A 265,432-nucleotide genomic window follows, 5' to 3' on the forward strand; every position below is an offset into this window, starting at 1 on the left:
GTGGAGTTAGGCTGGGAGTTGGGCTATGGGGTCTATGTGAAGACATGGGTTTCTTGGCCGGGGAGTTGGGCTATGGGGTCTGTGCGAAGACATGGGTTTCTTGGCCGGGGAGTTGGGGCCTCGTATTTAACAATACGAGCAATCATAGCAGCCTCATATGTAGCATGCCTACAACATTTTCATAGCAAATCTATTACGTTGAGCAGAATTGAGTTTGACAAGAATTGTTTAGCTAACACAAGTGTGTTACATAAAAACTCAAATTTGCATACCGCCAGAAAAAGAAGAAATATAACGTACGATTCACTTTGGTATTCCAAGTGAGATTCTCTGTGCGTGTAATTCTCGATTTCTATCAATGTCAGCTATTTTTGACCTAGGACGATCAGTTTCATTGTCCACATCCGGCTTGAGATCTGATAATTTGGCCCGCATGGCCTCCTGTCATCAAGACACAAAGAATTAGGATAGAACAGTAAATTTAAACGAACAATTAGAATAGAACTTACACACCATTGCAATACGCTGATGATTGTTCCTTAGCACAGAGACCGCACCTTCAGCTAATCCAGCTTTATCCATTAGTTGATAGCGTTGCATTTCTTCTTCAGAATGGTCGTGATTGTATGATCTCTGACATGGTATGATTACTATCAAGCTTGAGATATAAAAAATAAGTAGAAATATGTGGATATTAACCTTCCAAAAGGTTATATTTATAGGCCAAAAAGGAACCATAAAACTCTTCTAAAACCTTTCAAATTTCCCATTAGGATAAAAATAAAAGAATACTTTCTCAAATTTCTCAAAATTAAAGCCTATATACCTTATGATGAACGGCTGATTGCCTTCTTTTGCATCTCAAGAGTTGTTATCTCGTGGCATTAATTTGATGAATTAGTATATGAATGTATTATTCGAAACCCCTCCCCTCCCCTCGCATCTCTTTAATAATATGAGTTGTGATTTTATGCATGATATGTAAATTGAACGGTATAATAATTCAATAAAAAGTATAAATTTAATTAAATTATAATTTCTAATTAAAAATGACATTTTTGTAAATATTTTCAAACTCCTCATTCATAATATCAAAATAATAGGAGTCGTACGAAAATATAAATGATATTGTCACCTATTTTATTTATTCATAATATCAAAATAATTAGTGCGAAAAATATTATAAGTATCGCGCGTGGATGTACACTAGTTATGTATAATACACAAATCTAGATAATTTATTTTCTGTCAGACAACAACGAAAAATCATATCTAAGCCTTTTATTTTATTTATATTATATTTATAATTCTATATTTATATTTATGTTTATTTTATATGAATATATACATCTGTACAAATTGAATTTTCATTTAATTAACTATAGTCTACAATCTTTATTTTTTTGTCTAAAAATCTGCTAATAGAAGCATAAATGTTAAGGATTAGGTTTTGAGCTAGGGCTAGGGTTTAAGAATACCTTTATTTGAGATCCAAGTCCAATAAGCAGACAACTCTAGCTTTTCTTACAATAGTTCACAGCGCGCCTCTCACCTTCTCTGCCATACTCCCGATTTTTGTCTTCTTTCCCTCAAATCTTAATGTTTTTGTTTTCTCTCTCGCCAGCTCTCTTGTCTAAATTTTGTATTTTCCAGAGCAATCAGTTTATCTGATAACTCGATTGGAAATGGCTTTTTTATATTTCTTTATATCTATTGATTTTGTATAGCATCTTTTGTTTTTGCCTCTATCAATTTTAGTGAGGGTTTTCACAGAGGATTTCAATCACATCCTCAAAACCATCACCGATATCAACCCGGAACTACTTTTGTATTAAGACTTATCGGTCTTAGATCTACAAAAAATTGTTCACACCAATAGCATAACAATGACACGTGTCTTTGTAGCAAGAATGGTTTTAATTTTCGAAAATTATTGTCTTATGAGTTTGTCGGTCAACACAAATTTGAATAGAGTATAAAGACGGGTGCTAAATGGCCACATTATGGCCAGTCATAATATTAAAAAATTATTAAAATTCTGTGTAATTAATGTACAGTTTATGAAATTTATGCATCTAGATAGTACTACTTATGTAGAAGTAAAATAAATTGTAAGGACATTATATTTATAAATATTATTAAGTGACACAATATACTTCTACGAACAAAATTGCAAGGAGTCTTATGTTATAAACAAATTCTCAATTTAAGTATATGATTCAAATTTTCTTTTTTAATTTACTATTCTATGTTGACTTATGCTACAGTCAAGTTTGAAGTTACATTAACTGAATTAATCCCAAATGATAATTAAGACAAATAAATATATAATTTTAATCAATTTTAACCACACTAGTAATATTTAATTCTTACAACATAATCTATCGTAATTAAAGACATGCATTGGTAATGAAATTTACACAGCAACAATTATTTAATCTTCACATAAAAGATAAATTCTTTTAATTAATAACTAAAAATTTAATTTTAACTAATTTTTTATTTAAAATACATTTAATCATAATATTCAAGTAACGTATAAATATTAGTATTAATAAAAATAATATTTTAATTTTTTTCGAAGAAGTGTACTTCAATATTAAAAATTTAATGTCATATTTTGATACTATAAATTAATTTATTATATATGTATAATATTTATAATTTATAGTATATAAATTTATAACATAATTTATTGTATATAAATATTATTATATATTTTTGTAATACTTCATGATATAGAGGTGTATATATACTAATTAGTGTATACATTGTAGTATTATGTCACAGTATGCTTGCTAGTCAAGAAATATATTCTACTATAAATTCAAATGTTGTTATGTTTTTTATTCAATTTTAGTAATAGAAAAAAATGGACAAAAATGACGTTTGACTTTTAAGCAACTTATTAAAGTAACGAGTCCTATAACTTTTATTAGGGAAGTTTTGATTGATCTCTTATTAAATCAATTTATTCTCAATTCAATTTTCTATGTGAAGATTAAATTGAGTTGATATTCAAATGTTGGATCGATACAGAGTTAAAATAGATGTTTTAATTGGTTTTATATTGAATTGATAATTTCAATTAACATTAAATTCATTTGAAAAAGTATAAAAAAAATTAAGCATATTACTACTATAGTATTAGATAACTTCATCATTATCTTATTGGTTGTATATTATGGAGTACAGTAATAACTAAATTAAAATAACTATTACTCCATCAAGATTATACAATTATAATAAAAATAAAAACAAAGTAGTAAAAAAGTTGAGTAACAAATTACTCTAAAAAAGAACGGAATAAATGAATTAAAAAGAAACTACAATTAAAGACTAAGGGTACCATTGTCAACTGAATTAAGCATTAAATGAGACAATTAAATTATTAATATCCAAAAATACATATATTTACTGAAATGTCATTTATGGCCAGCCACATTATGACCACATAGCTTTATCCGAGTATAAACCCCCGCTTAACTTCTGTACTTCTATTTCACCTTTTTTCACCCGACACACAAAATCTTTTTTTCACCCCGACACACAATCTTTTCGGTGAAGTCTAATGATATATGCTAGAAAGTTCTAGCTAGTCTATTTTATTAATAAATTTGTGCAAAAACAGTCTTTTCTCGTTTATTTCATATTGATATTATCCATACCGAAAATTTCTGGTATACCGAAATCCGGTATACTAAAACTTTTAATACGGTAATGATATGAAATTCTTTCATATTGATATTTTCAATACAATAACGATACAAAATTTTCGGTACAATATACCGTATTGGTTAAAATACCAAACAGTGATTATGATGGCTATTATTAGCTCTTTCTCAATTGAATTTACCCAACTCTTTGTAACTCCAAAGTCCAAAGTCTATTAATAAGCTCCACAAGTCGGTGGAGTCTAATGATTTGGCCGATTTGGTGTCTAATGTATTAATGTGGTAAATTCAACGATTTGGTGCCTAATGTATTAATGTGGTAAATTCAATGTGGATATTTCGACTAGGATTATTTTTGGGATATTACACTTTCTTTGGCAACGATGATTCCAAAGAGGAAATATCTCTAGGAATGCAATGCCATTAATGGAAGAGGAAGCAGGAGAGCAAGAGGAGTATGTCGTGGAGCGGTAAATCGGAGGAGTAGAAAAGTGAAGAATTGAAGGATTTGTAAATTCATGAAATCATCAAAAACAATTATTCTATAATAACCTCTTTTAGAAATTCAACTTGAGTAATGTTGTTGTTAATGAATGATATATTAATAATGTCACACAATCACATACTCGTCTACATTATAAAGATGATTTTACAACTAAATATGTCCTAATTGAGGGTGTTGAATTGCAATCTATCTTGTTTCATTGTGAGTTTCATTTAGTACATGAACAATAAAATTCTTGTTGCTTTGATATTATGTTCCCACATTGATATTTCATGATAAATACCAAATGTATATAATAATACCAAATAGAGTTTATGTTGCTGAGCTTCGTTATGTGAGCTTGTAACCCAAGTGAGGGCTGTAAATTGGTTCAATGTTGGGCCGAACTATGTGGTTGGGCTTTGAAATGCTGATTCTAGCTTGCCCATTCCAAGCTGGGAGTTGGACCATGGGGCATGTGCGAAGGCATGGCCTTCTTGGTCTGTAGAGTGGTGGAGACCGTGTCAAGTCCATTAAAGCCATATTCGTCGGCCCATTAAAGCCATATCCGTTTCAATGTGAGTCCCCCATTTAATACATGAATAATGCAATTATTATTGCTTTGATACTTTTGATCCCACATTGATATTAACTGATTAATTACCGGACAAGAAAAGAACGCCATGATTCCTACAGTTTCCATTATTGTTTGTGTAATTTACATTTTCAATGTTTGGCTAAGTGTTCTCGTTTGCTCCTAAAAATTTGCAGGGTGCATTGATGAACTCTATTGCTTCCTATATATTCCACACTCGTTTCTATGATTTTCAACATGAAATTGTATAAAAAGAATATTTTAGATCAAAATATGTCCTAATTGAGTTTGAGGGTATTGAATAGCTATCTATCTTGTTTCAGTGTGAATTACATTTAATAATTAAATTATTGTTGCTATAATACTTATGATCCCATTCCCACATCGACATTTGATGAATGATTTCCAAAGAATATAATAGTATCAAAATAGAGTTGCTGTCGCCGAGCTCAGCAACGTGAGCTTGTAACCCAAGTGGGGGCTTTAAAGTGGTTGAATGTTGGGCCTAACTAATGTGGCTGGGCTTTGAAACGCTGATTCTAACCTGCCCGTTCCAAGCTGGGAGTTGGGCCATGGGGCCCATGCGAATGCATGGGCTTCATGGCCAGTAGAGTGGTGGGTACTGCGTCAGGCTGGTCACAGAGCAGCGAATACTTCCCGCTCTTGGCAGTGGAAGGATAACGGGTCGGTGTGTTTCGGGTCCATTAAAGCCATACCTGTCGGCCCATTAAGACAACCATTTTTTAGTTTTTACTAGTTAGTATAGTAGGTTTTTGAAGCTGTGACTAAAATAGACACTCTTCTATTTTGGGATGACACGATGCATAATTTTTATAGTAGAAGAGAGATGTAACTAATAAGTAATTAGAGAATATTAGTGGAAAATGCAACACACCAATCAAAAATAAAAAATAGAAGCTACACATATTAAAGCGGTCTAAATGTACCATTTGATTCTTGCATAGATACGTCCCTTTATGTGTGTAAGAAAGAACCCAAAATAGTGTTTGAATATGGGTTAGTAAGGAGAAGCATGATACAACTTAAATAAATGAGATATGAATCGTGACAACAAACACATTCCAAACTCAAAAACCATGAATTTTATGAGAAAAATATAATGTAGGAGGCAAAAGATGAAAGGAAAAGAGCTTCTAGGCTAGCAGGGCTAACAAATGAAACTGAATTCGAAGGTTCGTCGCTCTTGGAGGACCCGGGGCGGTAGGGATCCACCTGGCTGCGCCGAGGATGCTCCAACAGGATCGGGCACGGGCACGGTCACGGTCTGGTTCTTGACAACATGGACGTGGAGCTTCATCTTGCCGAGGCAATGTAGCCTATTGCCATATATTTAATCCAATCCATCTTTTTTCAATTGCTATAAAACTCCCACAAGTGGATAACTTCAACCTTGGTTAAAGCCAAAATTATCCAAATAATTAATCCAGTCCATCTTTTTTTCAAACCTAGCAATAAAACGGGTCCTTATTTGAGATCCAAGTCCAACAAGTGGACAACTCTAGCCTATATATGTAGAGAGTTTTCTTACAATAGTTCACAGCGCGCCTCTCACCTTCTCTGCCATACTCCCGATTTTTGTCTTCTTTCCCTCAAATCTTAATGTTTTTGTTTTCTCTCTCGCCTGCTCTCTTGTCTAAATTTTGTATTTTCCAGAACAATCAGTTTATCTGATTACTCGATTGGAAATGGCTTTTTTATATTTCTTTATATCTATTGATTTTATATAGCATCTTTTGTTTTTGCCTCTATCAATTTTAGTGAGGGTTTTCACAGAGGATTTCAATCACATCCTCAAAACCATCACCGATATCAACCCGGAACTACTTTTGTATTAAGACTTATCGGTCTTAGATCTACAAAAAATTGTTCACACCAATAGCATAACAATGGCACGTGTCTTAGTAGCAAGAATGGTTTTAATTTTCGAAAATTATTGTCTTATGAGTTTGACGGTCAACACAAATTTGAATAGAGTATAAAACCCCGCTTAACTTCTGTACTTCTATTTCACCTTTTTTCACCCCGACACACAATCTTTTCGGTGAAGTCTAATGATATATGCTAGAAAGTTCTAGCTAGTCTATTTTATTAGTAATAAATTTGTGCAAAAATAGTCTTTTCTCATTTATTTCATATTGATATTATCCATACCGAAAATTCCGGTATACCGAAATCCGGTATACTGAAACTTTCAATACGGTAATGATATGAAATTCTTTCATATTGATATTTTTTATACAATAACGATACAAAATTTTCGGTACAATACACTGTATTGGTTAAAATACTAGACACTGATTATGATGGCTATTATTAGCTCTTTCTCAATTGAATTCACCCAATGGAAGAGGAAGCAGGAGAGCAAGAGGAGTATGTCGTGGAGCGGTAAATCGGCGGAGTAGAAAAGTGAAAAATTGAAGGATTTATAAATTCATGAAATCATCAAAAACAATTATTCTATAATAACCTCGGTTAGAAATTCAAGTTGAGTAATACTGTTGTTAATGAATGATATATTAATAATGTCACACAATCACACACCCGTCTACATTATAAAGATCATTTTACAACGAAATATCCTAATTGAGGGTGTTGAATTGCAATCTATCTTGTTTCATTGTGAGTTTCATTTAGTACATGAACAATAAAATTCTTGTTGCTTTGATATTATGTTCCCACATTGATATTTCATGATAAATACCAAATGTATATAATAATACCAAATAGAGTCTATGTTGCTGAGCTTCTACGTGAGCTTGTAACCCAAGTGAGGGTTGTAAATTGGTTGAATGTTGGGCTGAACTATGTGGTTGGGCTTTGAACTGTTGATTCTAGCTTGTCCATTCCAAGCTAGGAGTTGGGCCATGGGGCATGTGCGAAGGCATGGGCTTCTTGGTCCGTAGAGTGGTGGAGACCGTGTCAAGTCCTTTAAAGCCATATTCGTCGGCCCATTTAGACAACCATATTCTTCTTCTTTTTTTAAAATTTGTTTTTTTATGCATATTACAAATGTTGTCTTGGAATGTTATAAAATTATTGAAAAATTGGATAACAAGATTAATCGAGTTGAGAATAGGTGATTATCCACAACCTATGAGCACTTAGACCTTGATCATTATTATCCTATATTCCTATTTACGCACTGTTTAGATCATTATTCACAACCCTCGCATCTTTTCATATATGGAGTACTACTATTTCTTTTTTATTTTTTATTTATAAATTCAAATTGACTTGGAATAAAACACACTAAGATTTATTAAAAAAGTACACACTTTAAATAAAATGAAAAATTACTTAACAAGACCCTAAAATAAAAATAAATAAAATCTTATTTTTTTCAAATTATCATATAGCAAAAATTAATATTATTCCACATGATAGACTCTAATTAATTGGGCGACGGACTCGGGCTTTCTTATGCTTCCTCCGTTCCATAGTAGTAGATGTATTTCTTTTCGGCATGAAGATTAAGAAAAATGTGTGTAAATGTATTAAATAAAAGGGATAACTGTCTTAAAAGTCACAAACTTTGCCCAAATTCCGGTTTTCCCACGACCTTTAAAATTGGAGTATAAAGGCATCAACTTTGCCGGGTCACTGGTATCTCCCAAATTGACCCGACCCTGTATTTTCCGGCCAGTAAGTGTCCTATGTGGTATGCCTGAATGTTGACTTGGATGGCATCGGAAAATCATAAAACGATGTCGTTTCTAACACCTAGAACGACATCGTTTCATCCCCCACAATCGCTTTGCTCAACACCAAACGCTACTCTTCCCTTCTCTTCTCAACAATGGTGGCCCAATCAGGGAAATGGATGGTGCTCGCGGCCACTATTTGGATACAGGCCTTCACGGGGACTAACCTCGACTTTTTGGCCTACTCTTCCGAGCTCAAGTCGGTTTTGGGGGTTTCGCAGGTCCAGCTCAACTATCTCGCCACCGCCTCCGACCTCGGCAAGGCCTTGGGCTGGTTGGCAGGTCTTGCCGTCATGTGGATGCCGCTTTGGGCGGTAATGTTCGCTGCTGCGGCGATGGGGCTCGTCGGCTACGGGGCGCAATGGCTCGTCGTTGCTAAAGTGATTACGCTGTCGTATTCGGTGGTTAGTTGCTTTCTCTTTTCCCCCAATTTGATTAGGTTTTGATGATTCAGCTCTAATTCTATATTTTCGGTTACAGTAAAATGCAATAATGCAATCTAGTATCTCGTAACATTGCAAATTCGATAGTAATTTGATTAGGTTGTGGATTGATATGGAAATATTTGAATCCATGAAGAATTATTTGCTCCTTTGTAAATGAAATTTTTTATCACTGAATTGAAATGGCAATGTGTGTTTGTGTGTGCGTTTCTCCCCAATTTTAATCATTTTGATTGAATTAAAGCCTAAATTTCAACTGTAGGTATTTATACTTTGCTTGTTAGCTGGTTGCAGCATCTGTTGGTTCAACACAGTCTGCTTTGTTCTGTGCATCAAGAATTTCCCCTCTGCAATGCCGTTCGCGCTCTCCCTCACCGTCAGCTTCAATGGTGTAAGTGTTGCTCTATACAACCTCGTAGTGAAGTCAATCGATCGTTTCTCATCAGCTGTGTACCTCCTTCTCAATGCCTTGATCCCCTTCTTCATATCCGTCGTGGCTCTGATTCCCGTTCCTCGGGCTAAACATGCTAGCTCTTTTCACAGGCTATTTTATTTTTTAAATTTATTTTTATATTTTATTGCACAGTCAATAATTGTTGATCATGTCAGCCGCCACGATCCGCCACGTCAATTAAAAATGACACGTCAGCTCACTCGTTCACCGGAAAAACCATCATGGGAAATCGGCGATAAATGCAAAGTTGGTGTATACGCCAATTTTAAAGGTCGTGGGGAAAACCAGAATTTGGGCAAAATTAGTGACTTTTAAGGCAGTTATCCATAAATAAAAACATAATAAAAGAATAGATGAAAAAGTAGTGAGAATAATGTAAGAAAGAAGGAAAAATAAAAAAAAATGAAATGATTCAACTACTGTGTGGAATGCCAACAATGGAATAATAACTTTACTTCTATGGAACGAAGGAGGAAATTGTCAATCCCTTCTACGGAGTGCATCATAAACACTATTTTACATCAAAATATGTCCTAATTGAGGATTCTTGGATTGAAACAAAGAGCAAATATGGATGGAGTGATATCTCGTTTCAATGTGAGTCCCCCATTTAATACATGAATAATACAATTATTATTGCTTTGATACTTTTGATCCCACATTGATATTAAATGATTAATTACCGGACAAGAAAAGAATGCCATGATTCCTACAGTTTCCATTATTGTTTGTGTAATTTACATTTTCAATGTTTGGCTAAGTGTTCTCCTTTGCTCCTAAAAATTTGCAGGGTGCATTGATGAACTCTATTGCTTCCTATATATTCCACACTCATTTCTATGATTTCCAACATGAAATTGTATAAAAAGAATATTTTAGATCAAAATATGTCCTAATTGAGTTTGAGGGTATTGAATAGCTATCTATCTTGTTTCAGTGTGAATTACATTTAATAATTAAATTATTGTTGCTATAATACTTATGATCCCATTCCCACATCGACATTTGATGAATGATTTCCAAAGAATATAATAGTATCAACATAGAGTTGCTGTCGCCGAGCTCAGCAACGTGAGCTTGTAACCCAAGTGGGGGCTTTAAAGTGGTTGAATGTTGGGCCTAACTAATGTGGCTGGGCTTTGAAATGCTGATTCTGACCCGCCCGTTCCAAGCTGGGAGTTGGGCCATGGGGCTTGTGCGAAGGCATGGGCTTCATGGCCCGTAGAGAGGTCGGTACTGCGTCAGGCTGGTTTCACAGAGCAGCGATTACTTCCCCCTCTTGGCAGTGGAAGGATAACGGGCCGGTGTGTTTCGAGTCTATTAAAGCCATATCTGTCAGCCCTTTAAGACAATCATTTTTTAATAGTAGGTTTTTGAAGCATGACTAAAATAGGCACTCTTTTATTTTGGGATGACACGATGCATGATGCATACTTTTTATAGTAGAAGAGAGATACTTTTTATAGTAGAAGAGAGATGTAACTAATAAGTAATTAGAGAATATTAGTGGAAAATGCAACACACCAAACAAAAATAAAAAATAGAAGCTCCAAATATTAAAACGGTCTAAATGGTACCATTTGATTCTCGCATAAATACGTCACTTTATGTGTGTAAGAAAGAACACAAAATAGTGTTTGAATATGGGTTAGTAAGGAGAAGCATGATACAACTTAAATAAATGAGATATGAAGCCTGACAACAAATACATTCGAAACTCAAAAACCTTGAATTTTATGAGAAAACTATAATGTAGGAGGCAAAAGATGAAAGGAGAAGAGCTTCTAGGCTAGCAGGGCTGACAAATGAAACTGAATTCGAAGGTTCGTCGCTCTTGGAGGACCCGGGCGGTAGGGATCCACCTGGCTGTGCCGAGGGTGCTCCAACGGGCCCGGGCACGGTCTGGTTCTCGACAACATGGACGTGGAGCTTCATCCCGCCGAGGCAATGTAGCCTATTGCCACAGATGAAATACCGCTCGCCTGGGCTGGTCAAGGCAAATGTTGTGTTCCCATTGTTACTCGATTGTAGCACGTTGGTCGTGTTGCACCCCTTGTAGTTCCCCTCGGTCACCTCACTGACCGAGTGGTACTGTGAGTACTGGAACACTGCATCACCATGTTCCACTATTAATTTATTATTATAATAATATTAAGGTTATATTATTAACATATTGAACTTAGAGAATACACTTTAATTCACATATTGAAATTTAAGGTAAAAATAAAATAATTGAAAATTTCAATTGAAATAACAAAGTTTGAAAAAAAGATAGAAGTTACATACATAAAGTATCTCCGGTAGAGAAAGTCTTGTCGTTCGACCACGAGTCGATGTCGGTGCTGATATCCCAGCCGGAGCTGTCGCCGATGGTGTAGACAGTTGCCGAACATCTCAAGCAATGGAGCAAGAGAAATGCTGCAGTGATTGGAAGAAGCAAATTATTTCCCATTTCTCAATATAGGGAATGAAGCTTGAGGGTGGTAATCATTATAAAGGATTCAATTCATTCATTAGATTACCTAACCTATATATATGTATTAAAAATAGAATCAAGATCTTACCTCTGATTTAACATACCAAAGATTTGGTTTCTACCAATAAATTGAAGGAAAAATTACAAAGGAAAAAAGCAAGTTTGTTGGTTGGTAGGCAGGAAGTTGAACTCCTTCCCACCCAAACAAACCTTTTATATTGACTTATTTAAGTAATCATAAGGCAGAATAAATTTACAGACTTGATATGCTTTCGATCACCTAATATGATTAAACATAATGAGTGAGTTTACTAAAAACGTGTACTATATTAGTAGTTTAGTCTATATTAATAATAGTGATTTTCACAATTTTGATAGTATGAGAGGGAAGCTGATAAAAGTGAAAGTTTGAGTAAATGGCTGAAACATTATAGCTAGTTCTTAAATTTCAATTGAAAATAATAGTATTATTTAACTCAATAAACAATACTTACAAAATTCCCACCATTGCTGCACTTGTACGTCTTAAATTAGGAAAACAAACTTAATTCAAAGTTGTATAATATGAGCCCTACTAGTGTGCATGTGAGAAGGAATCCCACATCGTAGAAACAACAAAACAATACTAATGCCGTTTTTATATATATAGAAATTCCCAATATTGTCGGCGCAGACAGCTGCGTGTTGAGAACATAGTGAACTACTCTTTCGCCTTTTACTACAGAATACCGTGTGCTTGTCGCTATTCAAGCAGTATACTCATCTTTTTGGATGGTTGTTTCATTATTGTAAAAACCCCACTAAAAATTGTAATATGTTAAAATATTCCATAGCTAATTAGTTTGTTGTGTAGACGAGAAGGAATCTCGTGTCAGAGAAATAACGAAAAATGTTAAGGTGCTTTTATAAATGCTGAAATTCTTAATTTGATAAATGATGCCGTTTGTGAGTTGCCTATACAACGAATAGGGATGTCAATGTAGCCCGCAACCCGTGGGCGGGCCCGAATAGCCCGCCAAATTTATAGGGTTAGGGCTGTAAATTTGTAGCCCGATAAAATTAAAACCCGATTAGCCCGCACCCGACTAACCGCGACCCGTTAGGGCTAAACCCGAAAACCCTATCGGCTGACCCGAAAACCCGATGAAATTTCTATTATTCTATTTTTTACTCCTAATTCGACACTTCATTGATTAATTTTATAATATAGATAACTAAAAAAATGACTTTCAATTTTATATTAAATATACAAATTATATATTGAATTTTTATTAATATAATAATTAATAAATAAATTAAAAACTTCAAATTCACTTAAAAAAATATTTTAATTTCTAAAACATGCATTAAAATTTCACGAAATATCTCAAATATTAGTATTTGATCATGTTTATGATTGAGTTTGACCAAATATCTCAAAGTTATTATAATTAAATATTTTACATTTTATGAATATAACTAATTTTCATAATTATTTATTGGATTGATCGCATGTTAATCTTATCGGTAACAACCCGATTAACCCGTCGGGCTAGCCCGAAACCCGAACTTTTAGGATTAGGGTTGAACTTTTACAACCCGAAAGAATTCACAACCCGATTAGTCCGCACCCGATGGGCCGGCCCGATTGACATCCCTAACAACGAACTACTCTTCCGTCTTTTACTAAATAATATCGGGTGTGCGTCACTATTCTATTCAAGCACCTTTTTTTTGGTAAAATCCAATAATTCTATTTTAATTTGGTAACTATTCGTAGTAGAGTAATAAACCAAATTGGTATGTTGCGAATGCTCTACAATCCTTGCCATATGACCTAATGATGTTAATAAGTTGACATCTAGTGCAAGGAGAAAACATATACTCCATATCCCACATCGAAAGCTTAATAGTTCAAGAATTGAAATAGCACAAACATAAATGAAAGAAAGAAATTGTGAAAACATACTTACCTGGACGGGGTCAATGGGCGATCCAGAAGACCCATGGCCTAGTTTGGTGACCTCCATTGCACTTTGGAGTGCCGCTCAACTAAGGTCGGCCCAAGTGGTCGAGCCTGCGTCATAATTTGTGTTAGTGGGGGCCTGCGTTCGCGCGGCCCCTATCCATTTTTAGTCTAATTCTTACATTATTTTTTAAAAATAATAATAATAATAATTCTCTAATCCTCTGTATTCAGACTATGAAACACAAGCTTATTTAAAGGTGGGATTACACAAGAGTAACTTCTCTCTGATTACAACGGCTGCAGTTCCAGTCGTCGATCCTCTTTGGTCGATCATTAAAAATCTTGTCATCAACATTGGAATTCTGAAAAAAAACCCTGCAGTAATTTGTAGAAGAGCTCAGTAAAAAATCTGAGTAATTTGTAGCAGTACAAGGAGCATACGCCTCTTTTTTGGAAAACCCTAACAATTATTAATATTAAGTATTTTACGTAATTCTGGGTTATATATTTATCACCAGCCATCCTTGTGGATAAGTATCAAATTTTTAATTTTGACAATTCTTCGAACACTACGCAAAATAGTGGTTGCCAAGTAGTAAAATATAATTTGAAAATAACGTTTCTTTACGTACTTTTTTTATGACTCAAGCACAGATTGGAAAAAGTTGTATCAGGACAATAATATATGCTATGTTACTTGGGTGGTGATATCATTAACAATCATGCTAAAAGACTATTATAGTGATATTCCTGAACATGAATTCAATCCTCCATGTAAAACCAAGAAAAGCTTGAACGAAAAATGAAGCAAGAATCCTCATAAAGATTAAAGATAACAAAATTATCCCATATCGAAAGGTTAATAGTTGAAGTATTGGAGTGGCAAATGCATAAATCAAAGAAAGAAATTAAAAAAATATACTTACCTGGACGGGGTTAATGGGCGATCCATAAGACCCATGGCCTAGTTTGGCAACCTCCATTGCACTTCGGAGGGGTGCCCGACTAAGGTCGGCCCAAGTGGTCGAGCCTGCGTCATAATTTGTGTTAGTGGGGGCCTGCGTTCGCGCAGCCCCTATCCATTTCAAGTCTAATTTCATTATCTCTTATATTTTTATATCAATTTATTTGCTCAACCATGCGAATTGTGGCAAAGATTGAAAAATGCATAATACAGTAATAAAACGGTAACAAAACAACTCAACCTACCACATTAAGATCAATTAGCAAACTACAAATAGAGAAGAGAAAATCTAACAATATCCAAGAACTATTTAATCATCTTTTTGGAGGATTTTTTCGCCCTTTAATAAAGAATACCATGTGCTTGTCGCTATTCAAGCAGCATACTAATCTTTTTGGAGGGTTTCTTCTTAATTGGAAAAACCCAACAATTCAAGTCTAATTTCATTCTACTTATATTATAGTTATAAAAATAAATCCCACTAGTCCTAGTTTAATTTCATTCTAATCATGGCTACAAACTATGTCATGAGTATGTTGCAAACTATTCTTTTGCAATATTGTATCCTTGAACCAGTAATTCAATTTTGGAGGGTTTTCTCCTTATTGGATAAACTCCAATAATTCAATTTAGTTTCATATTACTTGTATTATGTTGTAGTAGTAATTTAAGATGGAGTCAGTGTTGTGTTTCAAAATTTAACATCTAGTGTTAAGAAAAACATATATATCCCACATCGAAAGCCTAATAGTTCAAGCATTGGAATAGCACGTAGATAAAGGAAAGAAAGAAATAGATGAAACATACTTACCTGGACGGGGTCAATGGGCGATCCATAAGACCCATGGCCTAGTTTGGCGTCCTCCATTGCACTTCGGAGGGGCGCCTGACTAAGGTCGACCCTAGTGGTCGAGCCTGCGTCATAATTTGTGACAGTGGGGGCCTGCGTTCGCGCGGCCCCTATCCGTTTAAATCAAATTTCATTTTTTGTTGTTTTCTTATAACAATAACAATACATGCTCAACTGGCAAATTGGAAGAAAAAACTGATAATTGGAGCATAGAAAATGCTAACATCCAAGAACCATGCAGATACAACACAATCTTACATTGTTTTTTTAACAATGTAGTTTCTCAAATCCTCCATCTTTTGACTAAAAAACACAAGCCTAATCACAGAGGAGATTAATGGTTATCCTTGCTACTTGGGCTTCAAGCTTTGTCCATGTGTTGCACGGGCATGGTGCAACCCATTAATTATAGTTTGATTTTGTTATTTTCCAGAACAAAGTTGATAATAAAGAAGGATTTTAGTTTTTGGATCAATTTTGTAAATGTTACAAATCCCACATCGTAGAAATAACTAAACAATACTAAAGCAGTCTTTATAAATATTGAAATTCCAAATGTTGTTGACACTGACAGCTGCGTTTTGAGCACATAGCAAACTATTCTTTCGCCTTTTACTAAAGAATACTGTGTGTTTGTTGCTATTTAAGCAGCATACTCATCTTTTTAGAGGGTTTTTTCAAGATAAAACTCCACTAATTCAAGTTTAATATTAATTTATGATAGTAATAAAGATAAATCTCTATAATCCTACTTTAATTTCCCCTCTTTTTGGAGTTCAATTTTTAAAAAAATATCTTCACAAAATGATACCTCCCAATCGTACCAATTCAATAACGTGTTAGCAATTTGAGCAGCAAATGTTTATTTTGGAGGTGTTTTAAAAGCGAACAAGTTTGATTTCATAATCAGGCTAATTATTCTATTTGGGATATTCTCCAAAAACTACAAAATAGGCTATTTGGGATATCCTCGGGCTAAATGTGCTAGCTTCTTCACAGGCTATTTTATTTTTTATATTTATTTTTATATTTTATTGCACAGTCAATAATTATTGACCATGTCAGCCGCCACGATCCGCCAGGTCAATTAAAAACGACACGTCAGCTCACTTGTTCACCGAAAAAACCAACATGGGAAATCGGCGATAAATGCAAAGTTGGTGACTTTATATGCCAATTTTAAAGGTCGTGGAAAAAACCAGAATTTGGACAAAGTTGTGACTTTTAAGATAGTTATCCCTAAATAAAAACATAATAAAAGAATAGATGAAAAAGTAGTGAGAATAAAGTAAGAAAAAGGGAAAAGTAAAAAAAATTAAATGATTCTACTACTGTGGAATGCCAACAATGGAATAATAACTTTACTTCTATGGAACGGAGGAGGAAATTGTCAATCCCTTCTACGGAGTGCATCATAAACACTATTTTACATCAAAATATGTCCTAATTGAGGATTCTTGGATTGAAACAAAGAGCAAATATGGATGGAGTGATATCAATGTGAGTCCCCGTTTAATACATGAATAATACAATTATTATTGCTTTGATACTTTTGATCCCACATTGATATTAAATGATTAATTACCGGACAAGTAAAGAACGCCATGATTCCTACAGTTTCCATTATTGTCTGTGTAATTTACATTTTCAATGTTTGGCTAATTTTTCTCCTTTGCTCCTAAAAATTTGTAGGGTACATTGATGAACTCTATTGCTTCCTATATATTCCACACTCAGTTTCTATGATTTCCAACATGAAATTGTATAAAAAGAATATTTTAGATCAAAATATGTCCTAATTGAGTTTGAGGGTATTGAATAGCTATCTATCTTGTTTCAGTGTGAATTACATTTAATAATTAAATTATTGTTGCTATAATACTTATGATCCCATTCCCACATCGACATTTGATGAATGATTTCCAAAGAATATAATAGTATCAAAATAGAGTTGCTGTCGCCGAGCTCAGCAACGTGAGCTTGTAACCCAAGTGGGGGCATTAAAGTGGTTGAATGTTGGGCCTAAATAATGTGGCTGGGCTTTGAAATGCTGATTCTGACCCGCCCGTTCCAAGCTGGGAGTTGGGCCATGGGGCTTGTGCGAAGGCATGGGCTTCATGGCCCGTAGAGTGGTGGGTACTGCGTCAGGCTGGTTTCACAGAGCAGCGAATACTTCCCGCTCTCGGCCGTGGAAGGATAACGGGCTGGTGTGTTTCGAGTCCATTAAAGCCATATCTGTCGGCCCATTTAGACAACCATTTTTTAGTTTTTACTAGTTAGTATAGTAGGTTTTTGAAGCGTGACTAAAATAGACACTCTTCTATTTTGGGATGACATGATGCATAATTTTTATAGTAGAGGAGAGATGTAACTAATAAGTAATTAGAGAATATTAATGGAAAATGCCACACACCAATCAAAAGTAAAAAAAAAAGCTACACATGTTAAAGCGGTCTAAATGTACCATTCGATTCTTGTATAGATACGTCACTTTATGTGTGTAAGAAAGAACACAAAATAGTGTTTGAATATGGGTTAGTAAGGAGAAGCATGATACAACTTAAATAAATGAGATATGAAGCGTGACAACAAATACATTCAAAACTCAAAAACCTTGAATTTTATCAGAAAAATATAATGTAGGAGGCAAAAGATGAAAGGAGAAGAGCTTCTAGGCTAGCAGGGCTAACAAATGAAACTGAATTCGAAGGTTCGTCGCTCTTGGAGGACCCGGGCGGTAGGGATCCACCTGGCTGCGCTGAGGGTGCTCCAGCGGGCCCGGGCACGGTCTGGTTCTCGACAACATGGACGTGGAGCTTCATCCCGCCGAGGCAATGTAGCCTATTGCCACAGATGAAATACCGCTCGCCTGGGCTGGTCAAGGCAAATGTTGTGTTCCCATTGCTAATCGATTGTAGCACGTTGGTCGTGTTGCACCCCTTGTAGTTCCCCTCGGTCACCTCACTGACCGAGTGGTACTGTGAGTACTGGAACACTGCATCACCATGTTCCACTATTAATTTATTATTATAATAGTATATAATATTAAGGTTATATTATTAATATATTGAACTTAAAGAATAAACTTTAATTCACATATTGAAATTTAAGGTAATAATAAAATAATTGAAATAACAAAGTTTGAAAAAAAGATAGAAGTTACATACTAATAGGGTCATCGATTTAGTGAATCTCGCGAAAAATCATCTCCGCTATCTTTTACTTTATTTGATTTAGTATATTTTATTTTAGTTAGTTATTTTCCGTATCATTTGTAATCTTTTATTTTAATTATCTTGCTTGATTAGCAAGATAGGTTTAGACTTTAGAATTCTATAAATTATAGAATTCTCTAGTATTTTGATTCATTGAGAAAATAAAGTATAGGGTTTAGGGTTCAGGCAAGATAATTAAAATAAAATATTACAAATGATACGGAAAATGAAGCAATGAATCCTCACAAAGACTATTATAGCGATATTCTTGAACATGAATTCAATCCTCCATGTAAAACCAAGAAAGCTTGAACTAAAAATGAAGCAATGAATCCTCATAAAGATTAAACATAACAAAATTATCCCATATCGAAAGGTTAATAGTTGAAGTATTGGAGTGGCAAATGCATAAATCAAAGAAAGAAATTTAAAAAACATACTTACCTGGACGGGGTCAATGGGGCGATCTGTAAGACCCATGGCCTATTTTGGCAACCTCCATTGCACTTTGGAGGGGTGCCCGACTAAGGTTGGCCCAAGTGGTCGAGCCTGCGTTATAATTTGTGTTTGTGGGGGCCTGCGTTCGCGCAGCCCCTATCCATTTCAAGTCTAATTTCATTATCTCTAATATTTTTAAATCAATTTATTTGCTCAACCATGGGAATTGTGGCAAAAATTGAAAAATGCATAATACAGTAATAAAACGGTAACAAAACAACTCAACCTACCACATTAAGATCAATTAGCAAACTACAAATAGAGAAGAGAAAATGCTAACAATATCTAAGAACTATTCAATCATCTTTTTGGAGGATTTTTTCGCCTTTTAATAAATAATACCATGTGCTTGTCGCTATTCAAGCAGCATACTCATCTTTTTGGAGGGTTTTTACTTAATTGAAAAAACCCAACAATTCAAGTCTAATTTCATTCTAGTTATAAAAATAAATCCCACTAGTCCTAGTTTAATTTCATTCTAATCATGGCTACAAACCAGGTCATGAGTATGTTGCAAACTATTCTTTTGCAATATTGTATCTTTGAACCAGTAATTCAATTTTGGAGGGTTTTCTCCTTATTGGATAAACTCCAATAATTCAATTTTAGTTTCATATTATTTGTATTATGTTGTAGTAGTAATTTAAGATGGAGTCAGTGTTGTGTTTCAAAATTTAACATCTAGTGTTAAGAAAAACATATATATCCCACATCGAAAGCCTAAGCCTAATAGTTCAAGCATTGGAATAGCACATAGATAAAGGAAAGAAAGAAATAGATGAAACATACTTACCTGGACGGGGTCAATGGGCGATCCATAAGACCCATGGCCTAGTTTGGCGTCCTCCATTGCACTTCGGAGGGGCGCCTGACTAAGGTCGACCCTAGTGGTCGAGCCTGCGTCATAATTTGTGACAGTGGGGGCCTGCGTTCGCGCGGCCCCTATCCGTTTAAATCAAATTTCATTTTTTGTTGTTTTCTTATAACAATAACAATACATGCTCAACTGGCAAATTGGAAGAAAAAACTGATAATTAGAGCATAGAAAATGCTAACATCCAAGAACCATGCAGATACAACACAATCTTACATTGTTTTTTTTACAATGTGGTTTCTCAAATCCTCCATCTTTTGACTAAAAAACACAAGCCTAATCACAGAGGAGATTGTGCAACCCATTAATTCTAGTTTGATTTTGTTATTTTCCAGAACAAAGTTGATAATAAAGAAGGATGTATAGTTTTTGGATCAATTTTGTAAATGTTACAAATCCCACATCGTAGAAACAACTAAACAATACTAATGCAGTCTTTATAAATATTGAAATTCCAAAGGTTGTTGGCCCTGACAGCTGCGCTTTGAGCACATAGCGAACTATTCTTTCGCCTTTTACTAAAGAATACCGTGTGCTTGTCGCTATTTAAGCAGCATACTCATCTTTTTGGAGGGTTTTTTCAAGATAAAACCCCACTAGTTCAAGTTTAATATTAATTTATGATAGTAATAATGATAAATCTCTATAATCCTTCTTTAATTTCTCATCTTTTTGGAGTTCAACTTTTTTTAAAAAATCTTCACAAAAATCGTACCAATTCAATAACGTGTTAGCAATTTGAGCAATAAATGTCTATTTTGGAGGTGTTTTTAAAACTTTTTACGAACAAGTTTGATTTCATAATCAGGCTAATAATTTTATTTGGGATTTTCTCCAAAAACTACAAAATAGTAATATAATTTGTGTGGAGTGTATCTCTACTAAAGTTTGAGCTCATATTCAAGATTGAAAATATTTTACCTCCCCCTCTTGGCAGTGGACGGTTAACGGGACAGTGCGTCGTTAGCCCACTAAAGTTAGATGTCTTGGCCCAATTAAATAATCATTTTTGTCAATACTATTTTGAACTCTTATGTTTTCTCAAGTCCAAATTCTGTATGCTAATGGTTCTCTGAAGTAAATTTCAAATATAACGTTGGAAAGCCCTGGATGAAAAAAGCATTCTAATATTACTCATAATGTTGGATTTTAGTGGTAAAAAATGGCTTGAAAAAAGTAAAAAAATATCAAATTATTATAGTCCTAAAAAATCCTCCATCTATATCAAGTTTTGTGATATTTTTCTTTCACACAAAAAATGAGTGGTATTTGGTAATTTAAGTGATGACATAACAAATGTGAAATTTTAGAAAATAGAATTAAGTAGGAGACAATTAAGAGAGTTAATTTTTGACAAAAAAAGCAAATGTTTCATTATCTTGTAGATTCGTTGAGCCTTGTGATGTCTCTTTAAGGAAATAAATAGTAATCAATACAAATCACTTACCTCATAAAGGAATAATAAATTGATACATAGAGAGAAGATACTTACATTACACCAACAAACATATTCACCAGTTTTTCCAAGATCCCACAAATATATATTTCAAGAGTTCTAATAACAGAGGAAAAAAGAACATACGACCATTTCAAACTCACAATGACCTATTTGGTCTAGGTGATGATGACTTGGCTTTAGCAAATTCAACCAAGTCTCTAAAAAGTGCGTCATCGGCTTTTTCCTGCTCGGTGGCAGCAGCCGGTGGTGATCTGAGCGACAGATTCTTGGCCGGCCCAACCAGGCTGTCCAAGGAGGAACCCGAAGACTGGTTACTTGCCCCGCCATTCACCTGCTTTTGCTTGAAAAACTGCTGCCTCTGGTTATACCTGATTGGTGGAGGAGGAAGACGGGTACCTGCAGGCGGCGGCAACGCATCCGCAGAGTTGCTCGTTGCATCTTCTCCGCTGAGTGGTGGTGGTGGTGGTGGATAGATGACATCGTCATCAGAAGATGATGAGGAATGCGTTGGACTTGGCGGAGGGAAGGAGTTTCGGCTGCTTGAGTGAGGCGGAACAGCACTACTCGTGGAACCTAATACTCTGGATGAACGATCTGTCTCATAGACGTCGTCACTGAGATCGGTCTTTCGTGCTAGCCCTTTCGATGCATCCCTCGATGATCTGCAAATTTTAACAACACATTTGCTAAATTTCGTTATATTGTTGGCTATAGAAGGCAAGAAAGAGATAAATGGTGGAAAAACATTTCTACAAGTTTTAATGCAAAATTGATCAAATCGGATGAGATAGAGAAAAAAGTGGTTGGGGAATTGTTAGTGGAAAATGGAGGCTATCTCTTTAGAAATAAACTTACCAAAAATGAAATTAGGCTGATTTTTATGGGCAGACCAAAAATGGAAAAACAGGACTATTGGTCTTGGTTTCGGACGGAGGTAGAATAAACTTCGAGAGAAAGTGGTACGCATTATGTAAAAGAATTTATTTTACACCTGCGCGTCAGCTGAGAAAAATCATCTTCCGATTCTTCATCTTCGTGATCCACATTCATAAGAGGCGCAACCGGAGCTTCTGTTTTCGCCACTGGAACTGGAGGAGTTCCATGAGCAATAATATCATCGTGGCAACGAAGAACTCGCTGCAAACTGTCATTCAACGCTAATCCTCTACATAGAAGGTTCTCATCTCTGCAGAAGACGGGGAAATATGTGATACACCATAAAAATGAGCCAACATATACAGAGAACGAAGAATAAACTAGCATACACATACGTGGTCTCATTCACAAGAACTGTGACACGTTTTTGGTATGAACGGCACTGATCGAGCAAGTCAACAATGATCTCGTCCTTCACTCCAAATGGCAAGAAGAAATTGATTTAGTATAGTCACAAACACATGAGAATCGATTTCAATAAAGGGACAACATAATTCAACCTGAGAATTATTTGGATCCAAGGCGGTCAGCATTTCCATAAGAACGTCAGCGAGTCCCTCAGCGGTCTGAATCTCCTCCGGGCTGAATGATGGTACCAAAAAGAAGAAAATTCATGTTTGAAGTCAAAGACATCTCAAGCACACAAAATATGAAAACAAAACGTTACACATAAAATGATAATTAGCAAGCAAATAGAGTAGCGTGTACCTGAGTCCAGAGGCATCAGATTCCAATGTAGCTTCAATGTCTGCGTCCTCGTACGGGAAAGTAGTCTCAGCTATGGTATGTATTCGGGGTGGATCGAACAATGTTAAACTAGTTTCCTCTCGAGGTGGAAATTCAACACCAGCAGACTGCATATTTTGAAAAAAAAAAAAAACATATAACTCCCTGAATTATGGTTCCTTACTAAAGATTAAAGAAGGAAAAATCACGAGATAACTTGTTCCCACGAGTTTGCAAGTAAAGACGCCATTCCACCTAACTAGCCCCTCACTTCTCTTATACATCCGATTAACTTAATTAGCATGTTCAAATTTGGCAATTATCAGCTCAGCAGCTTGACCTAAGTCAGGCATCAACATTAAACAGAAGCGGGGAATTTAAAAGAGCTCATTCATTTCCTCATTAAGCATATTTCTAACTTACATTTCTTCATATTGTAAAACAAAACATCCTCAAAATAACACGGTGGATACAGCTCTAGAGTAAGATATGATAAGTAAAAACCGGGAGATTTTAGTCACCTGCAGTTCATTGTAAGCAGCGAAATATTGGGGAAACCTTCCGCTAGTTCCGCCTAAAGCTTCTTGCCAAGTATCAATCAACACAGGTATCTTCTCCCTCACATCCAAATCAGGCTGAAAGACATATTACAAGCAAATGCAAAAGATGCATACAAGAAAATTTCTGTATAAAAGAGCTGCAACTGCAATACCTTCTTTTTTACAATTTTGACCATCTCACTTAGAATATCCCGCTCAACAATCAGCTGAAATATAAGCTCCCCGCAGTTTTTGCTCAGCGTATCGAGCACCTAAATTGTAAGTATTAGATGGAAACATTTTTCAGCTACATTCACTTAATCGTCTTTAAGTACACGTGTATGGTCTACATCATTCAGAGCCCAGAAAAGGCAATACTTACAAACAGTGCAAGGAGCTGAGTTTTAGGGCTTTTACTCCGTAATTTTTTCTTGATTATCTTTAGTGCATCCTTCGCCTGCCTGATATTTTCAATTCAGATATAAGATTACACGCAGAAATTCACCTCGTCCACAACAATGTGACACCAACGCACTATTACAGTCGAATATGGTATCTAAAGCAGAATCTCCAAACACAAAAAGTCAGTTTTCTTGTTTAATTTCAGTCGAATATGAGTACTTGATGTCACATTCTTATAACCTATCACTGATTCTTTAACAAATTGCAACTAAAGTTTCTAAAGCAGACAGTCAAATCTATACAAAGGAAAAGCATTAGCCACTGGAAATCTCATACTAAGCACATTTTATCTAAATAAATGACTCTCATGCGAGAAAGGATTACTTGTAGAGTCAAAGTAAATGAAGTAGTAATACCTAGGATCCGTGTTTATCATATCACAGAGCTCGATGTTTATTGCCCAATCTGGACCATCCAGCTTGCCACTGGTAGCCTTCTCGGCAACAGCTGCCGCGTTAGGCATATTTTTCGTGCACTGCAGCCGCTACCTTCTCCCTTCCTAAAACAAACAAATCAAACCACATTATCAACATTCCTAACGAAATAATTCAACATCATATTAAGAATTCACACACACACACACACACAAAACACTGCAAATACAAAGTCACTTCAGCTGCAGCTCAAGAAGTTAGAAACACATGAGAAATCGAGTACAAAAACTAACCAAAAATCTAGTCTAGTTCGCGAATGCAAGACAGCATCCTAGAAAGAGGGGCCCACTGAAATCGGAACTCAGATACCAAGTCAAAATTGAAATAAACCCAGCCAACAAAACCTCAAAGATCATTTTTTTTTCAAGAACACGAAGCGACCCAGTTGGAATATGAGGGCATGAGATCGGGAATCATGGGAATCGAATCGGGAGCGGTAGAGAGTTCAGAAAAGAAAAGAAAGGTGCCATCTTTCGTTGAATGTCGGTCAGGTCCTTTGTCCAGTTCAAGAAAGTGAGAGAAGGGCGTGTTTGGTAAGAAAGAATAACAGAAATCTTACATTAGGTGATCTAAAACATATACTCCACTATTAAATAAACTAGTATCACATGTATCACGCTCATGCGATGCATGACTCGATTTAATTTCATCACAATGAATTTACATTTTGAATCAATTACTTGAAATCGTATACAATTGCATTATTTAAGAATTAAAAACCACAAATATGTAAAACAATTTAAATGTACAATCCAAAAACACAAATAAAGCAACTTTAGAATTCGACAATCACATACACATATTTTAGATGTCGAAAAAGATCGATGCTATATGTACAAATTTATGTACATTTATCACTACACATTGATTAAAACCCCAATTACTAAATTAATAAAATTAAAATTATAAAATTCCAACCCCGTTCTCTAACCTCACGTTTTTGTCTTCGTTGTTTTATTTAAATCTAATTTTGTACTCCTTTAAGATAATGTAGTATTGTGTCAATGTCGTCTATAAAACATTCTAGAATCAATTTTCAAACTTTAAATGAATCCACGAATATGATTTTATAATTCAATTGTGATATTTTTAAAGAATCGTTTTTGTTTCCCTATAATCTATCCCTATTATTATTTATTAATCCATGAATATTATTTGATAATTCAATTGTGATCATTTTTTAAGAATCATTTTTTTTTCAACAAACACGATTTAATTATAGTTTGTGACCAAATTTTAAAGAATATGTATTTTGTTTGTAAATAAAAATAAGAGGAATTTATTTAAAACCCTTTCACTTCCCCACTTAAATGATAATAATCCTATAAAACTTTTCGCTTCTCCAAATTTATAACATCAAATATCGATTGTAACATATATACATTTACTCAATTTATTAAAATTAGATTGTCCAGCTTTCTTTCTAGTATTCTTATTTTGCAATATTTATTACATTCAATGAGAGCTGTGAAATTGCCGTTGCGATTCGTATAAAAAAAAGAGTTTAAATTAAATTACCATTTTTACTTTACAATGACAATCTTGTAAATATCCTCAAAACTCCCCTTTTACTCCATTTTTTCAAAAAAATGGTTGTTTTTAGTTTAAGTTTTAATATGGCCCGCTTAGTAAAAAAATGAAGGAAGTTATGATTCAGCTAAAATATAAATACGTGGAAAATAATACTGTACATTATTTTTGTAAAATGAAAAATGACTCTGACCGTGAGACTAAAAACTAAAGCAAATTTACATCACACAAAACCAAAAAAAACCTAAAGAATGTATAATTACCACTTCTCCTAATGAGATTTAAGATATTGTTTATCAAAAGCTTTAATTTAAGATTGCACTGGTGAGACACTTCCTAGTCGAGCTTCATTTCATTGCAATATAGTGACCATATACACTAAAAACCCAAACCTCGAAACCTAAATCTTAAACCCTTAACTTTAAAATATATTCATCATGACCAACAAATGAGCCAAACATCAATAAAATTCTCCCTCCGTCCCAGTTCGATTTTACTTTATTGATCACTTATTCTATTTTGAGGGGGAAAATAATTTAATGTGATATGGGATATGATGAAATGTAGTGGAAGACAGTTAACAATATAGGAAGAGTCCATAGATCCCACCGATTCAGAGGCCAGACAAACAGCTGATTACTATTTACGACAATTTAGCAAAAAAAAATAGTTTTATGTAAATAATAATATCTAATTTAAAATGGCATTTCCATAAATACCCACAAAACTAAACCCTAAACTTAAAATCATTTTGACTTCCCTTCACTCATGACATGATTTTATTGCAATTACATGACATTTATGATAATTTCCCTCAAAACTCTCATTCTATTTATGTATATAATATCAAATTATTATCAGAAAACGTAAAATAAAAAATTATTTATTAAAATTAACACATAAATATTGATTAAAATATTTTGGATATCCAATACAAAATATGTAATCACATTACACGAATAATTAAGCATATGCAAGTTCAAAAGTGATACACCGTCAACAAAAAAATGAAAAAAACTTAAATAAAATTCCGTATGAAAATTACTACAAAACATTAATTTATAAGTTTTGGAGGATATTCCACTTCTTTGAGTTCCTCCATGACAACGACGAATGCGATGTAGACGCTGAGCAGGGTGACTCATCGCCTCTCTCCCATTCAGCGGCGGCGTGCTGAAGCCTCTCCACCCGTACTTCTCCGCTGGCGTCATGGATGTCACAATCAGATTGAAATTTATAGATGATTTTGTAGCTTTTGGTATTCTCAAAATGACTTTTAGTGTTCTAAATCCTAATATCCACTATTATAAATTAAATGCCTCGTAATTATTTGGACCTTTCAAATAGGATTGATTGATTAAATAAAAAGATTAGTAACCGTCTAAATGATAAAACGCCACTTCATGAAAAAGAAGAAAATCAAGACTGATATATAATTACAATTTCATTAACAAAAGTCAAGTTTAATGAAATTATAATTTAAAATTTAAAATGACAGTTTTGTAAATAGCTCCAAAACTCCCCAATTACGAAATCTTTAAAACAATAAGCAATTCAAATAAGAATAAAAAATCACTTATGACAAATTATTGATGACTGAAAAATTAAAATAAAAATGTAACATGATTTTAATTAGTGAATTATTGATAGATCGGCAATTAATGAGATCTATGAATCTCAAATTGCCAAATTCATTTTTTTATTTATGGATTGATGAGATTAATAAAAATGAGACCAATTAACGGTTAAATTGTTGATTGATTGACAATTACTGAGATTAATGGGTATCAAATTGGCAATTCATTCTTAATTTATGGGATTGGTAAATTAATGAGCCATTTAATAGTCTAAACTATTCAATAAACTAATTAAACCAACAAAATGTACACCAAGAATTTAAAATCCATTAGGTTAAAAACAATTTACCTACACAATAGTCCGCCTCATTATATCTCTCTCCCAAACCTCCACCTCTATTTTTATCTCTCTCCCAATTCATGATTTCGTCTATCACTTTGTTCTGCAGTGATAATAAGCTCCTCCGCAGAGGGAGACGCGTTTCCCAATTATCTCGACTGACAGCAAATTTAAAATCGAGATCATCATCTCCGACATTCACAACTAATTTAGGCATACTCGACTTTTCCTCCCATTTAAATGGCGCCACCGCATGTGTTGGTCAGAGGAATTTTGATTGAAAGAATTATTTTGTGAAGAGTATTTATAAATATTTTACTTTGTGGAGTACATACCAAGAGTATTTTTGATTTAACTGACTTTTCATCCTTTTTATTTCACTGTTAATGAATATTGATTGGAAAAAATTAATGTGTTAATAGAATTAGCGTTAGAATGAAGACCAAACGATATTTCTTCTGTTATTACTTATTAGCTAGCTATTTTTATTTGATTTCATTAGTGACTGAGATGTGCTAGTAACTAAAGCAACAGAAGTTTAATTGTACAAGTTCTTTAATAAAATCAATTTTTTATTAAATTTTAAATTAAAATAGCAATTTTGTAAATATCTCCAAAACTCACCTTTTTATATGTATGTATAGATTACTAATGATAATGGAAAGTGAAAACTATGGTGTTTCTCTTATAGTACTTTTAATACTATACTATTTGCAATGAATTTATAAAAAAAGCACTACTTACTTTTGCTTTTTTAGTGGACTATATAAAAAATTATTCAACACCAAATACCTTTTTAGGTAACCATTTCCACTTATAATATAGTACATGTTCTAAATACTTTTTTCAATATTCTCTTTTTATACTTTTACGTGTAGTTTGCATCTTATTGCAAATTTGGAATAATAGTATAAATTTATCGACTATGCACATGACAACGCAAAGATAATGCTGGGTATTCAAACAATATCGTTGAATTACTGAGTGAAATTACATGCTTTACTTAGTCCAGTTGAATTACTGAGTGAAATTACATGCTTTACTTAGTCCAATTTCCCCTATATATGTACATAAATAATTAATGTCCAAATCACCAATATTGAACCATAGGCACTTGAATTTGTCTAAACATAATTAAGTAAACGACAAAATTTTGTGGTCCATTGACTTGATGAAATTATTTACTTAGTCAACTTGAATTTGAGTTTGACCTCCAATGCCATGATGCGAATTTCATTGGATAGAAAATAAAATTTGTTATTGCTCCAATCAATTCGTAACGACATTTATTTAATCATATTTGCATGAACTTATTGTAGCAAATTAATTTATTTAGTAGTAGTACGTATTCTTAATATCTCGGAAAACGTTCTTTATAATCACAATTAATCACAAACGTAAAAGAAATATGCACATGAATGATTAAACTCAGTTCCGTCAATACAATATAGTAGTACTATATCCTATGATGTTAAGCCAAATATATAATTGTATAACTTTTGTATACAATTTATAAAAAGAAAATAATCATATAAACAAACAGTAGCAGACCATAATCGTAATAATAATATGAATTGAATTGAGCCTAAATATATTGTACAGAAGTCTGATCTAATCCTAGTAACAATAGAAATGATCAGGTTAGGCCTGAATATACCACAATATACTACAAAAGCTTAAATTTTTTCCTAACTATATATTTTACGTAAATCCAAAACTATCGTTTCAGGGGCTCCATTCCCGAACACCTTAGAAATCGCCATAGTCGTGGAGGGAATGGATCCCCTGCTGTGGCAAAATCACAGCAGGGGTTGCTGTGGAACAAAACGCAGCCTCTTGAACATTAAACGCAGGTAACTCTTTTCTTTCATTTTTTATTAAGCACAACCAATATCATTTTCTGTTAAGCATATTATTCTTTGCGTTAAATATATTTTGAATATTAGAAATCTATTTACATTCTTTTGCTTTTGGTTCTGTCTTTGACTATATTTTTCAACATTTTTATTCTATCTTTTTTTATATTTTTATTTTTGAATATTAGAAAACATAAAAAAATAATAAACACTTAATAGAAAATGAAAGAAGAAGGGAGAAGAAGAAGTTTACTTGCGTTTAATGTTCAAGAGGCTGCGTTTTGTTCCACAGCAACCCCTGCTGTGATTTTGCCACAGCAGGGGATCCATTCCCAGTCGTGGATTGATCTACTTTCATTTAGACTCCAATGCTCCACCCTAAAATAACAACATAAATATGAAATTTTGAAACATTAATTTATCATCAGTTAGTCAAAGTTGTACCATTAATAAAAGAAGTTACAAAATTTGAAACATTAATTAAATGATATTACACCATAATTTATTATGCTCCAGTGATCTATTATTGCAAGAAGAACTCCAAAACCCTTAAAAACAACTCTTATAGGAGTATTTTTCATTATGTCACCAATAAACAGACTCGATCTTGACAGAATCTTCAAGAACTTGGACAAGAACAACAATGGCCGGATCACCATTGCCGAACTGCAGAATCTTCTCCACGGGATCGGAATCCAGACAACCTCGGAGGAGCTCGAGAAGCTCGTGGGCCGAAGCAATCTCGACTACGTCGATTTCTTGTTCTTCTACGAAGCGATCGCGGATCCCAGAGACGCAGACGATGAGGAGGATCTGCGGAAGGCCTTTGAGGTTTTCGACTTCGATGGGGACGGGTTTATATCTTGCGAGGAGCTGAAGATGGTGCTGACGAAGATGGGGTTGTGGGAGAAGAAGAGTGGGGATGATTGTAGGGATATGATCCATGTGTACGACAAGAATCTTGATGGACTTCTTGATTTCGACGAGTTTAAGGATATGATGATGACGATGAATTATAATGCAGAAAATAAAAGACTCAATTATGTTAATTAACTTAACAATAGTACTATATTGGAGTATTAAGCTTGGATAATTTACATTGTTTTCTATTGATGATTTGATTCTACTTGAATTCTTCTATGATTCTCGTTATGATTTCATCTAGATTCGTTGATGTTCGATACCATCATTTCTATGTCCATGACCTTTTGAACTTCTATCAAAAAAATTTAGGCTCATATAAAAGTTCTTCTTTTAGTTCGTTATTGGCAGTTTATGTACTGTATTAAGGATTTTTTATTTTTAATCTGAGATATGCCAAAAATTAAATTCAAACCAAAATCCGAAAATATATTAACTAATTTTTAAATTCTGATTTATTCAGCATCATATATTTGTGGCAACAGTACTACTTAATTTATTTCTTTGTCCATGACATATAGTAGTACTAATTAATTTAATTACAATTTAAATTGTGCAACGTGTTTATTTTAATCATATCAAATTAATCAAATAAACAATTTATATAAAGATATACATACAAAATAATGAAAATCACGATGGAAAATTATTTAACTTGAATTTCGACTGATTACAGATTTTTATGATTTTTTTAAAATTGTTTTTTAGTGGGTTTAGTAGGAGTATGTTTTATGTAAGTACTAGAAAAATAAAAAAACAGCGGTTTCGTGTAAAAAAATAGACTTCAGTTTCGAAAATTTGAAACCCCTTTCTCTATCTCACTCAATTTGGGGGCAACTTATCTCTCTAGGGTTCCAAATCCGACCAGCGAAAGGCATTTCTCTTCCTCTCTCTCTCCTCTTCAACTCCAGTAAGTTCTGAACTTAAAATTTCTCTACTTTCGGTACAGATTTTGAAATTCTCGAGCAATTTTTGGATTTATGCATACTTAGCAAGTTCTAGATCTTTTATTGGGAGAGCGGGATGTAGCAGTTGATTGATTCTTGTATTTTGACTTAATTCAATTGTTTTTTGCACCGTAGGTGTTGAATTCGTAAGGGAATTTGGAATTCCTGATTGCTCCGGCTTCCAATTGTTATGACAGTATTCTTCGGTGGTTAGATTTGCTTAATAGAAGATTAGGGATGGTGGATGCTCCTAAAGATAGTAATGTGAACGGCAGTCGAAGTTTTTTTGAGAGTTTGGTAGGATCCTCTGATGTTGAGGAGGTGAAGGATAATGGTGTTGCAGTTGGTTCTGAAACTGGGCCTTCGGGATCGGGAGGGGATAGTTTGCTTACCTATAAGAGGCGAAAGAGCATCAATACCATGGATTCAGCGTGTCAGCTGAGTGAGAAGGTGCGGTTATTTCTTATGCCCAAATATACTACACTAAGATGTGTAGCAAACTAAGTTTATTATTGTTCACTTTATCTTAGAATTATGAGAATGTTCTTCTGCTTCTGAGTTCTCGTTTATTTTTGTTCTCGTTTTAGTTGAAGTTACAAGCTCTAGACTCAGTTGGAACAATCTTGCAAGACTAGTGACTGCAGTTTTTTAGAAATATTATACAGTACTACTAAAAAGAGATTGCTTCGGTGCTTCTTTTAATAATAAGTTATGAACTATGGGCATATGGGTGGAGAGTTAAACATATTGATGAGTCAGAATTATCATTCTCCTTTAACCTTTATTGGAATTTAGTATTGGATTTGTTCTCTACTTCTTTTTCACTTTAAAAGTTACTTGTTACGTGCCACCTATGCTTACAGATATGTTGTTACCTAATTTTTATTTTCTGAATCCACAACCATCCGTGTCTATCAGTTTTATGTATGTGCTCTCTCGGGCTGCTTAGATGCTTTTGATTTTCCCAGTCAATGAAGTGCTTACTTGACCTAGCTAAATGTTCTCAGAAAGGTGCAGCTTGTTCCAATGGTTTCTTACTCAATCACAAACGAAACGTTATTCTGGATCAAATCTGCCAGTCGCTTGATAGTGGCGGATTGAAGAAAAGCATTAAATGTGCACTTGTTTTTCCAGCATCAACTGCTCTTGGAACTACTACAAAGGTATTTTTCTTATTTTGGAGAGGCTAAACTTACAGTTTATTCACATTGTTATGTATTTCTGTCATATGATATATTTTGATCTATCCAAACAAGATTTGACATGTATTTACAATTTAGTAGCCTCTTAACTAGTTAATATGATTTTTTTAATCTAGGATTCTGTTTGTTCTTCTGAAGACTGGAGCAAAACCACATCTCAGACTGGCAGTCTGCTTGATGATCTCCAGAATGCAACTAAGTCTAATGTAGGTTTGACATCTAGTGGATCAGTCAACGGACCAAATACTACAACATTCACAGAGCGCAGTAGTTGCACCTTTATGGATGTTTTTATGTCAGAACAGTTTGCACAGCTATGCAGTCTGCTTCTTGAAAATTTTGAAGGCATAAAGACAGACAAACTTTTTGATTTGAATCACATAAACACAAGGATGGAGGAGAAAGCATATGAGCAGTCTCCATTGCTATTTCAGTCTGATGTTCAAGAGGTACTTTTCTCTGAAGTTACTTAAATCTGCTTATTGTTAGGTGTGATCATCATCATCATGCCACATTAGATGTATCGGTTTGGATATGTACCTTGGAAATGTATTTCTGCACAATGTGTGGCTACTTCGAGAATACCATTGTCAGATATCTGGTATTATGAGATTGAGGAAGAAAATACTTCAGATTTATCGCATTTGTTTGAGCTTTGGTTCTCAAGGTTGTACTTTCTTGTGTAGATTTGGGCTAAGCTCCAGAAGGTTGGCTCTGATATAACTGCTCTTGCAAAGTGCCTATCAGATAAAACTGTGGCTGCTTTCAATGAACAGGTAATTGAATGTCCTTGCAGATGCCCTTTCTGTGTTATGTCTATCCTGATTGCCTTGATTTGTATGATCTCCTGCTACTGAATAATGATAATGAAATTAATGGGAGCCCCTGCCCCTACACTTAATGCAATGTATTTGATTTAGTTTTTGTTGCGACAAATCCAATCAGTGATTATGCGCATTTTGCTGGCCAAATATCTTCGGTATTAATAGTGTAGTATCAGTTATATGTGTTTGATTCTTTAGGTTGAAGTCCTTGGCATTAAACTTTAGCTTATTGAAGAGCTAATTATGCCCGATACACTTACAGAAGTGATTAATGGATTAGGTCTCAATGGAAAAATATATTTTGAAACTAATTTAGCTTCTTTCACATCTTGGACATTTAGGGGCTGGGTTTAACTTTCTGTATGTTTCTTGACAGTTCCTTGTGCACACTAAACCAGAGCTGACAGAGACACGTACTCTTGATGAAGCACACACCTGCAGGTGTTGTAGGAAAAGAGCAGATGGAAACACTCGTCTGGTCTGTGATTCGTGCGAGGAGATGTATCATATCTCCTGTATCGAGCCTGCCATTACAGAAATCCCTACTAGAAGTTGGTATTGTGCCAACTGTAGAGCTAAGGGGATTGAATCCTCACACGAGAACTGCATAGCTTGTGAGAGGCTAAATGCCTTTGTGTCGTCACCATGTGATGGCAGTGGTGCAGAAGATGAGCTTGAGAATGATGTAACAACAGAAGAGTTAGAGGGGAGTTCAAATGAGTTAGTTGCCAATGACAAGTTTCAGCACTGCACAGTATGTAGAACTGAAGTTGGTAGTGACGGAGAATATAGAATCTGTGGACACAACTTTTGTCCTCATAAGTTGTACCATGAGAAATGTTTAACAACTAAGCAGCTTATCTCGCATGGCCAGTGTTGGTATTGCCCTTCCTGTCTGTGCCGATCTTGCTTAACTGATAAAGACGATGATAAGATTGTTCTATGTGATGGCTGTGATCATGGTTACCACATCTATTGCATGCAGCCACCACTCTCGACCATACCAAAAGGGAAATGGTTTTGCCAAAAATGCGATACTGGCATCCAGCGTATCCAGAGAGCCCGGAGGACATACGAGCATATGCAAAACACATCCAGAAAGAGAGCCTTGAATGGGAAACTAAAGTGTAGCGAGGCTTTGAACAAATCAGGTGGGGTGGATATGCTTCTAAATGCAGCCAAAACTCTGAATTACGAAGAGAATCTGGCTGCCACTGCATCATCTGGACGAGACATTTTTGCGACAGGCTGACTTTTGACTTGGATCATCCCTTTTGTAGTAGACAGATTTCTGCATTTGTCCTTCAAGGTAAATTCCTTCGCGTAATTGTAGACTGACAGTTGCTATGGAATCGATTTAGGTGCTGTAGTTTGTAGTAAATATTCTTTTACGAGGTCATGAATACCGAGCCTTCCGTGGGAAATCGATCTGAAAGAACCGTTCCCACCCCTGATTTTGATGCAGGAGTTAATTCTTGTGATATCTGTTGTATTGAACGAGTTGCAATTTGTACTAAGCTTCACTCTATATTGAAATATTGATCTGTTCTTGTTAAGAAGCCTAGACTAAGCCAAATGTTGTATTCTGTATTTTTTGTAATTTTCTCCTATATTAATATTGACGAAATATTTTCTCATTCCTTGCCATAAATTGAATCATATTGGTTGCCATATATCATGTGTACATGTAGTATATTGTATCTTTATATTTGTATCAGATTCAGATAATTTATCATTAACTTCAGCATTTTATTATTTTTTATGGATTTTTTTTAATTGTTGGTTGCCATATATCATGTGTACATGTATATTGTATCTTTATATTTGTATCAGGTAATTTATCATTAACTTCAGCATTTTATTATTTTTTTGTTTTTAATTGTAGATACATAAACTTTTCTTGTTTGTCTTGTTTTTCCCATAAAAATTGAAGGAAAATAGAAGTTGACTCGTAAAATTTAGACTAATGTAACAATTAAAATGTCTTTTTATTTGATTGAACTTTTAGTAATTCAAAAATTATTGTTTCAGCTTTATTTTAGGTGGTTGAGCGACGAGGATACTACTCACAACCAATGAACATTCTTACAACATTGGCTATTTATCTTGCTAACTACATTTATTCAAACTGCTAACGTTTGTTACTACTGTTTTCTGTTCAATCGAATAAAAAAAGAGCTTGTGTTGTCCAAAAACTGAAGTTCGCGAGGAGATCGACGGTGAATGGAGTTAATAGACATTCAACATTCTTCGGCCGCAATTCGTGATCGTGAAAATTCCGTGATGTATACACGGTAGATGGATGTGTTCACCAACTTCGTGAATGAGTGCATTATATTGCAAAATATGATACTCGATAACAAAAGAAGTGATGCCCTAAATGAAAATTTGAAAAAAATGAAGACAAGGTCAACACCACAACCTTGATAGTAAGCGACAACCCATCTTGAGGTGGTCCGACTCTGAGATTACCTAAAGCATTGTGAATCCATATAACAATATTTGATTTATGAAATTTGTACGAGTTCGGTTCTCTCGATGAGTGGTTCAACTATTCTTTATCATTTATGCAATATTTTAATTTATGTAATTATTATAGCATTTTTATTTCAATTCCAGTATTTTTTATTATTTTTCGTTCCGTCCACCAATAAGAGTCTCATTTAATTTTTACTATCTTTTTTATAGTAAATTCTATATTGCACTAACGTTATCTCACAACCCAACTTCCACTAATCTTTTCTATCTAATATTTCTTAAAATTCGTGTTATCTCACAACTCGACTTCCACTAATCTTTTCTATATAATATTTCTTAAAATTCGTGTCATATCTGAATATGTAACCGTGGATAGTGTCATATCTGAATATGTAATCGTGGATAGAAGGAGTAATACAATTTTAATGGACTATATAATTTGAAATAAGAAAAACCATAAATAAAAACTACGGCGGTGAATATAGCAGGGAAACGACGTCGTCTTCTTCTTCTTCAAACTGCTGCTCTTTCGTATGTAGCCTCTCTCCCTCTCGCGCGCGCGCTCACACACACACATACACTGCGTGTTTGGTTTTCAAGAAATTGCATAATCTTTTCTTTTTCCCTTTTCTCTTCTTGTTATTTGTGGGCAAGGTAAATTTCTCTCTCCGAAGCTGCTACTGCGTGAGTGTGAAACGTTATTCCGACATAGGAGTTGTGATCTGAACTACTTGAATTTTATAGTATGTGTTCTACTTGATCATATTTTGCTTCAATCTGGACCGTTCAAAATTTGCATGATTCTTGACATGTATATTCTGAGACTACTCTCAAATCCCATCTGCATTTATGCGTGTGTTTCATTTGTGTAATTGGTTTGTTCTTCTAATTGTTTCTCAATAAATGCCTCTATTGTTTCAAGATTTGATTTTTTCACTCCATTAGTTGTAAAGAATTGCTGTTTGTAGTTTTCCACTTCAAGATTTGGCCCTTTTCTTCTTTCACTTTTGTGTGTAGTGTGGAAGAATGCATTTTCTTGTTGAAAAGGTTTGTTTTTTTCTTTCCTTGATTTGATGGGTTTGGGGTTAATTGAAACCATCATCACTAGTAGCACTAATATTGAGTCTTTTAAAAGAAAGTTTGAATTTTTAATATGATTCTGGAATCTAGGAAGTAGACGACATTTATGGATTATGATTCAACTTTCCCAAATAAAAGTGTTGTGATTATTTTGCAGATATGTTAAAATAGTCAGAGGCTTCTAAGGGGGGGAAAGAGAGGCTTGAAGTAAGGATTGGTCGAAATGGTTAAAAAAAATAGGAAAATTGTATCACAGAAATTTAATGATTTTGATGCAATATCCTGCAATGAATTGCGTAAATTGATGCGTAAAGACGTCGCGGACGAGACCTACATGGGCGCTCTGGTGAAAATAATTTCCGAGAAGAGTAGGGCGAAGCCAAATGAAGAGTTGAGATTAAACGATGATGTTGATGAGGATGAAGACGATCCTGATTATATGCTTATTTTAGGAAAACTGAAGAAGCATGGCAACGCTTATAGAGCTGAATACGTGGAAGAAGATGGTCCGAGGGCTATCATCAAATATGAAGAAGCTTCAAGTTCAGACACAGAGTGTGATCAAGAACAAATAGATGGACCTTTGAATCCGATGCCTCTTGCAGAGGTTCAAGGCATTCTTGATTCACACCTTGCTTCGAGTAGGGAGGAGATCAAGAAGCTGACTAAAAGGAAAAAAAGGAGCAAGTCCAATAATGAGAGGGAAGAGAATGCAACGTTGTTGTCACACTCTACCTATTCCCGTGCCCCTCACACTCCCGCTGCCAAAGGAGATTTGGATTTGGATAAAAACTCTGGTCAACAACAATATAGAAGGAAGTTAAGGAGTTATAATACGAAACGAGTTGATGAACCTATCAATAGGGTGAAGGAGATGGAAAAGGTGACTAGGACAGATCCGCTGAGTAAGTCCAAGATTGGCAAGGAAGAGAATGTTGTGGTGATGGAGCCTGTTTCCCATACCTATTCACGAACACGCAAAAAGAACAAGTTCAAGAGTGAGTATGGTGATGAGAAAATCCAACTCGACCCTGAATGTTACACGCGAAATCGTAAAGGGAATAAGTTCAAGACTGAGTGTAATGAAGAGAAAATTCAACTCGACCGTGATTATCATTTATGGAATAAAAAACTCAAGCTTGTCAACGATCATCTTATTTACACTACCGGGGATATTGAAGTAGTGTATGAACTGAAGAGTGGAGAGCGTGATCGGATGAAAGAGGATGATGACGACAACGAATCCTCTGATGTGGAAATCATAGACATCGATACATTCCGCAAGGTAGTTTCTCGTTGTGATTATCTTAAAAACATGTCTTCATATTCATATATCATTGGTTAACAAGTTCTAGCTATGCAGATGATTAATAGGGGTACAACGGGGCAGTCTGCGTTTAGGGACAAGGTTATTGCTGCTCTTAGAAAACCTTTTGATTTCGATGAGTATGATCAGCGATTGCTAGATATCGAAAAACCATCGCTGAAAGAACGCCATTTAGATCTGCGTAATGGGAGAGAAAGATCTGTTGGAAAGCCGGAACCTGGAAAGTGTTATCTTGATTACCATCCAGGTTAGTTGAAGTTGATGAATTTTAGTGCCAAGATTCTTTCTCATCACAGTCTCTGTTGTATACTTTTAAACCCGGTTTTAGCTGTCCTGTAAGGAGCTGATGTTGGTTCTGTATGCTCGTTCTGACAATCGTACTCTGAAGTGTTGGTCTCATATTATGCATATTATTGAGGAACTCTCGTCTAATTTGGACTTCGTAAAGAAAGTACAAACATGAGAGTGAGGAAGAATTTGTTTTACAAACCTATAAAATCACACACTAGTCTAGGCCGAATGTTATAATCATAGTGCGGCGAAAGGCCACATGCATTGTCGAATGTTTCTTTGAGTTTATGCTCTAAATTGTTTCCAAGAGTTCTAGCCGATGAAGATAACATTCAAGGTTCCTTTTTTTAGGCATTTGTATGGTTTTCGCACTTGAATTTGTAAACTTAGCATTCTCTTGATAACCAGTATGTAATTTGTTGTTTTTATCGAGTGCAGCTCTCAATAAAAAGCTCTTACAAGCGGAAGGCGACCTGCCAAAAAAATTAAACCTTCTACGAGGATTCTTCTTATGGATTGAGGTCAGTAGCTTATCAAATTTTGGAACCTTTTAAAGTTCTCGTCTACTTACATTTGTCAGGTTTTCTTCTGTTGCGCGATGTTATGTAAAATATATAAGTATCTAGGTATACCAAAAAAATTCTGAGTCTGAACTGCTCAAGAAATTGCTATGCATCAAGAAACAGTGCAAATTTCGATATCAGTTCATTCGAAGCCAATCCCTTGAGAGGGTATATATGCATTGAACATCTTGAATTCATATGTATTTGGTTTCACTTTCTTTTTCACAAATGATGTAGAACTTTTGCCTATTTTTCTGACAAATTTCTGTTGCTTCTTCTGCTGGAATTTGCAGCAGCCAGAGGAATTCAGCCCTTGGCTCGACAAAGAATGCCTCGCCGTGCGCCCAGGGTCCGGCTAAGGTGACATGTGAATCAAGATTATGTAAAGATCTCATCTTTTTTGGCATGTTTGGATCATGTAGGCTATACTCAATATTTTGGTTGTTTAAGGAAATGCCACTTTCTAAATGAAGACTACGATATCATTATCAATGTTTAAATGTCATCGCATGTTTTTGGGTCCTATTATTATAATATAGTTCACCATTATATAACATATTTGCATGTTATGATAAATATTAGTATCTCACATTAGAGTGAAAAAATGATAAGAAATTGTGAAATTGTTCCTTATAGATATGGATGAAAAAATAAGGAACTTAAAGAATGAGAATTTTTCTTGTCCCCTAAAGAAGGAGAAAAAATAAGGAACTTAAAATTTAGATTGATCTTAAATTTTGTTAACAAAATCGCATCAACGGCGATAGGAATTTGGTTCTCGTTTATCTCATGTGAGATTGAAGACGATTTAAAAATAGATACATATTGATTATGCATCAGTAGTGTAGGATATTCTAAAATTGTTTCTTGAAAGAAGAATTTTAGGTCGAGCATCTTTTTCAAAGAGATGAAAAGTAATTCATCTCTCACAACTAATATTTCTCTCATCGCAATGTTAACAAAACCATAATGCAATTTTTCTCTCATCGCAAAATATTCAATTAACTTTCCACACCAAAAAAATTCTAAGTCGTTGAATTATTATTTTACATAGGAGCATATTGTCACAACATTATTAGTTATGTTTAAGACTAAAACGCAGAACGCTGATTGTACTAAAATAAATCGAGTTGATTGTAAATATAGGGGTATAAATTATCCAAATTTTGATTTTTAACTTATTCAATTATTATTTTTTTCAACAACTACTTGAATTTATTTGTTTTTAAAATTTTGCAGTCTAAATTTTAGGAGCCAAACTGTGTCGTGTTTATTGAATATCTTGGTGGAAACAAAATAAGAGCAAAAAGGAAGGTGATATAAGTGTGATTATTCGTGATGGAAACTGGTTGCGCCACATTACGACAAGGCATCAGCATCATACCCAAAGTCAATAACAGCCAAAAGGAAGGTGATATAAGTGTGAATTAAAAACAAACCCTGCTTTAGGAGAATATATATGCAAATACCTCAAATAATCTCACACCTACTGATAGAGACTTAGTCGACCATGTACGTGATGAGAATATATATGCAAATAGGAGGTCTGGTTCATAATTACTATTTACTACTACAAATGGTAAAGAAGTCTCACATTTCACCAACTCATTCTATTCACATATCATTTAAACTAATATATTCATGTGGGATACATGTTCCACTAATTTTCTTCAGCCCATTTTTTTAACATTTCTTAACACTTGTGTCGAAAAAATGCGACTCTTATTCGCGGACGGAAGAATGAGTAATTAACATATGTATGTGAGTCGTGAGAGAATGAACTGGGTGAGGTGGAGCCCATGGGAAAATGGTAATTGAATAGTGAAAAAAGCTAATTATGTGTACAAAACTAAATCTGTATTTCGTGGTATGTTGTTTAAGCACGACATTGTTTACGCGTGAGAATAGATTGATAAAGAGTATCTGTGAGAAGAGAGAATCCACCAGTACCTCACAATCGTTAGATAATGTTCAAATTACCAGTAGCTCACAATAGTTAGATAATCCACCAGTAGCTCACAATCGTTAGATTGTGCACAATCACCAGTAGCTCACAATCGTTAGATAATCGTTCAAATTAAGTCCCATAGCTTATCAATTATCTTATAATTATATACATATCTTTATACATATACTATTATCTTTTCACGTATGTATAATATTTCATTATAATGTAAAAAGGGAGGTTATCAATATACCCAAATTCTAATTCTTTAATCAAAATCGGTCAATCAGGGTGTCACTTTTTATATTAATTTTCGACTTTAATATGAACTTAGTCTTTATAATTAGATCAATATACACATAAGTCACGTAAACATATAAATATTCTTACTAAGTAATTCTTAGTAATTAGTCATATACTCATATTGGTTTTATACACATATATGATGATTATTTTTTTGGTCATAGATATTTTATGTATTGAATGTTATAATTTGTGTACTATTAATTAATTAAGTTGATGTGAAAAAAAATTGACTAAGTGATTTCACGCGTGTATCTCTTTTTTTATAAATTCAAGTACATTGCAAAAAATTTGAAATTTTGTTATTACATTATCTCATATAAATTGCAATGTATAGTAATTATCCACTAAGGTGGTGTTCGGTTTAATAGATTAAATAGTAGTGAGATACAATATGGGATAAAATAGTACCGGCTTTATCTAGGACTATATTAGTATTGACTTTATCATGTTGTTTGGTTGATAGATTATATATAAGATTATTCTAGAAATGTGTTTGCTTGACGACATATTAATGTTGGTGTAGTTTTTAAAAATGGGCTCCACATCCCCAGTAAAGAAAAACGACATCCATTCGCCCAAAAATATGCCTATAAAAAATCATTTTGTACAAACAAAAATAGAGAGAAATATATGCATGCCTATATAGTGACAGAAAGTTTAAATTTCTGTCTCTTCTCTGCGCACAGAAACAGAAAGTTGTTTTCTCCCTTCTCATATCTAAATTAGCGGCGGCGCCATGCGACTAATTTTGTGGGAGGGGTAAGGGGATAACACCAACCGATCACAAACAAACACACTAAAATGAGTTTACAACGGCAGCACCATCAAGGTTTCGGCATCTCAATCACCGACGACGACGGCCGCCGCAAACGAACCGGTAATCCCACAAACAAACACTCGCCATGTCCTTTGTCACCCCTAAAAAGATTGAATTTTGATACCATTAATTCCTCAATATTTTTGTGATATACAGGAAGTGTTTTCACGGCTAGTCTGGCCATCATCATGGCGCCATCATCACCGCCATGATCGGCTCGGGAGTTCTTTCACTGGCTTGGGCCAACGCTCAGTTAGGATGGATTGCGGGTCCCACCATGATCGTCATCTTCTCCTTGGTCACATACTACACTTCCACCCTTCTTGCCTCGTGCTACCGCTCCGGCGGCAAGAGGAACTATACGTACATGGATGCCGTCAGGTCCAACCTAGGTTTGTTTGTTTGTGTTCTTGAAAATTCTGTCAAAGTTTAAAATTATTGGATCCATAGAAAAAAGATTTTGTATTTTGTTATTTTTCAGTTGGGGTGCAGGTTAATCTGGTTGCGGAAGTGCATTACCTCTATCTTTTTGGGACTGCCATTGGCTACTCCATCGACGCTTCTACAAGCATGGCGTGAGTTTTTTGTTGAGTTACGTTATACTTACAAGATTATAAAATTGGAAAACCATAAAAATAGAAAAACAAAATATTCTTCATTTGTTTTCATGGGGTATACTCTACTGAAATATCCAATCCGTGCGTTTGTTTTCAACAAATGTCATATTTAATTTAATTAGTAGCCTGATGATTGTGTTGATGGTCTTTTAACTAATTCAAGTCCATGGATAAGCCTTCCTCATTGACCATTCTTAAATCAAACCATTAAAACACGTTAATTTAGTTTACATATAATATTTTGTTATACAATTTATGTTTTAGTTAAATAATTTTTTTTAAATATTTGATACATTTTACTGTTTATTACTACTATAAAATACTTATTTTATGTGATCTTTATTGCATCTTATTACTTGTATACCAAAATAAACATTTGAAATATTTATGGTGTCTAAATGTTTACTATTTAATCAATAGTATTACTTTTGTATTTTTTTATATTTTAATTAATATATTATTTAATTTTACTATTAAAAGTTATATTTAATTTTTATATTTCGGGTTCTAGATCAGCTACTGCACGGAGATGTACACATAGCTATCAACGAATAATATGTAACAACCCGAACTTTCGTACCTTATTTTTATTATTAGCCTAAAGATAAATAATAAGTGATCGTTGTAGTATTCGAAATCTGCCATTTTCATGTATGATAATTTATCTTGGAATTATAAATAATCGTCGCTTCGTTCTCGAACGAAGATTTCAAGTAAAAAAAAAAAAAAAAAAAAAAAAAAACTAATAACACCAAATAAAAATTTTAATGTCCGATACATCCAACAAAAGTCCAACAAAATTTAATTTATACATCGTATGGAAGCGGGTACTTCAACATGGACGGCCACAAACTTGAACCGATTATACCTACATCAAATTAAATGATTAAGTAAGCAAATACTCAAATAATTAATAAAATAATAATAATAATAATAATAATAATAATAATAATAATAATAATAATAATAATTTAATCAAACTTGGTCACCAAGTTTGTAAATCAAGTATTTAATGATTCTTTGATATTTTCCACATCCTTCCCTCTCTCCCATGAATCTCTCTCCCACTCCCTAAATCTCTCCCACGTCTAAACCAAATCATCTTCCTCTATATTATTCACGGCACAATCAAATTTCTCTTATTCGTTCTCTGCAATCAAGAAACCAAGCTTCATTCTCTCAAGAAATCAAGAACCCAATTCGAAGGAGGGAGCTATCGGTTAATCTCTCAAAATCCATTAAAGGTATACTCCTTTTCAATCGAGATAAATTACAGTTCGTAAGCATAGTATTTTCATACATCAACCTCCCACACAAGTAACCCGATCAAGCAACACCATCAACAATGAATCGAACGTAACCAATTGAACACCCATAACAGAGTAATTGAAAACTGAAAATGAAAGAAGATAACTTTGTAATGAGAACTTATCTTTCGGGACGGTTCGGAGTTGTTTCGGGGCTGTTCGGAGATGTTTCGGGGGGGGGCTTCCGTGTCGTTTCGAGGTTGAATCGGTGAGGAACGGTGGCTGTCCGAACAGCAAACGGGCAATGCAGTGGCTAATTGAGAATGACGGCGACGCTGCGAGCGGATCGACTGTACAGCAGCGACAGTTTCTGTTGTGAGGGCAGCGACGATGGCTGCTCGGAACAGCGATAACAGCGACGGTGATGGCTGCTCGGTACGGCTGCTATGTCGTGACAGAGGGCGGACACCCGGCGGCGAATTGAGGTCGGAGTCGGCGTGAGAAGGAGTAGGCGACGGGTTAGTGATTTCTCCAAATTGGGGATTTCTCTTTTTGGGAAATCCTCTGTGAATGGAAATGAGAAAAGAAGTGAGGTGGTACCGATGGTGGAAAGGGGAGTATTGTTGGGCTCCATATTTAATTGATTTGGGCCTCTCCTTTTGGGTTTTTTTTTGAAAATGGGCCTATTAAACTAAAATGGAATGTTTTGGGTAGTTGAGCTCTTTAATGGAAATATGAGGTGGGGAATAATTAAGTCTTGGCTTTTAAATCCCGGAAAATTTTGAAGGACGAATAATTCAATCCCAAGTATGAATTAATACTTTTTCAACGGTAAATAATTACGAAAATTTAAGTATACGCTTAAATAATTTTTACAAATTGTTGGGATTCAATACGCACAAGACTTTCACACACTCAGGTGACTCACACACACACTCACAGTTGTATGATAACTCACAATGCAGAAGAACACACTCACACTTAGAGTATCGAAGATGGTAATCTTGGAGAGAAAACTTGAAAACTCTTTATTGATTTTCACTACTGACTACGTACAGGGTTTTGAGCTATTTAAAGCTCTACAATCAAGTAGCAACTGCTACTAACTAACTACAAGAAGAATCAAGAAAGCAAGAAGAATAACTGCTACATCTCGGCTAACTAACTGCTGCTCCAACGGCTAGTTTCTCTAGGCCGAACTTCCTTCTCGGTTCAAGACCGAACTGTTGCTTCTTCTTTCTCGGCTCAAGACGAACTCTATTCTTGACTCAAGACCGAACTTTCTTTTCGGCTCACAACCGAGCACTCTCTTCGGCTCACAACCGAGCTCCCTTCTCGGTTCACAAACCGAACTCCTTTCTCGGTACACAAACCGAACTCCTTTGCTTCTCGGCTCAAGACCAACTGTCTTCTCGGCTCAAAGCCGAACTCAAAGCCGGGCTCAAAAGCTGAGCTTCCTTCTTCTTCTCTTCTTCTTCCAACTGAAATGAGCACTCCATTATTACAAAAATAAATATAAATTCTCGGTGGAAAATTATTATGATAAGTTAACTGTGGGATTGAATAAATTTTTAGGAGTTATTTAATTAATTTCGAAATAATTTTTGAAGTATGAATAATTTATCCCAAGTCCGAAAAACATATAATTTTTCTTTACAAAGGGAAATAGTTGCGATAATTCAAGTATGTGCTTAAATAAATTTTGGGATTTTTGTTCGATATTATGATGGAAAATACGAGGAGCCAACGGAAGAATTATGGGCATAAGCGGTCGACCGGCATCGCCCCGCGACGCCTCGGGCGGCCGCTAAGGAAATGGAAAGAAAGAGGGAGACGACGTTCTCAAATCACAGAAATAATTAAGTTTAATAAAGAAGTGCTATTAATTAAATTTCCCAATTTAATTAATATGAAAATTTCTAAAATTTTCTAACGGTGAACAAATGATAAAAAAATAAAAATAAAGTAGGGGCATGCATTCCTATAAGTATGTGAATTTCTCGAGTCTTATTAGTACGTTGTTTGTTTTCAAAAGGTTATCTCCGCAAGTAAGGTCGGAGTAAGAAATTCAAGTTAAAGGAACTAAACGAACCAGGTGAACTTTCTTATCCTACATACTAATGTGGATAAAAATGCAAATTATTTTAAGGTGATATTTTATGAAAACTCGAACCTATGTTCGTGGATGTTTTAAAGATGTTGTCTTGCCATAAATGTTTTGTGTATGATGCCTATCTGTTTGGCTAAGGCCAAGTGAATTATGAAAGATGATATATGTGAATCGAATTCGGGTCCCAGTGAGGGTGGTGTCCCCACTCGGACTAGTGTACACAAGCTCCCTCTGCATGTTGGGCAGAGCAGGTGACCGAGGAAGGTGGCCACCTTCCCGGCACAAGGATACCTCTGACATGTTGGGCAGAGAAGGTGACCGTGGAAGGTGGCCACCTTCCCGGCACATGTATGTAAGGTGACCGTGTGAGAACACCATCTCAACGGCACAATGTGATCAGATATGGCTAAGTACAGGATAAAGGGACTGCAGTCCAATGTGATATGTTTAGTAAGCTCGGGTCTTTTCAACAACACCCCGAGTGTTACTGTGATGATGGCTTGACAATATTTTCAAATGTATATGTGTAATATTCGGCAATGTGTTCACTGAGTACTTTTTGTACTCAGCCCTGCATATATTTCTAAATGTGCAGGTTGAGCAGCGAAGTGGTGGAGGAAGTGCTATTGAGACAAGACTCTTACTTCAGTCAGATTTTGACTCTCGGAGGTTCATGTCTTCATACATGGAACCACGTTCATTTGCTTCCGTTGTGTATCTTAAAAGACTCAAGTCTATTTTGTTCAAAACTCTGATTTTATTTCGAGCTATTCCCATTTGTTTGGACCTATGGTCGAGTTTTGATGTTTTTCCCCTTTCTTCCCCTTTCTTCCCCGCTTCTTTAACCCTCCCCTAGTCGCGATCAACCGTGTTGCCTATCCTTAGAAAATGCGGTCGTGACAGAGTGGTATCAGAGCATTCTTTCTCGCTCTGAATCGAGAGTCTTCTTTGAAAATCTTTGGTCTAGCCTTGTTCCACTAGACTGTCTAATCGATGAAAATGCTCTTAGCACTTCCCTCCTATCGCGCTCAACGAGGAAAAAGGTAATTTTTTTTATTTTATTTTTTTTTTTTTTTTTCAAAAGAAAGTCAAGATATTTAAAAGTTTGAAATGGACAAATAGCTCTTGCAGTTAATTTGAGTGAAAAGATGAAAATACTGAGTTTAAAGAAAGAGTTGATGTTTCTTGATTTGGTAGCGTGCTTAAAAAAAAAGAGTTAGTATGTCTTTTCTTGGCTAAAGACTGTGAATGCATGAATAAAAGAAGTAACTTTCCTGAATGGAAAAAGTTACTGAAATATGAAAGTATAAAGTATACGAGTCTGGTACCAATTGGTGAAATGATATCTCTTTTTGAGTTGGTGAAATGATATCTCTTTTTGAGTTAGTAATTGAATCATGTTGCTAGAATGGGGAAATCAAAATTTCCAAGAACTTAGAATACTTAGTTATGCGTTCCTTCTAGAACACAATATGAACTCGAACTTAGAAGTACAGTATGAACATTTCTCGCTTTCTTGAGCGACGATAAGAAAGTACACGATAAGAAAAAAATTTCGTCACGAGAAAAGTAATCCAACATAGAACAAAACGATGTTTTTACGTCCCAATGACATGAATAATCTGGGTTAGCCATTGTCTTTCTTGACAATCCAATCACTCCAAAGGATTATACCTTTGATCCAACTAAGCGATGAACACATACATGGCAAGAGAATATGATTACAATGTAAACAAAGAATCTAGCTTTACAATAATAAGTAAACAGAAACGGCGTGTTACGAGGATGACAGTTCTGACGAACCGAGAGTACCAAGGAGTCATAATCTCCACATATGGTCATCTGACGTGATCGTAAGGTGAAAGTAGCTTGTGACGAAAGTTTCCCATAACTCATTTACCATCCTCTATAAGGAATTAAACAAGGGAGTATCACCATTGTAGTTAACCAAGATGATTCATCAGCAACGCTTACTTGGATTCCCATGAATGTCATTTTCTCGCACCCCCTTGATCAAAATACTTTTTGTTGAATTAAGATATTAAGTGCCTTCTTTTGCAAGGTAAGGTGCCATTATTTTCCCTCTTCTATGTCAAGGTTGTGAATCACTTTCAGTTTTGAGCTTGCTCCCTCATGTTTTCTGATAACCACCAGTGACTACGGTCCTTCTTTACTCGTTCTGTATAAAAGCAATACTTTGACTCTCTGAATTCTTGCCACCAAACTTCTATACTAGGAGCTGCTTTATTTATAGCCTTCATAATGAACATGTTTCCCTAAACTATTGTCTCTTCAATGATAATATATTCTTCAAAGATCATTAGTAGATCTTTAGTGTTTTCAAATGTGCTTGCTGACACTCATTAATTTATAAAGAATAGTCACTTCTTCTTAATCCCACTATAATTATTCCATCATGCTTTGAGCTATTTAGCAACTCCAAGTCTAAAGTAATTTGCTCTCTTCCCGAACTAGTTTGCTCTGGTTGTCTTCTCTACTAATTAATTTCCGTGACTTGGTTATAAACTTTGTAAATTCGTTAACGTGATATAGTATCACGATGTTGTTGACCAAAAAGGGTAGTTCCTTGTTATTCTTCTTTCTCAAATCCACTTGAGCCCAATCATTTTCAGTCTTACTATATAGGAACAGCCATCTGTTGAGACCTTAAACCTTTTAATTTGACCCTTTGTGTTTTCAGACATACTTATTGACAAGCTCTTTGTTTCACATGAGTACTCTCATCTTCTGAATTCAAATATGACTGTTGTCTCTTGATTTGAGCTTTTCTGCAAGCTCCATGTTAAAGCCAGCATATTGCTTCTCCCTTGGCTAATTTCCTCTTGTTGCCCTCTTTATTAGTTAGTTTCCCTGAATTGCTTACAAACTCTAAAATTTCCTTGATATGATCTTCTATCACAGGGTTGTCGAGCAAATTACGATTGTTTGTTTTTCCTATTATTTTCAAATCCATTTGTAACCCTCCATCTCAGGTCTTCATGTTATCATCAGGAGATACTGGAAACTTTTCTACTTCACTGTTCATTTTGATTAATTTATTGGCAACTTATTATTGACATCTGCATTCTATTCATCATACCCCACTTTTGCAATTTATTCCATCTAGCAAGCTCTTCCAACAATAAAATTCCCAAGCTCTATGGGTATAGCTCAAGCCCTTTGAAATTGTATCTTTTCTTTTCTGGAAGTGAGCATAATGAGCCAAATTGAGCCTAGTCTTTGCACTTCATGAAAACCTTTGTTGCAAGCTACTGGTGAAAGTTTGTGGTGACCCAAACACTCATGTAATTGAAATAATTATAATCGTGTTATTTTCATGGTTACCTTGGAGCCTACACAAAGCAAGAACGATTCGAATATTTCTCTTGGAATCCCAAATTCAGTTCCTATCAAAGTTAAAACGATTAGATCAACTCTATATTTCCTCGCGTGAGACCCTCAAGAAAGCGCGAGACCGGCAAAAATCCTGTGCAGATGAACGTCGAGCCGAATTGAAATCTAACATCGGAGAGAAGGTCTTTTTGAAAGTATCCCCTTTCAAAGGAATAACTAGATTTCGACTCAAGGGAAAGCTGAAACCACGATTTATTGGACCCTATGAAATTCTGGAAGAAGTGGGCCCAATAGCATATCGCTTGGCATTACCACCCAACTTTGGGAACGTACACAACGTATCCCACGTCTCCCAACTTTGAAGGTACGTGTTCGACCCAAAATATGTGATTCGCCACGAGGAAATCGCCCTAGAGCCTAACCTGAGTTACGAAGAAAAGCCGGTAGAAATACTAGACCGAAAGGTGCAGCACTTCGGAACAAGTCGATTACTACACTGAAGGTTTTGTGGAAAAACCACGGACAAGAAGAGGCAACATGGGAGCTAGAGGAGAAATATCCCGAGCCTTTTGTCTAAGTACTTCCTAAATTTCGGGACGAAATTTCTTTAAGGGAGGTAGAATGTAACAACCCGAACTTTCGTACCTTATTTTTATTATTAGCCTAAAGATAAATAATAAGTGATCGTTGTAGTATTCGAAATCTGCCATTTTCATGTATGATAATTTATCTTGGAATTATAAATAATCGTCGCTTCGTTCTCGAACGAAGATTTCAAGTAAAAAAAAAAAAAAAAAAAAAAAACTAATAACACCAAATAAAAATTTTAATGTCCGATACATCCAACAAAAGTCCAACAAAATTTAATTTATACATCGTATGGAAGCGGGTACTTCAACATGGACGGCCACAAACTTGAACCGATTATACCTACATCAAATTAAATGATTAAGTAAGCAAATACTCAAATAATTAATAAAATAATAATAATAATAATAATAATAATAATAATAATAATAATAATAATAATAATAATTTAATCAAACTTGGTCACCAAGTTTGTAAATCAAGTATTTAATGATTCTTTGATATTTTCCACATCCTTCCCTCTCTCCCATGAATCTCTCTCCCACTCCCTAAATCTCTCCCACGTCTAAACCAAATCATCTTCCTCTATATTATTCACGGCACAATCAAATTTCTCTTATTCGTTCTCTGCAATCAAGAAACCAAGCTTCATTCTCTCAAGAAATCAAGAACCCAATTCGAAGGAGGGAGCTATCGGTTAATCTCTCAAAATCCATTAAAGGTATACTCCTTTTCAATCGAGATAAATTACAGTTCGTAAGCATAGTATTTTCATACATCAACCTCCCACACAAGTAACCCGATCAAGCAACACCATCAACAATGAATCGAACGTAACCAATTGAACACCCATAACAGAGTAATTGAAAACTGAAAATGAAAGAAGATAACTTTGTAATGAGAACTTATCTTTCGGGACGGTTCGGAGTTGTTTCGGGGCTGTTCGGAGATGTTTCGGGGGGGGGCTTCCGTGTCGTTTCGAGGTTGAATCGGTGAGGAACGGTGGCTGTCCGAACAGCAAACGGGCAATGCAGTGGCTAATTGAGAATGACGGCGACGCTGCGAGCGGATCGACTGTACAGCAGCGACAGTTTCTGTTGTGAGGGCAGCGACGATGGCTGCTCGGAACAGCGATAACAGCGACGGTGATGGCTGCTCGGTACGGCTGCTATGTCGTGACAGAGGGCGGACACCCGGCGGCGAATTGAGGTCGGAGTCGGCGTGAGAAGGAGTAGGCGACGGGTTAGTGATTTCTCCAAATTGGGGATTTCTCTTTTTGGGAAATCCTCTGTGAATGGAAATGAGAAAAGAAGTGAGGTGGTACCGATGGTGGAAAGGGGAGTATTGTTGGGCTCCATATTTAATTGATTTGGGCCTCTCCTTTTGGGTTTTTTTTTGAAAATGGGCCTATTAAACTAAAATGGAATGTTTTGGGTAGTTGAGCTCTTTAATGGAAATATGAGGTGGGGAATAATTAAGTCTTGGCTTTTAAATCCCGGAAAATTTTGAAGGACGAATAATTCAATCCCAAGTATGAATTAATACTTTTTCAACGGTAAATAATTACGAAAATTTAAGTATACGCTTAAATAATTTTTACAAATTGTTGGGATTCAATACGCACAAGACTTTCACACACTCAGGTGACTCACACACACACTCACAGTTGTATGATAACTCACAATGCAGAAGAACACACTCACACTTAGAGTATCGAAGATGGTAATCTTGGAGAGAAAACTTGAAACTCTTTATTGATTTTCACTACTGACTACGTACAGGGTTTTGAGCTATTTAAAGCTCTACAATCAAGTAGCAACTGCTACTAACTAACTACAAGAAGAATCAAGAAAGCAAGAAGAATAACTGCTACATCTCGGCTAACTAACTGCTGCTCCAACGGCTAGTTTCTCTAGGCCGAACTTCCTTCTCGGTTCAAGACCGAACTGTTGCTTCTTCTTTCTCGGCTCAAGACGAACTCTATTCTTGACTCAAGACCGAACTTTCTTTTCGGCTCACAACCGAGCACTCTCTTCGGCTCACAACCGAGCTCCCTTCTCGGTTCACAAACCGAACTCCTTTCTCGGTACACAAACCGAACTCCTTTGCTTCTCGGCTCAAGACCAACTGTCTTCTCGGCTCAAAGCCGAACTCAAAGCCGGGCTCAAAAGCTGAGCTTCCTTCTTCTTCTCTTCTTCTTCCAACTGAAATGAGCACTCCATTATTACAAAAATAAATATAAATTCTCGGTGGAAAATTATTATGATAAGTTAACTGTGGGATTGAATAAATTTTTAGGAGTTATTTAATTAATTTCGAAATAATTTTTGAAGTATGAATAATTTATCCCAAGTCCGGAAAACATATAATTTTTCTTAACAAAGGGAAATAGTTGCGATAATTCAATTATGTGCTTAAATAAATTTTGGGATTTTTGTTCGATATTATGATGGAAAATACGAGGAGCCAACGGAAGAATTATGGGCATAAGCGGTCGACCGGCATCGCCCCGCGACGCCTCGGGCGGCCGCTAAGGAAATGGAAAGAAAGAGGGAGACGACGTTCTCAAATCACAGAAATAATTAAGTTTAATAAAGAAGTGCTATTAATTAAATTTCCCAATTTAATTAATATGAAAATTTCTAAAATTTTCTAACGGTGAACAAATGATAAAAAAATAAAAATAAAGTAGGGGCATGCATTCCTATAAGTATGTGAATTTCTCGAGTCTTATTAGTACGTTGTTTGTTTTCAAAAGGTTATCTCCGCAAGTAAGGTCGGAGTAAGAAATTCAAGTTAAAGGAACTAAACGAACCAGGTGAACTTTCTTATCCTACATACTAATGTGGATAAAAATGCAAATTATTTTAAGGTGATATTTTATGAAAACTCGAACCTATGTTCGTGGATTTTTAAAGATGTTGTCTTGCCATAAATGTTTTGTGTATGATGCCTATCTGTTTGGCTAAGGCCAAGTGAATTATGAAAGATGATATATGTGAATCGAATTCGGGTCCCAGTGAGGGTGGTGTCCCCACTCGGACTAGTGTACACAAGCTCCCTCTGCATGTTGGGCAGAGCAGGTGACCGAGGAAGGTGGCCACCTTCCCGGCACAAGGATACCTCTGACATGTTGGGCAGAGAAGGTGACCGTGGAAGGTGGCCACCTTCCCGGCACATGTATGTAAGGTGACCGTGTGAGAACACCATCTCAACGGCACAATGTGATCAGATATGGCTAAGTACAGGATAAAGGGACTGCAGTCCAATGTGATATGTTTAGTAAGCTCGGGTCTTTTCAACAACACCCCGAGTGTTACTGTGATGATGGCTTGACAATATTTTCAAATGTATATGTGTAATATTCGGCAATGTGTTCACTGAGTACTTTTTGTACTCAGCCCTGCATATATTTCTAAATGTGCAGGTTGAGCAGCGAAGTGGTGGAGGAAGTGCTATTGAGACAAGACTCTTACTTCAGTCAGATTTTGACTCTCGGAGGTTCAAGTCTTCATACATGGAACCACGTTCATTTGCTTCCGTTGTGTATCTTAAAAGACTCAAGTCTATTTTGTTCAAAACTCTGATTTTATTTCGAGCTATTCCCATTTGTTTGGACCTATGGTCGAGTTTTGATGTTTTTCCCCTTTCTTCCCCTTTCTTCCCCGCTTCTTTAACCCTCCCCTAGTCGCGATCAACCGTGTTGCCTATCCTTAGAAAATGCGGTCGTGACATAATAGTAGTACTCCTAATTAATTAAACAACTCAGAAAACAAAACCATGTGTCTAGAATATTTAATTCCACTAATAACGATTAATTAAAATAGCCATTCCATTCATATCTCCATTCCATCTTACCAAGCATGACCTTAGTGTGTGGATGTGTTTGTTGAAATGTTTGGAATGTTGAATAGGGCTATTGAGAGGTCAAATTGCTTCCACACAAAAGGGCATGAAGATCCTTGCAAAGTCTCTAGCAATTCTTACATGATTGCATTTGGTGTGGTGCAAGTGGTTCTCTCACAAATCCCCAATTTTGATGAGATTTGGCGGCTCTCTATTGCTGCTGCTGTCATGTCCTTCACTTACTCCACCATTGGCTTAGGCCTTGCAATCTCCAAAGTTGCTGGTAGATATGCTAATTTCCATCTCTAATTCTTTATCTTGATTCTTGACAGTATGTGTTTGTTGTGTGTGTTTCTAGAAAATGGGCAAATCAGAGGAAGCCTCACAGGAGTAAGCATTGGTGAAGTCTCAGAAATGGAGAAGGTTTGGAGAAGCTTCCAAGCACTTGGAGAAATAGCTTTTGCCTATTCTTACTCATTGATTCTCATTGAAATTCAGGTAAATTTCTTGAAAAAGAAACCTCTTTTATTACTTAAATCCTACTATGATGTAATAAACTCACAAAACATTGTTTATTTATGACAGGACACAATCAAATCCCCACCATCTGAGTACAATACAATGAAGAAGGCCACCATGATAAGTGTATCTGTCACCACCATCTTTTACATGCTCTGCGCCTGCTTCGGCTATGCAGCCTTCGGTGACACCTCCCCGGGCAACCTCCTCACCGGGTTCGGATTCTACAACCCCTACGGGCTCCTGGACATTGCCAACACAGCCATAGTCATCCACCACGTTATCACGTACCAGGTCTGCTGCCAGCCCTTATTTGCCTTCATCGAGAGAGTCGCACAGGAACACCTCCCAGAGAGCGCATTTTCAGTCATAAACAAGGAGATCACGATCCCAGTGAGCACCTACAAGATCAACCTGTTCAGGCTCGTGTGGAGGAGCGTGTTCGTGCTGATAACGACCGCGATCTCCATGGTCATGCCGTTCTTCGGTGGTATCCTGGGGTTACTCGGGGCGTTGGGGTTCTGGCCCCTCACGGTGTTCTTCCCGGTCGAGATGTATATCAGTAGCCACAAGATTCCTAAGTGGAGCTCAAGATGGATCTGTTTGCAGATGTTGAGTGGGGCTTGTTTGATCATATCTATTGCTGCTGCTGCTGGCTCAGTTGCTGGAGTTGTTTCTGATCTCAAGGTTTACAAGCCTTTCGAGACTGGCTTTTAGTTTGATTCAAAGATATAAGGATTTGTAGAGAATGGATGTTTGTAGTAGTGTTTGGGATTTTATTATTTCACTCTTGCGTGTTTATATATATATATATATATATATATATACTAATAAAGAAGAGGGAGGCTGGTTTGTATTGTAAAGGCGTTGGTATAGCCATAGGGGGTGTTCATCAGTTTGCAAAATTATATCCCGAGATTAAATATGTAGTGTGTTTGATTCATGAGATTCAATCCCACAACTCAATCTTAGATGGATAATCATGACTAAAATAATCTCACAACATAATCCTAAATTATAACTCGGTTCTGTTTTATCTAAAAAATCGAACACGACCATAATATCTGGCTAATTTCTTCCTTTTTCGAAAATTGTTTGTTGCAAAGAAAATATTTAGGTCGAACATCTTCTAAAGAGAGACTGCCAATGAAATTAGAAGTAATTCATCTCTCACAACTAATATATCATCAAGAAAACTAGCTGAGAACTTAATGAATAGCTTGATATGACCTACTTCACTTAACATAGCAAGGGAAATATATAGCAAACAATCAATTGGCTATAGAAAACCTTCAATAAGGCAGGACGGATCAAAGGGTATCGAAATCTACGGAGCCCTTAACACTTAACCTTCAAGACTCACTCATCACGGCAGCCATCCTTCGTCTCAGCCAGCAAAGCACTTTATAAAGTGGCGTGCGTACCTGCTGCTGGACCAAACTTTCAGCAACGACCAAAGATTCGACATCTCTATTTGGTGCTCAATCTGAATGGCTGCACACAGATTATACCCGTCAAGGCATGCGGACAGCTGATGGCATCGATTATCTGTAGAACACGAGCAGAGCAAACATACACACACAAACTAGGGTGCAGCAAATGGAGATAAACCAAAACTTATCTCATAACATAAATGTTTTACAAAGTGAAGAATGGTCACCTGCTCTAAGTCGAAGAATGCATTTAATACCTACTGTTGAGAATAAAACTTAAGAGTGTCCACAATGGTGGCCCTTGAAGGCCACCAAATGTGGCCCGACCACCATTCGTGGCTCTCTTGTGGCCTTCACAATGGTAAAGGCCACGAAATGTATAAAAACAATAGGGCCACCAAATGTGGCCCTCTCCAAAAAATGGAGATAAACCAAAACTTATCTCATAAGATAAATGTTTTACAAAGTGAAGAATGGTCACCTGCTCTAAGTCGAAGAATGCATTTAATACCTACTGTTGAGAATAAAACTTAAGAGTGTCCACAATGGTGGCCCTTGAAGGCCACCAAATGTGGCCCGCCCACCATTCGTGGCTCTCTTGTGGCCTTCACAATGGTAAAGGCCACGAAATGTATAAAAACAATAGGGCCACCAAATGTGGCCCTCTCCAAAAAATAAAATTAATTTGTTTGCTTTTGTAATAATATTTTTTAATTTATGTCTAATAAATTTTATTAGTCTTTAAATTTATGATATTTATAAATTTAATTAAAATAAAATAATTTGGATTGTAAACAAAAAAAATTCACAACCTAAAAAAAATGTAATAATAATTTCGTTGTATTATATTAAAATAGGAAAATTATACAACGAAAGTGATCTAGTTTAAAAACACTGGGGGAAACCCAAATCACTCTACGGCGCTACTTCTACGGTTCCAGACCTCTTCAATCATATCAGCCTGCAGTGATGAATGCGATATTTGGCTCCGCATGTCAGTGTACCGCTGGATCAAGTATTCATTACTACGTGGTACACCCATCTGCAGGGGCTCCATGGCAGTACCCGAGCTCGAACTAGCACCATCTTCCGGTGTCCACCGCTCTGCAGCAAATCCTTCGTCATCTATTATCATATTGTGCAATATGATACATGCAGTCATGATGTCTGCGACATCATTTTCGTGCCATTGTCGAGCCGGGCACCGTATAATTGCCCATCGCGCTTGGAGTACACCAAAAGCTCGCTCCACATCCTTCCTAGCACCCTCTTATTTTTTCGCGAAATAGGTTTGCTTCGGTCCAACGGGTTGTCGGATCGTCTTCACAAACACGGGCCAGCGAGGGTATATCCCATCGGCCAAATAGTACCCCATGTTGTACTGAGTGCCGTTGGCCATGAATCTAACTTGCGGGCCCTCACCCCGGCTCTCGTCATTGAACAGGTGGGACGATCGTAGAACGTTGATTTCGTTGTTCGATCCAGCGACCCAAAAATACGAGTGCCAGATTCGCAAGCGGCAATCAGCAATTGCTTCAAGAATCATCGTCGGATGTCGGCCTTTGAAACCAGAAGTGAATTGCCCCTTCCAAGCCACCGGGCAGTTCCTCCACTCCCAGTGCATGCAATCGATGCTCCCCAACATCCCTGAAAAATGATGTACAGTCCCGTGCATATCCATCAGACGTTGGCAATCATCAGCCGATGGCTTCCGTAGATACTCCCCTTTGAAGATATCCTTAATGCCTCTGTAAAACTGCCTCAACGTCTGTAGGGCAGTCGTTTCGCCCATCTGTAGGTATTCATCGAACATGTCAGCGGGCCCGGCATATGCAAGCTGTCTAATTGCCATGGTACACTTCTGGTATGTCGACAAGCCGGGTCGACCGGAGGCATCATATCGCAAGTTGAAGCACCTGAACCGTTGTGCCAAACACGTCGCTATATGGACGAAGAGACGTTGCGACATTCTGAATCGCCGACGGAAAATTTCTGCCGGATAACGGGCGTTCTCGTTGAAGTAGTCCTCCATCAACCGGCGGTCAGCCCCTGTATGATCACGGTCGAAAAATCGCCGATGATAGAATGGTCGAGGGACTGCCGCCGCCGCCTCAGCCGCCGCCTCCGCCGCATCTTCCGCCTCGTCGGCTTCACGTTGCACCGCTGCAACAAGGTTTTGGAACTCCAGATCTACCGCTTGTTGGAATTGTTCATCGTCGGAATCCATAGTTCCACGGTTGTATTGAAATTGGAAGGAAAGATTGGAGCAAAATGGAGTTGGAAAAATGGAAATGGGAGTGTATATTTATAAAGTAATTTTCGAAACTTTAAAAAAAAAAAAAAAACCCGCCGCCCGCTGCAGTGGAGGGCCGCGGCTCCCACGGCTCAGCCGCGTGAAGGCCGTGGCCGTGGCTCACCCTCGGCTCCCGGCCCTGCGCCCCGGCTCTCTGCAATGGGGGGCCGCACACCGAGCCGCGGGCCACGGCTCCCCCATTGTGGACACTCTAAGAAATAAAAGAATATTTCAGTATCGATATTGCTATGCAGTCAAGAATTACATACATTGTACAGGAGCATTACACAATTTATATACAACACAGAAGACATCTCAAATTTTACTCAGTTAAAAAATTTGTGCCAAAATAAGATCGTTTGGTCGGTCAAACACACGTCGGAATCTACTGTCCGAACACCACAGTTTTTATGCTTCACAAATTCGAATTAGGGTTTATCTATCATTCAACCAAACACATATATTCATGCTTCCAACACATAATCATGCTTCAAAAAGATCTCACAACCAAGTTCTCATATATTCACATATCATTCACCAACGAATCATCCACAACCTCACACATACACATACATAAACGCATATCCACATACTTTCTCATGCAAAACATCAATCCCAACCGATTAATTTTTAGATCTATGATTTTTACACTCACTATATGCATGAGGGAATCAAGAAACATGAGTTCAATGGAAAGGATGAGAAAGAGAATTCAAATATACCTTTCTTGTTAAAAAACAATCGGTAGAAAAGATATTGATGCGATTCTTCGATGAATCTTGAATTTCCAACTCCAAATTGATGCAAGAACAAAGGATTGGTGAAGAATTGGTGGAGGAGAGGGGGAGGAAAAAATCGTGTGGGAGAGAGGAGAGGAAGAGAGGGGCGTGAATAATGGGGCTAGGGTTAGGGTTTGGCTTATTTATTCTCTAGGTTTAATCACACACTTAAATAAAAATAATTAAACTGTGGGGGAATAAAATAAAATCCCACAATTAAAAATGAAAGTAGGCATGTGGAATGGGAGAGATCAAGAAAAAAAATACTTAAATCCTCAAATCAAATAGGAATAGGATTTAAATTTGGTAAGGTATGGTAAGATTTAATTGGATTTTAATTCAAGGAAGGAGACAAACAAGATACCAATTAAATCCACAAAATAATTCATTCTCCTAATTACTAGGAGATTTCGAAAATCTCAAGGGATGGCCAAGGGGTCGAAAATCATGTAGAATAGCATACGGATAATTTGGTTTGGATTTAATTTGGATAAATATCCCAAATCAATTAATTAAATCCAAGAAAGAAAGTATTATTTCCGATAAGTAGGAGGGCAAAAAATTTTAAATAAAATGGCTAGAATGATTATGCATGATCCCATTTAATTTAATTTAATTTAATTTCCGATAAGTAGGACCGACCTAAAGCAATGATTCGACATCTCTTGGTGCTCAATCTGAATGGCTGCACACAGATTATACTCGTCAAGGCATATGGACAGCTGATGTTATCGATTATATGTACAACACGAGCAGAGCAACTCTTATAAGCTTTTCATGACAACTTTATGTAAAAATCCCTGTACCAAAAGGAAGCACACAAACTAGGGAGACGCAAATGGAGATAAACCAAAATTTATCTCATAAGATAAATGTTTTACAAAGTTAAGAATTGTCACCTGCTCTAAGTCGAAAAATGCATTTAATACCGACTGTTGAGAATAAAACTTAAGAAATAAAAGAATATTTCAGTATCGATATTGCTGTGCAGTCAAGAATTACATACATTGTACAGGAGCATTACACAATTTTAGAAGCTCCTTGAAAAATCTACTATTAAAATGATGCTAACTTTTCATAATGAATTAATGGTGATGAATTGCATTCTAAACTCCTCTCCGGTTTATATCCTCCGAGCTGTATGAGTCTCCAAACTGATTTGTCCCGTTTCCCGAATCTACAACTGAGTTCCCCCACTTCTGCTGCCTAATTTACGAGAACCCTCTTCTTGCTGAAAATCTGGATGCTCATTCTCTATTGAAATATTCATTTCTGTCATTGTACGTTTCTTACCAGAGTAACGAACATGACTAGCAACATCATCTTGTCCTGCCTTTTCAAGCGGTTCACTAACACATTTAGCAAACGGGGATGGCTCTTCTCCCTTGTCGCTAGCACATGGAGGCAAAGGAGGAAACGGATGGAATGGCAAACCCGGAGCTACAGTCCAAACCGCAGCGGCTTCTCCAATGACCCCAAATTGTTGCATGAGAGAAGAGGGTATACCATAAGATACAGGCATACGTGCAACGAATCTATCTTGTGAATCAGCCAGCACAATGCCAGAAGGATGCTTTCTGAATGTCTCTCTTTCTTGATGACTAATAGCATTCGAACAAGTAGTAGCTGGGATGACAGAGTCATTACAAGGAGTCGTAAACCCAGGAGGAATATCATTGTCGGCATTTTGGTTACTGTCACCTGACAATCTGGCTCTAATACTGGGACGCATGCATTCCTCCGGTGGGGTATCCCATCTACTCTTGCGCTTGCGTGTTCGTGTTCCATTCGTTCCATTACTACAACCTGAAGCAGAGGAGAGGTTTGGGGCTGAAGTCTCAATGCCAGATACAACAACGGGCTGCTTGTCACAAGATTCTACTGAATCTGCATGTTTTCCACCTTGGTCACTCCTATGATCTCCTGATGATACTGATAATTTACCATTTGTTGAATGCTGGCGAAATTCCCTCTTCCCATCATCCATTTCCATGAAGCACTTTTTCCGGAGAGATCTCGGAATCCACCTATCCCTGAAGTTTCGTGCAATTTGATGGACCTGAGAGCAGTAGAGGCAATAAACACTCCAGTCAAAAGCCTAGCAAACATGGACTAATAAGGAACTAAATCGACACCAAAACGGACGACAGTTACCTGTTTGTCAGCATGTTCTGTCAGGGTCAACATTGAATCTTTGAAGCTGCAAGTACAAGTAAGGAGCAATTTAGAAAGCATAACAATTTATAATATTTCATGTTCAGCATGACACTATAAATTCAAAAGAAAAAACAAGGCTAATCCAAGAGCGAGAGGAGAAAATATCTCCATCTGCTCACATGTATGTTCTTTATGTTCAGTGTGAAAAGGAAGCCACAAATAAAAACACAGAGCAAATCACTTGAATAGAATTTCTTTGTATATAAATTTTCGGAAAAAATGGAGAAGGGAAATGACAAAGCAGCACACTGTTTTTTGTTCAAGTATATTGTACAGCAGTAATAAGAGAAATTTATGGAGAAGGGAAATGACAAAGCAGTACACTGTTTTTTGTTCAAGTTATTGTACAGCAGTAATAGGAGAAATTTTCTACACCTTTCGACACCAGGACGAGGTGGACCTCCGCTTATGTGCTCCAAAGTAAGGATTTCTCTTGTCGCAAGATATTCAAGTACCTATCCACAAAAAATGAATAATATAATAAACATAATAATCTAAGTCATTGAATGATATTTTACTCAGGGGGATTGTTGTCGCAGCATTATTAAGTATTATATTTAAGACTAATATCATATGCTATTCACTGAATTACTATAGTCCCTCCGTCCCATGGGTGTGCACTTTTTGCCATTTGGGTACGTCCCACAAGTGTGCACATCCCACTTTTGGACACTACCCAGCACAAACCCCTTATTTTTATGTACTTTTTAGTTTCCAGATAAATTATGGAATGATCACTTTAATGACTAAAAACTATACATGTTTAACAAATTTACCTTAAGAAGCTTGCGCAGGATTGGAGTTTTAATGAACTCTTTTCTGTACCTCTTCATTATGTTGTGTAACATTTGCAGACCTATTGACCAAAATCCACTCATTATAAAAAACACAATGAAGTTACTAAGCACCAATTAAAATGGTATACATTAACATTTTGGCAACAAAAGACTGAATAATTACCATTCTTGTTGATTATATCAACCAGAACAGTCCGCGATTTTGTCTTTAAGAGTGCATCCAAGATCATTGAAAGATCTCGATTACTGAAAGGAGATCAAAAAGCATCAAGCAAGTAAATATGCTTATATTCACCCAAATCACACAACTATAACATATGGGAATGCACAATATTTGGAAATACCTCTGAATAGCTTCACCATGCCCATTACTCCCAAATGCAGCGGTTAGAAACAAAAGCTTCAAGTACCCTCTTGAGGCATCCTGCTAAGCCGTAAGAGGATTAGAATTTAGAAATGGACCAGGACCACCAAGAAAACCACAAAGCAGGATCAAGTGCATGAAATCAAACTAAAAGAAACAGATGCCATCAAAATGAAGCAACAACTGGAGGTGGTTAAAGTAAATACTAAGACTTGTAGAAACCTCCTTGAGGTCATAAACCAGAAACAAAAGGATGCACTAACAAACTAAAGTTTGAAAAAACATGAAAAGTTGATGGGAAGAAGGAGAACTTACTTTGCGCTTGCTTATTCCACCTTCAGTATCTAGCAGCTCATTTAATTTCCCCTCAACTGCAGTCATTCAGAAAGGCGTTACAGTAAAACCAAGCATACCACCAAGGGAAAAAAATGAAAGCATTAAGCCAATGACAGTACCTGCTTCAACATGACTGCTAATGGAAAGGCCCAGTGACTTCTTAGATTTGTTGCGTACTGCATTTAACTTATCCCCATCTGGAGCCCCTTTGTCATTCACAACATTTGATTTGAGTCTCCCTTTTCTAATTGATGGTGATGAATGATTATTCTTAGCAAGAGATCCAGACTTTGAGGATTCCTCCTTTCCTCGCATAGTGCCATATTTCAACTTTTTCTTAGATTTAACTGCATCAGGCTGCAATTTTACAGGTAATGTAGTAGTAGACATTTTCAACCTATTACTGACATGCAGAGTCTTCGACACTGTGTTATTCCTAAGTTCCTCTGATCGAACGGAAGCTTCCTTATGTTTAACCGTAGAACTGCTCTGGGGCAGGAGGCTCTCAGATTCAGCCTCCATATTAGCTGATCCAGGAATATTCAAGGCCTCTTCAGTAGTATCCGAAGGTGTAAGAGCAGCCTCAGAAGCAATATCATTAACACTAGTAGCATTGGCAGGTCCATATTTATCATGGACTGTCATGTCCGCAACTCGTGTAGCAGTTGAAGTCTTAGAGCATCCATTAGAATCAGAATTCACACCAAATCTTTTATGTGAAGTGCCAGAATTGATGCTCTCAATTTGATCAGCAGCATTGACATTCTCTATTGTGTGTCTGTCTTCTTCTAGCTCATCACTACATTTTATTTCTTTCTCAAATAAGGATTGAGACATTATAGCAGTCCAGTCATGATTCATATCCCTATCTTCACAGATCATAACAGGTTCTGCATATTCATCATCCGAGTCATCCTGAACAATTACTTCAGAATTTGTTGGATCCCCACCTATATAGCCTCGGCAATTAGGTGAACCACAAACACATTTCTTTGCAGCAGCACCGAATACACGGACATAATTGTAGTCAAATGTTACCTCTTCACCCTGGCATGCAAAAAATTACAAAAATTAGCATGTCCCTCCCACACTCTTTAGAAGACAAGACACAAACGATGATGCAGCTTGACCTAGGCCAGATAAATGGTTCACCACTTTCAGCAGATATCATTACCTTTTTAATATCTCTAATAGCAAAAAGTCCAACACAGACTTCTCCATTCACCATCCACTGTAATCATAAAAGATGAAAATTCAAAGATTAGTATTTCTATTTCTAAATCCCTTGAAGTCATATAATCTCTTCTCAGAAGTTACAGGCATGGAATAAGGAAACACATAACATGATGTAGTTTTCCATTTTGACTAATTAAAATTAATATTAAGATCTGATAGAAGAAATTAGTTGTTCTTTAAGTCTGACACAATTACACAAGCTTCTCCAATGATCATGGATTTCCATTTTCAGGAAGAATAATGATCACACGTAATAATTTCTTAAAGATGCAAAAAATCTATTGAGCTTCATATGAAACATCAACAAACCCACACAAATTGGGGAGGCAAAAGGCATCATATCCTGTAGAAAGGGGAATGCATGTAATTTGTTAACTTGGTTCCTAGACTGATAGACTGAATAATACTTTTACAAATCAATAACCTCTTTCATTTTGTACTACTGAAATACATGAAGAATATACATGAGAATACAAATATAAGAAAAGCCAAGCTTGCTTCCAGTAATACCTTTTCTGTCCGGCAGTTAGGGTCACAACTATGGTTTATAAAGCGGCCCAAATTCCCTTTAGAACACGCATCAATTACCTGAAATAAAAACATTAAATTCCAAGATAACATGATAACCACACACAAAATAGCACCATTAAATGTCATCAAAGTCAAACATGGGAAAACTCAGATTGAATCAATTGAGATTTCAGTGAGCTGCACAAGGCCTAGTCTTATTTAATTACATCAATCATTCTTAAAGTATTTAAGGTTACACAAACTCTTTCTCAGATTGGAATACGAACTTCTTACACCAGGAAACTTATATTCTCGAATGCCATTATGTCTGTGGCCAACCATTTCAAAGGATACAAGAGAGCTTCACATATGTAAATATAAAGAATGCAAAATTAAAGAATGTAAATATACAAAAACTGGTGAGCTAGGTAAGAACATAAATCAACGTCCAAAAATCAGCCTGTCAAATTAGCACCAATTCGTGAAGACTTGGATGCTTCAACTACTCAAGATACTCCACAACCCATACATTATAACTAAAAAGACAACATTCACATTTTTTGGTATACGTCTTGATCCATAACAAAAGAGTAAATCAACACTAAAATTAACATTGTAAACAAAAAATTGAGTCAGAATCAGACATAAATCATCACGATGACATAAAAAGAATATTAACAGCCCAATGATGTTTTCCACACATTAAATAAAGAGGGGAGGGGAGGGGATGGCAGCAAACCTCACTCCCATTGAGTGTCATAAAGTAAAAATGTTTATGCCCTTGCAAAGCATACTCTTTCTGCCTGGCTTCATGAGTGTGGACATCAAGTACCTGAAACATCCATAACTCGAACATTTAAGAGCTGAAGTTACAGTTGTCTGTGCTTGGAATCTGCTATGACAGAATATGCTGAAATCTAAAGTCCCACGACACCATGATCTGTGGTTTAAAAAATATTAATGACAAGCTATTTGCTGCAATTTGCGTATCAAATGAGCAATTTCTCAGGAAAACAAAGTAACACAAAATAAATACCATGAGACAAATTCTCATTACTGAAAGAAAACACAATTAAATAGAATCTTGAGTTGTCATCTCTGATTCTGCATGGAATAACATAAATCCATTGGAAGTAATATATGCAAGGCCGCTGACCAATATCATATTGTGCATTATTGACTAATTCAGTGTAGTATATAGAATGACAACTTAGTCTGATATATTTCAACACATAAATGCTAAAAATCTGATTATGGATTAATTCAGTTACCTCTCCAATATATTCAATGATAAACTGTCCTTCAGAGATTTCCTGAAGAGATTGGAGACCAAAACCCTTCTTTCCACACCTTAACCATTTGAGTTTTCCATACGTCCGTTTTTGGAACTGTAGCGAAACACAGGGGTTATTATGGTGATAAAATAAAATTGTTCAAAAGTTAGAAATAGTGGGTACCTGCTGATTTGAACAAAGTTCACCGCACGGACAAGTTCTCCGAACACACTCAATGTTTAGCATCCGATTAAGGCATTTAGATCCACAACCCATTCTTCCATCTGATGGAGGTTTGCAATGGCAAACCATCACCTGTTATACACAAGTGAAATGCAAGAGGAAAAATAATATCAGACTGATAACACTTTGGCCAGGGCAAACTGAAAAAATGGGTGAAAATACCAAGCAAATAAAAGAAACCAATTGTACATACACAGAATAAAAGTTATGCACTTAAAAGTTTATTTATATGATTTACAAAATATTGGGCATCATGAACAATCGCACATGAACGGAGCTAAATTCTCACCTCATCGATGGTCTGAGTTTTACGGCTTCTGTGGAGAAACAAGTTTGACTTAATAAGAGTCCAAGATGACTGTTTAGCAGCTGTCAATATATACTCAGAAGTCAAAAGCAATGGGCACATTTCATCTACAGAAGGTACAGATCTGATTTGTGATAAAATTACCTGTTGATTTGTTTTTATTGGACTTCGGCAAGGTGTCGCCAGCATCTTCATCATCAGATATTCCCAGCTCTTTATTGATTTCTGAATTTGATTTCTCTTGAGGAATTGAGCAGTCAGCAAAGTCTTTATCAGTGTTATCCTTGCAAGTCCTTCAAATAAGACAAAATCCGTAAATCGGTATTTCATTTGTTATAAACAGGATTGACATCTAAAGACGCCTAGCCCACACTTCGCATTCTTAGGCTCAACTCAAAGTAACCCAAAAACAGCCAAAATATGGTTGAGCATAATTTATCAAATGACAGGTGAATGTACTAGACAAATATTACTTGGATCATTCAAGTATATGACCTGGAAAACATGGTGTGAGTATCAATTTTCATTAGGACATTTCCAGAACAAATACATCAGCAGAGATGGTAGCGTGCTGTACAGCTTATGGAAGATTGCAAAGAGTCACTCCGAATTTTGAAAATAGAAAATAAAAAACAATTAAGTTGACCTAAGACCACTCCAGGTGGGTCTAACATAAACCATTCCGCAACATGTGCATAACAATTTTAACATGTACCTACTGGCATACTGTAGCTTGTACAACAAAATACATTGGCTTCGAATATTTTAAGATGAGTGACATATTTCTGCTACTCGGTGACATTTTCCTACATTTCTTTGACAAAGAAAAACAGGTCTAAACTAAATACAAGTAAAACAATTCTACCAGGCCAAGTAGTCAGGATAACATAACATGCACAAAACTAGGCACATAGACACTGGCAGAGACAGCCATCCATGTCTATTCAAATGAAACTAAGATGTAATTTCTATCAACATTTCATATATAAGATACTAATAACAGCGGTTATTTACCATTGGCAGTTTGTTTGATCAATCTTATCTGCAAGTGTAGCTGGAATCCGCCGCCATTTTTGGCACTCATCACAGAGAACCCATGCATTCGTTGGAAGAGCATTCTGACCATTTGGCCAACCAAATGAAGATACAAATCCTGATTCAGTAGGAGGAGAGCTAAGATCTCCAATTTCTCCATGACCAGGGAGAGTTTGACTTCCTAAAAATATGAGAAAATATATTTTAAGATTTCCAGTATGCAGTAGTAGGATATACGACACTGGGCTCTGGGAACAGCATGATCAACATAAAACCATCATTTTTCTATTTTTTAATCAAATAAGGCACTTCTTACATAAAAACTGATATCAACAGACTTAAACATGTACCTGATTCTGGATGGCTTTCCACTTTGCTAAGAACACCACTTGCATCGCCCTTCGGATCAATTTTAAACTTAACAACAAAGTTCTTTTTATCTCCCTTCTTTCTAGAGGATTTGCCTTTCTTGCGGGGCAAATCCAAGATGCTATTCCTGCTCTTGCATCCTCCCTTCGCACTAGAGTGGGCATGCGATTTTGAGGACTCAGTTACATCAGAAAGCTCAGGAGAAGGGTTCACTTCAAGGCCTAGAGGTGCTCTAGCTTTATGTTTGGCTTCTTCACCAGTTATCTTCTTTCCTTTTTTAGATTTCAGTTTTGGGGAACTTAAACTTGAAACCCCAGCAGATGAGTTTGCAAAGCATTCCCCACTACTTTCCAGCCGCATCCCAGGACTATCTTGCAGATCATGGATATCTCTCTCACCAAGTGGTGCATCAGGAATAGAATTTATAACTTCAGAATCAGGTGAAGTTCCTGGATCTAAACACCTATTCTCAGTGGAAGCTCTCATATTATACCCTTGCTCATGGCTGCTGATCTGATGATCACTTAATGTACTCAAGGATTTATTTTCTACATTACATGTAACATCAAGATGTGCATCCAAAGCAGAAGCATCAGAACTTATTACATTCTCCGTGTTTTCATTGGATAACATATCTCCAGGAAATTCCTCCTGAAACTTACTTTCGCTTTTGTCACATGATCCAGAAATGCTTGTCCCTGATATGTTACAATTTTCAGCCACATTGACCACACCACAGATTTGATTGCCAAATTTAATCTTCAAAGATATGCGGCCAGTTGGATTGGAGCTTTTGCAGACAGCTTTTTGACCTGTCTTGTCCTTGATAACATTGCTCTTTCCTTGGTTACCTCTTACTTTCCCTACTGTTTTCCCATTACCTAAACATGGGTTTTCTTCAAAATTTGGTAAATCCACAAATCCCCAAACAGAAGATTTAGCCCGCTTGGAGAGTAAACTTCTTTTCTTTCTAGAAGTATGCGAGGGTGAGTCTTTTGGGGTGATCACCGTACAACTTCTTGATGGTTGCTTAGAATCATTAATATGGTTTAATTTATCAAGAGTGTTGCGGGAACTATTCCTCCGAGACGATGCATATACAATAAGATCATTTGATTGTTGGGTCCTCACAGTTTGATCAGCAACCTCAGCTTCACCATCCCCATGTATAGAGGGGCCCTGAATCCTCTCAGAATCAGAGGAATAATGTAAACTATAACCTTGTCCCTCACCATGTATCTGTCCTTTCTGCTTAGCTTCAGAAATAGAACCAATAGCATCAATTTTGACAGGGCTAATTGCCATGTCATTCCCCAGCAATGGTTGCTCAGCAAAGCTGATGGAATGAAAAGGTGAAAGAAGACCGCCTGCGGCTGAAACATCTGATCTGAGCATCACATCAGATGATTCATCATCTCTCACATGAGTGGATTCATATGGTTCGGGTGACACATACAATTTTCCAATGCCAAAATTGAGATCATCCGGAGATGGCGCTGCCCTGATCTCACCACCATTTTCACTGAAAGACGTCTCAGTAAACATATTATCCAGTTTACTGAGATACACAGTATATTTGGTGAAGTCTCAATAGCAGTACTCAGGTAACCCCTATAATCATTTTTCCTTTTATTAACAGCTATTTATCTTACGCTGATAGTAAGGGAAGGCTGAATGCAATATCAATTGGTATCTAACTGTATAAAAGAAGAAGCTTACTAGAAGCCCAAATTTGAGACGTCAATTACACTCTCCTCCAACCGCATCAGATATGTAGCTTATTGACTCTGGTAAAAAAGAATGGTCATGGAAAATAAATGAGTAAAAGAAATAAGTAAACTTCACTAAACAATAATAATGAACACTGCACTCCAGAAAGTGATAGGGACAATAAACCACAATAATGATGTGATGCTACCTACATAAGCAATTAAGCATATAAAGCTGAGTATGGATACTAACATGTTCGACTTAGCAATTAGGCTAGCACATCTTCTCAAGCAAGATTGTACAGTTTACATCATCAAATAAGAATATACTGCAGGAGAAAAAAATCCTATTCACTCCTGAAACTGCAAAAACGATAAGGCTTGTACACATGTGCAAAAGAATGGGGGGATAGCAACACACGCCATGAGCTTATACACATACAGAAAACTAAAAGCTTGAAACTAGTATCCTGGCATGACCAATTCATGTAAGAAAACGAAAACTACAAACATACAGGCTTAAGAACACAATTGGTCAACTACAAAAACAAAGCTACAATGAAACAAGCATATAAGAGCAAAAATTGTTCAGAATCACATATCAATCATAAAATAGATGAACAAGAACTTAATTCCTAACGGCACAACAATGCAGGTAAGGGCCGGTCTCAGGCACACACAACAATCAATCCAATCAAATAGAGCCCAAAACCCCTAAAACGAGCAAAATCAAAACCCTAATTCAATCGAAATTACCAATGCCGAATCACGCAGACCAACAAAAACACAAATTAAAAGTCAGGGGGAGATAAAAGGGGGAAAATCGCACCTGATGAAAAATTAACCAACGCGCTGGGCAACAACCGAGGGTTAATTTAATTGATTAATTGAAACAAACGTGTGGAAAGAGACACGAGCAACGGCCGTATATAAAATCCTTACTGGATGTATTTACGTGAATTTTAGAGAGAGAAAGGGATTCCTTGACGGTGTAGGCAACGGTTGTTCAATGGAAAGCAAAGAGAAGTGAGAGAGAGTTTTCCTACCAAAATATGGAACCTTTTTATCCATTCTGTTCACACACACACGCAGTGAGGGTACAACGTTGTAAGGATCATGTACAAGCAGTCTTTGCGCAGCTCTTGGGCGTTGTACGCGTGGCATGTGAAGGCAGCGACCCTGATAATGATTAATTATTTCCCCTTTTCTATTTAGATATTATGGTAATATCTTGTTTTTGTTTTATTTTTATTTTTCCTTTATTCAAAAATTATTCTTTTGCTATATAACAATATAGATCAAATTTTGAGTTTTCGGTATATCTGGATTACAACAAACTATACAATAGCCAACTACATTAAAAACAGAGGGGATTAATATTTTCCCTTTTCTCTTTAGATATTCCAATATCTTATTTATATTTATATTTTAATTATATAAAATAACAATTGCATTACTAACATATTTCATTTATCTAATTCACTTCACTGCCAAATTGTAAAAGTAAAATCCATTTTGGTTGGGTCTCAAATACTCCTGTTCACAAAATAATGTCTATAGTTGTCATTTCGATCGGTTCATAAAATAATGTTCATATTTATTTTTTTTTCTATTTTTGTTGAATATACTCTACTTTTAGTACTAACTATTTAGACTATTTTTTTTATCATAAAGTCATTACATGAAAGTGGGAATCGTATTCCAGTCACTTTTTTTTTAATAATTCACTTCATTACTAACTTAAAAAGGTGGAAATACTCCATAGTAGGAGTAGCATACAGTATATTTTGTCTCAAATAGGAGTGTTTGTTTAGAATATTTTGCTTTTTAATAGTTTGTCTGGTATTTTTGGCCCATAATATAATTGATTTTAAAATGATTCTATTTTAACAAAATTGTTGATTTCATCTGTTTGAGCAAATTCTATGAAATTAATAAGTTAATCAAACTATTAACTATACTTAATTTTTTAAAAATTAATATTATTAAAAAATTAACACAATCTGATTTTATATTTAGTTGCTTCGACTCTGTGAGAGGATGGAGCTTTTTATAGAGTACCAAGTGACTGTTACTATTTCATTAAAAATTAATCACTAGACAAAATACTAATGTTTTTCCCTTTTGTATACTTATTTAACAAAAATCACGTCAATATACTTATGTTTTTGCGTTTTGTGTAACTAACAAAGATTCAAGCAATTTAAAAAGGAGTGCATTATATTACAGCATTGGAAAAATATGATTTTATCACCTAAACTATTTGAATCTAGTTTAACATCACCGCAATTTGACTTTCTTTATATATTAAATTTTCGGAAATTGCAAAAGCTATGAATAATGTTTTATAATCAATAGGAATTGAAATTCAAAACCATTAAAATTAATCACAAAAGTAAATAAAAAATTAATATTAATAAAAATAATAATAAAACAAAATTAACTAATATCCAAAAAAGTAATGAGAAAAGGAAAAAATCAGGTGGAGGCTCAGATCTGTTAAATTAGAGGCGAAAGAGAAAATCAACCACGCCATGGCTGCGAAATCACCGGTTGCGTTGCTACAGAAGCCGCAACGCCATCCGGATCCGCCAAGCCAAGATACGGGCCGCATCCTCAGTGCCCGATCCATTAGCTCAGAAACAAAAATAAACGACGGAAGCATCGTCACAGCCTCTTCGTAATACCGCAAAACCCATACCCGGCTTCGAAACCCGAACAGGATCTCACGTAACAAACATCTTCTCTCTCTTTCTCTCTGTATGTAAACACACATACACACACACATTATTATTATTATTGTTTTATTTGTTTTTATTTTCGAGGAAGGGCTGTTTGTTGCGGAACGGAAGAATCATCGGCGGGCGGAGAAGGGCAACCACCCCTCGAAGAAATCCCGTCTCTCCGCCGCCTCATTCTTCGTTTCTGAGCTAAAATGGATCTGCGCAATGGGTGGAATTGTCCTCTGCTGTTTTTATATGTTGTGTGAATTTCCGTATTTACCCTTGCTTGGGCTTATGTTCGCGGTTGTTAGTTGGGCCGGGCTGAAGAATAATAAAGCCCAGTCAAAATGTATATTTAATTCGCTTCTTCTGAATATAACTAACTCTGAAATAAATATATAGTGAGACTTGTTTTTATTTTTTAATTAATTTATTTATGTATTAATATTTGGGCTTCATCTTCATTATTTTATTGTCAGCTCAATAGCTCTTTCATCAACTTTGTTAGTATGTGAAATTATTAGTATTAATTGATTGCTTTGTTAGAGCATCCGCAGCGGTGGCGAAAGACGCCACCGCCGTCCGCGCCGTTGGCAAGGCGCAGGACCGCCGCCGCTGCAGCCGCGCCGCTGGCACGGCGCTGCTCGATGTATCGAGCACGTCCGTGCCAGCGGACGCACACGTGGCGCGCTCCCATTCGTCAACGGCATAGCCGTTGTGTTTAAACTTTTTTTTATTTTTTTTTAAAAAATCGGTATTTAATTATAAATAATGCTAAAAAATAAAAAAAAAATATTTTCCAAATCCCAAAAATATGGCCGTTTTTTTCCCGTTTTTTCTGAATTTTTTTGATTTTTTTTTATTTTTTTTTTCCCCAAAATCATCTATAAATACACACATTCATCATCCATTTATCACATCAAATCATCTCTCATTCATCTCTCATTCATAATTCTCATACAAACTATCAACACATTCATCACCCACTCAAAATCTCAAATGGATTTCACCGATATTATGGCGGAAGCGGAACGCGAAGAACAAGAATACTACGAACAACATCGTGCCGCTTACGAAGCATATGTCGCGGCGAATACCCCTGCTCCTCCTCCTCAACGAACCAGATCAAATCGACGGTACATCCATCGTGACTGGGAGGGAGCCCACGAAAGGCTCGTTGCCGACTACTTTGCCGACCAGCCGCGGTTTCCGGCAGATTACTTCAGGCGCCGTTTTCGCATGTCAAATTTTATTTGTCATTTGTAATATTTATTGTGGGTTTTAAATGAATTTTAATATTATGGAAATGTTTTTGTGTAATTGAATTTTATATTAATTGTGCTCGTCCTTGCGGAAGAGCACAGTTGTGGGTGTTGTGCTCTTGCCAGAGAGCAGGCATGAATAGTACCGCCCGGGCACACAACCGTGCCGCTGGCAAGAGCACGGTTGTGGATGCTCTTACTTTCATGAGCTTCTCCATTCACATTTGAATACGTACTCCAATGCCAGTTGGGAATATCAAAAGGTCCAATGTTATTACACATTTAAAACCTGAATTTCTTGATTCCAACAAAAATCAAGAATTTCTATAATAATACTATAAAAACTTATTGGTATAATTTCTTTTTCATCCGCAAGGATCTCTGTTACAATCCAAGAATTCAAAAATACATTAATAATTGAGCTTATATATCAAATTGGGATCGAAGTTGTGTGTGTGATAGAGAGCCTTCTCCAATTCATCTCCATCACTCACACAACAAAAATGTTGCTTGGGTGCCAAATTGCAAATTTTGTGCACAATATCAAACAAAGCGCAGTATAAAATATTTCTCTTTGAACTAACAAATCATTGATCGTTGAATGATGAATTTGATGTACTTTTTAAGGTGGTTGTGAATTTGAATTGTATAATTCTAACTAAGTGCTCTTTCATTACCCTTATGGTTGTTTTCGAAAGCTAGTTTAAAGATACTAACTCTTATTCCCCTATCACTCAATTATCTATCAAAGTTTTTCATTCTGCTACAGTTTTTAAATGATAAAAATGCACCATACAAAAACATCAAGATTTAACATTTCACCACACCCAAAACTAAAACTCAGTATCTGGTTGGGCGAATTTTTGATGGTAGTAAATGCAGGTAAAAGAAAATATAGATCACGACACAAGGAATTACGTGGTTCGATTTACTGAGGTAAATCTACATCCACGGGAAGAAAGGAGGGCAAGATTGTATTGCTTGATCTGGTTTACAGCTTACAAATACAGACTTGCTATATGATCTTTGATGTCTAGAGAGCTCTCTTCTATCTGATCTAAGTTCTATTTATACATTGAACTAAGATCGTGGCTTGCATCACCACTAACTAGGTCGTGGCTTGCATCACCACTAACTAGGTAGTGGATGTCGTGGAGGTCATGAGATCCTGCATGGGTCCACTATCTCTTTGTTTGGTCCGCTATCCTGCATGAGTTGACACCACTAAATAGATCGTGTAGTGGAGGTCGTGGAGGTTCTGCATGAGTCCACTATCTCCCAGTTCGGTCGAATACTGAGACCGAACTTCTGAACTATTGCCGAGCAGCTTTTGCCGATCTGAGAGTAGAGCTTGATTGGTCGGCTTTTACCGAGCTGTAGGCTGGGGCCGAACTCTTTGGTAATGCCGAACTGATTGGTTGGCTTTTACCGAGCTGTAGGCTGGGGCCGAACTCTTTGGTAATGCCGAACTGGGCTGATGGGCCGTCACTGCTATTGGGCTTGTTTAGTACGTACCCCATCACTACCCCCCCCCGAAAAGCGAAGTGAATCACTTCGGCGAAGCGAGTCACTTCGGCATTCTGGATAAAGGTACGGGGGAGGCTGACGTCAGGGGACGTGCCTTGCGCGTGACTGCATTAAATGCGACAGTAAAATCCGGCCGTTGAATCCTGAAAAGGTGGGATTCGAAACGGTGCGATGATTTTGAAATCTTCTCCGAATCTGATAAATACGTCCTTTCTTCATCATTTGAACACTTTTGCTATTGCTTCTTCTGCATTCTCTCTCTTTTGCGTAAAAATTTCCTTCCACTTTCAAGAATTTCTTCAGAATTTCTTCAGACTTTCAAAGAGTAAGAACCATGTCTTCTTCTTCTTCTTCTGAGTCAGGTAGCGGTAGGAAAGGGGGTAAGGGGTCTTCTAGCCGGAAAGAATCCGGGGAGAAGACCGTAGAGTATTTTCACAGCATCTTGAGTAAGGATACTGTGATATCCTTACACGAAAAATATTTTTTTCCTGGGGGGAAGGTTGCGATTCCCGACGATCTTCATAGGGCTGACTCGCCGCCGGAGGGTTACGCCACCGTTTATGAAGCCGGCTTGGAATGCGGGCTTCGTTTCCCTCTTCCCCCTGCCTTTGTAGAGCTGCTAGATTTCTTTCAACTCCCTTTAGGTCAGGTGACTCCGAACTCTTGGAGGCACTTATCGGCCTTTGCTGCCGAACTGCGTAGGCTAGATAAGGATCTGTCTCTGAGGGCAATCCTTAATTTCTTCCAGTTTAAGAGGAAGGGATCTTGGTTTTACTTGATCCCTTTACAGCCCTTTAGGGCCTTCTGCAAAACCAAGTGGCCAAAGTGGCAACATCGCTTCTTTTTTTATAATAGGACAGCGGCTCCGGGCTTTCCCTGGAGAGGGCCGAAGTCCGTGATTCCTCATCCTCGGTTAGAACCGTTGGACGAGCTCGAGGGCGAGCTCAATAAGATTCCTATGATTAGGAAGCAGTACCTGGAGTCTGAGCTCGTCAAGGGCGACTTCGTGTTCGACTCCTCGTCTTCGGACGAAGAGACTGAGGGTGAGGAATTCTTTTTTATGCATTACTGCCTTGACGACGAAAACTAACCTTATTTTCTTGCTTTTTGGCAGTGAACTTGCTGAACAAGATTAGTCGCAAATCCTCCGAATCTAAGGAACCGGAGAGGCCGAAAACCACCAGCTCGGCGTCTGATGCCGAGAAGAATCCGAAGAGGCAAAAGACCTCTTCTTCGGATCCAAAAAAGCCGGAGTCCACTTCGGCAAAGGGGAAGGGGAAGACCCAGAAGCCCCCAAGAGCGCCAGAGAAAGACGTGGTCTTGGCGCCTCCTTCGGAGCATATCTGTGAGCCATTTTTATGGCCCACGGACTTCGCCGAGGTGAATTCTCTTCTTGATTTTCTGGCCTTGCTTTTTTCCTGTATTTTTTGTGGCCCCTCGGTTGACTTTTTCCTTTTTCCATTTTCAGAGGAACGATATGCTCTCCAAGCTCGTCGCCGTTGAACTCTCCAAAGCGTCCAACGATTATGCTGAGATGCAGAGGAAGTTGGCGGCTGCTCGTCACCAGGCCGAACAGGCTAAGGCAGACTTTGAGAAGGCCAGAGCTGCTAGGATCTCGGCCCAGGATGAAGCCCAGTTTGCCAAAAACCATCTCGTCATCCAGCGAGAGCAGACGAAACGGAGGGATGCTGCCGCCGTGGTTGCCCAAGGGGAGGTTCTCCGTGCTTTCGCGGAGAAACTCTTTCTGAGCAATCAATTTTCGGCCTTTGTCGGTGATCTGCTGAAACTGATGACCGATAATGCCGAGCAGGGGCCCGAAGTCGTTCTGCCGCTGTACGGCCGAGAGATAGCAGCTCGTCTCCAGAGTCTGCCGCTCCTTGAGGAGCTTGTTTCGTCCTCGGTCCTGCTTTCTGCTGACCGAGTTCGTAGTTGCCGAGCTGACCGGGACGAGAATATGGAGGCTATCTTTGCCTCCTTAGGGCCAGTTTCACCCGCTCCAATTTTCCACGGAGAGGGTGAGACCGAGCAGCTTGATCAGCAGACCGGAGACAGGCAGGCCGAGCAAGAGGTGCTGCTGATCGGTGATGGGGGCACCGAGCAGGCTGGGGGGAGCAGGGAGGCCGAGGCTGAAGCTGAGGCAGACAAGGAGAAGGAAGCTGAACCTCACCGAGGAGCCGGAGACGAAGTTGGCGGAGTATGATTTCGTCTCACTTCTCTTAGTTTAGTTTCTTCCTTCTTGTAAAATGGCCTTGAAGCCCTCCTTGTGTAAAAAATTTTTTCTTATGAATGAAAAAATTCTTCTTTCTGCACTTGTGTCTTCGTATAGCTTTTCGTACTCTCTTTTACTCCTGTTGTGGTTTACTACCTGCTCAGTAAACTGAAATGCCGAACTGACATAGCTGCTTTGTATTCTTAACTCTTAAGGAGCTGGAGGTACTTCACTGGAAGCGGCTGTACTCTTCCGCTTTAGACGAAGCTGAGAAAAAAGCCATAGCTGACCAGATGAAGAATGACGAACTCTTGGCTTGTTTAGTGAAGCTGGAGGCCGACAATAAGGACTTAGAGTCCGAAAAGAAAGATCTGGAGGCCGAGCTGAACACTGCCGTCGCTGAGAGGACTGCGTATGAGGATTTCATCAGCAGGCGTGGGGGAATGACCATCTCTGAAGTTCAGGAACGAGTTGACGAACTGTGGGAGGAATATCACGTATTCCGGAGGAACAATGCGCTGGAGAGCTCGGCTTGCCAACAAGTTGTGAAATCATTGCGGCGCTGGGCTTCTCGGTACGACATCGTTCTTTCCCGGCGTCCTTCAATCGAGAGATTCCTTAGGCATTTCCCGCCAACAGATGCTCATACTCCAGCTCAAACCTCTGATCCACTTGCTCAAAATCCTACTCCAAATCAGCAACGAACTCAGGAGCAACCGGAAACGTCAAGACGAGAACGGACTCAGGAGCAACCGGAAACGTCAAGACAAGGACGGACTGAAGTTCGTAGAGGAGCTGTGATTATGAGTGAGCAAGATCAACAAATGCTTCGTGAAGAGACTCTTCGCCGCCGAGGTGCCAGTACTTCCCGGACTCAAGGAAGAGGCGGTAGGTCGATCAGAGCATCTCGTCGACCTGCTTATTCTTCAGCTGCCCGGAACGCCCGAACTCGGCTTCACGAGGATTTTGTGAATAGATGGCTCAACTTTAGCAACCAGGGACAGTAGAATAGTCCTTTGTAATAGCGTAACGCCTTCTCGTAGGGCAGCGGAGTTGTATGCCGAACAAGTTTTAATAAATGAAATCTTCATTTCGCTTCTATCACTGCGTATTTACAGCTCAGCGAAAAAATTTCATCGTGCTCGTCCCCGGTCTTATGAAGTAAACTTCTTTGACCGGACTTGGTCCTCGGTCTTATGAAATAAACTTCTTTGACCGGACTCGTCTTTGGTCTTATGAAGTAAACTTCTTTGACCGGACTGAGTTTGTGTCCTAATTTGGCGAGTTTTATCGCGTGGATCGGACTTTCCCTTGTCCTAATTCGGCGAGTTTTATCGCGTGGATCGGACTTTCCCTTTGTTGCAGTTCGTTTCAGACGAACTGCTTGTTTCTTAAGCTAAATTGTGGTCTTGTATCATCCTTAGAAGCTTGGATTCACAATCGTTGGCTTATATATGTTCTAAAAAGGGGATCAGCCTTCAAAGAACAAGATACCTCAGTAACATTTGTAAGAGACGACACGCATATAGACAGACAAAACGCACATAGACGAACAAAACGCACATAGACAAACATGAAAAACAAGTAAAAAACAAAGAAAGCACATACCCCTAGGACCGATCTAGACACAAGACTGACTGACCGGACTGTCTCTTACAAATGGAACTTCTTGAGGTTGGAAATGTACCATGTTCGGGGTACTTGTTCTCCTGACATGTGAGTCAATTTGTAAGACCCTTTGCCGAGGACTTCTGACACCCGATATGGACCTTCCCATGTGGGTTCGAGTTTGCCCAGCTTTTCTGCTCGGCTTACTTCATTGTTTCTCAAGACGAGATCTCCCACTTGAAATTGCAGCTTTTTCACCCTTTGGTTATAATACCGGGCTACTTGCTCCTTGTACTTGGCTGCTTTTATGCAGGCCAATTCTCTTCTTTCTTCGGCCAGATCTAGTTCGGCTCTTAGTCCGTCATCATTCATTTCTGAGGAGAAATTTAGAGTTCGGGGACTGGGTACGCCGATCTCAACCGGAATCACGGCTTCAGTGCCGTACACCAGACTGTACGGAGTTTCACCGTTGGAGGTTTTGGGTGTAGTTCGGTAGGACCATAGGACTTGAGGGAGATTTTCTACCCATTGTCCTTTGGCTTGTTCTAACCGAGCTTTTAACCCTTTCACCAAGATACGGTTTGTTACCTCCGTTTGTCCGTTTGCTTGTGGGTGGGAGACCGAAGTGAACCGCTGTTGAATATTCAGCTCTTGGCACCAATTCTTGAATGTCTTGTCGGTGAACTGAGTCCCATTATCCGAAATGAGGATGTGGGGTATGCCAAATCGGCACACTATGTTCTTCCAGACGAAATCCAATGCCTTCGAGCTCGTTATCGTAGCTAATGGTTCAGCCTCCACCCACTTCGTGAAGTAATCCACGGCAACGATAAGGAATTTCATTTGCCGAGGAGCTTGTGGTAGTGGTCCTACTATGTCTATGCCCCATTGCATAAAAGGCCAAGGGCTTTGCATAGCACATAGATCGGTCTGCGGCATCCTTGGGATATTTGCATGAATTTGGCACTTCGTACATGTCTTGACGAGCTGCACTGCTTCTTGTACCAAAGTTGGCCAATAATATCCCCATCTCAGAACTTTTTTAGCTAAAGCTCTAGCTCCGATGTGGCTACCGCAAGATCCTTCATGAACTTCTCTAAGGATGTAGTCCGTCTCTTCTGGTCCTACACATCGCAATAACGGTTGAAGGTAGGACTTTCTGTATAGGACTCCTTCATGAAGTTCATACCGAAGTGCTCGGCATGTGATCTTCCGAGCTTCTCTCTTATCCTCGGGCAGTTGTCCTTGATCTAGATACTGTAAGATCGGCGTCATCCAGTTCGGCGAGCTGGTTACTGAATGTACCTCAGCTTCATCAATGCTTCGGTGTAGTAATTCCTCCACCTTTGAGCTCGGATATGAGGCCAACTTACTTAAAGTATCTGCTCGGCTGTTTTCCGCTCTGGGAATGCGGATTATCCGAAAATAAGAGAAACTTCGGCTAATGCTTTGCGCTTTGTCCAAGTATTTTTTCATCCTCTCATCTCGGGCTTCACTTGTACCCAGCATGTGATTCACTATGACTTGTGAATCACAATGGATTTAGAGAGATTTGACAAATAGACTTTGCGCTAATTGAAGTCCGGCAAGGAGGGCTTCGTATTCGGCTTCGTTATTAGTAGTTGGGAATAAGAACCGAAGTGAATAAGTTACCTCGTGTCCGTCGGGAGCGATAAGTTGAATACCAGCTCCACTTCCCGTCTTATTCGAAGCTCCATCTACGAATCCACTCCAGCAGTCCGGCGGTTCTACTTCGGATTCTTGGGGCTGTGTTAGTTCGTCATTGGCAGGATTTTTCTGTTCGGCAATAACAGGGATTGCTTGATCGAACTTTGCTTCTGCAAGAAAATCTGCCAAGGCTTGTCCCTTGATGGCTTTCCGAGGTAGATATTCTATTGAGTGTTCTCCCAACTCTATGGCCCATTTGGCGATTCTGCCCGATGCTTCTGGCTTGGTCAAAACTTGCCGAAGTGGCAGATCGGTTAAGACGCATACCTTGTGAGCATAGAAGTATGGCCGCAGTCTCCTTGCTGCATTTACTAACGCCAGAGCAATTTTTTCCAGAGGTTGATACCTTGTTTCTGGACCTCTTAATGCTCGGCTTGTAAAGTAGATGGGAAGCTGCTTTAGGCCTTCTTCTCGTACGAGCACCGCGCTAATGGTTTGATCTGATGCCGCTAAGTATAAGAATATCATTTCGGCATCTGTTGGAGCAGAGAGAATTGGAAGCTTGGCTAAATAACTTTTGAGCTCGTCAAAAGCCTTTTTCTGCTCGGCTCCCCACTCAAACTTTGGTGCCTTTTTCAACACTTTGAAGAACGGTAGTTGCTTTTCGGCTGCTTGGGAAAGGAATCTATTCAGTGCGGCTAGACATCCAGTTAGTCTTTGCACATCATGTATGGACTTCGGCATCGCCATGTTCTGAACAACTTGAACTTTTGAGGGATTTGCCTTGAGTCCGTCCCTTGAAACCCAACAACCCAGAAACTTTCCCGAATCTACCAAAAAGGTACATTTTTGGGGATTGAGTTTGAGGTTGGCTTTTTTGAGCACGTCGAGGGTGGATTTGAGGTTGTCTTCGTACTCCGAAGTGCTTCTGCTTTTGACGACTATGTCGTCAACATACACTTCAACCTCTTTTCCGATCAAATGCCGAAAGAGCTTATCTACCATCCTTTGATATGTGGCTCCGGCATTCTTTAAACCGAATGGCATCTTTTTATAAGCAAAGATGCCGAAGTCAGTAATGAAAGCCGTTTTTGAAGCATCATTCTCATCCATTAAAACTTGGTGGTAGCCTTTGTATAAATCAAGAAAACAGAAAATTTCGAAGCCGATCAAAGCTTCTACTTTTTTATCTATGTTCGGAAGGGGATAGCAATCTTTAGGACAGTGCTTGTTTAGATCGGTAAAATCTATGCACATCCGCCATCCTCCTTCTTTTTTCTTGATCATCACAGGATTGGCCACCCAAGAAGGATATTTCACCTCGAATAATACATCCGCTTTCAGTAATTGGCGGACTTCGTCATGGATGACTTGATTTCTTTCTGCCGCAAAGAGTCTTTGCTTCTGTTTTGTAGGCCGGACTGAAGGATCAATATTTAACCGATGAGTGATTACCTCAGGGGGCACTCCGGTCATGTCCAACGGAGACCATGCAAAGACATCTTTGTACTCCTTGAGGAGCTGGATGGTCTTTTCCCGGAGTAGGGGCGTTCCCGCGAAACCGATCTTGACCGTTCTGGATGGATCATCTTCGTATAACTGAACGGTCATTGAGTTCGACTCTGGTGTGACTTCGGTCATTTCGCTTGCCTCTGACTCCGGCTGCTGTGATTGCTATGCTTGATGATGCCGATCTGATTGCTCGGCACTTTTAAGCGCAATCTGCAGACACTCTTTTTCTCTCTTTTGATCACCTCGGATGACCGCTATCCCACCTTTAGTGGGAATCTTGATGGTGAGGTGATAAGTAGAGCAAACGGCCCGAACTGCGTTGAGCCAGTCTCTTCCCAAGATGATGTTGTACGGGGACCGAGCTTTTACCACAAAGAACTCGATCATCGTACTGGAGCTTGTAGGCGCTTTTCCCACCGTGATCGGAAGGCTGATAATACCTTCAGGGCGGGTATCCTCCTGGGCGAAACTTTTCAGAGGAAGTGGAGCCGGACTGAGCCGAGCTGGATCCACTTCTAGTTTATCGAAACATTCTTTAAAAAGAATGCTGACTGACGCTCCGGTATCCACAAACACTCTGTGGATCAGTTTGTTTGCCACTCCGGCTTGGATGACAATAGCGTCTTGATGAGGAGAGATGGCCGGGACGGGATCTGCATCTGAAAATGTAATCACTTCGTCCTGCTTCAGCCTTTTATGCGTTGGCTCCTCTCGATTGAAGCCTCTGCGCTCTGACTTCAGGGACGATTTAGTCTTCCCGGCAGGGAGAGCATCAATAGTCAGGATTACTCCATCATATTGCGGCTCGTCATCGTCTTCGGGGTCCTGTTGCTTTTTCGGATCCTGAGGAGCGCAGTTCGCACCTCTCTGCTTTTTGTTCTTTTTCGGCTGCTTGCTTTGGTATTTTTTTAACGTCCCTGCTTTCACAAGAGCATCAATACCTGCAGCCAAATGTCGGCACTCCTCGGTATCGTGACCGTGGTCTTGATGGAAGGAGCAATATTGATCCTGAGGTCGACGCGCGGCCGATTTCGTCATCCGCTTTGGTTTTTCGAACATATCGGAATGCAGTTCGAAAATTTCCGCTCTCGACTTGTTCAATGGTACTAACTGAGCGGGCGGCTTCTCAGGATTGAGACGTGGCCCCAATCGGTCTTGCACCGGAGCCCTTTGAATCCTTTCAAAAGGAGTTCGGCGAGGATGTCCCTGATCGCCAAAAGGAGTTCGGCGAGGATGTCCCTGATCGCTATGATCGGGCTTCCTCCTGTCTCCTCGGGATGAGCTGTCTAAAGACCGTTTGCGACGGTCTGCCTCATCGGCACGAGAGAACTGGTCCGCAATGTCCCACATCTCTTGAGCTGTTTGCGGACTGCATTCCACGAGCTTTCTGTAGAGAGCTCCGGGTAGGATTCCATTTTGGAATGCCGAAATGACAAGTAGATCATTGAGATCATCTACTTGTAGGCATTCCTTGTGGAACCTCGTCATAAAGTCGCTGATCTTTTCGTCGCGACCTTGACGCGTAGAAAGCAGCTGAGCCGAAGTGATTCGGGCTTCCGCTTTCTGAAAGAACCTCCTGTGGAAAGCATCCATTAGATCTCGGTAAGATCTAATGCTGCCTTGGGGGAGGCTATCGAACCACCTTCTTGCGTTCCCGATAAGCAGCTCGGGAAACAGCTTGCACATATGGACCTCATTGAGACCCTGGTTCACCATGTTATACTGATAGCGTCCCAGGAAGTCATGAGGATTCACTAACCCGTCATAAGTCATTGACGGAGTTCGGTAGTTCTGTGGTAAGGGAGTTCGGGTGATATCGTCCGAGAACGGAGTCTTCAATGCTCCGTACATGGCGAACCCGACATCTCTTCGGTATGGAGGAGATGGAGTTCTCCTGTGATTCCGGTACCGAGGAGGAACAGGAACATGTCGGGGTTGAGGATTCTTCTTCCTGGAAGACACGGCACTACTGCGGTAGTGACTTTCATGTCTGGATGAGGAGGGAGAATCCACCGTTTTCGTCTCCGGCTTTTGGCCCTTTTGCAGGAAAATTAAAACTCTTCCTGCTTCTCGGCCAAAAACAACTTGACAGCCTCGTTCAAATCGGGCTGCTGGGAAGACTCGGTGCGATGAGTCTTTGAGCGGCTTGTTCCTTCTCCGTGAGAACTGGAAGTAGATTTCTCCCGAGGCTGTTTTCTAGACCTGCGGGCTGGACTAGCTTCCTCATGGTTATCACGAACGGAAGCACGGGTATTATGTGATCTGGTATGCATTTTTTTGGTGGAAGAGGATCAAAAACTCGCTTTTATCACAGATTTGGTTCTCTGTTTCCCACAGACGGCGCCAGTGATGGTTGGGCGAATTTTTGATGGTAGTAAATGCAGGTAAAAGAAAATATAGATCACGACACAAGGAATTACGTGGTTCGATTTACTGAGGTAAATCTACATCCACGGGAAGAAAGGAGGGCAAGATTGTATTGCTTGATCTGGTTTACAGCTTACAAATACAGACTTGCTATATGATCTTTGATGTCTAGAGAGCTCTCTTCTATCTGATCTAAGTTCTATTTATACATTGAACTAAGATCGTGGCTTGCATCACCACTAACTAGGTCGTGGCTTGCATCACCACTAACTAGGTAGTGGATGTCGTGGAGGTCATGAGATCCTGCATGGGTCCACTATCTCTTTGTTTGGTCCGCTATCCTGCATGAGTTGACACCACTAAATAGATCGTGTAGTGGAGGTCGTGGAGGTTCTGCATGAGTCCACTATCTCCCAGTTCGGTCGAATACTGAGACCGAACTTCTGAACTATTGCCGAGCAGCTTTTGCCGATCTGAGAGTAGAGCTTGATTGGTCGGCTTTTACCGAGCTGTAGGCTGGGGCCGAACTCTTTGGTAATGCCGAACTGATTGGTTGGCTTTTACCGAGCTGTAGGCTGGGGCCGAACTCTTTGGTATACTAAACAAGCCCAATAGCAGTGACGGCCCATCAGTATCCAATAACAGAAACACAATAAAACAACAAAGCAAACATCATTAAAAACAACCAAACACCGAAAATAGTACTGTCAAGAAATCAGATAGGGCGAATTCGTGGAGGAGTCAAAGATGCTACCTGTTTAGATGTTCAATTGTAATGCTATATAATCACTGCGGAGTAAGAACTCAGTTTGGAATATGGATAGTTTTATATGGTGGTGATGTGGTTGATAATTGATTTTTTATACTCCTACTTTTATAATTTATAACGGCCTCGTTTCGATTATATTTACACATCATCTTTAATTTTGCCACACTTGATTCGATTTGAGGGATTATGGAAAATCACAAACTTGACCGTATACGTATAATATTAGTCACCATATCTTAAAAAATGCTTTTAGTAGTAATTTATCCTCATAAAATCTCTCAAATATTTCGTCCCTAATTATGGTAGTTAATTAGTAATTCCTAAAATCAATCAACTTATTCATAGTATATTTACACGATTCATTCCTTAAATTTGCAGATTTTTCAAAAAAATTATTTCCAGCCAAGTTCATCTTCTCTTCTCCATTTTATTAGACGATTAAATGCACATTCATCATTAATCTTTCTGCATTCTGTCTCCCTAAACTATTCTAGTCGAAAACCCTAGTTTCTTCCTCATTAATCTTGGTTCTAGTGGGAGTTTATAATATCTCCATCGAAGAAAAATGATGGGGTACGTACTAAACAAGCCCAATAGCAGTGACGGCCCATCAGCCCAAAGCCCAAGGAAGAGTATCAGTTCGGCATTACCAAAGAGTTCGGCCCCAGCCTACAGCTCGGTAAAAGCCGACCAATCAAGCTCTACTCTCAGATTGGCAAAAGCTGCTCGGCAATAGTTCAGCAGTTCGGTCCCCAAGGAAGAGTATCAGTTCGGCATTACCAAAGAGTTCGGCCCCAGCCTACAGCTCGGTAAAAGTCGACCAATCAAGCTCTACTCTCAGATCGGCAAAAGCTGCTCGGCAATAGTTCAGCAGTTCGGTCTCAGTTTTCAACCGAACTGGGAGATAGTGGACTCATGCAGAACCTCCACGACCTCCACTACACGATCTATTTAGTGGTGGACCCATGTAGGATCTCATGACCTCCACGACATCCACGATCTAATTAGTGATGATGTAAGCCACGACCTAATTAGTGATGATGTAAGCCACGACCTAGTTAGTGGTGATGCAAGCCACGATCTTAGTTCAATGTATAAATAGAACTTAGATCAGATAGACTAGGGGGAGAAAAAGAGCTCCCTAGACATCAAATAACATATAGCAAGTCTGTATTTGTAAGCTGTAAACCAGATCAAGCAATACAATCTTGCCCTCCTTTCTTCCCGTGGACGTAGATTTACTTCAGTAAATCGAACCACGTAATTCCTTGTGTCGTGATCTATATTCCTTACCTGCATTTACTATCATCAAAAATTCGCCCAACCATCACTGGCGCCGTCTGTGGGAAACAGAGAACCAAATCTGTGATAAAAGCGAGTTTTTGATCCTCTTCCACCAAAAAAATGCATACCAGATCACATAATACCCGTGCTACCGTTCGTGATAACCATGAGGAAGCTAGTCCAGCCCGCAGGTCTGGAAAACAGCCTCGGGAGAAATCTACTTCCAGTTCTCACGGAGAAGGAACAAGCCGCTCAAAGACTCATCGCACCGAGTCTTCCCAGCAGCCCGACTTGAACGAGGCTGTCAAGTTGTTTTTGGCCGAGAAGCAGGAAGAGTTTTTAATTTTCCTGCAAAAGGGCCAAAAGCCGGAAACGAAAACGGTGGATTCTCCCTCCTCATCCAGACATGAAAGTCACTACCGCAGTAGTGCCGTGCCTTCCAGGAAGAAGAATCCTCAACCCCGACATGTTCCTGTTCCTCCTCGGTACCGGAATCACAGGAGAACTCCATCTCCTCCATACCGAAGAGATGTCGGGTTCGCCATGTACGGAGCATTGAAGACTCCGTTCTCGGACGATATCACCCGAACTCCCTTGCCACAGAACTACCGAACTCCGTCAATGACTTATGACGGGTTAGTGAATCCTCATGACTTCCTGGGACGCTATCAGTATAACATGGCGAACCAGGGTCTCAATGAGGTCCATATGTGCAAGCTGTTTCCCGAGCTGCTTATCGGGAACGCAAGAAGGTGGTTCGATAGCCTCCCCAAAGGCAGCATTAGATCTTACCGAGATCTAATGGATGCTTTCCACAGGAGGTTCTTTCAGAAAGCGGAAGCCCGAATCACTTCGGCTCAGCTGCTTTCTACACGTCATGGTCGCGACGAAAAGATCAGCGATTTTATGACGAGGTTCCACAAGGAATGCCTACAAGTAGATGATCTCAATGATCTACTTGTCATTTCGGCATTCCAAAATGGAATCCTGCCCGGAGCTCTCTACAGAAAGCTCGTGGAATGCAGTCCGCAAACAGCTCAAGAGATGTGGGACATTGCGGACCAGTTTTCTCGTGCCGATGAGGCAGACCGTCGAAAACGGTCTTTAGACAGCTCATCTAGAGAAGACAAAAAGAAGCCCGATCATAGCGATCAGAGGCTTCCTCGCCGAACTCCTTCCCCACTAAAGGAGGGATAGCGGTCATCCGAGGTGATCAAAAAAGAGCGAGTGTTTGCAGATTGCGCTTAAAAGTGCCGAGCAATCAGATCGGCACCATCAAGCATAGCAATCACAGCAGCCGGAGTCAGAGGCAGGCGAAATAACCAAAGTCACACCGGAGCCGAACTCGATGGTGTACGGCACTGAAGCCGTGATTCCGGTTGAGATCGGCGTACCCAGTCCCCGAACTCTAAATTTCTCTTCAGAAATGAATGATGACGGACTGAGAGCCGAACTAGATCTGGCCGAAGAAAGAAGAGAATTGGCCTGCATAAAAGCAGCCAAGTACAAGGAGCAAGTAGCCCGGTATTATAACAAAAGGGTGAAAAAGCTGCAATTTCAAGTGGGAGATCTCGTCTTGAGAAACAACGAAGTAAGCCGAGCAGAAAAGCTGGGCAAACTCGAACCCACATGGGAAGGTCCATATCGGGTGTCAGAAGTCCTCGGCAAAGGGTCTTATAAATTGACTCACATGTCAGGAGAACAAGCACCCCGAACATGGTACATTTCCAACCTTAAGAAGTTCCATTTGTAAGAGACAGTCCGGTCAGTCAGTCTTGTGTCTAGTTCGGTCCTAGGGGTATGTGCTTTCTTTGTTTTTTACTTGTTTTTCATGTTTGTCTATGTGCGTTTTGTCTGTCTATGTGCGTGTCGTCTCTTACAAATGTTACTGAGGTATCTTGTTCTTCGAAGGCTGATCCCCTTTTTAGAACATATATAAGCCAACGATTGTGAGTCCAAGCTTCTAAGGAGGATACAAGACCACAATTCAGCTTAAGAAACAAGCAGTTCGTCTGAAACGAACTGCAACAAAGGGAAGGTCCGATCCACGCGATAAAACTCGCCGAATTAGGACAAGGGAAAGTCCGATCCCCAAATTAGGACAAGGGAAAGTCCGATCCGAGCGATAAAACTCGCCAAATTAGGACACAAGCTTAGTCCGGTCAAAGAAATTTACTTCATAAGACCAAAGACGAGTCCGGTCAAAGAAGTTTACTTCATAAGACCAAAGACGAGTCCGGTCAAAGAAGTTTATTTCATAAGACCAAGGACCAAGTCCGGTCAAAGAAGTTTACTTCATAAGACCAAAGACGAGTCCGGTCAAAGAAGCTTACTTCATAAGACCGATGACGAGTCCGGTCAAAGAAGTTTACTTCATAAGACCGAGGACGAGTCCGGTCAAAGAAGTTTACTTCATAAGACCGAGGACGAGCACGATGAAATTTTTTCGCTGAGCTGTAAATACGCAGTGATAGAAGCGAAATGAAAATTTCATTTATTAAATCTTGTTCGGCATATAATTCTGCTGCCCTACAAGAAGGCGTTACGCCATTACAAAGGACTATTCTACTGTCCCTGGCTGCTAAAGTTGAGCCATCTATTCACAAAATCCTCGTGAAGCCGAGTTCGGTCATTCCGGGCAGCTGAAGAATAAGCAGGTCGACGAGATGCTCTAATCGACCTACCGCCTCTTCCCTGAGCCCGGGAAGCTCTGGCACCTCGGCGGCGAAGAGTCTCTTCACGAAGCATTTGTTGATCTTGCTCACTCATAATCACAGCTCCTCTACGAACTTCAGTCCGTCCTTGTCTTGACGTTTCCGGTTGCTCCTGAGTCCGTTCTCGTCTTGACGTTTCCGGCTGTTCCTGAGTTCGTTGCTGACTTGGAGTAGGGTTTTGAGCAAGTGAATCAGGGGTTTGAGCTGGAGTGCGAGCATCTGTTGGTGGGAAATGCCTAAGGAATCTCTCGATTGAAGGACGCCGGGAAAGAACGATGTCGTACCGAGAAGCCCAGCGCCGCAATGATTTCACAACTTGTTGGCAAGCCGAGCTCTCCAGCGCATTGTTCCTCCGGAGTACGTGATATTCCTCCCACAGTTCGTCAACTCGTTCCTGAACTTCAGAGATGGTCATTCCCCCGCGCCTGCTGATGAAATCCTCATACGCAGTCCTCTCAGCGACGGCAGTGTTCAGCTCGGCCTCCAGATCTTTCTTTTCGGACTCTAAGTCCTTATTGTCGGCCTCCAGCTTCACTAAACAAGCCAAGAGTTCGTCATTCTTCATCTGGTCAGCTATGGCTTTTTTCTCAGCTTCGTCTAAAGCGGAAGAGTACAGCCGCTTCCAGTGAAGTACCTCCAGCTCCTTAAGAGTTAAGAATACAAAGCAGCTATGTCAGTTCGGCATTTCAGTTTACTGAGCAGGTAGTAAACCACAACAGGAGTAAAAGAGAGTACGAAAAGCTATACGAAGACACAAGTGCAGAAAGAAGAATTTTTTCATTCATAAGAAAAAAATTTTTTACACAAGGAGGGCTTCAAGGCCATTTTACAAGAAGGAAGAAACTAAACTAAGAGAAGGGAGACGAAATCATACTCCGCCAGCTTCGTCTCCGGCTCCTCGGTGAGGTTCAGCTTCCTTCTCCTTGTCTGCCTCAGCTTCAGCCTCGGCCTCCCTGCTCCCCCCAGCTTGCTCGGTGCCCCCATCACCGATCAGCAGCACCTCTTGCTCGGCCTGCCTGTCTCCGGTCTGCTGATCAAGCTGCTCGGTCTCACCCTCTCCGTGGAAAATTGGAGCGGGTGAAACTGGCCCTAAGGAGGCAAAGATAGCCTCCATATTCTCGTCCCGGTCAGCTCGGCAACTACGAACTCGGTCAGCAGAAAGCAGGACCGAGGACGAAGCAAGCTCCTCAAGGAGCGGCAGACTCTGGAGACGAGCTGCTATCTCTCGGCCGTACAGCGGCAGGACGACTTCGGGCCCCTGCTCGGCATTATCGGTCATCAGTTTCAGCAGATCACCGACAAAGGCCGAAAATTGATTGCTCAGAAAGAGTTTCTCCGCGAAAGCACGGAGTACCTCCCCTTGGGCAACCACGGCAGCAGCATCCCTCCGTTTCGTCTGCTCTCGCTGGATGACGAGCTGGTTTTTGGCAAACTGGGCTTCATCCTGGGCCGAGATCCTAGCAGCTCTGGCCTTCTCAAAGTCTGCCTTAGCCTGTTCGGCCTGGTGACGAGCAGCCGCCAACTTCCTCTGCATCTCAGCATAATCGTTGGACGCTTTGGAGAGTTCAACGGCGACGAGCTTGGAGAGCATATCGTTCCTCTGAAAATGGAAAAAGGAAAAAATCAACCGAGGGGCCACAAAAAATACAGGAAAAAAGCAAGGCCAGAAAATCAAGAAGAGAATTCACCTCGGCGAAGTCCGTGGGCCATAAAAAGGGCTCACAGATATGTTCCGAAGGAGGCGCCAAGACCACGTCTTTCTCCGGCGCTCTTGGGGGCCTCTGGGTCTTCCCCTTCCTATTTGCCGAAGTCGACTCCGGCTTCTTTGGATCCGAAGAGGTCTTTTGCCTCTTCGGATTCTTCTCGGCATCAGACGCCGAGCTGGTGGTTTTCGGCCTCTCCGGTTCCTTAGATTCGGAGGATTTGCGACTAATCTTGTTCAGCAAGTTCACTGCCAAAAAGCAAGAAAACAAGGTTAGTTTTCGTCGTCAAGGCAGTAATGCATAAAAAAGAATTCCTCACCCTCAGTCTCTTCGTCCGAAGACGAGGAGTCGAACACGAAGTTGCCCTTGACGAGCTCAGACTCCAGGTACTGCTTCCTAATCATAGGAATCTTATTGAGCTCGCCCTCGAGCTCGTCCAACGGTTCTAACCGAGGATGAGGAATCACGGACTTCGGCCCTCTCCAGGGAAAGCCCGGAGCCGCTGTCCTATTATAAAAAAAGAAGCGATGTTGCCACTTTGGCCACTTGGTTTTGCAGAAGGCCCTAAAAGGCTGTAAAGGGATCAAGTAAAACCAAGATCCTTTCCTCTTAAACTGGAAGAAATTAAGGATTGCCCTCAGAGACAGATCCTTATCTAGCCTACGCAATTCGGCAGCAAAGGCCGATAAGTGCCTCCAAGAGTTCGGAGTCACCTGACCTAAAGGGAGTTGAAAAAAATCTAGCAGCTCTACAAAGGCAGGGGGAAGAGGGAAACGAAGCCCGCATTCCAAGCCGGCTTCGTAAACGGTGGCGTAACCCTCCGGCGGCGAGTCAGCCCTATGAAGGTCGTCGGGAATCGCAACCTTCCCCCCAGGAAAAAAATATTTTTCGTGTAAGGATATCACAGTATCCTTACTCAAGATGCTGTGAAAATACTCTACGGTCTTCTCCCCGGATTCTTTCCGGCTAGAAGACCCCTTATCCCCTTTCCTACCGCTACCTGACTCAGAAGAAGAAGAAGAAGACATGGTTCTTACTCTTTGAAAGTCTGAAGAAATTCTCGAAAGCGGAAGGAAATTTTTACGCAAAAGAGAGAGATTGCAGAAGAAGCAATAGCAAAAGTGTTCAACTGATGAAGAAAGGACGTATTTATCAGATTCGGAGAAGATTTCAAAATCATCGCATCGTTTCGAATCCCACCTTTTCAGGATTCAACGGCCGGATTTTACTGTCGCATTTAATGCAGTCACGCGCAAGGCACGTCCCCTGACGTCAGCCTCCCCCGTACCTTTATCCAGAATGCCGAAGTGACTCGCTTCGCCGAAGTGATTCACTTCGCTTTTCGGGGGGGGTAGTGATGGGGTACGTACTAAACAAGCCCAATAGCAGTGACGGCCCATCAGCCCAAAGCCCAAGGAAGAGTATCAGTTCGGCATTACCAAAGAGTTCGGCCCCAGCCTACTGCTCGGTAAAAGTCGACCAATCAAGCTCTACTCTCAGATCGGCAAAAGCTGCTCGGCAATAGTTCAGCAGTTCGGTCTCAGTTTTCAACCGAACTGGGAGATAGTGGACTCATGCAGAACCTCCACGACCTCCACTACACGATCTATTTAGTGGTGGACCCATGTAGGATCTCATGACCTCCACGACATCCACGATCTAATTAGTGATGATGTAAGCCACGACCTAATTAGTGATGATGTAAGCCACGACCTAGTTAGTGGTGATGCAAGCCACGATCTTAGTTCAATGTATAAATAGAACTTAGATCAGATAGACTAGGGGGAGAAAAAGAGCTCCCTAGACATCAAATAACATATAGCAAGTCTGTATTTGTAAGCTGTAAACCAGATCAAGCAATACAATCTTGCCCTCCTTTCTTCCCGTGGACGTAGATTTACTTCAGTAAATCGAACCACGTAATTCCTTGTGTCGTGATCTATATTCCTTACCTGCATTTACTATCATCAAAAATTCGCCCAACCATCAAAAAACATCACAGAATCATCTCGAGGTAAATGTTCTATACTGTGCGCCAAGGCTTTGAAGTTCAAATGTTTTTTCTATCTTTTTTTTGAGGCCATGAAAAAACATAGATTGAAGTTTGAATCTCCACTCTCCTTTTTTGCTATGTTTTTCTTAGTTCAGATATTTCTTCTCAATCCCTAAACTATGGATTAAAGTTTTGTTTTTCTATGTTTTATTCCTTTTTTTGAGACTTTAAACTATTATATGCATATGTGCTCATCGTTTGTTTTGTGCGTCTGTAATGCAATGTGCTTGTATAGAAAAATATTGGTAATTAAAATGATCAGTTATTTGAGTTTGTATTCAAATTATTTGCTTACAACACTGAATATAAATACTATACATACTGATGTTTGTTTTGTGTGTTTAATAATATCAGAAGCCACGTAGGAAGCACTCAAAAATGGCGGTTGTCGGCGCCGTCACAAGCCTCTTCACTGGCTTCTCCGGCAACTCCAATCAATCGCACATCCGCCTCCCCTCCTCCGCTAAAGCTTGCCGACGCCGCGTCGTCGCCATGGCAAAGGTGACTTGTTTTTAATTAATTTATTTGTGAATAAATATTTGGGCTTCATCTAATTCATTTGTCAGCTCAATAGCTTCGCCACGCGCTGCTTTCCTGATTATACCTTTCCTGATTATGTCTTTCATAAGCCCCAAGATCATTTCGCCCCCAGGTTTTATCATTTTTAAAAAAAATTAAATGATATTCCAATTTGTTTGAATCTTAATCATTTGTAATTTGGTTATTAGAGAGCATGGTATCAGACTGGAGACAAAGAACAAAGTCACCTTTGCCATGGCGACGACGCCGCGGCGGCAATCTTTAGCGGAGAGGGGAGGCGGATGTGCGGTTGCCGGAGAAGCCAGTTAAGAGGAGGCTGGTGACGGCGCCGACAACCGCCATGTCGGAGTGCTTGTACGTGGACTGTGGCTGAGTTAAAACTCTTAAATCAGTATTGTCTCACTATATATAGGAAACTTAGAGCATCCGCAGCGTGACGGACGTCTGTCGGTCCGTACCGCTGGTAAGGACACCCCTGTTCGCCGCTGCGCTCTTGTCGCTGGCACGACGCTGTTCTTAGCTAAGAGCATGTTCATGCCGCTGAGCAGGACGACGTGGCACGTTTCTATTGGTCTGTCGGCATTTTCTTTTTCTTTTTCTTTTTAAAAAATAGAAAATAATACCAACAATAAAAAAAATATTTTCGGATTCCCAAAAATATATAGATTTTATTACCATTTTTTGAATTTTTTTTTGAATTTTTTTTTAAAAAATTTAATCCCAAAATCATCTATAAATATACACATTCATCATCCGTTTTTGCGAAATTCAGCCACAAGTAGTGGGTTTTTTTAATTTTATGAATTTAATTATGTAATTTTTAATTTTTAAGACTTTAATTATGAAAATTTTAATTTTTAGAATTTTAATTATGTAATTTTTGATTTTTTTTTGTAATTTGTAATATTATTCCGATTATTTTTAATGCATTTTAATATTGTGGAAATGTTTTAATTTAAATTGAATAATAGAATGGTTGGACCTTTGAGCATGTCCTTGCGGAAGAGCACGGATGTGGGTGTTGTGCTCTTGCCTAAGAGCAGGGAATAAAAGTGGGTCCGGGCCCACATCCGTGCTCGTTGGTAAGAGCACGGATGTGGATGCTCTTAGGGTTATTTTATATCATTTGATATTTAATTTATTTGAATGACAAAATCATTTTATATCATTTGATATTTAATTTAATTGAATAACAAAATCAAGTAAGCTTTTTTATTTAAGTTAATTTTTATTAAAATAAGATAAATAAAATCTTTGATTTTCACACACCGGAGTAGGGGTGAGCAAAAAAATCGGAAACCGAATATCCGAACTGAATCAAACCAAAATTTTGAAATTCGGTTCGGTTTTTTCGGTTTTTCGGTTCGGTTCGGTTTTAAAAATAAAAAAAATTCAGTTTTTCGGTTCGGTTCGGGCGAAGAAAAAACTGAAAAACCGAAAAACCGAATTTTATATATATTCTATTAATTTAATATATTATATTATATATAATATATATATATATTCTTTTAATATATTCTATTATATAATATATATTATATGTATTATTAATTTTATATTATATATAAATATTCTATTAGTATATATAAAATAAAATAAAATACACATATATAAATATATATTTATATTATATTTATTTTTTTCAGGTTTTTCGGTTTTTTTTCGGGTTTTTAGGTTTTGTTCGGGTTTTCGGTTTTTTAAGTTCGGTTTTTAGTTTTTCGGCTTCCGTTTTTCAGTTTTTCGGGTTCGGTTCGGTTTGGATTTTGAACTAAATTCGGTTTTTCGATTTTTGTTCGATTTTGGCAAAAAACCGAACCGAAACCCGAATGCACACCCCTACACCGGAGACAGCCGCCCTCATTCACATCTCATCTTCTTTGTGAGAGTGTCGAAACAAAATTATTGATATTTAATAAAATTACTTTTTGATACATGAGAACACCTAATAGTAATAAATAATAGTACTTCCAAAAAAAACAATGCCATCTTTCCAATTGATTATCGACGACGATATTTCTTAATTTTTAGTAGAATTATTAGATATGATAAATATCTTGAATTCTCTATAATTAGTAGGTATTAAAATATTTACATATTCCTAGAATGTTAGGAAAATATCTAGATTTTGAGAAAAAATCTAGATATGAGAATTCTGGAATATGAAGTGAATGCCTATAAATAGGAGATAGTTCTAACATTTTGTATAAATTGAGAACTTGATAAGTTTGAGAAATAAAGAGTGTTTCTTACTTTCCCCATATCACCACTCCAAAAATCATTTCCCTTCGCACAGAATTGACAATATTAAGTAATCTAATCTAATATATCAATATCAAAACACGATAACAATTACTACTACTTAAACATCTTCTTCCTCCTCATCTTCCTCGTTAAGAGTCTGCATAAGGATTTTACTCTTAAGGATTTTTCATGTGTGCTTTGGCAGGCTTTTGTGCCTTTTCATTATCTCCATCGGTTCTTTGGAAGGAATTATCAGTTTAATGCGTTCCATCTCTCGTTTTCTTCGTACGTCACTTACATACCTTATACATGGCATCAACTCCAGGCTAGCTTTACCATTGCTGGATGTTTTACGAAACTCGACCTTCACTTCTTTGATTACTGTTGCACCGAGAATCTTGCGGGTCTCTAGTTTTATACTAATGTTCGCACGTTTCCTTCCAATAAACTTCCCGAACAAATGCAGATTTTCAAGAGCCTCCTCCATACTTTTCATCGCATAATACATCGATATGGGAATTCCAACTGGAATATCGAAACCTGAATAAAAAGAAATTAAAATATTTGAGTAACAACAGAAAATTATAATTATAAATTTATAAAACTATAATCACTAGTACTTACTCTCACTGGATATCCAAATATTGCACAAATGATTGCACAAAAAAGTGATCAAGAACAAGATCGGAAGAGAGAAGCTGAATACTAAACACGATATTGTAGTATATTATTATTGCGCTAAAGCCAACTTTTTATTTTATAAAAATCCTTACCAAATAGCACAAATGCACAAAAAAGTGATTAAGAACAAGAGAGGAAGAGAGAAGATGAGAAAGTGATGATCTTAACTCTGTGTATACAACTCAGAATACGAAAATTGAGCAATGAGTAATTCACAAAATTAGTTACAGCAAAGTGTTGAAAACTGCCATCTATTAACGGCTAGTTTTTCTAATTAACTAACTTGAGTTGAATCTTGATCGGAGGGATGCTTATCCATGCTGTGCTCTCATGCATCCTCACTTTCCTTTGCCTCAGTCCTGGCCTGGCCTGATGGCAACCACAGGTCTCTTGCCTCGTTCTGCAACCCCTTGTACAAGCTCGTACTAGATTGGTGGCGGCCGAGATGGAGGATGAGATGAAATTAGCAATAGGTAAGTATGCTTCAATTTGGGGATTATATCAGTTTAATCATGATCAATTTGCATGGAAACTTTGATTTATGGAGTGTTTGCTTCTTGTTTCCTTAATTACTTTTGTAATTTTATTGTAGGGGTTGGGTGTGAGATTTGAGTCCCTGAAGCAAAATGACTTGTTGGGAGGCTATCAATCTTCTTGTGAGAGGTTTGTGAAGAAGATTGGTGGGTTATAACTTATAACCTTCTTCCTTCTCTGATGTTGAAAAAAATATGGAACCGGTAATGTGAATCTTTCCATCATTTCATTTATAGGAGTAGTTCTTAAAATGTTGCATCCTAATTATATGATTCTAAAATTTGTATTCATACTGCTGAGCAATTTATGTATTTATTTCAGAGTTAATTATATTCAGAAGAGGCATTGATTTTCAGCCTACTAGATTTACTACCAAAATCATCCTAATAAATGTAAATGTAGGTCTCATCAACTCATTAATTTGGATAAATAATCTCTCTTTCTCATAAATTGCTTTGACAATAAAAGAGAAAAAAAAAGGAACAAATCTTGTGCCACAACCTAATAATTCAATTCCTAGCATATAACAAGAGAGCCCATTCATAAAAAAGTCTCTGACTTTGAGGAATTTCATTAAGTAACAATACATAGTATATCACCTAAAAATAGATGAAATTACACTTCAAAATATTACTATAGTACATATGTATGGACCCTTAACTCCATCCTCTCTGTTACACAATGAAGCTAAAAACAACCCCAATTTATGGGGAAAAAAAAACTAATCTTGCAACTGCTCATATCTTAGAATCAAACCAATGATCTCAATAGCTAGTCTTGAAAGGCTTATAAACCTTGAGATCAGAAACAACTCCAGCAACTGAGCCAGCAGCAGCAGCAATAGATATGATCAAACAAGCCCCACTCAACATCTGCAAACAGATCCATCTTGAGCTCCACTTAGGAATCTTGTGGCTACTGATATACATCTCGACCGGGAAGAACACCGTGAGGGGCCAGAACCCCAACGCCCCGATCAACCCCACGACGTCATTGAAGAAGGGCATGATCATGGAGATCACAGTCGTTGTCACCACGAACAGGGTCCTCCACACGAGCCTGAACAGGTTGAGCTTGAAGGGGCTCTTTAGGCCCGGGACTGGGACCGGGATCTCCTTGTTTATGACGGAAAACGTGCTCTCTGGGAGGTGTTTTTCTGCGACTTTCTCGATGAAGGCGAATAAGGGCTGGCAGAAGACCTGGTAGGCGCCAACGAGGTGGATGATTATGGCTGCGTTGGCGATGTCCAGGAGCCAGTAGGGGTTGTAGAATCCGAAGCCGGTGAGGAGGTTGCCCGGGGACATGTCACCGAATGCTGCGTAGCCGAAGCAGCCGCAGAGCATGTAGAAGATGGTGGTGACAGATACACTTATCATGGAGGCCTTCTTCATTGTCTTGTATTCAGATGGTGGGGATTTGATTGTGTCCTGTAATGAATAAGGTTTTTTGTAAGATTATGTCATGTGATTTAAGGTAATAAAAGAGGTTTCTTTTTCAAGAAATGTACCTGAATTTCAATGAGAATCAATGAGTAAGAATAGGCAAAAGCCATTGCTCCAAGTGCTTGGAAGCTTCTCCAAACCTTCTCCATTTCTGTGACTTCACCAATGCTTACTCCTGTGAGGCTTCCTCTGATTTGCCCATTTTCTAGAAACACACACAACAAACACTTTGGAATCAAGAATCAAGAATCAAGAATTGGAGATGGAAATTAGTATACATACCAGCAACTTTGGAGATTCCAAGGCCTAAGCCAATGAGGGAGTAAGTGAAGGACATGACAGCAGCAACAATAGAGAGCCACCAAATCTCATCAAACTTGGGGATTTGTGAGAGAACCACTTGCAACACACCAAATGCAATCATGTAAGAATTGTTAGAGACTTTGCAAGGATCTTCATGCCCTTTTGTGTGGAAGCAATTTGACCTCTCAATAGCCCTATTCCACATTCCAAACATTTCAACAAACACATCCAAACACTAGCATACCCAATAATCTCAAACACACACACAAATACACAAAACTCACATCATGCTTATAGAAGCAGCAATGGTGTAGCCAATAGCAGTCCCAAAGAGATTCAAGTACTGAACTGCCCCACATAGCTTAACATGCACCCCACCTGAAAATCCAACAAAAAATTAATCCCAAAATCACATCTTTAGCCAAAATACGAATTTAGGGTGATTTTAGAAAAAGATTCCCCGAATGAGAATTTTTTTATTATTATGTAAAAGGAAACACGCCAATGTTATGGACGTATTTCCTTTCACAAAATATGAAAAAAAGAATCCAAAGAATCTTTTTTTAAAATCATCCATAAAGATTCCTTTATACAAAATCATTAAGGAAAAAAGATTCCCTGAATGAGAATCTTTATTTTTGTATCCCGTAAAAGGAAACACGCCAATATTACCAGCGTATTTCCCTTTCACAAAATACGAAAAAAAAAATCTGGGGAATCTTTTTTTCCTCATCTAAAATTCTAATTTTTACCACATTTCCACAAATTTTCCAAACATTTCAAGAACACAAACCTAGGTTGGACCTAACAGCATCCATGTAAGTATAGTTCCTCTTGCCGGTGTCGGGGTCGCCGGAGCGGTAGCACGAGGCGAGAAGGGTGGAAGCGTAGTATGTGACAAAGGAGAACATGAAGAGCATTGCGGGGCCCGCAATCCATCCCAATTGAGCAGTGGCCCAAGCCAGAGACAGAACTCCCGATCCGATCACGGCGGTTATGATGTGTGAAGTAGCCGTGAAAAGGGTTCCTATACATATATTGTTGGAGTATAATCTCACAATCACCGTTGGATGCAGCAAGCTAAAAATCAATGTCATTCTCAACAGCTGTAGATTTGTTAGAGGTTGAGCTCGTTCAAGATATTATTAAGCTCGGCATATTATTGAGCACGGTGTTCTATTAAGCTCGGTGAGCTCGGTGTTCTATTAAGCTCGGTGAGCTCGGTGTTTTATTAAGCTCGGTGAGCTCGGCGGTTTATTGAGCTCAGCATTTCATTGAGCTTCGGCATCATACAGCACTTCGGCATCATACAGCACTTCGGCATCATACAGCACTTCGGCATCATGCAGCACTTCGGCATCATGCAGCACTTCGGCATGTTGATGCAAACCAAGAAACGGGAAGTGGCCGTTGGAACAGTTATAACTGATTTGATAACTAACATCTCAAGAGAGCCGTTGGAGGATGAAGGGACTGATATAAAGCAGACGAACTGCATCTGAAATAGTTAATCAGCTACTTCGGTATTCAAGAAAAGAGTCTCCAAACTATCACTTGATTAGTTCTTGGTTTAGAATTAGATTAGAGGTGTTGAGTTCTTGGAGAGAGTTCTTGAGTGATTGTAAACATCTGCATATTTCTCAATATACTGAATCATATTGCCTTTGGCCGTGGACGTAGATCTTACGATCGAACCACGTAAAACTCTAGTGTTTTTCTTTTTCGCATGGTTGTCATCATCGAACTTTTGCATACTTTCACAACAAGTGGCGCCGTCTGTGGGAAGCGCAATCGGAGTTGATATCGATGACGACGACGAGGTACGAAGCGGAGAAATTCTCGGGGAAGAATGACTTTGGTCTGTGGCAGATCAAGATGAAGGCTCTGTTGATCCAGCAAGGGCTCGATGAAGCAATCGAGCCAATTGATCCGAAGGGGAAAGAAAAAGAAGATCTCGATGAGAAGAGCGTGAGGAAGAAGGCTGAGATTGCCAAGAAAGCCCATAGCGCCATTATTCTCAATCTCACGGACAAGGTGTTGCGCGAGGTTGCAAAGGAGACCACAGCGCATGGGGTATGGACGAAGCTCGAAGCGCTATACATGACCAAGTCGCTTGCTAATCGCCTATACATGAAGCAGCGCCTCTTCTCATACAAGATTCTTGAAGACCGACCCTTCGCAGAGCAGATTGATGATTTCAGCAAGAATCTGGATGATTTGGAGAATGTAGATGGCCCCATGAAGAATGAAGACAAGGCCATCTTGCTCTTGAATGCTCTTCCCAAAACATTCCAGCATCTTAAAGATGCAATGCTGTTTGGCCGGAATGCAGAATCTGGAATCACATATGAAGAAGTTCAGTGTGCTCTTCGATCAAAGGAGCTTGAAAAGAACTCTTCGAAGACAAATGAAGGAAGTGGCAGTCAAGCCTTGAATGTAAAGGCATTCAAAGGCAAGAAAAAGAAATTCAATCAGAATCAAAAGCCTAAGTATCAGAAGCAAAATGAGGAGAAGCGAAGCTGTCATTACTGCAAGAAACCTGGGCATCTCAAAAGGGATTGCTACTCGTGGAAAAGGAAGCAAAACGAAGAGAAGGCTACTCAAAATCAGGCTGATCTTGCAGAAGACACAGATCCACCCCAGATCATGAATGTGGTGAGTGGTGGGATAGAGAGTTCTTGGATAATGGACTCCGGGTGCAGCTTCCATATTTGTTCCAACAAAGCTTGGTTTGAAAACCTTTCTGAGGCAACCGGGTCAGTAATGTTGGGGAATGATCAGATGTGCTACATCAAAGGCATTGGAGACATCAGATTGAGAGCTCATGATGGATCAACAAAACTGCTTACTCAAGTCAGGTACATCCCTGAGATTAAGAGGAATTTGATTTCACTTGGCATGCTTGAATCTAGAGGTTTCAGGTTTTCTTCTGAGAAAGGCTACATGAATGTCTCACTTAATGGAAAAATCTTGCTGATTGCTGAGAGAAGAAACAGTTTATACTATCTAGTAGCAGAAACTGTTGTTGCTTCAGTGAATCTTGCAGAGGACTCTGATATAGGTCTGTGGCACAAGAGGCTCGGCCATCTTGGAGAAAGTGGGATGAGAGAACTGATCAAGAAAGGGGTCATTCCGGCTGGAAGTGATCAGAGGTTCAAGGAATGTGAACACTGTGCTCTGGGGAAGAGCAAGAAGCTACCATACAAGGCTGGAAAACACACCTCAAAATTACCTCTTGACTATGCGCATTGTGATTTATGGGGTCCAGCTCAGCCTGCTTCTATGGGAGGAGGCAGGTATTTCATGTCAATAATAGATGACTATAGCAGAAAGGTCTGGATATACATCCTAAAGCAGAAGTCACAAGCATTTGAAAAATTCAGAGAATGGTGCACAGAGATGAAGTTGAAGAAATCCACCACTCTCAAGTGCTTGAGGACTGATAACGGGCTGGAGTTCTTATCTGAAGATTTTGAGTCTTTCTGCAAAACAAATGGGATACAAAGGCATAGGACAGTCCCGGCTAATCCGCAACAAAACGGAGTTGCTGAAAGAATGAACCGAACACTCCTCGATAGAGTCAGATGCATGCTTTTATCATCAGGCTTGCCAAAGATGTTCTGGGGGGAGGCAGTGTGTACTGCTGCGGTGCTAATTAACAGCTCTCCATCATCAGCTATAGGAAATGAAATCCCAGATGTCAGATGGTATGGTGGAGATAGAGAGTACAACCAGTTCAAGGTGTTCGGTTGTAGAGCATATGCCCACTGCAAGCAGGGAAAGCTTGATGCAAGGGCTCAGAAATGTGTGATGGTTGGGTACCAACATGGAGTAAAAGGGTACAGGTTGTGGTGCACTGAAGAGGGGAACAAGAAGATAATTGTGAGCCGAGATGTGGTATTCCATGAGCATCATATGCCATTCTTGAAGACTGAGGATCAGATGGGTGAAAGAGTATCTATTGATCAAGAAGTTCAGCATGGCCAGCCACCACCTAGTGATCCAGATGATCAGAATGGAGGTGGAGCTTCAAGTTCCCATGAAGCTTCAAGTCCACAGCAACCCCAGCAACGAGATCAGATTGATGATGATCAGAGATCACATATTATAGCCAGGGACAGAAACAGAAGAGAGATTAGAAAGCCAGCTAGGTTCAGTGATTATGAGATGAGTTTTTTTGCTCTCTGTGTTGCTGAGGTATTGGAGTGCTTAGAGCCATCCACCTATGCTGAAGCTATGTCGAGTAAGGAAAAGGAGAAATGGCTTGCAGCTATGAGAGAAGAGATCCAGTCACTACTCAAAAACCACACTTGGATTTTGGTGAAGAATCCAGGGACCCAAAAGCTTATTAGCTGCAAATGGATCTTCAAGATGAAGATTGAAGTTGGTGAAGTTGAGAGTGTCAGATTTAAGGCACGGCTTGTTGCTAGAGGATTCACTCAAGAAGAGGGGATTGATTATAATGATGTGTTCTCTCCGGTTGTAAAACACAGTTCCATCAGGATATTGCTTGCTCTTGTTGCAAAGTATGATTGGGAGTTACACCAACTCGATGTCAAGACAGCCTTCTTGCATGGTGAACTTGAAGAAACAATATATATGCATCAACCCGAGGGGTTCATGGAGGCTGGGAATGAAGACAAAGTGTGTTTGCTCAAGAGAAGTTTGTATGGATTGAAGCAAAGTAGTAGGCAGTGGTATCTCAAGTTTGATGAGCATATGATGAGTATTGGTTTCAGAAAATCACAGTATGATAGCTGTGTTTACATCAGAGAAAGGAATGGTGTACCAATTGCTTTCCTACTTTTGTATGTTGATGATATGCTTGTGGCAGGAGCAGATCTGGGAGTGATTGAGAGAATCAAGGCTGAACTGGAATCCAAGTTTGAAATGAAGGATCTTGGAAATGCAAGAAGAATCCTTGGCATGGATATACTAAGGGATAGGCCAAAGAGAGAGCTCAGGTTGTTGCAGAGGAATTACATCCAGAGAGTTCTGAAAAAATTTCAGGCTGATGACTTCAAACCTGTCTCTACACCATTGGCTGCTCACTTTAAGTTGAGCATGGATCAGAAACCAAAGAATGACTCAGAGAGGAGAGAGCTGAGCAAAATACCTTATGCAAACATCATAGGAAGCATAATGTATTCAATGCTGTGCACAAGACCAGATTTGGCTCAGGCTATAAGTGTTACTAGCCGATTTATGTCAGACCATGGGAGAGAGCATTGGGTAGCATTGAAGTGGTTGCTCAGATACTTGAAGGGTGCTTCAGATTATGGTCTGTTGTACAGGGCAGATTGTAAGGATCAAGGTGGAGCACTGGTGGGGTTTTGCGATTCTGATTATGCATCAAATAGAGATAATAGGAGATCTCAAACTGGATATGTGTTCACCCTAAATGGCACTGCTATAAGCTGGAAATCTGGATTACAACATGTGGTTGCTTTATCTACTACGGAAGCTGAGTACATGGCAATGACAGAGGCTGTGAAAGAAGCAATATGGCTGAAGGGAATCCTAGAAGATTTTGGGGAGAAGCAAGATACAGTGGAGATAAACTGTGACAGCAGCAGCGCCTTATGCCTTGCCAAACATCAAGTGTTTCACGAAAGAAGTAAGCACATAGATGTGCGGATGCACTTCATAAGGGATGAAATACAGAGAGGCGAAGTCAAGATGGTGAATATCTACTGAGCATAATGCGGCTGATATGTTGACAAAGCCGTTGCCAGCCATGAAGTTTAAATACTGCTTGGGGCTGGTGGGACTTGTGGAATGATGAGTTTGAGGTTTTGTCAGAGGATTATGATTCATTGTTGATTCTGAGATTAAGGTGGAGTTTGTTGGAGTATAATCTCACAATCACCGTTGGATGCAGCAAGCTAAAAATCAATGTCATTCTCAACAGCTGTAGATTTGTTAGAGGTTGAGCTCGTTCAAGATATTATTAAGCTCGGCATATTATTGAGCACGGTGTTCTATTAAGCTCGGTGAGCTCGGTGTTCTATTAAGCTCGGTGAGCTCGGTGTTTTATTAAGCTCGGTGAGCTCGGCGGTTTATTGAGCTCAGCATTTCATTGAGCTTCGGCATCATACAGCACTTCGGCATCATACAGCACTTCGGCATCATACAGCACTTCGGCATCATGCAGCACTTCGGCATCATGCAGCACTTCGGCATGTTGATGCAAACCAAGAAACGGGAAGTGGCCGTTGGAACAGTTATAACTGATTTGATAACTAACATCTCAAGAGAGCCGTTGGAGGATGAAGGGACTGATATAAAGCAGACGAACTGCATCTGAAATAGTTAATCAGCTACTTCGGTATTCAAGAAAAGAGTCTCCAAACTATCACTTGATTAGTTCTTGGTTTAGAATTAGATTAGAGGTGTTGAGTTCTTGGAGAGAGTTCTTGAGTGATTGTAAACATCTGCATATTTCTCAATATACTGAATCATATTGCCTTTGGCCGTGGACGTAGATCTTACGATCGAACCACGTAAAACTCTAGTGTTTTTCTTTTTCGCATGGTTGTCATCATCGAACTTTTGCATACTTTCACAACATATATATGTCAAGAAAAGTTAACCATTGAGGAAAAAACCGACAGAGACGGCATAAAAATTCAATCTTTTTAGGAGGGAAGTGAGAAATGATATAAAAAATGAATCTTTTTAGGAGGGAAGTTTGAATCTTTTTATTAGAGAAGTGAGAAATGATATAAAAATCGAATCTTTTTATTAGAGAAGTGAGAAATGATATAAAAATTGAATCTTTTTATTAGAGAAGTGAGAAATGATACAAAAAATTGAATCTTTTTTGAGGGAAGTGAGAAATGATTATGAAAATTGAATCTCTTTTGAGGGAAGTGAGAAATGATTATGAAAATTGAATCTTTTTTTGAGGGAAGTGAGAAGGAGAGGTTTTTGTTTGTGGTTTTACCAGTTCGTTTGGGGCGGCCGTCGTCGTCGTAGAGCTTGGTGGCGCCGCCGTGGGGGACATCGATTGAGATGTCGAAGATTTGGTTGTTATGATGGTGTGATTCCCCCATTTTCGTGTGGTTTGGGAAACAGCAAGAAAAGGGATGGGATTATGAAGAGAGTTTAGTGTGTGATTAAGAGTGAAGACAATGTTTCGAGTTTTCCGAGGATTCTGTGAAAATCAGAAGTCAACTATCTCTTTCTCTCTGCAATTGATATTGATGGCATTGATTGTTGATGAATCTGGCATTGTGTGGCATGCTATTTATAAGAAAAAATGTTGGTCGTAAGTCGAAACGCGTGTGTGCCACATTCTAGAGAGAGAGAGAGAGAGATTGGGTGATGTGGCACAGTGGAGCACATTGGCTGAGGATTCATTTTATTTTTGGCATAAATGTTTATAAAGTTGGCATCTTAATTGCTATGTGAAAATTGATGGGGAAAATTGAATTAAATTCTTAAATTGTCTCATTCAATACAACCAGATTCTTCATTTAATATGACCAAATTCATAACAGTACTAGTACAAAATTTGTTGTTGAAATTGAGATAAAAAAAATATTTAAATACTATTTTAAAATAAGACATCTTAGTTGAAACAAATTTAAAATATATACTCCTAGTATAAACGTATACTTGTTCCTTGAATTTAGTGACTACTACTTAGTATAAATGGTGAATTTGCAGCTCGTCACAAACATTACTGATTCTTAAAATGGTGAGCGTTTGGAGCTCTCGTGGAAAATAATTCCTCAATCATACAATGCAAACTAAGTTTAAATTTAGGAGTAAAGCAAAAAAAAAGTAAAAGTAAAACTAAGTCGAAAATAAGGCGTTTGCTAGAAAAAAAAACAAAGTTTGTATATAAAATTGTAGATATACGTAGTTGGTAAAAGTTCTTTATTCTCATCTAGTAACTAAGTCATGTTAAATGAATGGATTTTATTCCAACTCACAAAGTCTCTATGCTTGGTACAATCCTTTTGCTAATATATTGTTTTCCATGAAATATAAGCTCAATTCGTAGCAATTAAGAAAGTCGATGAGCAATGTCTGTACAAGCTTCAATTTAACTAAAACAAAAAAATCCACGCTTACTTAGAAGCAAGAAGAAGTCAACCAACTACCTAGATAAAAAATCTAGAAAACCCAAATAACAAGAAAGATTATGTATTCATTAGTTGATAATGTAATTTTAGTTTGTTCTAAAACTTAAAATTAATAGATGTTCCTTGAGCAACACATTTATAAGAGTTATATTTTGATAAATAGAATTAATGAATTATAGAAGTGACATTGTGATTTCATTTCAATATAAGTAAGTCAACAATGTTAGTTGTAGTGAGTGGCAATGGCACTCTTATCACAAGTGGCACTAACTAATATGAAACACGTGTTTTATTCAAAGATGAAACGTGTGCCCTCTTTACCTGCAAAGACTAGTTGAATCAGATATTTTTTGAGCTATAGTTAAATTATATATTTTTTGAATAGTTAAATTAGATATTTTTGACATTACTATTTGTTAGTAGCCTGAAGCATGTTGAGCTTCCAAAAATGAGAAATGAGAGGTATCAAAATTGGGGGGAAATATTAGAGGTAGTTTGGTCAAATCATAAATGTTGTGAGAGACATAATAAGAAAAAAAGAAGAGAAAAACGTATAAAATTTAAAATCTCTTATTCTAAAAAATTCTCATACCACGATTTCATATTCCGAAATATCGTCAAATTTAATCACGAATTTTGAAAGGTCAACGATCTTATGAAATCTCTCATTTTTTGTCAAGACCTTCCTTATTTTTTTGTTATATGGATAAATAATTTAAATTTGATTTAGGCTAATGGAAAGACCTTCCTTATTCTAGTAAGTAGTAATGTGTGTATGGTAAATAGTGTTCAAGCAAATAGGGAAATATAAAAGGAACAAAATTGTATAGTTTGTAATTATATACTCCATCTGTCGGCGAATAGAAGTCTCGTTTTTTCATTTTGATCCGTCCGCGAATAAAAGTCCTGGTTCATAGTTACCATAAATAGTAAAACGGTCTCACATTCAACTAACTCAGTCCACTCACATATCATTTAAAACTAATATATATAAATGTGACCTTTATTCCACTAACTTTTTTCCACCAACTTTTCTTAACATTTCTTCAAATTCGTGTCGGAAATAAATGTGACTCCTATTCGCGGGCAGAGGAAGTAATAATTACGACTCTATGAGTAATTTCGGTATGAATTCCAATTAATTACCAATCGACAATTCATTTATATTTAACAAGTATCCTATTCTGTGTCATGTATGATTCCCTCACTATTACTAGGAAAGAAGGGTTATTACATAAAGACAATTAATCCTTTTGACAATAGAACTATATATGCTTTTCAAAAATTTATTTGCGATTTTCACTTTATATAAACCCTCTTATATTTTTTGTCTGTAGACATTCCTTTTATGTACAGGTTAAGTCAAACTAAGTTAGACATCAATAACATTGAAATCTTAATTAATCGCAGATTTATTAAAAATTAATAGTTTAATAATTTACAAATACATTTTAAAACTTATGCCAACTTATAATTTGGCAAAAATTAAAGAATTTACTGACAAATACTCGTATTCGTGTATATATACGTGCACCTATATATTCTACTCCTATTACCAAACCATCCACGAATAAGGGTAGGCATATGATATGTCTAATAAAAATCTGTAATGTCGCATACTTTAATAATAACAATATATCCCTCCTTTAATAATAACAGTATACCGTCTGCGCAGTATTGTCCACATTTGACTCCACGCGAATTTTAAGAAATGTAAAAAAAAAGTGAGTGATAAAAGTTAGTGAAATATATATAAGTGTCACATTTACATAGTTTTATAATAGAATATGAGTATAATAAGTTAGTGGAAAGTGTTGTCCATTCACCCAAATAGAAAAAAGTAAAGTGGACAACATTTCACGAAGGGAGTAATAATCAACTAACATTTGTAATATCGCATACTTCAACAATAATAAGCATAGGTCGAAATTGATATATTCGACTGCTATAATATTGATTGATCGTTATGGATATTTTTATGGGGTTGTTAGTACCAAACTAGTTTTAAACGTTAAACGCCAAAAACATCATTATAAAATAACGTAGAGTTCATTACAACTTTATTTGTAGTTCATTAGGGAATTTAGAGACTTAAAAACAGTGACGCCATATGACGCAGTTTAAAAATCAGGAGTTCAATATAAGTTTGTTATTAGTTCATTATAATGAACTCAAAGTTATCTTATAAATTTGTTGTTCGGCGTTTAGTGTTTAATAAAGATTTGGTACTATTGATCATAGTCCTACTCCTATATGTATTCAATATTCTCGAAAAAGAAACCAAATTCAACTTCATCTTCGATTTTATATCTCTTCTTTACTAGAAGTACTATATGTATTAAACATTTAATTTATGAGTAGTGATAAATCAACAAAAATTGTATGTACAAAATTGGATATATTTGTCATTTTCTATCATTTGCAGTAATTAAGGAACTTGCCTATTTAATTTGTACATTAATTTTATCTTACAACCCCTCATATTAATTAAGCAATGGAGTATAATACTTTCGACTAAATATAAAAACAAAATGCTTAGGTTTTTTTCTTATAAAAATATTTTATTTTTTAAATTTTTAAATAATATTTTACATCATGCTATTAAACAGTTTCAACAAAAGAAAAAACAGTAAAATATTAAACTTAAAATATAATTTAATTTTAAAAATAATACTATGATATAAAATTACTCCATAAATGATTAGTTTTGCTAGTATATTATTATTCCGCTTTCTTTCAATAATTAGCATTTTTTATTTATGAAATAATTCTTATAAACTTAATTTTTAATAAAATTTATTTAAATTATCTTTTTATTTTAAAAACTAATTTATAATACGTTTTTAATTTGGATCTCATATGTACATTGTATTTTATTTAATTTTCTTCAACTATTTTAATATCTGTGATTTGAATAATTTAAAGCTTGTGATTTCAAATATTTTTTGTATAGTGTATAACATGTAGAGAAATATGCAAAGAAAGGTCAATATGTGGTCATTTAATATTATTGTCGAAATAGATTGTAGTATATATTTTGAATACGTAATTAATACTCCATACACTTGAAGAATGTGTCACGGGCATAGGTGGGCGCCAAGTGCGACAACCGTCTATAATCGAATTACCTCTATTATGTTATCATTTGATACACTATAGAAAAAAAAAATATTAATCACAAAATAATTTTATAATTCGAGTTTATAGATTATACTCCAGTTGTTTGATCCAGTCGTCAGTAGTCATACAATTAAAAGATAAGTCACATGTCACGGGTTGCTATCATCAGATCATCCCTATTATGATATAATTCAACGAACTACGGGCATACATATGAAATTAATATTAAAATATTTTAGTGAAATATTGAAATTATAGTAATACCATATAGTAATTTCAACTTTTCATGATTTTAAGAATTTGTGCAACACGAACTATATATTAGAAAATTATTATATGTACTACCTCAAACAATCTCTTATCATCTGACCCTATTATATCATTAATAATATTTTATAGCAATGTCATACATCTACTTTATATCAGTCAACGATAATAATTTCTTAATTATATAAAATTTTCATTTTAAAATCTTATTAATGTATATTACATTATATAAAATACAGAAATATTATCCACTAGAAAAATACTAGTAGTATTTATAAAAGATAAAAAAAATATTACATAGAAATATATTAAAAAATTTAAATGAAATATATTTTTTTGCAAACAAACAATTTTTCTCTTTTGAAATATCTACCAGTACTAATACTTGTGATATGAAAAGTTAGAAATTACAAATAAAAATAAGTATTTTTAAAAATATATATGGCATAATACGAGAGAAATTCCAAATAAAAAAGTATATTGTCCAATTTTTACTTTGTAGAGAAACGAATAATTTATTTATATTCATATCATTGTCATAGTTTAAATAAATTAATGAAAAATACTTATTCTATTAAAATACTATGAACAATTATTCCATCTAAAATTCCATTGTAAATGTTTTAATAACTGTGGATGTTTTCGAGATTAAGATCAGTTACATATTTTTAAAACAATATAAATGATTAAGGAAAAACTGTATTAGTGTAACTTTCCTCCTATAGTTATAAATAAGGTCAAATTAGTCATAGAAGTATCTAATTAATGAAGCTATTAATCCAAAATAATTTAATCTTATCTTAATTTAACCTTATCTTATTCAAATTTGAAGGGTATTTTATATATACAATTTTTGTTAATTTATCTTTATTCTTAATTTATTTATTATTTTGCAAAAGATTTTTTTTTTCATTTCACGAACTTTTAACTTTATACCTATATTAGTCGGCTAATGTGTTGCCAACTTTTCTTACTAGAAATTATTCATGGAATCTAACTCCTTGGTTGAAAGAAATTCTATCTTATAATGGTAGTATTTTAGAGCTTTCGAGATGCCAAATTGCAAATAAATTAATATTTTTGATGTCTAAGTGGAAGAAGCATTCTTTCTAGTATTAACCTATGAATTTGGAGATAGCATAACTTTTCCACTTAAATATTGTAAAGTAATATTATTTTAAGCAAAGGAATGATTAAAGATCACGAGAATATACCAACTTATTAAATGACTTAGGTAAACTTATTGATTTTAAGATAAAAAGCATTTTACCTAATCATGGTAGATTGAAAGATATTTCATTTTTTTTCTGGTGGGTCGGTATTTTCTGTTACATATGTATTTTTATAATGAAATGTAGTTAAGCTATTTGGGGTATGAATTTTTAATCAGTTAAGCGGAAAATTATGTTTAGTAGTTTCTAGAGAAAACTGGTTAAACCAGTGCGTCTAATTATATCTATGTAACTTATTTTTTATTATTTTGGATAGTTTTCAATTTAATTATATGTATTTTTTGGATAGTTATTTGAATAGTTTTCTATACGAGAAATATGGGGATATTAATAAGTTACGTCTTCTTTTTTCGCATTTATCCGTAAAAAATCGAAAGTTAAAGAGTGTACCTCGCCAGTCTTAATTAAGTCTAAGATGAGTGGGTGTCATTGATCTCATATTATGGAAGAGATCATTAATAATAATAATGGGATTAAATTATTTGAATCATATGGACGAGATTAATTATTGGAATTTTCAATAATAAAAATTCACACTTTTTTAGCAAGTTGTTACCTTAATAGTATATAGCACCCATCTTAATTCTAAAATGTGTGGGTGGCATTGATCTCATATTATGATCCACAAACAATTTAACATGTGCGATGAATAACCAAACTAATACTATAATCCAATAATGAAAGAGATTAAATTATTGGAATTTTCAGTAATAAACTTCACACATTTTTGCTAGTTGTAACCTTAATGCTTTGCATATCACTTGAGATTAGCATCTAAAAAAAGTGATCACTGCGTGATTCTTTTTGATTAACTAATCTTAAACATATAAATAATAGGCAGTTTGGTACCTAACCATGTTTCTCATGTCTGTCAAAGTACTAATTATATCACATGTTTCAAAATAAATTGAAGGCAAATAATAGTGGGATTAAATTATTTGAATTTGTATGAATGTGATTAACATAGTACGTAGAATTGAGATTCATATGTATAGTTAGATTTCCTAGATTTTGTCATTTTTTCGTTTCTTGGTTGTTGGGCGTGTTTGCCGATGTGTTTTGTTGGTGATTTGTCAAGTAGCTCTTGATATGTAGTTTTGACATCTCTCTTATTTGAGAGATTTGGTAGCCGGACATGTCTACTTGCCTTTTTCAACTTGAGTCTTTTTTATTTATATAAAAAATAATAAGTAATAGACTTTAATCAACCAACAATTAAATCAACAGAATTTACTAATAATTTATTTGATGGTACTTGAATTTAGCACCCTAATTAGTTTTTTCACTTTATCAATTTATTTTGATATTTTGTTTAAAGTTATTAATTTACATTCCTCTAAATTTTGCAACCAATTTTAAAAAAATTGGTATAAAGTTAAATGAGATTTTAAAGGGTGAATGAATGGGTTATTTTGAATGAAGAGTATATTTCTTTCATAGCAAGATGAGGAATATATTTTGACTGTATGATTAAAAAAATGGAAAAGGAGAGAGTGATAATTGGTGAGATATGACAGAAGCCTACTAATTCCTGGGCCCACAAAGTTTAGTGTTAAATCCGCGACTATTTTGACTGCAGGTCAACTTTGGGCTGACGTAGTTGTACGGCCTTCGTTGCACGTGTTTTCAGTTGAGGAGCTTTGACTGCAGGTCAAAGTATATTTGTAATTGGTTAATATAGCTAAATTGGACCGGGCAACAAACCAGTCACATAATCCAATTTTTTATAACATATGATTTGAGTGATTAGAGGGTTCATCTAAATGTATAACGGTTTTTTATAAATAAATTGAATCGAATAACACATCAATTCACAATCGAACGCAATTCCATTTTTAAAACATTGAGTTATCTCCAATATGATTTTAGTTATTAGAGCGCCCCCAATGGTGGATGGCAGTTCGCACTTGCCGAGGAAAGTGTGGAGGCATCGGGGCCGTTGGCTCGAGTCATGCTCACGACTCATCGGCCGCCAGGTTGATGTCGCAAAACCATTTTCCTTTCGTCACCAAGATCCAAAGTACTCCCTCCGTTTCCTCATAGTTGAGTTATTTTTCCATTACGAGAAGTTTCCTCATAGTTGAGTTATTTTCATATATAGTAATTTTTTTCTCTTTCTTACTTTATCCTCTCTTACTTTATTCACTCTTAACTTTCTTCTCTTACTTTTTTTCTCTATTACTATTTTATCTATTTATTTAACATACTCAACATCTCTTTCTTAAACTCTGTGCCGAAAAGTTTCGCCTCAACTACGAGGGAACAGAGTGAAATTAAGAAATATGGTGGGCCATTTCATTAACAGGCCTAAGCTTAGATTGAACTACAAATAGCCCAATCAAAATAAAATGGCCCAAACGAAAATAACAAAGAAAATTTAAAACAAATGCAAATGCAAAAAACCAGTCTTTTCACCAGCAATTCCTCTCCGATTTTCTCCATGTCCACACCGCCGCTCCGCCGCCGCTTCTCCACCCAATCCAGCCACCTAGCCGGCCAAGTGCTGGCGGCGATAATCCAAAATAAACCCTTCATCACTCCCCCTTCACCCCACCACCACAATTGGACCCCAGAAACAGTCATTCAAGTCCTAAGATCAATCCCATTATACCTCTTCCAATCCCCAAGATCAATTGGCCGCCAATACACCTTCCGCCACCGCTCCCCTCTCCGGCAAAGAAACCTCCGGCAAGAAACAATCAAATTCCAAAAAGGGGCTCTCGTTCTCGGCCCAGCAGCTCACAGAGACCCAAAAAGATTGAATCTTGGCCTCGAAAAAACACTCGATTTCTACTATTGGGTAGAGACCTATTTTGGGTTTCAACACGATGAGCGAACTTGCAGGGAAATGGCGCTCGTTTTGGCGAAAGGTAATCGAATGAATTTACTTTGGGATTTCTTGAAAAACATGTCGGGAAGGTATAAAAGTTTCAATCTTGTTACCACTGTGACCATGACTTGCTTAATCAAGGCTTTGGGAGAGGAGGGTTTGGTGAATGAGGCAATGTCTGCGTTTTATCGAATGAAGCAGTTTCATTGCAAGCCTGATGTTTGTGCTTACAACAATGCGATTTATGCACTTTGTAGAGTAGGGTTTTTCAAGAAAGCTAGGTTCTTGCTAGGGCAAATGGAGCTCCCGGGGTTTAGATGCCCTCCCGATGTGTTTACTTACACGATTTTGATTAGCTCGTATTGTAGGTATGCGATGGAGACTGGTTCTAGGAAGGCCATTAGGAGGCGGGTGTGGGAGGCGAATCACTTGTTTCGGTTGATGATCTTTAAGGGCTTTGTGCCGGATGTGGTGACGTATAACTGCTTGATCAATGGTTGTTGTAAGACGAATAGGATAGGGAGGGCGTTGGAGTTGTTCGAGGATATGGAGGGGAGGGGGTGTGTGCCTAATCGGATTACTTATAACTCGTTCATTAGGTACTATAGCGCGGTAAATGAGGTTGATAGGGGTATTGAGATGTTGAGGAGGATGCAGGGGAGGGGTCATGGTGGTCGAAGCTCGAGTTCTTATACGCCTATTATTCACACGCTCTGTGAGGTGGGGAGATTGGGGGAGGCAGTGGAGTTTCTGGTGGAGTTGGTAGAGGGGGGGTCTGTTCCGAGGGAATATACTTATAGATTAGTTTGTGATGCGTTGGATTCAGCCGGGAAGATGAATTTGTTGGATGAGAATGTGCGAAGGTGCATTGAGGGTGGGATTGGAAACCGGATTAGACAAGCAATGAAGGTGAAACCGAGTATGAGAGTAGACAAGAACTTGGGGACTAAGTCGACTTCCACGGAAGATGCTGAGGAGTGGAGTTAGTTAAGGGGGAGATCAGTTCCGAGAGTGTACGCTTATCCGGGAAGATGGATTTGGTGCATTGAGAGTGGGATTGAAAGCTGGATTTGACAAGCAATGAAGGTGAAACCGAGTATGAGAGTAGATGAGAACTTGGGGACTAAGTCGCCTTCCATCGAAGATGGTGAGGAGCGGAGCCATTCGCGATTCACCCCAGTGTATGTTCTTCACTGAAGGTGATAATTTGGTCTTGAGATATTTTTGCAATGGTTTGATGAATATTTGCATTAATTTAGAATGAGCTTTGGATATTTCTGCTAAATATCTAACTATTTCTCAAAGTGATGCTGTGTTTAATAGTATTTCAAGTAGGGAATGATTCAGTTACTATATAACTGAGATACATCAGCTATAAACATTTTTTTGTGGTTTTTGCAGTTGGTTAGAGTGTGGGTGAAAAGTGGAAAGAGTTCTCAAGTCTAAGAGCATCCGCAACTAAGCACATCGGGCGTGCTTAGGTGCTAAGCACGCAGCACCCACACACACATGCTGCTGGAGCGAGCAGTTACATCGGCCAATGGGTGGGCCGACAAGTTGCAACCTTGTTTTATTTTTTATATGAATATGTATAGAGTGACTCCCATTATTCACAAATCCAATCTTAAAGACCGAACTAGAGACCAAATTTGGGCCCTTAAATCTTAAATTTGATAGAATAGATTAGATAATTAAGGGTTATTTTTCGTAGTTCATTACATACATAATTTACTTCAACGTGGGGGTATTTATGTCATTTCGCATTGGAGGTAAAAATTTAGCACCAACTGATTTCACATTACCCATTTCACATTCTCTCCTCTGCTCCTGCGCTACTTCTTCTTCTCCAAATATCCAAATCGATTCATTTCACTCTAATCGATTCATCATCAATTGAAATCGATACAGCATCTTCATCTCAGTAATCGATTCAACATCTTCATGACAGTTGAAATCGATTCAACATCTTCATCTCAGTAATCTCCAAATCTCCAGCCGATTCATCTCACTCCAATCGATTTCATCAGTTGAAATCGATTTCACCAATGATTCAGCATCTCGAGTCGCCGAGTTCAACATCTACAGCCGCCGAGTTCGATATCTACAGCCGACGAGTTCAAATCCGATGACGATTCAAAAATGACTCAAACACTCAACTTGTATACATCAGGTATACACTGTTTTGAAGCTTTGCATAGTTCGAAATTTTAATTTACTTCATCTATTTGTAAATTGGTTTATGATTTTTGTCTTATAATTTTATCAAGCAGAGCGGAGGAAGGTCAACATAAGCTTCAAATATACTCATAGGCAGATGGCCAAATCACAACTGGTCGAGAAAGCAAATCCCGAGGAAAATTCCTCTGCTGGTCGGTCGGAAGCAAATATTGCAAGTCAAATCACTCCACCAGAAGGTAAAAATGAAGTGATACTATAGTTGTTATGAAGTAGTAAATTCATGGAATGAAGTTAACTGTGTTTTATGAATTTTATTAACTGTATTGTATGAACAATTTAACTGTATTATACGTATATTTTGTGAAGAATTAAACATGAATGAACTAAATAACCTATTTGATTTAGGTATAACCTCACGTAATGAAGTAATATAAATCGATTACTTCACAGTACTTTTGATATTTGAGAGAAAATGTATAAAAAATGTGGCTGCGTAAATTGATTTAGTTCATTTCATGAGGATATTACTTCATTTCACGAGGCTACTTCATATGATGAGGCTTTTAGTTTGGTGCTTGATTTTTGTTTTTTCGATTGTATATTGTTAATGTGTGCTTCTAGTTCATTTTTGGACTTATTCGAATTATGTGGCAAAAACTAATATGCATCTTCTCAATTTGATTTATTAATTCATAATTTGGAGACATTGCTTCGTGGAAATCAAATCGCAAGGAAAGTTCGTCAAATGTTCGTATAAATTTTATTAACTGTGTTGTATGCATATTTAGCTATGAAATAGCATTGAATGAACTAACTAACCTATTTGATGAAGTAGTGTTCATAGGATGAAGTAATTGTGTTGTATGCATATTTTGTGAAGAAATAACAGTTGAATGAACCAATTCAGCTATTTGATGAAGTAATAACCTCAGGGAATGAAGTAATATAAACTGACATGTTTTGTACGTATATTTAGCTACGAATTATACTTTTAATGAACTAAAGAACCTAAATCATGAAGTTCCAAACTATTTTAATGATGTAATATAAACTACGTTTCAAATGTTGAATTGTTGTTATGTGTTTCTTGTATATAGGTGAAGAAAACGCTAGGGTCCTCCAACTCACAGCTGGGTGAGAAATCAAATTTGAGGAGCGAGATGAAGAGTTTCAGAAGATGTAGTTGAGGCACGGTGATATGCCGATGAAGACATTTGTGCAGTCCGTCCCCACTTCTAACAAATGGGTGGTGCCCAGAATCACGGCTCAGCCCATTGAGATGTGCTTGTGTGTCAATTTTGGATGATTTCTTGTATTGTACAAGTTTGTGTTTTTTCCTTTTTTATGATGGAGAGTTTGTATTGGTTATGGGATTTATATAGTGAGGATGACGTGGTTTACAACTTTCACCTAGTGTGTGAATAGTTGACTATTTTAGAGAAAATTAAAACGGTTTTAGTTCACGCACAATAATAAACTACTATAATGAAGTAATAAACTACTGCAATGAAGTAATGAACCTACTGGGATGAATAATAGGTAAGTTCGGTCTTGACATACGAATACGTTATAATAAAGAATTAAAATTTCGTTAATAAAACAATTCAAAGTTCACGCAGTCTATTTGATTTAAAGTTTGCCAAATATTTAAATAAATTTAAATTCAAAGTGTAATGAAGTAATAAACAATAAGAATGAAGTAAATAAGTACTGGAATGAAGTACGAAACCTACTGGAATGAAATAATTTACTATAAGGAAATAAGCACTTCTTCTCACAATTCTTGAATCACGCAGACCAACCTCGCCGTTTGGCACATTTACGACTTTGCTTGGATATATCCTTTATTTCTTTCTCAAGGCGTAAACTTTTCGACTACTGCAAACCTTGGTGCTGACGACATCAGGAGGATGGACTTTTATTTCACTAGGACTTGCGAACCATAGAAATTCTAAATATCTTTCAAGCCATACAAATTCTAAATTGTCTTTCTCGTCACTTACGGACAACACAGCCCCCTCGCAAAGTACTTCTTTTTCCATTCAGCAATGATATATTTAAACGTACGTATTTGATCAATATTGCCCTCAATAAGCTGAGCGACATTGTAAAAATTTGCTTGCACATCATTCCTGCTAGCCTCTTCCACCACAACAATAACAACAAAAATCATCTTTCAACCAGAATTTAAGTTCATTTATTCATGTTATTACTTCATTAAAAAAGGTAATTTAGTTCATCATAAGTACAACCGATCACGTACTTATGCATACAATACACTTTATATTATCATTTCATATTAACCGACATTTGTTCATTGAACATGTTATTAATTCATTCAACTAGATATTTGGTTCATATTAACTAATGCTATACACAAACTTATGCATACAACAAAGTTAAGTTCACGTTACTTCATTCAACATGTAGATTACTTCATTCAGCCAAAACTGTTACTTCAATATAGATTTGTTCATACAACAAACATGAAAAAATCGAAAAAATATCCACCAACAAGGTTCAACAAGAGATTGTTCATCTATGTTAAAAACATATATCAGATTCAGAATTGGCTATAATTGGCTAGGATTCAAAATTCGAAATTGGCTAGAATTGGCTAGGATTTCAGAATTCAGGCTAAAAACTTACCAGTATCAAAATAACATCCAATTTGGCTAGAATTTAGAATTGAAAAAACTAAATCAGGATTTCAAACAAAAGCCCTAGCATTTCAGAGAGAGAGAAAGCAAAATTCTAACGAAATTCACCAAATCACACCATTGATGCCGCCTGTGTAGTACTACTTCACCGGCGGAGGCAAATCCTCCTGCGGCAGATCGAGATCGAAGCTCCACATCCACCGCAGAATTTTTCGGTGTCGTTCCTACTACATCGAGATGCTGATGAATTTCACGTGTGGAATTCTCCATGGATGAGATTTAGAAGATCGCAAAAACTGGGGCAGATCGCGATTGAAGCAGATCGCGATTGAGGCCATTATCCGGTGATCGTCAATTGAGGCAACACAATTGTTCGGCGATGGAGATCAATGAAGATTGAAGGTGATTGCGAGAAGGAGATCGATGAAGATGAAGGAAATTGCGAGAATGAGATCGATGAAGATTGAATAAGAGATCGGCGATTGAATAATTGAGAGAAAAATTGAGGAAACACGTATTTTAGTATTTTATGTTTGTTAATAAATTGAGTTCCCAAAATACCCTTCAACAAGTTTTTTAGGAATAAAATAATAAAATAATGGTAAATTAATCCTAACCACAAGATTAAGAAGATGGATGGTCCTAATTTGGTCTCTAGTTCGGTCTTTAAGATTGGTTCGACATTGATCACAACTCTGTATAGAGTAGTACATTGTTTTAATTTCTGATTTTTAGTTATGTATTTAAAAAATTTGAATTATCAATTATGTATTTATTTTTAATTGTGTTATTTTTAGTTATTTGGTTCAATAAAAATAGTCTTTCCGAAAAATAGCTAAATGCCTTCGTTCTAAAATATTAATAATATTCATATCATTCGTTACCAAAACTACTTTTTCATTGACATTTGTAGTATTTCTTTTACATAAAATTCAATAAATAAAAATTTATAGAATTCAATTATTACCGCTTTAATAAACCAAACTAAGTACTATTGCTACAATTATATTATATACGTATTTTTTATAATATTTGTGTTAACTATTAGATAGACACGTTATCATCTTACATCTATATGATCTAACATCTAGTTAAACCTATAATAGTATTATTTTAATATAAATTTTAAACTAGGGTATTCTATTTTAAGTATAATAGTAGTATTAAAATTTTAAAATTATCAGCCCAAAGCCCATTTGACACCTACAAATAAAAACCTAAAAAAAGCTCTCTTCTTCTTCATCATCTTCGCGTAGCGTTTTTGCTTCTCTTCTTCATCAAACAAAATCTTCTTTCTCTATAAATCAGGTACTACTATATCTCATTCCTCTATTCGAAATACTCAAACAAGAGGATTTTTTATCTTCAATTTTCAGAAATAATTTGTGTTTGTGTGCAGATATGGATGATGCCGTTGACTCAAGTTACCGTCCAGGTCCAGATTTTGTGGACGATGACAGGGAACCTTTGATTAATCTCCACTCCACCGACTCCACTGAGCTATGGCTCATTCAGTTGCCTCTTGATCAGGTATTGTCTGTGCATTCTGTGTACCAATTCAAGGAAAACTAAGATTTTTTATTGTGTTGAATTGTTGCTGACTTTGCAATTCTAATCTCGAATTGGCTCAACTAGTTGCTAGCTGCACTTCCGATCACCTCAACTGATATCAATCAATCCCCCCTTTCCTGCAGATTTTGCTATTTTAGGTTATCTTTTCCTAATTTGAGTAGTCTTTAGTTTGTCAGAGTTTTCTTCAAGCTGGAGTCATTAGTAGAGTCTTATAAATAAGGCTTTGTTCCGCAGTCGAGAAATATTAGTCGAGTCCAGTGATTTGCGGTGAAGGCTTATGCGTTCAGTTTGTTATTTAATTTCAGTTCGGTTATACAATCAATTTAGTTTTGATCATTATCTGTTCTAGGTTCATTTGCTTGCTGTTTTCTGTTCTTTGCTCCATTCGATTACGTTTCCAGCAGTCTGCCGCATTGTTCTCTAACACAATCCAATCACCTCTGGCCCTCTAGACGTAGCTGCTACCAAAGCTCCAACACATGCTAAAACCTGTTTGAGTGTTGTAGAAGTTTTTGAAGATAAAATCATTAAATATAAGAATTAAGAAGAAAGGATTATTGCTCCTTCATTATCTTTTCAGTTAGGAGTCCTTTCTGTTTTTATAGTAGTACTGGCGTCATACAGTTTTTTTAGATAAATGAAGAAGCTAAAAAAGGAAATGGCTGAATTTCCATCTTTAGTTTTACCATTTCTAAAAAGCAATTCAAAGAAGTGATACTACTTTATACCTGTTTGATTTATTCATTGTTCATTTCAGAATCTGGAATTCGATGGGCAACAAGTGTCCCTTAAACTTCAGGGTGATGGGCATATAGGCTCCCTCAAGAGTTCATCTGGTAATTTTTGAGATCTTGTTGTATTGAGTCACTAGTAGCATCTGCGTGTTTGCTATTTTTCATATTGAAAATCTCTTGGCAGGAAAATCATATGAAATGTATAGCCTGAAATCCCAGGGTCCAAAGGAAACAGTCTTCTTGTCTTCAGGGTCAGAGGCGAAAATTGGTATATATTCTAAAAGCGCATGTTGGTAGAATTTGTAGCTATAGTATGCAGTGATTGGTTTCATATCCTTGTATTTTGCATAACAACAGCTGGGAAGATCTCCAGGCACGTTTCACTGATTCACTACCCCGACCCTAGTGAAGTGCAAAAACGCAGTATCTTGAACTTTAGTCTGTCTCAGCGGTCTTCCATGACTACATCATCTTTGTCTGGTCATCGTTTGGCCACTCCTAGTCGGAGTACGAAGACTAGAAGCTCTCAAGGAATGAGCGGCTATTCAACTCCAAGCAGCAGAACCAAGCGTACAGTTACTGGATCAGTGGAGCCTTCAAAGTCTTCAAAGAGAAAACGTGTGGATTCAGCTCAAGATTCAGGAAAAACCAACAGCGTTGTTACCTCTATTGATTCTGTGCAGCACTCGCAGGAAACAAAGTCGAAAAAGAAAAGAACTGAAAGGTGAACTGCACAATACCGATCAGTGCATTTGATGATGCCTTGATTCTAAATGAGAGCATGTCTCGATAAAGGACTTTAGAGTGGCCAGATTTGCAGGATTGTTCGAATTTAAATTCTGTATTCCTGTCGTCAGTTGGTATTTGTATCCCCTTATAAACTTAATGAATTATGTAGAAAATTCGAAAGTTCAGTTAGTGTTACTGGATTCGTTTATTGCTTAAGTTTATTTCATTTTGTGTCGCATAATTTTGTATTTTTTGCATCTATTATATCCATTGTTATTATCTCTCAAGGTTTTTTTTTTCGAAAATAAGAGAATTACATACTGTTTTGCATCGATATGTTAACTACTCCAATTTTTCTATAGTTGCACTTATAGCAAAGATGTCAAACAATTTTGAACCGCCAAAGATAGTAAACTTGTAATTAATCAGATAATGAGGGATACAAAATTAAAAAACTAAAACCCATCAAATGCAATTTCATTGATTCATGGTATCCTGCAACATAATCTGTACAGCTGAATAGTACATTCCTAAAATCCCACTTTCTTTCCTCATCTAATTAGTGATGGTCACAATCAAATTAGTTGAAATTTCAAATCTTTTTTCATATCCAAGCAGTTGATCCATTCTCTGTAGAGGAAGTCAGGTGGTCTGCACATCCAAGCTGTATACAGGTTAGCCCCACTCCATTCCGGGCATGCACGTCTAGATAAAATCAAATGTTCAAAGGAAACGTCGTTCTTTCTCCACTTTCAACTCTTTTGCAACAGTACACCTAAGCTCAAGATGATCCAACTCCAAGTGCATATTTATATGTAGTAATCATGCTCCGGCTAACCTAAACCAGATTTAGTCCCGGATAGTGGTCTGAGCATTGGATGGCCGAGAGAAGGCTGAGAATTGGATGCCGGGCTGAACATGGCATTAGGGGCTGAAGAAGATGGATGTATAGCTGAAAGGGGCAGCCTGGGACCAAGGCTATACATTCCCTGTTGTTGTTGCTGATGTTGCTGCTGCTGCATCAGGGACATGTGGGGGTGGATGGGTTGGGTATTTCCGTATCCAGAAACGAAAGGTTGATGGGAGCCTTGAATGTGCTGCTGCCTATTATTTCCTGCAGAATTATTCATAGCAGCGTTACTGACACCCGGTAGTCCCATTGGCCGTTGCACCCCAGCAGAACCAAACTGTCCCGACATCATGAGGCCGCGTTCAGCAGCAATCCTCTGCCTTGTCCTTTCCATCTGCTCACATTCTCTCATTAGCAAGGTCTCAATTTCTGCAAACTGCTTCAACTTCAGCTCCAATCTCTTCAACTGAAAGAACAACCAATGCAGTACCATATGTCAGCATAAATTGCATCAGTAGACATCAATAGACTGAACCTGTGATAGAAGTGAAAATTTCAGATCCTATCACGGTCATAATTACGAAAGTAATGAAGATGGACTAGCCCGAATTTAGAAAATATTGTGGCAGGAATATTAGTTAATCAGAAGTAAGACAAAAGAAGCAGTTTCAAGTGAGAATCCACAACCTGATCTATTTGTGCTACTTTTAATTTCATAAGTAAAGAAGCAGGAAATTAGCGTGAAATTTGGGCAGGCATTACAATTAAGTTGAGCACATAGAGCATCTAAAGTCCTACCATGCAAAACAATCGACATAAACATAACCAAAGCTTTCAGACAAATCAACCATAAGATTCTACATAATCATTACAGGGTCAGTACCTGATGGTTTATGATATTAGCAGATAATCGCTGGATTTCACGCTCTTCATGATCAGCAAAAAGTTTTGATTTCATGGCTGCTGCATCAAGACCATCTTCAGCCGCAGAGATCACTTTTTCAGCAGATAGTGTAGCACCTTCAGCATCATACTGGCTCAAAGGAGCTTCACGGAATAAATTCAGTAGAAATATTAATAAGAGAAATCAAAGGCCAACAAAAGATTAGCTACACCTTTTTTATTAGAATAAGCATACCTCCAGCATGCCCTTCCTTGCCACTCTCCATAGACAATGAACCCAAAGATGCATGGGCACAGGCTGCAGCCACTCTTGGTCCCAATGCAGAAGCAATAAACGCCACCTACAAAAAAACATCAGATTGCTTACAAGGACATGTTTAAACAAATCAGTAAGCAGGAGAGGTCTGAGCTTCTTATGACATAGAACGCATCTACATGAGTGTATATATGAAAGGTGGAGCTTCAGACAGGACAGTGCATAGCTGTGATATTTCCGGAAACAAGTTCAAGTATATTTTAGAAGTTTCCATTACCATCACATGAAAATCTTGACAAAATTTCAGTTCTCAATGTTTTCAGTTGGCCACAGCAAGAGGCATGGGAAAAAACTAAATAATAGAACAGATTAAGAGTTTCATTATTAGGTCCTTCAGAAATAAATGTGATTCCAACACACAACCAGAAATCTCCAAGATGTGGCAGGAAAAGATAAGAACATGATATATTTTTTTGAGAGAAACAAAAGTGACATGAAAATTCCTGTTATTTAAATAATCCCCAAATGGTTTTTGGCAAATAGACACTAAATCGATTAGGAGAATATAAAAATCCACACATGCAGTAAAAGAAGGCAGAGGTGATAAGGCAGGGACAGACAATAATCAATTCATAAAAGAAACTTAAAGAATAAGCATAACTTTATGAGCAATACCAGAGACATCACCGGGTTTCCAGAGCTTGAGAAAGGAAATTTATTTTCACTGTCCTCTGCTTCCAAGCAGGTACCTGTGTCAAAAGTTAGTGCCAAACTTATATGTGCAGAAAACATAACTTAGACATTGATCCCAACCATTTGAATTTGGCTCTGATCTTCCATGACAGTCTTGATTGCTCAAACTTGATGAACCAGATGTACTTGGAACATCGATATTGTCCAGTGGAGCACCATCCAGAGGAAGACGGACAAAATGGAGAATGCACTGCGCTTTTGATTTGGAGCCAATATGCTCGGCAATTTTATTCCAGTTTTCACTATAAAGCTGCATTCCCTCAAGCAGCAGCAATGTTTCCTGGTCAGACCAACTATCCCCATCCAGGTCTCCATAATCTTTCATGTAATTCTCTTTTACAAAATCAAGGCTAGAGTGACCAGCAACGAATCCCCCCTCTTGATAACAATCCAAACAGAGTCTCACATCAACCTGTCAAGATCAAGGGGTAAGCAACACACAAGACTGATCACCTTCCTGCTGTCTAGAAACAATGCATCTTTTTGTTTCCATATTGTCAAGTACAGTTTCCCATAATATATGTTAAGCTACTTTAATTACAAAACTTATCTCTACTAGTAAATTTTTAATGTGATTGCATGAATTCTCTTTCACAAAATCACGGTTACAGTACCCATGGGCATAATGCTATATGGAATGGCAGAACACTGAAAATAAGGGAAACAGCACAGCATTTAAGATCTAAGCATTGTGTATGACATGCCAACAGCGAAAGATAACACATTTACCTCCTTCTGTGACTGGTAGTACACTGCAGATATAGGTCGTGAACAACAGTTGCATTGGTGCTCGGATAATTGCTCTCTTATAGCACTGTCAAAATCAGAATCCTCTTCCTGCTGATGTGCAAGTTCTGGATAAACATCAGTTGCCTTCAGCCTACATTTTGGCTTATCAAACTTGATTAAGCTGTCAATAGATTTTAAAGCAGCCAAAGGCACGCGAAGTTCATTATTTGAGTCCTCAGACAAGTAAGTTCCCTCCTTTGGGGCCTCATGCTTAGGAGGAGTTGCACAATAGTTGATAATCCCCCAATGATCCAGAAACCTCACAATTCGAATTAAGTCCTCATTTTCAATACCAGCTACTAGACCCTGGCAGTTAGCCACCGCTAGGTGCTTTTCAGGGTTTTCCATATACTTAGCAACAATGAAATTCCGACACTCCATGTACTTTTCAGGTGTATGTTCTGTGGATTTCCCAGAAAGGAAATGTGGAACCACTTGTCTCTCCAATCTATGCACTGAACTTGGTGAAAACCATTCTGTTTAAAATTAATGGCATTAAAACAAAGAATCAGAAATTGGATACAGTCCCTTTATAGAAAACATCGATTAATGCAAGACGAATAATGACTAAGACACATACATAAGCTATTCCAGCAAAGCAGATCGAGAAAGGGTAGTCAGGCATAGAAGCTTTCTATATGTAGAGTGACAGATTGAAACTACACCATATGATTTTAAATAAACATAAAACTACTAACTAAGCTAATTAACTTCCACAAAAGCATAATAGTACAATTAGTAACCAGAATGAACATATGAGAACATATTTCCCAAATCATGCCAGACAAGTGAATTTTTTTTTTAAAAAAGCAAATTTTGGAGATTTATTTATACAATTTGAATATTAAGCATCATTGCCATCATATCTGAAGATGTGCATGTCCCACAGTGAGTTAACTAAACTATCTTAAAGCATATAAACTTGAAGAGATAACCCACAAATTCTTGTTGAAACTTGAAATTATGTTCGGTTTACATAGCTGAGTACTTCACTTAAACCTTAAACCATAAACCAAATGAAACTACTGAATACTTAAAGCAAACTTGAATGCTAAAGCCTTTTTTGAGCAAACTTCATTAATGTAAACAATCAAATTATCAGCAAGATTTGGAACTCTTTCTTAATGAGTTAACTTGGGGATATTAAATGCAGGCATAATGGAATAAACTCAAGTTAATACTGAATACACACACAACCAACCTGAATGTACTGGCACCACATGAACACGACCTGCACTCCCGAGCCTTTTAGTAACACCAGATCCAGCAACTATCCTAGGTGGTGTGATCACATATGAACCACCTCCACTACCACTTGCAGTCTCCTCTGAGGGAACCCCTAAAAGAGATGGATTGTCTCGAGGCACTGCAGAAAGTGCCTGCAGCTGCCCATAAGAAATATTCTCCAACACTGGCACTCCACTCTGCCCTTGGGCTCTGCTATCCCCAAATCTCGCAGCCCTCTCATATTCCAAAATTCGAAAGACAGATGAGTGGGGCCTATATATCTCCCTCTTGATCGCAACTGGAAACTCACATAACTTCAGTCCACCAGCAACCAACTTTTCATCCCCTTTCTCTCCTATTATCTGGGCTGTCCTATCAGAACTAGGAATTTGCGGATCATCTTCACTTTCCAGATTGTTTTGTGGGGGATCCAGATCTGGGTCATCATCTTCATCATTATCGTCAAGTATGTCATCATCCTGCTCTTTCAGCTTGGACTTACTCGCAACTGAGTTGTCCCTCTTCCGCTTCCTCCAACTTGCTCTTGCTTCTTAAATAGGATACAGCCATAGAGGGAAGAAGAATAAGAAAATAGAATGACACTCATTTTTCACAGGATTCCCAAGTATAGCAATGGCTAAAAATAAAACCTTTTCAAATCCTAGCAATTTCATTTCATGATTAAATCCTGATCGTGAATGAAAATCTCAAATTTCACCTTCCTAACATAAATCCCGCATGAATTGTGGACGTTTTCATGAGCAACGTTTATTTTTAGTAAATAAAACAAAAGTAAAAAAACCTAATTTAGCTAGCAAACACAGAAAAAAGGGCAATTGCATTCCACATACACGCATAACATCCTACAGCTTCACCAATAATTTCAAGTAGCTAAACTTCAATTTCACAAACAGGTCACGGGCACAGAAAACGTGAACGGGGGTTTGCAAATTTTCACAAACCCGCAAACCAATCGACGCTGAAAACTTAATAGACACATCAATCTGAAGTCCCCTTCAACAAATCGGCGCAAATTCAGGTAGAATTTTGGGGTTTATAAAGAGTTACCTGAGGAAGCTGGCATTGCTCAAGAGAAAAATTGGGGGAGAGATTTATGGAGGGTTTGAGGTTTAAGGGAAGGGCAAGAGATTTGTGGGGTCTCTGTGATTGGTGAGGTGGAGAGCTGAGATTGTGGTGTGCGAGTGTGTGTTGGTGCGTGAGAGAGAAAGAGAGAGAGGGGGAGAATGGTGAGGAAATTGTAGTGTTTTCTCTCTCTAAAAACTGTATATGCTTTGGTGGTGAAGCAGCTTCTATTTTGGGGGAAATGTTTTTGTTTTCATTTGATATTTATTTTTATTTTATGATTACTGCAACAGCTGAGTTGCAATCTTTATTATAATTAACTAGAGGGGTCTTGTAGTATGGGGAATTTTCATTTTGGTCCCTGGGTTTTTGTTTGTTTTCAACTAGATCTAGCTATGCTTGTAAATCTACTTTGGTCTGCATTTTTAAATTATAAATGATATATTATGACGTTATCAATCAATCTCATTTGATTAAATTTAGGGGAAAATTGAAGTTGAGTTGATATATGGAAAGTCTACATAAAGAGTTGGTCAGATAACAAGATAGAAGGACGAAATTAGACTAGAAAGATAATTGAACGAGCAGAAACAGTGAAAAAAGGAATGCATTTCATTTTTATTACCTTAGTTTGGTAGGCTCTAAACAATATTTAGTGTTTAAAGTTTTTGGTTTTGCTTCATGTCACATTCATAAATTATGTTGAAATCATTTTCAAAGTTATCATTATTTCAATAGTTATGTATGAATAAGGGATTTATCTTGTGTTAGCATGATGGTACTATAACTCATGATACAAAAAAACAATATTATTAAGAGTAAAGGCCAAAATTGATCCTAAACATATGTCTATTTTATCATTTTGGTCCTAAACATTATCTTTTGAATTTTTGGTCCTAGACATTTCAAATCGGATCACAATTGGTCCTCCGTTAACAATTCCGTTAATATTTAACGGTCAACGATTTTAATCACAATTTTGACCAACTTAAACAATTTTTAATTATTTAATCATCAAAAATATTTTTTAAATAAAATCATAAATAATTTGATTATTTAAAATTGTTTAAGTTGTAATAAATAATTTATGATTTTTTGATGATAAACACAATTTTGACCAACTTAATCAAATTTTAAGTATTTAATCATCAAAATTATTATTTTTAAATAAAATCATAAATAATTTAATTATTTAAAAATTGTTTAAGTTGTAATAAATAATTTATGATTTTTTATGATAAACATAATTTTGACCAACTTAAATAATTTTTAATTATTTAATCATCAAAATTATTTTTTAAATAAAATCATAAATAATTTTGTTATTTAAAAATTGTTTAAGTTGGAATAAAAAATTTAATTATTTAAAAATTATTTAATTATTTCTAATAAATAATTTATGATTTTATTTAAAAAATAATTTTGCTGATTAAATAATTAAAAATTGTTTAAGTTGGTCAAAATTGTGATTAAAATCGTTGACCGTTAAATATTAACGGAATTGTTGACGGAGGACCAATTGTGATCCGATTTGAAATGTCCAGGACCAAAAAATTCAAAAGATAAAGTTTAAGATCAAAATGATAAAATAGGCATATGTTCAAGACCAATTTTGGCCTTTACTCTATTATTAATAACGACAAATAATTAATCTAACTTTATTTTTGTGGTTGATTTGTTGTCTGTAGTTAGTTAATAAGCCTTTTCCCAGTTGTGGGAGTCAATATATGAATCCGAATTATCCAATTACATCTCTATTGATCGGTATATGAATAATAGTAATGATTATAAGATTCTATCTCTTAGCATGTGTTAATATTTCAACCGAATTTAAGATTGGTGAACCGTAAAGGGACATTTGATATTAATTGGAGCTTGCACGAGATAATCTCATCATAAGTGCTAATAAATAAGTAAACAAGACGACAAATATGTTAAATTATTGTAAATTGTTGAATGATCATTTTCCATTAATTTGAAAGATTTTATAGCTCATTCGTCCCATTAATAAAGTCTCAAAAAACTAGGTATAGAGATTACGAATTATTGTTTAAGCTATAAAACCATGGTAGCGAACTTGTTTAAACTCAATTATGTAAAGAAAAAATAAAAGAGAGAAAATCCATAAAAAGCCCATGTACTAAGATTTAATTTGTAGCATTTGGCAATTTTCTATTTTACTTGCAATGATTAAGAATTTTGTAATGACTAATAACTGTTGTGTCAAATATAGAAGAAAATATCCCATCAACTAAAAAGTTAATGGTCCAGATATATTGTCACCTAGTATGCCCGTCAATCATAATTGCAAAAATATTCTCTATTTTAGGCCTAATTTTTCTTCTTTGTTTATGTAATTGTAATTGTAATTGTCTAGAGTCACTACGTGGCCATGTGTCCAGATAACTAATTTTGTTACTTATTTTTGTGTTACGTTAATCAATCATGAGATTATTAAATTTATCATAAATCAATAAGATATTTGATACCTTGTGTTACATAATCAAAATAATAGTAGTCATTCTTAGCCTGGGCTAAAAATGGAAGAAATTTACCAACAAGTAGATAATGACCGAATAATGTGAAGAAGATTGCCTTGTACAACCGCACGGAGAAAACGCTGTTTCCCCCGGAGTGTACGGTGGATACCTTGCCGATATGTCGAGGGCAAAACTCTGTTTTAGAAGAGCCTTCTTGTGGCTGAAAGCATCAAATGAGAACTTCCCATGACATGCTCCCATCCCACTCCCACCTACGCCCCCGAACGGTAATCCCGCCTCTAAAAACTGCAATCGCATTGTAAAACCATGAAAGTTTGGTCAAACTCGAGTCTTTATTTACAACTTCAAAAATCACACAGAAAAATTATGACTATAAAACTCATTCGCAACTGTCCCATAACAAGAAAAAATCTAATCATTGTTTCCTTTATGAATAGATTGACATGAGAAAAGAAAGAAAATGTTAAAAAGTAGCACTCATTTTTTACGCTAATATAATCCTTATATATGAATATTTAGCAAATAGGCTCAATGGGAGCCCATACTATCATTTTTTTAAGAACAGTGTCATTGATATTTATAGCACCACTTAAAATCGAACTTGTCCTCCAATTTCTTGTCATTTGTAAAAAGATATGCAGCAAGTGGCTTCTCTTTAGCATTGATCACACCAAAACTCTCCTCAATCTTATCAACCTTCATTATTCCAAGATATACAATATTCAATATCATGTATTCTACTTTAATTCAATAAAATGGCATGTTTTACCGTAATTATGGGAAGTATAGGACCGAAAATTTCTTCATCCATGAGGGGTTGAGTGCTCGGTTTTCTGTTCAATTTCAAAAGCTTACAGATTGGATTGATCACGTTCACCTCCTCGAACGATCTTCCTAGAAACCTCTTCGTCATCTAGTAACTTTAACAATCGGTTAAAATGGTGGATGTTGACGATACTTGACAATTCCTTCGACAGAAGAGGTTCTTTTCCGAAGAACTTATCCAATTGAGCCGATAGAGCATTTAGCTGAATATGTCAATGAATATGTGAGTTAATACTTTTTCCGTCCTCTAAAAGTAAAGAATTAAAGGACAGGCATATAGAAATTTTATGTATGAAATTAGGGTTTGGTAATTACCAGTTGAGGAACGAAGTTTTTTGTAGTGATTATGTAGTCTGCGGCAATGCAGGTTTGACCACTGTTGGCGCACCATTTGCCTCCAATTATTCTTCTTGCAGCTATCTTTTCAACTAAAGTATAGAAATTTACATTAATATAAGAAATTCTATTTATATTCTCTATTTAATACTACTACTTCATATCTCAGTCATTAAATAAGCTAATATGTTTTCACTTTTACTGTTTTTTTAGTAAAAAATAGATTTATATTCCACAACTTCATTTTCCATTAATTATTTTTTCAATTTTTAAAAACTTGTGTCAAATCAAAATACGAGGATTATTAATGTACCTTTTCTACTACCACTGGATATTTCCCACCAAGCTCCAAAATCATTTGTGTAAGATGCTTCGCCCCAGCACTTAGCACGATACGCCCCACCTTGCCACCTCCTGTAAATCACGAAATTTAGTCGCTTAATTAGTCTCATTAGGTTTGAAAATATCAAATTGTAGAGTAACTTTTCTTAATTATCAAATTTGTGTATAAAACAATGTCTTTTGATGATGCTCAAACACTTTTCCTTTTCTTTTTTACTTTTTTCTTATTTAATTAAACAACGACGTTTTAAATATCACCGAAAGACATCGTTTTACGCACAAACAAGATAAATGAAAAAAAAATGTGAAACTAGGAGATTTTAGCAAGCATTACAATATCTTATCCCATTTTTGTTCTAGCAAAGCAGTGGTTTCGGCCACTGCCCCTTCCACCACTTTCACAGCTGATCCGTCCATGTACTTGCCCACGAGCTTCGCGAGCAGCAATGACATGGCGGGGGAGCTCTCTGACGGCTTCAAGACAACAACATTGCCGGCAGCAATGGCTCCGACCACCGGATCAAGTGACAACACTTATCAAATGAATGAAATGAGAATGAAATGAAACACGGGCAATTAGTAATTAATTAAGTGTCACGTCATATAAAATAAAATAAAATAAAATAAAATAAAGAGTTTTGTGTGAGACCGTAAAAAACATTAATTATATGACGGGTCAAGATTCGGATTCGGACTTACGAAATGGAAATTTCCAAGCTGATATAACTAACACTACACCGAAAGGTTCTGGGACGATTTTGGCTGATGAAGGCAAAGAAATTAATGATGTTTTCACCTGCAAAAGTACAAATAATTCAAAGCTAGCTTGATGAATAAATAATAAAAGAAAATATAAAGAAAATAGATGAATTATTGATTATTAATTAAGTGTATTCAATGTTACCTTTTGTGGCTTCATCCATCGATGTAATTCCTTCAACGCCAATTTACATGATGCTGACACTGCAGAAATCCACATCATAAATATAATTAAATTATTGATGCCACGAATATATAGATATGAAGAAAACAAAGACTTTTTTCAAGTACAGTTACTCCTTAATTTGATGCCACGAATATATAATTAAATTATTGATGCCACGAATACAAAGTCTTTGTAAGAAAACAAACATGTAGTTGAAGAAGCAAATACTTTCTTCAAAAATTAGCTTAATATGTTAGTGCATGCGACTCAATTTTCTCTCTCCTCTCCCTTTTTCTGAACAAATATAATCACAACAAAAATTATAATATCCGGACCTTGAGGCCTATATTACTATACTAAGTTCTAATTATGCATTCCTATTATCGAGTTTACTAGGAGTATAACATTTTAAAATGATAAATTTACAAAAAAAATCTTACTTTAAATGAGTCCGGTTGAAGAAATAACTAAAACATGAAATATGGCATGGACACCACACGCAAGTTCTTGTCATCATCATAAATCATCAATTTTAATATTATTGAAATCTATAAGTAGATAACATAAATACTTATCAATTTTATCATCTCGATATCAGGCCCGGCCCTGGGGGGTCGAGCAGTGCCCCCGCCCCGGGCCCCCAAAACGTTGGGGCCTCCAAAATCCAAATACATACATGAGTATATACATGCTACTGGGCCAGGTCCAAACTTTTAAGGTAATAATATAAATTGTATGCTATAAATATTGTCTTGGATGTATTGAAGTGTTTTATTACTACTGTTGTTATTGTTACTATTAGTTTATAGTATTATTATGGGGCCCCTCTTTTAGTTCCGCCCCGGGCCAATAAAAACTCAGGACCGGGCCTGCTCGATATGTACGCATAGAGAAATTATTGAAAAACATCATTGCATACCTAGTAACAATAAATATAGGTCGTTGTAATTCTAGAAAAAGTATAGAGCTACAGGCGGTGAAGGAGTAAAAAATATTTTGAGAAAGAAATGATACCACAAATACAATATATATATACACATATTATGTGTGACCATAGGGATAGGGATGTATTCAAGTTCAGCATGTAAATATTTTTCAAACGTTCAACTAAATCGCAGCCCTACGATTTTATTATCTAACGGCTAGATTAATGCCACGTGTCATTTAATAATGTAGATTTTCATTCTAATAATGTACACCGACTAATAATGTAGCATTATAATATAATAATGTAGCTTTTCATTCTAATAATGTACATCAACTAATAATGTAGCATTATAGTCTAATAATATAGCTCGGTTATTTTGATCACAACCATCCAATCAAATGATTGAGATCTATTTAAAGCTTAACACTAAAGAACTGTGAGGACCCTAATATACCCCACTATATATCCATAAATTTTTAGAGAAAGAAATGATCACAAATAAAATATATACACATATCATGTGTGGTGGCGCTATCCATTTATACAACAAAACAATCTCAATCGTAATAATTAAAAGTGGTGGCGCTATCCATTTATACAACAAAACAATCTCAATCCACATTATGTCACATGCATCTTGCTTAATTGCTTTTATCATTCTTTAGCAAATGGTAAGATTTTCCCAAAAACTAGGACGGTGGTGATGTAAATATTATTTTAATATTGTAAAGTTTTGTTTAATCAGGTTGAGTGATACCCTAGACAGAGTAAATAGTAGACTTATCTCCTAATTATTTTTAATGAAATTTTCTTCGCTATCATCCCAAAAATTTTAAAGCCCCATTAACTTTAAATACAGAAAAACGCATATCATCTATAGGGTTTTAAAGTACTGAAATTTTTTAGTACATGAACATAGTAGTATAATCATTGTTATGAGAAAATCTTGAACCACCGGTCCAGTCTCAATTCCAATATTTTTGGATTGAGAAATAGCCGTTAATCGCCGATTTTGGTCCAAACTAGAAAAAAACAGTAACAACTGCGATTATAAATTTTTGAAATGACCGGAATTGCCCTTTACTGTGTTCGAATCGAAATCGGTTATATCGGTCCGGTTTCGATTCAATATTTCAAAGTGATGGAGTACGTACTAAACGAGCCCAACAGCAGTAAAGCCCATCAGCCTAAAGCCCAAGAAAGAGTATCAGTTCGGCATGACTAAAGAGTATCAGTCCGTCATGACTAAAGAGTTCAGTTCGGCACAACCAAAGAGTTCGGCCCCAGCCTACAGCTCGGTAAAAGCCAACCAATCAAACTCTGCTCTCAGGTCGGCATCAAGCTCTACTCTCAGATCGGCAAAAGCTGCTCGGCAATAATTCAGCAGTTCGGTCTCAGTATTCGACCGAACTAGGAGATAGTGGACTCATGCAGGATTTCCACCTCCACTACACCCACGATCTATTTAGTGGTGTCAAGCAGTCATTAACTCATACAGGATAGTGGACCCATGCAAGATCGCCACGATCTCCACGACATCCACTACCTAGTAAATAGCTGCATGCCACGATCTGGTTCAAATGTATAAATAGAACCTAGATCAGATAGATAGGGTTAGCTTCAAAAACATTCTCTCGATCTCTAGAGATAGAATACAAAATAGCAAGTCTGTATTGTAAGCTGTAGAAAACAGATCAAGCAATACAACTCTGCCCTCTTTTCTTCCCCGTGGACGTAGATTTACCTCAGTAAATCGAACCACGTAAATTCTCTGTGTCGTGATCTGCGTTTTTCCTGCATTCATCACTATCAAAAATTCGCCGATTCATCACTGGCGCCGTCTGTGGGAAACAGAGAACCAAATTTGTGATAAAGCGAGTTTTTGATCCTCTTCTACCAAAAAAAAAAAATGCATACCAGATCACATAACACCCATAATGCCGTTCGTGATAACCGTGAGGAAGCTAGTCCAGCTCGCAGGTCTGAAAAACGGCCTCGGGAGACATCTACCTCCGGTTCTCACGAAGAAGGAACAAGCCACTCCAGGAGTCATCGCACCGAGTCTTCCCAGCAGCCCGATTTAAATGAAGCTGTCAAGCTGTTCTTGGCCGAGAAGCAGGAGGAGTTCTTAACCTTCCTGCAGAAGAGCCAACAGCCGGAGAAGACAACGACGGATTCTCCCTCCTCATCTAGGCATGAAAGTCACTACCCGCAGTAGTGACGTGTCTTCCAGGAGAAAGAATCCTCAACCCCGACATGTTCCTGTTCCTCCTCGGTACCGGAACCACAGGAGAACTCCATCTCCTCCGTACCGAAGAGATGTCGGGTTCGCCATCTACGGAGCATTGAAGACTCCGTTCTCGGACGATATCACCCGAACTCCTTTGCCGCGGAACTACCGAACTCCGTCGATAACCTATGACGGACTCGTGGATCCTCATGATTTCTAGGGACGCTATCAATACAACATGGCGAACCAGGGTCTCAACGAGGTCCACATGTGCAAGCTGTTCCCCGAGCTGCTCATCGGGAACGCCAGAAGGTGGTTCGACAGCCTTCCTCAAGGCAGCATTAGATCCTACCGAGATCTAATGGATGCTTTCCACAGGAGGTTCTTTCAGAAAGCGGAAGCCCGGATCACTTCGGCTCAGCTGCTTTCTATACGTCAAGGTCGCGACGAAAAGATCAGCGACTTCCTGACGAGATTCCATAAGGAATGCCTACAAGTAGATAATCTCAATGATCTACTTGTCATTTCGGCATTCCAAAATGGAATCCTGCCCGGAGCTCTCTACAGAAAGCTCGTGGAGTGCGGTCCGCAAACAGCTCAAGAAATGTGGGACATTGCGGACCAGTTTTCCCGTGCGGATGAGGCAGACCGTCGAAAACGGTCTTTAGACAGCTCATCCCGAGGAGACGAAAAGAAGCCCGATCATAGCGATCAGAGGCTTCCTCGCCGAACTCCTTTTGAAAGAATTCAAAGGGCACCGGTACAAGGCAGATTGGGGCCACGGCTCAATCCTGAGAAGCCGCCCGCTCAGTTCGTACCATTAAACAAATCAAGAACGGAAATTTTCGAACTACATTCCGATATGTTCGAAAAACCAAAGCGGATGACGAAATCAGCCGCGCGGCGACCTCAGGATCAATATTGCTCCTTCCATCAAGCCCACGGTCATGATACCGAGGAGTGCCGAAATTTGGCTGCAGGTATTGATGTTCTTGTGAAAACAGGAACGTTAAAAAAATACCAAAGCAAGCAGCCGAAAAAGAACAAAAAGCAGAGAGGTGCGAACTGCAATCCTCAGGATCCGAAAAGGCATGAAGATCCCGAAGACGACGACGAGCCGCAATATGATGGAGTAATCCAGACTATTGATGCTCTCCCTGCCGGGAAGACTAAGTCGTCCCTAAAAGCAGAACGCAGAGGTTCCAATCAAGAGGAGCCGACACATAAAAGGCTGAAGAAAGACGAAGTGATTACATTTTCAGATGCCGATCCCGTCCCAGCCATCTCTCCTCACCAAGACGCTATTGTCATTCAAGCCGGAGTGGCAAACAAACTGATCCACAGAGTATTTGTGGATACAGGAGCGTCAGTCAGCGTTCTTTTTAAAGAATGTTTCGATAAAATGGAAGTGGATCCAGCTCGGCTCAGTCCGGCTCCACTTCCTCTGAAAAGTTTCGCCCAGGAGGACACCCGCCCAGAAGGTATTATCAGCCTTCCGATCACGGTGGGAAAAGCGCCTACAAGCTCCAATACGATGATCGAGTTCTTTGTGGTGAAAGCTCGGTCCCCGTACAACATCATCCTGGGGAGAGACTGGCTCAACACAGTTCGGGCCGTTTGCTCTACTTATCACCTCACCATCAAGATCCCCACTAAAGGTGGGATAGCGGTCATCCGAGGTGATCAAAAGAGAGCAAAAGAATGTCTGCAGATTGCGCTTAAAAGTGCCGAGCAATCAGTTCGGCACCATCAAGCATAGCAATCACAGCAACCGGAGTCGAAGGCAAGCGAGATGACCGAAGTCACTTCAGAGCCGAACTCAATGACCGTTCAGTTATACGAAGATGATCCATCCAGAACGGTCAAGATCGGCTTCGCAGGAACGCCTCTACTCCGGGAAAAGACCATTCAGCTCCTCAAGGAGTACAAAGATGTCTTTGCATGGTCTCCGTTGGACATGACCGGAGTGCCCCCCGAGGTAATCACTCATCGGTTAAATATTGATCCTTCAATCCGGCCAGTAAAACAGAAGCAAAGACTCTTTGCGGCAGAAAGAAGCCAAGTCATCCATGACGAAGTCCGCCAATTACTAAAAGCGGATGTACTATTCGAGGTGAAATATCCTTCTTGGGTGGCCAATCCTGTGATGATCAAGAAAAAAGAAGGAGGATGGCGGATGTGCATAGATTTTACTGATCTAAACAAGCACTGTCCTAAAGATTGCTATCCCCTTCCGAATATAGATAAAAAAGTAGAAGCTTTGATCGGCTTCGAAATTTTCTGTTTTCTTGATTTATACAAAGGATATCACCAAGTATTAATGGATGAGAGTGACGCTCCGAAAACAGCTTTCATTACCGATTTCGGCATTTTCGCTTATAAAAAGATGCCATTCGGTTTAAAGAATGCCGGAGCCACTTATCAAAGGATGGTAGACAAGCTCTTTCGGCACCTGATTGGAAAGGAGGTCGAAGTGTATGTTGACGATATAGTCGTCAAAAGCAAAAGCACTTCGGAGTACGAGCACAACCTCAAGTCCACTCTCAACGTGCTCAAGAAAGCCAACCTCAAACTTAATCCCCAAAAGTGTACCTTTTTGGTAGATTCGGGAAAGTTTCTGGGTTGTTGGGTTTCAAAGGACGGACTCAAGGCAAACCCCTCAAAAGTTCAAGTCGTTCAGAACATGGCAATGCCGAAGTCCATACATGACGTGCAAAGGCTAACCGGATGTCTAGCCGCACTGAATCGATTCCTTTCCCAAGCAGCCGAAAAGCAACTGCCGTTCTTCAAGGTGTTGAAAAAGGCACCAAAGTTCGAGTGGGGAGCCGAGCAGAAAAAGGCCTTTGACGAGCTCAAAAGTTATCTAGCCGAGCTTCCTATTCTCTCTGCTCCAACCGAAGCCGAAGTAATATTCTTATACTTAGCGGCATCAGATCAAACCATCAGCGCGGTGCTTGTACGAGAAGAAGGCCTAAAGCAGTTTCCCATCTACTTTACAAGCCGAGCATTAAGAGGTCCAGAAACAAGGTATCAACCTCTGGAAAAAATTGCTCTGGCGTTAGTAAATGCAGCAAGGAGACTGCGGCCATACTTCTATGCTCACAAGGTATGCGTCTTAACCGATCTGCCTCTTCGGCAAGTTTTGACCAAGCCAGAAGCATCAGGCAGAATCGCCAAATGGGCCATAGAGCTGGGAGAACACTCAATCGAGTACCTACCTCGGAAAGCCATCAAGGGACAAGCCTTGGCAGATTTTCTTACAGAGGCCAAGTTCGATCAAGCAATCCCTGTCATTGCCGAACAGAAAAATTCTGCCAATGCCGAACTAGCACAGCCCTTGGAATCCGAAGTAGAGCCGCCAGACTGCTGGAGCGGATTCGTAGATGGAGCTTCAAACAAGATGGGAAGTGGAGCTGGTATTTTACTCGTCGCTCCCGACGGACACGAGGTAACCTACTCACTTCGGTTCCTATTCCTCACTACTAATAATGAAGCCGAGTACGAAGCCCTCCTGGCCGGACTCCAGTTAGCGCAAAGTCTGCTCGTCAAATCTCTCAAAGTCCATTGTGATTCACAAGTCATAGTAAATCACATGTTGGGTACAAGTGAAGCTCGTGACGAGAGAATGAAGAAGTATTTGGACAAAGCGCAAAGCATCAGCCGAAGTTTCTCCTATTTTCGGATAATCCGCGTTCCCAGAGCGGAAAATAGCCGAGCAGATACCTTAAGTAAGTTGGCCTCAGATCCGAGCTCAAAGGCGGAAGAATTAATGCATCGAAGCATTGATGAAGCCGAGGTACATTCAGTATCCAGCTCGCCGAACTGGATGACGCCGATCTTGCAGTATCTGGATCAAGGACAATTGCCCGAGGATAAGAGAGAAGCTCGGAAGATCACGTGCCGAGCACTTCGGTACGAACTTCATGAAGGAGTCCTCTTTAGAAAGTCTTACCTCCAGCCGTTATTGCGGTGCGTAGGACCAGAAGAAACGGACTACATCCTCAGAGAAGTTCATGAAGGATCGTGCGGTAGCCACATCGGAGCCAGAGCTTTAGCTAAAAAAGTTCTGAGATGGGGGTATTATTGGCCAACCATGGTACAAGAGGCAGTGCAGCTCATCAAGAAGTGTACGAAGTGCCAAATCCATGCAAATATCCCAAGGATGCCGCAGACCGATCTATCCACTATGCAAAGCCCTTGGCCTTTCATGCAATGGGGCATAGACATAGTGGGACCACTTCCTCAAGCTCCTCGGCAAATGAAATTCCTAATCGTTGCCGTGGACTACTTTACGAAGTGGGTGGAAGCTGAACCATTAGCTACGATAACGAGCTCAAAGGCATTGGACTTCGTCTGGAAGAACATAGTGTGCCGATTTGGCATACCCCACATCCTCATCTCGGATAACGGGACTCAGTTCACCGACAAGACGTTCAAGAATTGGTGCCAAGAGCTGAATATTCAACAGCGGTTCACTTCAGTCTCTCATCCACAAGCAAACGGACAAACGGAGGTAACAAATCGTATCCTGGTGAAAGGGTTAAAAGCTCGGTTAGAACAAGCCAAAGGACAATGGGTAGAAAATCTCCCTCAAGTCCTATGGTCCTACCGAACTACACCCACAACCTCCAACGGTGAAACTCCGTACAGTCTGGTGTACGGCACTGAAGTACGTACTAAACGAGCCCAACAGCAGTAAAGCCCATCAGCCTAAAGCCCAAGAAAGAGTATCAGTTCGGCATGACTAAAGAGTATCAGTCCGTCATGACTAAAGAGTTCAGTTCGGCACAACCAAAGAGTTCGGCCCCAGCCTACAGCTCGGTAAAAGCCAACCAATCAAACTCTGCTCTCAGGTCGGCATCAAGCTCTACTCTCAGATCGGCAAAAGCTGCTCGGCAATAATTCAGCAGTTCGGTCTCAGTATTCGACCGAACTAGGAGATAGTGGACTCATGCAGGATTTCCACCTCCACTACACCCACGATCTATTTAGTGGTGTCAAGCAGTCATTAACTCATACAGGATAGTGGACCCATGCAAGATCGCCACGATCTCCACGACATCCACTACCTAGTAAATAGCTGCATGCCACGATCTGGTTCAAATGTATAAATAGAACCTAGATCAGATAGATAGGGTTAGCTTCAAAAACATTCTCTCGATCTCTAGAGATAGAATACAAAATAGCAAGTCTGTATTGTAAGCTGTAGAAAACAGATCAAGCAATACAACTCTGCCCTCTTTTCTTCCCCGTGGACGTAGATTTACCTCAGTAAATCGAACCACGTAAATTCTCTGTGTCGTGATCTGCGTTTTTCCTGCATTCATCACTATCAAAAATTCGCCGATTCATCACAAAGCATCAGTAAAAACTACTCAATCGTAACTGTAACTAAAAAATTGGCTGACGACAACCGATCAATATATGCTCCCCTTTAAAATCATAACCGCAATTTCCAGTTCAAAAATGAGGTTGTTGAACCGGGTACATAGTTGCATATTAAATGATTCATATAGAGCAATACAACCTTAAAAATTTATAGAATTTTCAACATAATTCAAACCAAATTCAAAAGATCAAACACAAATGATGATAAATATGAATCCTACCTCATGAATAACCGCTTCAAATTCCGGTTTTTGGAGATCGGATCGCAAAGCTTCGACTATTTCCTGGCTGTGAAGAGAGACAATCTTCTGTATAGCTTTCAGCTGCGAAGACCGCCACTCGAAACTCTTCGTCTTTCCTGTGGCGTAGGTGGCTCTCAGCTCCCTCACCAAAGAACGAGAGAACTCATCCCTAAAGACTAGCATGTTAGGAGAGAGAGTCCATTTAGTCTATATACCCCACACCAGTGATTCTCACAACTGATGTGGGAATTGAGTCTGTAACATATGATAGCCGAGATATCATACCTAGACGTTATCCCCGACAAGTTAAATGTTTGTTTATAAAAAAAAACAACGATGTTGTTTCGTAAAACATGAACAATATTACATGTAGACGACTTGGTTTGGGGTCCAGAAAAAGAATACATGTGAAATTACAGAGGCCTATAGACATAGGGTTAGGAATTTTCTTGTTCCTAAAATTGAAAATTAATAAATTTATAATTTGAATATCCATACATAGTATGGTAGTAATTGATTGCTGCAAAACAGTTGAAATCGACCAATATAAAATTTAATACTAACAATTGACAGCAACCAAATGTGGGACCAAAGTCCCTTGCAGAAGCAATATTCATTTTTGGTTTCGTTGTTTGATTGGTTTTCTATTGATGATATAAGATTATCATCATTCCATTAATTATGTTTCAATAAAAAAATGAACATGTAAATTAAGAAAGGGGACACAAATTAGTTATAATTATGTTTCAATAAAAATTGAACACGTAAATTAAGAAACGGGTCACAAATTAATTAAGGGGATGTGATGATAAGGAAGATTCTCATTTGAATCTCTCTATATATTTACTTTTTAATCACATTAATGAACTTTTAGAAATATTTGGACATTGATATTATAATTATATAGTAGTATATAACTTAAACATCTCAATCAAGCATATTTTATCATATATGTATGAGTACCCAATTTATTTTAAAAATATTCTACATTACTACAAGACATGGTAAAACAAAAAATAATAATAAAATGATTTCTTTTATCATTAGATTTAACTTAAAATAACAATAATTGAGGAAAATTAAGTACTAATAAACACTACACGATGATATAGTAAGACCAAGTGATAATTGTGGGGTAATTACATGTTTCATACAAAATGTTTTACCTTTATTTCAATTTAGTACAAAAAGTATTAAGTTTACGTATTTCATATAAAAAGTTTACTTAGTGTTCCAAAATAATACATTCCGTTATGTCCCTACTAACACCGTTACTTCCAATTACATCATACATACAAAAAGTTTCATCAATGTTTCAAATTTGTACAAAAAGTTTTAAATTAAAACTTTACATTAATTATTTCAAACACAGTTATTTTTATTACTCACAAAAATAAAAAGCACAGAGAAAAAAATCACCACTTTTCACCATCAAATTAGTGAATTGTATTTTATTGTCGAAGCTTTCTCATGTAACAATGGAGAATACAACTAAAAATATATTGAATCTTTTTTGTAAAAAATAAATATTAATTTATTGAGTGTTTGAAGCTCAAATTAGCCATTTTGTAAAGATGAAATATGGATCTATTTTATTTTGTGTTCTATTAAAAAAATACAATAAAAAATAGAGTATATTGAGAGACGAATTTTTTTAAACCACGATCAATTGCTGGAAGAATTGATATTGACTGTTATTTTTTTAGAGTGATTAATTGTATTAAATCTCTAATTATTCTTTTATTATGATGATAAGTTGGACAAATTGTAAACTAACTAACAGTGTTTAAAATATTTAACGGAATGTATTAATTTAAAACACTAATGTAACTTTTTGTATGAAATATGTAAACTTAATACTATTTATACTACATTAAAATAAAGGTAAAACATTTTGTATGAAACATATAATAACCCATAAGTGTGGTTGCTTTCAAGTTTCAACCATATATTGATATTTCCTTATAGCATGGGTAATTCGTAATTGGGCTACAAGAATTTCAACGAACTCTTAATAAAAACAAATTTTTAATTCGGCTTTAAATTCCCATATTTATGCATCACATGTCATAGTCATGAGATATCACAATCAGTCATCGGTAATTGTTTGTTAATATAGTAAGGATATAGCAAGGGCCAACAATTTTTTTTAGCAAATTCATTTACATTGATTTATTTTTTATTAGATCATATACTAAATTTTCATTTTAATAAATTATTCTACATTGTTTTATTACGTATGATCTACATTAATATTCTTTGAAAAAACTTGGCAAATGGGTTGAGCTAATATAAACTATGGTCAAAGGGTTCGACAAAATGCTTAATAGAACTTCAACAAATATTTTTAGGATTCTAACTTTAATGTTTGTCATGATTCTCATGAACTGTAAACCATTAATTGTGCTAATATTTATATGAATTATGCACCGCTTGAAATTTATTTGACACCATTCCGTAGGTGGTTATAAGAAAATTAATTGATGCTCAATTATGTGTACTAAAATTTAATTGATGTATTTCGACCTAACTTTAACTATATATTGAAATACGGGTTGCCATAAATAATGATTTTAAATAGTGAGCCATTATTAATTGTTTGAGTGTTAACCATTACTCCATTAGAATATACAGTACGAAATTCACGTGACATTGACAACTTTTAATTACACTAGATCGTCCAATCAATTTTTATCCATTTATTTATCCCATTCCCGTGCACATGGATCATTCAAAAGTAGATTTTAGTTAAATATAATAACTCCGTCCCCAAAAAATATGCACTTTGAGATCGACACGGATTTTAATGTAAAATTGGTGAAGTAAGAGAGAGGTAGAGAAAAAAGTAAATAAAGTATTGTTAGTGGAAAATGAGTCTCACCTCATTAGAGAAAGAAGACTTTTTAAAATTAAAAAGTGCATATTCTTGTGGGACGGACTAAAAAGGAAAGAGAGCATATTCTTGAATCTTGAGGGAGGGAGAAAGTAAATGTTATTCTTATGTAGTTTTTGTTTGGAAATAATAATACTAATAAACTACACTAATTTAAATAATAATGTGAAAAAATAATAATACTAATATCTTAATGTATTATTATTAAAATAATTATTATTCCCCGGTAAAGCCCAATCCAACATACGAAGCCCATTATGTAAGCCCAAGGCTTAACTTTTTCTCATCAAAACTCTGTCGTTTCAATTTCTCATCTCTACCGGCGATACAATCTTCCTTTCCCTTCTCCGTCTCCGGTAAGCTTCTCTCTCTGTCTGTCTCTTTCTGTTCAATAAACCAGTATTGTGAAAGATCAGGCATTTATTGGGGCTTAAACCAGATCCAAATTGGCCCGGGTTCGTATGCAGGATGTTGGTGTGAGATGTGGGTTTTGCGTTTACTTGCTTCTTCATTTCTGTTTGAATCTGTGATAGGGATGTGTGTGTTTTCGTTTCGACGTGTTTGAATCACATTTTTATGTTGGATTCAATTTTATTTGGATATTTGCGCGATGGAATTTGATTGTGCGTTTTTTAGATTGTTAATATGACTAGGAATTAGGAGCTCAGTGCTCGAATTGTGCTGGCGCTATTCGTTTTCCCCCATTGTAGTGGATCAAGCTAGTATTTTAGGTAACTAAAATTTGCCGTGTTGATTGATTGAAGCAATCATGTTGAGATCTGACGTGCATTTTATTGAAGCTGAAAAGCAAAGAAATTATGCCATTGGACGAAGTTATGGGGCGTTTACATTGAGTGATAGGATAGATTGATAAAACATGGCATAGAGTATTCGAAGGTTAAGATGGAAAAACAAGTGCAAAATTAATCAATCCTTTAAAGTATATGGGGGTTAAGCCTGAATGATTTTATTTATCCTTCGTATTAGTAAATGCCCTCTTTAGTAAATTAAAATTATGCTAAGAGATGAACACGGAGCTTGCTTTGTATGAGGTTGGTTGAACCTTTTGATCTGAATGAGGGGGTTTGCTCATTGCTTCATTAAATTCTCATTGATGTATTGATGTTTGAGTGTGGTATTCTTTTTAGTTTATGGATTTGCCTCTGAAAAGTATTGATAGGTGTTTATTTTTCTTGTAGACTTTGATTGATTTGAGAGAAGATGTATGATAATGTTGGACCACAGCCTGGTGTGCCTCGTCCACCGAAAGCAGCAGCAGACCCTTTTGGGAATTCGTTTTATGGGGCAAGTTCGGGATTCATTAGAGGTGGACTAGGTGCTTATGGAGAGAAGATTCTTGGATCGAGCTCTGAATATGTGCAAAGCAATGTGAGTAGTGATGGAGCATGAAGTCTTTTGTGTGCTTTGGATGAGTGTTGATGCCTTGGAGATGCATGATGTTAATGCTTATAGTACTAAGACAACTCCATTCTAATAAGTTATCATCTTATATTCTGATTGTTTTGAAACAGATTAGCAGGTACTTTTCTGACCCACAATATTATTTTCAAGTCAATGATCAATATGTGAAGAACAAACTGAAGGTCGTTCTTTTTCCATTTCTACACCGGGTAACCATTTTGTTCTTCAACGATGTTTTTCTGTTCACTTGTTGTCTGTAATTGTGAAATCCTTGTGATGATGTCATTAGCTTAGTAGCAACTATTACCGCTTTAACTTATTTTCATCTCATTTAGGGCCATTGGACAAGAATCTCCGAGCCAGTTGGTGGCAGGCTCTCATACAAGCCCCCTATTTACGATATAAATGCTCCAGACTTGTACATTCCTTTCATGGCATTTGGTACCTATTTGGTTCTTGCTGGCCTATCATTAGGACTACATGGAAAGTGAGTTTTTTCTGTATGCCTTGCATTCTGTTCTTGTTTCTGCCTACCCCGGAATAAGATTTGGCCTCATTAAGTGAGCTTCTTATCTTTCAGTACTTCTAAGATGCTTTTGAAATGATTTGATTTACTGGTACCTGAACATGTTACTTATTTAGTCGATAACATTTCTGTATTTTCTCATGTTGTCCGGAAAGGTTTTTGGAGGTCTGCTTATTATTTATTTGTGCATATTGGTATTTGTCAGAACAATATCTTCATTCGCCTTCCTATTTATGGTGGAATCTAAAGCAGTATTTTCTTCGTTTCCAAAACTTTTACAAGAAGATGATCTTAGGTTTTAACTAATACCAAGACTGCTAAATGTTAAGTGCCTATTGATTAATTTCATAGCTACATAAAAATTTCTCTGTTTGAGCTTACACTGAGCATTCAGTTTTGCTATTCTGTCACTCACTGCACGTCTACAGTGAGATTATGCGGGGATAGTCTGTCTCATTCGGTGTAATATGCTTATGTTGCAGGTTTAGCCCCGAAGCTCTTAACTGGCTGTTTGCAAAGGGGGTGGTTGGTTGGTTTTTTCAATTTTGCCTGCTGAAATTGACGTTGTCCACCTTGGGTAGTGCGGAGGCACCTTTCCTCGACATGGTGGCGTATGCTGGATACACTTTCACAGGATTGTCTCTAGCTGTCTTTGGGAGAATCTTTTGGAGCTATGCATACTACTTTCTGCTACCATGGACATGTTTGGGCATGGGGATTTTCTTGGTGAAGACGTTGAAACGAGTCCTGTTTGCAGGTTATGATTCGACCAGGCATCATTATCTGCTGCTCTTCATCGCCTTTGCGCAATTCCCACTCCTCATTTGGCTGGGTAACATTAGTCTTAACTGGCTTTTTTAGACACCTATGACTCCAAATATTAGCAAAGAAACATGATTTGTGTTGAATGTAACTGTATCTCCTTTTATATATCTGAATCTCTATGATGGTCTAAACGTTTTTAGCTCTTTGATCAGATAATTATTCGTTTATTGTTTTATTTCAAAGTAGCAAGCTACTTTGGTGTGCACAAGCTCGGCGACATCCAATAATTTTAAAGCCCCCACTTGGGTCACAGACTCACAACCTCACGTTGCTAAGCTCGGAGACCTTACTTTGTATTTGATATATGGTTATATACAATGGTTATCAATCATCTTATATCAATGTAGGATCATAGGTATCAAGGCAACAATAATTTTATTATTCATGTTTTAAATGATACTCACACTGACATAGGATTAAGCTCAATTACAAAGCATACATCAAAGAAGCAATTCTTTTCACCACTCGGAGATACTAATAATCACACCCAAAAACAAAAACAAATACTCCCTCTGTCCTATAAGAATATGTATTCTTTCTTTTTTAGTCCGTCCCACAATAATATACACTTTCGAATTTTGAAAACTCTTCTCTCTCTAATGAAGTGAGACCCATTTTTCACTAATAATACTTTAATTACTTTTTCTCTCTACTTCTCTCTTACTTTACCAATTTTGCATTAAAATTCGTGCCGAACCCAAAGTGCATATTCTTTGGGGACAGAGAGAGTACTACATATGTATGAAATGTTGAGTTAACGAACTCAATTTGTTTCCAACTCTTTACCCCCGCATTCTTCACACGCAACAAAGTAGCACGAAGCGCATTCAAATCCGAGAAATGTATACACATTCTTGCGGTGACAAACATAGCATCGACTCTTGAGAGTGATATAAGTGAAAGTGAGAGAGTGATTAGGGTGAATTCCATGCATCTCAAATCTTCCCCCCAAGTTTCACATTTCTGTAGAAACCAGATGCACTCTTCAAACACTCAGGGTGGAAGGATACATCGCATTTGCGACAGTGATACATCAAATCCTTGGGATACATTTCAACTTCACAAAACTTGCAGTAGAAATCAGAGGGATGGTTTAGAGAGGCATTAGAGGTGAGTAACAACGAATGCTTATCCCACTCACGATCTGTTATACTCTTAGGCAGTAGAGCCTCGAAAGTAAAGAATTTAAATCTACAGTCATTATCAATGCAATGATAATAATCCTCAATGAGGAGTAGAGACTTGTGATAAGGGTGAAGTGGATGTGTAATACTTGTTGGTAAAGATGCACACTGGATATCTATCTTCGTCCCACATTCTTCACACTTATACCCTATCCCATTTGTGTAAACATTACGAGACCTAAAGCACTTGAGTACGTCCTATATTTTGGTTTAAATTCTTGGTTTTTTGACTTAGATGGTAGTTATGATTTTTTGTATATGAATCATAATTATGGCTAAAATCATTAATTATGTTAAAGATATTAACCATTAAAAAGTACTAACAAATTAATTAAGAAATAAATATATAAAGGGCATACATGTTTTTCTTAAAACTCGTGCTAGAATCAAAGTGGATAATTATTGGAGGACAGAGGGGAAGTACTAAAATGGAATTGGTGAAAGTTATCATAAAAGAAACCCAATAGAGTTTATTAATGAAAGAACTCCGTTCAAAACAAAGGAATCAAATAATACCCCCTATTTTGTCTATCCTTATACTTTAACCACGTCACTGCAATTTCTTGTCTATCCTTATACTACAGAGTTGAAGAAAAGTAAACCAAACAAACAAATCATAATTAAAATTCTCGATTTTTTTTCATAATCAGCAAATTGGGGAAAGAAACTCTGAATGCAGAGGATATTAAATTAGCATTTTGAATAATCATCAGCGGATTGGGGAAAGAAACCCTAAATTAAGAGGAGATTAAATCAGCATGTAGTATTATAATCGTCATATTAGGGGGGAAAAAAAACTAAATGCAGAGGGAGAAATAGGAGATTAAATTAGCACTAGGTATAATCATTAGTTGATTGGGTAAAAAACCCTCAATGCAAAGGAGATGTATTTTAAATATCGAATTGAGGGAAAAACCCTAAATGCAGACGGAGAAAGATGAGATTAAACTACCCTGAAGTAAGCGGAAGAAATTCTTACATTCCGTGTACTCGTCTAAAGACATGAAAGGTTTACAATCCTCGTATGTGCCCAGATATATCTCCAAGTCTAAGTAGGGTTGAAGCAATCTATGTTTGCTGAATTGTATGAAATCACTGAGATCCCCTTCCCATTGCAGATGTGGTGTGGAACCGGAGCTCACAACATTCACATTGGTAGCAAACCAAATTAGATTATGATTTAAGGATGAAACTAACTGTTATTGTCTTTTCACTTTCTTTCTTCAACTTATGTAAGTGTTATTCACATATTCCAGCTATTAAGCTTCCGCTTTTTCACTTTATCCTGCATTAATAAATGTTTACATGCTAAATCAATTAAAGTATTTCAAGAAGAAAATGGGCTCGTGTTACTTGATTTTCGAAGACAACTTTGTTCTCGTATGGGATAATATTGCCTTCTTGTTTTTACATTGACTACTTATTTGTGAATGATACTCTCCCGCCCCCTAAAAATAGAGACTTTGGAGTTAACACATGCTTTAATATGAAATTAATAAAGCATGAGAAAAATATAGTTAAAGTAGTGTTAGTAAATAGTTATACCCAATCATTATTAATGTATGATGAAAATTTTTCCAAACATAAAAATGAACTAATTTTATGGGACAAACGCAAAAAAAAAAGACTTTTTAGGGCATATGGAGTACTAAGAACTTGGAATCTATTAGACCATCCCTACAAAATTTATTTCCCTTTCTATTAAAAAGGAAAAGAATTTTAGGGGCCACGCAAACACTGGCTCCCGCTGACACAAATTATGACATAGGCTCGACCTTAGCAAGTGCCCCTCCAAAGTACAATGGAGGTTGTCAAACTAGGCCATGAGCCTTATTGGTAGCTCATTGACGTCGTCCAGTTTGTTTAATTTATTTCTATCTTTATTTATGTGCTATTCCAAATACCAGTTACTACCCCTTTTGACGTGGGATATTTATTGTACTTTTAATAAACTTTTAATTGTAGCTCATTTGGTTACTTAAAGAAAGTTGTGTTTTTGATTTAGGCCTAAAAAAAGTTAAATATTGTTGCTCAATTTGTCTTTGCAAAACATCACTTTAATTATGACGTTTTGGTCTCACAAAATAAAGTAAATGAAGTTTTTAGTTGATTCATGGGATCGAATATTAAATTATTGGGTCATCTGAGGTGCTACAAATGAGCCATAAGACTAATCACTTAAATTATCTGTGGATGTCATGGTTATGTGCTGTGCTGGGTCATCTAGTAATATTATATTTGTAACACAATAATTAACGCACTCTCATGCCAAAATATAATTATAATTCACTTTATTATCATATACTATATTCATCTCAAATACTAATTAAAAACGTGTTAGATCAACCTTTTCCACATTGGCGAGCCATAGACTTTATTCAACTACTTAATTATTAGTCGTTACACAACTTACCAAAAAGCCCGGGAAAAAAAACACATTTATTTAATCAATGCTAATAATTAAAAGAAGCATCAAGGAAGAAACATCTCAATCAAATATATAATCTTCAACAAAACCAACTCATTCATCACCTCCCACAAATTCTCAACCTAACAAACTCCAATTTTAAAAAATGGAACTAAGGCAAAGATCATTATCAATCCCCACATCCCCAAATGCCGAAAACGACGCCGTTTCACTAATACCGCCGAGCACCGTCCCGTCTCCCCAGACGGTGCTCACGCGGGCCCTACAGACCTCGGCGAACCTCGCCAACCTCCTCCCGACCGGCACCATCTTCGCCTTCCAGCTCCTTACGCCGCTCGCCACCAACGGCGGCGTATGCGACCAGCTAGACACGAGGAGGTCAGCAGGCCTCCTCGTGGCCCTGGCCTTCTCCTGCCTCCTGGCCTCGTTCACGGACAGCCTCAAGTGCTCAAACGGAGACGTGCACTACGGCTTCGTGACGAGGAAGGGGTTGTGGCTGTTCGACAGCCCCGACGCCGCGACGCTGCCGGATCTCACGAAGTTCCGGCTGAGGGGGATGGATTTGGTGCATGCTTTTTTGTCGCTGGTGGTGTTTGCGGCGGTGGCGCTGAGGGATAAGAATGTGGTGGGGTGCTTCTACCCGGCGCCGCGGAGCGAGGTGCAGAAGGTTCTAGATGTTGCGCCGGTGGCGGTTGGATTCGTTTGTAGTTTGTTGTTTGTGATTTTTCCGACCAAGAGGCACGGGATTGGTTATCCCGTCACGAGGGATTAGTTTTCGTGATTTGGTTGATTTTTTTTGTTCGGCAGAAACTCTGGTGCGCGCATCCTCATTCTCCCCTCCACGGCCTACTTATGCCGACTTATTTGACTTGAGGAGCATCTTACCAACTGAGTTGTGCTTCATTTCTTGTTCTGATTTTGTTGATTTTCCATTATGTGTTTTGATTATATATACATGTTGATTGTTTATGCGTTGTTACTTCAAAAAGAGGAAAGGAAGACATTTCTAAATGAATATGACATTTGTTTATTATGTTAACGCAAGCTAACTTAATTTGACTAGTATATATGCACATGGATTCTCTATCTAGATTTTGGTATATGTATCTATCCACTATTATTGCAGAATACTTTCTACTAACCATGTAGGTATTTCATAATTGTCCTCATGGACGGAACTAGAAATCAAAATGAGCTATGCTGAAATTTAACAATAAATACGCCAAAATGTGCAATGCTTCCGTAATAAGTACTATTATCCATTTATGATTACTTTGACTCGTTTCTAATAGTATTAAAATGTAAAAAAAGAAAAATATTAGAGGAATGTGTGTCATTTCATATAGTAATTTTATGTAGTAAAATAATATGAGTAGAACGTGAAATCTATTTATTAAAATTATTGAAAGATAGTAAATGAATATGTATAGGCCGATAGACCAAATATAAAATATGAGTTGAATAATTGGTAGCAAAATATTACTCCTTCCGCCTCATTTTAGGAGTCTCATTTGAGTTCGGCACACGTTTTAAGATATGTAAAGGAAAGTACATAAAAAAATAGAGGAACGTGAGTTATACTTTTATACATTAATTTTATAATAAAATGTGAACGTGAGTTCGGCACCGGCCAAGCTCCCACTGGAGCGGTGGCTTGGCCTATGCTATCTCCGTCCCTGATTGTCCTTGCTTTGAACATTTAAACAATAGTCATAGCACGTCATTTCTTGCATTCTCACTTAGGAATAAAGAATAGCTCGCCATGTGCTCAACGCGTAGCTGCATTGTTTAACATGCTCGTATTTATTAAGGATTCCGTAAATAAAGGGGATAATGTGTTTACTGCAGCCTCAACATGAATTGAACTAGCTGGGCTAGGCCGAGCTTTAATTTCGGTTTTGCCCTCAAATTGAACTTTTCGGCCCAAACAATTGGACTTCACTAAATTCCATCATACCCCTCACAAAAAACCACAAGCCTAATATGGCCTCTTATTAATATAAAATAAGAACAAATAAAATTCGAATTTGTACTTATATAAAAGGCGAGTTTTGGATCGTTTTTGGAATATTTATAAATTGTGAGCTTCAATTTGAATATTTATAAAAGTGCATAATCAATGTATCATTATAAGAAAAAAAAAAAGTCTTTTGTGATTCAACATTTAAATTCCACAATTAATATTACCCTACCTACATTATAATAAAAAACGTGTCATTATAGTTTTGACCACTAATCAATTTTTAAATTTAATTTTCAGTTTTTTAACTTATTTATCACATTTAAAGGGGACGTTTACAAGTTTTGAATTTGGAAGGTAAAATGCATTTTTCATTATAAATGGAGGAAGTGAAAAGCTATGGAGAAGCATCTACTTTTTTACTATAAATATGTTGTTAGCTAGATTTTAATCCTCACATTCCTATCTTTTTTTTCATAATATTCTTTGTTGAACGTTTTGCATAAAATTGATTTTAGATATTTTTCTTACTCTTAGTCAATATAATCAATTTTCTATATGATGATTTTTTTAAATTTGTTTAAAATGAAATAAATTGAAAGTTGTGCATACTTTGAATTGATTTTAGGTATTTTTCTTACTTTTCGTCAATATTGCTTCAACATGAAATCAGTTTTCTATTTTTTGTGGTTGGAGAGTTGTATTCTTTTGTTTTATTAATATGATTTTTGCTATTCTAAATTCACAATCTCGCCTTTAATTTCTCATGACTTTATGCACTCTTTATTTTTTTAAATGTATTTGATGTTGCTAAGAATTTTGATCTTATATCTTTAAATCTACTAATTTTGAGGATTTTGATTTTCTTAAAATATTTTTTAAACCTACTAATTTTAGTAGATTATATTTATTATAGTCTACGAGTTTCTTCTTTCTATTTTCCTTGACAATTGTAGAACTATTACTATGTTTTTATCTTACAAAAAATCGAAAGATTTTTATATATGTAAGTTTTAACGGTGGGTTATGGTGTAAAATATCATTGGATGTTTTGTAATCTTTACTCTCTTCTATTTCAGGAACAAAAATCACACCTCCAAGTAATAGTATACTAAAGAGTTGAAGAAGCGAAAAAAATCCAACCTGTTGCTTGAGGAAGAAAAATAAGCGTGGATATATGAAAAACAAAAATATAGCATAAAACATTTAGTTTATTATTAATTTATATTTCTTTATTTAATTGTAGTGAGCTAAGGCTATATTTTTTTAGCTTTAACAATATGCTTTGATATAGAATATTGTTATATTCTTATTGATTTTCTTATAGCATTAATTTGTGATTTATTTTGACTATTTTAACATTTATCACTAATTTAAGTTTTGCATGTTAATTTCAACTTGAATTTCATTGATTTTGTGTTCTTAGCTTAAAGTTCGCTTGGAATTTTTACTAATTAACTTTTTTTTATACTGATAAGTAGCCTACGAAATAAAGTAATTTTAAAGTAAATGACCAATTTTTTTGTTCAGTGTTTAATTGTGTTCATTTGTTTCATTACTATCATTTTTACATATTTTATGATATTTTTTGAACTCTCATGAGCCATTTAATTTGTTTTGTAATACAGGAATATTATAATAACATATCATTGAATATTTCAATATGTGTAAAATAAAACTTAGGAGCTCCTACAATGAAGTTTAGGAGCTTAACAATTATATTTTTTATATCTTGGTGTTGTGTTTTACTATTTATTGAACTAAATATGTTCAGAGTGTATGTTAACTTTGTTAACATAATTTAATTATAATTATTAAAAAATAAAATATTTATTTATTTATATATGATAACTTTATTTATGTTAGAGATCTAACAATGTTCTAGTTAACATGCGTGTTCATATTACTTAATTTCAAAACATATTTAATTTTGTTTATTAAACAATTTAAAATTAAAGTGAGTAAAATAAAATGGGCCGTGCATATCGCACGGGTGTGAATTATAATTAAATACTAAGATCTAATGCTAACAAATTATATAAATTCCGTTTATAAACAGTGTTAATGGCATATTATCGAACAAAACGTGGCCGTCTTAAAATCCTATGTAGAATTAAATATTTTATCATCACTCTCTCTTATTCGTATACGTATATGAAGGAAGGTGTTTTAAGGAAAGAAATAGAATGTTGATTAGATACCAAGCATCTAACAGCATATGCTTAGTTGCACCTTCAACAAAATTAGATCAAAATGAAATAACGTATTCTCATCGTAAAAAGAGTTGACTTTTAAAATCTATATATTCACTTAAATATTAATATTACCGCAAACGTGGCATGCTGTACAATCAAAACTAGGAAGCAACGACTTCTTCCATTAATTATATACCAAGTCACAACAACATTTCGACAACAAACTCATTTATCAAGTCATTGCAACGTAGCAAGGAACCTACAATTTTAAATTAACAGGTGATGGAGTACGTACTAAACAAGCCAGCACAAAGCCCAAGAAAGAGTATCAGTTCGGCATGACCAAAGAGTTCGGTCTCAGCATCGGCAAAAGCTGCTCGGCAATAGTTCAGCAGTTCGGTCTCAGCATCGGCAAAAGCTGCTCGGCAATACCGGACTGGGAGACACGATCTATCTAGTGGTGGACCCATGCAGGCTCTCATGACCTCCACGACATCCACGACATAATTACTGATGATGTAAGCCACCGCCTAATTAGTGGCCATGCAGGATCTCATGACCTCCGTGACCTCCACGACTTAGGGTGGTGATGCAAGCCACGATCTCAGTTCTATATATAAACGGAACTTAGATCCGATAGAGGATACACCAACTCTAAGAGAGAGAATATCATATAGCAAGCTTGTATTTGTAAGCTGTAGAAAACAGATCAAGCAATACAACTCTGCCCTCTTTTCTTCCCGTGGACGTAGATTTACCTCAGTAAATCGAACCACGTAAATCTCTGTGTTGTGATTTCTACTTTCCTGCATTTACTACCACCAGAAATTCGCGGAATCATCACTGGCGCCGTCTGTGGGAAACAGAGAACCAAATCTGTGATAAAGCGAATTTTTGACCCTTTTTCCACTACAAAAAAAAAAAAAAAATGCATGCCAGACCGCACAACTCCCGTGCCTCCGTCCGTGATGACCATGAGGAAACTAACCCAGCAGCCCATAGGCCTGGAAAGCAGCCTCGTGAGAAGTCTGTATCCAGTTCTCACGGTGAAGGAACAAGCCGCTCAAAAGGTCCACACACCGAGTCTTCCCAGCAGCCTGATTTGAATGAGGCTGTCAAGCTGTTCTTGGCTGAGAAGCAGGAGGAGTTCTTAACCTTCCTGCAGAAGAGCCAACAGCCGGAGAAGACAACGACGGATTCTCCCTCCTCGTCTAGGCATGAAAGTCACTACCGCAGTAGTGACGTGTCTTCCAGGAGAGAGAATCCTCAACCCCGACATGTTCCTGTTTCTCCTCGGCACCGGAATCACAGGAGAACTCCTTCTCCTCCGTACCGAAGAGATGTCGGGTTCGCCATGTACGGAGCGTTAAAGACTCCGTTCTCGGACGATATCATCCGAACCCCTTTGCCGCGGAACTACCGAACTCCGTCGATAACCTATGACGGACTCGTGGATCCTCATGACTTCTTGGGACGCTATCAGTATAATATGGCGAACCAGGGTCTCAATGAGGTCCACATGTGCAAGCTGTTCCCCGAGCTGCTCATCGGGAACGCCAGAAGGTGGTTCGACAGCCTTCCTCAAGGCAGCATTAGATCCTACCGAGATCTAATGGATGCTTTCCACAGGAGGTTCTTTCAGAAAGCGGAAGCCCGAATTACTTCGGCTCAGCTGCTTTCTATACGTCAAGGTCGCGACGAAAAGATCAGCGACTTCCTGACGAGATTCCACAAGGAATGCCTACAAGTAAATGATCTTAACGATCTACTTGTCATTTCGGCATTCCAAAATGGAATCCTGCCCGGAGCTCTCTACAGAAAGCTCGTGGAGTGCGGCCCGCAAACAGCTCAAGAAATGTGGGACATTGCGGACCAGTTTTCCCGTGCGGATGAGGCAGACCGTCGAAAACGGTCTTTAGACAGCTCATCCCAAGAAGAGAAAAAGAAGCCCGATCAAAGCGGCCAGGTGCTTCCTCGCCGAACTCCTTTTGAAAGAATTCAAAGGGCACCGGTACAAGGCAGATTGGGGCCACGGCTCAATCCTGGGAAGCCGCCCGCTCAGTTCGTACCATTAAACAAGTCAAGAACGGAAATTTTCGAACTACATTCCGATATGTTCGAAAAACCAAAGCGGATGACGAAATCAGCCGCGCGGCGACCTCAGGATCAATATTGCTCCTTCCATCAAGCCCACGGTCATGATACCGAGGAGTGCCGAAATTTGGCTGCAGGTATTGATGTTCTTGTGAAAACAGGAACGTTAAAAAAATACCAAAGCAAGCAGCCGAAAAAGAACAAAAAGCAGAGAGGTGCGAACTGCAATCCTCAGGATCCGAAAAGGCATGAAGATCCCGAAGACGACGACGAGCCGCAATATGATGGAGTAATCCAGACTATTGATGCTCTCCCTGCCGGGAAAACTAAGTCGTCCCTAAAAGCAGAACGCAGAGGTTCCAATCAAGAGGAGCCGACACATAAAAGGCTGAAGAAAGACGAAGTGATTACATTTTCATATGCCGATCCCGTCCCAGCCATCTCTCCTCACCAAGACGCTATTGTCATTCAAGCCGGAGTGGCAAACAAACTGATCCACAGAGTATTTGTGGATACAGGAGCGTCAGTCAGCGTTCTTTTTAAAGAATGTTTTGATAAAATGGAAGTGGATCCAGCTCGGCTCAGTCCGGCTCCACTTCCTCTGAAAAGTTTCGCCCAGGAAGACACCCGCCCTGAAGGTATTATCAGCCTTCCGATCACGGTGGGAAAAGCGCCTACAAGCTCCAATACGATGATCGAGTTCTTTGTGGTAAAAGCTCGGTCCCCGTACAACATCATCCTGGGGAGAGACTGGCTCAACACAGTTCGGGCCGTTTGCTCTACTTATCACCTCACCATCAAGATCCCCACTAAAGGTGGGATAGCGGTCATCCGAGGTGATCAAAAGAGAGCAAAAGAATGTCTGCAGATTGCGCTTAAAAGTGCCGAGCAACCAGTTCGGCACCATCAAGCATAGCAATCACAGCAACCGGAGTCAGAGGCAAGCGAGATGACCGAAGTCACTTCAGAGCCGAACTCAATGACCGTTCAGTTATACGAAGATGATCCATCCAGAGTGGTCAAGATCGGCTTCGCAGGAACGCCTCTACTCCGGGAAAAAACCATCCAGCTCCTCAAGGAGTATAAAGACGTCTTTGCATGGTCTCCGTTGGACATGACCGGAGTGCCCCCCGAGGTAATCACTCATCGGTTAAATATTGATCCTTCGGTCCGGCCGATAAAACAGAAGCAAAGACTCTTTGCGGCAGAAAGAAGCCAAGTCATCCATGACGAAGTCCGCCAATTACTAAAAGCGGATGTACTATTCGAGGTAAAATATCCTTCCTGGGTGGCCAATCCTGTGATGATCAAGAAAAAAGGAGGAGGATGGCGGATGTGCATAGATTTTACCGATCTAAACAAGCACTGTCCTAAAGATTGCTATCCCCTTCCGAATATAGATAAAAAAGTAGAAGCTTTGATCGGCTTCGAAATTTTCTGTTTTCTTGATTTATACAAAGGATATCACCAAGTGTTGATGGATGAGAGTGACGCTCCGAAAACAGCTTTCATTACCGATTTCGGCATTTTCGCTTATAAAAAGATGCCATTCGGTTTAAAGAATGCCGGAGCCACTTATCAAAGGATGGTAGACAAGCTTTTTCGGCACCTAATCGGAAAGCAGGTTGAAGTGTATGTCGACGACATAGTTGTCAAAAGCAAAAGCACTTCGGAGTACGAAGACAACCTCAAGTCCACTCTCAACGTGCTCAAGAAAGCCAACCTCAAACTTAATCCCCAAAAGTGTACCTTTTTGGTAGATTCGGGAAAGTTTCTGGGTTGTTGGGTTTCAAAGGACGGACTCAAGGCAAACCCCTCCAAAGTTCAAGTCGTTCAGAACATGACAATGCCGAAGTCCATACATGACGTGCAAAGGCTAACTGGATGTCTAGCCGCACTGAATCGATTCCTTTCCCAAGCAGCCGAAAAGCAACTGCCGTTCTTCAAGGTGTTGAAAAAGGCACCAAAGTTCGAGTGGGGAGCCGAGCAGAAAAAGGCCTTTGACGAGCTCAAAAGTTATCTAGCCGAGCTTCCTATTCTCTCTGCTCCAACCGGAGCCGAAGTAATATTCTTATACTTAGCGGCATCAGATCAAACCATCAGTGCGGTGCTTGTACGAGAAGAAGGCCTAAAGCAGTTTCCCATCTACTTTACAAGCCGAGCATTAAGAGGTCCAGAAACAAGGTATCAACCTCTGGAAAAAATTGCTCTGGCGTTAGTAAATGCAGCAAGGAGACTGCGGCCATATTTCTATGCTCACAAGGTATGCGTCTTAACCGATCTGCCTCTTCGGCAAGTTTTGACCAAGCCAGAAGCATCAGGCAGAATCGCCAAATGGGCCATAGAGCTGGGAGAACACTCAATCGAGTACCTACCTCGGAAAGCCATCAAGGGACAAGCCTTGGCAGATTTTCTTACAGAGGCCAAGTTCGATCAAGCAATCCCTGTCATTGCCGAACAGAAAAAGTCTGCCAATGCCGAACTAGCACAGCCCTTGGAATCCGAAGTAGAGCCGCCGGACTGCTGGAGCGGATTCGTAGATGGAGCTTCAAACAAGATGGGAAGTGGAGCTGGTATTTTACTTGTCGCTCCCGACGGACACGAGGTAACCTACTCACTTCGTTTCCTATTCCCCACTACTAATAATGAAGCCGAGTACGAAGCCCTTCTTGCCGGACTCCAGTTAGCGCAAAGTCTGCTCGCCAAATCTCTCAAAGTCCATTGTGATTCACAAGTCATAGTAAATCACATGTTGGGTACAAGTGAAGCTCGTGACGAGAGAATGAAGAAGTATTTGGACAAAGCGCAAAGCATCAGCCGAAGTTTCTCCTATTTTCGGATAATCCGCGTTCCTAGAGCGGAAAATAGCCGAGCAGATACCTTAAGCAAGTTGGCCTCAGATCCGAGCTCAAAGGCGGAAGAATTAATGCATCGAAGCATTGATGAAGCCGAGGTACATTCGGTATCCAGCTCGCCGAACTGGATGACGCCGATCTTGCAGTATCTGGATCAAGGACAATTGCCCGAGGATAGGAGAGAAGCTCGGAAGATCACGTGCCGAGCACTTCGGTACGAACTTCATGAAGGAGTCCTCTTTAGAAAGTCTTACCTCCAGCCATTATTGCGGTGCGTAGGACCAGGAGAGACGGACTACATCCTCAGAGAAGTTCATGAAGGATCGTGCGGTAGCCACATCGGAGCCAGAGCTTTAGCTAAAAAAGTTCTGAGATGGGGATATTATTGGCCAACCTTGGTACAAGAAGCAGTGCAGCTCGTCAAGACCTGCCCGAAGTGCCAAATCCATGCAAATATCCCAAAGATGCCGCAGACCGATCTATCCACTATGCAGAGCCCTTGGCCTTTCATGCAATGGGGCATAGACATAGTGGGACCACTTCCTCAAGCTCCTCGGCAAATGAAATTCCTAATCGTTGCCGTGGACTACTTTACGAAGTGGGTGGAAGCTGAACCATTAGCTACGATAACGAGCTCGAAGGCATTGGATTTCGTCTGGAAGAACATAGTGTGCCGATTTGGCATACCCCACATCCTCATCTCGGATAACGGGACTCAGTTCACCGACAAGACGTTCAAGAATTGGTGCCAAGAGCTGAATATTCAACAGCGGTTCACTTCGGTCTCTCATCCACAAGCAAACGGACAAACGGAGGTAACAAATCGTATCCTGGTGAAAGGGTTAAAAGCTCGGTTAGAACAAGCCAAAGGACAATGGGTAGAAAATCTCCCTCAAGTCCTATGGTCCTACCGAACTACACCCACAACCTCCAGCGGTGAAACTCCGTACAGTCTGGTGTACGGCACTGAAGCCGTGATTCCGGTTGAGATCGGCGTACCCAGTCCACGAACTCTACATTTCTCCTCAGAAATGAATGATGACGGACTGCGAGCCGAGTTAGATCTGGCCGAAGAAAGAAGAGAATTGGCGTGCATAAAAGCAGCCAAGTACAAGGAGCAAGTAGCCCGGTATTACAACCAACGGGTGAAAAAGCTGCAATTTCAAGTGGGAGATCTCGTCTTGAGAAACAACGAAGTAAGCCGAGCAGAAAAGCTGGGCAAGCTCGAACCCACATGGGAAGGTCCGTATCGGGTGTCAGAAGTCCTCGGCAAAGGGTCTTACAGATTGGCTCACATGTCAGGAGAACAGGTACCCCGAACATGGCACATTTCCAACCTCAAGAAGTTCCATTTGTAAGAGACAGTCCGGTCGGTCAGTCAGTCTTATGTGCTTTCCTTGTTTTTTATTTTGCTCTCTTTGCCTATGTGCGTTTTTGTTTGTCTTACGTGCGTTGTGTCTGTCTATGTGAGTGTCGTCTCTTACAAATGTAACTGAGGTATCTTGTTCTTCGAAGGCTGATCCCCTTCTTAGAACGTGTACAAGCCAACGATTGTGAGTCAAAGCTTCTAAAGAGGATACAAGACCACAATTCAGCTTAAACAAGCAGTTCGTCTGAAACGAGCTGCAATAAGCCAACGATTGTGAAGTCCAAGCTTCTAAAGAGGATACAAGACCACAATTCGGCTTAAAAATCAAGCACTTCGTCTGAAACGAACTGCAACGAAAGTCCGATTCTCGCGATAAAACTTGCCTGAATTAGGACAAGGGAAAGTCCGATCCACGCGATAAAACTCGCCGAATTAGGACAAGGGAAAGTCCGATCCCCAAATTAGGACAACGGAAAGTCCGATCCGAGCGATAAAACTCGCCAAATTAGGACACAAGCTTAGTCCGGTCAAAGATGTTTATTTCATCAGACCAAAGACGAGTCCGGTCAAAGATGTTTATTTCATCAGGCCAAAGACGAGTCCGGTCAAAGATGTTTATTTCATCAAGACCAAGGACCAAGTCTGGTCAAAGAAGAGTTCACTTCATAAGACCGAGGACAAACATCAACTTACCCCGTACCATTATCCAGGATGCCGAAGTGATTCACTTCGCTTTTCGGGGGGGGGTAGTGATGGAGTACGTACTAAACAAGCCAGCACAAAGCCCAAGAAAGAGTATCAGTTCGGCATGACCAAAGAGTTCGGTCTCAGCATCGGCAAAAGCTGCTCGGCAATAGTTCAGCAGTTCGGTCTCAGCATCGGCAAAAGCTGCTCGGCAATACCGGACTGGGAGACACGATCTATCTAGTGGTGGACCCATGCAGGCTCTCATGACCTCCACGACATCCACGACATAATTACTGATGATGTAAGCCACCGCCTAATTAGTGGCCATGCAGGATCTCATGACCTCCGTGACCTCCACGACTTAGGGTGGTGATGCAAGCCACGATCTCAGTTCTATATATAAACGGAACTTAGATCCGATAGAGGATACACCAACTCTAAGAGAGAGAATATCATATAGCAAGCTTGTATTTGTAAGCTGTAGAAAACAGATCAAGCAATACAACTCTGCCCTCTTTTCTTCCCGTGGACGTAGATTTACCTCAGTAAATCGAACCACGTAAATCTCTGTGTTGTGATTTCTACTTTCCTGCATTTACTACCACCAGAAATTCGCGGATTCATCAACAGGGGTAATAATAATGGCAAATTCTCAAAAAAATCATGAAATCTGATCAAAATCAAATTAGACTTAGTTTGAATTAGTTCACAAATCATTCCATCATTAAAATTTTTGGTCAAGTTGTAAGACAGTGACTGTCAAAGAATTAAATAATATCGTCTATTCATACATAAAATAATATCGTAAAAATATATTGCACGCAAGCTTCATAGTTTTCCAAATAATTCTAAAAGTTGCGCAAAGATAGACCAAACTTCGTAAGACTAAATATATATATATGTATCCCAACATATATGTTTCATCAAATCCATTTTCAAACAATAAAAAAAAAACCCTATTACACCCCAACCACTTGCAACATGTCTCTAAGACAAAGAACTTCCTCAATCCCCAATCCCCTAACACCTGAAAACGACGTCGTTCCACAGACTCCGCCCCCGCGCCCCCCTCCCCGCGACGCGCTCTCCCAAGCCCTCCAAGGCTCCGCAAACCTCGCCAACCTCCTCCCCACCGGAACCCTCCTCGCCTTCCAAGTCCTCACCCCGATCTTCACCAACAACGGGTCATGCGACGCGGCCACGCGCCCCATGACCCTCTTCCTCCTCACCCTCCTCGCCGCCTCCTGCTTCCTCGCCTCCTTCACCGACAGCCTGAGGTGCGCCAACGGCGACGTCCACTACGGCTTCGCGACGACGAAAGGGCTGTGGCTGTTCGACAATCCCGACGCGGCGGCGCTGCCTGACCTCAGCGGATACCGGCTGAATGCGATGGACGTGGTGCATGCGGTTCTGTCGGTGGCGGTGTTCGCGGCGGTGGCGATGAGGGATAAGAATGCGGTGGGGTGTTTCTATCCGGAGGCGGCGCGTGAGGTGCAGGAGGTGGTGGATATTGCTCCGGTTGGGATTGGATTGATTGCTAGTTTGTTGTTTGTGGTTTTTCCTTCTAGGAGGAATGGGATTGGTTATCCTGTTACTAGGGATAGATGATTTATTTTTTACTTAATGCCAATTTTTTAGGTTTGTTCTTAATTCTTGATGTATATATCTCTTTGTTCAAATTATTTTCAATAATGAGTTTAATTGAAGTTTTAATATTTGTTTCATTGCAAACATGAATGAAATTTTCACTCTCTTATTTTAAACAGACTAATAGTCATTCAAAATTACAAAAACTAGTCAAATTTTGGTTAACTACTACTACTATGTTTGTTGTACGCATGTTGGACAATATCGGCCCAATAGTCGGATAAATTACCAGAACAGTAGTGATCCATATATTCATGTGATATGAACCTCTATTATTATTATTATTTAGTTTAGATATTATAAGGATTTATTATATCTTTTTCTATATCTTTGTTTTCTTGTTCATTAAGTCAGTAGCATTATAAATAGGATAGACTGTTATCTTTTTTATTCATTCAATCAATATATGAAATTATCATTCTTTTGGCTCAATTGAGTAGCAAACAAAAAACATCTCCTAAGGTTGCCGATGAGGCTGATCTCGCGCTCAACTGCCCCTTTTTGCCATCCAAGTCACGACCCAACGTTGGGCGCTCGACAACGGCGATATCTCGTTTCTTGATTTTCCGGGGAAATCGACGTTAAGGAGGACGGTCCTTAACAACTGGTGCTTTCATTGAGAGCTGACCCTCCCACCATCTCGAACCGAAGCTACACCGCTGCCCGACTGAAAACATTCTGCGCACAGCAACTGCTTTGGTTGTCGAGTCCCGCCTGTCCGCCGAGCTCTAGCCGCAGGACAACACTACTTCTGCAACGCCCGACGGGAAGGATTCCCGCGTGCCGCGTCGAAGTCAGACGTTCATCATCCACCACAGCCATGCCTCAGTCCGTCAACATGTCATACGACTACGCCGGCTATCGCCGTCGTCAATACGACTTCCCTCAGGCCACACAACCATTCCGTCCCTACCAGCCGGCCCAACCTCGCCGTGTAACCAGTTGGGACCCTCCGAGCATCCGGGTGGAAGTACTCCGCCCGCCGTCGTGGCCTGATCCAGAATCACCCTACGTCTCACACCACTTGGATCCACCTGATCGTCGCCCACGGCCGAGATACCAGCCCATCGGTTACCGCGATCGCGCGCAAGACGCCTGGCCCCGACACCGCGGTGGCTACGTCGAGAGGGGTGGCCACCTATCTGATCGCGGAGATCATCAGACCCAATTAGGGTTTGGTCGCTACCCGCCAACCGCAATGCAGCGGCACCGCCCAACGTGCTGGGACCCACCGGCTCAACAGCAGGACCGCGGCTACCCGACCGTTGACCGGCCCCGATGCTCGGAGACGTGCTGGGACCGACCTCGCCCTCGGGAGGAGGTTAGAGCGCGAGTCCAGCCCGCCTCCCACCAGCCCCGCTACTTCACCGAAAAGCCAACGCGGGACCTGTACAGTCAGCCCGCACGTGTGACCAGTCAAACTCCGGAGCAGCCACGCCTGCCGCTAATACGGGTCTCCTGGGTGAGAAGTCAGAACGGTCCAGGTTGGGTCTCTGCTGGCACTGTCCCGAGAAATGGGTGAGGGGACATGTGTGTAAACAACTCATTCTATGTTATGCGGATGATGGGGAGGAGTTTGAGGAGAACATTCAAGATGAGAATTTAGCCGAAGAGAAAACTGATAATACTCCCACGATAGTATTCGGTGATGATGTTCCCAATGACGTTACCGATGTTCACAATGATGGCGCTCCTCTTGATGTTCCAAACAACGAGTCCCCTGGAGAGTTCGTCAAGAACAAAGGGATTGTCAAGAACGACAATGAGTCATCACAAGTGCTCGTTGGGGTATATGATGAGAAGATTGGTGAAAAGGAAGAGACATTGCTAGAAGATAAAGAGGAGGATGGTTCTATTGGTGAAGTGGAGAAGATAATCGCCTCACTCAATGTTGTTCAAGTGTCATCCAAAAATGTTGTTGGAAATTGTTGGGGCAAGAAAGGAGATGGTGCTTACATCGATTTGCCCGTAATTGCTTGTGTCTATGTGGATTTGAATGTCGGTGATGTTCCACGTATGAATCATCGATCAACATCGCTCGACAAAGATGCAAGGTTGATCCCTCCGAGTAATGACATGCCATGCTTGGGCATTCTGGGAGGCGTGGACAAGCTTTTCGATTTGGCAAGGAATTTTTCCGACAAAGTTGAGTCTCCTTTGTTGATTTTTTATGGAAGTGAAGAAGAGAGACGTTCATCCGTTCGGTGTGTGTTTGATCCAGGAGGAGTTGCCTCGCCGAAGCTTCTGCTTTCAACTCTCCTTTTTGCTTCGTGGTTCCCACCTTGAGGACAAGGTGGATTTTAACCGTGGGGGAGTTGATACGAACCTCTATTATTATTATTTAGTTTAGATATTATAGGGATTTATCATATCTTTTTCTATATCTTTGTTTTCTTGTTCATTAAGTCAGTAGCATTATAAATAAGATAGACTGTTATCTTTTTTATTCATTCAATCAATATATGAAATTATCATTCTTTTGGCTCAATTGAGTAGCAAACAAGAAACATCTCCTAAGGTTGCCGACGAGGCTGATCTCGCGCTCAACCGCCCCTTTTTGCCGTCCAAGTCACGACCCAACGTTGGGCGCTCGACAACGACGACATCTCGTTTCTTGATTTTCCGGGGAAATCGACGTTAAGGAGGACGGTCCTTAACATCATGTGACCAATTTGAAAGAAAAAATATTAAAATATAGAAAGGGGTTGGATAAGAATGAAATTGTTGTATGAAAATTAATGAGATTAAATATGAAGAATTTTTTGAATTTAGATAATATTTTTTTAAAGAGATACCAACATTAAAAATCAAAGTAGTTCAAAATCACAAATTAATTTTAAGATTGATGTGGTTGGGCATTCTTCAAACCCGGGAATTTACGAGACATATTTTATCCCATCAAGCACATACTATATTATTCAACTTTGAATTCAAGAATTACGACTTCAAAATGAAATACTTTATTTCATTTATAATTCAGTAAGTTACATAGATTGCACTGCTTACCATGTAAGAACAAAGATATGCCGAAAAATTCTATTAAGACGGGGTTGGAAAAATCGCATACTTTCAATTAAAGTTCGTGAAACATAACCGAAATAATCAAAGTTTATGATTTTTAAGACCAATATTCAAAGATTCTTAAAAAGGGGTGCACTCGTCTAGCGACTATAGTCCGGGTCCCTCTCACCAGGTGCACCATAGTCCATATACAACCCCTACCCCTCAAAGCACACATATACATATACTTACAACATTTATCTAACTGCGTTTTTCTCCTTGTGTTCCCATTTCTATTTATGATCTCCCTCCCTCTCTTTATATATATATATATATATATATATATATATATATATATATATATATATATATATATATATATATAAACACACACATCTATACATTACCAAACTAATTTATTCTGAAAAGAAGCCAACATGAACCAGTGGCAATCCGATGACAGAAAATGGTGCTTTTTCCATCCCACAGAATTGGTGGTAGGGATTTGTGCTCTCTGTTTGAAAGAGAGGCTCTTGGCTTTAGCTTCAGCCAAGAAAAACTCTCTTCACAAAACTCTAGGTTTAGGTTCAGCCACGAAGAAATCGCCCTCTTCTTCTTCTTCTTCTTCTCTCAACAAGATCTTTGCTCTCACGGCTTTGCTCAACCGTCTCGACATTAAAGATCACAAATCTTCTGTTGATGATCACTTCTGCCGCAGCTCAACATCCACTCAAGATGGTAACCTTCATTTTTCTTTATCTAATTTCCTTCGAAGAATATACTAATAAAGCCTCTTGTTTGTTTTTGAACTATGTTGGATCAAGGTTGCAGTTATTATATATATATATATATATATATATATATATATATATATATATATATATATATATATATATATATATATGATCTTGTCTCGTATGCGTGTTTTATTTCATCAGTAGTTGAAAGCATGGAAATCGAATTTAATTCATATTAATTGATAAATATGAAGTGTAACATTTCATACTTTATTGAGTTTATTACTCACAATTTACGAGACAATCTTGGTCCAGTTCGTTAATTTGATTCTTGATACATTTTTATAATACGTATGAATCTCATTTTGCACTAAATTAATCAAATTACAATTGTTGGAATTTATGATATCGGTTAATAAAGTACCATTTTTTTACTATTTTAAATTTCTTGGAATTATCAAGAATTGTCTATGATCCTTATCAAATTGATGTATAGAAAAATAGTAAGTCTGAGGTTCTACCAATATTTTTTTTCTGCATCCATCACTACAGTTAGTAATAGTAAATGACACAACTAGTACGAGGATAGGGACCCTTTGGGGTTCACAAGATTAGTACGATGATGATTTAAAAGCGACCCTATGGACCATACTTAGTATCCACAACTTTATTTCAAAAAACAAATTATGACATAATCTGTATGATCTTTTTGTCTAATCATTACATTAACTATCATGCATAAAATTCAATATAGATTTTGATTTTTTTATGAGATAGTAAAATATATGGTGATTGCAGACTCTTTTATATCGATCAAGTTTGAAGACAATGGCATTGCCTCATGGGAAAAGGGAAAATGTGCTGCAACAGAGGATAAGAAGATCAAGTGTTTGGTGGAGCACTCGAAACCACGTGGGGCGCTGAGGTGGCGAAGGCGGATTGGCCACATATTCAAGCTCATCCGATTGAAGAAGTCCAACAAAGGCATTATTTGCCATGTGGGAGCAAAGCAAAGGAAGAGTATAAGTCTAAATACTATTGACAAAATGTAGATAACCATCCATGTCATTGAGGTCATTTACATTGCATTTGATGTGTTATCATTTTGTGTACACAACCTTTATAATTTGCCAATCACCCAACTTTGGAAGAGATTTCAAGTTACACCCCAAATTTGGCATGCTTTATAAAAGTGCAATGAACTTTGTGACACTAACTTTATGCCCTATTTATCCCTCAAAAGTAGTCACACTTAAAAACTGATACAAGATTTTATGAGACGTGGTTTAGTGTGTTAAGTAGAGATATTGGAGACAAAAAATGTAATTTAAGTATTAATAAAGAGGGAGAAAAAATAATTGAGTGTATTTATGATGATTTTCTATTTTTTTAGAAATAGAAAAGCAAAATCTTTTTTTTTATAAAAACACTAATAAGAAAAGTATGCATCTTTTTGTAATGGAAGGAGTACCAAATAAGTGTTTGAATTTTGGCCATCAACTAAAAGAAACATAAGTAGGGATAAGGGACCAGGCTTATCCTTGCTACTAGTTGTCCTCTTGTTGTCTTCTGGGGAAAAAATAGTTTCTCTTAGTAAAACAATTCTTGCTCCTTAATTTCTTTGTTATTCACTAAAGGAAGGGTATATTCGTGTAAAATGATGAAATTTGATCAAATTCTATTTTATTCACAACTTTAAAAATTAATTTAAAAATTTATATGATATTTCAAGTTGTAAATAGCTATCTCATGATAAATTAAATTTGGTTAAATTGTAGTATTTGATAAGTATGTCGTCAATTTATAAACAAAAATAATGTTTTCTGGTTGAAAAACATCAATAATATATTATACCTATGCGATTGAATTTTTTCGATGTGGAATAATTGCGAACAAATTAAAACTTCATATTTTTTCCGACTGATCTTTAAAATTACAAGACATATGTGAATTTGAGAAAACTTCATGATTTTTTTAGATGATTTATCATTACAGAAATACTCCCTCCGTCCACCAATACAAGGGCGTATTTGACCGAACATGAGTTTTAAGAAATGTAGTAGAAAGTGGACTGAAAATATTAGTTTTATAGTAAAATGTGAGTAAGATAAAGTTAGTGGAATGTGAGGTCCATTATAAAAAATGATAAAAAGTAAATGGAGCTTTTATTGGTGGATCATGGACGGACGAAAATGAAAAAGTGAGACGTTTACGATTTATTGGTGAACCGAGAGAGAGTAAGTAGTAGGAGTCGTATATTCTTGATCATAGAATTTGCCTTTTTATCCCACAAATGAAAAATGGGAAGCATGTGCAAAAGTACTTGTATAGTTGTCTTAGTTTAGTTAAATAATTGAATAGTGAGAAGGAGGTTGTTTTGTAGGGCAGTATGTTCCCTTTGTTGCCTCTAGCTAGGTATGGGGCATAACATAACCATACATTATTGGATCTTAAGAAAAGGCTCTTTATATTGAAATGGTTGTAATGTCAATTTTTCTGTTGAGGTTTATGGTTGTTTCCACTATCAATTTTGGTCGGCCGACCACTTTATTAGGAGCAACTCGAATCCTTTTATAATTATTGGCATGCTTAGGTGTAAAATAAGGTGTTAATATTTCATGTGTGAGTTTTACAATCTTTTATTTTGCAGATTGAATTTCCAATCTAGACATTCATCCAACATGCTTATTCATTTTAAGAAGATCATAAAGCAAAACTTAACATGCATTCCATGTAGGTTAATAAATAAATAAGCCCCCAAACAATAATAAAAATTAGTGAAATGAGACCCCTTAGGTATACCTAAAAATTACACACTTAAGTTTTCTTTCAGTTCCATAATGATAAAGGAGAGACTTTCTTAAAGCTCAAGTCAACAAACACTTTTCCAAAGGCACATTGTTTTGTCATCAAAATTAAATTAAAGTTTTAAGATAGAAAAGGGGAGAATTTAATATATTTGTAACCATGCAGAATTTAGACATATCATGGTGGCCTCCCATAATTAATTAGATGCTAAGATTTAAGGTTTGAGGATTGTGATAGGAAATGTTTGGTTGATATATTGCACATCAAATATGAGTACCTCTTTTCTCCTTTTAGGTTACTTTTTGTTAGAAACAGTCCCACATGCTTTGATTCTAGCTACACCTTTTATCCATTCTTTGTAGTGTATTAAATTAAAAAATGAGAGTATAACTTTAAGAGATCTTATATAATTTGTTTCGAACGAGACTCAGAACCTCCACGGTCTTTAGCACGAGATTGAATCGGTGTACCATTTCATTAGCAAGGCATCTGAGGCCCTGTTTGATAGCCCGATTAAGCCCAAGTTTTAATATGGGTTCATGCGTTTTGATCCAATATAATACTCCCTCCGTCCCATGTTACTACTTGTACTATTACTTTTCGGCTCGTCTCAAACTACTTATATTATTTATAGTTTAAGTTAGAATTAATGTATTTAATTAATATGTTAGATTAAGTTAAGAGTCCATTTATTATCTAGATCTGCACAAGCCCACAAAAAAAACTGATGTAAAAGCTAGATTATCTATTGCACCATTTGGGTATGATGGTTAAATATGGCTTGAAATGGAGACCCCAGTTAGGTTCAATTTTTATGTTATTCTCGATCTGTATTTCCAAAATTATCCCCTAAAATAATAAATAAACAAATATAGGAGTATTGATTAAGCCCATGAATTGATGCTACCAAAAAGAAAAAAAATGCCGCATCAGCATTGTGCTCTTAAGAGTCCAAGTACTAACTTAATTATGGGCCTGACCCAACCTACATGAGTTGGGTATTAAAAAATAAAGGCTTATAAAAATAATTAATATATGACCATCAATACCTTAATCGGTATATACTCTTTTAAAAAAAAGTAATAAATGTGTCATATAAACTTGATTTAACTATTTTTTTTAATACGTGGGCAGAAATAATATACTATCTCGGTAATAACTATTTTCTTCGTCCTATGATAAATTGTGTATTTTTAGGACAATGATTCAAGTAAGTGGTGTGTAGTAAATTAAAATAGAGAAAAATAGAGTATAAAAAAAAATTGATAAATGAAAATAGAATAAATTATAGTAGTAGAAAATAATATTAAAAATTTATATGAGTAATAATAATGGAGTAACAGTTTATTAACTGCGCAATATTCAACTGATTGGTGCAACACAAAACGACGACGTAGCATAGGATTCGTCTAGAGGCATCTATGGCGGATGCAGGTGGAGCTAGAACACTCCACCACTGCATCTGATCCACCATAAAAACCCAATCAAATTTCCCCAATCACAGCAAATTGCTGAACTACATCAGAGCAAGCAGATCGTAGTAAAAGAGCAACAAAAAATGTTTTTCTTTTTCGTGGGAGGATTGGAGCAGCAGGCGAAGCAGGTGCTGAAGAGCGGCGTCGGTCGCTGCATATCCTGCGGATCTCCGGCGGATCTTGTGGAGTACGAGAAAGTGCTCAAGGCCTTCTTCGTGCCAGTGTGGCGCTGGCCAGGGAAGGAGCCGCTCATGCACTGCAAGGACTGCAATCTCTTCTTCCCTCAATCGATCGCTCCTCCACCGCGCCTCCCGGAAAAGGAATCCGTGGAGGCGGCTCTGAGATGCCACTTCTGCTCTCGTCAGGTCGATGCCTCGTTTAGGTTTTGCCCCTTCTGTGGATCGGGGCTTTAGATTATGAAATTAGGGTTCTCTTAGCTCAATAATTGTACTCTTACGTTTTCGAATTTGGGAAATAGAAGAGTAAATTGACGAAATACTGAGCTGTTTTTGTCTTGTTTAAATTGTTCATTCAAATTGCCGTGATTAGATTATGAAATTAGGGTTCTGTTAGCTCAATAATTGTACTCTTACGTTTTCGAATTTGGGGAATAGAAGAGTAAATTGACGATATATGGAGTTGTTTTTGTTCTTTCTTTGTTGAAAGGTGCGTTATAGTTCATTCATATTGCCATGATAAGATAAAATAGAATCATCTGTGCATTTCCAACATTTCAAATTACAATTTAGAGAAGAATCATGATATGATACATCTTGTTCTTGTCTACAAAAACAGAAATAGATGAAATTTCCATTGTTACAGCCATAAAAATGATATCTTTGTTGCTTGCTTTTGAGGGCTTGATGTACAGGATAGGGGTGTAGAGCTGTACAATGGTATGAGCTGAGGCTATTTTGGCTGTTAATTGTTTTGAACTACTCCACCTGGCAAAATTTCTTGGATAATCAAAATCAAATAATGCATGCAGCTAAGATTTGATAGCTTGATTTACTAGAGCAGCAAGGAATTGTATCAAAACGGTGGTCAATGTTTTGTGTTATTATTTGCTGAAGGGTTCTTGCTCACAACCTTCCTCAACTGAGTTTCTCCATAGCCTGTATCTTACTCCGAGTTTATCATATGAAACCGGTAGATTCCATATGTTTGCTCCTTTAAGCATCCGTTCTTGTTGGCCGAGTACAAGCCGTAGATCCTCATTTAATACCTGTTTACATAAGATGAGATCAAGATGACCAGTTAAGCCATATGCCCATAGTGTCTGGTTCAAGATTGTTGATTGCAGCTGATAAAGGAACATACCTGTTCAGCGAAATGTCTCCACACGTATTGTATAAAAGGAACATACTTCAATATTGGAGCAAAGTCAAGTGACATTCTGTATAGTAGTCTGGTTTTATTTCTTGACGAAGGTAAGCAGACATGAAGTTGATGTAAATGTGTTGAGCATTCTCTCGTACTCTGTCCTTCTAGTTTACCGGGCTTTGAAATCCCAATGGTGGACAGTACCATACAAGGTGGCCGGAATTCCATATCTATCGGATAAGGATCCCAGTAGCCTTGCAGACCATTTGCAGGTGTCAAGAACTTCACCATGCTGTTATTGGCAGTAAAAGATCAAGAAATCTGTAAGTGCCTTTTCATAATCAGTTGGCATAACTATGTAAGCAAATTGTTGTCATCATTCCTATTATTTGACGAGTAACGGTGTATTCAAGAAAATCAGGTGAAGATGGTGATGAAACGAACCTTGGGACTCTCCAACCCTTTGCAAAGGTGGATGTGTGTGTGAAAGGAGCATGTGCAAGGTCCAACAGGTTGTCCAACAAGAGGCCATGTTCAACTGGAAGTTCCATCACAATCTGCCGTTATCAGGGATATCAGGACAAAGATCTCGTGCAATATTACACGCATCATTTCACTAAAATTTCCAAAATGCAGGTAGGAAGTACCTCAGCATGAATTTGAAATCCTGACGGTGGTAGCAGAGACGGAAGACTTGCAGTTGGAGGATCTTCTCCTGGCCAAATCCATATCATCCCCTCTTGCTCAAAGCATGGTAATGCCTTGATTCTCACATTGAGCAATTTAGTAGATGGCATTTTCTCACATTTCCCATCAGTTGAGTATTCCCATCCTGCCACATTTTGCGAAAAAACTCAATTCTTCGTAACATTTCAGAACCAAATATGATGATATAAAATTCCTGATCAATCTCACCATGATAAGGACACTGGATACGACCCTCGTGAACCGAGCCAAGGTCGAGCGGGCACGCGCGGTGGGCACAAGTATTCCGCACACAACCAGGTTTTCCATCTTTCCCTCGAAATAGAACCCAAGATTCCTCAAAGCAATCCAGTGGGATCTGCAAGAAGAAACCATGCTTAAACTTATGCATCAATCCACATGATATGCAGACTGCGAAGAGACTTACCATAGTGTCATCCTTCAAGTCCGCAGAGAAGGCAATGGGGTACCAGAAATTCTTCAAACGGGGACTGTATGGCTGGACCGGGCCAGAAACATTGAGGCTTCTTCGAGCCTGTCTGTTCTTCATGCTCTCTGCAGATCTGGTCGAAGTACTTGGAGGCGAAACATCATCTTCAGGTACGGTTCTTTCTTGCATTATCTTATCATTAACCAATGTTTCCATGTAAGCTAGCTTGTCTACAGCTCTGGACACTCTTGCTTCTGATATATGTACCTAATGTATGTATACATTCAATATTTTAGAACTTTGCCTAAATCAGTAAATCTTCAACTTCCAAAGTAGTACTCCTATTATCTCTCCTTTTAAGTCACTAAACACCACTTTTCTTAATTTCTGAGTCAAATAAAATGCATCACTTAAGTCGGGACAGATGGAGTAACGTATATGATACCTGATTGTGAGCTTGAGCTAGTCCCTCCTGCAACTCTGCAAGTTCCTTTTTTAGCGTCCCTATCGATTTGAACTCACGAGCAAGAGGATTTAACACTTCCACAACCTACATATTACTACCAAAGTTAAATAACGTCCAAAGACAAAAACACAGAGGAAAACAAGATCTTGTAAATGTGTTATTTCAACATTGTATCTGAAATTGATTAAGAACAATGGACCTTTTCATGTAGGAGCATGATTGCGAGGACATCTTGCCGGGCCTTCCAATCGCAGAATTGTATATCGAACCGAGCCACCTCTAGAGCCTGGTATGCGTCCAAGAACTTGCCATCGGATCGTTGAAGTTTAGACCTCGGATACTCTACTTCAAACAAGGTATTCCAAGGCTTCTTTCTCTCTATCGATCCACCTTCTTCCCCAATTATAGCAAATACCCTGAATCCACCACTGATGCCCTGACCAGACAAATCCAACACTTGTTAAAGAGGAAGAATTTTGCTTGCAATAAAGTGAATAACTAACTTAACTGTAAATGAAATGGAGTTGTGAATGACAAGTGTACCCTTTTGCTGCTAATCTTAGAAGAGCGAGAAAAGGAGATTGGAAGAGCGAGAGCAGCAACGGTGGCAATGGCAGCGGACATCTCAACTGAATTCGGATCCGGGTCGGGTCTGAAGTTGGCAAATAGTTGCCACCGGATCAAGAAGAAGAATGAGGTATGAATATTAACTTTGGTAGTTATTTTACTAGGAAAGAGAGAAATTTTGGAGATTTTAGTGATAAGTTGGCTGGAGAGCGATCTCAACTGGCCTTCCATGGCCAGCCACGTGTGAAGATGTGGGCTCCTTCAGTTGCACACGTGGCGCCTTCATTCTCCACATGATTATGTCTATGCACTATATTTTGGAGTATCTAAATTGAATTTTGTAAGTACTTGATATTTTCTTTGTGGAGATGATGACTAGATTTTTTTTTTCATGGTGCTTTATTTGGTTTCTTCTCTCTCCTCTTTATTGGTTGGTCATATTCTCTGGTGAACTAAGTTGCTTTCCTTATTTATTTTTTTGGATAAATAATTACTCCCTCCGTCTTAGTTTAGGAATGAAATTTAGTTATGACACAAGTTTTAAAAAATTATTGGAGTGTGTAATAATTGAAGTGAGGTAGTGGTTGTTGGAGTGTGTAATAATTGAAGTAAGATAGTGGAAAGTGAGACCCTTTTGACTTTTTGTATATTTAAGATTTTTTGTTTTGTTTTGTTTTATTTTATTTTTATGAAAATAATGACATTTGAATGTAAATTTCATTAACAATGCGGTTAAATTTTATGTTTAAATATTGTAAATTCTAAATGGGACTTTTAAACTGAGACAGACGGAAATGGCAAAACATGACTCTTAAATTGAGACGAAGGGAGTAGTACTTTAGCTCTTGATGATATATGTGGATAATTAAGTTGTACTTTCGCTCTAATTGATAAGTTTAGTGCTACTAATGGAGTTAAGCACTTGATTGCGTGCTTTTCTCGCCGTTGCCCTGAAAACGAGTCCATTTTGAAGGTGTGCTTATGAGTTATGGGTACATTCATTTTAATGTAATAATAATGGATAAATAAACCTCAAACATTTTTATTATCTTTCTTCATTTTAGTTGGCTCTTTTTGTTATTAATTTGTCTTTCAACTTTGATGTGGTACTTGGTAGACTCGAAAATTTGACATCAAAATTAATTGACCTGTGGAGGAGTTTGAACCACGTAAAAGAAAAAAACAAAAAAACAATGAACTTGACATATGACGTATAAAATGTAATTTTTATTTATAATACTACGCCACTGACATAGTAATTGAAGGAGTAATTAATCTAACACCATCCACGTATTAATCCAAAGCACACTCGTGAATAGTTTTTATTGAATTTTCCCACAAACTTAAACGGATCTAATTAAGTTTTTCTGGTTTATTCAACCTTTGGTTTTGTTTAAATTAGTTAATAATTATATTAATAGATTTTTGCCTCTACTTTTATTTTGGTTTAGGGAAGCCCAAGCTATTATTCCTAATTTCCTATCAGACCCAAAAGTTTATTTGGCCCCATTTGAATTTTAGCCAATAGCTTGATCAATTTTGAAAATTAGCCCCGTAAGAGCATTCACATTAGGAATGACTTCCCCACGGACTAGTACTAGGACTTCCCAAAAACACCTTCTGCCGCGTCACTAGAACTTCCCACCCCACTGCCACATCACTAGGACTTCCCACTGCACAATAGTGGACTAGCACTAGGACTTCCCAACAAACAAATTCACATTTAATATACGGAATTAAAATTTCGACACGAATACAGAGAAAATGCAATCATAATTTCATTAAATTTAAAACAATAAAAAGTACAATTAAAAAAAATCAAGAAATTACATTATAAATACCAACGTGCATTCTTCCGCGCCCACAACTCTTCAATTATATCCTGTTGGAGTCGGATATGGGCTTCTTGTTGGCGCATGTCGGCATGGGCTTGGAGCCGCCTGCGTTATCATAAGGTATTCCCATTCATACATTGGCGGTGGTCACGCCGTGGCTTGGCCCGGTAGCATCTTCATTGGTCTAATCAGTCAGTTCTTGACCTTCTTGTTCGACGATCATGTTGTGCATGATAATACATGCGTACTTGATATCAACAATGCAGTCGTCATACCACAAACGAGTTGGACCCTTCACCGCCGCCCATCGAGCCTGGAGCATACCAAATGCCTGCTCCACATACTTGCGCGCTGACTCCTGTCGGCTCGCAAAGTAGACCTTCTTATCTTCGAGCGGACATCTGATTGTCTTCACAAAGACGAACCACCTAGGGTATATCCCATCCGCCCAATAGTAGCTTATATGTTGTTGGTTGCCGTTGGCGACAAAATTGATGGCCAGACCAACGCCCTGGCACTGCTCGTTGAAAAGGGGCGACGACTGGAGGACGTTGACGTCGTTGTTCCCTCCGGCTACCCCAAAATATGCAAGTCAAATCCAAAGCAGGTAGTCAGCTACCGCTTCGAGGATCATCGTGGGATTTTTGCCTTTAAAGTCGGTCGTGTAGTGACCCTTCTAGACGGTAGGGCAGTTCTTCGACTCCCAATGCATGCAATCTATACTGCCCAACATCCCAGGAAACCCATGCACCGCCCCATGCATATCCATCAGTTCCTGGCAGTTTTGGGGGGTAGGCTTGCGCAGGTACCTCTCCCCGAATATTTGAATGACGCCCTAACTAAAATACTTAAGATAGTAGCGGGCAGTCGTCTCGCCGATGTGGAGGTACTCGTCGAACATGTCGGCCGCGCTTCCGTAAGCCAACTGTCTAATTGCAGCAGTGCATTTCTGTATAGGCGAGTGACCGGGTCTGCCACTCGCATCCTCCCTAAATTGAAGTACTTGTACCGAAGCTCTAAAGCGTTCACGATACGCATAAATAGATCCTGGTGCATCCTAAAACGCCGCCGGAAGAAGTTGTCCACAAATCGCGGCTGCTCAGCGAAATAGTCGTCAAACAACCGTTGGTGTGCAGCGACGTGGTCGCGGTGTACTACAACTCGATGTTGGATGGGGCGAGGTACCGCCGGCTGCTGCTGCAAGGCCTCCCTCATCAGGCGATTTATCTCTGCGGAAGTATAGGCTTGTATATGTTCGCGGATTTGCCGCGCTGCTTCACTATCCCAGCCACCACTACCCGCACCACTACCACTGCCACCCGCACCACTACCATCCGCACCACCACTACTACTACCACTACCACTACCACTAGTCATTTCGGGATGTCGAGAACTGTAGAGTGAAAGAAGAGAAACTCGTTAATACAAGTGGTGCGGATTAGGGGTGAGCAAAAAAACTGGAAACCGAATATCTGAACCGAACCAAACTGAAATTTTGAAATTCAGTTCGGTTTTTTCGGTTTTTCGCTTCGGTTCGTTTTAAAAATAAAATTTTTTTGATTTTTCGGTTCGGTTCGGGTGAAGAAAAAAACCGAAAAATCGAAAAACTAAATTATATATATTCTATTAATTTAATATATTATATTATATATAATATATATATATATATATATATTCTTTTAATATATTCTACTATATAATATATATTATATGTATTATTAATTTTATATTATATATAAATATTCTATTAGTATATATAAAATAAAATAAAATACACATATATAAATATATATTTATATTATATTTAATTTTTTTTTTCAGGTTTTTCGGTTTTTTTCGGGTTTTTCGGTTTTTTAAGTTCGGTTTTCGGTTTTTCGGTTTCGGTTTTTCGGGTTCAGTTCGGTTTGGATTTTGAACTAAATTCGGTTTTGGTTCGGTTTTGGCAAAAAACCGAACCGAAACCCGAATGCACACCCCTAGTGCGAATGAAAATGAACCGAAACGAGCCATATATAGAGTTTTTTTAAAAAATAAAATATAAAAAAATGCTCGTCCGTCGTGGTGTTCGTCAGGTGCCCGCAATAGCGGACAAGCCGACGGACGACCGCTCGTCCGTCTGGCTCGTCCGTGAGCGGGACGCCGGGCACAATAGTGGACGAGCGCGACGGACCAACGGCTCACCGGTCGCTCGTCCGCTGACTCGTCCACTATTATGGATGCTCGAAGTTTCTAATGTGACATGGTTAAATCAAAATCGTCAGTTTAACTCAACTCAAAATCTTACTGGCCGTCAACAGTTGCTAACTGTAATCGTTGAATTGTCTAATGATACGATTTTGATCATAACACAAGGTGAGGAGAGTTTGAACCACGTAAAAGAAAAGAAAAACAAAAAACAATGAACTTGACATATAAGTGAAGGAATAATTAATCGCACACCATCCACATATTAATCCTTGAATTTTCCCATATCATAAAAGGATCCAACTAAGTTCCGCTTGTTTATTCAACCTTATTATTTATTTGAATTAGTTAATAATTGTATTGATTGATTTTGTGCCTTTATTTTGTTTTAGAGGCAGCTCAAGCAATTATATCCAATTGGGCCCAAAACGTTATTTAATGGAATGAAAATCAACACCATATCCAACATCATAGTAATAGGTCTAAAGAAGAGCACCAAGTACCACTTGCAATGTACAAGAGGATAAAATACTTGATGTTTTGTAGTACTAAGCTTTTTTCGCACTGAAATTAACACAAGACAGAAGAAGAACATTTTAATTGAAGCACAACTAAGTTGAAGATCAAACATTCCTGGCAAAAAAATACGGATAGTAAGCCACAATTCAAGATGATCAAACAGTCTTGCAAAATACTTGCATACAAAATGTAGTTGTGCTTCTCACTCCCAATCCATTGGGGAGCCAGAAGGTTTAAACCTCCACTCCTCGACCTTATGGGGGGTTCATCGTGACTTCTTGCTATTGATACCATTGCTTGGACTCTTTACAACACCAACATGGTTATAATCACGATCCATTTGCTTCACAGTAAATGTTACATTGGGGACCCGGAAGGTTGTGCTTCTCACTCCCAATCCATTTGGGAGCCGGAAGGTTTAAACCTCCACTCCTTGACCTCATAGATTTCTCCATAACTTGTTGCTACTGATACCATTGTTTGGACAGTCTTTACAACACCAACATGGTTATAATCACGATCGATTTGCTTCACAGTAAATGTTACAACGCTCAACCCATGTAACATGTTCCACACAATGTTCACAAAACTATCCTTCAAATACTGTTCTCCATGACACTGCATCAGTACAAACCAACCAACAAAAACATATTAAAAGTTAAAACACACACACACACACACACACTTGTAAATATGTATATGGACTGGAGTATCTACTAACCATGGTGTCAAGATTAATTTTGGAAACTAAAGTGTCCATCTTTACCCTTAAGGTTTCTCGAAAATTAAGATTAGCCAGCATAACGTCATTGCCAAGCGGTCGCAAAGTACGGTCCAGCAACCCCGATTTCATGATGTAAGAAGGGTAGGAAACAATATCATATCCCTAGCAGAAATTTCAAATTAATTGCGAAAAAACCATATAGTCGGCAATATCATATCCCCAGCAGAAATTTCAAATTAATTGCGAAAAAAAACGAAATAATAGGCAATGTCATATTCCTAGCATGCAGAGATTTCAAATTAATTGCAAAAAAACGATATTAATCGGCAATATCAATATATCATATCCCTAGCAGAATTTTCAAATAAATTGCGAAAAAACAATATAATCGGAAACATCATATACAGAAATTTCAAATTAATTGTGAAAAAACAACATAATCGGCAATATCATATCCCTAGGAGAAATTTCAATTAATTGCGAAAAAACGAAATAATCGGAAATATCAAACCCCTAGCAGAAATTTCAACTTAATTGCGAAAAAACGATATAATCAGCTATTTGGGGGAAAATAAACCCTAATTTCAGAAAAGAGGAGATTGAATTAATTACCTACCCTGCTCTCTCGAATTAGCCGGAAGAAATCCTTGCATTCGGTGTAATGGGTTAGAGACATATAGGATTTACGATAATCGTATGTACCGAGAGATCTCTCCATGCGAAAGTAGGGTTGAAGCAAGCCATATTTGAATTGCGGAGAATCCTCCAGCGGCGGCTACACCGGTGCCCACGGCGGCAGAGTCAGAATTTCAGCAAAAATCAGAATGAATGGAAGATCATCTAAATGGCCCACGGCCCCACTCTTTTATAATCGAGAAATTTCGTTATTTGAGATCAATTACGCTGACCTTTCGAAATTAGGGATTAATTTCGCTAACCTTTCAGAATATGTGATCGAGGCGTGCGTATTTTTCAGAACGAGGGATTTCTTATTTTTAATCTTTTTCTATTCTTTTTTCCTATTATTTATTTCCCATCATTTATAAATGGACTAAACTACCCTTTTCAATTTTTTTACCTAAACTCTAATAAATCATCTACGAGATTCGTTAATCTTTTGAATATTTTCCCTTTTAATCTTTTCCATATACAATGTTATAATAATATTAAAATTTTGATAAATCAATTGTCTTTGTGCGTGAACTATTCTAGTGTCTATTAAATAACAATTTTGTTCATAAAACAATTTATCATCACTACTATTATTTTGGATTGAAGAGACGGCGGGAAGAGAGGGGTGGAGACGAAGAAGGCGAATAGCAGAGCACCCGTCGAGGAGGGTGGAGAAGGGTCTAGAGTAAGGAAAAGAAGCAATAAAGGTGATTCTATTGATTTATTAGAATTTAGATAAAAATATGATAACGTAGTTTAGTCCATTTATTAATAATGGGAAATAAATAATAGGAAAAAAGAATAGAAAAAAGATTAAAAATCATAAATCCCTCCTTCTGAAAAATACGCATTCCTCGATCCCATATTCTGAAAGGTTAGCGAAATTAATCTCTAATTTCGAAAGGTCAGCGTAATTAATCCCAAATAACGAAATTTCTCTTTATAATCATTCCAATTTTATTTTATTTTAAGCCTTTTTAAAGAAAATAGAATTTTTTTTTAGTCCATTTTATAAAAATAGATAGTACTTTCCATTTTAAGTATTTTTTTAAAGTTGTAGTAATTCATTTTTTGTTATCACACTTTTTTTCTTATCTCTCTTATATGTGAAAATTGGATGAAAGAATGATATATTTATAGGTAAAAGTGGGGTATTAAATATAAAGAAAAAAATTCAACCACAAAATATATATTTACATAAATCTATTGAACCACAGAATAATTAATAACTTCATTTTTTTAGATTAGTGGATTTATGATCTTCTGACCATCTTTCTATATCACTTAAAAGTAGGGGTGGCACGGTACGGTATACCGCACCGAAAATGTCATACCGTATACCGTACCGCAAATTACGGTATGAGAAAATGTCATACATATACCTTACCGAATTTTTCGGTATACCGAAAATTCGGTATGTCAATATTTGAAAACCTTTACCTTACCGACATTGCGGTATACCGTACCGTGTTGCGGTATACCGCAAATCATACTTGTTTGATTTATAAATAATAAATATATTAAATATTATAATTTTATAAATAATAAATATATTAAATATATATACCGTAATTGCGGTATAATGCGGTATATGCAAAATTCATACCTTTGTCGTACCTTAATCTAACGGTAAGGTATCATACCGTACCAAAAAATGCGGTATTTTCGGTATGGTAAGTGCGGTATTTCGGTATATTTTGCCAGCCCTACTTAAAAGCAGCTAAATTATGGCATATTGAGCTCCATACAAAAATTTGAACTCAAGAGAAAAAAAAATACTAATTGTCAATTGAAACACATTTATCCAAGGAAAAAAGTTTCATTACAATTCAGCACTTAGGTCATGCACTTGATTAATTGTTTCTGATATACAGATCAGAGATATAATAGAAATTGGTAGTAATAAATGATTTTACAACTCTTGCATAACTCGCATTTTTTCCCCACGAGTTTTTCAACAGGTAATAATAATATAGTCCCAGTCCCAGCTCATCATCATAGCAATATCCAACTACCAAGACAGCGTGACTAATACTCGGCATACCAGATTGTGTTCGCCTTGTCACATTCATAATTTCATCTTCAGTTGGTCCTGTATATATTCTCTACAAAATTAAATTAGTAGAATATATTAATAACATCATAAATTTATAAATTAAAAACACTAACTTAGCACTCACCGATCTAGGCCCACGCACAACCGTGACCATTAGTGGCGTTTGAAGAAGTTTTCCTTCAACATTGTTGGGCTCTATTGTTCGACTACATTTTTAAAAAAATTAAAATTTAGCAACTAAATACTTGAAAATATGAATTAATAGATAATTTACTTACAAATGCGAAGTTTCTATCTCTGTCGCTAATCCAATTCTTGTGAGATAGTCTTTTATCGAATCCAAAGTAATAGGGTCTCGAGGTTTAGTAGTATTATCGTTTGGTTGTTGAATAAAATCTAGTAGTTCTTGTTCCGAACATTTTTCAGCCCGCCCATATTTCTTCTTGGATAAGAAATAAATAATGTCAGCATGACGACTCCCACTCGCGCGCCGGCGAGTGGGCGTCACGCCTAGCGCCAGCGCTCGCCACGTGGCGCTGACGCGTGGCGAGACGTCTCGCCAACCCACCCTCCGGGCCGAGACGCCCGCCGAGACGAGACCGAGATGGATGGCTGCATCACTGTCTCGATGTCGTCTCGTCTCTACGAAACGAGATAGAGACAGCATCGAGACGCGATGCGGATGGCCTTATAAGCAGGAATCGAGATAATATATTAATATTAATAGTTAATTGCTAGTACTATAAAGTCATAAAATTTGATAAAATTCTAGTACTAATATGTAATTGCCACTTTTATATTTGAACAAGAAATCACAACGTTTGAAAGAAAAAAATCTATTGTACCATATTAGTTTATTTTTTTGAACAAATTCGATGTTAAATTTGTACATAAATGTAAAATTTTGATGATGTTGATGAAAGCAACATAAATGTGATTTGGTACATGTAAAATTTATTTCAAATCCAGTTTTTAGATCATAAAAAAAATTTCATTTCTATCACTTGAACAATTGAACTAGAGAATATACTTGATAGTTAATGAAGGTCTCGTGGATACCTTCAATACCATCACTCTTCCTCATATCCTATCCACATCACTCCCAATTTGTGTGACTCACAAACCCTCACTAGATTTTGTGCAATAAATAAAGCAAACAAACCTTAACCATTCACACACATTACTAGAATTACTACAACCATGGCTCAAACAATGCTGCTCACTGCAAACCCTTTGTTGAAAGGTGATCAGCCATCGCTCATCCAAAGGCTTAAACCTCAATCCTTCTCTAAGCTTTTGCTCTCTCCGAGAATTGCTAATTCACCTCTTTCTTCCTCTTCTACAACTGTTGCTCTCTTCAAATCCAAAGCCCAAGCCACTCCTCCTGCTAAGAAGGTTTAATTAAATGTCTCAACTTTTTTATTTTTTTGGTTGAATATAACTTCAATCTCAAAGGGTTTTTGTTTTTTTTTTTGGGTTTTGGCAGGTGGTGGTGAAGCCGAAGACTGAAGATGGGATTTTTGGAACATCTGGTGGAATTGGTTTTACTAAGCAAAATGAGCTTTTCGTTGGCCGTGTTGCTATGATCGGATTCGCGGTAAGTTAACCGACCCGTTTCTTTTCATTTTAGAAATTACTAGTGTTTAGTAAGTTAAGTATAGAAAGAATAGAGTATATTTGTTTTTGCGAATAAATTATGTTATTAACTTGGAGGTTTACTGATTAACTTGGAAATGAATTGGTTTTAATTTGTTTGTGTTATGATAATTACTATGACTCCAATTTAAGTACTCCATTCGTTTTTTAAAAATATGCATTTTTAGAACGACACGAGTTTTAATATGAAATTGATAAAGTAATAAAACATTAGAAAGAAAAAGTATTAGCGAAAAATAAGTCAACCCTCATAGAGAGAAAGAACTTTCCTAAAATGGAGTGATTCAATTTTTAGGAAATGACCTAAAAAGGAGAGTTTATATTTTTAGGAAACAAATGGAGTATCGTGTTTATTGGATAAATGAAGTGACGATTTATTATCAAGTATAGAAATTCGTATATACAGTCGGCTCGAGAATTTTTCTGATTGGCCTCCCCATATATTGTTGAGTCAATTAAGATTTTAATTTAAAATACTTGGATTAATCATTTTCTATTTCAAGAGCCCATATATAGTACTAGTTGTGTCGATCATTTTTCTATTACGGTGGCCCATATATATATAATATTGGGCCAATTCAAGTATCAACTTGACCCGTTCCAAAATCATGATAGAAGTTTATAAATTTTTATCTTAAAACTAATCAGTGATAAGTGAAGTAACTCATCAAACTTATAATAAGTATTACCCATGAATCCATTTATTTCACTTGACTGTCCAATTTTTCATTGTCTAATTCATATGATTGCAGGCTTCCCTATTGGGTGAGGCAATAACTGGGAAAGGAATCCTTCAACAACTAAACTTGGAAACTGGGATTCCAATCTATGAGGCAGAGCCTCTTCTTCTTTTCTTCATTCTTTTCACCCTTCTGGGAGCCATCGGTGCCTTGGGAGACCGTGGCCGGTTCGTCGACGATGCCCCATCCACCGGTCTCGACAAGGCAGTTATAGCTCCCGGAAAGGGCTTCAGGTCCGCCCTTGGCCTCGGAGACGGTAATCTCCCAACTTCCCCCCATTTTCTCAATCCCAACACCCGTAAAAATTCGGTATTTTTAATTTTTTTTTAATATGTGAACAGGTCCTTTATTTGGATTCACAAAGGCAAATGAATTGTTTGTTGGAAGATTGGCTCAACTTGGAATTGCTTTCTCTTTAATTGGAGAAATTATAACTGGAAAGGGAGCACTTGCCCAGTTGAACATTGAGACCGGAGTCCCGATTGGTGAACTCGAACCACTTTTGTTGTTCAACATCGTCTTCTTCTTCGTTGCTGCAATTAACCCGGGGACGGGAAAATTCGTTACCGACGAAGAAGAAGATTAAATATATTTCTACATATTCTTAACTTTTCTTTAAGTTTGTGTGTAACGTTTTATTAGTGAGCAGTAGAACGCATTTTAATCGGTCATTTTCATGTTATATATTCGTCGACTTAAAAGTAACTTCATCGACACATGCGTTGCTTACTTGGTAATCCGTTTCATCTCCAACCAATGGATCAAGGGTTCAGGTCATTATGACAATCTGAGTTATCAGCAATTGCTATTGATTTTCTTTACTTGAAAATGAAAATATTTTGTAAGTTTAATTTATAGCTAGACCACTAATTAATTAAATCAAGGGTTCCATTCCTATATGTCTTTATTCAGGAACTGTTACTCTCACACAGACGAAGAGTATATACAGCTATGCATAACATAACAAAACAAATCCCCCATATTTCTACATATAAAATAAATTATAACTATTTTTATTACTATATTTTTAAATAGGGAACTATAGTTTCAAAATCGAAGCTTGGGCTAAATTATCCTAGAAATATTTCACTAAAAATTCTATTTGGGCCATAACGCCATCAAATCATTTAGGCCCAATAAACGTGAGTGTTGCCTCTACACAAAATGGATGGGATAATTCGAACGATAATTGACTTCCGACACTTAAAAAAATTCTTGATTTTAATATTTAACTTCACAATCTAAAATTTTTTTTTAAAAACCCGAATAATTTGGTAAATTCATTATTTTTTAATAAATTAAATATTTTTTGGTATTCGTCGCAAATTATAGTTAGAATCTCTGAGTTTCTACTTCCTTCTTTGTCTGACAATAATGTTGGCGCCTATGTGACTTTATCTGACTATATTTTTCCGTCTCTCTCTCATCACTTTTATCCCCTACCGCAAACGCCTCATCTGCTTCAGGTGATGCCCTGCGGTTTATATTAGTGGTGAAGCCAAAAAATTTCTTCCTAGGCCCTCATCGGCAAATCATGGCTTCGTCACTACCTATAACCATATCACTACATCTAAAAGAAAATTTATAATTATTAAAAAACAATGAACAAAGAAAAAAGCAAGAAGAAAAAGGGTATGGCGCACTATTGTATCACATGAGATATTACCGCAAGCAAGAGCTAGAGAAAGGACTAAGCAATAGCATTGTGCATAAAAAGATTTACAAATATTGGTCTTCAATTCTCCAAATCTTAAAATAAAAGTCATTCCTGGAAATGGAGCCCACAAAAATTTGGGAAATTTTGATCTTTATAATTTGATTGATTATGTTTTGATCTTGTCTAGGTATACTTTCACAAAATTTCACTGCAACAAAAATGACTAATAACCACACATTGTAGTGACACCATGGAAAAGTCCCAAAATTTACATCTTTATCGCGAAAATTTTAACTACCAACACATGTGTCTATTTTTTTTTAGTGACTCAATTTTTGTAAAACCAACACATTTATCTATAATTTTTTGCGACACATAAAACTATTGATTTTTTTTTTTTACATTTTGAGGCTTTTTTAGTGACTCAAGATTTATATTTCCAAACAAGGGGAAAATTTTGAAGCCACAATTTTATGTGTCTTTCTCAAGGAAAAGGGAAGTGGGCTCAATCGAAGAATTTTCCCACCAAGACATAAAGAGCAAATTGATATATGAGAATAAAACTTTGGGCATGCTCCAAATATAGACATGATTGGAACCACTAGACAATAATTTTTCTAGTTTTATCACATGTGATTCTTTTGAGGTTTTAATTTTTCCCCAACTTGATCACATGTGAAAGCTTTGTAGCATAGTAAAATTCTAAAGAGAAAAGGGAAAGATCAAAGATTGGTTATTAAGTCAATAAGAAGATACTCTCATATTTTGGTGATATCATCTCATAACAATTGGTTGATAACTTGATATTATATGGGCGAACGCAAAATATTTGTTTTTGTATGGGAAATATATTCTGAAATTTGAGTTATGAATTTTGTGAAAATAATTATAACGTGTTTTCTAGTGATGATATGGGCTTTAATTACACAACCGATTACACAAAAACACAGAGAGCTTTAGCACCATTAGTCGCTAAAATTAATATTTCTCTCTAAATTATTTTTTTGTGTCCGCCCTTGTATATATGTGGCTATCATCTTAATAGAATAAAGATGAAACACCACATTTGTATAGAGAATCCTATCATCCATATTTGAGTCAAGGTTTTAACTAAAAATCCATATAAAAAGTGCATCATAGTCAATATTCCAAATTAATTATGGGAGCAAAGGACATGCTTCACTTTAGTTTGAAGATCACACAAAAGATTTGCTGAGATAAACAAATTATATCTTCCCCGATTGCATGCATTGATTTTATTGGCTATGCTAAATGTTGAGTCAATTGCTTTTTGAAAGAAAATATTATCCGTGACATTTCAAGTAACAAAGATCTTTGTGCTTGAAAATGATGGATTTTAAGATACATTTAATTTCTTGCATGTTTTGTCTATAAATAGTGTAGCTAAGATATGTTTCTTGCATGTTTTGCAATAAATAGTAGCTTCTCCAATATATTACTCCATTTTTAGGTGATTTTACACAGCAATTCACACAAAATGTCGATGATGTTATATGAATAAGAAAAGAAAATTTTCAATGCAGTAACTAGTAAGGGCTTAATCCCCTTGTTAAGACCATATGTGCCCCGTGTTCATTTGTTTGTCTTTCATTATATCTTATTTTGTTATTTTGGAACGTTCATCATTACATATGTCTGAATTCAAGTTTATAACATTTGGTTAGTATATTTAATTATTAACTAATATTTAAAAATAGAACTTGCATTAATTGCAATAACTTTTCCGTATGTATTCTTTTGCATATCTTAAAACTCGTGCCATCAAAACATAAGACTCTATAATGGCGGAAAGAAGGGTAGATATGTATTCATGGTCAATGAAGGTAGCTTGTTTGCAACTTCACTCTATTAATTTTTCAATATTATAATAAAAACGTGCATCGCATATAAATCCATAATTGGTTCTAATGTAATAAATAATTACTTAGATAACATAAATTCTTGAGTTTTTTTTTTAAATATAGCATGTGAAGTATTTCTTCCCAAGATCTTCATCTAAAAATATGTATATGTGGTCAAACAATGTCTCATGACACTTATTCATTCACACAATGATACTATTGAACCATAGGATAAATGTGATACACTATTTAGAAGTAGGATAAGTGTAAGCTTTCATAGTTTAAGCATAATGAACACGCTACAATTCTAGGCGTGCAACGATCGATGAAATGAAAGATAAATAATTTTAGTTAAATTCAAATTCTTTTTAGAATATTAGTTAATTGATTTAGACTTGGAATGTAGTACGAACAAATACTAGTATTCATAAGTAGTACTATTATGCATCAAGATTTCACAAAGAAAGAAGAAAAACAAACTGGTTCACCGTTCAAGATTCTATGCTAATGGAAATTATATATATGTACACCAAAAATGAAATGTTGATCGAGTAAAGAGTTCGAATTCATGCAAATTAGGCAAAAGTACTAAAAAATGATAACTAAAATAAATGTGAATTTATATCTAGATATTAAATATTGATATGGCTTTCAAATTTTTATAGGTAAAATTATCTTGAGAAAAATTGTCATTTTTATCATAACTTTTGGATTAACTTCTGATCAATTCATAATTTTTAAATTCTACGAATTAAATTATAATTGTATTATAATCAATAATTGTTTTACGAGACTAATTTTCGGTAAAATAAGCGCTTCATAATCACCCATAAATTAGTCTCATAGATTGCAAATTACAACAAAGTTATGATCACTACAAAAAACTTACTGTTTGTTTTAAGAACACAAAAATCAAGATGCAATTAACACAGTTTAGGATGCAAAAGAAACTTTTCATAAATTAATCATAAATAAACTTAATCTTTACTTTTTTTTATGATGCTTTCATTTGTGTCCTCTAATTTTAGTTGAGATACCAACAATAAATACGTTTTTTAAAGCGCTGGTGCTATATTTAGAAATATAAATTGACATCCTTAATTTATATTAAAAAATGTTATTGATGAATTTTTCTATTGGAATGGATTTTAATTTATAGACCTCCTGTTGGCGGAATATTGAAGAGAGAAATGTAATTGAATATATTTATAAAATGATATTTAAAAAAAATGTACTCCACTAGCATCTTCGTTTTGGAAAAGGGATGAAATTGTAGTTTAAATCAGTGCCGGAGAAATGTCGGAGCGTGTGAAAATAGCAGCAGCCCATGTGTCGGCTTCATGATGGTACCACGTGGCAGAGAGCAAAAGTAGGTGTCCCAAATTGTAATTTTCCTAAAGTCTGAAGAAATAAAACTTTAGATAATTGCAGCCCTACCCCTCTAACTCCTGGGCCCCACAGCAGATTCCACTAAATTCCAGATTTCACTTCAAAAAGCCGGGGACCACTAAAGATTTGTTTATTTTCAATTTGGCCCCACACAGATTTACAAAATATTTGCTGGTGGGTCCCTGCACATGTACCTTTTCTCTATTTCTAAAACCCCCAAATCCTATCCACCCCTCTCTATCCACGCTCTGTCTCACTATTTCCAAATAGTCTAATTATTATTTTTTGTCCTAATTTATAGGACTATAATAAACTCGAATGTTAATTTACATGTCAAACTTTAGATATATATGTAAATTATAAAATTAGTGATTTATTCTTATTTTGCACCAATTAAGATTTTGACATTTACATAGATAATTTAATTACGTGATATTATTAGATGTCAACCGAAATATTGTAGGTATTAAAATTTGAAATCATGTCCACACCAAAATACATCTGATACATTTTAAAAGGTGCTCTCATTTTTAAAGTTCCATAAAAAATTTAGAGACACAAATAAAAGCGTGCCTAAGTAAAAATTTAAGTTGACAAAGTTTTTCTCATATAACCGTTGTTTTTCTTTGCATCCTAAATTTAGTTATTTACTTATTTTTCAAAATTTTCTTAACGTAATTAATTGTAATTTCAATTTTGTGCCCTTAAGATAAGTTTGTTGTAGTGATCGTATTATAATGTCATTTGTTGAGTTATGATTTATATTATAAAAGAATGAAATGAGAAATTAGATGGAAGTGATCAGTATAATAAATGAAACTACTTAATTAGTTTATTGCATACAATGTAATGTTGTTTTTATTTGAAAAATGGCAACAATGTCAACATTAGAATTTTTATTGATTACATGAACAGAACAAAACTATAGTTGTTAATTTAGAGGTAGTAATTCAATATGCAAATAACCCTTTTAAATACTCGAGAATTTTGTTCGGATAACTTTTCCTGATGCTTGGTTTTGAACAGCTCGATGAAACTTTTCAGTATAAGATTGGTTGATGGATAAAGTTACTATTAGATTTCTTTTAATAATCTTAAATATTCATGGAACTATTGATTTGACATGGGATCCGCCGCTATCAATGTTTGGTTTATCTAGTTATATATTCATAATTTTGTGAGAAATTAGTTATGTGAAAAGAATGGTTAAATATTTTAAAGATCGTGATCTAAAACCCAAACACAAAACTTTGCAATTTTTCATTTTTAAAAAATGCCTCACACACAATAAAGGATATGAATGAGTGTGCATTCATTAATGAGATTAGGAGATTCTTAGTGTACACTCATTAATGATCCCAAGATTGCCCATAAAATGGTTGAGTTTTATTCATTCATGTGTTGTGAAATAATTACCCATGTTCTCCTAATTATTTCTCACCCTAGAGCTACAATTTGCCCCACGCTCCATCTATTTCATGGGAAATATTCATTTCATGGACCCTCATCTAATTACTCTTTTATTACAAATTCATAGAATAGGGTACGTTTGAACAATTTTATAAATATGGGTAAACACACATCATTTATGCAGATATAACTTTTTGTAGAGGATGTCGGTTAGTTTTTCAATTCCTTTTGGATATGATCATCAAATAGGTAGCATGTGTAATAAAATATTAGGATATTGTATTATTGTTATTTATAATGAACAACATGATATTGAAAGTTGATTAGAAGGCCATGATAAATGGAAGTAAATGTTCAATATAGATATAAATGTGATAAGTGTCCGCAAATATTAGGTTTGGGTCGACAGCGTCCAATTTAGGATTTTGATTTATTTTTGGTTTTCATGATTCTATTTTTTCTTGCAATTTGTGTTTTACATTTTTCTACTAGAACAGTTTGTGTTGTATTGTTTGGTATGCGAGTGTCACTTGCATTTGTTGTCCGGTCCTTACTTTGCTTCGATGTTGTTGTTTGTTAGTTGGTTTATGTCAATAGTTAGCTTTTTCTATCATTCATTTAATATTTTTTGTTGTATTAATTTAAGTGTATTTTATATTGTGGTAAGTAATTATAAAATGTATATACTATACTATTTATCTTTTAGATCAATTTGATAAGGTAGATAATTCATTGTTAGAGTTACGCATGACTATTACATACTATCAAAATAGTACTAGTAACATATATTTTCATAAGCAAAAGTTCTACGGAGCACTTCATAATAATTGGGTAAAGAGTTAGAGCATCCACATTCGTACTCTTGCCAACGAGCACAGATGTGGGCCCGGATTCACTTTTACTCCCTGCTCTTAGGCAAGATCACAACACTCACATCCGTGCTCTTCCTCAAAGACGAGCTCAAGGGTCCCACCATTCTATTATTCAATTTAAATAAAAACATTTCCACAATATTAAAATACATTAAAAATAACCAGAATAATATTACAAATTATAAAAAAAATTAAAATTACATAATTAAAATCCTAAAAATTAATTACATAATTAAAATCCTAAAAATTAAAAATTACATAATTAAAATCCTAAAAATTAAAAAACCCACTACTCGTGGGCCGTGGCCGAATTTCGCCCAAATGTGTTTGATTAGGTCTTCTTGTAGCTCAATAAAAAAAAATGGATGATGAATGTGTATATTTATACATGATTTTGGGAATAAAAAATCAAAAAAATCAAAAAAATACCAAAAAAAACTGTAATAAAACGTCCATATTTTTGGGAATCTGAAAAAAAAATTTAAATTTTTTTGTATTATTTTCGATTTTTTTAAAAAAATTGAATTTCCAACGGATAAATCCGTTGGCCAATCAGAACGCGCCACGTCAGTTGCTCGCTGGCACGTGCGTGCTCGATGCATCGAGCAGCTCCGTGCCAGCGGCGGACAGCGGGTGCCATGCCGCCGACACGGACGGACGGACGTCAATTCCTCACCGCTGCGGATGCTCTTATAAATACAAGAGTGTAGCCCACAAGTGGTTCAACCCATGAGCTTAAACAGTCAAAAAAGTTTCAATTTTTCTACTTTTGGTGGTCCAATATAAATAATATTCCCACGAGAAATTGACACCAAGCTGATTATTTTTTAAAGAGTGACATGAATTATTAGTTTTTCCATTTAATTTATTAGGTGACAAAATCGTGGTAGAGTAATGTGGGGCTATAATTGGTTGTTGGCAAAATCTACTCATTATTGATGCAGTTAGATAATTAATTGATTGAATAGTTAATCAATTAAAAATATGAAAAGTGTGAAAAAAGGTCAAGAGGTGTACATTGTTTTTTTTTGGAGAGATATATGTAGTGTAACATCCAAGCAATTAACTTAATTAGGTAGTCAATCACTTTAAAAAGGTCATGGGATTGGGATCTCGCCCAAATCAAATCTTGATTCTATTTTTAAGACACAATATCTCTCTTGATTTTTTTAAGAATCAATCCTAAGATCTTTTTAAGGCTTTGCAATTTGTCTCATTTCCTTTTATCACACTTTTATACCAAGTCGTGTGTGTGTAAATATTCGATGATGTCGTGTCATATGCGTGATGAGTTTCTAGTGGTATTTCAAATTCTTTTGAAAGCTAAAATTCAAACTAATTTAAATCATGCATGATTTATATATATACATAGTAGAGTATTATATTTGTGCCAGGTAAAATGTCTGATATGGGATTTTAGGAGAGGTAACCAATGATTTTAGATATTGGTTATTGTGTATTAGTGTATGCATATCAAATCTTGATGATCTTTTGTATATTAAATGTCAATGCTTTGATTTTATGCAATTTGTAAATTTGAGTTGTTTTGGTAAAAAATTGTTAAAATGTTAAAAATTATTGTCAAATTTAGAAGAATATTAGCAACGTTCTAAGGAACGCTCAAATGCATAAAAACTTACAACATAAACTACACAAGGATTGGAATTAAATAAATGCATCAAATAGAAAAAAGGAAATAAATATGGACAATATCAGAATCACGAAATTTCGCCTTGTCAATTTCAAATTTTAAAAACTCTAATTAGATTGTACTACACGTCTCAGTTCAAATCGTTGAAACAACAATTATCCATCTTAATGACAAATTTGAAATTTGCTCAATTCAAATTGATATTTATTTATATAATTAAAAAATGTCAAGTGTTTTGGCAAATTAAAATAAATTACTATAGTAAATATTTGAATGACTAACTAATTGTGAATTGAAATTTTAACTGAACCAACAATAGAATTCGGCCAAAATAGAATACTAAGACACGTGCAAGTGTTGGGCTCTCATCAACATCAGAGCCTGAAATAAAGGTTGAGATAAAGTTGAGTGGTGATTGAAGTAGACTCTTAAATTTTGATCAATATAAATGTTTGAATAGTCAAATTACAATCTCAAATATAAACCCTCAAATAATACTCCCACAAGAGCTAGACTTTGAGAAGTAAAAATATCAAAGCAAGGCTCTTTGGTGATGCTCTTAATCAATAGTGATAATGCAAATTCAGATTCCTGCATAGAAAAAAAAAACATACTAAAACGGAAGAAAAAAATTAGATAAGAAATCACATGAGCATTAATTAGCATTGATATACAACATATATAGATGCACTCACACACGTATTTATCAATGGACGTATATATTATTTGTGCTTTAACCTATGTGAGTAAACAAACATCAACACACGAAAGAAAAAAAAAACAATTGAGCCCATCACAAAACAAAAGAAAACTTCATATAGTATACTTCAGGAAATTCATCAAACAAGTTATAAAATGAGTTGATAAAACGTTGAATCGAATCGCCGACGGTTTAAAATGGCAAATCGGGACTATAATCGTGGACGTACTAATTTTTTTTTTCTAGAAAAATAGAGAAAATAGGGGTGGAGATTGGCCCCAGAAGCTGATAGATAGCAGCATGAGTAGTTGTACCAATAAGAGTGTCCAAAAAAGAGAATCTAGTGAGAAAGATCACTCACACACATACACACACTGCGTGTCTTGTTTGTGTGTCGTTGTAGTATATCACTATCCTCTTACCATAACCATAACCATAACCAACATTTCTCTGCACACACAGTTTTTGCTTCTCAACTACTCAATAAAACCCACACCTCTCTCTTTCACTTGCACCATCCACACACACACACACACACACTTACTAGATCATAATAAACAAATTAGAAATTACCAACACCAACAACAAATTCAATCCAACACACACACATACAATTCTTGAAATTAGCTATGGTTTCGGAAAGAGATGAAGAAGAGAAACAGCTCTTTCATGTATTGGCTGTGGATGACAGTAATATCGATAGAAAGCTCTTGGAGAGGCTCCTCACTTTCTCTTCATACCAAGGTTCAATTCTCTCTCTCTCTTTCCTCTCTTCCTCTCTAATACTAAAAGTGATGCAGTTACTTGCGTGGAATCGGGAGATAAGGCACTCGAATATTTGGGATTGGTGGATATTCATCAACAAAATGAATGTCAAAGATCATCGCCATTATCTTCTCCATCTTCCACACAACTTTCTTGTCAATCTTTTTCGTCAAAATCAGAGGTAAATACAAGTAATTAAGCTTTTGTAAGGGATATTGGTCCCTAAAATCATGAACTTTGATCAAATTTTGGTATTTCCCACGAACTTTGAAATTGGTCTAAAAAATCACAAACTTTACATTTTGTTTGTTATTTCCCATGGCAGCCCAAATAAGATATTTTCGTAAAAAATCTTGTTATACGTGGGCAACCGTAAAATGTTTATGATATTTTAGATTACTTTTAAAGTTCGTGACAAGTAGGATAAAATTCTACGTAGAAAATCACGTCGATTTAGTAGTGCCAAGTAGGATAAAATATGCACGGAAGTTGATTGGTAATGGTGATTGACATGTTATGGGAAATAACAAACAAAATGTAAAGTTTGTGATTTTTTAGACCAATTTCAAAGTTCATGGGAAATACCAAAATTTGATCAAAGTTCATGGTTTTGGAGACCAATACCCTTTTTTAATGTTTTTTCACAAACTCATTTTTTTTATGAATGGACTTTCATTTCCTTAATAATATTAAGGTCAAAGTGCCAGAAAAATCATGAATTTTGGTTTGTCCTGCAACTATGAAAACTAGTAAACCAGTTTGTAAAACCATAAATTTTTTTGTCAATTTTTCCTGTCACGAAATATTCTGATTTCCTATTTGACATATGTGGTTGATTTGGTACATACATGTTTTAAATTGATGACATGATTGCGTTATTTGTGAAGTGTGCTGAGAAAAATGATAAAATTCATAGATAGTCTTGACCGGTAGAGTTTTCAGATGTCGTACCCTAATTAGACCCGTGGGAAAATTGAGAAAAACTTAATTCTACGATCAACTTTCAAAGTTGCGGGATGACCCCGAATTTGTCCAAAATTCATGACTCTAGTGACAATTTGAACTAATATTAATACTCCGCATGTTTTATACCTTCCAATATCAACCGATAAACCACAGGAACCCCTTAATGTTATCTTATCATTGAACCCTCCACGTTGTGCATATATCATATGGTTTCATCACACATGGGAGATATCATATGGTAGGAGAGTTTTGCAATAATAAGAAAAGTGATAATTAAAAAACATTTTAATTTTACCATGGTACTATTGATATAATGTGCAGTGGAGCAGAGGTAACTTTTTTTTCTAGGTTTTTCGAGTACTTCTCCTAAAAGAGGCTACAGTTCCATGATTGAAGGATGAAAATTTTGACAAAGTTAACATGCCAAAATTAGTAAAAGAAAGTTAAAGTTTGTAAAAACTTTGTGCTTTTAAAACCTAAAGCTGCCCATTTTTCCTTCTTTTTTCAAATTATTACTGTAGTAATATTCTCTCTCTGACATATGATAGTCAGATCAAATCAGTAACAATATTGAACTTTTAGAATATATTCAAATTATTATTATTAATAATATACCATGAGTTTGTACTTTTTTTTTCATTCTACATAAGCAATTTAATTATGTAAAATTGTGATCAAATTTCAGGTATCAAAAGTTAATCTGATCATGACAGATTACAGCATGCCTGGAATCAGTGGCTATGATTTACTAAAAAGAATTAAGGTTGGTTACTCTATAATACATTTAATAAAGAAATTTTGTTTGCTCTTACCAAAAGTATAATTTATTTGTAATTCATTTTTTATAGGATTCTTCTTGGAAAGATGTTCCAGTTGTGGTTATGTCATCTGAGAATGTACCTTCAAGAATCAATATGTAAGCAGAATCACAACACACTCCCTTTTAGTTATCATTTCAAAATTGATTTTCAGCCATCTGTTTGAAAAAATCCAAAGGTTGATACATCTCCTTTGTTGGATTTGTTGCAACACGGATTCGAAATCAATGAGGGAGGTTTTTTTTTAATTTGCAGTAATTTTATATCTTCTCTATTCACGAAAAATAGTTATATTTTTCCATTTTGATTGATCCATCAAAATTATTTTCATTTCTAATTATGAAATTTTCTCACCACTTTTTCACTTTCTTTGTCCCACTTTGCCTAGTTTTTCTCTTTAGATCTATTACTTTAACATTTAATATTAAAAATTATATCATTCACAAATTAGACTATTTTTTATAAATGAAGAAAAATATATTCATACCACGTTCTCATGAAAAAGAGAATATAGCATTCATGATAACCATTCTCTCTCTATATTACTTCATTCGTCATATGTTAATCGATTTTTTTTGAGACGTTGAAGTTAAATGAATCACTGTCTATTTTGGTAAAATCAACCAGTTTAATCTATTTTAATTTATTTTTTATTTATTTATCTATTTTATTTTCTCAATCTAATTTAATATATACTACATCCGTCCTATCTCAAGTGATTAACTTTCCATTTTGGTTTGTCCTATCACAATTGATCAATTTCCTTTCTTAACAAAAAAACAAATTTTAACTCTATCTTACTTTATTCCTCATCTCTTACTTTATTATCTCATTTTTACTTTATTATCTCTTTATCTCTCTTACTTTTTCCTCTCACATATTTTATTCTCTCAACTTTAACTCACTATATATCATTTTATTAAATTCCGTGCCCAAAAGAAATCCTTACTTATTGTGGGACGGAGCCATTTTCTTGAATCTCATAGCATAAAAATATGATTTAATTAACTTGAGAGGGATGGAGTATAATTTAGATACACGTGACTTTTTTAATCGAAAATATTTAAAAATTCTATAAGACTTTCAAAATACTCTTTTACAAATAATTTCGAATTTTCTATAATTAACAATCTATTGATTTTGATTGTTAAACAGGTGTTTGGAAGGAGGAGCAGAAGAGTTCTTACTGAAACCTGTGAAATTATCAGATGTGGAAAAAATCCATTCTAATCTTATTAGTTCAACTAATTATAGTCCCTGCGAAGAAAACGCTATTGCCGAAATTGAAAAATCTAATAACGCTAGGAGAGAAGGCAGTGAAATTGATAAGAACTGCAGCAATGGTAACAAGAGAAAAGCTATTAAAAATATCTCCACCGACGTAGGTGACTAATCTGGAATGGCCGAGAAATGATTAGTGAATTAGATAGAAGAAATATTAAATAATAATGGTAGATTAGGTAGAAGAAAGTAGATGCAATATGTCGGTGAAGATAAACCGACTTAGTTATCTATTTAAGGGCATAAGCCATTTTGTAGTGTGTGTGTAAGTACACAATTAGAGAGCTAAGTGTGTGGAGTGTGTGTCCAAGAACTGCCGGTTTCGTAGAGTTCTACACGCACTAATGCGGATATACGTTTGTTAGGGTATTTGGATACAACATACGATGGGATTGTCTGGTTTTCATTTTGGAAAGATGAAAATGACTTAATTGGTACTACTAGTATTTATGAATCATCTATATAAATATACACAAAGGGAACATATTTTTTGGTCTACGAATTTTGTCAAAATATCATTTTAGGTCCGTGAACTTTGAAAATATCATTTGAGGTCCACCAACTATAGATTAATATCATTTGAAGTACTTTTTACTATTTTCAAGTTTTTTTGGACGGAAATACTCTTAATACCTTAAAGTGTATATATTTTTAATAGATTTATCATTTACTCATATTTTTTTATAAATATCTTTACAATATATTTCTGACAAATTTTCTAAATATAATTTGACCTTAAATATTATCACTTAATTTTATGACATGCAAGTGAAATTGCTTCTTCAATTTTTATATTAATTTTTTTAAATTGAATAAAGAAATTTTCTTTAATAATAAAAAAATTGAATAAAGATCTTTTCTTGCATGTCACAAAATTAAATAATAATATTGAAGGTCAAATTATATTTAGAAAATTTGTCAAAAATATATTGTAAAGATATTTATAAAAAATATGAGTATATGATAAATTTATTAAAAATATACACCCTTTAAGGTATTGAGGGTATTTTCGTCCAAAAAACTTGGAAATAGTAAAAAGTACTTCAAATGATATTAACTCATAGTTGGTGGACCTTAAATGATATTTTCAAAGTTCACGAACCTAAAATGATACTTTGGTAAGTTCGTGGACCAAAAAAGATGTTCCCTCATATCTATATACTATAGTAGGAGATGCACTATTTATTAGCACTAAAAATACCTGCAAGCATACAGGGTAGAACTAGTATAGCTAAAGGTCAGTACCGGAATATCGAACACAGGGAATAAGATTGCAACTGGCTATCATATACTAAGCGTCATATACTATCTAGAGACATGGAGTTTTGGGTTTTAGTAAGATTAAACTAGAGAAAAAATATATAAAAAACGCATAGAAACAAAATAATACAAAACAGGCTAAAGAAAGTAGAGTTTTAAGATCCAACTACTACGACCTAGTGATGATTAATCTCACAGAACCTTTACCTTTATGTGTCTCCAGGATTATAAGGAAAGTCGCGATTTTCAGATAAGCCCTCTCTCGAGTGCACTTATCTAGTAGATTAGACTCTAACTATCAAAGTCTCCTTCCAATAGATTAGATTCTAACTCCTTAAGTTCCTAAGACTCAAGCCCTCACAAAGGGTCCCCTCTCTCGAGTGCAGATAAACCTATGTGTTGTACTCGTTCCTTTTACCACGTAAAACTAGCTATCTCTCGATTAATCTAGTTAGACGGACATAGTTCTAAAGTTGGCCAGACAAAAGAATAATAAAAGCACAAGAACAAGCAAAATAATCACAAGAGCTAGAAAAAGGTTCAGTTCAATAAATCAAACATAATCATAATAGTTTTCACCAAAAAAACTACAAATGATGTATAACTACTCATAGACAAGTAGTAAAAACAAAAATAAAATACGAGACATGAAAGAAATTGATAAAACCCAAGGTTGAATCTTCAATCTTCAGTCTTCTCTTGCCTGGATCTGCAGAGCTCCGCTCCAATGGAAGATGGATGAATTATGTGTGTATTATGGAATGGAAAGAGGTGTAGAGATGAAGAAGGATTGGAGGCTCTGAGATAAAGATTATGAATTAGGTTCAGAGGTATTTATAGGCTGGAAAAAGGTTTATTTTTGATAAATTTCGTGCCCTACAAGAAATAGGAGAGATTTGGCTTCACAATATAATAATTTCTTTTCTTCCGTGAATTTCCGCCTAATTTCCGCCAGATTTTGACTGCACTGCGCGATGTTTGTAAAATGGTCATAACTTTCTCTACATAACTCCGATTTAGATATTTATGGTATCCACGCGAAGGTCTTTCGAAGACGAAGAGACTGATATCTAGTAGACACTGATTGGACTTCAAAATCGCTTCCAGAATGGGCTCGAACAGAGGCTGCTGCACTTTAGCCTTTTTTCACCTTTTTTCTATCTTTTTCTATAATTTATCAACAAACACGTCAAAAATACCAAATGTATAACATATGCAATTTAAGAACAAAATTTGCATGATTGACATTTAAAATAAGTCAAATCTAGTCCTTAAAAACATGCAAAATCTGTGTTTGTCAGTAGGGTGTATTACAGTCAGAACGCTAAGTATTGTCAGAACGTCAAACCATGTACATTTTATGCACATATAATGTACCACCCCATATGTAATAATGTACCATCCCATATAATGTATATCCCCATATAATGTAGTACATTATATGAGGGTGGTACATAATTACATATGGGGGTGGTACATTATATGTGCATAAAATGTACATGGTTTGACGTTCTGACAATACTTAGCATTCTGACCGTAATGCATCCTACTATAGTATATAGTATAAAACATTTATGCTTACATATATTTTAAGAGGAGAGATCAGGATATCATCTTGTTATACCTCATAAAATATTAAGTAGAAAAATCTTTAGTTAATATAGAAATTCAGATTTTATGGGATTCGACTTTTTTTGATACGGTTCAGAAAAGAATGGACAAAGAATGAGATATAGATAAGTTATTGTATCCAAATTATGAACTCAAAATTTTGAAATACATAGCTTATGTTAAAACAAACTGCATCCGCATTTCATTTGTTGGTGTTTGCTGGGCTCGACCTCTTCAATTGTAAGCTCTTTTAATTGGGTTATCAAATACTGAATGTGGGCTTAGGGTTTGTGATGGTGGCGCTGGGCTTTTCCATGGGCCGAGGCCCCATTAAATGGATATAACTTAAGCGATCTAATGTGCAACGTTAAGAAAATTGGATATTTTACTTTCAAAAAACATGTTAAAAACAAAATATGACTACTTTGTTTTAGAAAATAAAATGATTAAAAAAATGGATACAGAATGTGTGGTTGGTACTAATATTTAAAGTTTGTGACCAACGAAGGCCCTACGATATATATTTGTAATTTTTTTAATTTGAACTAAAAAATATCTGTACTTTGAAATCTCCACGTAATTGGAGATTTTGTTAATTTATTTATGATAGGACACTAAACTCGACGCATTAAAATGCAATTGTAACCAATCATGCATAAGAATTAGTCCATTTTAAACAAATAAGGTCTGCTTTATCACATTTTATTGTGAGAGATATTCGATTCCTCGTCAATAATTGGTGCACAAATTCCTCGTAAATGATTCTATCACACACATTGAAACTACAAATCTAACTCTATCTCCATCGAGGGTTGCATATTTATTACGTGTTCGATCATAGTCCCCTCCATTTTATCTCCAAATATAAATCTGTTATAAATTTTTATATTTGCCTAAAAATAGAAATTTCTATTTCCCTTCTCTGACACTTAAAATTAAATATTTTCATCTATTGTTTGTCGTTTTCCTTCTCTTTTGGCTTACTTATCTAGCAAGAAAATACATTGATTTAAATACTCACAAGAAGATGAAATAGATAAATCGGCATCCTCCTCCTCGCCTCCAAATCGCCACCTCCTCTCCGCCTCTTTCCGTCTTCGCCCACTACGAAGAGTACTACGCCACCAAATCCAAATGCCCTAAAACCGACGTCTTCCTCCTCCTCTCCCCGCCTTGAACCAGCCGTCTTCATCTGGATCCGCCGCCTTCCACCTTCTCTACTCCAAGTCTGGCCTCCACCTCTGTGGAGCTGCTTCTGAGGCAGTGGCTGATGACAGCCTCTGCCTCAGCGACCTCTCTGCGCACCAGCTGGGGCTCATTGATGAGCTGCATGCAGCGGAGCACAGTGAGGGAGGAGAGGAGGATGACGGAGAAGGAGGCGAAGCAGCAGGAGATGGTGGAGCTGAGCCATGTTGCTGCTGAGGAGGAGAGGGGCTTGGCTTTGAGGGGGAAGGAGGAGGGGTTCGAGAAGGTTCTGAGAAGAGCGGATAGGTTGAGGATGGAGACGCTGACGGGGGTGGTGGGGATCTGGTCGCCGATGCAGGCGGTGCATTTCTTGATCTCAGCCTGCATGAGTGGGGGAGGGAGAAGGATGAGACAGATGCTGTGCAATGCAATGCCTAGCTTTTGGCTTCCTTGTGTTTTGGTTTAGTTGGTTTAGATGGTTGTGTGGGTTGGCTTTTGAATGTGAAATTCAAGAAATGAATTAAAAAGTTCTTCATTTCCTCATTCTTTTGAGTTATTTGATGGTGATTTCTCTATGTCACGATAACGATGATCTTGTGAATCATCGTCGTCATGTGTGGAAGAATCCAATATATATAAATGTGACTTTGTCTGTCTTCCTCATCTTTATTGTCATACAAATGCAGTCATTTTCAACCATGAATCTCACTATTGAGCATTGAAATGGAATGGAGGTGAAATTAGGTCTCGAAGTGATGTGAAATTTGGAACCAAGCACCAATAATACGAACAAAAAAAGGATATGCCATGCTCTGATGCTGAATGATATGATTCGAATCATTCGATGATGGTGATGGAAGTCATCGTGGAACATAACGAACCCTCACAAACAAAACTCATAGATTTACAGGCAAGAATGTTGATCGAGACACTACGATCCAACGATCAACTCTAATTTCAACCTAAAAGAAACGACAAACAAGATAAGAATATGTTTGATAAGTTGGATCAAACATTCTAAGAAGTCGAGTGAGGGAGTGAGACATTCCAAGATTAAAAGTTAAATCTCACAAATTATATAGCATTTGATTAGTGATAAAGGTTTCTTGAAATTATATGGTGCATAACAAACACTTTATCTAGGATAAAAAAAATCCTAAAACTAAAAGAAAATTAAATGCATAAAAGCTAAAAGCATTTTTTCAACTAAGCCATCAAATCTAGTTCCCGATGAGCATTATTTGGGGATGAGGGATATTCGATCTTAGATTTTTTTTTGGATTAGAAATTTTGATCCCATCCTTTAATTTATCGAACTATTCGTATTCACCAATAAGTTTCGGTTTGCATTGATGATAAATAAAATTTATGAAAAATGGCATCAACTAAACATCAAATATTCACAAATAGTAAATGACATATGTATCCTGGATGAAAATATTTTTCGTTAAAAGTGGCCAAAATAGTAGTATAACTTTCACATCTCAAATTTTTCACACAATTTGCGTGTAATGTGGGTGTAATCTGCAATAAAGATGTGATTAAGTTAGTGAAGAAATGAGAATCCCATTTTCCTCACACCTTATGCATTCCACCAATTTTAAAACGCAGTAACAAGAATTAACTAACAAAATTACACACAAAATAAAAGAATTACTATTTCCTTGAAATTAAAACACCTCAGTTCCTCATGCCATCAGTCGGGCAGGCTACCCCCAGCCTATCCCGTCGCAAAATTGTGAAAATTCATCTGGGTTTTTCTCTTGGGTCCGTTTGATCTGAATTTTCCATCTCATTTTCTGAAAAAGTTTGGATTTTTATTCGGACATTTTTTATCTGGGTGGTTTGTAAAAATTTATGGAGGAGGGTAGGTTTTGTCAGTGGGGTGTAATCCGATCGGTGTTGGCTATTCTTCAATGGTGGGGTTTCAATGTCACTGTTATCATCATCAATAAATGGATCTTTCAGGTTTGATTCTTGATGCTTTGTTTGAGAAATTGAAGGGAAATTGTTCTTGAATTTTTGAGTTTTGGCTTGTAATGTGGAGTGGGTTTCTGGATTTGCTTCTTTTTTGGGTTTTTGCTGAATTTTACTCGGTGGATTTTTACTGTTTCTTTAATTGTTTTGATTCTCAGCTGGAATTATTGTTTCTTGCCATTCTGTTATGCTTTATAAATTGAGGAATGGAGTAATTTATAATTCTAAGAAAAGAGTAATTGTTGGAATCATTTTAGTTCTGTTCTCAATTTTTTGAATATCCTCAAGAACATTGTGATTCTGTACTTAATTCTGAGTATTGTTATCAGTTGATAGTATCATTGAAGCAATTCTTGATACTGTGTGTGTGCGTGTTATTAATTCACAGTAATGATGGAGCTTCTTTCCAATTGTGTGTGTGTTTTCTTGAGATCATTTTTTTAGTATTTTAGTGCTTTTGGGATATGATCTAGTTGAGCCATTACCTCATTCAAATTGAAGAAGTTGTTTCCTCTTAATTTCAGTCCTAGTGTATATTACTGCTACTGTTAGATGGTATTAGGTCAATATCTTTCAAGTCCCCGAGCAATTAAGATGGCGAGGGAAACGTTGATCAATTAGATGCTTTTAGTCCTCATTCAAATTAAAGAACTTGTTTCCTCTTTGATAGTATTAGATTGATATCTTTCATGTCCCCGATTAGGAGGGCGAGGGGACATTTTGGGTTACCTGTGTCAAACGAATCTCGGTTAGATTGGTTGTTTGTCATCTCATTGTGTTTGTTAATGAATTTACCTCACATTGCTATGTCGTAATATCGATGATGAATGTCTTTGATTGCAGTCGTCTTTCCTTGTTGTTTATCATAACCATTTCTTTTGTTGTTATACTTGGCAGAAACTGGACTTTAAGTTTCCATTGACAGTGTCGTGTGTTCACTTTATATCCTCGGCCATTGGCGCGTACGTGGTAATTAAAGTGCTAAAACTTAAGCCACTCATTTCAGTGGATCCTGAAGATCGATGGAGGCGGATCTTCCCAATGTCGTTTATATTTTGTATCAACATAGTGTTGGGGAATGTTAGCCTGAGATACATACCTGTTTCCTTCATGCAAACCATCAAATCTTTCACCCCCGCAACGACAGGTGAGTAGTTGGGGAGTGTTGTCATTGACTTTAATGAGTAAATTATTCTTGCGTTTTTGTGTTGACGACACAATGGTAAAATGTTCTTTGTTTTCTCGTGTTCTTGGAACAGTGTTATTGCAGTGGCTTATCTGGAAGAAGTACTTCGACTGGAAGATTTGGGCTTCGTTGATTCCTATTGTTGGAGGGATTCTTCTGACATCCATCACGGAGCTCAGTTTCAACATGTTCGGGTTTTGTGCTGCTTTGTTTGGCTGTCTTGCTACTTCCACAAAAACCATTCTTGCAGAGTCTCTGTTACATGGGTACAAATTTGATAGGTAATATACGTTGTTCCTTCGTTCTTCCCATCTCATCACAGTCGTTTTTCGTTCTCAATTTTATATGATCAAATTGCACAATTAATTGGGTAAAATTGAGCTTAGCGTTTGTGCTTAATTTGGCCAAATGATACCGTATTACTTGTATTGATTGTTCGTTATCAAAGTCTTTCGTTTTTTCCTATGTTCGACTTTCAAGTCATCTGTTCTTTTTTTGTTCCGATTGCAGTATAAACACAGTGTATTATATGGCACCATTTGCAACGATGATCTTGGCCGTGCCCGCCTTGTTGCTCGAAGGGTCAGGTGTCGTGGCGTGGCTCTATACATGCCCTTCTCTTTCCTCGTCTCTCGTCATCATATTTGGGTCCGGAGTGTTGGCCTTTTGCCTCAACTTCTCCATCTTCTACGTCATTCACTCCACCACTGCCGTGACCTTCAATGTTGCCGGAAACCTCAAGGTGAGTGTTTCGTGCCTCCTCTCGCCACATTTATCATACATATATCGAGTATTTGACGAATCCGGTTCCTCTCTTTCGTATGTAGGTTGCTGTTGCCGTGACATGTTCGTGGCTGATCTTCCGCAACCCGATCTCTATGATGAACGCGGTCGGATGCTCCATAACCCTCGTCGGATGCACGTTCTACGGGTATGTGAGACACATGCTCTCATCCCAATCGCCCGGAACCCCCCGGACGCCCCGGACCCCAAGAAGCAAGATGGAGTTGCTCCCATTAGTAAGTGACAAATTAGATGACAAAGTTTGAACCTTGTTTGTAGCAGAAAACAGTAGCAGATGTTTACTTGTAGAAAATGGAAGATTTCTTCTTCTTTTGTTTTTGGATGAGACTATAATCAAATGGAGAATGGAGTAAGATTATCACATAATCTTGTGCAACAAATTTCTACATGCTTTCAACTTCCCTTCCTCCCAAATTTTAAATGAGTCAATTTTCTTTTAGGTTAAAATCTATCAATTTATTTCCTTACTTTATTTTATTTCTTCTACTTTATTCTTTATTTTATTTTCTATTTAATTATCAGGTTATCTAGCCCAAGCAATTTCAAAATGCTTTATACTCCCTATATCCTAAATTAAATTAGCTGTATTTTTTTTCCAGTTGTCCCGAGTTGAATGAAATATTTTATTCTGCAAAAAATCAATTATCTTAATCTTTCTTATTATATTCCCTCTTTAATAATCTATTTTATATTATTCTTTTTTCACTTGACTCTCTATGATCCAAATTCAATTGAGATGTATTCCTTCTTGTCACAAATTAATTAAGCGATATTCTTGACAGAATCAATCATTTTAATCTAAGCTTATTCTCTTAGTTCTTCCCTATTTTCTCTTTAATCGTCTATTTTGTTCTCTTCAAATATCTATTAACGCACAAATACTACTCAAATCACACGCTGAAAGCAAAATCTATCAATTAAGTTGGAACGAATGGAGTATTATTTGAAAACTAGGCAAAATGAGAAACAAACATAGGGAATCAGCTGTTAGTTAAAATTACAGAGAGAAGAAATCCTAAGCTAAAAGCCAGAAATTTTTGTGCCATCTAGTGGTGATGAGGTATCCACCAACTGCTTTGCTCTGCTTTCTTACACCTATTGTCAAACACTCCAAATTATTGATGCATTCATCCACAAACACCTCTGAGCTGCTCTTCAAACACAAGCTGCCAATTTTTAATAAATTCATAAGTTAAAAACATAATCTTGAATGTTAAATTAGTATATTAATCTCACCAGTTGAGGAATGGAGATGGCTGCTTTTTCTGGCCTAGAACTAGAACACAAACTTCAAGCTTCTTAACTTGGCTTATTACAGTATCCATTTTTGGTCCTTGGATTACTAATGCTTCCACTTCAACCTATGTTTTCAGACAACAAACAGTCAAATTCCCATCGAAAAATAGGGTTAAAATATGAAGAATAAGAGGCACTTTCAATATTAGTTCCACAAATCACAAAAACTGAAAATTGAATTGACGGGTGAAATGAATGGTCAAGCAACAACATGGATCACAATTTTTATTTATTTTTTTGTTTTTAAGACTCAAAACAACGTAGTTTAATTAGTTGTCTACATCATCCCATGATATTTCGAAGGGCAGCTCAACCCCCATTACCGGATATAAACATGGAAATTCCAAGAAAAAATCAAAATCCCAACATTTTTAACAGACAATAAAACCACCAAAACACATTAAGCAAAAAAAAAAAAAAATCCCACCATACTCAAAGCAAAGATCTAGTTTGAAAGCAAGGCAAGAAAACTGCAAAATTGAGTCAAGAATCATCAAGCATTTTCACAAGTCCAAGAAAAAACTTAGGACAAATTGCCAAAAAAACAATAAATTCTATTCAATTTCTGAGTAAAAGAAATCATAAAATTCATAATTTTCTCATTTCGAAAAAAAAGTTGTTGTTTCCAATCAAATGATACTACTAGTTTCCTTAATAGACTACCTCAATTAACTTTAAATTTAAATGATGACAATAAATCCAAACACACTACTTAGTTTTAAATTCAGTGGCCAAGCATAATATAATAAAAATTGAACTTTTCCGACAATTTAGGAAAAAACAATATAAAAATAAAAGAAGCGATAGAAGCGCAAATTGCGGCATGAAAACTGACCTCGGGCTTACACAGGGAGCCGAGTGACGTGGCAAGGTAGGCGTCGGAAATGACGTGGAGAAGAGTGAAGATGTCTCCCTTGTCGGCGACGTGGTTGAGGACTGATCCACCATCACCATCACCATCACCATCACCCTCTTCTTCTTCGCTAACACCGCCCCACCGCTTCCACGCTGACTCCCACATTTCGTACCGTTGGAAAAGAAGATGACATTAATATGCCGCCCGCATTAAATAGTGTAGAGTTCCTAAGTGTGGTAAAGTATCAACCATATTTGTTGGTGTACTAGAATGTTCTCATTCACCCTATAAATACTAGGGTGAATGAACATTTGTAACATAAGGGAAAAACAAACATTGAAATATTTCTCCATACACTTCTTTCTATCTAATGACTAACCAATCTTTCTCCGCCTCTCTCGATTACCATCTTTAAGACGTACCCGCTTTCTAGCTGCCGCTCAAATGAATCGGAACTCCACCACCGCTTCTTCGTTTTCTATTTAAATAATGAATTTTCTTTATTGCCAAATCAAATATTGGAAATAAACATTTATATGGAGATTTGTATGGTTGGGAATTCCACCTCCACGGCCATCCATGCTGCCAGACTTAAATTCAATTCCAAATCAGTTAAAATTTCAATTATCAGATATCACATCATCTAATCCCAATTCAGTCACAGATTATGAGGTATAAGCGACCTACGCCTACTTATTCGACCGGTTCCGATTCTAACCGGATCGATTGATCGGTTAACCGGTTTTAAATTTTCATGAATCTCAAAATCGGAACCGATTTGCACTATTTAATCCGAATTTATTTGAATAAAGATTTAAATGATTCAATATTTATCATCAAATAACTAAAATTTTAATATATTTAATACCTAAAAATTCAAAAAAACTCACAACAATACAAATCGACAAGACGAAAATATATATCACTCAATACCAAAAAATAACTGCTAAAATATTACTATACTCTTCTAAAAAAACCAAACAGAAAGAATATAAAAGAAACAACTTAAATCTGCAAAATATAAAAGCAACACATCCACACACAACATTATTTAACTAACACATTAACACACACACACACGCACACGACACATGCACACACACAACAACATTTAACAAAAAAAAAAGCAACATAAACATGCACACAACCACTTATAAACACACACATAGTGAGGGAACCAGAATTTTGAATAAGCCGGTGCTGATTTTATTTTTTGAAAATTATCTAAAATATTCAATTTTATGTATAATATCAGAACAAATGTTTGAAACAAAAATACTTTCTCGTGTGAAACCATATCTCAAAACTTTAGGACACTTTTTTTGGCATTATTTTTTTTAATACTAATATTCGTATAAATTATAAAAATTATTTACACATTTATCCTATAAAAGTATTAATGAAAATTTTGAGTTTAAAGATTGCAATGAACTAATACATGTAATATGCTAGCACTCATTAGCAATTAATACTAAAAACAAAGAAAACACAATCTAACAATACATATAATAAATACATAAATTTATTATACTATGAACTATTAAATTTATTATATATAACACATAAAATTTGAAATTAGGAATTAATATAAATTTATAGGCAAATTAATGGAAAAAAAAGATAGATGAAAACATAATTTAGAGTTAGAGAATAAGACAATTAGTGGGTGGTTACTTTAGTAAATTTAAACTTTTACATGAGAGTTAATGAAAACTGCCTACAAACACTAATTCAAATAATATTAATAGCGAGTGACTCGAGGCAAATAAATGCTAATGGGCTATAGGTCTATTATTTTATTAAAAGCCCAATAACGAATGTACCGTTCATCTTCTTTCTCGGCATATGGCCGATTCTGCAAATCGGTGCAGCGCGTCAGTGCCCAAAAAATCCAGTGATAACAGTGGTCAGGCACCGGCCAAGCCCCCGCTGGAGCGGTGGCTTGGCCTACGACACACAGCCACATATATATCGGAATGGATCACCTCCTACACTATATACTACATTTGCTAATACACCACTATAAAGTGGACATCTAAATTTATATTGAGGGAAAGAAAATCTATTTCTAACATAATCTCTGGACTTTCTCTCTTTTGTTTTCTATTTCTAATATTTTAATCAAAGTAATTGTGTTATCTCATTTTTAAAAAAATACTAATAATATCACATTGCTACTTATTATGAACAAATTTATTATTAAGATTTCTACTTAAGCCAAATGATTTATTCTCAATGATTTCATAGCTATGATATATCACATGCTAAATACCGAGGATGTATAATATAAGCATTTTTATTATTTTAAAATATAAAATGGCAACATAAGTTTTTAGTGATTGTTTCAAAATAATTTTTCTTTTATTATTTTCTTAATTTTGTATTGAAACAAATTTCACGATATAAATGATTCCTATAAAAATAACAAATATTGCATGACTTATTCAAAAATTAAAATTTTGTTGTGATTATTTTTCACTCTAAAGTTTATGTGCTTTAAGTTGTTTAGGCTATATATATCATATACAAAAAATCATAACTTTTCACATTATTTTCTTCGCAAAGAAGAACACATTCGTGTATAAACAAGTGTATTTGCTTAGATTATAGAAAGACATCGTGTGGCTAATTAATTAGGTTTAAATAGATTCATAATTCATAAACTGATCTCATAATAAGCATAATTCTCTTCGTAATAAAAAAATTTAGAAATGCTAATTACTAATACAATTATTTATAAAAAGAGTTTACACATTTAGATTAAAAATGGTAAAGAGAGGAAATATGAGAGAGGTTGTATTGAAAATGGATTCTACCATAATTATAGGTTCCACATGTCCACTTTATAATGGTGTATTAGCAAATGTAGTATATAATGCATGAGGTGATCTCTTCCGCATATATACATATACACACTGTAAAAAATATTATTTTAAAATATAAAATAAAATTGAAATTAAAATGCAATCCGGTTCCGGTTAGAACCGGAACCGATATTTTTCAAAAAGTAGGAATCGGAACCGGTTTTAGGGTTCCGGTTCCTCAATTATCCGGCCAGTTCCGATTTCGACTACGGTTGACCGAGAACCGGAGAACCGATTAAGCACCCCTAAAGCAACCTCATTTTAGTCCCATTAACCATTTAATTTTAGACCCATTTTTATCATTTTAGACTATTTTTCAAAAAATAGATTAAGTTTAAATATAGAAAGTTTTCATAAATAATAATCTAGTAAACATCATTTATAAAGCGGATTCCACAATTAACTAATACTTCTTCTAGTATTTTTTTTGTTTTTTTTTCTTATTTATCTTTTACTTTACTAATTACATATTAAAATCGATGTCATTTATAAAAAAAAATAGGATTGGGGTGTTCTCCGTAAGTTAATTAATTCAAGTCTTGCCTTAGTATCTACTCTCTCTGCCCCAAAGAATATGCACTCTTTCATTTTAGTCATTTTTTACAAAAATATGCACTTTTTTACTAATAATATTTAATTAGTTTTTCTTTACTAATTATATATTAAAATCTCTGTTTAATTGAAAATGAATATATTAGTGGTACTGAGTATTAAATAAATGTAGTATGAGCCGATTGTTTTTAGAATCATGTGAAGTACCTTGTTTTTCGGGTGTTTTAGTGATGTTTGTTTCTTAGAGCATCCGCAACGGTGGCGACGGTCGCCACCGCCGTCCGCGCCGCTGGCAAGGCGAAGGACCGCCGCCGCTGCGCTCGCGCCGCTGGCGCGGCGCTGCTCGATGCATCTGACGTGGCGGCACGGGATAAAAATTGGTATTTAATTGTAAATAATGATAAAAATATATATATATTTTCCAAATCCAAAAAATATGGCCGTTTTTTTTCCCGTTTTTTCTGATTTTTTTTGAATTTTTTATTTTTTTCCCCAAAATCATCTATAAATACACACATTCATTATCCATTTATCACATCAAATCATCTCTCATTCATCTTTCATTCATAATTCTCATACAAACTATCAACACATTCATCCCTCACTCAAACCTCAAATGGATTTCACCCATATTATGGCGGAAGCGGAGAGCGAAGAACAAGAATACTAAGAACAACATCGTGCCGCTTACGAAGCATATGTCGCGGCGAATACCCCCGCTCCTCCTCCTCAACGAACTAGATCAAATCGCCGCTACAACCATCGTTTCCGGCAGATTACTTTAGGCGCCGTTTTTGCATGTCAAAGCGCTTGTTCATGCGAATTGTCAACACATTGTCCGCACGTGTTGAATTCTTCCAAACAGGTCCAGATGCAGCCGGCCGGCAAAGTATCACGTCGTTGCAGAAGTGTACGTGTGCCATCCGACAACTCGCTACTGGGCAAACGGCCGACATCTTCGACGAGTATTTGCATATCGGTGAGTCCACTAGAATCCTTTGTCTAAAGAATTTTTGCGAGGGCGTTCGTTCAGCTTTCGGGGATGAATTCCTTCGGGCACCCAGCACCGATGATTGCCAACGGTTGCTTCGTCTTCACGAATCAGTCCATGGCTTCCCCGGAATGCTTGGCAGCATTGACTGCATGCATTGTAGGTGGAAGAATTGCCCGAATGCTTAGATGGGGCAACACTTAAGCGGTCACAAAGGCGGCGGCCCAACACTTATCCTTGAGGCGGTCGCCGACTACCGCCTATGGATTTGGCATGCATATTTTGGCGTTGCCGGAGCCAACAACGACTTGAACGTGCTCTATTCTTCACCACTCTTCAATGATGTGATGAATGGTGTAGCACCGGCGATCGACTTCACCATCAACGGAAATACATACCACATGGGTTACTATCTCGTCGATGGTATCTACCCAAGGTGGTCGACGTTCGTGAAGACGCTCCACAACCCGCACAACCCGAGACGGGTTCTTTTTGCACAGCGTCAAGAGTCCGCGCGGAAATACGTCGAAAGAGCCTTCGGGGTCCTTCAAGCCCGATTCAACATAGTGAAGGCCCCAGCTCGGCTGTGGTACGTGAATAATATCGCTGACATCATGTTCACGTGTATTATCTTACACAACATGATTATAGCCGACGAAGGGCCGAGGGCGGCTAGCTTCTACGACGAGGATGAAGCCGGAAGCTCAACAGCGAGGTCTCCCCCACGCCGAGGTGAGCATACGACGGTTGGCCAGAGGATCGAGACAAGACACACAATGCGCGATACCCGAACCCACATTCAGTTACAAGAAGACCTAATCAACCACATGTGGGCGAAATTCGGCAACGAGTAGTGTTTTTTTAATATTTAATATTTTAATTGTGTAATTTTTAATTTTTAAGATTTTAATTATGTCGTTTTTTATTTTATTTGTCATTTGTAATTTTATTTAGGTTTTTTTAATGAATTTTATTATTATGGAAATGTTATTGTTTAATTGAATTTTAAATTAATTGTGCTCGTCCTTGCGAAAGAGCACAGCTGTGGTGTTGTACTATTGCCTGAGAGCAGGCAGAAAAAGTGGGGTCGGGCCCACAACCGTGCCGCTGGCAAGACCACGGACACGGTTGTGGATGCTCTTAGGCTGCCATTGCATCTATACGTTATAACCTATCCTACACCTGCAAAATTAATACTTTAATGTCCTTTTAGGCCTATGCACGGCTTAAATAACAATTCTCAAACAAAACCCATCAATTGGATTTTGTAGCTTTATTATGTACATATAAACTGTCAGACCAAAATTTAAGAGACAGAAATAGAGTGATGATGTGCTCCCACCACAACAGGGAGTGCTGCCTCTCACAGCCCAATTAAAAAAATAAAATTTAATTAATATTTTAATATTTTATTTTACTAATAAAATATTGTGATGTTAGAGGGGCAGCACTCCCTGCTGTGGTGGGAGCACAGCAGGGGATCCATTCCCTTTCTTTTTATTTTGTAATCATTGCCCATAAAAATTATTGGCAGGATATCTCAAAATAATCGTCTAAAATAAAATTAACTTGCCAGTACTATAAACTGAGTTTCTGATTTTTCACGACTGGTTAACTTAGATTATATTTAACTAAATTAATTAATCAGTAACTATATAATTTCTCTTTTTTTATTAGTAATTTAGATCAATGGGAATAGTTGAGTTTTTCACTATAAAATAATTGAAAATACGTTTTAAATTGCATAATTTAACACATGGGACTATGGGTACCAACCGCAGAGCTATGGCCCAACACGTGCCAGTGATGAATAATTCATTGTGGTAACGTCACACTATCTAGTCATATCTCTATGAATATTTCGTAGAATAAACTTTCTTGTCTAAGTTCACTAAATATCCAATTTTATTTGTTACAGTAAATATTTTATTCTATATTATAAATCTCAATTAATACTTACTCCGTACCATAAGAATATGCATTATTTTCTTTTTAATTCGTCCCACAAGAATATGCATTTTCCAATATTGAAAACTCTTTTCACTATAATAATGAGGTGAGACTTATTCTCCATTAACAATAATTTAATTACTTTTTCTCTCTACCTTTCTCCTACTTCCCAATTTTGCATTAAAACTATTACCGAACTCAAAGTGCATGGTTTTTTTTTGGAACGGAGGGAGTATTTTTTAATATTGCATTCAATCAAGCATAGAAGAATATTTTCCAATAATCACTTAGGCCTTAAATATGGGCCATTGACAGCCCATGTCTGTTACAAGCATTTCTGAACCCATTAAATATAACAAAGAGATATGCAAATCTACGTAGGCCCAACATATAATTATAGGAGTTATTCATTTTTTTTTATTTCTCAAACATACCTTTGATATTATGTACACGTATTTTGAATTTTGTATGCCCAACATTAATAGTCATATCATATTGAACCTATTAATTATTAAATTTATAATACCAATGACTTGGAGTATTAAAATGGACTTAATTAAAAATATTGAAATATAGTCATGACTTGGATTGTAAATAGAAAATAAAGGAAATGTAAGACAAAATTTACAACATTAAAACCTACTACTCCATATAATTAAAATCACAACGGACTATTCAAACTTAGAAATTTGTATTTAAAAATTTTCTGAAAATTCAAATATAAAATCATGAAAATTGTACATAAAAAATGTGGTGCGATACACCTCATATCTTAGTCTTTTACCTACTGTCCAAAGAAATATATTCCCTACCACTATTATCCTTTTTACTACTCCATGATAAAAAATGGAAATTCATACTCTTATTTTCACTTTCACATCAAATCAATCCCACAACGGATCGTCATGCGATCCTCCTAATTGCCGAAGGAAGCCTACCATTATACACATCTCAAAATGCCCCACAACATCGGGTCTTTTTCGACTTTCCATCCAAATACTAAATACTTCATCCGTCATCAGAGAATATGCACTTTTAATTTTAGAAACTTTTTTCTTTTTAATTAGATGAGACTCATTCCCCACTAATAATACTTAAAAAAATTCTCTATATCTCTCTCTCTCTTACTTCGCACCAAACCTCTAGTCATACCTCTCATTTGCTACATCATCATTTTCCTTCATCTCCTTATTTTTAATTTATTACTACTTTTTATTACCAATTAAATTATAAAATCTACTAACATTATAAATAACACAATTACTCAATAAAAATCATAAAAAGTAGAAAAATCATTAAATAGCAACGGTGTGGAGCCCTCCCCACAATTACAGATTTGTCTAAAAAACGTCACTTGTTAAAATAGAATTAAAAACGTTAAAAAATCAAAAACCACTTTACCCACATTTGTATGAATAGAGAGAAGAAAGAGAGGGCAAAATTGTAAATATGACAGATGTGCATAGGATCTTCACTTTTGGACACGATGATCGAGAAGCTGACCACTGTCTGAATTCCCACTCTCTCTCGCACACTCCCACCCCTCCTGAAACCTCTCCCCACTCTCTCTCCCACACTGTTTCAAATTTCACCTTTGTCCCCTCCATTTCCCCTCTTTTGATTCTCAATTTCTGCCCTCTCCACTCTCCCACACCAAAATGCAGCTCGCCGCCGCCGCCCTCCTCCTCTTCCTAACCTCAATCGCACCTGCCGCCGCCAAATCAACCATCGAGCCCTGCTCCAACTCCGCCTCCTGCCCGGCCCTCGTGGGGTACACCCTCTACACCGACCTCAAAGTCTCGGAAGTGGCCTCCCTCTTCTCCACCGACCCCATCTCCCTCCTCCTCGCCAACTCCATCGACATCTCCCTCCCCGACGTCGAGAACCACATCCTCCCCTCCCAGCTCTTCCTCAAAATCCCCGTCTCCTGCGCCTGCGTCGACGGCATCCGCAAATCCTCCTCCGTCACCTACAAGACCCGCCCCGCCGACACCCTCGCCTCCATCTCCGCCGCCGTCTACGCCGGCATCGTCTCCCCCGACCAGATTCGCGACGCCAACCCCAACGCCGACCTCTCCGACCCCTCCGTCATCGCCGTCGGCACCCCCCTCTCCGTCCCCCTCCCCTGCACCTGCTTCAACAACTCCGACAACAATCTCCCCGCGGTCTACATGTCCTACGTCGTCAAAGACGTCGACACGCTCTCAGGCATCGCCGCCAGATACGTCACTACCGTTAGTGATTTGATGAATGTCAATGCGCTTTCCTCCTCCGAGATTAAGGATGGCGACATTCTTGCCATTCCTCTCTCTGGTTAGTTAATTCCACCTTTTTCCTCAGTTATTTGACGGGCATTGTTTAATTAGATACAATTTCGCGAAAAGATTCGATCTTTGTGGTTTTTTCGAGCTCAATTTTGAATTTATTTGACCAAAATCCGTGTTTTGGAGCAATTTTTTTTGCTGTTACTAAAATGGGGTCAAAGTTGTGAAATTTCTTTAGCAGTTAACCCTGATTGCTAATGATGTGTTGATGACCATCTATGGAGTTTGATTAAGCTAATTGATGCTTATTTGAATGCCTAGATTAGTGATTTGTGGGAGTGGAAAGACTTAATGAGGTAATAAATGATGGAGGACCTTGGTTGGAGGCTTTGTTTTGAAAGAATATAACGTTCCTTAACTTTTCTAGACAATCTTGTTTGCTATGTGATGTTGGTTGTTCTCTATCTATGGATACTTGACTTGGGATCAACTTATTCCATTTATGGTTTAGTTGCTTGTCATTGTATTTTTCGTGTGTTTGTTAAGAACCACAGTACTGTGTGGAACTTAACTGGTGATATTTTGCAACTTCTATTTTACATCTGATCAGTATATATCCTCTGTGTATTGTGTTCCTTTCGTCTAATCTAAGATGATCAACAGTAGTACCAAAGTGTAATCCCTTAAGGTGGTTTGTGTTGTTTTTGTTCCTTGTTTGTTGTGCTTGCTCTTCTGCTCCTTGTGCAGCTGATCTTTCCCTCTCGTTTGGTTGCTTTTTTCGCCAACTTCAGCCGGCATTACGTGTTTTATAGCTTGTGTGAACTTCTCAAAGTACTCCTCCTATTTAGGCTTATCTCAATATACATTGTCTTCTTTACTGTGATACTTTTCGTATAATAGTAACAAAGTGTGATCGCTTAAGGCGGTTTTGTGCTGTTTCTGTTACTTGTTGTGCTTGCTCCGCTACTCCTTGTGCAGCTGATATACTCTGTCTATCTCATTTGGTTTCTACATCGCCTACTTTAACTGTCGTTATGCGCGTTTTTTTATAGCTTGTGCTTCGAACTTCCCAAAGTACTCCTCCGACTACGGCTTGGTTGTGCCTAACGGGAGTTATGCTATAACCTCCGGCCACTGTGTGCTGTGCAGCTGTGGACCAGGCAGTCGCAAGTGAGTGAGCTTTTCTAGCACTAAGAATAGGACCAATGTATATCTAATTTCTCACGACTGATTTCTGCAGCTTATACTGCCAACCGGCTCCGTTGGCAGTGTCTTGCTCGAGCATGCAGTGTAGATACAGCAATCTGATGATCGGAAACATTACCGCACAGCCATCAAGTGGCGGATGCAATCTCACTTCTTGCAGCTACAATGGTTTCATCAACGGAACCATTGGTTCAACGTATGTTTTTCTGCACTTGATTGTTCCTAGTAGCACGATGACTCTGAATCATCTTATTCTTTTTTATGTGCAGGCTGTCAACGTATCTCCAACCTCGATGCCCAGGTACTGTCATTGATCCTAATCCGACTTATATGTTCATCTAAATTTTGGCCTTTCACGCAACTTTAATTTAAATATTAATCGGGAAAATCAAGAGATTTGAATTTGTTCAAAATTATCCCAGACAGAAAAATTCTGGTTGCCTATGTGTAAAGCTATTGTTATGTGCAGTTTATTGTTGATGTTACTCAATCAAGCAACGTTGTTTCTTCTTGAATAGATGACATCGTTTTGGCGGTGATGTCCCGATTAATTTTTTGTTCAATTTCCATGTCGGATAATTGGTGCTTCTTTGCTCATTTATTGCAGGACCTCAACAATTTCCAACACTCATTGCTCCGCCTACATCACTCCCGGATTCATACTTTGCACCAGCACCATCACCATCAGAAGCCGGTGGCATTCCATCAACGAACCCCAGGTCCGTAGTACCCTCGACTGGCGTAGCTTTTGGACTCCCGCCAGCAGGTGGGCCAACCGGAAGTTCCTCCGGGGCCTCAAACGCTCGCTCATTGATGGATCGAGTAACGGCCTTTCCTGTTGCCCTTGTGCTAGGTCTGGTTGTCAAGTTCATACTCTCGACGCCATTATAAACTCGATCTCCTCATTCAACTCGTGGGATGGGACCTTATTTTGGTTGGTTTAGGTCTCATGGAAGTCGGACAATTGTTGTAGAGAAAATCAGCTTTGGCTGTGCCGTTCCTTATTTTCTTTAAAACTCTGCTGTTGACACTATGTAGAAGAATTGATGTGTAGCCTATTGTCCTATTTTCATTTTTTGTATTCCATCATGTTTCATTTAATCCAACAACATAATTTTTGTGGATCGAGTTCCTAATGGATAATGTTTACTACAATATTTGGTGATTAAGTACTACACCATCTATCTCTAATTTAAAGAGCTAATTTGTCATTATGTGCGTGGGTTGGTCGAGCAGTAGAGATGTTAATAATATCTGAGGTCAAACCAAAGGTGTTGGGTTCGAGTTTAAATGATGAGAAGTATTATTGTTTATTTATAAAAAAAATGATATAGTTTTTGTTTATCTGAAAAATATCAACTATATATCATATTTAGACAAAATGTATCGGGGTAAATACATAACTATAGGAGGGGGTATTACGGGATTACCCTATAGTATCGGGGTAAATACATAACTCATACAAAATGTATCACCTTTGTTTCATATTAGTACAAAACGTTTGAAGTTGACATAAATCATACAAAAAATCTCTTTCGTGTTTCAATTTAGTACATTCCGTTATATGTGTTTAAACAGCGTTAACTCTTTGTCTGTATGAAGTACAAGATGTTTCATAATTGTTTCATGTTGGTACAAATTTTTTTTTGATTGTTTCGTATTGGTACAAATTTTTTTATCATTGTTTCATGGTTTGTACGTCATATAAGTAAAAAGTTAACACCGTTTAAACACATATAACAAAATGTACTAAATTGAAACACGAAAGAAATTTTTGTATAATTTATGTCAACTTCAAACTTTTAGTACTAATACAAAACAAAAATGATACATTTTTCGTATGAATCTTGTATTTGTCTCTATAGTATCAGTATTCAATTGTCCAAATCCAAAGTAACCATCAAACATTTATCATCACCATTTTTCATAGCCAATTATACGAATTCCCTGACGCAGTCACCTTCAAATTTGGGAAAATTTCTATCCTCAGAAACCCTAATTTAGAAAATCAGGAGATAGAAGACATGGTTGGCCACGTTTCAATGGAAATGGCGAAGACGGTGATTGAGGTGGCTGACGTGGCGTGGACCGCCGTCGAGAGCTGCCACCACCATCGCCACCACGACGCTCCGAAGCAATCGCCGCCAGAATCCAAAGAAGGAGCTGATTTGGATATCGAATGCACACGAGCGGAAAACGAACGCCTTCGTCTATTGCTCGAGAAAAATCTCAATCTTCTACAGGAGATATCGAGTTCACCTACTTTGATGCATAATTGCCCGTCCGATGTATGTAATCTATATTCCTTCATTTACATAATTTGAATTGGGGAAAATCAGTGATGAGTTTGTGTGAAATTTTAATGAATTGCAGCTCAATGATCGGATTTTGGGTGCTGTTAAGTCAGATAGCTTCTTGAATGAGCTTGATTTCCTCCGTCAAAACTCAACTTGCACATTTCCTTTCGATGAACCATCAGGTTTTTCCTATTTTCTTTCTAAATTAGGGACTTATGTTTAACTTGAGGTTCTGGAGCAAGTTCGATTCCTAGCAATATAATAATGTATAGCTCATGTAACTAGTATATCTATTCCAAGTTTTGTAATGTATGCTAAATAGTTCTTCTAGTGTTTCTGGTTCAACATGATAGTATGTTTCTTGATTCTCTCTCTGTAACTGTTGAAAGTTTGTGTTCGTTTATAGATATTAGTGGCATGTATGATATATCTGCGCAAAATCTGTAGTGATATGAAGTGGAGATGCTAGTCTTGCTCTCGAAGAGTATTCATGTTTAAATTGATGCGTCTTCTTTCCCTTTTCGAAACGTAATCAGGTGCGGATTTAGATAAAGCTGAAGTATTGATAAAAATGGATCACGATGAACCAAGCTGGTGGGTGTGGGTCTCCGATGATATGGTCCATAAAAACACTGAAGAGAAGAGTGGAATCGACAATGAAAATTATGTAGTTGTAACTGAGGAGCATGTGGTGGATGGAATCTCTACCTTTTTGGCTAGATGCATATTGGCGAATCCAAAATCTGTGGTTTGTTAACCCAACGTTGTTCCACTTTTCCTTGTATGACTCTATATATTGATTAGCCTCACAATTAATGCTCTTCTTTCTGGCAATGCAGAATTTGACTCCTTCGGAGCTACAGAAAGGTAGGATCATTTTCCCGATTCTGAGAGCAATTTGATGCTCTTTACACAGTTAAGATGCAATTATACGCACAATCACACACACACACAGACAATAGTATTGTTGACCTGAAGGCTACTATAGTATCCTCGCCACCCCACCCATCAAGGCGAGCCTGTGCTACATTTGGTGCCTATCTCATTAGTATTTTATATCTTGCAGCCATGATGAAAGCGCTGAAAGGCATGAATAAATTTGAGAAAATGCTAGACATTTGGCACGCAGGGATGTTATTTTACACCCTAGCCATGTGGGGTCTTTCACTAGCGAGGTAAGCTCCGTAATTCAAAGACCAGTTTTGTGGTTAATTAAATTCATTGTGTTTTGTATCAACCTTCTGAAACTTTTTGAGATTCTGGAACATCCGAATTAGTAACTTGCACTAATGTCTAGCTCAGAGTTTGATCCTTTGAGTATTCCATGCTTTTCTAACTTCCACACAGCTTTGATTTGGCTAGTCTCGTTGCACATGAATGCTAACATACCAAAGCATGTGATTTTAATTGATGAGGATAGTGTTTCATCGTGATAATTTTCGATAATGATTCTCCATTAGGTTAGCAAACAACAGTTTAGATGTTTTTGTTCATTCATTTTATGGATGTGATTTAGTTGATCTTTTCCCACATTTCGATTGATTAATTGAAAGAGATACTTATTTTTAGATTCAAGTTGTCACTGCAAATTTACTTTGAAGAAGTATTAATATCAATCTTCTTTCATAGCAACCTCTATTTTTTTCATTCTATCATACTTAGAAGGAACCAAACTGACTGCTTAAGTAATTTGAAACGTAAAAAAAGTGTTTTCTTTCTCTCCTGGCTCGTGATCTTATTCACCTTTTCTTGAGTTGTAAAGAGAGTAAGTCGATCTTATCAATTGCAATTTCATTGTGCAGTTTATACCAAGGTCGTGCTATTCTGAGACTCGCTGCACTTGGGGTTCACCACTCGAGCAAAGCAGCTCTGAAGATCCTGTAATAATTGGACGTATGCCGATTGTAATGGTTTTACTTTCTTCAAATGTACATGGGTAAAAAATGGTTGCAAGAATTGGATTGCTCTTGTACTCTTCTTGTGTATGTTCCTATTATTTGTTCTCTTCATGTTTAACTTATGTAAATATCTACTTGCTGTTCATTATCAAATGTACATAGTGTGCACAAATTGATGAAATTTCAGACTCCGTCTCCATGATTATGCTGTCTGAAAATATGAATTTTTTTCCTTTAACAATTACTATCATTGTCATGAGAGATTAATTGCTGCAAGAAAATGACAAAATAGGAAAACATAGATAAAGGACAAAATTTGGTTTGTTGACACACAATCAAATTACATTAAGCAAAAGCAGCATGAAAAACACCATACTGAACAATTGAAATCAAGTCAACCACATCTTCAACATGAGTGATTGGACATTAATTGAACACAAATCACTCTCCATCAAGGCTCTTCATGAAGGGAATTAATCTTCATTTTGAGAGTAGTTCCATTGATGTTATTGTCTGAAGCACTCATGTCTATGACCACTGGTAACTGTTGCGATTTAATGTCCTTCGCAGCCGAGTCCTCCTTCGTTTTGCCCCACACCACGCAGTACAGCCCACTTACTATGATCACTGCTCCGACCACACTGTCGATATTCAAAGTCGATGTTAGTGTTGGACATGCGATAACTGTTCAACATAGTTAGACAGATAGATAGATAGATACCTTCCGAGATGGAGCGTCTCGGCGAGAATAATGGCTGACAAGAAAGCAGTGATGATCATGCTGAGGGGGCTAAATGATGTCACAAACACTGGACCTTTTGCCTTATTCACCACACTTTGCAAGTAGTATGCTATTCCTGAGCATACAAGTCCCTGCAAATTTAATCATATATATATATATATATATATACATGTCAATTAAATAGCAAAAGAAAAACATGATTATTGATAGTGAAAATAAAGAAAATATTACTACTCCTAAAATAGAGATGAACAAACAGACCGAATAAGTAGCAGCGAGCAGGCGAGCGTCAAAACCAATAGCCCAGGCGCTCGGCCTCCGCTCCATTATCGCCGCCACGATGCCGCCTTCCACCGTCCCCATCAGACAAATCAACGTCGTCAACGACAGCTCCGCCGGGTACTCCTTCAACGTATTATTCTGTCCAAATATATATACCAAAATTTAATGAAATCAAATTATATATCCATTTAAAACTATTTAAAAAAAATATATATATGTATAAACATCAAGAATATATATATATATATTACTTGCAAGATGAAGAAGGCGGCCCAGCCGACGATGCAGCCGAGCAGCATGATTGTGCCGGTGACCCAGTGCTGATCGGCGGCAGTGCTGGCGGCCTCGTGGTGGCCACCGTGAGAGAAGAACAAGATGTTGATGGCGGGGCCTTTGTACAGTGTGATCAGCATTGCTCCGATCACCGTCACCGTCGTTCCGATCACTTTTGCTAAGCTGTGGACTTTTTTCAGATTCACCTTTTCCAACCTGTTATATTAATTCAATTATAAATTACTATTGTTTTCTGAAAAAAATGGTTAAAACTTAATTTGATAGACTAATTTTTGCGAACGGAAATTATAAATATGTTACTATATCGCAATATGTATACATGAGATGGTTCATTTCAGAACTTTTATCTAAATTAGAACACAAACTATATCGGTTTCCAAAATATACATCAATATGCATCATTATACATATTAGTTTCATGATATTATTTTCATTTCATAAAATTTTCATTTAAAAAAATTCTCACTAGAATTGGAATCGCCCCTATGTATATATTGTAAATTTTAATCATTTATTGTATAATGTCAAATCTTGCCTAACTTCTTAAAACAATACACCACGAGGATAATTAAGAGTTCTATCATAAAAAGAGTTTTGAACTTTTAAGTCATTCGCACGTGCAAAGCCTTTTTTGTTGAAAAGATGATAATTTATGTTAGATTGCATTATTTATGTCGCACCGATTTAATTTTGGAGAGAGAGAGAGACGACACTTGAGCCATAACTTTTTTTCTAGTTGCTTATTCTACCTGGAATAAAATAAAACATTAAAGGCGAATATATATTAAATTGAATATACCTGAAAACAACAGCCATAATGAAGGTGACGGCGGGGAGAATATTGACGGTCGCCGCCGCGAACGTTGCCGACGTGTACTGGATTCCGACGCCGTACAAGTTTTGGTCCAAAACTGGCCTATATTTATTTTTTAATTGTCAGAAATTAATCCAAATGTCATATATATCATATATGTATCCATCAGTCAAATATATGAATGCATCATTAACACGAGCAATTTCATAGATTGCATTTCTACACATTTAAGAAAAAAGAAAATAATCTCATTTTACGTAGCATGCAGTAAAATTAATGATATATATTGTATAGGCTGTTGGAAATATTCTTTTTATGCACTTACTTATATATTATATCAAATCCTAGAGTTATTCAAAATTAAGAAAAAAAATGTAGAGAGAAAGATTAGTGTAACAATTAACTTAAAAAGCAAGCAAAAAGTGAAATGGTTTATTAGTATGTTTAAGGGCATTACTCCAAGAAACCAAGCAGCATTATCTTGAAGAATATTGATTTCGTCATCTTGGGCCTTATTTTCCTGCACATAAATAAATAATAGTACTAATTAAACACAAAATCGATATATACGACCAAATAAATAATGTATTCACACATAAATCAAAATCTTACTTCTCAAAATAGTATGCAAAAGGAGCAAAAAACACGGTTGCAACTGCGTGACGATAAACAACGAAAACCCAATGACTAAAACCTCTCTTGAAAGAGAGCAAGAGAACAATATGCATTCCTGCATACCCAAATTGAAGTGAAATCATAGCCAAATATGGCTTCATTTTGTTGAAAGTTTCACCAAGAACACACCCCATTTTTTGCTCAGCCATCTCTCTCTCTCTCTCTCTCTCGACTCTTGTTCTCACTATAGAAAGAACTCATGCATTGATGCACAAAAATGGGAGACTCCCTTTTTATACACACAAAAAGATAGGATAAAAGGGAGGAAGCTTTGCATTATTTGAATATGTGTACACCACCTTTGCATGGTGGCACTCACTTTCCTTTTCTTTCTTTTTTAAATTATTATTCACCTTTTAGATTCTTATCACGTATTGAGTAGAAGTGAATTTAAGCCCGTTACGGTACGATAACCCATCATCAGTGACGGATACAGGAAAGTGGGTTTGTAAAATGAAATCACACACCAAAAAGAGAAGGGTTGAGATGGAGGCATAAATGACATTTGGTCGGTGATAGTACTAAGTAATAGAGATTTCTCAGAAACCCTAGGTTCTTAAGAACAAAATTTATTATCAAAATCATAAATTGGCTTGAAAACAGTTTTCTAACCCATAACCCTAACAAGTAAAGCAAATTACGGAAATTAAAATAAAATCAGGAAAATGGTAAAATGACGTTTTGTTTTCGCCTCCCAAATGATCTCCGATTTCCAAAAATGGGGTGTCGATTTAATTCATCAGCCCGTTTCACAAGTCTCGAGTGAATTTCAAGTCATTCCGAGACTATGACTTTTCCAGTCTCGAGCGAATTTTCCTATATATAACTATTTCATTAGGTTACTATCAACATCTATAATATTTTATTGTAGACGTATCAATTTTATAACAGAAATTACTCCGACGCTCAAGTCAGCACAATTACAATCAAGAAGGCCCTAATTAGGTGCTCTATTAATGATGAAAAATTGACCAACACCCATACAACCAACTACTAGAAATGAATTAACATTGGAAAGTGATTATGAAGAAATAATATCTTGATGACTAATACCAACAAGTTACCAACTGTTATACTAGTTCTATTGTTAGACATATTAACAACATTAGATCTAAGTATTAGGAGTATAAACAAACACTATTTAAGTTAAGTTTCATTTCTAGAATATCTTTAAACTTAAGTGCAATATTTGATAAATGAAAGCAATTGATAATCAATAATAATAAATTTTGTAAGAAATTTTTGGACCATAAAATGTTGTTAGGGTTTGGGTAGTGGATGGAAATGTATAACTGATGATATGGTTTCCTTTTGTGGATGACGAGTGGACACTTTTTCTTGAAAATGGCTTATTAAATTATTATCTTTTTCGAATTTTTCCATCACAATTCTTTCTTAATTATACATGATCAGAAGACTCTAGTATCATCAATTTTTTAAACTTGTAACAAAAATTACGTTGATATTTTTTTTAATATCATGTTTGTGTAGATACTAGTACAATATATATGTGTGCGAAACTATATGTATGTACAGAAACTAATAAATTTCTAGTACTACTAATTAGTGAATTAAGATTAATATAAAGCTCGTTTATGTAGAAAGAGAGTAATGGATATACTATCATAAATTCTATCACATCTTTTAGATGTATTCGGATAAGTGTGTCAATGGTACACCCAATAAAGCAACAACCAATTTCAATATATATTACTCCATATGGATAGTGATGATATAAATGTTCCCAATATATATTTTCGATAATTTCTGATTTTTCCTACAATTTTTTTACTATCTGAATATATTCATTTTAGTTTTTCTATCCACAACTAATGCATGTCACATTTTTACATAAATATTTTAATTTTTTTGTTTCCTATCGTATTCTATCAATTTTGCATTAGTACTATTATAGTGGGCGGAAGGGCATATACTATTGTAGTAATATTACATATCGTTTTCTGCAAAAAGATTGTGAAGAAGTACGTGGCCGATACATTTTCAATAATTGATAATAGAAAAGATGATAAAAATTATGAGATGGAATACATGTTGAGTTTTCCAATGAATCGGTCGATAGGGAATTATCCCCTTTAAGCCTTACGTTGCGTGAGGAAACCTACTTGAACTATTTGGGAATACTTTTTATAATATAGAATATATACAAATATACAAAAAAATAAATATTATGGTCCACTGAAATACCAGTATTAATCACAATTAGATCATGTTGATTACTTAGATATTTTTTATTTCGTCACAAATCAATATTTCGTGTTGGAAAGATTAGATAGTAGGTTATTTTGTGAAAAATGTTAAATTAAACTTGAAGACATTTGGTATAAAACGAAAATTGAGGACAATTTTTAAATATGCTGAAGCATTCAAATATTTCGCAAAGTATTCAAAAAATCTTATTGTATGCCGTCTATTTCGACTACATTTATTATTCTAATTATGAGAATTTATATTATCTTTTTTATGTATCGATATTCTTGATAATTAATTGTTGAGAATAAATAAAATGCATTTTCTTTTGCACATACGTGTACGTACTCTAATTAAAGATTCTTTAATACATAATGTGGAAAAGAATATACATGGGACCAATGAAAGCTAGCTTGATTAATTAGCTACAAATAGTTAGCACATTTAAATATTGAGATATTGTTGATAAAACTTTAATTGGAGTTCATGTAGCAGTAATAAACTATTAGTAGCTCTTTATTTTATCTTTATTAGATGTCCTATTTACACGTAATATTCAGAAAAAAAAATATGTGGCAGAATAAGAGAAAAAAGGGGACAGTTCTTTTTATAAGAATGAAATAAAATTGGAAATAGTAGGCTACAAAAGTTGGGAGACAAAGGCAAATGAAAGAAAACTTTGGTGCTTTCTTGGTAAGATTCCAATATTGTTGAATTGTGTGGAAGGCACAAATTGAAAGCCTTTGATATCGGCACTGATCATATACGTAGCTATTATTGATACAATCATATAATTAAAGATATTAGATTGAATATTTGATTATGGTTTCTTGTTTAGTCATTTTGTCTTTGTATCTTGCTTGTTATGTGAATTTGCTATTTGTTTTGTGTGATTCGTTTGAGTGAGTGTGTATTCTCCTTTAATTACATTGACAAACATATACTTCTTTTATCTCATATTACTTGAGTCACTTCATTTTACACTCATTTTTAAAAAAATAATGAATAAATAGTTAAAGTAGTGAGAGAGTAAAATAAGAAAGAGAGCACTCTCTCTCTTCTGTACATTACTTTCTTGCCACTTTAAATATTTATTATCATTTTCTCGGAATGAGTGCGAAAAAGATTGACTCATCAAGTAACGTGAGATGGAAGGAGTATTACAAATATAATTTATATATAATGAAAGAAACTTTTGTTTGACTTATATTTGAAATTTTAAAACTATAGTAACCTAACATACATTTTGAATAAGTTAAGACTATTCACATGCAATAATTGACAAATCAATAAAGTAGAATACAACAAAATCGTTTCAAAAGTCTCTTTAGAGAGAGTTTTGGTTAGTTAGGCAATTAACCTCTTTTAATTTGTTTCACTTATTGTGATATACTGATATTTTCTCTTAAGAGACGTAGGTCAACAATTTCATCAGATTAGCAAATACTTTTAATGTGATTAAAAGCTAGGTCAAAAAGGTAGAGAAATATACAAATTTAACAAAAGTTTTTACCATTTATAATACTATATTTAAATCAAGACCTCTTTTATTTTTGGATAGACTATGCTCAGTATAAATATGTAGTCCGCATTTTAGGTTGTATATCTGTTCCACATTTTATTATCAAGGTAGATGGAACTTGTAATTGTGTCGATCGACCTTATTAGTATTTGACATTTTATTATCTCTAATATACTTCTTCAATGCTAGTTTGTCATAGTTAGCTTGGACATTTTGCATTATATCGAAATAAAGGAACTTGTATTTTGTGAATTAGTTAACTGGAGAGAATAAAATAGAAGAAAAAATAAAATAAATAAATAAAAAGATAATACAATAAAATGAATTATTAGTTAATTTTTGTCAATGAGAAAAAAAATACTCCTCATTTACACTGAGACATTCGAAAAACTATACATCTACTATTTTGTTGTGGGATAGTTGGAGTATCATATATATTTACACACATATTGTGCTGACAATGCCACTGATTTTTGTCTCAATTATAGACACTACTGGAAATTTCCTTTAGCATTTCGAGATCAAAAAGTCTCTAGATTTAATCGATTAAAATTCAAAGATTTATCTATTTTTGTCGTCAAAATTTACACAATTTTATATCTTATGTCTCACATTTTTTTCCCAATAGTATCCACTGTTCTATTGCAATTCTGTATTACATATTGCACACAATTCATTTTTAGTGTATAAATTTCAGATTCAATATAATGTTCTATATGAACAACATCAAATGTGACATGTATAATAAATTTCACCAACAAAACACAATCTCAAAGATAAAAAAATATAGTAGTATATATTTTAGGTTTGAGTGTATAATAAATAAGAGAAGTTAATCAAGAAGCCCATAATAAAATTGATGAGGCGAATCGTTAGTGTATAATTTATAATGATGGTATTAATTATTAGAGTATAACTTGAAAAGCAATTGGTCAAACCATTATCACAACAAGATAAGATCACCAACCCTACTTGTTTAGTGCTTTACAATTAACCAACATGTTTGTTCTATGTGCAAAACACTCATAAGCCATTCATATAATTTAATGCTTCAACAGCCATTCATATAATTTAATGCTTCAACAAAATAATATCTCAAAAGTATGCTTTTTATCAAGATCCATTATTTTAATTAGTAGTACTTATTTTTAAAATTATATGTCCTTGTTGTATAGTGATTCTTAAGAGAGAAGTTAAATGACTACCATAGTCTGGACTGTACTAGGGCTATATTTTTTGTATGCACTGTGAAGAATAAAATCAATTTATTTTAAAGAAATTACACAACACAAACACATTTACACGCACAATGAGTTCATGTATTTTTCAAATGAAGGCATGCAAATGCAATGGAGGTGTCGACAGTGGAAAATAAATAGAAGAGAGTATTTGTCTTTACATATATATGATCAAACTAAATTTGAAGCTCGTTCAAAAATTAAATAATATGATGATATTTCTACTACCGGGAAGTTCTATATGTTGAAGAACATAATTAGTGAAATTTTGACCTATTAATAATATCTCTAGACACCAATTAGGCGAGAAAGTGGAGTATTTTTTATTTTTCTTATACATTTGAATCTATGATCATGATCTAAAATTAGAACAACAATACAGATATTAGAAGAGATATAATGATCAAATAATTTTATAACATTATATGACGATAAATCTAACAATACAGATATTTTCATATCATTATATGACGATAAATCTAACAAATAATTTTAATATTATATAATAAACAATACTTTTTACCGAAATATCTTAACATAGCAACAAACTAAAATATGTAAACTCATTCGATAATTATCTCTTTTTTACTTTCATTTCTAACATGTAGATTAATGCAATTCAAGACATCAAAGTTATCATTAATATTACTAGATGCATTAAATTTATTTGAAAATTAAATAAATCAAAAACCGATTCAACCGTCGTCGACCGATTATTAATATACCACAAAAAAAATGGTACACGACTTCAATTTTAAGCTAAAAAGCGCAGTTTGCACTCTAGTTTCCAAATTTTCATCTCACGAGAAATAAAAAGAGACTAAAATCTTTTCGGGCGAGAAAGAGATATTGAAACAACAATGGCGGTCAGGATAGCAATCGGAACAGCCACAAAACCTCAACTCATTCCTCATTTCCGATCAGCCATCAGTTCCACCACCGGAAATCATAAATTATCGGTGTTCAAAGCGTCAGCTTCCTTTTCCTCTTCGCCGGCGCCGAGAAAACTGATACTTTACTCAAAGCCCGGATGCTGTTTGTGCGATGGCCTCAAAGAAAAACTCGTCGCCGCATTCTCTCTCTCCAGCCCCAGTTCAATCGGAGACATCGAGTTGCAGGTCCCAATTTCAATTTCCACGTTTTTTTCTGTAAATTCACTTCTTGATTGATTCCAATTGAGGTTCAAAATGCGGATTTTGTGTGTGAGTGTGTTGGCTTTGTCCTTTTTTTTGGAAGAAATAGAAATGGTGGATTATTCTGAAAGTAGTGAGATTTGTAACTGATAGCTTGAGTTTTGATTATTAGAAAACTTGATTTTGGAGCTCAAATCCTTCATGGAGTATGAATATTGTGAGAGTAATGTGACTTGAGCTTTTGCAGGTGAGGGATATTACGACTAATCATATTGGGAGAAGCTTTACCAATACGAGATACCGGTGTTGGCTAGAGTCCGGGAAGATGGCGTGGATGTTATTTTTTCTTATTGCTTACATTGATATTGAATCTTGTTTGAATTTGTTGTATTCAAATGGCTGTTAAGCAATCGATTGTTATTTGTTCAGTAGTAGCTTAGTTCGCCAAATTGAGCTGTTAAATATATCAATACGCAAGAGTAGATTAAATGGGATGTAGGTGAAGTGAAACAGTGGAATGGAGATAAGATATGTGTCTATTCTAGTACTGGCTTTGGCCCTTGCAAATGGAATGAAACAGCAGTCGAGTAATGCTACCGCGTTATTGTTTCTCACCTTGGTTTGTTTGTTTGTCTGCTTGAGTTGAATATTGTGGTAATACTGGTAGACGGAGATGAAATTATTAGGACATACTGTATAACTTTTGGAATATACAAAGTTTAGAATCTCTGCCGACTCTATTGATATGGTTATCCTATGTGTAGAATGTTCTCACTGAGAGAGGGGAGTGCCTTAGTCTAAAGCGTTGCGGTCTGTCTGGTGGAGATCATATTCACTTTGGTACCGTTGTAGGTAGAGTTGAAGGATAGAGAGACATTACTTTAACTTTGTTGAAACAAAAAAAAATGCCTTTTCTTCTTTTCTTGAAGTAACTTTGTTGTAGCTAGAGAGAGAGAGGGACGTGGCATGCACTTCGTTGTACTAGGTAAAGTGTTGAGTCTGTCCGGTGGAGAGTATGCATCAGAGATCATATTCACTCTAGCATGGTAATAGGTAAACTTGAAGGAGAGTGAGACATTATTATTACTATAGGCTTTGTTGAAATAAGAAAAAATGCCTTTGGTTTCTTCTTTTCCTGAGGTAATTCAGTGTAGCTACAGAGACAGAGAGACATGGGCTTCCTCGCACTAGCTAGTCGTTATGTCTGTCTGTTGGAGATCATATTCACTCTGGTACCTTGCTAGGTAAACTTGAAGGAGCGAGACACATTACTTTAGGCTTTTTGAAACAATTTTTTTGCCAGAGTTTATTACTTTCTCGAAGCAACTTCGTGTGGATGCTGTTAAAATAACTAATTTCTGCCACTTCATAAATTTGATGCATCGTCTTACTTCTGTAATGTGTTTCATGCTCACAATTTACCCTTGCGTTTCTTGATAAATGCTGACCATGTTATCTGTTACAGGAGACACTTCCTAGATTATCTCCCCGTCTTGGAGTCGAGCTCGTTCAGAAGAAGATAGCAGCTGCATTTGATCAATGAACGGCATACCCTACTGCGGTTTAGTCTCTCAAATGGTGTAAGAGCTACAAATGTGTAACCTTCATACTTTTACTATGCTTCAGATGATTTGGTGCTTTTTTCAGTTAAAAGCAGATTAATTGATTCTGAATTCCATAGATATAAATTTCTGAAATAATTGAAGCAAATGTATCAAATGTCACATAAAACTCTTGCCCTTTTCTGCACTAAACTCTTTCCTAAATCTCTGGATGATTGAATATTGTGTTTGTCTAAATGAGTTTTTTCTTGCGAAAGTATCGCCTCAAATACAACAACTGGAGAGCTGAAACAACGATGCAGAGAACGAGAGATGCCTGGCTGTACCGCGCCACATGGGTGTTTGTTTGAACACTCGCATACCTAATCCCCAAATCCCTGCATGAACACGAACATCAAAATCTAGGCATTCCATTCCGTCCCTTCTCTAACGAAGAAAACAGAGAGCATATGTGATGGATGAACTATCTTACTTGCTCATCAAACGATTCATGTTATCTTTGATGGCCTGCACATACTCCTGAAGCTTTTTCATCTCAAGATCCAAACCCTACACGAACACGATCATCGTTAGTTTCATTAAATAATCCTCTCGCCATTGATAAGTAATGAAATATGTACCTCAATTTTTTCCTTCTTTGCAACAGAGTCCCAATCCTTAGTAGCAACCCCAGTTTTCCAGTCTAAGCCGACCGTGACTGTGTTACCATTGTGATCATCGTTGACGACTGTGAGGCATGCTGCATAGGTCCCTGGCTCGCTGGCCGTGAAGGCAAATCGGCCATGCCGCGACTTCTCTTTCTTATACAGATTAGATCCGTGTGGGGATGACACCTAACCATGAACACCAACTCTTCATCATACAAGCTAGTATTTGATGAAGATCACAAGTTCTTTTCTCCAACTTTCTCTAACTAATATTCTACTAAGCTCTCTTTTACTAAGTCAATATTCATCACTAACATGACTATCTTTGAAAGTTCAATCCAAATTACTTAACCTATAGCTATGATAATATTCCAAACGTCCATTTTAAAGAGAAGTAAATAAATAAATCAGATGCTCCTTCTGCAACAAACAGTATGATAGACATAAATTTCAAGTAAATAAATTGGTAGATTTTGGTGGATATATTTTAAATGGATAAAAAGAATAACTATAGGTCAAAACATGAAATTTTCAATAAATAAGGATTAGTACAATTTTCTAGAACAAAATTCTCTTGTGGTATCCATCGAACTTCCTATACAAATAAAAAAGCATCGGGATAATTACATTATTCATACAAATTTGTATAAATGATACAAATAGTTTCATTTGCGTTTCTTTGTATTACATTTTGTCATATGTTTAAATGTCGTCAACTTAAAAAAACCATCGCTGTATCATGTTATATACCCTATGTAGGAAAAGAATTAGCAGCATCCAAACATGAATGGTGGAATGTAGTACAATGAAGCTCAAATAAACTTTTTGTATCATTTATATAAACTTCACTCTTTATACTAGAATAAAACAATATTGAAACATTTTGTATGTAAAAACATAATAACCCCAACTAGTGAGCGTGTTCGTAGAAAAAGTTCCGATAATGAAAAGTTGTATTCATTTTTCAAATTTTACATGGACTAATTGATTCAAGAATGTATCCTGTTTGTTTCGGGTGAGGATCCCCTGCTGTGGAGGAATCACAGCAGGGTCCTGCTGCCCCTCACATGCCAACTTTTTAATAATAACAAATAATATAAAAAAAAATTAATAAAAAAATTGAATGTTAGGGGCAGCAGGACCCTGCTGTGATTCCTCCACGGCAGGGGATCCTCTCCCGTTTGTTTCAGCGAAAGGAAGCGTACCTAAATCTCGTAAAATCTAACAAAAAAAGTCATAAATTTAATAAGAAATTGAAAGAAAGAGAGACCTTAATGGTGAGGGTTGGATGTATAGTGTAATTATGATCGCCGTCACCGTAGAATGAATGGTAATCGCCCAAAACGACGACGTTGGTCTGCAATTCCTCGTAAACGCACTTCCACCCCGAACTCGGCATGTTCAGCCACACGCCACGCGCCGCCGGAAGCAACGCCGCCACTGCTAACATCAACGCCCAAAAACTCTGCGCCTCCATCGCAGACTTCATCATCGGAAATGCGCCTTTTTCTGCGGCGGAAAAATCCGTTTTCTGGGAATTGAAGAGGGTTTATGTAGAGGTGACGGGATTTTAATTGTAACGGAGGCGCGTGTGGTTGTGAGAGTGGGATTGGGCGGAGGAGTGACGGCGCCACGCAGTTTTCTATTCCTCTTAGCCAATCAGAAATGCCGAGATATGGACAGGTGTACGGTTTCGGACCATGATACGCTCGCAGTCACGCGCTTGACTTTTGAGGGAAAATATGGTAACTACTTGACTAAGATTTTAATTTCATTTTTTTTATAAATAAATTAGTACCTAGCAAAAACACGTTTAGAGAAATCAATTAAATTCAACCTTTTTTTTTTTTTTTTTAAAAAAAAAATTAACTCCTATATAAGGAGGAAGGGTGAAATTGTTTGCGTCTACCAGGGGTCGAACACGCGACCACCTGGGAAAGGGACACGGATATCCAGCGCTGATTGCCAAACGTTATGTTTCGGGAAACTTGATTTTTAGCATTTACAATGTAAAAGGTAAATTGATCTCAACTTTCAAAAACCAAAGGAGATTTTTTCCGTCCCCCCTTCCCCCTTTTTTGCCTCCTCGCTAAATCTTTAACTTACATATAAACAAATCTAATAATGAAACTATTCAATTTTCCAGACAAAAAATCTAATTAATTTCTATTGGTTCTATGAATTCATAATGTTGTTCCTTAATTCAAGAAAATTTATGTATAAGTTAGTGAAATACCGTATCATATTTTTATCTAATTTCTTAAATTAATCTCTCAATATTTTGGAGATATTTCAAAAATATTTAATGTTAAAAAAATTTGTGTATTTTCAGCATTCATGTTGATTGATATGAATAAACACAATAATTTAGTTTATATATATAATACTATTAACTTACTTCATGTGGCATACCTTATGTGGAGTATCATCTCATTAATGCACGTTTAGCCTTATTTGTTCTGTTTTATACATTTAATTTAATTTTAATGCATTAAAAATTATTACTGAGATTTTTTATTTTTATATTTTTTTATAAAAGTCAAAGTTTAATTTGTTCTTTTCTTAATGACTTCAATTAAATTAATAAAATGACAAATCGAGCTTTGATTTTCCTAAAAATTAAAAAATTAAAAATATCAATAACAATTTTTAATGTATTTGAATCAAGTTAAATGTATAAAGCAAAACAAATAATGCTATACATACATTAAACGAGTGTGGTGCTCAGAGATATGCTTATACTCCCTCCGTCCCGCACTACTCGCACATTTCCTTTTGGGCACAGAGATTAAGGAATGAGTGATAGACAAAGTCAACAATTACGGCTGTAGGTATAAATTGTTACTAAAAATGGAAAGAGTGCAAATAACTTGGGACGCCCAGAAAGGAAATAAGTGCAAGTAGTGCGAGACGGAGGGAGTATAATATATCTAGCTAGTGTACCATTTACATCGAAAACGAAAAAATTCTCAATTTATTAAACGGACAAGCTTATAATCACACATTTGAGATCTATTCAACAGCGAATCTATTTTGTAACAAGGGTGTATAGTTGTACTCCAGTTTTTAGTAGTATTATTATTACATAATGTATCTTCAACCAAACTCTTATAAATTAGAGTGACAATAAAACACAAGTCAGTCCATAAGTTATCACCAAGGTGAATGGAGAAGCATTATTAACTCTCCTAAATAAGGGATAATAACACACTCACATAATTCTTTCAGTTTTCTCTCTAAAATTCCTCACTCGGGTTGATATGGAGTAAGAGGCTGGTTTGGATTTTTCCATTTAGATCTTAGTTGGCCATAGGTGTTTCAGATCTGTAGATGGGCTATTAATTTGCAGGAAATCAATTGTTTCGTTATACAAAAATTGATTCTGGTATTTTGTCTGTGTGGAGTCAAGACATTAAAATTTAGAGATGGGATTCTGACACAGTGTCTACAAAATGACATGACAAAGTGCATAGATTTACATTTCTATGTTTCACTTTGCATATAAATCATTGTGCATTTGTAATTATCTGCCTCTCAGTAATATTTTTTCTCTATAGTTTATGAGATTTAGTCCCAACCAAAAGCTCATCAGCAAGATATCATGTCTCCACAATGCTATAAATGTACAATAATTCTAAAATTAAAATGTTGTTCTTCAAAGGTACCACAAATTACAACAGTTTCAGATATATATGTGAAACCCTATAAATATGTAGTTGCCTTTTCACAACCAAATTGGGGGCTTCAGCACCCCCATAACTATTTTGATTTCGTTTTCTCACAATATATGTTAGTTTATCCATATATTTATGGTGATTGGTGAGAGAGAGAGAAGCTTCTTCGTAATTTCTTGGCGACATGTTGCCTCTTGAAAGTCTAACAAACATCAAGATTCAATGCTTCTTTACTACACTTTGGCCATCCTTTTTCCCCTTTTAAAATACTCCTACCGTTTGTAAAAAATAATCTTATTTGTGAGTGGCATGTATGTATTGTGTACGTAGTAGATATATTGAAAAAAATTGGATAAAATATAGAAAAATGATAATAGGATTTTCACAAATAAAAATGAGATTAAGTTAACATACTAATTTTTAAAAAATATATATATAATGGATAAAAGAATTCGACTAATTCTATTTCTACAACAATAAGTCTGAAACACAAACATTTAATAGCCAACAACACCAATATCTGTAAGTTGAGTCTAGCTGGCTTGCATTATTAATTTTTCTGAAAAAGAATTAATATTACTGCCTAGTTATAATTAAAAATATACATGTACTGGATCAAGTACGGAAGGCAACAACTTCCCACACTTCCATACATTTCACTATATTGTTTAAATATTTGCTGGCAAGAAATTTAGGTAATTTGCAATTTTAATACTTTAAATTCCTATAACTTCGAATTCGTGTGCATATGATTCAAGAGATAGAAACACATCTCAATTGATAAGATCTTTCTAAAAGATAATGCTCTTTTCATTCGACAATATGTAGGAGCTTCAATTCACTATTTTTGTTAGTTCATCAATAAACATTTTATTTTACTTTTATTTTAAATAGTATATTGTAAATCATATATGCCATTAACTTATTACTACAATTATATTTTAATATAAAAAGAGACTTATATATTCTGCTAAATTAAAAATCACATTTCGTATAACTTGTACTCCCAGAATAGCAAGAGTTAGAGGACTCCTAATACCAAACAAAGGAGTAATATTTTGGATATATTCCAAATGCATTAGCCATACCTAAAATAAACAGGACAATTTAATAGAATAATTATTGTAAAAATAAAAATATAAGTTCTCCGTTCATCATCTATTTGTAACAATCTATTTGGCACATCGATTTATAGTAATTTTTTTAATTAAAAAGATGTGAGCTCCTTATATTCTACTCATTATTGAAAGTAGAAGTAGGGCTGAATTGTGTTCTTCTTGTTATTCAATACTAAGAGTCTCCCCCTTAATATAGGGAGTATTACAGTCTAAATTAGGTAGAGAATAACCTTATTTCTAGACAAATATTGACTCTATCAATCACATATTTTATGCCTATGATTACATATTTTATGCCACTAATATCTCGTTCTCATTTTGGTAAGTCTTGGGCGGCAAGGATGTTTGACACTCCCCCTCAAGTTGAGCAACGGCATCTCCGATACTCAACTTGTCCAACACCTCATTGAACACCTTTGGATTTACTGCCTTTGTAAGGATGTCGGCAAGCTGCTCTTCTGATCGAACAAATGGAAGTTCGATAATTCCTCCTTCGATTTTTTCCTTGATAAAGTGACGATCAACCTCTACATGTTTGGTCCTGTCATGTTGGACTGGGTTTTCTGAAATATTGATTGCCGCCTTATTGTCACAGAACAGTTGGCTTTTCCGAGTGGGTGGGAAACCAATTTCAGTCAGTAACCTCCTCAACCAAAGTATCTCTGTTAGACCACTCTTAATCCCTCGGAATTCTGCTTCGGCACTTGACAAAGCTACGACCTTTTGCTTTTTGCTCTTCCAAGTAACCAGGTTTCCCCCTACAAAGGTGAAATATCCTCCTGTAGACTTCCGATCGATTGGGTTACTTGCCCAGTCTGCATCAGTGGAACCATCGATCTCTAGATCATCATTTTTCCTTAACAATACGCCAAACCCTGCAGTCCATTTTAAATAGCGGACAACCCTCAATGCCGCGTCTAAGTGATTCTCCTGTGGTTGGTGCATAAACTGGCTTACAATTCCAACTGCATATGAAATATCAGGCCTTGTGTGGGAAAGGTAGATCAACTTCCCCACAAGGCGTTGATATTCTTCACGATTTGCTAGCTTGGCACCTTCCTCTATCTTCAATCCATGATTCACCATCATAGGGGTGTCTGCAGGTTTACAGTCCAGCAGTCCTGTTTCAGCCAGGAGATCCAAACATATTTCTTCTGTCGCAGAAATATTCCTTTCTTAGACCGAAGTACTTCTATTCCCAGAAAGTATTTGAGGGGGCCTAGATCCTTCATCTCGAACTCCTGAAATAAGTTAGTCCTCAGGTTGTTGATTTCCTCATTATCATCTCCAGTGATGATCATGTCATCCACATAAATAAGTAGACAGGTCATCCGATCACCTCTTTTCTTCAAAAATAAGGTGTGGTCTGAGTGGCTTTGAATGTAGCCATATTTCAGCATAGCTCGCGAGAACCTTCCAAACCAAACTCTTGGTGATTGTTTCAGCCCATAAAGTGTTTTCCTGAGTCTGCAGAATTGTTTCTCTTCTGTATATCCTGGAGGCATTTCCATATAGACCTCTTCATTCTTTTTCAGTTCCCCATGCAGGAACGCATTAGTTACATCAAACTGGTGTAGGGGCCAGTCTTTGCATGCCGCCACTGCTAGCAAGGTTCTGACGGTGTTCATCTTTGCTACCGGGGAGAAGGTCTCCTCATAATCAACTCCGTACGTCTGGGTGTACCCTTTTGCAACAAGTCTGGCTTTGTATCTCTCAATCGATCCATCAGCTCGCCTTTTGATGGTAAATATCCAACGACATCCCACTGGTTTTTTTCCTTCTGGTATGTCGCATTCTTCCCAAGTGCCGTTTCTGATAAGGGCATCCATCTCTTTCTCCATCGCCTCTCGCCAGTGCTTATGTTTCATTGCTTCTTGCCATGAACACGGAATATCCTCGTCTTCATATAGGGCCGCGTCAAATGCCCGCGCCATTTCAGTGAGGTGGCCTTGCACAGTATTGACAATGGAATAATGTGTTTTTCTCCCTTTCCAATCCGGCGAGTATCTCTTCGGTGGCACTCCTCTGGTGCTTCTTGGAGGTAAGGTGAAACCTCTCATTTCTCTTCCGCTCATCTCCACAGGCGCATTTCTGGTTTCAGTTTCCTGTCTCAGATTGTTAGTATCAACACTATCATTATCACTTACCATGGGAATCACAGTCGGGGAAGACGGTGGAACATTGTCACTTAACTCCTCAGGCTGACTAGGGGATTCTGTAGACGGCCCGGTGGTGCTGCTGTTCGCATCGTCTGGTGGACCAACGTTCGTCACAGGACCCGAGTTTGGCCAGTCAGGACCTTGATCGGTGTTTTCAGTGGGAGATGGGAAACAACTTAGCGGGTCACTAGTAGGTATACTCTGAACTTCCCCCCCCCCTGACCGCGAAGTTGGTGGTAGAAATACTCACTTTCTACGAAGTCACAGTGCATGGTAGTGTAGAGATGTTTGGTTAACGGATCAAAGCACCGGTACCCTTTTTGGTTTATCCCATAGCCTACAAAAACACATTTAACAGAGCGGGGTGCTAGTTTGGACCGGTCTTGCTTTGGTAGATGGACAAAAACGGAGCAACCAAAAACTCTAGGTTCAAGCGTGAGTGGTGATGGTATTTTGTGTTTGGCCGAGAACTCATCGAGGGGTGTTTTGAAGTTAAGGATTTTTGTAGGTAAGCGGTTTATGAGGTAAACTGAAGTAGCAAGGACTTCTGGCCAAAAGGTTTTTGGACCTTGAGATTCTATCACAAGGGCTCTGGTCATTTCGAGGAGAGTCCTATTTTTCCGTTCTGCTACCCCATTTTGTTCAGGGGTGTGAGGACAAGTGGTTTGATGAACTATACCCCTATCCGAAAAAAAATGTTGCATTTTGGAATTAACAAATTCACCACCGTTATCGGATCTAAGAATTTTAATACATTGGCCATACTGAGTTTGCACGAAAGCATAAAATAGACAAAAATTTTCAAAGACCTCAGATTTAGATTTCAAAAAATATACCCAAGTCATGCGCGTGCAATCATCAATAAAAAGTACGAAATATTTTAAACCATGGCCGCCCAAAAAGGGGCCGGACCCCAAACATCCGAATGCACTAGGGAAAAAGGAGATTTCTCTCGGGTATTACTAATCTTAAAAGAGTGTCTGTGACTTTTGGCCAACAAACAAGTGTCACAATGCAAAAACGGAAGATTAATAGTAAGTTTAGGAAAAAGTAACCGCAAATATCCTATAGACGGATGTCCTAATCGACGATGCCAAAGCCAGGCCTGTGAGTCAGTCGGTCCTTGAGTCAGCATCGCAATTCCGTTGTGGGCCATCTTGTCCACATAGTATAGCCCTCGTCGTTCAGTGCCACGCCCAATCGTCATCCCCGTCTTGATATCCTGTAAGGCACAAAAATTGGGTTGCATCAGTAGAGTACAATGAAGTTCTCTGGTGACATGACTGACAGATACAAGCTTAGGTGCCAGAGTAGGAACATATAGACAGTTTGACAGCTGCAATGTTAGCGATAATTTGATAGTGTCTGCTCCCTGTACTGGTATCATATGACCATTTGCTGTACGAACAAAACTCTTTCGAGAAGCAGAGATGTTAGAGAAATCTGATGCTTCAAAAGACATTGTATCTGTAGCTCCGCAGTCAAAAATCCAATTTAAATCCTTATCATTTTTCATTGTGACGAAAGAGTTTGCTAATGCGTGGAAGGAATTTTTGCAACTAATATTGGGTAGGAATTCCAATTCTGAGGGTTCAATGGGTATATTGGGCATGGAGAATGTTTCAGGGTTCGGATTTTTTGATGCCTCGGATGTTGGGGTGGATTTTTCTGATTTTTGGGATTTTTTGGCATTTTGGGGTTTTTTTCCGAATTTATCGGAACTGTTGGGGCTGTTTTTGAATTTAGCGGAAATGTGGTGTTGATTTTTGGATTCTGTGGAAGTTTTGGGTGGAATGTGGCATTTAGGAGTAGGGCGGGGTGGGTTTCGGTATTTACAAAAGTTTGGGGGTTTTTCTGTAAATAGGGAGGGGTCAATGTGTAATAAACCAAGAGGTGGGGATTTATCCTCAAATGATGTACCTGAAACAGAAAACCTAGCAGCCGCGATTCTCCCCTCTGGTGCAGCGTCTCCCTCGCGATTTCCCCCTCTGGTGCAGTGCCCCGCCCCAGTGGTGTCGCCACCGGTAACGTTTGCCGCCCCAGCGTCGTGTGCCATCCCAGTGCAGTGCAGCAAAGTGCATGGCGCTGCTCCGGTACAAAGCGAGATACCGGTGTTGCCCGTCGGTCTTCCGGCGCTGGCAGTCCGGTCGCCTCCTCCGGTAGCCGCTCGCCCTCCTTTGTTTATTCCCCGGGCTGCACGGGCCCTCTTCATTTCATCCCACCAGTCGGGGAACCCAATGAGAAGGAATCATCCTTCCTTAGTGTGTTTCTTGCCGCCGCAATGGGAGCATGTCAGACGGCTTTTGTCCGCCTCCGGCGGCTTCTGCCACGGACGACTCGCCTGGTTTTGTGCACTGTTGGACCGGCTGTGGTCGGAGACCGCTAGTCCTGACCCGATGCTAGGGGTCTGCGAGTGGCTCGCTCCAATCCCTTGAATCTGGTTATTGACCGATTCCCTCCTGACACGGGCGTATACTTCGCGGGCTGACGGTAACGGATCAAGCCTGATTAATTCATTTTTCACTGTTTCATATCTGTCATCCAAAGCGGTAACGAACTGGTACAATCGTAGTCGTTCTTTTGTCATCGGAGTTGTTTCCCGTCTGTCTATAGAGATCCATAGATTTTGCATCTTGTTCCATAGAGTTTCTAAGGACATGTCCTCTTGTTTCATTGTGTTTGTCTGTCTGTGCAGATCGTACACTTGTACGGGGTCTGCACCGCTGCCGTACGTGATGGCCAGCCCGTCCCATAGTTCTTTGGCCGTGGCGTATTGTGAAACCTCGTTGACGAGGTCAGCCGCCATGTTGTTGATGATCCAACTGAAGACACAATGGTCTCGTTGCTGCCATTGCTGGTAGTTGGGGTCGTTTCGGGGTGGAGGGACAGAAACTCCATCGATGTGAGACGTCAGTCCCTTCCCCCCGATCGCCCTGTCCATGAGATTGGCCCAAAGGGGATAATTGTCCCCATCAAGCTTTGTTTTGACTGTGATTTCACCCAACGATTCGGGGTGATGAGTCTTCTCTGGTGGGTGTTTGTTTGGAACCGATTGTAGGCTCTGCCACCGCAGGAACTCCGCGAATTGGGCAGCGAGTTCCGCGGGGAAGGGTGTCGGATTTGTGGTGTCTTTTTGTGATTTCTCTGTATCAGAATACTCTGATTCTGACATGTTTTCTGTTTACAGGTAAAAAAGAAGGTCGGGAAGGATATATTATGGGCGGTGATGAAAGTTTTCTGAGCCCAAACCTGCTCTGATACCATATTGAAAGTAGAAGCAGGGCTGAATTGTGTTCTTCTTGTTATTCAATACTAAGAGTCTCCCCCTTAATATAGGGAGTATTACAGTCTAAATTAGGTAGAGAATAACCTTATTTCTAGACAAATATTGACTCTATCAATCACATATTTTATGCCTATGATTACATATTTTATGCCTCTAATATCTCGTTCTGATTTTGGTAAGTCTAGGGCGGCAAGGATGTTTGACACTAATAACACATCCAAGTAATTAAATTAATCAAAGTATTATAACTCGTGTGAGTCTACATATAATAAGAAATTAGTGGAGATAGAGAGTATATACAATAACAAAAAAAATAAATTCTATAAAGTGAAAATGTGAAATTCCTAGTAGTTTCCAAGAAGCCAGGCCTCTAGCATGTGAGTGGCTTTATACAATAATAACGCTGTCAGCCACCTGAAAACATACCAAACAGCAACTCAAAATAAATTAAAATTTTAATTAACGTGACTAATTGGGGTTTTATTTGATTTAGTGAAGATCAATGAATGATTCCCTCACTTAATAATAGCTTGTGTTCCCATTTGTGTTTACTAGGAAGCAAAGATGTACGGATCGACCCGACACTTTACTCCTTAACATGTTCTTAACTTGACAATTATGATCATCAAATTCATTTAAATACTAAGTATATAGTAGTATAATATATATTAAGTACATATCTTTTGTTGGTTGAGAAACAAATCAAATTATTAGCATATGCATTGAGTTTGAGAGTGACTCTTTTTAAAAGTAATTAATGTTGTTTACATTTGAATATTTGAGTCTTGTTTCAAATTAGATTTATAACCAAATGACTAATATTTTCCTTCCCATAGTAATTGTAACACTTGGAGATGACAACTCGATGTTATTTAGTGTGTTAAATATAGAGAGAAAATTGTAAGTCATAATGTAGAGATAAAAGGTTGAATGTGTTTATAATAGTTTATTTTTAATAAAGAGTAGTGGGCATTTTTGTGAGAAAAAAAAGAGGAAAGTGTTGTATTTACTGGAAGAAAGAATTATATATGAAATATAATGATAATATAGTCAAAATTTAAAGAAAAGTATTTAAATCATGTTATAAAGCTAGGATTGACGAATATACTATGAATAAAAAAGGTTTGGCCCTTGGTAAAGTGTTTTAATTACAAGTAGGATCTTATTTTCGACAAAGTTCATATATTGAGATTTAAATAGTAGATGTATTTATTTTCTTTTATACAAAAAACGTCAAAAATCACTCAATGATCTCCATTAAATTTCATTTAATTTTGATTAGTTTAGAATTTAGAATCGCTGACTGAAATAGTTATGGCAACTTGTTTGAAAGAAAATCACGTAACGCGTCATTTGTAAAACCAATCCTATTTATAGGGTACTAAGTTGTCCTTAATTACATTTATAATATAAATATTTATAGTTGAGGTTGTTTAAGGATTTCTTTTTACTTCAATTTTTTGTGTTCGTTTACTGTTTTTCTTTTATTAGCCTTTTGGAATTCTGTTTTGGGTATTTGACCCTGTATTTCAACTCACAATAAATGTCACCAACTTAATTTGTTTATCATTATTATCCCAATGACACCATATGTTTCCCTTAAGTATTCAGTATGCTAATGAATTTTGCTTTGTATTTTCATAATTCATCATTTATTGGTAGATATTAAAATATTCATGTACATTGCACCTGCACATTGTGCATAATAGTTTGGATAAAATTTTATAAAATATTGCATCCCTAATAATGTTAAATTTTAAAAAACGTACATGCATTTTTACAGTCATATATAAAAGAAAATATTTATAATACATACCATCATACTTTCTATGAAATTTTTTATGCCGCCAATAAATTTTCTATGTACATAGTACTAGTATTTATTTTCTTTTTCTTTTTCTTTTTGATATTAATTATACTTTAATCTCATAAATTAATGTGACATCAATTTTAAATTGCATAAAAAAGTTCAATTTATATTTAACTTCAAATTGATGAATAAAGAGCGCTTTATTTTATGTAAATTTTAAGTTTTAGCATCCTTATAACAATTTATGAGTATTAAAATAATAAATAACATTAAAAATGGCAATGTAAACTAAATGAATATGTGTTACATAAAAATATCGAGAGACGTTGGATCAAACAAAAACTAATTTCAGATATATCAGTCATTCACCATCAATAGTTTTGGGGTAGTACGAGTTTTATTGATAAATAAATATAAATTATATAGAGAGTGAAAATGGTTAAACATTACAAGTTGAAATGAATAAATAGAAAATAAAGGGGGAAAAGTAGAAAATGGAGAGAAAAAGTGCACGACAATGTTTCCAAAAATAGAATGAAACTAATTTATATTAGACGGATTAAAATAAATAAAAAAGTTGAACAGAATTATAAATTATTTTCAATCATAAATTTAATGAATAGAATAAATTCGTACTTATGAATTCAAATCTCATTGACAATGAATATCAAGCTTTTAATCCTTTATTTCCACTGTCCCTAAAATTATTTATTTCTATTGGATGAGAAAGTATTAATCATCATTTCATAATAATAAGCGTACATAGTTTTTACTGTGAGATAACCGTATGTGGGTATTAGAGCATCTCCAGTAAGCCTGGACTTCACATAGCCCTTACATAGCCTTCACACTGCCACATCATCAGCACTACAATTCTCCTGCCACATCAGCTTGCCACATCAACTGGACATCAAATAGTCATCACATAGCCTTCACACTACATATCCACATCACTAATAACAATTATATAATTTAATTTACAATCGTATCAACATACGGAATTTAATTTACGAAACAAATACATTTAAATTGAATAATTTAAAAAAATTACATTTAAAAAAGTACAATAATTTAAAAAAAATTCATTTAAAAAAATTACATTTAAAAAAATTACATAAATTTACATAAAAACTAACGCCTTGCAATCCTCCGCGCCCACAACTCTTCAACTAAATCCTTTTGGAGTCGAATATGAGCCTCCGTCTGACGCATGTCGGCATGTGCTTGGAGGAGGGCTTCTTCATCATGAGGCACCCCACCTCGTACGTTGGCGGTGGCGACGTCGTGGCTTGGACCGGCCTCATTATCGTCGTTGGCCCAATCATTCAGTTGTACACCTTCATCTTCGACAATCATGTTGTGCATGATAATACAGGCGTACAGTATATCAGCAATGCAGTCGACATTCCACAAACGTGTTGGTCCCTTAACTGCAGCCCATCGAGCCTGAAGCACACCAAATGCGCGCTCCACGTTCTTTCGCGCCGACTCCTGCCGCGTCGCAAAGTAGGCCTTCTTCACATCTCATGCGCACCAGATCGTCTTCACAAAGACGGGCCACCTAGGGTATATCCCATCCGCCAAGTAGTAGCCCATATCATGCTGGTTGCCGTTGGCTACAAAACTGATGGCCGGACCGACGCCCTGGCACTGCTCGTTGAAAAGGGGCGACGAGTTGAGGACGTTTAGGTCGTTGTTCGAACCGGCTATCCCAAAATACGCATGCCAAATCCACAACCGGTAATCATCTACGGCCTCGAGGATCATCGTGGGATTTTTTCGCTTGTAGCCGGTCGTGTAAAACCCCTTCCAGGCAGCGGGACAGTTCTTCCACTCCCAATGCATACAATCTATGCTGCCTAACATTCTCGGGAACCCATGCTGATCCCCGTGCATCCGCAGCAGATTCCGGCAATCTTCGGGGGTAGGCTTTCGGAGATACTGATCACCGAATACTTCGATCACGCCCTGACAGAAATACTTCATACATTCGATGGCAGTCGTCTCACCGATGTGGATGTATTCGTCCCACATGTCTGCCGCGGTGCCGTAGGCCAACTGCCTGATTGCCGCAGTGCACTTTTGAATAGGGGTGTGGCCGGGTCTGCCAGCTGCATCGTGCCTGAAGCGGAAATACAGATATCGATGCTCCAAAGCGTTAACAATACGCATAAACAAGTCCCGCCTCATCCTAAAACGACGCCTGAAATGGTTGGCGTTAAAACGCGGCTCCTCTGCGAAGTAATCTGTGAACAGGCGCTGATGTGCAGCTTCATGATCACGATCAACCACTTGTCGACGGTGGACAACTGGTCGTGGGCGAGGTGCCGTCGGCTGCATATAACTCTGCATCCATCGATCAACCTCACGGCTCGTATAGGCATCTAGCTCTTCGTTCAGCATACGCTCGTACTCATCCGCATCCCCACCACTACCACCGGCATTACTCATTTCTTAAATTGATCTTGTACAGAAAGTAAGGTAGAGAGAGAGTACTCGTTAACACAAGTGGTGCGAATGAAAATGACGTTCAAAGCGCGTATATATAGTGTTTTCAAAATAAAATAAAATAAAATAAAATAAAATCTGACGCCGGTTTGACGCCGATCCGGGACCCACAATGCCGCCGTGAGGATCGGCGTCGGAACCGGCGTCATCGCGCGAATCGGCATGGCCACGCCGATTTTGACGCCGATTTCGCCGACGCCGGTTCCAATGGTTCGGCGTCAGAACCGGAGTCGGCGAAAAATCGGTGTCGCGATTTTGACGCCGGCATTGGAGATGCTCTTAGCAGTGTGTGTATGTCATAATATTGCATGGGCCCACATGAGAATTCTGTGTTTGCTTGAACCGTGCAACAACTGAGTACACTTTATTTCAGCTGATATTCCCTCGTCTTTTATTAGCTCTTCTTTATTCTTACTATTTATTAATATTATTATTTTTATAAAATAAGTGCAGAAAAGTTAACGAGACTCTTAATGACGAACGAGGGGAGTAGTAAAATCATACATATACGGTATACTACTGGTATAAATGAACTTCAAATTTGCTTTAGAAAAATCTTACAACTAACAGAGCTATATTTTATTCTCGTGAATATATTTTTCAAAAAGTAACGCTATAAATGCTATTTGTATCAATGTTATGATTATATTGGACAAAAATATGTAATTACTACCTCCGTCCCCAAAAATTTGTCCCACTTTGATCCGGCACGAATTTTAAAAAATGTAATGGGAAGTGAGTTGAAAAAGTTAGTGGATAGTGGATCCTACTTTTATATATTAGTTTTATAATAAAATGTGAGTAAGAATGAGTTAGTGGAATATGTGGTCCACTATAAAAAATGGTAAAAAGTGAAATAGGACAAATTTTGAGGGACGGATGAAAATGGAAAAATGGATAAATTTTCAGGGACAGAGGTAGTATTATACAAGTAGATCGCACGAGTATAACACTGTATAATAGGCTAGAAATAGAGATAAGGAGATAAGTGAGAGATGCTATGAAAACGCGTTATAGAGTGAGATGCAAGACAGAAAAGCACCAGCTGTTTTAATTTTAAAATTTGGGATGTTTATTTCTATGGATTTTATGCTGACATGCACACTCTCTTCAGTAACCATCCACGAACCTTCTTCATTTTCGTAGTATTATTCCTTTTTTTATTATTCTTTTCTCTAGCTACATATTTACTATAGTACCTAAATATATTTATATATTTATCTATAATTTGTGTGTCATTTTATTAGAAACATTCATATGTATATGATATCATGTCCGAGATGTGTTTGTTTAGTTCTTCGTTCTATAGTTTATTCAATTACTCACTTCATGTAACTAAAGAAAAAATTTAAGATTTCTGCACCTATTTTTAATAATCTAATTGTGAGCTTACCGGGAGATGTTTATAACAACTTCATTAACTCTATCTAATAGAGAAGTAATGGAATTAAAATAAGAATAAAAATAATAATTAAATCATGAAATTTGGTCAAATCCTTGTCAGATTCATAAGTTTAAATTTTTCTCAATTGCTAACTCGTGGAAATTTAGGTGAAATTGACGATTATGCAACGGCCGCAATTGCCGACAGACCAGACGAAGAGGGGGATGTTGGCACTAAGGGTGAGGAGATTATTGAAAAAATAAAATTGTACTCTGTGTAATTTAATACTATCATTCGAATTAAAGAAGAGCATTCTTCTAAAAAGACTTGTAAGAAAGGCTTACAAAGCCCTAGAATTTCCAAGTTATTCTTGACTTCATTAAGATACGAAAGAATTCTACACCATATCTCAACTAACTATGTTTCAATAAACACATTTGACGTTTCCCTTTATTACTTCTTACTGCTGATTGAATTAATAAAGCATTAATTACCCAATTGTAGACCAAGAAGCAGTCAAAACCTTTAAAATAATCTTTAACAACAATACCTAATCTAGCACAGTAATTACATTTAGACATATAGAAAAAAGTCAGTACACTCTCATGTTTCATGACATATATTAGCTTCATCAACCAAAAAAAATTCACTGGAAAACATCTGTCCTCCATTTTCATCCCTACTAATTACATTCAATTTCATTGAATAAAATTAACTAACCCCCCCCCCCCCCCCACCCCTTTCTATAAATATCATCAACCAAGTCTTTTCTACATCAAACCAACTTCACTCAAACACCACCCCAAAATAGAAACTAAAAAAACACACTTATAATGAAAATGGTGAAGAAGGAATCCAAGATTCCATCAAAGCCAAACTCACCGCCGCCGTCGTCGTCGTTAAAGAAGAGATTCAAGGGTGTAAGAATGAGGACATGGGGATCATGGGTGTCGGAAATCAGAGCTCCGAATCAGAAAACAAGAATCTGGCTGGGCTCATATTCGACGGCGGAGGCCGCCGCCAGAGCCTACGACGCCGCCCTCCTATGCCTCAAGGGGCCAAAAGCCAATCTCAATTTCCCCAAATCAAACCAAACCCTCAACATTCCCGACGATCAAACCGCCCCTATGTCTCCTAAATCCATCCAAAAAATCGCCGCCGCCGCCGCCCTTCTAGAAGGTTCCGAAGAATCGAACCCGCCGTCGCCGGATTCTTCTTCTTCGTCGTCGTCATCATTGTCGTTGATGTCGTTGTCACCGTCGATTTCTTCGTCTTCGATTGACGATGATTTGATTCTATTGGCTGCTGCTGATTGTGACGGCGGCGGCGGCAGTGGCGGTGGTGGTGATGGGGAGATGTCGTGGTACAACTTTGAATCCCCGAAGTACTACGAGATGATGAATGGGGTGTTTTTTGATTCGAGTATGGTGATGGGGAGTGATTACGGTTGTTGTGTTGAAGAAGAAGATATTAGATTATGGAGCTTTTGATTTGTTGAAGAAGAAGAAGAATTTGGAGGATTTTTTTATTTGTTTGATGATCTTCAGATTATTTTTTGGAGTCATTGCTGACAGCGACGGGATTTTGTTATTTTTTGTTTCATTTTAGTATGAATAAGTTTATTGTGGAATTCGAAGGATTTTACAATGGAATTAATAGTATATTTTTTGGTGTTTAAATTCATGTTATTAAACATGCATTCATCATTCATGTGTGTACAATCACGCAACAATTATATATATATATATATATTTAGTTTACTAATTTTTATCAAGATTTACACACAAAAATATAGCTTTACTTTGTAGTACTAGTATGTTTTTATAATTATGTCTATAATTTATGTTTCTGTTTCGAAATGATTAATTTGCGTAGTATACCTCAATAATTAATTCTGACTAGAAATATTGAAAGTTATGTATCTCGGTTTGATGGGGTACGTACTAAACAAGCCCAATAGCAGTGACGGCTCATCAGCCCAAAGCCCAAGGAAGAGTATCAGTTCGGCATTACCAAAGAGTTCGGCCCCAACCTACAGCTCGGTAAAAGCCGACCAATCAAGCTCTACTCTCAGATCGGCAAAAGCTGCTCGGCAATAGTTCAGCAGTTCGGTCTCAGTATTCGACCAAACTGGGAGATAGTGGACTCATGCAGAACCTCCACGACCTCCACTACACGATCTATTTAGTGGTGTCAACTCATGCAGGATCTCATGCAGGATAGCGGACCAAACAAAGAGATAGTGGACCCATGCAGGATCTCATGACCTCCACGACATCCACGACCTAGTTAGTGGTGATGCAAGCCACGATCTTAGTTCAATGTATAAATAGAACTTAGATCAGATAGACTAGGAGGAAAAAAGCTCTCTAGACATCAAATAACATATAGCAAGTCTGTATTTGTAAGCTGTAAACCAGATCAAGCAATACAATCTTGCCCTCCTTTCTTCCCGTGGACGTAGATTTACCTCAGTAAATCGAACCACGTAATTCCTTGTGTCGTGATCTATATTTTTTTTACCCGCATTTATTACTATCAAAAATTCGTCCAACCATCACTGGCGCCGTCTGTGGGAAACAGAGAACCAAATTTGTGATAAAGCGAATTTTTGACCCTTTTTCCACCCCCAAAAAAAAAATGCATACCAGATCACGTAACACCCATAATACCGTTCGTGATAACCATGAGGAAGCTAGTCCAGCCCGCAGGTCTGGAAAACAGCCTCGGGTGAAATCTACTTCCAGTTCTCACGGAGAAGGAACAAGCCGCTCAAAGACTCATCGCACCGAGTCTTCCCAGCAGCCCGATTTGAACGAGGCTGTCAAGTTGTTTTTGGCCGAGAAGCAGGAAGAGTTCTTAATTTTCCTGCAAAAGGGCCAAAAGCCGGAGACGAAAACGGTGGATTCTCCCTCCTCATCCAGACATGAAAGTCACTACCGCAGTAGTGCCGTGTCTTCCAGGAAGAAGAATCCTCAACCCCGACATGTTCCTGTTCCTCCTCGGTACCGGAATCACAGGAGAACTCCATCTCCTCCATACCGAAGAGATGTCGGGTTCGCCATGTACGGAGCATTGAAGACTCCGTTCTCGGACGATATCACCCGAACTCCCTTGCCACAGAACTACCGAACTCCGTCGATGACTTATGACGGGTTAGTGAATCCTCATGACTTCCTGGGACGCTATCAGTATAACATGGCGAACCAGGGTCTCAATGAGGTCCATATGTGCAAGCTGTTTCCCGAGCTGCTTATCGGGAACGCAAGAAGGTGGTTCGATAGCCTCCCCCAAGGCAGCATTAGATCTTACCGAGATCTAATGGATGCTTTCCACAGGAGGTTCTTTCAGAAAGCAGAAGCCCGAATCACTTCGGCTCAGCTGCTTTCTATACGTCAAGGTCGCGACGAAAAGATCAGCGACTTTATGACGAGATTCCACAAGGAATGCCTACAAGTAGATGATCTCAATGATCTACTTGTCATTTCGGCATTCCAAAATGGAATCCTGCCCGGAGCTCTCTACAGAAAGCTCGTGGAATGCAGTCCGCAAACAGCTCAAGAGATGTGGGACATTGCGGACCAGTTCTCCCGTGCCGATGAGGCAGACCGTCGCAAACGGTCTTTAGACAGCTCATCCCGAGGAGACAGGAGGAAGCCCGATCATAGCGATCAGGGACATCCTCGCCGAACTCCTTTTGGCGATCAGGGACATCCTCGCCGAACTCCTTTTGAAAGGATTCAAAGGACTCCGGTGCAAGACCGATTGGGGCCACGTCTCAATCCTGAGAAGCCGCCCGCTCAGTTCGTACCATTGAACAAGTCGAGAGCGGAAATTTTCGAACTGCATTCCGATATGTTCGAAAAACCAAAGCGGATGACGAAATCGGCCGCGCGTCGACCTCAGGATCAATATTGCTCCTTCCATCAAGACCACGGTCACGATACCGAGGAGTGCCGACATTTGGCTGCAGGTATTGATGCTCTTGTGAAAGCAGGGACGTTAAAAAAATACCAAAGCAAGCAGCCGAAAAAGAACAAAAAGCAGAGAGGTGCGAACTGCGCTCCTCAGGATCCGAAAAAGCAACAGGACCCCGAAGACGATGACGAGCTGCAATATGATGGAGTAATCCTGACTATTGATGCTCTCCCTGCCGGGAAGACTAAATCGTCCCTGAAGTCAGAGCGCAGAGGCTTCAATCGAGAGGAGCCAACGCATAAAAGGCTGAAGCAGGACGAAGTGATTACATTTTCAGATGCAGATCCCGTCCCGGCCATCTCTCCTCATCAAGACGCTATTGTCATCCAAGCCGGAGTGGCAAACAAACTGATCCACAGAGTGTTTGTGGATACCGGAGCGTCAGTCAGCATTCTTTTTAAAGAATGTTTCGATAAACTAGAAGTGGATCCAGCTCGGCTCAGTCCGGCTCCACTTCCTCTGAAAAGTTTCGCCCAGGAGGACACCCGCCCTGAAGGTATTATCAGCCTTCCGATCACGGTGGGAAAAGCGCCTACAAGCTCCAGTACGATGATCGAGTTCTTTGTGGTAAAAGCTCGGTCCCCGTACAACATCATCTTGGGAAGAGACTGGCTCAACGCAGTTCGGGCCGTTTGCTCTACTTATCACCTCACCATCAAGATTCCCACTAAAGGTGGGATAGCGGTCATCCGAGGTGATCAAAAGAGAGCAAAAGAGTGTCTGCAGATTGCGCTTAAAAGTGCCGAGCAATCAGATCGGCATCATCAAGCATAGCAATCACAGCAGCCGGAGTCAGAGGCAAGCGAAATGACCGAAGTCACACCAGAGTCGAACTCAATGACCGTTCAGTTATACGAAGATGATCCATCCAGAACGGTCAAGATCGGTTTCGCAGGAACGCCTCTACTCCGGGAAAAGACCATCCAGCTCCTCAAGGAGTACAAAGATGTCTTTGCATGGTCTCCGTTGGACATGACCGGAGTGCCCCCTGAGGTAATCACTCATCGGTTAAATATTGATCCTTCAGTCCGGCCTATAAAACAGAAGCAAAGACTCTTTGCGGCAGAAAGAAATCAAGTCATCCATGACGAAGTCCGCCAATTACTGAAAGCGGATGTATTATTCGAGGTGAAATATCCTTCTTGGGTGGCCAATCCTATGATGATCAAGAAAAAAGAAGGAGGATGGCGGATGTGCATAGATTTTACCGATCTAAACAAGCACTGTCCTAAAGATTGCTATCCCCTTCCGAACATAGATAAAAAAGTAGAAGCTTTGATCGGCTTCGAAATTTTCTGTTTTCTTGATTTATACAAAGGCTACCACCAAGTTTTAATGGATGAGAATGATGCTTCAAAAACGGCTTTCATTACTGACTTCGGCATCTTTGCTTATAAAAAGATGCCATTCGGTTTAAAGAATGTCGGAGCCACATATCAAAGGATGGTAGATAAGCTTTTTCGGCATTTGATCGGAAAAGAGGTTGAAGTGTATGTTGACGACATAGTCGTCAAAAGCAGAAGCACTTCGGAGTACGAAGACAACCTCAAATCCACTCTCGACGTGCTCAAAAAAGCCAACCTCAAACTCAATCCCCAAAAATGTACCTTTTTGGTAGATTCGGGAAAGTTTCTGGGTTGTTGGGTTTCAAAGGACGGACTTAAGGCAAATCCCTCAAAAGTTCAAGTTGTTCAGAACATGGCGATGCCGAAGTCCATACATGATGTGCAAAGGCTAACTGGATGTCTAGCCGCACTGAATAGATTCCTTTCCCAAGCAGCCGAAAAGCAACTGTCGTTCTTCAAAGTGTTGAAAAAGGCACCAAAGTTTGAGTGGGGAGCCGAGCAGAAAAAGGCTTTTGACGAGCTCAAAAGTTATTTAGCCAAGCTTCCAATTCTCTCTGCTCCAACAGATGCCGAAGTGATATTCTTATACTTAGCGGCATCAGATCAAGCCATTAGCGCGGTGCTTGTACGAGAAGAAGGCCTAAAGCAGCTTCCCATCTACTTTACAAGCCGAGCATTAAGAGGTCCAGAAACAAGGTATCAACCTCTGAAAAAATTGCTCTGGCGTTAGTAAATGCAGCAAGGAGACTGCGGCCATACTTCTATGCTCACAAGGTATGCGTCTTAACCGATCTGCCACTTCGGCAAGTTTTGACCAAGCCAGAAGCATCAGGCAGAATCGCCAAATGGGCCATAGAGTTGGGAGAACACTCAATCGAATACCTACCTCGGAAAGCCATCAAGGGACAAGCCTTGGCAGATTTTCTTACAGAGGCAAAGTTCGATCAAGTAATCCCTGTCATTGCCGAACAGAAAAATTCTGCCAATACCGAACTAGCACAGCCCCTGGAATCCGAAGTAGAGCCGTCGGATTGCTGGAGCGGATTCGTAGATGGAGCTTCGAATAAAACGGGAAGTGGAGCTGGTATTCTACTTATCGCTCCCGACGGACACGAGGTAACTTATTCACTTCGGTTCTTGTTCCCAACCACTAATAACGAAGCCGAATACGAAGCTCTCCTTGCCGGACTCCAGCTAGCGCAAAGTCTATTTATCAAGTCTCTCAAAATCCATTGTGATTCACAAGTCATAGTGAATCACCTGTTGGGTACAAGTGAAGCCCGTGATGAGAGGATGAGGAAATACTTGGACAAAGCGCAAAGCATTAGCCGAAGTTTCTCTTATTTTCGGATAATCCGCATTCCCAGAGCGGAAAACAGCCGAGCAGATACTTTAAGTAAGTTAGCCTCATATCCAAGCTCAAAGGTGGAGGAATTGATGCACCGAAGCATTGATGAAGCTGAGGTACATTCAGTAGCCAGCTCGCCGAACTGGATGACGCCGATCTTACAGTATCTAGATCAAGGACAACTGCCCGAGGATAAGAGAGAAGCTCGGAAAATCACATGCCGAGCACTTCGGTACGAACTTCATGGAGGAGTCCTATACAGAAAGTCCTACCTTCAGCCGTTATTGCGATGTGTAGGGCCAGAAGAGACGGACTACATCCTTAGAGAAGTTCATGAAGGATCTTGCGGTAGCCACATCGGAGCTAGAGCTTTAGCTAAAAAAGTTCTGAGATGGGGGTATTATTGGCCAACTTTGGTACAAGAAGCAGTGCAGCTCGTCAAGACATGCACGAAGTGCCAAATCCATGCAAATATCCCAAGGATGCCGCAGACCGATCTATATGCTATGCAAAGCCCTTGGCCTTTTATGCAATGGGGCATAGACATAGTAGGACCACTACCACAAGCTCCTCGACAAATGAATTTCCTTATCGTTGCCGTGGATTACTTTACAAAGTGGGTAGAGGCTGAACCATTAGCTACGATAACGAGCTCGAAGGCATTGGATTTCGTCTGGAAGAACATAGTGTGCCGATTTGGCATACCCCACATCCTCATTTCGGATAATGGGACTCAGTTCACCGACAAGACATTCAAGAATTGGTGCCAAGAGCTGAATATTCAACAGCGGTTCACTTCGGTCTCCCACCCACAAGCAAACGGACAAACGGAGGTAACAAACCGTATCTTGGTGAAAGGGTTAAAAGCTCGGTTAGAACAAGCCAAAGGACAATGGGTAGAAAATCTCCCTCAAGTCCTATGGTCCTACCGAACTACACCCAAAACCTCCAACGGTGAAACTCCGTACAGTCTGGTGTACGGCACTGAAGCCGTGATTCCGGTTGAGATCGGCGTACCCAGTCCCCGAACTCTAAATTTCTCCTCAGAAATGAATGATGACGGACTGAGAGCCGAACTAGATCTGGCCGAAGAAAGAAGAGAATTGGCCTGCATAAAAGCAGCCAAGTACAAGGAGCAAGTAGCCCGGTATTATAACCAAAGGGTGAAAAAGCTGCAATTTCAAGTGGGAGATCTCGTCTTGAGAAACAACGAAGTAAGCCGAGCAGAAAAGCTGGGCAAACTCGAACCCACATGGGAAGGTCCATATCGGGTGTCAGAAGTCCTCGGCAAAGGGTCTTACAAATTGACTCACGTGTCAGGAGAACAAGTACCCCGAACATGGCACATTTCCAACCTCAAGAAGTTCCATTTGTAAGAGACAGTCCGGTCAGTCAGTCTTGTGTCTAGTTCGGTCCTAGAGGTATGTGCTTTCTTTGTTTTTTACTTGTTCTTTGTGCTTGTTTTATAAAAGTTTAAAATCTTGTTCGTCCTTTTTATTTGTCTATGTGCGTTTTGTCTGTCTATGTGCGTGTCGTCTCTTACAAATGTTACTGAGGTATCTTGTTCTTCGAAGGCTGATCCCCTTTTTAGAACATATATAAGCCAACGATTGTGAGTCCAAGCTTCTAAGGAGGATACAAGACCACAATTCAGCTTAAGAAACAAGCAGTTCGTCTGAAACGAACTGCAACAAAGGGAAAGTCCGATCCACGCGATAAAACTCGCCGAATTAGGACAAGGGAAAGTCCGATCCCCAAATTAGGACAAGGGAAAGTCCGATCCGAGCGATAAAACTCGCCAAATTAGGACACAAGCTTAGTCCGGTCAAAGAAATTTACTTCATAAGACCAAAGACGAGTCCGGTCAAAGAAGTTTACTTCATAAGACCAAAGACGAGTCCGGTCAAAGAAGTTTATTTCATAAGACCGAGGACCAAGTCCGGTCAAAGAAGTTTACTTCATAAGACCAAAGACGAGTCCGGTCAAAGAAGCTTACTTCATAAGACCGAGGACGAGTCCGGTCAAAGAAGTTTACTTCATAAGACCGAGGACGAGCACGATGAAATTTTTTCGCTGAGCTGTAAATACGCAGTGATAGAAGCGAAATGAAAATTTCATTTATTAAATCTTGTTCGGCATATAATTCTGCTGCCCTACGAGAAGGCGTTACGCCATTACAAAGGACTATTCTACTGTCCATGGTTGCTGAAGTTGAGCCATCTATTCACAAAATCCTCGTGAAGCCGAGTTCGGCCATTCCGGGCAGCTGAAGAATAAGCAGGTCGACGAGATGCTCTAATCGACCTACCGCCTCTTCCCTGAGCCCGGGAAGCTCTAGCACCTCGGCGGCGAAGAGTCTCTTCACGAATCATTTGCCGATCTTGCTCACTCATAGTCACCGCTCCTCTGCGAACTTCAGTCCGTCCTCGTCTTGACGTCTCCGGTTGTTCCTGAGTTCGTTGCTGACTTGGAGTAGGGTTTTGAGCAAGTGAATCAGAGGTTTGAGCTGGAGTGCGACCATCTGTTGGCGGGAAATGCCTAAGGAATCTCTCGATTGAGGGACGCCGGGAAAGAATGATGTCGTACCGAGAAGCCCAGCGCCGCAATGATTTCACGACTTGTTGGCAAGCCGAGCTCTCCAGCGCATTGTTCCTCCGGAGTACATGATATTCCTCCCACAGTTCGTCAACTCGTTCCTGAACTTCAGAGATGGTCATTCCCCCGCGCCTGCAGATGAAATCCTCATACGCAGTCCTCTCAGCGACGGCAGTATTCAGCTCGGCCTCCAGATCTTTCTTTTCGGACTCTAAGTCCTTATTGTCGGCCTCCAGCTTCACTAAACAAGCCAAGAGTTCGTCATTCTTCATCTGGTCAGCTATGGCTTTTTTCTCAGCTTCGTCTAAAGCGGAAGAGTACAGCCGCTTCCAGTGAAGTACCTCCAGCTCCTTAAGAGTTAAGAATACAAAGCAGCTATGTCAGTTCGGCATTTCATTTTACTGAGCAGGTAGTAAACCACAACAGGAGTAAAAGAGAGTACGAAAAGCTATACGAAGACACAAGTGTAGAAAGAAGAATTTTTTCATTCATAAGAAAAAAATTTTTTTTTACACAAGGAGGGCTTCAAGGCCATTTTACAAGAAGGAAGAAACTAAACTAAGAGAAGGGAGACGAAATCATACTCCGCCAGCTTCGTCTCCGGCTCCTCGGTGAGGTTCAGCTTCCTTCTCCTTGTCTGCCTCAGCTTCAGCCTCGGCCTCCCTGCTCCCCCCAGCCTGCTCGGTGCCCCCATCACCGATCAGCAGCACCTCTTGCTCGGCCTGCCCGTCTCCGGTCTGCTGATCAAGCTGCTCGGTCTCACCCTCTCCGTGGAAAATTGGAGCGGGTGAAACTGGCCCTAAGGAGGCAAAGATAGCCTCCATATTCTCGTCCCGGTCAGCTCGGCAACTACGAACTCGGTCAGCAGAAAGCAGGACCGAGGACGAAGCAAGCTCCTCAAGGAGCGGCAGACTCTGGAGACGAGCTTCTATCTCTCGGCCGTACAGCGGCAGGACGACTTCGGGCCCCTGCTCGGCATTATCGGTCATCAGTTTCAGCAGATCACCGACAAAGGCCGAAAATTGATTGCTCAGAAAGAGTTTCTCCGCGAAAGCACGGAGAACCTCCCCTTGGGCAACCACGGCGGCAGCATCCCTCCGTTTCGTCTGCTCTCGCTGGATGATGAGCTGGTTTTTGGCAAACTGGGCTTCATCCTGGGCCGAGATCCTAGCAGCTCTGGCCTTCTCAAAGTCTGCCTTAGCCTGTTCGGCCTGGTGACGAGCAGCCGCCAACTTCCTCTGCATCTCAGCGTAGTCGCTGGACGCTTTAGAGAGTTCGACTGCGACGAGCTTGCTGAGCATGCTATTCCTCTGAAAATGGAAAAAGGAAAGAGTCAACAGAGGGGCCACCAAAAAAACATAGGAAAGAAGCAAAGCCAAAGAATCAAGAAGAGAAGTTACCTCGGCAAAGTCCGTTGGCCATGCAAAAGGCTCACAGACATGCTCCGAAGGGGGCGCCAAGACGATGTCTCTCTCCGGCGCTCTTGGGGGCTTCTGGGTCTTCCCCTTCCCCTTTGCCGAAGTGGACTCCGGCTTTTTTGGATCCGAAGAAGAGGTCTTCTGCCTCTTCGGATTCTTCTCGGCATCAGGCGCCGAGCTAGTAGCCTTCTGTTTCTCCGGCTCCTTAAGCTCGGAGGATTTGCGGCTAATCTTATTTAGCAAGTTCACTGCCAAAAAGCAAGAAAGCAAGGTTAGTTTTCGCCACAAAAGCAGTAAGGCACAAAAAAGAAGTCCTCACCCTCAGTCTCTTCGTCCGAAGACGAGGAGTCGAACACGAAGTCGCCCTTGACGAGCTCAAACTCCAGGTACTGCTTCCTAATCATAGGAATCTTATTGAGCTCGCCCTCGAGCTCGTCCAACGGTTCTAACCGAGGATGAGGAATCACGGACTTCGGCCCTCTCCAGGGAAAGCCCGGAGCCGCTGTCCTATTATAAAAAAAGAAGCGATGTTGCCACTTTGGCCACTTGGTTTTGCAGAAGGCCCTAAAAGGCTGTAAAGGGATCAAGTAAAACCAAGATCCTTTTCTCTTAAACTGGAAAAAATTAAGGATTGCCCTCAGAGACAGATCCTTATCTAGCCTACGCAGTTCGGTAGCAAAGGCCGATAAGTGCCTCCAAGAGTTCGGAGTCACCTGACCTAAAGGGAGTTGAAAAAAATCAAGCAGCTCTGCAAAGGCAGGGGGAAGAGGGAAACGAAGCCCGCATTCCAAGCCGGCTTCATAAACGGTGGCGTAACCCTCCGGCGGCGAGTCAGCCCTATGAAGGTCGTCGGGAATCGCAACCTTCCCCCCAGGAAAAAAATATTTTTCGTGTAGGGATATCACAGTATCCTTACTCAAGATGCTGTGAAAATACTCTACGGTCTTCTCCCCGGATTCTTTCCGGCTAGAAGACCCCTTACCCCCTTTCCTACCGCTACCTGACTCAGAAGAAGAAGAAGAAGACATGGTTCTTACTTTTTGAAAGTCTGAAGAAATTCTGAAGAAATTCTTGAAAGCGGAAGGAAATTTTTACGCAAAAGAGAGAGAATGCAGAAGAAGCAATAGCAAAAGTGTTCAAATGATGAAGAAAGGACGTATTTATCAGATTCGGAGAAGATTTCAAAATCATCGCACCGTTTCGAATCCCACCTTTTCAGGATTCAACGGCCGGATTTTACTGTCGCATTTAATGCAGTCACGCGCAAGGCACGTCCCCTGACGTCAGCCTCCCCCGTACCTTTATCCAGAATGCCGAAGTGATTCACTTCGCTTTTCGGGGGGGGGGTAGTGATGGGGTACGTACTAAACAAGCCCAATAGCAGTGACGGCCCATCAGCCCAAAGCCCAAGGAAGAGTATCAGTTCGGCATTACCAAAGAGTTCGGCCCCAGCCTACAGCTCGGTAAAAGCCGACCAATCAAGCTCTACTCTCAGATCGGCAAAAGCTGCTCGGCAATAGTTCAGCAGTTCGGTCTCAGTATTCGACCAAACTGGGAGATAGTGGACTCATGCAGAACCTCCACGACCTCCACTACACGATCTATTTAGTGGTGTCAACTCATGCAGGATCTCATGCAGGATAGCGGACCAAACAAAGAGATAGTGGACCCATGCAGGATCTCATGACCTCCACGACATCCACGACCTAGTTAGTGGTGATGCAAGCCACGATCTTAGTTCAATGTATAAATAGAACTTAGATCAGATAGACTAGGAGGAAAAAAGCTCTCTAGACATCAAATAACATATAGCAAGTCTGTATTTGTAAGCTGTAAACCAGATCAAGCAATACAATCTTGCCCTCCTTTCTTCCCGTGGACGTAGATTTACCTCAGTAAATCGAACCACGTAATTCCTTGTGTCGTGATCTATATTTTTTTTACCCGCATTTATTACTATCAAAAATTCGTCCAACCATCACGGTTCTTTTTAGAATTCATTATTACAAAAATAAATTATGCAAATTGAAATTCATACATTATTTATTCGCTTTATGCATCCTTTTAATTAGATTCAAAACCAATAAATTGCAAAAAAAGTAGCACAAAAAAGCCCAAACAAGTAGAAAATAACAATTACTACAAATTAACTTTTTCATGTAAATACAAAAGGTTGCGGTGAATGAGCAAGAGTCAACAAAGCAGTCGACAAATATCAGCCACACAAATAAATACCACAAATATCTCGCATTCAGCTTGCCCGAAGACCCGATCTTGTGCTTTCTCACTTGGATGGTTGCACCTTTCACAAGTTTGATAAGAAGATGTGGATATCCTTTCTATGTGACTTCGTGGTCTATATGGTGGATTAGAAACGAGATGGTTTTCCAAATTTTTGAACCAAATTGAGATGTTGAAAGAATGAATTGGTGGCGGCGACGGTGGCGGTGGCGGCGGCGGCGTAATAATAATTATTATCGAATACTCCATAATATATTGTTATTATTATATAGAGTACATTTTGTCATCAAACAAAAAACACAAGATATGATTCCTACTTCCTAAGCAAACGAGTAAAAACTAGCAATAATTTTGATTAATAAACAAATTGCTAGTATTTGAAATTAATGATGGGAAATTGAAATTGTAGGGTAGCCTCTCTTACATTGTACTTGGCCTTTTGAAGGCTATATCGTGGGCCATTACCTAGTTTTGGATGTCATAGAATTTGTATTTTTTGAAGACAAGAAGAGCAAGGTCAATGGAAAAAATGAGATATTATTTGATATAGTATGTTTTCTAAAAATGTAGAGATATGTATAAAATGTGTGCATAAATTTATTTTTATAGTAATAATTGTAAGAGCACTTCATTTTTATCATTTAAATTAAATTAAGCGTTTGGAAGTATATTTGGCAACTATATACCAAACAGAGAACTACTATCATGAGCCCAGAAACTAAAAATTATTGCTCCATTTATAAATTTATATCTCACTTCTAACTTGATAGTTTTAATAAGTATAAAGCGAAGTTGGTAGATTATGTCAGTAAAATGCGCATCATACTTTATAATAAAATAAGTAGTAGTATGAATTTAATAAGTTAGTGGAATGTAGAGTTTATTTAGAAAAAATAGCAAAAGTGGAAATATGACATTTAACGGTGGACGTTTCAAAATGTTAATATGAGAGACGAAGAGTCTTGGATTATCTTTTGATTTTGGCCTATAAATATAAGAAGCCCAATGGATCTCGGCCCACACAAAACCTGTACGAGAAATTCAATTCGATTTATAGGCCCGCTTCTCTCAACTTATTGGGCCCGTTAAATCTTTATCAAAGTGTGTTGCAGGTTGAAGAGAGCGAGAGCAAATTTATTTCTGCTTGTATCTGAAATCGAAGAGTGAAATCCAATTATGCTTCTCCCCTAAATCCTCAACGATAGTGTTCATGCTCTTCTTTGATTTATTTACTCTTGTTTTTTTTTCAATTTCAATAGTTAGTTTGCGTTTCTACGATTTACTTTCAAATTCAGTAAATCATAGAAATGCAAACAAGCATGGTGGGGAAATTTGAGAAAGACAATTCATCTGCTAGGGATAAGTGCAAATTAATGTACTGGACCCATAATTAAAGCCGTGTGGGTGGGGATGTGAAATTTGGGTATTGTTGTACTCCTATTTACTTATGAGTATTATAAGTTTGATTGTGAGTGTAAGTTTTATAATACACTGATCTGAGTGTTGTTCATGTCCTCTGTTGAAGTGTTATACTGTTATGTAATGTCTCAATTATGGAGTAGCAGCAACAAATAATGACGGAGCCAAGATTTTTATACTGGAGGGCCCAAGTCTAGCATATGTTTCGGTGTTTCCGTCGCCGGAAGAACTGCAATATGGGTGGCAGGATGATGCGAGAAGTATAGATGCTAATGAGCTATAGAAAAACTAGTTGATCATTGATAGAATCTAGATATACACTTGTGTCTGTCAATCGAAATAGCCAAGTTTCCGAAAGATGCGATAATATTGAGAAAATAACAATGATAGAAACCAAATATACATATA

The 265,432-nt window shown here is 37.4% G+C and overlaps 28 protein-coding genes, 2 long non-coding RNA genes, 7 other non-coding genes and 4 pseudogenes across 47 annotated transcripts; 27 read left to right on the top strand and 14 right to left on the bottom strand.

Annotated features, from left to right (window-relative positions):
* Window positions 1-11,036: 11,036 nt before the first annotated feature.
* On the bottom strand, window positions 11,037-11,842 carry LOC121807517 (stellacyanin-like). The gene is made up of 2 exons (XM_042207768.1): window positions 11,659-11,842; window positions 11,037-11,480 (listed from the first exon to the last, which is right to left on the bottom strand). Exons 1-2 carry the CDS (start codon window positions 11,822-11,824, stop codon window positions 11,107-11,109), a joined length of 540 nt encoding a protein of 179 aa, XP_042063702.1. The 5' UTR covers window positions 11,825-11,842; the 3' UTR covers window positions 11,037-11,106.
* A 680-nt stretch (window positions 11,843-12,522) lies between these two features.
* On the top strand, window positions 12,523-12,636 carry LOC121810130 (annotated as a pseudogene).
* A 1,156-nt stretch (window positions 12,637-13,792) lies between these two features.
* On the top strand, window positions 13,793-13,953 carry LOC121810160. The gene has a single exon (XR_006052417.1). It is a non-coding gene; the product is annotated as a U1 spliceosomal RNA (small nuclear RNA).
* A 761-nt stretch (window positions 13,954-14,714) lies between these two features.
* Window positions 14,715-14,875, top strand: LOC121810126. Its single transcript, XR_006052385.1, has one exon. It is a non-coding gene; the product is annotated as a U1 spliceosomal RNA (small nuclear RNA).
* A 688-nt stretch (window positions 14,876-15,563) lies between these two features.
* Window positions 15,564-15,724, top strand: LOC121810137. The gene has a single exon (XR_006052395.1). It is a non-coding gene; the product is annotated as a U1 spliceosomal RNA (small nuclear RNA).
* Window positions 15,725-16,182: 458 nt separating this feature from the next.
* Window positions 16,183-16,300, top strand: LOC121810129. The gene has a single exon (XR_006052388.1). It is a non-coding gene; the product is annotated as a U5 spliceosomal RNA (small nuclear RNA).
* A 1,934-nt stretch (window positions 16,301-18,234) lies between these two features.
* On the bottom strand, window positions 18,235-19,305 carry LOC121807866 (uclacyanin 1-like). Its single transcript, XM_042208211.1, has 2 exons — window positions 19,270-19,305; window positions 18,235-18,588 (listed from the first exon to the last, which is right to left on the bottom strand). Exons 1-2 carry the CDS (start codon window positions 19,303-19,305, stop codon window positions 18,235-18,237), a joined length of 390 nt encoding a protein of 129 aa, XP_042064145.1.
* On the top strand, window positions 19,262-19,423 carry LOC121810095. Its single transcript, XR_006052360.1, has one exon. It is a non-coding gene; the product is annotated as a U1 spliceosomal RNA (small nuclear RNA).
* Window positions 19,424-20,108: 685 nt separating this feature from the next.
* On the top strand, window positions 20,109-20,269 carry LOC121810148. Its single transcript, XR_006052406.1, has one exon. It is a non-coding gene; the product is annotated as a U1 spliceosomal RNA (small nuclear RNA).
* A 403-nt stretch (window positions 20,270-20,672) lies between these two features.
* LOC121810128 lies at window positions 20,673-20,791 on the top strand. The gene has a single exon (XR_006052387.1). It is a non-coding gene; the product is annotated as a U5 spliceosomal RNA (small nuclear RNA).
* An 857-nt stretch (window positions 20,792-21,648) lies between these two features.
* On the bottom strand, window positions 21,649-25,292 carry LOC121808639 (TOM1-like protein 4). 2 transcript variants are annotated; one of them, XM_042209225.1, is made up of 10 exons: window positions 24,987-25,292; window positions 24,676-24,818; window positions 24,240-24,318; window positions 24,031-24,114; window positions 23,840-23,953; window positions 23,301-23,446; window positions 23,093-23,174; window positions 22,928-23,004; window positions 22,648-22,842; window positions 21,649-22,318 (listed from the first exon to the last, which is right to left on the bottom strand). In XM_042209225.1, the coding sequence occupies exons 2-10, from the start codon at window positions 24,780-24,782 to the stop codon at window positions 21,793-21,795; spliced, it is 1,410 nt and encodes a 469-aa protein (XP_042065159.1). In that variant the 5' UTR covers window positions 24,783-24,818; window positions 24,987-25,292; the 3' UTR covers window positions 21,649-21,792. The 2 variants fall into 2 exon arrangements, with proteins under 2 accessions (XP_042065159.1, XP_042065157.1); XM_042209223.1 differs by having other exon boundaries at window positions 24,031-24,129.
* Window positions 25,293-30,638: 5,346 nt separating this feature from the next.
* Window positions 30,639-31,109, top strand: LOC121807867 (probable calcium-binding protein CML44). Its single transcript, XM_042208212.1, has one exon. The coding sequence runs from the start codon at window positions 30,639-30,641 to the stop codon at window positions 31,107-31,109; it is 471 nt and encodes a 156-aa protein (XP_042064146.1).
* A 639-nt stretch (window positions 31,110-31,748) lies between these two features.
* Window positions 31,749-35,623, top strand: LOC121809405 (PHD finger protein EHD3-like). Its single transcript, XM_042210006.1, has 6 exons — window positions 31,749-31,887; window positions 32,060-32,374; window positions 32,932-33,087; window positions 33,243-33,575; window positions 33,813-33,902; window positions 34,327-35,623. Exons 2-6 carry the CDS (start codon window positions 32,162-32,164, stop codon window positions 35,200-35,202), a joined length of 1,668 nt encoding a protein of 555 aa, XP_042065940.1. The 5' UTR covers window positions 31,749-31,887; window positions 32,060-32,161; the 3' UTR covers window positions 35,203-35,623.
* Window positions 35,624-36,960: 1,337 nt separating this feature from the next.
* On the top strand, window positions 36,961-40,199 carry LOC121807104. Of its 3 annotated transcripts, XM_042207300.1 has the most exons (6): window positions 36,961-37,082; window positions 37,666-38,793; window positions 38,872-39,082; window positions 39,565-39,647; window positions 39,753-39,857; window positions 39,983-40,199. In XM_042207300.1, exons 2-6 carry the CDS (start codon window positions 37,732-37,734, stop codon window positions 40,046-40,048), a joined length of 1,527 nt encoding a protein of 508 aa, XP_042063234.1. In that variant the 5' UTR covers window positions 36,961-37,082; window positions 37,666-37,731; the 3' UTR covers window positions 40,049-40,199. The 3 variants fall into 3 exon arrangements, with proteins under 3 accessions (XP_042063234.1, XP_042063235.1, XP_042063236.1); XM_042207301.1 differs by lacking the exon at window positions 39,753-39,857; XM_042207302.1 differs by lacking the exon at window positions 39,753-39,857 and having other exon boundaries at window positions 39,986-40,199.
* A 2,542-nt stretch (window positions 40,200-42,741) lies between these two features.
* LOC121807868 lies at window positions 42,742-55,901 on the top strand (annotated as a pseudogene).
* Window positions 44,029-47,376, top strand: LOC121808365. The gene is made up of 3 exons (XR_006052176.1): window positions 44,029-44,618; window positions 46,657-46,716; window positions 47,327-47,376. It is a non-coding gene; the product is annotated as an uncharacterized LOC121808365 (long non-coding RNA).
* Window positions 55,902-60,491: 4,590 nt separating the features above from the next.
* On the bottom strand, window positions 60,492-70,977 carry LOC121807911 (histone-lysine N-methyltransferase ASHH2-like). Of its 2 annotated transcripts, XM_042208248.1 has the most exons (19): window positions 70,770-70,977; window positions 69,951-70,018; window positions 68,213-69,842; window positions 67,842-68,043; window positions 66,972-67,120; window positions 66,810-66,889; window positions 66,461-66,592; window positions 66,275-66,391; window positions 65,743-65,835; window positions 65,004-65,081; window positions 64,432-64,488; window positions 63,377-64,304; window positions 63,237-63,292; window positions 62,902-62,981; window positions 62,721-62,803; window positions 62,537-62,616; window positions 62,136-62,215; window positions 61,698-61,743; window positions 60,492-61,602 (listed from the first exon to the last, which is right to left on the bottom strand). In XM_042208248.1, the coding sequence occupies exons 3-19, from the start codon at window positions 69,774-69,776 to the stop codon at window positions 60,721-60,723; spliced, it is 4,707 nt and encodes a 1,568-aa protein (XP_042064182.1). In that variant the 5' UTR covers window positions 69,777-69,842; window positions 69,951-70,018; window positions 70,770-70,977; the 3' UTR covers window positions 60,492-60,720. The 2 variants fall into 2 exon arrangements, with proteins under 2 accessions (XP_042064182.1, XP_042064181.1); XM_042208247.1 differs by having other exon boundaries at window positions 68,213-70,018.
* Window positions 70,978-97,874: 26,897 nt separating this feature from the next.
* On the bottom strand, window positions 97,875-106,284 carry LOC121809481 (amino acid permease 3-like). Of its 3 annotated transcripts, none has more exons than XM_042210127.1 (6): window positions 106,027-106,284; window positions 99,874-100,107; window positions 99,365-99,458; window positions 99,060-99,274; window positions 98,843-98,982; window positions 97,875-98,762 (listed from the first exon to the last, which is right to left on the bottom strand). In XM_042210127.1, the coding sequence occupies exons 1-6, from the start codon at window positions 106,133-106,135 to the stop codon at window positions 98,100-98,102; spliced, it is 1,455 nt and encodes a 484-aa protein (XP_042066061.1). In that variant the 5' UTR covers window positions 106,136-106,284; the 3' UTR covers window positions 97,875-98,099. The 3 variants fall into 3 exon arrangements, with proteins under 3 accessions (XP_042066061.1, XP_042066062.1, XP_042066063.1); XM_042210128.1 differs by having other exon boundaries at window positions 99,874-100,133; window positions 104,939-106,188; XM_042210129.1 differs by lacking the exon at window positions 99,874-100,107.
* A 7,924-nt stretch (window positions 106,285-114,208) lies between these two features.
* LOC121806426 (pentatricopeptide repeat-containing protein At1g77405-like) lies at window positions 114,209-116,353 on the top strand. Of its 2 annotated transcripts, none has more exons than XM_042206462.1 (2): window positions 114,209-115,821; window positions 116,024-116,353. In XM_042206462.1, exon 1 carries the CDS (start codon window positions 114,233-114,235, stop codon window positions 115,607-115,609), a length of 1,377 nt encoding a protein of 458 aa, XP_042062396.1. In that variant the 5' UTR covers window positions 114,209-114,232; the 3' UTR covers window positions 115,610-115,821; window positions 116,024-116,353. The 2 variants fall into 2 exon arrangements, with proteins under 2 accessions (XP_042062396.1, XP_042062397.1); XM_042206463.1 differs by having other exon boundaries at window positions 114,209-115,803.
* Window positions 116,354-120,650: 4,297 nt separating this feature from the next.
* LOC121806474 lies at window positions 120,651-122,721 on the top strand. The gene is made up of 5 exons (XM_042206524.1): window positions 120,651-120,768; window positions 120,860-120,990; window positions 121,790-121,868; window positions 121,951-122,034; window positions 122,124-122,721. Exons 2-5 carry the CDS (start codon window positions 120,862-120,864, stop codon window positions 122,492-122,494), a joined length of 663 nt encoding a protein of 220 aa, XP_042062458.1. The 5' UTR covers window positions 120,651-120,768; window positions 120,860-120,861; the 3' UTR covers window positions 122,495-122,721.
* A 221-nt stretch (window positions 122,722-122,942) lies between these two features.
* On the bottom strand, window positions 122,943-128,586 carry LOC121808603 (SWI/SNF complex subunit SWI3C-like). 2 transcript variants are annotated; one of them, XM_042209173.1, is made up of 8 exons: window positions 128,342-128,586; window positions 127,248-127,820; window positions 125,987-126,522; window positions 125,318-125,669; window positions 125,180-125,253; window positions 124,484-124,589; window positions 124,229-124,392; window positions 122,943-123,811 (listed from the first exon to the last, which is right to left on the bottom strand). In XM_042209173.1, the coding sequence occupies exons 1-8, from the start codon at window positions 128,355-128,357 to the stop codon at window positions 123,329-123,331; spliced, it is 2,304 nt and encodes a 767-aa protein (XP_042065107.1). In that variant the 5' UTR covers window positions 128,358-128,586; the 3' UTR covers window positions 122,943-123,328. The 2 variants fall into 2 exon arrangements, with proteins under 2 accessions (XP_042065107.1, XP_042065106.1); XM_042209172.1 differs by having other exon boundaries at window positions 127,248-127,823.
* A 2,379-nt stretch (window positions 128,587-130,965) lies between these two features.
* On the bottom strand, window positions 130,966-132,112 carry LOC121807166. The gene is made up of 3 exons (XR_006051765.1): window positions 131,998-132,112; window positions 131,627-131,885; window positions 130,966-131,142 (listed from the first exon to the last, which is right to left on the bottom strand). It is a non-coding gene; the product is annotated as an uncharacterized LOC121807166 (long non-coding RNA).
* Window positions 132,113-132,305: 193 nt separating this feature from the next.
* On the bottom strand, window positions 132,306-142,343 carry LOC121807871 (aldehyde dehydrogenase-like). Its single transcript, XM_042208217.1, has 5 exons — window positions 142,053-142,343; window positions 133,265-133,333; window positions 133,060-133,156; window positions 132,695-132,893; window positions 132,306-132,432 (listed from the first exon to the last, which is right to left on the bottom strand). The coding sequence occupies exons 1-5, from the start codon at window positions 142,254-142,256 to the stop codon at window positions 132,306-132,308; spliced, it is 696 nt and encodes a 231-aa protein (XP_042064151.1). The 5' UTR covers window positions 142,257-142,343.
* Window positions 142,344-145,189: 2,846 nt separating this feature from the next.
* Window positions 145,190-147,914, top strand: LOC121807164 (protein YIF1B-like). Its single transcript, XM_042207368.1, has 5 exons — window positions 145,190-145,322; window positions 146,166-146,355; window positions 146,499-146,597; window positions 146,724-146,875; window positions 147,397-147,914. Exons 2-5 carry the CDS (start codon window positions 146,188-146,190, stop codon window positions 147,773-147,775), a joined length of 798 nt encoding a protein of 265 aa, XP_042063302.1. The 5' UTR covers window positions 145,190-145,322; window positions 146,166-146,187; the 3' UTR covers window positions 147,776-147,914.
* Window positions 147,915-150,642: 2,728 nt separating this feature from the next.
* On the bottom strand, window positions 150,643-150,788 carry LOC121810109 (annotated as a pseudogene).
* Window positions 150,789-151,496: 708 nt separating this feature from the next.
* On the top strand, window positions 151,497-152,123 carry LOC121807873 (protein DMP3-like). Its single transcript, XM_042208218.1, has one exon. The coding sequence runs from the start codon at window positions 151,497-151,499 to the stop codon at window positions 152,121-152,123; it is 627 nt and encodes a 208-aa protein (XP_042064152.1).
* An 11,341-nt stretch (window positions 152,124-163,464) lies between these two features.
* LOC121807595 (protein DMP3-like) lies at window positions 163,465-164,119 on the top strand. The gene has a single exon (XM_042207856.1). The coding sequence runs from the start codon at window positions 163,493-163,495 to the stop codon at window positions 164,117-164,119; it is 627 nt and encodes a 208-aa protein (XP_042063790.1). The 5' UTR covers window positions 163,465-163,492.
* A 3,436-nt stretch (window positions 164,120-167,555) lies between these two features.
* LOC121807343 lies at window positions 167,556-169,068 on the top strand. Its single transcript, XM_042207564.1, has 2 exons — window positions 167,556-167,896; window positions 168,694-169,068. Exons 1-2 carry the CDS (start codon window positions 167,596-167,598, stop codon window positions 168,945-168,947), a joined length of 555 nt encoding a protein of 184 aa, XP_042063498.1. The 5' UTR covers window positions 167,556-167,595; the 3' UTR covers window positions 168,948-169,068.
* Window positions 169,069-172,261: 3,193 nt separating this feature from the next.
* On the top strand, window positions 172,262-172,591 carry LOC121807875. The gene has a single exon (XM_042208219.1). The coding sequence runs from the start codon at window positions 172,262-172,264 to the stop codon at window positions 172,589-172,591; it is 330 nt and encodes a 109-aa protein (XP_042064153.1).
* Window positions 172,592-172,879: 288 nt separating this feature from the next.
* On the bottom strand, window positions 172,880-175,836 carry LOC121807310 (chlorophyllide a oxygenase, chloroplastic-like). The gene is made up of 9 exons (XM_042207536.1): window positions 175,646-175,836; window positions 175,302-175,538; window positions 175,082-175,186; window positions 174,634-174,903; window positions 174,417-174,564; window positions 174,149-174,333; window positions 173,946-174,058; window positions 173,499-173,793; window positions 172,880-173,403 (listed from the first exon to the last, which is right to left on the bottom strand). The coding sequence occupies exons 1-9, from the start codon at window positions 175,724-175,726 to the stop codon at window positions 173,239-173,241; spliced, it is 1,599 nt and encodes a 532-aa protein (XP_042063470.1). The 5' UTR covers window positions 175,727-175,836; the 3' UTR covers window positions 172,880-173,238.
* A 4,374-nt stretch (window positions 175,837-180,210) lies between these two features.
* LOC121806898 lies at window positions 180,211-181,752 on the bottom strand. Of its 3 annotated transcripts, none has more exons than XR_006051718.1 (3): window positions 181,544-181,752; window positions 180,929-181,093; window positions 180,211-180,825 (listed from the first exon to the last, which is right to left on the bottom strand). XR_006051718.1 is itself a non-coding variant. In XM_042207071.1 (3 exons), exons 1-3 carry the CDS (start codon window positions 181,647-181,649, stop codon window positions 180,595-180,597), a joined length of 453 nt encoding a protein of 150 aa, XP_042063005.1. In that variant the 5' UTR covers window positions 181,650-181,752; the 3' UTR covers window positions 180,211-180,594. The 3 variants fall into 3 exon arrangements, 2 of the variants coding, with proteins under 2 accessions (XP_042063005.1, XP_042063004.1); XM_042207071.1 differs by having other exon boundaries at window positions 180,974-181,093; window positions 181,548-181,752; XM_042207070.1 differs by having other exon boundaries at window positions 181,548-181,752.
* Window positions 181,753-184,817: 3,065 nt separating this feature from the next.
* On the top strand, window positions 184,818-186,760 carry LOC121806235 (photosystem II 22 kDa protein, chloroplastic). The gene is made up of 4 exons (XM_042206210.1): window positions 184,818-185,054; window positions 185,146-185,256; window positions 186,068-186,311; window positions 186,397-186,760. Exons 1-4 carry the CDS (start codon window positions 184,860-184,862, stop codon window positions 186,639-186,641), a joined length of 795 nt encoding a protein of 264 aa, XP_042062144.1. The 5' UTR covers window positions 184,818-184,859; the 3' UTR covers window positions 186,642-186,760.
* Window positions 186,761-196,001: 9,241 nt separating this feature from the next.
* Window positions 196,002-199,883, top strand: LOC121807510 (two-component response regulator ARR17-like). The gene is made up of 5 exons (XM_042207755.1): window positions 196,002-196,340; window positions 196,397-196,542; window positions 198,013-198,090; window positions 198,176-198,243; window positions 199,301-199,883. Exons 1-5 carry the CDS (start codon window positions 196,226-196,228, stop codon window positions 199,536-199,538), a joined length of 645 nt encoding a protein of 214 aa, XP_042063689.1. The 5' UTR covers window positions 196,002-196,225; the 3' UTR covers window positions 199,539-199,883.
* Window positions 199,884-205,113: 5,230 nt separating this feature from the next.
* Window positions 205,114-207,812, top strand: LOC121809817 (UDP-galactose transporter 1). Its single transcript, XM_042210621.1, has 5 exons — window positions 205,114-205,450; window positions 206,357-206,606; window positions 206,719-206,926; window positions 207,156-207,387; window positions 207,473-207,812. The coding sequence occupies exons 1-5, from the start codon at window positions 205,340-205,342 to the stop codon at window positions 207,692-207,694; spliced, it is 1,023 nt and encodes a 340-aa protein (XP_042066555.1). The 5' UTR covers window positions 205,114-205,339; the 3' UTR covers window positions 207,695-207,812.
* A 568-nt stretch (window positions 207,813-208,380) lies between these two features.
* LOC121807509 lies at window positions 208,381-209,844 on the bottom strand. The gene is made up of 3 exons (XM_042207754.1): window positions 209,581-209,844; window positions 208,686-208,810; window positions 208,381-208,615 (listed from the first exon to the last, which is right to left on the bottom strand). Exons 1-3 carry the CDS (start codon window positions 209,764-209,766, stop codon window positions 208,465-208,467), a joined length of 462 nt encoding a protein of 153 aa, XP_042063688.1. The 5' UTR covers window positions 209,767-209,844; the 3' UTR covers window positions 208,381-208,464.
* Window positions 209,845-217,435: 7,591 nt separating this feature from the next.
* LOC121807799 (lysM domain-containing GPI-anchored protein 1-like) lies at window positions 217,436-220,529 on the top strand. Its single transcript, XM_042208128.1, has 5 exons — window positions 217,436-218,271; window positions 219,275-219,392; window positions 219,463-219,624; window positions 219,698-219,729; window positions 220,036-220,529. The coding sequence occupies exons 1-5, from the start codon at window positions 217,617-217,619 to the stop codon at window positions 220,317-220,319; spliced, it is 1,251 nt and encodes a 416-aa protein (XP_042064062.1). The 5' UTR covers window positions 217,436-217,616; the 3' UTR covers window positions 220,320-220,529.
* A 778-nt stretch (window positions 220,530-221,307) lies between these two features.
* LOC121807801 lies at window positions 221,308-223,768 on the top strand. The gene is made up of 6 exons (XM_042208130.1): window positions 221,308-221,716; window positions 221,802-221,907; window positions 222,262-222,473; window positions 222,565-222,592; window positions 222,792-222,900; window positions 223,528-223,768. Exons 1-6 carry the CDS (start codon window positions 221,453-221,455, stop codon window positions 223,607-223,609), a joined length of 801 nt encoding a protein of 266 aa, XP_042064064.1. The 5' UTR covers window positions 221,308-221,452; the 3' UTR covers window positions 223,610-223,768.
* Window positions 223,769-223,904: 136 nt separating this feature from the next.
* LOC121807800 (WAT1-related protein At1g44800-like) lies at window positions 223,905-226,643 on the bottom strand. Its single transcript, XM_042208129.1, has 7 exons — window positions 226,368-226,643; window positions 226,213-226,275; window positions 225,741-225,857; window positions 224,899-225,136; window positions 224,627-224,785; window positions 224,345-224,496; window positions 223,905-224,264 (listed from the first exon to the last, which is right to left on the bottom strand). Exons 1-7 carry the CDS (start codon window positions 226,577-226,579, stop codon window positions 224,075-224,077), a joined length of 1,131 nt encoding a protein of 376 aa, XP_042064063.1. The 5' UTR covers window positions 226,580-226,643; the 3' UTR covers window positions 223,905-224,074.
* Window positions 226,644-232,178: 5,535 nt separating this feature from the next.
* Window positions 232,179-234,207, top strand: LOC121806941 (annotated as a pseudogene).
* Window positions 234,186-236,251, bottom strand: LOC121806940 (transmembrane emp24 domain-containing protein p24delta4-like). Its single transcript, XM_042207118.1, has 4 exons — window positions 236,011-236,251; window positions 234,714-234,926; window positions 234,566-234,642; window positions 234,186-234,470 (listed from the first exon to the last, which is right to left on the bottom strand). Exons 1-4 carry the CDS (start codon window positions 236,230-236,232, stop codon window positions 234,326-234,328), a joined length of 657 nt encoding a protein of 218 aa, XP_042063052.1. The 5' UTR covers window positions 236,233-236,251; the 3' UTR covers window positions 234,186-234,325.
* A 15,199-nt stretch (window positions 236,252-251,450) lies between these two features.
* LOC121807119 (ethylene-responsive transcription factor ERF014-like) lies at window positions 251,451-252,358 on the top strand. The gene has a single exon (XM_042207315.1). The coding sequence runs from the start codon at window positions 251,513-251,515 to the stop codon at window positions 252,167-252,169; it is 657 nt and encodes a 218-aa protein (XP_042063249.1). The 5' UTR covers window positions 251,451-251,512; the 3' UTR covers window positions 252,170-252,358.
* Window positions 252,359-265,432: the final 13,074 nt, after the last annotated feature.

The sequence above is a fragment of the Salvia splendens genome, chromosome 6 (genome assembly GCF_004379255.2).
Source record: "Salvia splendens isolate huo1 chromosome 6, SspV2, whole genome shotgun sequence".
NCBI classification, from domain to species: domain Eukaryota; kingdom Viridiplantae; phylum Streptophyta; class Magnoliopsida; order Lamiales; family Lamiaceae; genus Salvia; species Salvia splendens.

Bases quoted from the DNA above. Each gene is read 5' to 3' on its own strand.
- LOC121807509 (XM_042207754.1), bottom strand. From the start codon at position 209,766: ATGTGGGAGTCAGCGTGGAAGCGGTGGGGCGGTGTTAGCGAAGAAGAA. The intron at 208,811-209,580 runs GTCAGTTTTCAT...CTGAAAACATAG, and splicing joins GCTCCCTGTGTAAGCCCGAG to GTTGAAGTGGAAGCATTAGT. The intron at 208,616-208,685 runs GTGAGATTAATA...AAAAATTGGCAG, and splicing joins CCATCTCCATTCCTCAACTG to CTTGTGTTTGAAGAGCAGCT.
- LOC121807871 (XM_042208217.1), bottom strand. From the start codon at position 142,256: ATGCTAGTCTTTAGGGATGAGTTCTCTCGTTCTTTGGTGAGGGAGCTG. The intron at 132,894-133,059 runs GTAAGTCCGAAT...TCATTTGATAAG, and splicing joins AGCTTGGAAATTTCCATTTC to TGTTGTCACTTGATCCGGTG. The intron at 132,433-132,694 runs GTAATGCTTGCT...CGTGATTTACAG, and splicing joins CAAAAATGGGATAAGATATT to GAGGTGGCAAGGTGGGGCGT.
- LOC121807866 (XM_042208211.1), bottom strand. From the start codon at position 19,305: ATGGGTCTTACAGATCGCCCCATTGACCCCGTCCAG. The intron at 18,589-19,269 runs GTAAGTATGTTT...CAGTACTCACAG, and splicing joins GCCCCATTGACCCCGTCCAG to TACCACTCGGTCAGTGAGGT.
- LOC121809817 (XM_042210621.1), top strand. From the start codon at position 205,340: ATGGAGGAGGGTAGGTTTTGTCAGTGGGGTGTAATCCGATCGGTGTTG. The intron at 205,451-206,356 runs GTTTGATTCTTG...TATACTTGGCAG, and splicing joins TCAATAAATGGATCTTTCAG to AAACTGGACTTTAAGTTTCC. The intron at 206,607-206,718 runs GTGAGTAGTTGG...TTCTTGGAACAG, and splicing joins TTTCACCCCCGCAACGACAG to TGTTATTGCAGTGGCTTATC.
- LOC121808639 (XM_042209223.1), bottom strand. From the start codon at position 24,782: ATGCCTAACGCGGCAGCTGTTGCCGAGAAGGCTACCAGTGGCAAGCTG. The intron at 24,130-24,239 runs GTAAGTATTGCC...CTTACAATTTAG, and splicing joins CTCAGCTCCTTGCACTGTTT to GTGCTCGATACGCTGAGCAA. The intron at 23,954-24,030 runs GTATTGCAGTTG...TATGTCTTTCAG, and splicing joins TCAAAATTGTAAAAAAGAAG to CCTGATTTGGATGTGAGGGA.
- LOC121807875 (XM_042208219.1), top strand. From the start codon at position 172,262: ATGTTTTTCTTTTTCGTGGGAGGATTGGAGCAGCAGGCGAAGCAGGTG.
- LOC121807343 (XM_042207564.1), top strand. From the start codon at position 167,596: ATGAACCAGTGGCAATCCGATGACAGAAAATGGTGCTTTTTCCATCCC. The intron at 167,897-168,693 runs GTAACCTTCATT...TGGTGATTGCAG, and splicing joins CTCAACATCCACTCAAGATG to ACTCTTTTATATCGATCAAG.
- LOC121807800 (XM_042208129.1), bottom strand. From the start codon at position 226,579: ATGGCTGAGCAAAAAATGGGGTGTGTTCTTGGTGAAACTTTCAACAAA. The intron at 224,786-224,898 runs GTAATATATATA...ATATTTGGACAG, and splicing joins CCGCCTTCTTCATCTTGCAA to AATAATACGTTGAAGGAGTA. The intron at 224,265-224,344 runs GTATCTATCTAT...GAATATCGACAG, and splicing joins GAGACGCTCCATCTCGGAAG to TGTGGTCGGAGCAGTGATCA.
- LOC121807799 (XM_042208128.1), top strand. From the start codon at position 217,617: ATGCAGCTCGCCGCCGCCGCCCTCCTCCTCTTCCTAACCTCAATCGCA. The intron at 218,272-219,274 runs GTTAGTTAATTC...GTTTTTTTATAG, and splicing joins TCTTGCCATTCCTCTCTCTG to CTTGTGCTTCGAACTTCCCA. The intron at 219,625-219,697 runs GTATGTTTTTCT...TTTTATGTGCAG, and splicing joins AACGGAACCATTGGTTCAAC to GCTGTCAACGTATCTCCAAC.
- LOC121807119 (XM_042207315.1), top strand. From the start codon at position 251,513: ATGAAAATGGTGAAGAAGGAATCCAAGATTCCATCAAAGCCAAACTCA.
- LOC121806898 (XM_042207070.1), bottom strand. From the start codon at position 181,649: ATGGAGAGATCTCTCGGTACATACGATTATCGTAAATCCTATATGTCT. The intron at 181,094-181,547 runs GTAGGTAATTAA...AATTTCTGCTAG, and splicing joins GGCTAATTCGAGAGAGCAGG to GGATATGATATTGTTTCCTA. The intron at 180,826-180,928 runs GTTAGTAGATAC...GTACTGATGCAG, and splicing joins AAATTAATCTTGACACCATG to TGTCATGGAGAACAGTATTT.
- LOC121807510 (XM_042207755.1), top strand. From the start codon at position 196,226: ATGGTTTCGGAAAGAGATGAAGAAGAGAAACAGCTCTTTCATGTATTG. The intron at 196,543-198,012 runs GTAAATACAAGT...ATCAAATTTCAG, and splicing joins CTTTTTCGTCAAAATCAGAG to GTATCAAAAGTTAATCTGAT. The intron at 198,244-199,300 runs GTAAGCAGAATC...ATTGTTAAACAG, and splicing joins GTACCTTCAAGAATCAATAT to GTGTTTGGAAGGAGGAGCAG.
- LOC121807595 (XM_042207856.1), top strand. From the start codon at position 163,493: ATGTCTCTAAGACAAAGAACTTCCTCAATCCCCAATCCCCTAACACCT.
- LOC121807104 (XM_042207300.1), top strand. From the start codon at position 37,732: ATGGTTAAAAAAAATAGGAAAATTGTATCACAGAAATTTAATGATTTT. The intron at 38,794-38,871 runs GTAGTTTCTCGT...CTAGCTATGCAG, and splicing joins ACATCGATACATTCCGCAAG to ATGATTAATAGGGGTACAAC. The intron at 39,083-39,564 runs GTTAGTTGAAGT...TATCGAGTGCAG, and splicing joins TTATCTTGATTACCATCCAG to CTCTCAATAAAAAGCTCTTA.
- LOC121807867 (XM_042208212.1), top strand. From the start codon at position 30,639: ATGTCACCAATAAACAGACTCGATCTTGACAGAATCTTCAAGAACTTG.
- LOC121809481 (XM_042210127.1), bottom strand. From the start codon at position 106,135: ATGGGGGAATCACACCATCATAACAACCAAATCTTCGACATCTCAATC. The intron at 100,108-106,026 runs GTAAAACCACAA...ATATATGTATAG, and splicing joins CGGCCGCCCCAAACGAACTG to GAACCCTTTTCACGGCTACT. The intron at 99,275-99,364 runs GTGAGTTTTGTG...AATGTGGAATAG, and splicing joins GCTGCTTCTATAAGCATGAT to GGCTATTGAGAGGTCAAATT.
- LOC121806426 (XM_042206462.1), top strand. From the start codon at position 114,233: ATGTCCACACCGCCGCTCCGCCGCCGCTTCTCCACCCAATCCAGCCAC.
- LOC121808603 (XM_042209172.1), bottom strand. The intron at 125,670-125,986 runs GTAAATGTGTTA...TGATCTTGACAG, and splicing joins ACTACCAGTCACAGAAGGAG to GTTGATGTGAGACTCTGTTT. The intron at 124,393-124,483 runs GTATGCTTATTC...TATTCCGTGAAG, and splicing joins CAAGGAAGGGCATGCTGGAG to CTCCTTTGAGCCAGTATGAT.
- LOC121806940 (XM_042207118.1), bottom strand. From the start codon at position 236,232: ATGATGAAGTCTGCGATGGAGGCGCAGAGTTTTTGGGCGTTGATGTTA. The intron at 234,927-236,010 runs GTCTCTCTTTCT...GTTCATGGTTAG, and splicing joins ATCCAACCCTCACCATTAAG to GTGTCATCCCCACACGGATC. The intron at 234,643-234,713 runs GTACATATTTCA...GTGTTCGTGTAG, and splicing joins CAAAGAAGGAAAAAATTGAG to GGTTTGGATCTTGAGATGAA.
- LOC121807517 (XM_042207768.1), bottom strand. From the start codon at position 11,824: ATGGGAAATAATTTGCTTCTTCCAATCACTGCAGCATTTCTCTTGCTC. The intron at 11,481-11,658 runs GTATGTAACTTC...ATGGTGATGCAG, and splicing joins CTCTACCGGAGATACTTTAT to TGTTCCAGTACTCACAGTAC.
- LOC121807911 (XM_042208248.1), bottom strand. From the start codon at position 69,776: ATGTTTACTGAGACGTCTTTCAGTGAAAATGGTGGTGAGATCAGGGCA. The intron at 66,593-66,809 runs GTGAGAATTTAG...TGTGTATAACAG, and splicing joins AAACTCAGACCATCGATGAG to GTGATGGTTTGCCATTGCAA. The intron at 65,836-66,274 runs GTAACTGAATTA...TGGATGTTTCAG, and splicing joins TCATTGAATATATTGGAGAG to GTACTTGATGTCCACACTCA.
- LOC121809405 (XM_042210006.1), top strand. From the start codon at position 32,162: ATGGTGGATGCTCCTAAAGATAGTAATGTGAACGGCAGTCGAAGTTTT. The intron at 32,375-32,931 runs GTGCGGTTATTT...AAATGTTCTCAG, and splicing joins CGTGTCAGCTGAGTGAGAAG to AAAGGTGCAGCTTGTTCCAA. The intron at 33,576-33,812 runs GTACTTTTCTCT...TTTCTTGTGTAG, and splicing joins TTCAGTCTGATGTTCAAGAG to ATTTGGGCTAAGCTCCAGAA.
- LOC121807873 (XM_042208218.1), top strand. From the start codon at position 151,497: ATGGAACTAAGGCAAAGATCATTATCAATCCCCACATCCCCAAATGCC.
- LOC121807801 (XM_042208130.1), top strand. From the start codon at position 221,453: ATGGTTGGCCACGTTTCAATGGAAATGGCGAAGACGGTGATTGAGGTG. The intron at 222,593-222,791 runs GTAGGATCATTT...TATATCTTGCAG, and splicing joins TCCTTCGGAGCTACAGAAAG to CCATGATGAAAGCGCTGAAA. The intron at 222,901-223,527 runs GTAAGCTCCGTA...TTCATTGTGCAG, and splicing joins TGGGGTCTTTCACTAGCGAG to TTTATACCAAGGTCGTGCTA.
- LOC121807310 (XM_042207536.1), bottom strand. From the start codon at position 175,726: ATGTCCGCTGCCATTGCCACCGTTGCTGCTCTCGCTCTTCCAATCTCC. The intron at 174,334-174,416 runs GTGAGATTGATC...AAAATGTGGCAG, and splicing joins TATCCAGTGTCCTTATCATG to GATGGGAATACTCAACTGAT. The intron at 173,794-173,945 runs GTTCGTTTCATC...TGCCAATAACAG, and splicing joins AAGGGTTGGAGAGTCCCAAG to CATGGTGAAGTTCTTGACAC.
- LOC121806235 (XM_042206210.1), top strand. From the start codon at position 184,860: ATGGCTCAAACAATGCTGCTCACTGCAAACCCTTTGTTGAAAGGTGAT. The intron at 185,257-186,067 runs GTAAGTTAACCG...ATATGATTGCAG, and splicing joins TTGCTATGATCGGATTCGCG to GCTTCCCTATTGGGTGAGGC. The intron at 186,312-186,396 runs GTAATCTCCCAA...ATATGTGAACAG, and splicing joins CGCCCTTGGCCTCGGAGACG to GTCCTTTATTTGGATTCACA.
- LOC121807164 (XM_042207368.1), top strand. From the start codon at position 146,188: ATGTATGATAATGTTGGACCACAGCCTGGTGTGCCTCGTCCACCGAAA. The intron at 146,356-146,498 runs GTGAGTAGTGAT...GTTTTGAAACAG, and splicing joins CTGAATATGTGCAAAGCAAT to ATTAGCAGGTACTTTTCTGA. The intron at 146,876-147,396 runs GTGAGTTTTTTC...CTTATGTTGCAG, and splicing joins TCATTAGGACTACATGGAAA to GTTTAGCCCCGAAGCTCTTA.
- LOC121806474 (XM_042206524.1), top strand. From the start codon at position 120,862: ATGGATGATGCCGTTGACTCAAGTTACCGTCCAGGTCCAGATTTTGTG. The intron at 120,991-121,789 runs GTATTGTCTGTG...TGTTCATTTCAG, and splicing joins TTCAGTTGCCTCTTGATCAG to AATCTGGAATTCGATGGGCA. The intron at 121,869-121,950 runs GTAATTTTTGAG...ATCTCTTGGCAG, and splicing joins CTCCCTCAAGAGTTCATCTG to GAAAATCATATGAAATGTAT.